The sequence below is a fragment of the Lissotriton vulgaris genome, unplaced genomic scaffold (genome assembly GCF_964263255.1).
Source record: "Lissotriton vulgaris unplaced genomic scaffold, aLisVul1.2 SCAFFOLD_3061, whole genome shotgun sequence".
In the NCBI taxonomy this organism is placed as follows: domain Eukaryota; kingdom Metazoa; phylum Chordata; class Amphibia; order Caudata; family Salamandridae; genus Lissotriton; species Lissotriton vulgaris.
The window spans coordinates 27,501-279,101 of NW_028248485.1; the positions used below are offsets into that span (position 1 = coordinate 27,501).

Consider the following 251,601-nt stretch of genomic DNA (forward strand, 5'->3'; position numbering starts at 1 on the left):
GAGTGAGAGTGTGTGTGTGAGAGAGAGTGTGTGTGAGAGTGTGTGTGTGAGAGTGTGTGTGTGTGAGAGTGTGTGTGTGTGAGAGTGCGTGTGTGTGAGAGAGAGTGTGTGTGAGAGAGAGTGTGTGATATAGAGTGTGTGTGAGGGAGAGTGTGTGAGAGAGAGAGTGTGTGTGTGATTGAGTGTGTATGTTAGCGAGAGTGTGAGCGAGAGTGTGTAAGAGTGCGTGTCAGAGAGAGTAAGAGAGTGTGTAAGAGAGTGTGTAAGAGAGAGCGTGTAAGAGCTGCAATTAGTTTATTTTGCTCCACGACTTCTCTCTAGTGTAGTTAACCCACCCACAGGACGACCAAATACTGGCCATAGAATTCCCTCTCCTCAACACCTACAGCACTCTTCAGGTGAGCCAAACATTGCATGGAATTCAGTTGGGACGAGGTACTAGTATTTCTCCTTATGCTGCCTGCAAATAGACTGTTTTGCTACACAAGATCAAATATTGAGAGATGAGTCTTCAATTATTTGTGTATTTACTTGGTTTCTCAAACAAACATAAATGGGTTTGAAAGATTTGTGTTGGTTATTAAGCAGTATGTAGAGGGTAAGGTCCCTTTTGACTTCGGCTAACTTTTCAGGAATGATTCAAAAGAGGTAATGTCTCTAAGCATTGCCTCCTGTTTCGAGGCAAACCAGGTACCTTGCTTTTCACTAAAGTGGTCAATCCTGGGGAGCTGCTGGTATTGTTGGCATGATGCCAAGGGTCTTGATATTCTCTGACCTTTACTTTAGAGACTGCCTAGTGCTACCTTGGGAGCTGTAAACCAGTGGCTAAAACACTGATTCAGGTAGACCAAGGAGGAAATCATGACTGATCACCAACCAGCTTCTCATGGCAATATTTGTAGTGAACAGTAGGCTTTTCCACTGTAGCTTATATACAGGTGGCATTGAATATTTGCATTTAATTTCCACCCACAATTTGAGTGCCTGGCTGAATGGGTTTGCGGAGAGGTCAAAGTTATGTGGCCTGAACATAAGTCTTCAAATGAGAGAATGACAGTCCACAATTTTATATGAATTTGAACAATATTTTCTTTGATACCTTATCAGCATGGTTCACAAGCAGGAGATTCTGGCACACAATAGTCAGGAGAGGAAATTAATTCATGTGGTTGCAATATGCCCAAACCATGAAATTTCCATGTAACCCCAGTAATCTTTAAAATGAGTTTCTAAACGAAGGGGAATTTTAATGTCACAGACCTCCCATATACTGTAAAGGAGAGCAATAGTAAATAAATACACGGATATGTGCTGTGGCTATGTATAAACTGTTTAAAATTTTGACTGTACTGCATTTTCAATTTATGGGACAGCAGCCCATCTGCCTTATCCCCTTTACATAACATTGTTGATTTGTTTGTAGCATTTTGTGTGCTGTTTCACCAAACAGGAATTGTTGAATTTCACTTCTCAAAGTGTGCAGCTCCCTATATATACACATCTGCATCCTTTCCTGTTGTTGCTTAAGTCACATTATATTTTAATCCTATTTTTTTAAGCCTTATTCAGTCAGAAACGAATGCCAATTTCTAATGTCATAGCACAGGTTCCTGTTGATATGATGGTCAACATTTTGGAAAGCTATCAAGACATGTCGGATCCATCAATCTAAAACACAAACCCAATAGACAATAACGTGTTAAACAATAGAACACAAACAATGCATCCAAGTAAGTTTCAAACAGATAATTTATTGGTCAGCTACAAGTAGGAAAATACATTAGTAAAGAAAAAAAGACCCTGTATATAAACAGTTTACTAGCAAGTTAAAATTGTACGAAGAAAGTTTCACTAAAAGGAACAGCAAAAGCCCTTGTTTACCATCTCACTGAATTCAGGTTCTCATTTATCTTTTTGAACTAATAAAGAGCTGCCGGTAGATAAATGAACATTCTTTGAGCTTAGTGCAGATAATGTGCTGGTATTTGTACATGAATGGTAAACAAGAGTTAGTCCAGTGCATTCACAATTTACAAAATAGTGTGAATAAAACAATATACTATTCAGACATGACAAGAACATACCAAGACAACCATCACATGTGCTTTTTAATTTCACAAATAAAAAGGAAAATGAAGAGCTATGAAATAAATACTGTCACAAGCTGAAGAATAAATAGTTAACTTTGTGCAGCTAAATTGCTTTACCGCTTAAATAGATCTGTGGAATGTAAAAAGGGAAAGATACCAACTTATTTTTTAGGATTCACTGAATAGTTTTTCTTAAATGTTTGGGATTACAAAACAATTCATTTTTTAGAGGTTGTAGCAAAACTTCAGCCAGGTTAGAAGTACATTAAATTCACGCTGACAATATCAGAGTGAATTATAGATTCAACAAATGCAAATCAGTACTTTCAATACATCTACGTTGCCACTTTAAGACGATATTTGTCACAGGTGCATATGTATTACAATGTTTGTATTGCACTGTTTTATTACATTTTTCAGAAGTGCAATACGCTATTATGTGGTGTGCACTTATTTCAGCTTCCCTCGATTTCTAATATACTCTGCAGGTGGAACTTGCTCATGGCAAATTAGGAGCACTTAAGTGGCTTCTTAGAAGGAAGTCACTGCTCTTTGCACATGAATAGGGCAACAGAACTCTAATCCACCACCCCAAATGAACTACAAAACCTGAAATGCTTTGATTGAACACTCGCAGAAACACTGTCTCAACAATGCACATTTACTTTACTAAAGAAATTAATCCACAGGTATCATGTAACTAGCCAATTTACATAATTGAAAGTAAGAAGATCAGTTAATAAAAGGGTTTATTGCAATTTTGCCTCTTAACATTCAAGGTTGTGATGTGGTTAGTTTAGTACTATACAAGAAATGCAGTATATTGTGAAATGATTGCCTCTTGTTTGGGAGTTTTACCTTTAACTTCTTCCATCTCTATGGTCTATATCTTGCAACATTCCTGTCAACATGTCTGGTTTTAATGATTATAAACTTCCAAATTGGTGTCAGAAGTCAACTGACCACTATGGAGCATCTTCTCCAAAGGACAAGGCTAGAATCACTATGTTTTGATGACAAAGATCATGCATTACAGCCACTTACTTGAAACGCAAGACAAATCGAAAACAAACGTAAAGCTCAAACCTTTAGAGATGAAAAAATGCAATGTACCTTTGATTTCCCCTCTGCTTTGAAGAATAAGTATCTGATGTAACGCTCTTCTTGTCTAACAATATTTCTGGATTCATATTTATATAATAAAGACCACCCAGAAAGAGTTTATTCCAGTTGATAAGCCAACTTGGCTAAACATTACTGGTGAATTGTCATGATGCACAATAGCAAGACAATGCTAAGGAAAAGTCAACACCTTTTATTCACACTTTACAAAATAAACTATGCATTGAATCAACAACACTAGTACCAGCATTTAATGCATGGAATAAAAATTGGACAATTTTGGTATTTGCACAACAAAAATTAACAAATGACTAAATACAGGTCCCAGACAAATATTCACGATCAAAATATTTTTCATGAAAAACTTAAAATGCAAATCTTGTGCAAAACATATTTAATAGTTTGATTTCTATTGAGAAGGTAGCTGTATCAAACACATTTTGGCACTGTAAGCCCTTCTGGTAAAGCTAGTTGCTTACAGCAGCCTGCTCAGTGTTCAAACTAGTTCTTAACAGTTCTGGTATTCAGAAAAATGTAAATTCTCAGTATTTTCATATAATCCATATTATTTATCTGCCTGCAGATGAAACAAAAGACCATATGAAAAAACTTCCAAAAAGTCCATTCATATCTGAACGTGGTGTTAAACTGACTGCATCAGAATGACTAATACAAAAAAGAATGAACTTACTGTAGAGAGTATTTACTCTGAGCTTTGCACATACAAAGCAATGGCACAATGATCTATAGTGAATTAACTGCAGCTTGACACATTAAAATATGACCTGGTCACTTTAAAAAGATCTGAATAATTGTCATGGGGACCATGAACTGAAAACACATTTTACAATTTACAAGGCTTCATAACAAAGTAACAATAATTCCTCAAGGAATGATGTTCACCACACCCCCACCACACCTCAAGACATAACTTAACAAGTCAAATCTTTTCAGTTACATGATAGTATTTTTACTCAGCAAGCGATGGCACAAAAAGCAGTGCTCGGGTACATTGAGCTAGAATTTTTGCACCCATATTTCCAAAACTGGTCCAAAATAAGATGTTCAGTGCTCCACAAAGGAAACAAACCCTTAGCTTTATACAAAATATCTTCATAAAATTCACAAAGGTTAACAGTGTTTTTAAAATAAGAAGCTGCACAGGTCTTTTTCTGCATGCAAAGGCAGTGCACGTTAGAAACAAAAAGTAAAAGCAGGCACAGTGAAAATGTTGCAAGCATTTTAAAAAGTGATTAAGACAAAAAGAGTCATAATTTTACAGCTGGAATACAAAGCTCATAATGCCCACATTATTTACATTTGTGGTTTCATACACTTTTGTAGGACATACATTTTAGCTTTTGTGTCTTGATGCAGTAAATTTGATTTCAGTGAAAAGTAATACTTTATGGTCCAATCATGTGGTTTTAAAAAAAGCAAAGTTCTCGATTTAAAACAAAACAAGAAAGGCCAACTTAACAGTGCAAGTCATCAGCAGTAAAAAAAAAACCTGGTGCAGCATCTTTCACAAGCTAACCATTTTAAGCACATGAAGGATAAAACTGTAGCTTTACTTTACAATACAATCACATTTCCGAAATCAGATTTTTTTACAGTACAAAAATCTCATAAATCAAGTTCTGCCTATACAGTCCAATTCTAAATTCAAAATCTATTTTGTACAAATAAATCTGTAAAAAGAGGGGGATGAACAACAGAAGAATGATGTAAATGCTATACCTGGCCTATAAAATGAGTGACTGATTTCTGTGCAAAGAGAATACTGTATATCAATTCTCAATTTCAAGGCATGAAATATTGCACCAGACAGAAGAAACTGTATGAACGTCCTTACAAATTTAGCCTAAGAGCACAACATCCCATCAGCAACAGTACATGAAATATTTTGGGATGTAGAATTCTTGAAAGCACCAGGCTGTCATTTTTTGTTTGTATCAAACATTGAGATTTAATATTAAGTTTAAATAAACAAAATAATCCCTGTTGGCCAACTCTCACTCATATTTTCTTTAAACTTTACAGTATGAAATCAATAGAAAATCCTACAAGGTCCCCTCACTACCTCCTTCCAGAAAGATGGACTCCATTTATTTGGGGCAAGTAAGGCAGTAAAAGCTCCAGTTGTGAAAAAAGTGAGAAGTGATCTGAAGGAATGAGTGGATGTGGACAGCCGCTTACATTGTTCTCTAGAAGCCAGTGATGGTCCAAAGGTCCGAGAGTGCCGAGTACATTTAACTGAGGTTTAGAATAGAAAATGTAGTCTATTATGCCCTACAAAACAGAGAAAGATTTTGTTGAGAAAAGAACTACAAATTTTAACATTCATATTAACCACACAATTCTATTGTAAAACACTCAAACATGTGACTATAAAAGTATATATGCGTATTAAAGCTCATTTTTTAACTTAATAAAAAAAATAGTAAACAGCCTCTAGCAGTTTATTTTCTATTAAACTCAAAATAGCAATTGTATAAATAAAGAGGATGTGAATTCAATCCGCTCTCATAGAAGTGGCTTTTTAAAGCTGTGTTTTACTGGGTTTTGTACTTTAGATTCAAGTTTAAAAACAAAGATAGAAATCAGTTGGAGAAACATTTGCTGGGCTCATAGGGAAATATTTCAGATCCAACAGCGCACACCTCCGCATATATCCTATTGTTGAGTGGCATAGCATTATAATACTAACATTCCCAGAAGAGACCATAGATGTGAGAGGTTTCTAACCATGACCCAATAACAAATATTACCTTCAAAACAAATGATGAATGAGTTACTTACCTTCTGGTAGAGACATATTCCAGTTGTAGATTGCTTACCACTAGAATTTCCCTCAGGTGTCAGTCTGGATCCGAAGGTTTTTCATTAGCAGTACCCCTGCACGTCGGTAGGTACATCGGTCGGCTCCATGTGCATGGGGGTCGTGCTCACCAGAAATGATGTCACGGGACCTACAATGACACCACCCATGCGCGCTATCAGTTCTTAACACGACTTTACATGCTAGGAGCGCAGAGCAGTATGACCTGGACCACTGGTGCATCAAAACTAGGGACCTTGGAGTAGGGGGTGGGGTGGGGGAAGAATCCCTATACCTAGAAATCAGATCGCTATGTGGAAGGATAATTGGAGAAGTAAGGAATCTACAACTACAATAAGTCTCTACAAGATACATCCTTATCGGATGTAAGCAACTTACTCATCTGAGAGACTTCTAGTCGTAGATTCCTTACATTTAGAATAGATACCCCAGCAAGATCACCCCGGATGAGGGTATGCGATCAAAAAAAAAAAAATCACATGAGGAAGTCCTTAAGGACCGAGCAGGGAAAGTACCCGTCCCGCCGGACTTGGCTATCCAGGTAGTAGTCTCTAATAAATGTGTTCATAGATGTCCATGTTGCTGCGTCAGATGTCCAGGAATAGGACTCCGCATTCTAACGCAGTGGTTGCTGTTCTAGTAGAGTGAGCACCTAACCCCAAAGCATGTTCCTTCTTTGACAATGCATAGCACAAATTAATGCAGAGGACAACCCATCGAGAGATGGTCTTTTTCTGCACTGCCCGACCTTTTTTTGGCAGCCACATGGCCAATGAAGAGTTTTTCGTCCACCCAGAAGTCTTTGAACAATCAAGATATAAAGACAATGCACGTTTAGGGTCAAGGCCGGGGAGACTCTCCACTTCGTTGGCAGGATGTGGGGCAGATAAAAGGTGGGGGAAGGGTAATGGAATGTCCCACATGAAAGGACATGACAGTTTTTGTGTGAAGCACCACTTTATCTGGATGGACAGACAGAGGCTTTGATGATAGAGCCTAGAGCGTGCTAACTCTGCAAGTAGAGGTGATGTCAGTTAAGCAAGCTGTCTTAAGGGCTAGCATCCTGAGAGGGGAATTATGAAGATGCTTGAAAGCAGCAAACATAAAAAAAGTCAAGGCCAAATTTAAATCCCATTGGGGAATTATGAAAGGAAACAAGTGGTGAGTAAGACCCTTAAGAACCTATTGACAAAGGGAGATTTTAACATAGAAGGCTGATCTGGAAGTCGCAGAAAGGCAGAGATAGCTGAAAAACAACCCTAAAGGGTGCCCAAAGCAGAACTCTGCTGGGCCAATGCAAGTATGTACAACAGAACCTACGAAAGACAGGCAGAAAGAGGATCAGCCTTTGCTATGCACCATGCCACAATTTTGTTCCACCTACAGGCGTATAGTGTTTTTGTGGAGGGACGTCTGCCTGCCAAGATGACATCACAGACTTCAGGTGGAAGGTCGGAAGTAGTCAACTGCCACCACTAAATCTCGTTGCAAGGAGGTGGAGACTGGACAGATTCTGGTGAAGAACAGTACCCTGCAACTGCGACAGAAGGGGCAGACTGATTGGAAGATCGATGGCCTGGCGCAGAAGGTAGATATACCAGACTCTTCGTGTCCAACCCGGAGCAACAAGAATAATTTGAGCTCGGTCACGCTTGATCTTCTTGAACACTTAGGGCAGAAGTGGTATAGGCGTAGAGGCAGTCGAAGCTCCACTTGTGACGAAAAGAGTCACCGAGCGAGAGTCGCCTTAGAAACTCCAATGAGTAATACTGCTGACATTGCACATTCTCTTCGGAGGCGAACAGATTTAACCAAGGCTCTCCCTAGCGCAGAAGGAGACCATGCGCCACAACTCTGAATAGAGATGCCATTCGTGATAAATCACGCACATACAGCTGTATTCGTCTGCTTTGGCGTTCAGAGACCCCGCCAGTTGGTGAACCACCAGGGATATCCTCCGATATACCAGCCTTGTGCAGGGAGAGAGAGCCTCCCGACAAAGGGTCCACAACCCCACCTGCCCTGTTTGTTGAGGTTTCAAATGGCAGTGGTGTTATCTGTAAACACCTGCACTACTTTTCCTTTGAGATAGGGAAGGAATGCCTTCAGTGCCAGTCCGATCACCCAAAAAGTTCCAAAAGGTTGAAACGCAGGCCGGACTCAGTCAGATCTGGTTGGGGGAAGGGAGAGGTATCTGCCTCTGCTCCAATATTGATTCGCTAGCCACCACTGCAGATGCTGTACAGTTCTCTTCGAGATGAACAAGTTACTTACCTTCGGTAACGATATATCTGTAAGAAACATTAGTTAGTGTTAGATTCCTTACCTTAGAATATCCCCAGGCGTCAGTCTGGATCCGGAAACTTTTGCGTAGCAGTACCCCTGCGCGTCGGTAGGCGTCGTCTGCAGGCGTCCCCTGCGGCTCCGCGTCCGTCGTCGGCGTCGTGCGCCGTGATGACGTCGCTGGAGTACATAGACGCCGCCTCCGCGCGCTGACGTCAGTTCTTTGCACACAGCATTTCCGCGCCAGGAGACGCAGAGCCATGAGAGAACCAACACTGGTGCCATGTACAAACTAGGGCCCTGAAAGGGATGACCTTAACCCTAGGTATCAGTTCGCAGAACGGGGAGGATGGGTGGGTTCGGTAAGGAATCTAACACTAACTAATGTTTCTTACAGATATATCGTTATCGAAGGTAAGTAACTTGTTCATCTGAAAGAAACACGTTAGTGTTAGATTCCTTACCTTAGAATACATACCCCAGCAATACCAACCCCGGTGGTGGGTCTGCGAACCAATACAAAACTACACCAGAAAGTCCTGGAGGACAGAACGGCCAAAGAAGCCATCCCTCCGGACTTGACTGTCCAGGCAGTAGTGCCTCCCAAAGGTGTGCAGCGAGGCCCACGTAGCCGCCTGGCAAATGTCCTGCAAGGGGACTCCCCGGCCCAGGGCAGTAGTAGCCGCCGTGGCCCGAGTGGAATGGGCCCTCAGCCCAACAGGAGGCTCCTTCCGAGCCAAAGAGTAGCACGCTTTGATGCAGAGGACGACCCATCGAGAGATGGTTCGTTTACAAACCGCCCGTCCCTTCTTCGCACCCACGTAGCCAACAAACAGTTGGTCATCCACCCGGAACTGGCGTGTGCGATCCATGTAAAATGAAAGCGCACGTTTTGGGTCCAGACGATGGAGCCGCTCTTCATCCTTTGAAGGATGCGGAGGCGGGAAGAAGGAAGGGAGGGTGATGGACTGCCCGATGTGAAAGGCCGAAACAACCTTGGGCAGGAAAGAAGGTCTAGTCCTCAGAACCACCTTGTCAGGATGAATGGACAGGAAAGGAGGTTGGACAGAAAGAGCCTGGAGCTCACTCACCCTCCTGGCAGAGGTGATGGCCACCAGGAAAGCCGTCTTTAAAGTCAGGAGACGGAGAGGGCAAGAATGAAGGGGCTCAAAGGGAGCACACATCAGGAAAGTTAGAACCAGGTTCAAATCCCACTGAGGCATCACAAACGGAACAGGTGGAAACATGTGAGTGATGCCTTTCAAGAATCGAGTTACAATCGGGGATTTGAACAAAGAAGGCTGATCAGGAAGCCTCAAAAAGGCTGAAAGGGCAGAAAGGTAGCCCTTGATAGTGCCCAGAGCAGAGCCCTGCTGGGCAAGAGAAAGAAGAAACAGAAGAACCTCCGAAAGAGGGGCAGAAAGAGGATCCACAGCCTTTGCTGTGCACCATGCCACAAATCTGTTCCACCGACAGGCGTATACCGACTTAGTGGAGGGACGCCTGGCTGCCAGAATAACATCACAGACTTCAGGAGGCAAGTCAAATGGCCTCAACTGCCGCCGCTCAATCTCCAAGCATGGAGGTGGAGACTGGACAGGTTCGGGTGGAGGACCGTCCCCTGCTGCTGCGACAGAAGGTCCTCCTGAAGGGGCAGGCGGATCGGGGGACCGACTGACATGCTGAGTAGCTCGGGATACCAGTACCTTCGAGCCCAGTCCGGAGCCACAAGGATAACTTGGGCCCGGTCGCGCCTGATCTTCTTCAGCACTCTGGGCAGAAGTGGTATAGGCGGAAAGGCGTATAACAGACCGCAACTCCACTCGCGCCGAAAGGCGTCGCCGTGCGAGTGCCGTCTTGGAAACTCCAACGCGCAGAACTGATGACATTGCGCGTTCTCTTCTGTGGCGAATAGATCTAACCAAGGCTCTCCCCATTGCAGAAAGATGCCTTGCGCCACGTCCGAGTTCAGACGCCATTCGTGATCCATCGAGCACCGACGGCTGAGTTCGTCCGCCCTGGCGTTCAGAGAACCTGCCAGGTGTTGAACCGTCAGAGTCACGCCCTGACGTTCCAGCCATTGCCAGAGGCGCAGAGCCTCCTGGCAAAGGGTCCACGACCCCACTCCGCCCTGTTTGTTGCAGTACCACATGGCGGTGGTGTTGTCGGTGAACACCTGCACTACACTCCCGTTGACAAAGGGGAGGAATGCCTTCAGTGCCAGACGAATCGCCCGCAGCTCCAACAGATTGATATGGAGCCGGGACTCCGCCGGAGACCAGATGCCTCTGATCTCTGCCTCTCCCAAGTGGCCACCCCAGCCCTGGAGGGACGCGTCCGTCACGACAACGTGCTCCGGTTGGGGAAGGGAGAGGGACTTGCCCCTGACCCAATCGCGGTCCATAAGCCACCACTGCAGTTGTCTCGCAGTGCCCTCCGAGATCAAGACGTGGTCGGACAAGTTGCCCTGATGCTGGGCCCACTGAAACTTCAGGTCCCACTGCAGAGCCCGCATCCGCCACCTGGCGTGATGCACCAGAAGGATGCAGGAAGCCATCAGTCCCAGCAGCCGCAGCGTCAACCTGACCGAGACTCGGGATAGCGGCTGAAAGATGGGAATCAAAGCCTGAATATCCCGAACCCGCCGTTCCGGAGGATAAACCCGAAACTGCGCCGAGTCCAGAACCGCTCCGATGAAAAGGAGCTTTTGAGAGGGACACAGGTGTGATTTCGGCACGTTGATGGAGAACCCCAGGTCGTGCAAGAGGTCTGCCGTCATCTGAAGGTGGTGGACGACTGTCTGGGGCGAGCCCGCCTTCAACAACCAGTCGTCTAGGTAGGGGAAGACTGAAACCCCTAACCTGCGCAGATGGGCTGCGACCACCGCCATCACCTTTGTGAACACCCGTGGGGCGCTGGTAAGGCCGAAGGGGAGCACGATAAACTGAAAGTGCTCCTGGCCTACCGTGAACCGCAGGTAACGCCGGTGGGCCGGCAGGACGGGGATGTGAAAATAGGCGTCCTGCAAGTCCAACGCTACCATCCAGTCTTGCGGGTCTAGAGCAGCCAAGACCTGAGCTAACGTCAACATCTTAAACTTCTCCTTCCGGAGGAAGCCGTTGACGTTCCTTAGATCCAAGATAGGACGTAGGCCCCCCTTGTCCTTCTTGGGCACCAGAAAGTAGTGGGAATAACAACCACGCCCTACTTCTGGCCCAGGAACGCGCTCGATGGCCCCCTTGGCCAAGAGGGCCGTAACTTCCTCCTGCAGAAGTGTCAAGTGGTCCCCCGACACACGGTGGTTCTGCGGTGGCATGGCTGGAGGAGAGGTCTCGAAGGGGAGGGAGTAGCCCCTTCGGACAATTTGCAGCACCCACCTGTCCGAAGTGATCGTGCGCCAGTGAGCGTGGTGATGGCGAACCCTGCCACCCACTGGCGTCACATGGGGCCGAAAGCACGGACTAGGAGGATTTTGGGGTAGATGCTGCGGGGGAAGGTGTGGTCTGACCCCGCCGTTGTCCCCGACCGCCACCACGGCGGTTTCCACGGCCGCCACCGCGTTGGAAGGATTGTTGCGGCGCGTGGCTGGCAGCACGTGTGGGGGCGCCCCTTCCTTGGCCACGAAAGGGACGAAACGAACCCGGTTGCTGACGCTGGGTCGAGAGACCCAAGGACTTGGCCGTGACCCTGGAGTCCTTGAAGCGTTCCAGCGCGTGGTCCGCTTTGTCACCGAACAGGTGACAGCCATCAAACGGCATGTCCATCAGTGTATTCTGGACATCAGCCGAAAAATTGGCGGATCTCAGCCAGGCGTGACGACGAATCGCCACCGTCGTAGACATAGCTCTGCCCAGCGAGTCGGTCGTATCAAGACCACACCGAATTGAATATTTCGCTGCATCTCGGCCCTCAGCCACAGCCTGACCGAGCTTTGCCCGCACCTCCATGGGGCATTCTGGCAGCAGCTCCGCGACCGTATCCCACACAGAGTGGGTGTAGCGGCCCAAGAGGCAGGCGGTGTTGCAAGACCGCAGGCCCAAACTAATGGACGAGAAGACCTTTTTGCCAAACTGGTCATACCTCTTGGATTCCCGGTCGGGCGGGGCCGACGGGAATGCGGACTGGGAGGTCGAGGCCTGGATCACCAGACTCTCAGGAGTGGGGTGGGTAGACAGGTACTTGGGGTCGTCCGGACAAGGACGGTGGCGCCTGGCCACGTTCCGATCAACAGGCGCACCTGAAGCGGGCCTGGACCACGTGCCCAACAGAACGTCAGACAAGGCTTCATTAAACGGCAGCAGAGGCTCCAGTGGGCATGACTGCGGTTTGAAGACCTCGGTGAGGATGTTAGGCCTCACGGCCGCGACGGGGAGCTCAAGGTTTAAGGCCTTGGCAGCCCTCATCAGCACCACAGAATAGGCAGCTCCCTCCACCGATGCCACGGAAGGAGGAGAGATCAAACCAGGGTTAGGGGAGTCGTCCAAACCACTGGCATCCCCCAAGTCACCTGTCCAGTCCGGGTCATACTGGCACTCGCGAGCCAGAGGGTCCTCGGACCCCTCCCAACCTTCACCGTACTCCTCATCCTCTCGGTATTCGGAGTCAATGATGAAGACCGGCTCCTCGGGGTTCATGGGCCCCATCGGCGCCGGGACCGGCGTCGAGCGACGCCCGTCCGGCGCCGCGTCCGGCGTCGGAGAAGGTAAGGGGACGGCGCCGCCCGGAGCCGGCGTCGGAACCCCACCGCCGGCCGGAACCGGCAGCGGAGAACCGGCGCCGCGCGGGGGCGGCGTCGGGGGTAACCCCGATGGCAACGGCGCCGGGGAGGCCGGAAGACCAGCCGGCGCCGATCCCGAAGGCCCCTGCGGCGCCGGGGTCGGAGCCGTCGGCGCCGAGGCAGGGACACCCGAACCGCCAGGGCCCCCAGACGGTAGCACTGGGCCCGAAGGCGCCGTAGGCCCCGTCGGAGAAGCGAGCGCCCTCATGGCCATGAGGAACGCCTCGATCTCCTCAGGCGTCGCACCATGCCCAGGGACCGGAGGGTATGAGGCAGGCCGCGCCGGCGACTCTCGCGGAGCCGCGGGGTTGGGGTCACCCGAGCCCCCGGCCGCATCGCACGAGCGTCGGGGGGAGTCGGGGGTACGATGACGACGCCCCGACTTCTTGTGCTTCTTACCTGACGAGGATGACGAGTGGCGTCGACTTCCGGAGCGCCCGGCGCGGCTCCGCGACCGCTCCCTCGAACGCTCTCTCGACCTCCGGCCGGACCGGGACCGCTCCCGGTCCCGACGTGGGGCCGACACCCGGAGCTCCAGTAGCTTGCGGGACCGCTCCCGCCTAGCCTTGTTGGTAAGGGCCCGGCAGTCGACGCAGGAGTCCACGTCGTGGTCGGGGCCCAGACACCGGAGGCAGAGGCGGTGATGGTCTGTGACCGACATCGTGCGCTCACAGCCATCGCAATTCTTAAATCCTGGCATCCTATCAGGCACAATAGAGAAAAAAGACAATCGAAAAACTTGGTCAAAGACCGGAGTACTGCTCTTCAGATCTGCGTCCACTGGCGCGGAAAAAAGAAGAACTGACGTCAGCGCGCGGAGGCGGCGTCTATGTACTCCAGCGACGTCATCACGGCGCACGACGCCGACGACGGACGCGGAGCCGCAGGGGACGCCTGCAGACGACGCCTACCGACGCGTAGGGGTACTGCTACGCAAAAGTTTCCGGATCCAGACTGACGCCTGGGGATATTCTAAGGTAAGGAATCTAACACTAACGTGTTTCTTTCAGATCTGGAGGTATCTGGAAAGATTTCCCTGATGCTGTATCTGAACTTAAGGTCCCACTGCAGAGCCTGCATAAGCCAGCTGGCATGATCCACCAGCAGGATGCAGGAGGCCATGAGTCCCAGCAGCCTCAGTCATTCTCACCGAAATCCAAGATGGAGGATGAAACATCGGTATCATAGCCTGAAAATCCCAGACTCGCTGCTCGGGAGTATAGGCCCGGAACTGCAATGTGTCCAGAATCACTCAGATGAAAGGAAGCGTTTGAGAGGGAGTCAGGTGCGACTTCGGCATGTTTTAAGTGAACCCCAGCAAGTGCAGGAGGTCCGCTGTAGTCTGGAAGCAGGAGAAAGTAGCCTGGGGTGAGCCCACCTCAAACAGCCAGTCAAGGAGAAGGGGAAGACTGGCACCCCTTATTTGCGCAGATGAGCTGCGACCCCCGCCATCACTTTCGTGAACACCCGAGAGGCACTGGTAAGGCAAAGGGGACCACAGTGAACTGAAAGTGCTTATAGCCCACTATGAACCGTAAGTACTGTGGGAATATGGATATAAGCGCCCTACAAGTCCAACACCACCATCCAGTATCCTGGGTCGAGGGTAGAAAAGACCTGGGCCAAAGTTAGCCTTTTGAACTTCTCCTTCGAAGGAAGAAGTGGAGGGTCCGGAGGTTTAGGACAGGTCACAGGCTTTTGTCCTTCTTGGGCACCAGTAAGTAGTGGGAAGAACAAGCACGTTCTATTTCTGGCACAGGGACCTCTCTATGGCATTCTTGGCCAAAAGACAACTTCCTTGCGGAGAAGCGCCAAATAATCCTCTAACATCTGGTTGTAGGAGGGTGGCATGGGGAAGCGGCAGTCTCAAAGGGGTGGGGAGTAGCCCCTTCGGACTATCTGCAGAACCCTACTATGGAGCATCGAAGGAGAATGCAGTTCCTTCTAGGGTGGGGAATGAAGAGAAAGAGGCTAGGTTGGTCAAAACCCTTACTCAGTAGTGAGTGTCTCCCGAATTTGGGAAGTGGGGCACTCACACACCCATTTGGGTGTCATGCTTCATCATAGGGCTTGCTCATCAGGCCGGCGTTGCAATACCGGATGGGCACCCTATGAGGGGCTCTTTGTTGGAGAACATGTTCCCAAGCCGTATAGGTGAGGTGCGTGCGAGGGGCCTAGTGGTGTAGATGTGAGGTAATGGGAGGAGAAATAAAATGAGGCGAGGTGGTGCTCCAAAATGAATTTTAATCTGCGAGCCCACTCATCTCAATTAAAATCAGAATAGAGATACAGCCGTGTATAATGGTCGGAGGTGTCTATATGTGTGTAGTCCTGGTTAAGATGTTTGCCTTAAGTGTGTAAATCACTCTGCAATTCTTCAGGATGTATCTTGATGCACTATTCACACAGATGGTTGGTTATGGAAAAGGAACTGTTCACTCTGACGACATTTCAATGAGGTACCTGAATACAAATCATGGGACTAACCTAATGAGATTCAAAAAAGAGAAAAACAACGGTACATGAATAAGGTATGCACATAAAACAATAATGCCTCGAAAATTAAATTAAAAACATGCCACAACGACATGCACAAGTGGTTAGTGCAACTCAAGAGGTGCATGGCCAGACAAACCTAATAAGCAGACTTGTGGCACACGTGACATACAAAACATACTGGTGTCATTGGTGGTAGCCAACCACCGTAGGAAATGGCGCAATTGCACTCACCCAATTCTGGTTCAAGTCACACCTCATCAATAGTTAAGCAGAGCAACAATGGTTACAAAAGTTACCATCATGCTGGTTTTGAGGAGAGAAAGGGGGAAGATAAAAACACGATGGGTATAAGCAAAGATGGAAGGCTGCCCAAGGATGAGCCTCTTGTCAAAAGTGGCATAGGCCTCTAGTGCCAAAGAGGGGAGGGGGGCATGGACAGCTTACTTACAGTTTTCCTGGAAAACAGGTGCCGGGAACCTACCCCTCGCTCTGCATTGTTAGGAGGAAGCGAGGTGTCTGAAGCCGGTAGGTTTAAGCAGCAGGGAAACGACCTGGAAGTGGAAGGTCGTGGGACATCTGCAGAACCCACCTGCCGACTCGATGGACTTCCAGCAGAGGTGGTGATGGTGAATACTGCCTCCGACTGGCCGATGATGGGCCTTAAACATCACACTAGGAGGGTTTAGAAGCATGGGGGAAAGAGTTTACTGGCCCGACAGCTGGCTCCCTGACCCACAAGGATGCTGGGTCCCACGTCTGCAGCCACGCAGAGGCTGGACAGATTGCCCGACTCGGGGCAAGACAGAACTTGGCTGGGCACCTCTTCCCTAGGCATGAAAGGCAGACTGAGGGGGAAGGGTTGGAACCATGAGGCCCAAGGATCTTGCCGTAGCCCTAGATTTCTTGAAGTGCAAATCTACCTTCTCGCTAAAAAGGCAAATTCCATCAAAGGGCATATCCATCAGTGTAGATTAGACATTCCCCTGAAAAGCCAGAAATTCTTAACCAATCGTAGCGTCGCAATGCTACTGACGAGATAACTGCTCTGCCCAGTGAGTCGGTGCAGTCCAGTCCACAACACATGGTTAATTTTGCTATCTCTCTCCCATCAGTAACTTCCTAAGAGAGAACGGCCCGGGCCTCCTACAGGCACTGGTAACCGTATCCCAGAAGGTATGGGAGTATCAGCCCAAGAGGCAAGTGGTATTCACCAAACGCAATGCAAAGCTAAAGGAAGAAATCATCCTCATCCCAAGATTGGTTCCAATCTGGGGGAGCAGAAGGGAATGTGCCTTTGGAAGAGGAGGCTTGGACAATCAAGCTCTCAGAGGGAGGATGCTGCATAAGGAACACTGGGGCACTCGGCAATGGTGGCAGGCAATTGCACTATCCACAGGAGCCACTGTGCTGAGCCTGGACCAAGTGCCTAGAGAGATATCAGTGAGGGCTTTATTAGAAGGCATTAGAGGTCAAGAGGTAGAGGCTGTAGGCTGAAGAACCTCAGTCAGGAGATTAGCCCTCAGTGTCACCGAAGGAAGATAGAGGCCCAGGACCTAGGACCCCCTTCTCACCACCATTGCCCCCTCCTCCGTAGTCACGGTAGGGGAGAAAGCAAGCCAGTGTCAGGGAAAGTGTACAACCCACTGGCCTCACCCAGCTCTATCCACCAGTTCATGGGGACTTCAAGCTGGTCTGTTAAAGGGTCCAAGCTGCCCTTCCCAGCCCTCTACCACCTCCTGGGTCAAAAACACAACCAGGGATGAACACAAAGACAAAAGTCCCTTCTGGCGTCTGAATAGACATCAATTGATGTCGGTCCGGTTCAGCGTCCAAGTCGAGACGAGGACTGGGTTGATCCCGACCAGTGGCATGTCAGTGTCGGGACCATCGCTGCCCAGATAGACATTGGGGGAAGGTTGGAACGAACTAAGTCGGTCCAGATCAGATAACAGATCCATGGGTGGCCAAACTGAGCCAGGTTTTCCAAAGATGAGGTGCAAGGCCTGATAAAATTGACAAATTGGGCGGAGAAGTGGGGATGAGCAGAGTCATCTTGGAATGAGGCTCCTGATAAAGCAACGATGCTCTGTGTCCTGCCTCTCGTCAGCCAACGGACCGTGTAAAGTCTAATAACGCCTATGCTTCTTTGACTTCCTGTGCTTACCTGAACATCCCGAAGATTTCAAATAGGTTGAGGAGTGCAGGCTACGTGACGGTTCAATACCTTCCTCTCAATCGAAAATTTGTAGAGACACTGAGCCAAGTGCCGGGCTTACAACAGCTTTCGGTACTGCTCCAACAAAGCTATCAGATTCATGGCCCAATACCGAGTATGACTTCGGGTCATGGTTGCGCTTCAAACACCAGTGGGGACACGAGGTGCGGAGCAGTCACGGACATTATCAGATGACAGGATCCGCAGGGATTGAATTCAGTCCTACGTTTGGGACATTTCGATGCCACCAGGAGTCCAAAACTCGGAAAAACGTCAACAAAAGTAAAAAATAAAATAAAAAAATAAAATCGAAGTGTATCCAAAAAAACTGCTATGGGGCTGCTCTCTCTGGATCTGCGCTTACGTTGGCACAGAAAAAGAAACAACTGGCGCGACCCGACGGCGTCTATGTAGGTCCTTCAAGCAAAAGTGAATGCTGTTCCTTTAGTTATGGTGCCTAGTTAACTTAGGTACGCGAGCCAACCACCAGCAAGTGGGTGGTGGTGGTGGTAGGAAAGTACTAGGAGGAGGAGGGATATGGGCATCCCGCTCTTGTGGAACTAGGGTCCTCCAACACTCAGCAAGCTAGGTGTCATGCTTCATCATCTGGACCTGCTCCTCGTTGGGTCGGTGCTGCAATACCTAATGGGCACCCGCAAAGGTGCTCTTTAGCGGAGATCTTTAGTTCCTTAGCCATATGACGAAGTGGGGGGGGGGTGTGGTCCGTGAAGGTGTAGATACAGTGAAGTGCAGTGAGTGCCTTTAAAAAGGTTGGATATATCCAAACCTATTTGTATTCTGGTTGGTAATCCACCTCGTTAAAAACGTGTAGAGTGGCAGCTACCCTGACTTAGGGGTTCTGTTGAAGCTATGCTCATCTCTTGGGGTCAACATGTTTGTTGCTTAATACCGTGGCAATTCTTCAGGACCTACTATGTGAAAGTTAAAAATATCTACACTAAATGGTGCAGCTAATTGCCAACTACCACAGGAAAACACTACATCCAGTCACTCCAGTAGTGCCATTCGAAGACCTAAGGAAACAATGTACAAACGTATACATCAGTTCTCATAAGTTCTTCTGTACTATATTGTGAATATCCCAGAAATTGCGAGATGTTCGCCTCATAAATTTCTTAATGATTAAAACATTTCCATTGGCGTACTGTACGCAGTCATAGTACAGTGTACACATGAAATCTGGGCGTGGTAGTCAACCCCAGCTGCATTATAAAAAACTACAATTAAGAGCTATTCAATCATACATCAGAAGACATGTCCTACGTCAAGGACTGACTAGTAGCATTGGGAACAATCATAACTAAACATAAAGGTAGCACGCTAATCACATGCAACCTTGAGGGTAGTGCCAGTTGTAACATAGTAGGGGAGGCCCATTGTTAGTGGGCAAGGGGTGAGTAAGAGGTCACCTGAAAACTCACATCCCTTTTGCAGGATAAATGCTTCTGCCGGTACGATGAGTAAATCGAACACCTCCGAGTATGGCGTCCTGAAAGACAAATCAATAGCAGGGCCAGTGCGGAGGGCACAGGTTAGTGGTGTGAGTCGCCTCACAGGAGTGTCCATCCACTCCTTGGTATAGGCAGACACCCGCCACATGTTGACCCCCCTACTCTGTACCGCCACGAACTGCCAGCAAACGGAGGTCATGGCTGAGCACTGCCAGTGTGGGTAGCCGGTGCCCACACTGAAAGCGGGTGGTGGTGGTCCGGTGGTCACACCGCCCAGCACCTGGCCAGCCCCTTGACGTGCGGGGAGTTGGACAGCGGGAGGGAGCGCTGCGCACCAGTTAGCTGGGGTGACAGTGCCTTTCCAATAAAACCCACCAGAGGTAGCGTTCGCACACTGCTAGGTTGCGAAGTGCTACCCCTTTATCTACAAAAGTACTCACATGTACAGTGGGGGGACCGCAGTGGATCACCTACCCTCTTCGCCCGTACTGGGATGAATACTCCTATCTCCGGGTGGAGTAGAAGTAGCATTTCTGGGTCACGTACGTGTTAGCGGGGAGGCGTAAAACCAGCGTGGTGAACTGTAACACGCTGTTGGGTAAGGCACGTAAACGGCTCGTATTCATAGCCATCATGGGCTGTGCACCAGTGTGTACACGGGGGTACAGAAGGGTGAGGTGTGGCTTAACTGTCGTATGTGTGGGACAAATTAACCAAGGAGAAAGAACCCACTGGGTAAATACTGTCTGCACTACGTGAACTGTCGTTTAGTGTCTAAGTGAGTATTGTGTGTGGTGCTAGCCCGCAACCCTCATGGCAGCCGCCTGTTAGTCCAATGGCATATCAAAGTTAAAAGTGGGCTATGGTTGGTAAACAGCTCATAGTGGGGGCAGAACAGTAAAAAGGGGATGAAAATTAATGTAGGGTCATGGTGATGACAGTGGGTGCTGATGGCTAGGAGTACCCTTCGGGTACACACGGAGGGTAACATACAAGTGGATCACTTAAGTCGCAGTAGTGACAGTGAGTCCCACCTGTTGTGTACATAGATCGGCGTGGCTCTGTGTATTGCTCGATGACTGAAGGTGCTTGCATGGCAAGTATTCATAGGCGGTGTAGGTGTACCAAGGTCATGCACATCATGGAGCTTCTGGTAAAGAGAGAGCTTAAGCATACATACATAAAACCAGTGTTCATCTGTTGATGAGGGCCGTCCACGGAATGTCATCGTTCAGGCCATGGATGGATGTGGATAAACAGTGTATCCATTGTTGTCCTATCCTAAAGAGTGCCTGTTGGGTGATCTTCGGATGGCATTCTAATACCAACTATTGTAATGATTCAAGGTTGTGTGTCCCTGCTCTAGGTACTGTGTGTACATTCTGGTTGTGACCCTTTGGCATCTGATATTGCTCTTATGTTCCATGATGCGGGTCCTCACTGGTCTCATTGTCATACCCACATACATCTTACCACAAGGGCAGGTAACCAAGTAGATGCATTTAGGGGTGTTGCAGTTTGTGAGTTTCCTCACAGTCCATGTGAAGGTGTCTGACAGGGCTAGTGTTTTCACCACTCTGGTCTGGTCACAGACACTACAACTGCCACAGGGGTAGTGCACAGTGACGTGTGGGAGGCCCCAGAGTGTTCTTTGTGTCTCCTTCTGTATGGTGTGGGTCTGGTGTATACAATCACAGCTTTCAGATTCTTCGTCCTCTTAAAGGACAATCTCGGTCGGGGGGACTCTATTTCACCCGTGTTAAGGATCCCCCAGTGTTTCCTGATAATTCCTTTAATGTATTTGGAATTAGGTGTGTAGGATGCGATACAAGTCAGTGACTCCGTGGGCTCTCTGTGTATTTTGCAAGAGTGTTTCTCTGGGGTTGTTGAGTGCTCTCTTTAGCCTCTCTGTTTTAGATCATCTTCAAGTGCCTTTGACTCCACTCTGTAAATCACTCGTGGAGCTGCAATTCCGTCTGAGGCGCAAGAATTGCCCAAAGGGGAAATTGTCCTTAAGGGCCCCCCGGATGGTGGCTCTGGTACAATAGTAGGCTATTCCTATTGGTTGGTTTTTTGTACAGGTTAGTGCTGAGGCCTGTTTGTGTTAGTTGTAAATTGAGGTACAGAAAGGGTATGCTGGTCTCTGAAATGGTGTGTGTGAATCTCAGGTATTGGTTTTGAGCCTTCACCCACTCACAAAATTCCTCGCAGGTAGAGCTGTCACCCCGCCAGAAGATGAGGATGTCATCAAGAAACCTCTACCAGAGGGTGTGGTTGTTAATGTATGAATTATTGATGTTCCTGATGACATCCTCTTCGAAAGTGGCCATATAGAGGCAAGCCACACTGGGAGCGAAGGTACTCCCCATGGAAGTACCTTGTGACTGATGGAACATCTGTTGTTGGTACTCAAAATAGTTCTCAGTGAAAGCCAGTGTGGCACACCCCATGACGAAGGAGATGGGTGTGGGGGAGCTCTGTTCCTCCTTGCTAAGCCATGCCTCCACAGAACTGAGTGTCTCTTGTTAGGGGATATTTGTGTACAACGCTTCAATGTCTAGGGTGACTAGAAGGTTGATGTCATTGATGTAGTCTATTTCCTCTATGATGCGTAATATGTCAGTGCTGTCTCGCACATATGAGGGGGCCTTGTTAACGATTGGCTGCAAGAAATGGTCGCAGAAATGAGACTATGGCTCCAAGAGTGACCCTATTTCTGACACGATGGGCCTCCCTGGTACTGGGGTAGTACCCTTCTGGATCTTCGGGAGTGTGTAGAAGGAAAATGCTACTTACCAGTATGCATCTGTTTTTGGCATGTAGGGCTGCAGAACCACACCATCTGGTGGTGGGCCTAGATGATTATACTTTGTTGTTGTCTTGGAAGAGTCTTTGTCTGCTAGGTGACTCCTCCCTTAGAGCGTAGTGCGCATGGGCATCCACTCCATCCTCAGATTGTTTTCGCCATTGGGAAAATGATGGAGTTGTATCATTACAGATAAGGATGACCATGTATTGTGTATCTAAATAAGATAGTACTGGAACAGATATGAGTAGCCGGGTGGGCGTGTGTGATTCTGCAGCCCTACATGCCAAGAACAGATGCATACTGGTAAGTAGCATTTTCCGTTCAAGGCATATGGGCTCCAGACCACACACTGTTGAATAGATTGCACAGCAGTTTCTCCCTTAGCGGAGTCACCCACATCTGTTGCAGTAGTTTGAAATAATGTTTTTAGTACAGCCTGGCCCACATTTACTTTTTGTAAATGTGTGCGTAGTAGACCATGTAGCTGCTTTACAGATATCATCTAGTGGTATGTTTCCTAAAAATGCCATAGATGCTCCTATCTTGCGGGTAGAATGAGCCCTAGGAGGGATGGATAGAGTGAGTTTTGCTTTTGGGTAACAAATTTGAATGCACTTAACAATCCATCTGGCAATGCCTGATCTAGAAATAGGATTGCCCTTATGTGGAGGAGAAAAGGACACAAACAGTTGTTTACTTTAACAAAATGGTTTTGTCCTATCAATGTAGTAGAGAAGCGCTCTTTTTACATCCAATGTATGTAGAGCTCGTTCTGCAACCATTTGCGGTTGTGGAAAATATACTGGCAACTCAATGGATTGATTGAGATTGAACGGTGAAATGACCATCGGCAGAAACTTTGGATTTGTCTTGAGAACCACTTTATTATGAAGTTGTATAAATAGTTCTTGAATTGTTAATGCCTGTATCTCACTCACTCTTCTTAGTGATGTAACTGCTACTAAAAAAGCAGCTTTCCATGCAAGAAACTGTAACTCACACTTATGCAATGGTTCAAAGGGTGAACCCATAAGTCTTGTGAGAACAATATTTAAATTCCATACTGGAGAAGGTGGTATTCTTGGAGGAATTATTCTTTTAAGTCCTTCCATAAACGCTTTGATGGCAGGTAACTAAACAATGACAAGTGTTGTCCGTTTTGGAGATATGCTGCTATAGCAGCAAGATGCAACCTGATTGAAGAGTATGCTAAATTTGTTCTTTGTAGATGTAAAAGATAGCATATGATGTTTTGTATGGAAACATCTAAGGGGTTAATGTTATTTGTGCAATAAACAAATCTTTTCCATTTTGCTGCGTAACATGCTCTAGTGGTAGGACGCCTTGCCACTTTAATAACATTCATGCAATCAGGAGGTAAGTTCAGATATCCAAACTCCAAGTGTCAGTAGATGTGGGGAGAGTTTTAGTTTGTGATGTGGTGCTACAGAGAGCTGCAGTAGCGTTGTGTATCATGGCTGTCTCGCCCACGTTGGTGCTATTAGAATCAATGTGAGAGAATGTTGCCTTAGTTTGCGTACCACTAATGGAATTAGCAGGAGAGGTGGAAAAGCGTACACAAATTCGTTTGACCAGTTCATCCATACCGCATTGCCTTTGGATAATGGGTGTGGGTACCTGGAGGCGAAGCTTAGGCATTTGGAGTTGCTTTGTGTGGCAAACCGATCTATCTCTGGTTGTTCCCACACTTGAAAAAATGGCTGAAGAACTTGAGGATGAAGTTCCCATTTGTGTATCTGTTGTCTCTGACGACTTAACAGATCTGCCAATTGATTGTGAACTCCTGATAGATGTTCTGCAAACAGAAAAATGTTTTGAGGCCACGTACCTTGTACTGTGTGACTTTGTAAGTGCGCTCCCCATCCCGTGAGAGATGAGTCTGTGGTCAGTATTTGTGGAACAGGCTCTCCCCTGAGGCGGAAGCCGGGGGTTCTACTCTGTCCCTTTGGTTGAATTTGCGGTGAAATTGTGGTAACTTTTTTAAAACGTTGTACATATTTTAACTGTCGCGCTTTTAAATACCACTGTTTATTTACGCTTCTCGAGTGCAAGATTTGCTTTGCACCGAGGCGCGCTTCACTCACCCTTTGATCCCGGCGTGGCCGATTAGGGGCTGACGACGCGGGGTAAAGGCGCCATCTTGGAGGGAGAAAGGGTTGGCGGTCCAGTGGCAGGACGCCTCCCGCCCTCCCGGATATTTAAAGAGTAGTGCCCATCGTTCTGTGTACTTGTTTACTCTCCCCTGAGGCGGAAGCCGGGGGTTCTACTCTCTGTCCCTTTGGTTGAATTTGCTGTGAAATTGTGGTAACTTTTTTAAAACGTTGTACATATTTTAACTGTCGCGCTTTTAAATACCACTGTTTATTTACGCTTCTCGAGTGCAAGATTTGCTTTGCACCGAGGCGCGCTTCACTCACCCTTTGATCCCGGCGTGGCCGATTAGGGGCTGACGACGCGGGGTAAACGCGCCATCTTGGAGGGAGAAAGGGTTGGCGGTCCAGTGGCAAGACGCCTCCCGCCCTCCTCGACAGGGTATAAAATAATGAGGTCATTCCGTCCGCGCAGCGGGCGGGCGCGCCGAAGGCAAGCCCGTCTGCGCCCGTCCGCGCCGGACACGGGCCTAGGGCCACCACCCCTGGCTCTGCCAAACTCACCCGCCTCCCACCCTATACTCACTCTATGCTAATTGATTTACGTCCACAACTTATGGAAGGATGTACCAGATACAGCCTGGACTCTACATCTCCCACTACCATTTTAAAATGCAAGCACTGTCAGGCTGCCATCCCCCTTCTAAACAAACCGGCGGGAAGCGACAATCAAAATCAGATAACACAAAATTCTACAATTGCCCTCATTAATGTTCGCTCCTTGGCTAAACACAGGCAAGAAATTGCTGATCTACTTTTAGACAGGAACATTGATATAATGTTCCTGACAGAGACCTGGATGGATAAAACATCGGATCCAGACCTCGTGATAGCCGTCCCCAATGGATTTAAAGCCTATAGACAGGACAGAACAGGCAAAAGAGGAGGTGGGATAGCTATAATTGCCCGGGATACCTTCAAAATTCGTACCGCGGCAATACCTACCACGACATGTGAGGCGCTCCAGTTTGATATTTACCTGTCTCCTTCTTATAACTTTAAAGGCATGTTATTATACAGACGACCTGAGATTGTCGGGATTTCTCACAGAAATTGCCACTATCTTAGAATCCCTTGCAACCGAGAAGTCCATAACACTGCTAGGCGATTTTAATTTCCATCTGGACTGTAATGGAGATAAAGCCACCATGACCCTGCAGTCAGAAATGGAGGTCTTCGGCCTATCACAGCTGGTGACGGGACCTACCCATACTGCAGGGCATACTTTAGACAGAATATTTACCAATCTAGAAGATTTGCTAATTACGGACGTCCTTCCAATGACTTGGACTGACCATCATTTGGTATTAGGTACTATAAAAACTAGCGAAGCACCCATTCTTAAAGCAAACCCCCCCCCCCCCCCCCCCCCCCCCAGGCAGGAACCTTTTAAGGTATGGAAAGATATTAACATTCCTAACCTTAAGATATCACTAGACAACTCTAAGCCTACCCTGTCTACTGATCCAGAAATAGCTACAAAGCAATACCAAGCCTGGCTGGATCAGGCTACTAACAAATTAGTACCAGTTAAACGAATGTCCAGGAATAGAAGTTCTCCTTCAGCACCCTGGTATACAGAGGAACTCAGAAAACAAACAGCTTTGTAGAAATAAAGAAAGGCACTGGAGGAAAAACTATGACGATGACAGCAAATATAAGTATAAGGAGCTTCTAACCCAGTACAAATTCTTGATCATGGAGGCCAAAAAAAAGTACTACAGGGAGCAAATTGAAAGCGCAAAAAATTCTAATAAAAATCTCTATGAGATAACCAAGCAGCTTGCAGGAGGTGCTCCTGACTTGAATCCCCCTTTTTCACAAAGTTTCTGTGACTCATTAGCATCCTTCTTTTTCACTAAAGTGAATGATATCTTCTCAGCATTTACCTCCTCTGATAATCATAGTACCAATGATATAACGCCACATACTGATATCTTCCCGCAGTTTGTGGAAATTTCAGAAAATCAAATCCAGGATATCATCAAATCCATTAAGTCAGGCTCAGCATTGGATCCTTGCCCCTTGAAAACTCTCGGCCCATTAATGGACACCTTGGTCACAGTTATAACCCAAATTTGCAATTCAATGTTCCGCACAGGAATTTACCCAACCCCTTTAAAAAAACCTTACTGAAGCCACTTCTGAAAAAATCCGGCCTAGATAAAACAGAGTTAAAAAATTACAGGCCTATAGCCAACCTCCTGTTTCTAGCCAAAGTAGCAGAAAAAGCCATGAACATCCAACTTGCGGAATTCATCGAGCAACACCACCTGCTCGATGAAACCCAATTTGGATTTCGCAAGTTTCATGGAACAGAAACAGCGCTTATCAAAGCGGCGGATGACATCAGATTAATCCGAGATCAAGGAGGCTCAGCACTGTTGGTGCTTCTAGACCTATCGGCCGCCTTAGACACGGTCGACCACAAGATCTTGGTCGACTGTGTTGAAAATATGGGCGTGCTAGGCCTAGCTAAGAATCTACTGGCATCTTTTTTGACGGATAGATCCCAGGCAGTCACCCTAGGACAATTCGAGTCAGCAGAGTTGTCCTTGCCATGTGGGGTACCTCAAGGTTCATCCCTTAGTCTGACACTATTAAACATCTATGTGTCGGACCTCGCTAAAACCATCAAAGCGCACGGAATGGACCTTACCTCATATGCGGATGACACCCAGTTGATTCCGTCAGAAATGATGGGGAAACTGTAGCGGAGAGTTTTAAAGCAGGTATGCTGGCCATCGGACAGTGGATGTCAGCAAACTGTTTAAAACTGAACTCCGAAAAAACCGAGGTGGTAACTTTTGGTCATCTTAGCCCTAATTGGTCCTCTGTATGGTGGCCTTCATCCTTTGGAGCCTTGCCTAAACCAACCCCGAAGGTGAGAAATCTAGGCGCCATTTTCGACAACAACTTGAACTTTATGGCTCATGCCAACCAGACGGCCTCTACGGCATTTTACAAACTACACCTGGTAAAAAAGATCCTTCCATTTCTCCCTAAAAGCGTAGGCAAGACATTAGTTAGCACCCTAGTCCTGTCTGCACTTGATTACTGCAATGGCTTGTTTGCCAATGCCCAAATCAGGGTCATCAAGAAAATGCAGACAGTACAGAACGCAGCGGCCAGACTTCTCTCGGGCGTCCCTAGATTTAAACCTATAACTGATACCTTGAGAAGCTATCATTGGCTCCCTATCAGGAATAGAATTAAATTCAAGACCTTGTGTATTGTTTATAAATCATTGCACCAACAAGCCCCTCAATTCCTGAGAGACCACCTTACCCCATATAATCCTCCACGGCCACTCCGTTCAGCCAAGCTGAACGATCTGGTAGTACCCCGGACTAAATTAGTCAACTGGGGAGACAGACGTTTCCTGGTTGCTGCCCCGAAATTATGGAACACGCTCCCTCAATCCATTAGATCAAGCCCAAATCTCCTGTCATTTAGAAAGCAGCTGAAAACCTGGTTGTTTAACCTCTAAGAGCAAGAAGCCAAGCATAGGAGAGTCCACAATAGTACAGCGCCGAGACGCCTGCGGGCATTTGTTCGCGCTCTATTAAATGTTAAAAATAAAAAACATCCGGCCCTTGGAAAGGTTTTTGTTGTTCCACCATTGCAGAGAGCGATGCGTCCGGTCGTCTAGCACCACCAGATGTATTATTTCTTGTTGAGCCAGATTCCACTGACCTGCCAAGCATTCTTGTATGGGGCACATTTGTAGTCTTGCGTATGGTACTATGAAAATACAAGATGCCACCATTCCCATCAGCTGCATGAACACTCGAGCTTGCAGTGAGTGTTGTGCTTGGAATTTTTTAATGAGATTCTGAATAGTTTGTATTCTTACTAAGTTGGGGTATGCTATTGCCTTGGAAGTATCTATTGTGGCACCTAGGTACTGCTGAGATAGGGACGGTTGTAGATGCGATTTCTTTTGATTCACTGTAAACCCTAACCTATGCAGTAGGCAAATTGTTTGCTGCGTGTGCTGTACACATTGGTTGTATGACTTGGATTTTATTAGCCAGTCGTCTAGATATGGAAATACGTGAATGTTGGCCCTTCTTAAGTGTGCAGCTACTATTGCTAGACACTTTGTGAATACTGGAGGTGTTTTTGTCACTCCGAAGGGGAGCACCTTGAATTGGTAGTGCTGACCTTCTAGCACAAACCTTATGTACTTTCTCTGAGACTGATGAATGGGAATGTGGAAGTAGGCGTCCTTTAGGTCTAATGTGGCAAAGAAGTCGCCTTTCTCTAGTAACGGTAAAACCTGTTGTACTGTGACCATATGAAAATGTTCTGAATGTATGTACTGGTTTAGGGGTCTTAGATCTAGACTTGGTCTGAGAGACCCGTCATTTTCGGTATGAGAAAATAAAGGGAGTAAACCCCTGTATTTGTATGTTCTTTTGCAGTAGTGATTCCACCTCTTGCCTTATTAGTAAGAGGTGTTCCTGTGACATAGGACATTGTCTGGGTGGTATTGTTGGGGGAGTGGAAGTGAGCTCCAGGCAATAACCTGACTGAATTATTTGTCTCACCCACCTGTCTGTGGTGATGGAGTTCCAGACAGGTAGGAATTGTTGTAATCTTACCCCGGCCGGAGTGGAATGGTCTGGGGGGATGGAAGGGAAGTCACTGCTTGGGAGTAGAGGCGTTGCGATGTTCTAGTGCAGTGGTAGTGGTTTTAAGTGATGTTAATAGTGTATCCTTAAGAAAATCCTCTTGTATTGGATCTGTATGCAGGTCTACTCCATGGAAAGCAGCTGATCTATGGAAGAGTTGTGTGAACCCAATGGTGTCATCTGGTGGAGATGGCCTAGACGGGTATGCCTTGTCCTGCGGTAGATCTGGTGCATTGTAATCTTCCCATGGGTCACCTGATGACCCAGCCATATCATCTGGGTCATTTATGTCCTCCATTTGCTGATAACTCTGTTGTGAGTATGTATCTCCATAATCCTCCTCCTGTGGTATTATACTATGTGTGCTAGCTGGTGAGTGTACAGGAGAAATATCTGGTAGTATTTCTACTTCTGATGGAGAGAGTCTTATAGGGGTAGTTTGAACAGGTTTCTTTGGAGGAACAGGAGATGGTTTAGGACAGTCCATTTTCCTCTTATCAGGCACAGTGTACACCTGTCCAGTCTTTGGATGAATTTTTAATTTTTTGCCTTTCGTCAGGCTGGAAAAGCTCTTCTACAGGTAAATCCTTTTTTCGGCGCAGATTTTTCTCGTTTGGAACCGTCAGGTTTAGTCTTCACAGTGTCTATTATCTTTGGAAAAGGTGTTGATTTCGGTTCCGAAGACTTTCCTTGTCTTTTCTTTGGATCTCCCTTTTTGGATCCGAAGCTTTGTCTGCAGAGTGCTTAGACTCGTCCACTTTTGGGGAGGAGTGTGTTTCTGCATGGAAACCGCTTTCGGGTCTGCTTTTTTAGTTACCAGAGTCTTCTTTGTTTCAGTAACCTTTGGAACCTCTTTCGGTGCCAAACTTTGCTTCGTTTCAGTAACTCTCGGTATCGATGGGTGTTTCGGTGCCGGTGTGGACTTCGACGTAAGCACTTTCTGATTTTCTGGACTAACAGACCGACTCGAGCCTGAGTCGACTGGAGGCTTTTTAATACTCTTCGCTGCCGAGCCTGAAGGCGGGGCGTCAGAAGGTTTCGATCGGTGTGCACCCGGACCCAAAGGCAGGGGTGAAACTGAAGCCTGTCCTGTTATGGGGGGTGAACAGGGTCAACGCTCTTACTCACGACCTGTTGACCAGCTGGAAGAAGATAGTCATCTTCGGATCGATCCTCTGCTCCAGAAGCTGCGTCCTCTGCTTCGGAAGAGGTCTTCTTTCTGTTCTTCGACGTCTACCTCGATCGGCACCTAGTCTATAATGAGGTCTGGTTTCGACGACAATGACTGCTCCATAGCTCTTCGAGCTAGACGGTCCCTGATTGTTTTCTTGGACCGGACCGAAGCGCAGGCCTCACAGTCTCGACTCTCGTGCTCTGGAGACAAGCACAGGTTGCAAACCTCATGCAGATAAGTGTGGGGAAACTTGTGTCCACACTGAGGGCACTTCTTGAACGGTGTTCTTTCCATGAGCCAAAGGCCCAATGGCGCAGTTGGGCTCATCGGCCCGATGAGCGCTGGAATGGAGAAGTGGATCTTCTCTTTGACGCGGGCGACCGTAATCAGTGTCTAAGACGATATAGATGTTGTAGATGTTGTAGATTGATTTATGGATTCGAAAAGAGATCAGTAACGGGACCGAACGATTAACACATCTGAGCCCGATGGAGGGAAAAAAACAATCTGAGGATGGAGTGGATGCCCATGCGCACTACGGTCTAAGATAGGAGTCACCTAGCAGACAAAGACTCTTCCAAGACAACAAACTGTAATCCTCCGGGCCCACCACCAGATGGTGCTCTAATGCAACAGTGTGTGGTCTGCAGCCCATATGCCTCGAACATAGGGTACCCTTGGATCCTCAGTGACCAAGAACTATCACTAACTAATGTCTCTTACCGATATATCGTTACACAAGTAAGTAACTTGTGCATCTGAAAGAGACAATTTAGTGATAGATTCCTTACCTTAGAACAGATACCCCAGCAATTCCAACCCCGGTGGAGGGTCTGAGAACAGGATTACACCAGAAAGTCATCTCTCCGGACCGGACTGTCAAGGTAGTTGTGCTTGGTGAACGTGTGCAGCGAGGCCCACCTAGTTGCCTGACAAATATCCTGCAAGGGGACACTGCGCCCCAAGGCATTAGTGGCTGCAGTTGCCCTGGTCGAATGGGCACGCAGACCCAGAGGAGGCTCCTTTGAGGGCAAGGAGTAACGCGCTTTGATGCACCGGGAGATAATCCGTTTGTGCACGGCCCGACCTTTTTTGGCGCCCACGTAGCCAACAAAGAGCTGATCATCCACTTGGAACGGCTGTGTACGCTGCAGATCGAATGAGAGCGCTCGTTTTGGGTCCAGACGGTGGAGCCTCTCTTCTTCCTCGAAGGATGCGGAGGCGGAAAGAAGGTGGGCAAAGTGATGGTCTGCCCGATGTTCAAGGGTGACAACCTTTGGTAAGAAAGAAGGACGGGTCCTCAGAACTACCTTATCCGGATGAACAGAAAGGAAAGGAGTTGTGGAAGAAAGTCTGGAGCTCACTCACTCTTCTGGAAGAGGTGATAGCTACCAGGAAAGCAGTCTTGAGAGTACGAAGATGCACAAGTTACTACTTGTGTAACAATATATCTGTAAGAGACATTAGTTAGGGATAGATTCCTTACCTTAGAATATCCCCAGGCATCAGACTGGATCCGGAAATTTTTGCGTAGCAATACCCCTGCGTGTCGGTAGGCGTCGTCCACGGCTCTGCGTCCGTCGTCGGCGTCGTTAGCGCCGGAATGACGTCGGAGTACTTAGACGCCGCCCATGCGCGCTGACGTCAGTTCTGATACACAGCTTTTCCGCGCCAGATACGCAGAGCCATGATAGAACCAACACTGGTGCCATGAAACTAGGGCCCTGAAAGGGGATGACCTTAACCCTAGATATCGGTTCGCAGAACTGGAAGGATGGGTAGGTCGGTAAGGAATCTATCACTAACTAATGTCTCTTACAGATATATCCTTACGCAAGTAGTAACTTGTGCATCTGAAAGAGACACGTTAGTGATAGATTCCTTACCTTAGAATAGATTCCCCAGCAATACCAACCCCGGTGGTGGGTCTGCGAACCAATAATCACACCAGAAAGTCCTGGAGGACGGAATGGCCAAAGAAGCCATCCCTCCGGACTTGGCTGTCCAGGCAGTAGTGTCTTGCAAACGTGTGCAGCAAGGCCCGCATAGCTGCCTGGTAAATGTCCTGCAAGGGCACTCCTCGGCCCAGGGCAATTGTAGTCGCCGTGGCCCGAGTAGAATGAGCCCGCAATCCAACAGGGGGCTCCTTTTTGGCCAAGGAGTAGCATGCCTGGATACACAAGATGATCCACCGCGAGATGGTCCGCTTGTGCACCGCCTTTTCCTTCTTAGCGCCCACGTAACCAACAAAGAGTTGGCCATCCACCCGGAACTGGCGTGCGCGATCCAGATAATAAGAGAGCGCACGTTTTGGGTCCAGACGGTGGAGCCTCTTCCTCTTTCGAGGGATGCGGAGGCGGAAAGAAGGTGGGCAAGGTAATGGACTGCCCGATCTGGAAGGCCGTGACAACCTTGGGCAGGAAAGAGGGTCTCGTCCGCAACACAACCTTGTCCGGATGGACAGAGAGGAAAGGAGGTGTAGAAGAAAGAGCCTGGAGCTCACTTACTCTCCTGGTACAGGTGATGGCCACCAGGAAAGTAGTCTTCAAAGTAAGAAGACGGAGAGGACAGTTATGGAGCGGCTCAAAGGGAGCACACATTAGGTAAGAAAGTACAAGATTTAAGTCCCACTGGGGCATCACGAAGGGAACAGGAGGGAACATGTGTGTGATGCCTTTCAAAAACCTATTTACAATGGGGGACTTGAACAAGGAAGGCTGATCAGGTAGCCGTAAGAAGGCAAAAAGGGCAGAAAGGTACCCTTTGATAGTGCCCAGAGCAGAGCCCTGCTGGGCAAGAGAAAGAAGAAAGAGGAGAACCTCAAAGGGGTGCAGAGAATGGGTCCACAGCCTTTGCTGTGCACCATGCCACAAATCTGTTCCACCTGTAGGCGTATACAGACTTTGTGGAGGGACGCCTGGCTGCCAGAATGACATCACAGACATCGGGAGGCAAGTCAAATGGCCTCAACTGCCGCCGCTCAATCTCCAAGCTTGTAGGTGGAGACTGGACAGGTTTGGGTGCATAACCGTCCCCTGCTGCTGCGACGGAAGGTCCTCCCGAAGAGGCAGATTAATCGGGGGATCGACTGACATGCTGAGTAGCTCGGGATACCAGTATCTTCGTGACCAGTCCGGAGCAACAAGAATAACCTGGGCCCGGTCGCGCCTGATCTTTTTCAGCACTCTGGGCAGAAGTGGTATAGACGGAAAGGCGTACAACAGACCGCAGCTCCAATCGCGACAAAAAGAGTCTCCGAGCGAGTGCCGCCTTGGAAAGTCCATCGTGCAGAACTGATGACCTTGCACGTTCTCTTCGGTGGCGAACAGATCTAACCAAGGCTCTCCCCACTGCAGAAAGACCTTGCACCACATCCGAGCTCAGACGCCATTCGTGATCCATCAAGCACCAGTGGCTGAATTTGTCCGCCCTGGCGTTCAGAGAACCCGCCAGGTGTTGAACCACCAAGGTAATGACTTGACGTTCCAGCCATGTCCAGAGGCGCAGAGCCTCCTGGCATAGGGTCCAAGACCCAACCACGCCCTGCTTGTTGCAATAACACATGGCGGTGGTGTTGTCCGCGAACACCTGCACCACACTTCCCCGGACAGAGGGAAAGAATGCCTTCAGTGCAAGTCTGATCGCCCGCAGCTCCAGAAGATTGATATGGTGCCGGGACTCCGACGGAGACCAGAGGCCTCTGATCTCCGCCTCTCCCGTGTGGCCTCCCCATCCCAGGAGGGACGCATCTGTCACCACTGTGTACTCCATTTGGGGAAGGGAGAGGGATCTGCCACTGACCCAATCGTGATTCGTGAGCCACCACTGAAACTCTCGTGCAGCGCCCTCCGAGATCTGGACATGATCGGACAGGTTGCCCAGATGCGGTGCCCACTGGAACTTCAGGTCCCACTGCAGAGCCCGCATATGCCACCTTGCATGTGTCACCAGCAGGATGCAGGAGGCCATCAGGCCCAGAAGCCGGAGGGTCATCCTGAATAGAGGCTGAAAGAGCGGAATCATAGCCTGAATATCTCGGACGCGCTGCTTGGGAGGATAAACCCGAAACAGTGTTTAATCCAGAACTGCTCAGATGAAAGGGAGCTTCTGAGAGGGACTCTGGTGCGACTTCGGGACGTTGATGGAGAACCCCAGCAAATTCAGGGTCGTCCGTAGTCTGGAGGTGGGTGACGACTGCCTTGGGCTAGCCCACCTTCAACAGCCAGTCATCGAGGTAGAGGAAGACTAACACCCCTAACTTGAGCAGATGAGCAGGGACCACTGCCATCACCTTCGTGAACACCCGAGGGGCACTGGTAAGGCCGAAGGGGAGCACGGTAAACTGAAAACGCTCCTGGCCAACTGTGAATCACAGGTAGCACAAGTGGGTCGGCAGGAAAGGGATGTGAAAATAGGCGTCCTGCAAGTCCAACATCATGTCTCCAGGGTCCAGGGCAGCCAGGACCTGAGCCAGAGTCAGCATCTTGAACTTCTCCTTCCGGAGGAAGGAATTTACGTCCCGGAGGCCCAAGATTGGGCACAGGCCCCCCCCTTATCTTGGTGACCAGGAAGTAGTGGGAATAACAACCACTCCCTACTTCCCGACCAGAAACGCACTCAATGGCCCCCTTGGCCAGGAGTGCCTTGACTTCAAGGAGAAGCGCCAGATTATCTCCCAACATGCAGTAGTACCGAGGTGGCATGGCTGGAGGGGAGGACAGAAAGGGGAGCGAGTAACCGTGGCAGAATATCTGCAGCACCCACTTGTCCGAGTTAATTTCACACCAGTGTTGAAGGTGGTGTTGTACCCTGCCACCCACTGGCGTGGGGTGTTCCCTGAAGCTCGGATTAGGAAGGCTTAGAATCGGAAGCAGCTGGGGTGGAGGTGGGCTGACCCGCTCGCTGGTGACCAGACCCGCCCATGCGGAAGCCAAGTTCGCGGCCGCGCTGGGGCTGGTTCTGCGCAGGCTTAGTGGAGGAGCGTAGTTGGGTGCTCTTACCCTGGCCAGGAAAGGAACGAAACCCAGACGTGGCAGGGCTCTTCGTCGAAAGACCCAAAGACTTGGCCGTGGCTCGAGAGTCTTTAAAGCGCTCCAGGGCATTGTCAGCCTTGTCAACAAAGAGGCGGGAGCCATCAAAAGGTATGTCCATGAGCGAGCTCTGGACATTGGGCGAACACCCGGTAGATTGCAACCAGGCATGGCGTCGCAACGCTACAGTCGTGGATATCGCCCTGCCCAATGAATCAGCGGTGTCCAGCCAACACCTGATGGCAAACTTCGCCGCATCCTTGCCCTCCGCAACCCCTTGGGACAGGACAGCCTGGACCTAGTCAGAACACTGAGGCAAGACCTCGGCTATCGAATCCCCCACCGCGTGCGAGTAACGGCCCAACAAGCAGGCGGTGTTAACATACCGCAAACCCAAGCTGGCAGAGGAAAACAACCTCTTGCCATATTGGTCAAGCCGTCTAGAGTCATTATCCGGCGGAGCTGTAGGAAAGGCACTCTGCAATGTCGAGGCCTGAATGACCAGGATAGAAGGCGTGGGGTGAGTGGTCAAGAAGGCAGGATCACTGGTCGATGACGCCTAGCGACATTCTTATCCACCGGTGCCCCCGAGGCTGGCGGCAACCAAGTGCCCAAGAGGACTTCAGTAAGGGCCTCATTGAAAGGGAGCAGCGGTTCAGACGACGTAGACGCTGCCTGGAGCACCTCCGTAAGGAGGCTGGTCTTAAGGGCCACAGTGGGGAGGTCGAGGTGGAGAGCCACTAGAGCCCGACGCAACACCATAGTGTAGGAAGCGCCCTCTTCCATAGTAGGCGGAGGGGAGGCAAACCCTGGGTCAGAAGACATCAGGTTCTCCCGCAACTTGAAGGCCATCCACCCAATGCTGCTCGGAGTCACATTGCAGCGCAAGGGAGTCGTCCCAGTCCTCATCTTGCTCCGGTGTAGAAGGAGCCAGCCGCGGTGGCAGGGCCTGAGAGGGGGCCAGCGGTGCTGAAAGCAGCACCGGGAGCTGCGCCAGCCGGGGCTGCGCTGGAGCCGCATCCCAATGTGGATCCCAGGCCAGAACAAAATGGTCCAGCAACCAGGGCAGGGGCGGGATAAACGGCACCCAGTGCGGCGCCAGTGGCGGCTCTGGGGCTGGAGTCAAGGGCCGTGCCGAGGCCAGAGCCAGCGCGGTGCACCTTTTGGCGCCGGGGCTGGAGCCAAGGGTGATGGATCCAGTGGCTCCAAGGCCGGTGCCAGAGGTGGTACCGCCTGGCCAACAGGATCTGGACACGGGGCCCGCAGGTGGGAGCCCGAGGCCTAAAAAGGAAAGAAAACAAGCACTGGCGTTGCCAATAGGTCTCGCAGTAGGAAAGTTGGAGCTATTGGTTTTGTAAATGACAAAGCCCTTTATGTTTTTAAAATAAAAACAAAAATAAAAGGCATTTTAATTTGCAATTTTAATAGCTCCAACTTTCCTTCATGCGAGACCTATTGGCAAGTGTGAATGGGTGGGTAGGGGTGGTAGCATGCATGGACGGATGCAAGTGTGAATGGGTGGGTAGGGCTGACAGACACATGGACGGATGCAAGTGTGAATGGGTGTGTAGGGGTGGCAGCATGCATGGACGGATGCAAGTGTGAATGGGTGGGTAGCGCTGACAGACACATGGACGGATGCAAGTGTGAATGGGTGGCAGCACACGTGGACGGATGCAAGTGTGAATGGGTGGGTAGGGGTGGCAGCACACATGGATGGATGCAAGTGTGAATAAGTGGGTAGGGGTGGCAGCACACGTGGACAGATGCAAGTGTGAATGGGTGGACAGGGGTGGCAGCACACATGGACGGATGGGAGTGTGAATGGGTGGGTAGTGGTAGCAGCACACAGGGATGGATGCAAGTGTGAATGGGTGGGTGAATGCTTGGGTGAATGGATGCATGATGGGCGCAGTGGATGTTGAACAATAGATGTCGGAAGCAGCTCATCACCAGTTGAGGGAGTTCTGTAAAATATAAATAATCAGTGGCCATGCGTGTCACTTGAGCCAACCTTGGTTTTGTATTCGGATCACTCACTGAACATTAGGGCTTTGAAACTGACATGTCAGAGGGTGAAGTTGACACTCTAGAAGGCAAGTCATGTGTGCTAAAATAAGACTGGGCATGATGACGAAAGGCCGGGACTTTGGCAGAAGTTTAAGCAAGGTTTGGTAAACTGAAATGAAAGCGCAGGCTGTGGCCCCTCCATGGAGAAGGTCCGAAAATTCATGTAACTGCAGGTTTCTTGCATGTAGATGTGCTTGATTGTACGTTTATATGGAGAGACCTGCATAACACTCCTACAGCTGATGGCAGTGCAACGCTGCTATTATTTGTGCAGGACTTATAGAAACTGGATGATTTTAGATACAATGTATAATAAGAGGTGCTTTGCAGAGCTAGCGACGCTGCGCCTCTCTAAATGTCACGTTAAGCGCACTGAAACTATGGGAATGTCACACCTAAGTGAAATGACTGAGCAAACCCTTGCGTGGACGAGTTGTGCAGTTTCCCGACTCTCTGCAGTTCATTCCCAGGGGGAGAGTAAGATGAGTGCGCAAAAAACATTTAATTAATAAAACATGATCCAAGCTAAGTCCTGCAGCTACGAATAGAGCAAATACATAATAATGTTATTGTTTTGAACGTTTGACGCTGAAGCAAATACTAAGCACACGGGCTGTGGGAGGAATAGTTCCTCATTGTCTGTGTTCCGATAATGTTTTGCAAATGATTGCATTTAGATGCGGATGAGAAATTACAAAATAAAGCCATAGCTGAATCTGCCCTGGGCTAAGCGATCTGATGTCATGAATCACTTCTATTATACTAGTAGACAATGGCGCGCGTCTGCTTCCGCCTATTACACAACCCATGTTGTGCAAGTACATTTAAATTGGCAGTAAGACATATACACAGCCGTTTGACGCTTTTCATCTGGAAGGATTGGACAGAACACGAAAGCGCTGAAAAGTAACATGAGGTGGAAGGGGTGACAGAAAATAAAGGTGAACAAAGTGCTAGGTCTAAAAGCAAGGGGGAGGGGGAGCGGTGACAGAGGCCAGTCGGGTAATGGAATTAGAGGAGGGTGAGGTGGTTTGAAGGGGTGGGATGGGGGGATGGGGGAGGGGGGCGGGTGGAGAGAGGAGGAGAGAAAGGAGTCGGTGAAAGAGGTGCATTTGGAGACAGAGGGGATGGTACGAAGCAGGGGAGTAACCGAAGCCCCTTCAAGTAAGGCTGTGTGCCAGGAGAGAGAGGGGAGGTGCTGGAGCTGGGGAACAGATGGCCGTGAGCGAAGCACTTGGAGAGTGTATGCTGGCAAATGGTGGGGGGGCGGGAATGCGAGCGAGCAGAGGCAGGCTGGTGTGGGAGGGGGGAGGTGCTGGTGTGGGAGGAGTGCTGCTAGGGGAGGGCTAAGCGATCTGATGTCATGAATCACTTCTATTATACTAGTAGACAATGGCGCGCGTCTGCTTCCGCCTATTACACAACCCATGTTGTGCAAGTACATTTAAATTGGCAGTAAGACATATACACAGCCGTTTGACGCTTTTCATCTGGAAGGATTGGACAGAACACGAAAGCGCTGAAAAGTAACATGAGGTGGAAAGGGTGACAGAAAATAAAGGTGAACAAAGTGGTAGGTCTAAAAACAAGGGGGAGGGGGAGCGGTGACAGAGGCCAGTCGGGTAATGGAATTAGAGGAGGGTGAGGTGGTTTGAAGCGCATTGATGCACATTGAACGTTTGACGCTGAAGCAAATACTAAGCACACGGGCTGTGGGAGGAATAGTTCCTCATTGTCTGTGTTCCGATAATGTTTTGTAAATGATTGAGGTGAGGTGGTTTAAAGGGGGGGGCGGGAATGCGAGCGAGCGGAGGCAGGCTGGTGTGGGAGGGGGGCAGGTGCTGGTGTGGGAGGAGTGCTGCTAGGGGAGGGGAAGCCTGATGCCGGATGGGGGCAGAAGAGACAGAACACGAAAGCGCTGAAAAGTAACATGAGGTGGAAGGGGTGACAGAAAATAAAGATGGGGGCAGAAGAGACAGAACACGAAAGCGCTGAAAAGTAACATGAGGTGGAAGGGGTGACAGAAAATAAAGGTGAACAAAGTGGTAGGTCTAAAAACAAGGGGGAGGGGGAGCGGTGACAGAGGCCAGTCGGGTAATGGAATTAGAGGAGGGTGAGGTGGTTTGAAGCGCATTAATGCACATTGAACGTTTGACGCTGAAGCAAATACTAAGCACACGGGCTGTGGGAGGAATAGTTCCTCATTGTCTGTGTTCAGAGAAGGGGGGGCGGGAATGCGAGCGAGCGGAGGCAGGCTGGTGTGGGAGGGGGGAGGTGCTGGTGTGGGAGGAGTGCTGCTAGGGGAGGGTAAGCCTGATGCCGGATGGGGGCGGGAGAGCCTGGGAATGCGAGAGGCTGGGCTGGGCTTGCATGCGATGCGCGTGCATGTTCACGTGAACTTCATGAAAACCGCGGGGCTGAAAGCCCTTTGGTTTGAAGATGTTTTCGCCACATGAATTCTCGCTCCGCTCGATGCGCTTGCGCACATCGATAGGTCGCGAGACCTAAAAACTCTTGCATCTGTTCGGGAGTCGCCGATGGACCCGGGTATGGCGGGTAGGCCGGGGGACTCCCAGGCTCCAGAGGAGCTGCAGGGGAGGAGCCCCTGTCGCCCTCCGAGGAGCGAAGGGGGGATGTCTGAGAGCAAACACGCTTCTTAGACTTCTTTTTATGGTGTCACTTACTGGAATCTGAAGGTGAAGACTTAGAGCCCGAAAACCATAGGTTTCGGTCCTGCGCGTGGTCCCACGAACGGCCTCTAGACCAAGAGCGGCAGTGACAGGAGGGCCGGAGCTCCAGCAACTTCTGGCGCTGCTCCCGCAAAGCCTTCAGGGCCATGTCTCGACAGTCTCGGAAGTCATGGTCGGTCTCCAGGCAGTAGAGGCAGACATCATGGGGTCCGCCACCGACATATTACGGCAGCACGACCCACGAGACTTGAAGCCGGGCATCCCTACGTGCACCAGGAGACAAGAGGAGACAAAAAGTCTCAAAAAGTGGTAAAAAAAATAAATAAAATGATCGAGGTACGTGCTCAATCCGGATCAGCGCTTTCGGGACGGAAAAAGAAAGAAATGACATCAGCTATCATGGGTGGCGCCTAAGTACTCAGTCATCTCGGCGCCTACGACGCCAGTGACTGACGCGGAGCCGCAGGATGCCACCTGCTGGCTCGCAGAGGTACTGCTAAGCAGAAAAACTTTCCGGATCCAGTCGGACGCCTGGTGATATTCTAAGGTAAGGAACCTATCACTAACGGGTCTCTTTCAGATCCAGAGAACAATCCTTCAGAAAGGTTGTCACTTTTTAGGTTGTCAACATTAGCAGTAAAATAGAAGAGACATTGATAGCTTTAGCAACAACGTGTTTCAGGTTTCAAGGTCTTCAATCACTCACTTTATCCAAAAGTCATGGTAAGATTATCCCTGCAATGTTTTTTTTCACTGCTTTTATCATAGCAGAATACTGTCAAAGGCATGACTACTGCCAACTGCAACATATTTGGAATCCATGCATTTTTCTAGTTCTTACCATTATTACACGGTTCTAAAATAGTCAACCTACAGGTTTGGCAGTTCCGGATCAATGGATGTATCATTAGTATATATGCATGAGGTCTTTGTGCTCAGACAAGAGAGACACAGTATTTAACCACCCAAGCTGAGAACGAACGGAGGTACACTAGGATGAACAAGTTACTTACTTTTGGCGATGCTCCATCTGGTAGATAACATCTAACAGCAGATTCCTCACCTCTTGAATACTCCACCTGGTGTCAGACTGGACCTGGAAAATCTTCTGCAGTACTTTTGCATGCCAGCAGGCAGCTCTGCATAAACATCGCTCCCTGCTGGCTGGGAAGTCTGTAGGCCTATATAGCTGCCACCAGACATCAGTTACTCACTTAGGGTCTCTCATGGTCTAGATCACACTTTCCCAGATTGCAAGGAACTCAGAATAACCCACAAAATGGCACCACAGGCGAGTGGTATGTACTGGGCCCTTCCACTACTTTTGCAGCTGACTAGTTTAGGTGATCAAAAAATGTGCGTTCTCTAGAGGAGCACAGGTCTTCATGAATTTGTGGCATTTGCATATTGTGGACACACCTCTAATGTTTCAGGTTATAAAGGTGTAGTCATTAGGTTACTTGCCAGTCTCTTGACAGTGCACAATGTTTCCCAATCCCCCACAGTGCCAGGAAGTTGCTGAGGGTGCCTTGTGAGAAGCCCTTTACCACACATCTTTTCTATTTAATCTATCTAGGGTGCTCACTACACAAAGTAGTGCATTGTCCCTGTTCTCAGGTCTGACGGTCATGTGGTTCATGCTGTGCTCTAGCATACATGCCCAGTAGGCCCAAGCTACAGTACACCTAACACAATGCTCTAAAAAACAAAAAATGTATGTATGTGTATAAATAAATAAATAAATAAATATACACACACACACACACACTCACTGAAGACAACAAAGGTTACAGGGACGTTCAAGTTAGACTGACGTTTCACTGAGCAATTCAGCAGTTATAGTTAGCTGAGCTAACCATAACTCGCAATGCACTGCTTATGCCCTCACATATTACATCACTAATGACATGGTCAGTGACACTCATGACATCTCAAATGACGATGATATCATCCAGGGACTGAGTATTTTTAAAATGCTTATGAGTGTCAAATATATATATATATATATATATCTATATATATATATATCTATATATATATATCAAGATGTATTGATGAATGAGTGCCTGTATGGATGATTCAGTGAGTGTGAGACTGACTGCATAAGTGAGTGATTAGGGGTCTCAGTGAATGTATGGGTGAGTGACTAAGTTTTGAGAATGTCTATCAGTCTGGCAGATGGTGTTTATGTGGCTGTATGGTTTGCTGAGTGGGTAGGTGAGTGGCTGTATGTGTGATTGATAGGGTGTCTGAGTACCTGTTTGGGTGAGGGGGTATCTGCATTGCTGGGCGAGAGGGTGTGCGACAGCCTGCATGGATGAGTGAGTGGGGGTCAGTGGCTGTATGGGCTAGTGGGTGAACATACATGGTTGAATAGACAGAATTGTTATCTAAAATTTAAAATGTATTCATCCAACAAGAACATAGTTTTATTTGGGATCCAAGTATCTTTGAAGAATTAGGCATATTGTACACTACTCTATATACCAAAGCTACAGCATGTAACACTTTATTGAAATAGGACGTTGTAGGAAGCTGGTTCTGTATATACTAGATCAAAAAGAGATACAGTGTCCACAGAGTCCAACAAGTCCCCAAATGTATAGCAGAGGATAAAGTAGATGCCTTACTCTTAATTTAGTAGTAGCTGGGCTGAGCAGTTTGACCAACACTGGGCAAGGGTCAGAACAAGGTAGGTACTGCACCACCAGCGGCACCCGGTTTGGAGGTCACTGGACCCAATGTTAGCCTACAGGAGCTGGGGGGGGGCCTTGAAGAGGGAGGTTGAGGCCAGCACTGCAGGGACCAGCAAGTAGCACCAAAGCTGCACCACCAGTGTCACAGGGGTGGCCAGGTGCAGGGTGCAAAGGAGGCTTCAGGTGCCCTGTAGAAATCAATGGAGATCCTCGTTTAAGGACAAAGGCTGCAGGCTCTGTCCAGAAGACTGGCAGAAGGAATCCAACGACTGAAGAAGTGAGTTGGATAGTAAGGGGATGACAGGACACCATTGGTTGGACACTCCTAGGCCTGGGGTCTGCAGATGTCTGGGTGTCTTTAGGCGTCTGGGTTCTCTCACCGGCTCTGGTAGCGGTCAGGAGGACCCTTCAAGATGATGCTGCAGGCGACATGGGGAAGTTCAGGAGAGGTTGTCCAATGCTGGATCCCAGGTCAGGATCGCCTGGGGGACGTCACTTGGTCGTTGGGCCACCTGGACTCAGGCCATGGTTGCAGAGTGGTGCAAGTGTTGCGGATTCGCCTGGAAATGCTGTCCTTGGGGTGGTTTCTTTTGTGACAAATCCAGTGTCCACAGGAGAAAAGAATCCTTGCTGAAGGCAGCTCAGGGCTCTGGGGTTCTTGGAGGTTTCTGGCTGCGGGACACACTGGTTTCTGCAAGCAGGGTCCTTTAAGTGGGAGACAGGACAGAAGGGATGGGGCAAGTCAGTTGTAGTCTTCTTCCTTCGCAGCTGCACAGCTCTTCGGTCCATCTCCTTTTTAGGTTATCGTAATCTGAGGAACAAGGTTCAGAGGACCCCTTAAATACTACATTTAAGGGTATTACTAAGGTCAGAGGGGAAGTGGCCAATGACTACTGTCACCTAGGGTGACTACACCCTTTAGGTACCCCCTCCATTTGGGGAGAGGGGCACATCAATGTTCCTACTGTGCTTAATTCTCCTAACCAAATTGGAGAATTCTTGAGAGGGGTTTACCTCTGCGCCTGGCTACCCAAGGCGTGTACCAGGCCAAGTTGGACACTCCTACTCTGATTACTAATTTTCCTGCTTGTCCTGCGGCCAAAATGTGGGACGAAGACAGGGGCGCTGGCATCTCCCTTAGTTGGAGCTGCCAAAATCAGCATAATACAGGGGGAGAGCCTTTGATGCTCATCGCAAAGTGCTGCTGTTCCTGCTAGGGGGAGGTGAGAAGCACCTCCACCCAGAACAGGCTTTGTTTCTGACCTGGGATGAGAGCACAAAGGCTCTCCTTCCATAAGGTCAGAAACCTGTCTGGTGGTGGCTGGCTGGCAAGGACAGGTCAGCCAATACACTAGAAGTTGGTCATTTTTCAAGGGGAATCTTTAAGATGCCCTCTAAGTGCATTTTATATTAAATCCTTAGCTGGCATCAGTGTGGGTTTATTATGTTAGGAAGTTTGATACCAAACTTCAGTCTTCAGTAAGGCCATCATGGAGCTGGGAAGTTCATGTTGACAAACTCCCAGCCCATGTACTCAAAATGGCTTCACTGCACTTAATCTGTCCCAAAATGAATTAAGACACTGCAGCGGCATATTGCTCATGCAGTTATGTTCTCACCAGTGGTATAGTGCATCCTGCCATAGGGCTGTAAGGCCTACTAGAGGGGTGACTTACCAATGCCACAGGCAGTGGTGTGTATGCGTGCATCCAGGAAGGTGTGTGAGCAATGATCCGATGCACTCCAGATTTTCTATGTGATCTCTTGTTAAAGTGCTGAAAGGCAATGGTTTGGCACTCTCAGTGCGTTGTGCCATGTCGACTCTTAGTTTAGACACACCACAACACAGCCTGCAATGGCAGTGTGTATGTGTTATGCGTTAGGTCCTTTACGGTGGCACAATGCATGCTGCAGCCCTAAGGGACCCTCTCTGGTCACAAGGCCCTTTGTACCACTAGGGACCCAATGCACACGCAAAGTCCATCGGAAATCTGACAAAAAGGGTGGGGTGGGGGTACTGCAACAGAAACCCACTTTCCTACAGACTCATCACCACTGCAATCGAAAAGATACCCTTCCATTCGGTCAGTTCTTAAATCTTCATAGGAACAGTACTAAAAAGCCATCTATTTTTAGGAAGCAAAAATTTTAATTATGAAAGGTAATTATTATGCACTTGAAAACCTTCACTGTAACTATTGCGACACTTTCTTAAAATAAACCACAAATCAATATAAAAAATAAAGTGTACAAGTCTTTCATATTGATTTGTGGTTTATTTTAAGAAAAAGTGTCACAATTGTTACAGTGAAGGTTTTCAAGTGCATAATAATTACCTTCTTGTTTCATTGCATGCATTGTATACAAGTACCCTGAGAAATTCTAATATAAAATGTAATCCTTTCATGTGTACACCCGTTTTTGTCTGTTCTATACACCTTTTTGAGATTTACTCCATATGATTGTTCGCTCTTGAACTGAGTTGTACCAGTTTACAATTAATTGCCTAAAAGAATTGACGCGCTGAAAGAAATCAATTAGCAAGCATATCTCCCATCTTGCTCCCAAATGTTATCTTAAAATAAACTAATCATTCAATTGAATAAAACCCTTGAAGGCACATTTACCCATACTTTGCCCGAGCCCTCAAGGGTAGTTTGGGTTGCTCAATTCTCTCACCATCATCATAAATGTGGCAATTGCGTTGCATACAACTTTACCTCCAACATGAAATTCTGTACAATCACTAGAGGACAATGGAAAATATGGCAGCTCTCCATCTGTGTTACTAATAAAGTTATATACTACATTGATTGCCCCTGTGGATGCCACTAACTAAATTAGCAAGACAATTCAGGAAATTAGTCGTAGTATTTTACAGCACCAAATAAAGGATTCACTACAGTATGGAGACTCACAATAGGATGAACAATATAAAACCTTCACCGCCGCAGTGAGATGGATTAATGAGTGCTTGAGACTAAAAAGCTCAGTTAGAAGACATAACATGGATAGGCTGCTCACTAACAGAGAAAACAAATGTCTCTCGCAAGTAACGCATACACCAAAGTTTAAGTGGTTCTCCTTAGCAACTTTTAACTAATGCATTTGCTCCCTGATCCAAAAAATGTTCAACGTAATTACCTTTATTAATTTACGTATTTATTTTTGTTTGTTACTTTGACTAGCTAGTAGGTATGGAGTATACTTTTGGGTTGGTCTTTTTTTTTACCACTGTTGCTTTATATATTCATTATTTGTTACAGTTATGATTCTTTTGGCATACATGCATTGCGGATTAATTTCTACTACTCAAAGATGGTGCCTATTCTCAACTTAAATGGTGTTTTACTACTCTAACATGGCGCTCACCAACACAAAATTATCACTTTCGTGTAATTTAATTTTAGTCTTGCGCTTCTAAAATCAGGTTTCATTATTTCAGTCAATATGGCGTCCATCCTAAACTAGTCTCTCGCTCTATATTAACATACACACACATATACACACACACACAAACCTTTACCTTACAAGTTCCACTCACAAAACAATACTATACTATACTAACAAATCCATCTTATAAAACAAATACCTCTGCACCTCCTTTCACTACTCCTCAAAAACAAAATATATCACGCATACCAGCACAACAAAATCTCTCAAGCACAAAGCCTCATAATACTTACCATCACAACCTACAAACATACACCCACCTTTCAAACTACACAAATGAACCAACTCCAATGAACAAGATACTTACCTTCGGTAACTTTATATCTGTAAGAAACATTAGTTAGTTAGATTCCTTACCTTGGAATATCCCCAGGCGTCAGACTGGATCCGGAAAGTTTTTCATGAGCAGTACCCCTGCGCGTCGGTAGGCATCGTCTGCAGCTCGACGTCTGTCGTCCTGAGTACTTAAACGCCGCGCTGACGGCAGTTCTGTACATAGCTTTCCGCGCTAGGAATGCAGAGCCATGGAAGAAACCAACACTGGTGCCATGAAACTAGGATCCTCAAAGGAAGATACCTTTACTTTGGATATCGGTTCGCAGAACGGGGAGGATGGGCGGGGCAGTAATGTTTCCTACAGCTATATTGTTACCGAAGGTTAAGTAACTTATTCATCTGAAAGAAACACGTTAGTTAGATTCCTTACCTTAGAATAGATACCTTCGCAATACCAACCCCGGTGGTGGGCCTGAAAACCAAGAACACAACAGGAAATCCTGGAGAACAGAACGGCCAAAAAAGCCATCTCTCCGGACTACACTGTCCAGGCAGTAGTGCTTGGCAAATGTGTGCAGCGAGACCCACGTAGCTGCCTGACAAATGTCCTGCAAAGGGACTCCCCGACCCAGCGCAGTAGAAGCCGCCGTGGCCCGAGTGAAATGGGTGTGCAGCCCTACAGGAGGCTCTGTTTTAGCCAAGGAATAACAGGCCTAGATGCACAGAACGACCCACCGCGAGATGGCTCGTTTGTGCACCACCCGTCCATGCTTAGTTTCCACGTAGCCTACAAAGAGTTGGTTGTCCACCCGAAACTGTTGTGTGTGGTTGAGATAAAAGGAGAGCGCACTTTTTGGGTCCAGACGGTGGAGCCTCTCTTCCTCTTTCGAGGGATGCAGAGGCGGGAAGAAGGTGGGCAAGGTAATGGACTGGCCGATATGAAAGGCAGTAATAACCTTGGGCAGGAAAGAAGGACGAGCGCTCAGAACAACCTTGTCTGGTTTGACAGAGAGGAAAGGAGGTTTAGAGGAAAGAGCCTGGAGCTCACTCACTCTTCTGGCAGAGGTGATAGCAACCAGGAACGTAGTTTTGAGAGTCAGAAGACCAAGAGGGCAATTATGAAGTGGCTCAAAGGGAGTGCACATCAGATAAGTAAGAACCGGGTTCAAGTCCCACTGAGGCATCCCACAAGGAACAGGGGGGAAAATCTGAGTGATGCCTTTCAGGAATCTATTTACAAAAGGGGACTTGAAAAGAGAAGGCTGATCAGGAAGCCTCAAGAAGGCCGAAATGGCAGAGATAGCCTTTGATAGTGCGCAGAGCAGAGCCCTGCAGGGCAAGAGAAAGAAGAAAGATGAACCTCTGAAAGAGGGGCAGAGAGTGGATCCACAGCCTTTGCTGTGCAACATGCCACAATTTCGTTCCACCTGCAGGCTTATACCTTTCTTGTGGAGGGATGCCTGGCTGCCAGAATGACATCACAGACTTCAGGAGGCAAGTCAAATGGCCTCAACAGTCGCCGCTCAATTTCCACACATGTAGGTGGAGACTGGACAGGTTCGGTGGAGGACCGTCCCCTGTTGCTGCGACAGAAGGTCCTCCTGAAGAGGCAGACGAATCTGGGGAATCGACTGACAGACTGAGTAGCTCTGGATACCAGTATCTTCTTGCCCAGTCCGGAGCCACAAGGATGAATTGAGCCCGGTCGCGCCTGATCTTCAGTACTCATGGCAGAAGTGGCATTGGTGGAAAGGCGTACCAAAGACCGCAACTCCACTCGCGAAGAAAAGCGTCACCGAGCGAGTGCCGCCTTGGAAATTCCAACTCGCAGAACTGAGGACATTGCACGTTCTCTTCGGTAGCAAATAGATCTAACCAAGGCTCTCCCCACTGCTGAAAGAGACCTTGCGCCACGTCCGAGCTCAGACGCCATTCGTGATCCATCATGCACTGGCGGCTGAGTTCGTCCGCCCTGGCGTTCAGAGAACCTGCCAGGTGTTAACCTACCAGGGTGACGCCCTAGTGTTCCAGCCATGTCCAGAGACCCCACCCCACTCGGTTTGTTGCAGTACCACATAGCGGTGGTGATGTCGGTGAACACCTGCACTAAACTTACCCTGACAAAGGGAAGGAATGCCTTCAGTGCAAGCCGGATCGCCCGCAGCTCCAGAAGGTTGATATGGAGCCGGGACTCCGCCGGAGACCAGAGGCCTCTGATCTCCGCCTCTCCCATGAGGCCCCCCAACCCTGGAGGGACCCGTCCTTCACAACTACGTGCTCCAGTTGGGGAAGGGAGAGGGATCTGCCGCTGACCCAATCGCGGTCCGTGAGCCACCACTGCAGCGGTCTTGCAGTGCCCTCCGAGATCAGGACGTGGTCGGACAGGTTGCCATGATGCTGGGCCCACTGAAACTTCAGGTCCCACTGCGGAGCCCGCATCCGCCAACGGGCGTGATGCACCAGAAGGATGCAGGAAGCCATCAGCCCCAGAAACCGCAGCGTCAGCCTGACCGAAACTCGGGATAAAGGCTGAAAGATCGAAATCATAGCCTTAATATCCCGAACCCGCTGCTCGGGGGGATAAACCCGAAACAGCGCTGAGTCTAGAACCGCTCCGATGAAGAGGAGCTTTTGAGAGGGACACAGGTGTGACTTCGGCACGTTGATGGAGAACCCCAGCAGGTGCAGGCGATCCGCCGTTGTCTGGAGGTGGCTGACGACTGTCTGGGGCGAGCCCGCCTTCAACAACCAGTCGTCGAGGTAAGGGAAGACAAACCCCTAACCTGCGCAGATGAGCTGTGACCACCGCCATCACTTTCGTGAACACCCGTGGGGTGCTGGTAAGGCCGAAGGGGAGCACGGTAAACTGAAAGTGCTCGTGGCCTACCGTGAACCGCAGGTAGCGCCGGTGGGCCAGCAGGATGGGGATGTGGAAATAAGTGTCCTGCAAGTCCAACGCTACCTTCCAGTCTCCTGGGTCCAGGGCAGCTAAGACCTGAGCCAGTGTCAGCATTTTGAACTTCTCCTTCCGGAGGAAGCCGTTGACGTTCCGTAGGTCCAAGATAGGGCGTAGGCCCCCTTTGCCCTTCTTGGGTACCAGAAAGTAGTGGGAGTAGCAACCACACCCTACTTCTGGCCCAAGAACGCGCTCGATGGCCCCCTTGGCCAAGAGGGCCGTAATTCCTCCTGCAGAAGCCGCAAATGAACCCCGATACGCGGTGGTATTGCGGTGGCATGGCTGGAGGAGTCGTCTCGAAGGGGAGGGAGTAGCTCCTTCGGACGATTTGCAGCACCCACCTGTCCGATGTGACAGTGCGCCAGTGGGAGTGGTGATGGCGAACCCTGCCCCCCACTGGTGTCACATGGGCCCAAAAGCACAGACTAGGAAGGTTTTGTGGCAGATGCTGCGGGGGAAGGTGTGGACTGGCCACGTCGAACAAGTTACTTACCTTCGGTAACGATATATCTGTAAGAAACATTAGTTAGTGTTAGATTCCTTACCTTAGAATATCCCCAGGCGTCAGTCTGGATCCGGAAACTTTTGCGTAGCAGTACCCCTGCGCGTCGGTAGGCGTCGTCTACAGGCGTCCCCTGCGGCTCCGCGTCCGTCGTCGGCGTCGTGCGCCGTGATGACGTCGCTGGAGTACATAGACGCCGCCTCCGCGCGCTGACGCCAGTTCTTTGCACACAGCATTTCCGCGCCAGGAGACGCAGAGCCATGAGAGAACCAACACTGGTGCCATGTAAAAACTAGGGCCCTGAAAGGGATGACCTTAACCCTAGGTATCAGTTCGCAGAACGGTGAGGATGGGTGGGTTCGGTAAGGAATCTAACACTAACTAATGTTTCTTACAGATATATCGTTACCGAAGGTAAGTAACTTGTTCATCTGAAAGAAACACGTTAGTGTTAGATTCCTTACCTTAGAATACCTACCCCAGCAATACCAACCCCGGTGGTGGGTCTGCGAACCAATACAAAACTACACCAGAAAGTCCTGGAGGACAGAACGGCCAAAGAAGCCATCCCTCCGGACTTGACTGTCCAGGCAATAGTGCCTTCCAAAGGTGTGCAGCGAGTCCCACGTAGCCGCCTGGCAAATGTCCTGCAAGGGGACTCCCCGGCCCAGGGCAGTAGTAGCCGCCGTGGCCCGAGTGGAATGGGCCCTCAGCCCAACAGGAGGCTCCTTCTGAGCCAAAGAGTAGCACGCTTTGATGCAGAGGACGACCCATCGAGAGATGGTTCGTTTACAAACCGCCCGTCCCTTCTTCGCACCCACGTAGCCAACAAACAGTTGGTCATCCACCCGGAACTGGCGTGTGCGATCCATGTAAAATGAAAGCGCACGTTTTGGGTCCAGACGATGGAGCCGCTCTTCATCCTTTGAAGGATGCGGAGGCGGGAAGAAGGAAGGGAGGGTGATGGACTGCCCGATGTGAAAGGCCGAAACAACCTTGGGCAGGAAAGAAGGTCTAGTCCTCAGAACCACCTTGTCAGGATGAATGGACAGGAAAGGAGGTTGGACAGAAAGAGCCTGGAGCTCACTCACCCTCCTGGCAGAGGTGATGGCAACCAGGAAAGCCGTCTTTAAAGTCAGGAGACGGAGAGGGCAAGAGTGAAGGGGCTCAAAGGGAGCACACATCAGGAAAGTTAGAACCAGGTTCAAATCCCACTGAGGCATCACAAACGGAACAGGTGGAAACATGTGAGTGATGCCTTTCAAGAATCGAGTGACAATCGGGGATTTGAACAAAGAAGGCTGATCAGGAAGCCTCAAAAAGGCAGAAAGGGCAGAAAGGTAGCCCTTGATAGTGCCCAGAGCAGAGCCCTGCTGGGCAAGAGAAAGAAGAAACAGAAGAACCTCCGAAAGAGGGGCAGAAAGAGGGTCCACAGCCTTTGCTGTGCACCATGCCACAAATCTGTTCCACCGACAGGCGTATACCGACTTAGTGGAGGGACGCCTGGCTGCCAGAACAACATCACAGACTTCAGGAGGCAAGTCAAATGGCCTCAACTGCCGCCGCTCAATCTCCAAGCATGGAGGTGGAGACTGGACAGGTTCGGGTGGAGGACCGTCCCCTGCTGCTGCGACAGAAGGCCCTCCTGAAGGGGCAGGCGGATCGGGGGACCGACTGACATGCTGAGTAGCTCGGGATACCAGTACCTTCGAGCCCAGTCCGGAGCCACAAGGATAACTTGGGCCCGGTCGCGCCTGATCTTCTTCAGCACTCTGGGCAGAAGTGGTATAGGCGGAAAGGCGTATAACAGACCGCAACTCCACTCGCGCCGAAAGGCGTCGCCGTGCGAGTGCAGTCTTGGAAACTCCAACGCGCAGAACTGATGACATTGCGCGTTCTCTTCTGTGGCGAATAGATCTAACCAAGGCTCTCCCCATTGCAGAAAGATGCCTTGCGCCACGCCCGAGTTCAGACGCCATTCGTGATCCATCGAGCACCGACGGCTGAGTTCGTCCGCCCTGGCGTTCAGAGAACCTGCCAGGTGTTGAACCGTCAGAGTCACGCCCTGACGTTCCAGCCATTGCCAGAGGCGCAGAGCCTCCTGGCAAAGGGTCCACGACCCCACTCCGCCCTGTTTGTTGCAGTACCACATGGCGGTGGTGTTGTCGGTGAACACCTGCACTACACTCCCGTTGACAAAGGGGAGGAATGCCTTCAGTGCCAGACGAATCGCCCGCAGCTCCAACAGATTGATATGGAGCCGGGACTCCGCCGGAGACCAGATGCCTCTGATCTCTGCCTCTCCCAAGTGGCCACCCCAGCCCTGGAGGGACGCGTCCGTCACGACAACGTGCTCCGGTTGGGGAAGGGAGAGGGACTTGCCCCTGACCCAATCGCGGTCCGTAAGCCACCACTGCAGTTGTCTCGCAGTGCCCTCCGAGATCAAGACGTGGTCGGACAAGTTGCCCTGATGCTGGGCCCACTGAAACTTCAGGTCCCACTGCAGAGCCCGCATCCGCCACCTGGCGTGATGCACCAGAAGGATGCAGGAAGCCATCAGTCCCAGCAGCCGCAGCGTCAACCTGACCGAGACTCGGGATAGCGGCTGAAAGATGGGAATCAAAGCCTGAATATCCCGAACCCGCCGTTCCGGAGGATAAACCCGAAACTGCGCCGAGTCCAGAACCGCTCCGATGAAAAGGAGCTTTTGAGAGGGACACAGGTGTGATTTCGGCACGTTGATGGAGAACCCCAGGTCGTGCAAGAGGTCTGCCGTCATCTGAAGGTGGTGGACGACTGTTTGGGGCGAGCCCGCCTTCAACAACCAATCGTCTAGGTAGGGGAAGACTGAAACCCCCAACCTGCGCAGATGGGCTGCGACCACCGCCATCACCTTTGTGAACACCCGTGGGGCGCTGGTAAGGCCGAAGGGGAGCACGATAAACTGAAAGTGCTCCAGGCCTACCGTGAACCGCAGGTAACGCCGGTGGGCCGGCAGGACGGGGATGTGAAAATAGGCGTCCTGCAAGTCCAACTCTACCATCCAGTCTTGTGGGTCTAGAGCAGCCAAGACCTGAGCTAACGTCAACATCTTGAACTTCTCCTTCCTGAGGAAGCCGTTGACGTTCCTTAGATCCAAGATAGGACGTAGGCCCCCCTTGTCCTTCTTGGGCACCAGAAAGTAGTGGGAATAGCAACCACGCCCTACTTCTGGCCCAGGAACGCGCTCGATGGCCCCCTTGGCCAAGAGGGCCGTAACTTCCTCCTGCAGAAGTGTCAAGTGGTCCCCCGACACACGGTGGTTCTGCGGTGGCATGGCTAGAGGAGAGGTCTCGAAGGGGAGGGAGTAGCCCCTTCGGACGATTTGCAGCACCCACCTGTCCGAAGTGATCGTGCGCCAGTGAGCGTGGTGATGGCGAACCCTGCCACCCACTGGCGTCACATGGGGCCGAAAGCACGGACTAGGAGGATTTTGGGGTAGATGCTGCGGGGGAAGGTGTGGTCTGACCCCGCCGTTGTCCCCGACCGCCACCACGGCGGTTTCCACGGCCGCCACCGCGTTGGAAGGATTGTTGCGGCGCGTGGCTGGCAGCACGTGTGGGGGCGCCCCTTCCTTGGCCACGAAAGGGACGAAACTAACCCGTTTGCTGACGCTGGGTCGAGAGACCCAAGGACTTGGCCATGACCCTTGAGTCCTTGAAGCGTTCCAGCGCGTGGTCCGCCTTGTCACCGAACAGGTGACAGCCATCAAACGGCATGTCCATCAAAGTATTCTGGACATCAGCCGAAAAATTGGCGGATCTCAGCCAGGCGTGGCGACGAATCGCCACCGTCGTCGACATAGCTCTGCCCAGCGAGTCGGTCGTATCAAGACCACACCGAATTGAATATTTCGCTGCATCCCGGCCCTCAGCCACAGCTTGACCGAGTTTTGCCCGCACCTCCATGGGGCATTCAGGCAGCAGTTCCGCGACCGTATCCCACACAGAGTGGGTGTAGCGGCCCAAGAGGCAAGCGGTGTTGCAAGACCGCAGGCCCAAACTAATGGACGAGAAGACCTTTTTGCCAAACTGGTCATACCTCTTGGATTCCCGGTCGGGCGGGGCCGACGGGAATGCGGACTGGGAGGTCGAGGCCTGGATCACCAGACTCTCAGGAGTGGGGTGGGTAGACAGGTACTTGGGGTCGTCCGGACAAGGACGGTGGCGCCTGGCCACGTTCCGATCAACAGGCGCACCTGAAGCGGGCCTGGACCACGTGCCCAACAGAACGTCTGACAAGGCTTCATTAAACGGCAGCAGTGGCTCCTGTGGGCATGACTGCGGTTTGAAGACCTCGGTGAGGATGTTAGGCCTCACGGCCGCGACGGGGAGCTCAAGGTGTAAGGCCTTGGCAGCCCTCATCAGCACCACAGAATAGGCAGCTCCCTCCACCGATGCCACGGAAGGAGGAGAGATCAAACCAGGGTTAGGAGAGTCGTCCAAACCACTGGCATCCCCCAAGTCACCTGTCCAGTCCGGGTCATACTGGCACTCGCGTGACAGAGGGTCCTCGGACCCCTCCCAACCTTCACCGTACTCCTCATCCTCTCCGTATTCGGAGTCAATGATGAAGACCGGCTCCTCGGGTTCATGGGCCCCATCGGCGCCGGGACCGGCGTCGAGCGACGCCCGTCCGGCGTCGGAGAAGGTAAGGGGACGGCGCCGCCCGGAGCCGGCGCCGGAACCCCACCGCCGGCCGGAGCCGGCACTGGAGAACCAGCGCCGCGCGGGGGCGGCGTCGGGGGTAACCCCGATGGCAACGGCGCCGGGGAGGCCGGAAGACCAGCCGGCGCCGATCCCGAAGGCCCTTGCGGCGCCGGGGTCGGAGCCGTCGGCGGCGCCGGGGCCGGAGCACCCGACGGCGCCGAGGCAGGGACACCCGAACCGCCCGGGCCCCCAGACGGTAGCACTGGGCCTGAAGGCACCGTAGGCCCCGTCGGAGAAGCGAGCGCCCTCATGGCCATGAGGAACGCCTCGATCTCCTCAGGCGTCGCGCCATGCCCAGGGACCGGAGGGTATGAGGCAGGCCGCGCCGGCGACTCTCGCGGAGCCGCGGGGTTGGGGTCACCCGAGCCCCCGGCCGCATCGCGCGAGCGTCGGGGGGAGTCGGGGGTACGATGACGACGCCCCGACTTCTTGTGCTTCCCACCTGACGAGCCTGACGAGTGGTGTCGACTTCCGGAACGCTCGGCGCGGCTCCGCGACCGCTCCCTCGAACGCTCTCTCGACCTCCGGCCGGACCGGGACCGCTCCCGACGTGGGGCCGACACCCGGAGCTCCAGTAGCTTGCGGGACCGCTCCCGCCTAGCCTTGTTGGTGAGGGCCCGGCAGTCGACACAGGAGTCCACGTCGTGGTCGGGGCCCAGACACCGGAGACAGAGGCGGTGATGATCCGTGACCGACATCGTGCGCTCAGTCATCGCAATTCTTGAACCCAGGCATCCTATCAGGCACAATAAGAGAAAAAACAATCGAAAAACTTGGTCAAAGACCGGAGTACTGCTCTTCAGATCTGCGTCCACTGGCGCGGAAAAAAGAAGAACTGACGTCAGCGCGCGGAGGCGGCGTCTATGTACTCCAGCAACGTCATCACGGCGCACGACGCCGACGACGGACGCGGAGCCGCAGGGGACGCCTGCAGACGACGCCTACCGACGCGCAGGGGTACTGCTACGCAAAAGTTTCCGGATCCAGACTGACGCCTGGGGATATTCTAAGGTAAGGAATCTAACACTAACGTGTTTCTTTCAGATATTGTCCCCGACCGCCTCCACGGCGGTTTCCACGGCCGCCACCACGTTGGATGTTAGTCTGCAGTGCGTGGCTGGCAGCACGTGTGGGGGCGCCCCTTCCTTGGCCACGAAAGGAGCGAAAGGCATCAGTTTGCTGGCGCGGGCCGACGAACCCAAGGACTTGGCCTTACCCCTAGAGTCCTTAAAGTGCTCAAGTGCATGGTCTGCCTTGTCGCCAAAGAGGCAATGGCCATCAAACGGCATGTCCATGAGGGCATTCTGGACATCCGCTAAAAAGTTGGCGGACCTCAACCAGGCGTGGCGACAAATCTCCACCGTCGTTGCCATCGCTCTGCCCAGTGAGGTCTGGGGTATCCAGCCGACACAGGATGGAAAAACGTGCCGCATTTCGACCCTCCGCAAGGGCTTGGACTAGTTTAGCCTTGACCTCCGTCGGGCATTGTGGCAGCACGTCTGCAACCGTGTCCGACAGGGAGTGGGTGTAGCGGCCCAAGAGGCATGCAGTGTTGGAAGACCGCAGTCCAAGACTAAGGGAGGAGAATATTTTCTTTCCGTAATTCTCATACCTCTTGGATTCCCGATCAGGCGGCACTGACGGGAATGCGGTCTGGGAGTTTGAGGCCTGGACGACCAGGCTCTCGGGGGTGGGGTGGGTGGACAGGAAACAAGGGTCGCACGGGGCCGGCCGGTGGCGTCTGGCCACGTTCCTATCTACAGGCTGGCCTGTTGCGGGCCTGGACCAAGTGCCCAAAAGAACGTCAGTCAAGGCCTCATTAAACGGTAGCAGAGGCTCAGCTGAGCTTGACTGCGGTTTAAGGACCTCAGTGAGGAGGTTAGTCCTCACGGCCGCGACGGGGAGCTCAAGGCCCAAGGCCTTGACCGCCCGCGTCAACACCACACTGAAGGTTGCCCCCTACTCCGAAGCCACGGTAGGAGGTGAGACAAAACCAGTGTCTGGCGAGGTGTCCAGACCACTGGCATCCCCAAGTCCACCTGTCCAGTCCTCCTGGGACTGACACTCACGTGTCAGAGGGTCCACAGACCCCTCCCAATACTCCTCATCACCCATCTCCTGATAATCAAAGTTGTCAAATGATGGGGCTGGTTCATTGAAGTAAAACTCCCCAAGTGGCGTCAAGAGCGGCTCCGCTCCGATGCCAGAACTGGGTCGAGGGAGGTATCGGGGACAGCGCCGCCTGCGGGACCGGCGCTGGTGAGGTCGTCAGGTCGACCGGCGAAGATCCGGATCCAGAAGCGGATCCAGTGGGGCCCTGCGGCGCCGGCGGCGTCAGGCCGAAGCACCCGCCGGCGTCTGGGCCGAAACACCCCATCCGCTAGGGCCCCCAGACGGGTCCGCTGGGCCCGAAGGCCCCGCGGAGCCCGGCGGAGGAGTGAGGGACCTCATGGCCATGAGGAAGTGCTCGATCTCCTCCGGCGTTGCTGGTTGCCCAGGGACCGGAAGGTATGGGGCAGATCGGAAGATCGATAACGGTTCTTCGACTTCTTGTGCTTACCTGATGACTTCGAACCTGAGGAGTGATGTCAACTCCCGGAGCTATGATGGCTCCGGTCCCTCGACCATCCGGACTGGGATCTCTCACGGCGCGGGGCAGACTGCCGGAGCTCGAGCCACTTGCGGGACCACTCCCACCTAGCTTTCGATGTTAAGGCCCAACAGTCGGAGCAGGTCTTGTCGTTATGATAGACGCAGAGACAGTGGAGCCACCGTCTGTGAGGGTTGGTGACCAACATCAGCCGGTCGCAGTCCTCACAAGGTTTAATGTCAGCAGCCCTACATGCCAAGAACAGATGCATACTGGTAACTAGCATATTCCCTTCGAGGCATGTGGGCTGCTGAATTCATATCTGTGCATAGAATGTATAGCAGTCTCTCCCTTAGCAGTGGCTACCTGTGCCAGCTACAGCAGTCTGAAAAAGAGTTTTGAGAACAGCCTGTCCCACAGCTGCTTGGAGTGTACATCAACTAAGTAGTGTTTGGTAAATGTATGTATGGTGGTCCATGTGGCTGCCCTACATATTTCCTCTAGAGGAATGTTCCCTAGGAAAGCCATAGATGCTCCCATTTTGCGTGTGGAATGCGCTCTTGGGGGCACTGTTAAAGTACGTTTAGCTTTAATGTAACATATTTGGATGCATTCAACTATCCATCTAGCTAAGCAACTTTTTGAAATAGGGTTTCCTTTGTGTTGTGGTGAAAAAGCAACAAACCACTGCTTTGTCTTCCTAAAGTCTTTAGTCCTGTCTATGTAATATAGCAGAGCTCTTTTCACATCCAGTGTGTGCACGGCTCTTTCAGGTACTGATTGTGGATTTGGGAAGAACACTGGCAGTTCTATTGTTTGATTTATGTGGAATTGCGATACCACTTTAGGCATGAATTTAGGGTTTGTCCGAAGCACGACCCTATTTGCGTGAATTTGAATGAATGGTTCTTGAATAGTTAGGGCTTGCAGCTCACTAACTCTCCTAAGCGAAGTGATGGCTATGAGAAAAGCCACCTTCCATGTTAAGAATTGTATCTCACAGGAGTCCAATGGCTCAAAAGGTTTTCCCATTAGTCTGGTTAACACGACGTTTAGGTTCCAGACAGGGGAAGGAGGGTGTCTTGGTGGAATCACTTGTTTGAGGCCCTCCATGAACGCCTTAATTGCGGGCACTCTGAACAGGGAAAGATGCTGTCTGTTCTGAAGGTAAGCAGCTATGGCTGCTAGGTGTATCCGTATGGACGTATAGGCTAGATTGCAGCGATGTAAGTGCAAAAGATAGCATATGATATTTTAAATGGACGCGTCCAGTGGGTCTATGTCGTTCTTGGTACAATAAGTGACAAAACGTTTCATCTTTGACGCATAGCAAGCTCTTGTTGTAGGCCTTCTTGCCTCCTTGATGATGTTCATGCAGTCAGGAGGCAAGTTGAGGTAGCCGAACTCTAAGAACTCAGGAGCCAGATTGCAAGGTTCAGTTGCTGTGGATCTGGGTGCTGAATGTCTCCATGGCTCTGCGTTAAGAGGCTGGGTGTCAGACGTAGCCTTTGATGGGGCACCACGGAAAGTTCTAGGAACGTGGTGTACCACGGTTGCCTCGCCCACATTGGAGCAACTAGGATTAGCATCATGGAATGCTGGCGCAGCTTGCTTGCCACTAGCGGTATCAACGGAGCTGGTGGAAAAGCGTATGCAAATCTGCCTGACCAGTTCATCCATATCGCATTCCCCTGAGACTGCGGGTGTGGGAACCTTGCGGCGAAGGACCGGCATTTTGAGTTTTCTTTTGTGGCGAACAGGTCTATTTCTGGCTGTCCCCACTGTTGAAAGTATGGTTGAAGCACCCAGGGGTGAATCTCCCACTCGTGCATTTGCTGGCTGTGTCTGCAGAGCAGATCTGCTATCTGATTGTCCTTGCCTGGGAGGTGTTCCGCCATGTGGAAAAATGTTTCTCTGGATGGCCCACTGCCACACTTGCTGTGCCAGACGTGACAGCTGTGGAGAGTGTGTTCCTCCCTGTTTTTGTAGGTAGTACATCGCAGTCATGTTGTCCGTCCGGATCAACACAGTCTTGTTGCAGAAATGTACTTTGAAAGCTTTCATCGCCATGAAAATTGCCATCAGCTCTAGCAGGATGATATGCAGTTGTTTCTGCTGCGTGGTCCATAGGCCCTGTACAGTGTGGTGGAGAACATGGGCTCCCCACCCTATCAGGGATGCGTCCGTTGTTAGCACAATTTGTGGTACAGGCTCCTGGAACAGTCGCCCCTTGCAAAAGTTTTGTGGTTTCCACCAATGCAGAGAGTTGTATGCACGACTGGCCACCAACACTAGGTCGTTTAATTGTCCCTGAGCCTGGTTCCACTGCCGTGCTAGGCACTCCTGCAGCGGACGCATGTGAAGTCTTGCATGAGGGATTATGGAGATGCACGAGGCCATCATGCCAATCAGTTGCATAAACACCCGGGCCGGGAGTGAGTGTTGCGGCCAGAACTTTTGGATGAGCGTTTGGATGCTGCTTATTCTGGCAGGATTTGGTTGCGCTTTTGCTGCCAGAGTGTCTATTGTTGCTCCCAGATACTGCTGGACGTGGGCAGGCTGGAGATGGGATTTGTTGTAGTTTAGCGAGAAACCTAGGTCGTGCAGGAGGTGAATTGTGCGTGACATGTGGCCGGCACACTGTTCGGCTGACTGATTGTACTAGCCAGTCACACCCAGATATGATAGACATGTATGTGCTGTCTTCTGAGGTGTGCCGCTACTGTTGCTAAGCACTTGGTGAACACCCTTGGGGCTGTTACCCCAAAAGGGAGGACCTTGAATTGGTAGTGCTGGTTTAGAATTGTGAACCTGAGATATTTCCTGTGTGCCGGGTGTATAGGTATATGGAAATATGCGTCTGAGGTTCAATGTTGCGAGGAAATCTCCTTGACGCAACAGTGGCAACACCTGCCGCAGAGTAATCATGTGGAAATGCTCTGATAAGATGTATTGGTTCAGGGGCCTGAGGTCTAAAATTGGTCTGAGAGACCCGTCCTTTTTGGGGATTAGAAAGTACAGAGAGTACACCCCTGTACCTTGGTTTTCTAAGGGTTCGAGTTCTATGGACCATTTTTTGTAGCATGCTGATGACCTCCTGCTGCAATAAGTGTAGGTGTTCTTCGGACATAGGCCGTTGTCTGGGGGGGGTATGTTGGGTGGTGTGGACATTAACTCTAGGCAATAGCCATGCTGTATAATTTGCCTCACCCACCTGTCTGTAGTTATGGTTTTCCAAACTGGCAGGAACTGCTGTAGTGTTCCCCCGACCGGTGTTACATGGTCTGGGGGCAGTGACAAGAAGTCACTGTTTGGTGTTGGCGGAGGACCTGGAGCTGTTATTTCCTCGTACTCTACCCTTGGTGCTATTGCCACGGTATCCACCTCTACTGTTCTTGTTGTGAGTGTTTTGCGTGTTGCTTTTATTATAAGAGGTTTGCTGTGTTGAGGCTCCTCTAAGAGCTCCTCTGTTGCTGGAGCAACGAAAGGAACCGCCTCTGTATTGCTGCGACTGCAGGGCACCCATAGACTTGGCTGTCGGGGTGTCCTTTTTCATTTTGTCCAGTATGGTGTCCACATCAGGACCAAATAAATAGTCAGGGTTAAAGGGTTGATTAAGTAAAGTGGTTTGAACTTCACTTTTAAACCCGGAGATGCGTAGCCACGCATGTCGTCTAAGCATAACGCTGGTGTTGATAGCTCTGGCTGCCGTGTCTGCTGCATCTAAGGCTCATTTTATGGATGCATTAGATATGAGCTTGCCCTCCTGTATCAGGAATTCTGCCTGTTCCTTATAAAGGTCAGGTAGGTGTTGAAAGATTTGTTCCAGTGTGTTGTAGTGTGCCCTGTCATACCTAGCTAACAGGGCTTGCGTGTTTGCAATTCTCCAGATGTTAGCCGCTTGAGCAGCCACCCTTTTTAGGTTTCGCTGGGGGGCGGAGCCGTCAGGCTCCTCCTCCAGCGAAATCTGTAGTTTCTAGTATGGGTGACTTGAAGACGCCTCTCTGCTTCATTGGCTAGCTCCATAAATGGAGGCTAGCCATTGGAACAGAGAGGCGTCCGTCAATGCTGGACCAGACACGGGGGCGTTCCCGAGATTCTTTGGCTTTTGCCGACGTCACGCGACGCCGGGAACGCCCCCGTGTCTGGTCCGGCCGGGCCGTGTTTGCTGCTGTCCTGCCTTGTGTCCCTCCTCCCGCCGTCCCCACGTTTCCCTCCTCCCTCCCGACGTCCGTGTCCTTTCCCGCCCCCCTCGTCCTCTCCCGCCCGCCCCCCTCGTCCTCTCCCGCCCCCCCCTGTCCTCACAAACAAATATTGGTATCCCGTCCCGCCCGGGGGTTTCTTCAGCCGGCCGGCCAATCCCAGCGCGGCCGGCCGGAAGTGCCCCCCCCCCCCCCCCCCCCCCCCCCCCGCCGCCCAGCGCGAGAAGAGGAGCCACGGCGAGCGCTGGAAGTCTGCGCTGCGCATGGAAAACAAGCTTCCCCACTCGGGTAACTGCTGGAAGTGAAGGTAGGCACATCGGGCATGAGTGTGTGTGGGGCTTCAGAATTGGCACTTTCCCCTGTATGACGAGCACTGCTAAAAACACCAGCATACGGACCTGGAACCCTTGGAAAGCTGCAGTTTCTAATAGAAAGCACAAGCCCGAGTCTAGGAACTCCCGCCCGCCCCCCCCTGTCCTCACAAACAAATATTGGTATCCCGTCCCGCCCGGGGGTTTCTTCAGCCGGCCGGCCGGCCAATCCCAGCGCGGCCGGCCGGAAGTGCCCGCCACCCCCCCCACCCCCCCCCCCCGCCGCCCAGCGCGAGAAGAGGAGCCACGGCGAGCGCTGGAAGTCTGCGCTGCGCATGGAAAACAAGCTTCCCCACTCGGGTAACTGCTGGAAGTGAAGGTAGGCACATCGGGCATGAGTGTGTGTGGGGCTTCAGAATTGGCACTTTCCCCTGTATGACGAGCACTGCTAAAAACACCAGCATACGGACCTGGAACCCTTGGAAAGCTGCAGTTTCTAATAGAAAGCACAAGCCCGAGTCTAGGAACTCGGCAGCACCCTCCCCCGAACCACAATCCGCCCCCCTCCACAACTATGTAACACCCGAGATGTCACAAGACAGCTGAGTGTGTGTGGGGCTTCAGAATTGGCACTTTCCCCTGTATGACGAGCACTGCTAAAAACACCAGCATACGGACCTGGAACCCTTGGAAAGCTGCAGTTTCTAATAGAAAGCACAAGCCCGAGTCTAGGAACTCGGCAGCACCCTCCCCCGAACCACAATCCGCCCCCCTCCACAACTATGTAACACCCGAGATGTCACAAGACAGCTCAATAAATCCCACTGCACGTATATTCCGTGGCCGCGTGGACAATGCCACCTTTTCATACCCACATCTGCACATATCCCATTCCCCCAGCAGAGCCAGCGAGGGAACCAAGCCACCAGGGGCTGCGTCCGTGCACTCCCTGCTCTTCCCAGAGCACCTTTCCCTCTAGAACTATGAAACATCAGAAAGGGTTTCTGGCCACCCCAGGCCTGGCGTGTCTTACCCTTTCTGCCGAAAGCAAAAATCTCTACGGTGAACCCCGATTTTCTGGAACCATATACCACGGCCTCAAGTGACAAGCTCTGCCATGCGCCCTTTCCTCTACCCTTCCAACTCTTACAGTTTTTCTCCTCCACAGGCTGAGATTTCTTTTAAGTATTATTCCCCTCACCCATGGCCCAGGTCTTACCCCCCAGTCATGTCGCATCTCGATTCGAGGCTCTATCTCACGCCCCTTCCCGGTGCTAGAAACCCTTCTAAAGGATGCCCCCATCCGAAGCTCTATTTATCCACTGCCCCCAGAGAGATCCCAACTTTGTAACATAGCGCTTTGTTTCTTATTTGGCTAGACTGTGTAACATAGCGCTTTGTTTTCTATTTAATTAGATTGTGTAACATAGCGCTTACTTTTGTATTTAGTTAGACCATGTAACATAGCGCTTTGTTTTGTATTTAGTTGGACTTTGTAACATAGCGCTTTGTTTTGTAGTTAGTTAGACTGTATAACATAGCGCTTGCAAGGCTGTGCCTCTCACGCTGACCCGTGTGAGTACCTACCGACCCAGGGGGGAGCGTCAGCTCTGCTGTTGGTGACGTCTACTTGTTCATGTTTGTTTCACGTATTTCTGTGTCTTGTTGCTGTTGTCTGTTTTCGCCACGCCCACATCAGGCAGTCTGTGGCGCTAATTGTTGATGTCCCAGTGTGAGTGGGTCCCTGCCAGTGGGGTGCTCCCTGTAACCAGAACTAAGGAGGTGGTAAAAGGATATGTGCTGGTGCATGACGGCATAACGTGCGGTTTATGAAGGAAGTGGCCGCCCCAATAAATGGGCTAAAACATGGAGCCCTGGCTGCCTACAGAGGGCTGTGAGGAACTCGGAAGCTGCAATTTGACCCTGTGTGGGAGAGAAGTGCGCGCTGAACGCCCGGAGACAGGGACTTTATAAGTGATTCTCATGTTAATAAAGCGAATACAATGTTAAGTGTGAGTGGCTTTTATGTTGCCCCTACCCTCGAGGCGAATGTAATTACCATTTAGGAACACTACATTTAATTTGTTGTTTTTTTCTGCGAGAAATGCTCTTAAGTACGGGTACGCTTTTAAATGGCATTGGTCAACCAGACCGTCTTTCAGCTGAGCTGCCTGTGAGCATGAGAAGCAGAGGTCATTCATTTGAACCGTGGTGTACTACATGCAGTGAGAATGCTGCAACTCTCTCCCTAATTGGTCTTCAAATGAAACTAAAGTGCCCGCGGTAGCTCGGATCTCAACGTGCAGGGTCTCGTTAAAAAATGCAGCACTGAGCTCCCAGTGACGCTTGTCCACGCAACCATTTGTAATTTAGCATTTACACATTCCACATATACCCCACGCCCAAAGACGAATGCACCGATGCATTTATTTCAAAGAGTCTCAAAAGCGTTTATTCTAATTGACCAATTAAAATCATAGACAGGTATTAAATTTGTTCCGTTTTAAAAATCGCTCAAAGAACACTAAGCAAGTATTTGGCTGTGCACTTTGCACCAGTGTTCACAGATAAAAAATATGTACAGAATAAAATTTACGGTATATCAACATAGAAAAGAAACACGTTTTTTACAAGACTGTTAAAGATGTTTAAATACACAGCTCTGTTTTTATAATTACAGTATTTACATCGAGCACCCTGCGCATAGCACACGGTACTGTGTAGTAAATACACAGTTGCTAGTAAACCACAGTATACTTCCCCAGTGAAGAAGTATAGCTGTTACATCGCCCTATAGCACACGTGGCATCGTATGTCTGCCCTGATTTTAAGTCTACATTATTTGCTCGCTGGATATTTTGAGTCTATAAATGCGATATTAAAAGTGAAATTACAAGTCCCAGAATGCATCATTCAGTTGTCTAAAAAAAACGAGACCCAAGCAGCAGAAAGTATCACAAACGTCACACAGGGGCCAACAGGCGCCTATGGAAAAGTTAGTACTTCTTCAGCACTTTTTATCCTGCACCATGGAGAAGAAGAATGCGCAGAGCGAGCCCCACGACTCCCCGCAGTACTCCTCCGCGACCTTTTTCTGGTCGACGCTCTCGTCTTCCACGCATTCTTTGCTGCTCGTCTCAGCGTCCTGCTTCACCTCAGCAGTCGCGTTAGAAGGGCGGGAGGGCTTTTTACCGGGGTGAATTACTTTCTCCTTCCCAGAGGCAGCTTCTATAAGGCTGGAGCTGGAGAAGCTGAGGAGCGCCTCCTTGGGCCCCTTTTTGCACTCCTTTGACTTTAAGACCGCCTTGGGGTCTTGACACAGGTTCTTCTGTTTCTTCAAAGCGCACGCGATCTGCTTCCAGTAGTTCTTCTGGTTGGCTGCATACTGAGGGCACGAGGAAGGGCTCCCGGCGAACACATACCAGAGGCTCTCCCCTCGCTTGAGTCTCGTGTGTGTGTGTGTGTGGCTATGGGTGTGTGTGGCTCTGGTGTGTGTGGCTATGGGTGTGTGTGTGTGTGTGTGTGTGTAGCTCTGGGTGTGTGTGTGGCTCTGAGTGTGTGTGTGGCTCTGGGTATGTGTGTTTGCGTTGCTCTAGGTGTGTGTGTGGCTCTGGGTGTGTATGTGTGTGAAGCAGTGGGTGTGTGTATGTGTGTGGCTCTGGGTGTGTATGTGTGTGTGTGGCTCTGGTGTGTGTGTGGCTCTGAGTGTGTGTGTGGCTCTGAGTGTGTGTGTGGCTCTGAGTGTATGTGTAGCTCTGGGTGTGTATGGCTCTAGGTGTGTGTTTGTGGCTGGCTCGGGGTATGTGTATGAGTGGCTCTGGGTATGTGTGTGTGACTCAGGTTGTATGTGTGGCTCTAGGTATGTGTGTGTGTGTGTGTTTTTGTGGCTCTAGATGTGTGTGTCTGTGTGGCTCTGAGTGAGTGTGTGTGTGTGTGGCTCTAGTGTGTGTCTGTGGCTATGGGTGTGTGTGGCTCTGGTGTGTGTGTGTGTGGCTATGGGTGTGTGTGTGTATAGCTCTGGGGGTATGTGTGGGTCTTAGTATGTGTGTGGCTGTCTCTGGGTGTGTGTGTGTGTGTCTCTAGGTGTGTGTGTGTGTGGCTCTTAGTGTGTGTGTGTGTAGCTAGCTCTGGGTGTGTGTGTGCGGCTCTAGGTGTAAGTGTGTAGCTCTGAGTATGTGTGTTTGTATGGCTCTGGGTGTATGTGTGTGTGTGGCTCTGGGTGTGTGTGTGTGTGTGGCTCTCGGTGTGTATATGTGTGTGGCTCTGGGTGTGTGTGTGTGGCTCTGAGTGTATGTGTGTGTGTGGCTCTGGGTGAGTGTGTGAGTCTTAGTGTGTGTGGCTGGCTATGGGTGTGTATGTGTGGCTAGCTCTGAGTGTGTGTATGTGGCTCTAAGTGTATGTGTGGCTCTAGATGTCTGTGTGGCTCTGGGTGTGTGTGTTTGTGTATCTCTAGGTGTGTGTAGCTCTGGGTCTATGTGTGACTTTGAGTGTGTGTATGGCTCTCGGGGTGTGTGTTTGTGTGGCTCTGGATGTGTGTCTGTATGTGTGTGGCTCTGGGTGTGTGTATGTGGCTCTAGGTGTGTGTGTGTGGGGGGGGACTCTGGGTGTGTATGTGTGTGTGTGTTTCTCTGGGTGTCTGTGTATGTGTGGCCGCATTGTGTGTGTGTGTGTGGCTCTAGGTGTGTGTGTGGTAGTAATTGCTGTCTGCTAAACTCGTCCGTAGGATACAATAAGTCTCACATTTGAGAGAAATTAAGCAAATGGCAATGTAAATAACAATGCCATTTACTTCTCTATTTCTTAAACCAACACATAAATACAAACTTTGTCATTTACAATGCCAATAGCTCAAACTTTTCCAAAGGCGAAACCATTGCATTGTAAATGCTTGTTCCTGATGCCTCCAGAATTTTGGACTCTTTGTCTGGAGGCAGAGCTTCGCCAGATGTTTGCGAATTAGCACATTTACGTGCATTGGAGACAACTAGAGAGTCCAAAGGCAGTTGTCCCTTCATATATGTAGGGTCAACCGGGGCTGGTCTATACTTTTTTTTTTTTTTTTTTTTTTTGGTAGACCTTTATTGTACATTATACATTTACACAGCGGTGTGCCTACAACCTACTGATAGGGCCGGCCGCAATCAGAGCACCACAGAATAGACAGGGCAAGCAATACATCGTGTCAGTTCAGTACAATCGCATATGCAGTGTATGCTAAGCCCATGAAGGCACCACGAATGTTCCAGAAACGTTGTCCAAGGTGCACTATCAATTCCGGCCGTATAGCCCTTATGTGATCTCGGTCTTTTTTCCATTTTTGTAGAACTAAAGGTAACCAACATCCAACCCCAACACCCTCCCTCCCTTCTCCATCCTGGTCCTAACGAAGATACCAAATCAAGTCAGTGTGTGGAACATATGTCAACTGGTTCAACAGGGTACAGAAAGTATATGAACGAGTTGGGCAATATCCCACAGTTTCTGTTTCAACAATCACATTAGTACGGAGCAACAAAGGCCAGCAAATTCCCGACATTTCTCAGGGCAAAGGCGAGAGACCCAGGGGGCATTACTAGTCATACATCCCACATAGCAGGGACGTCTCATACAGAGTGTGGCCGCATTTAAGCAGATTCCTGGACCCCCCCCGGCAATTCAACGATCTCACTCCTTTCGCTATCAGAATCTTCCAATGACAGCACGTAGAGCGTAAACGGCTCCCACACATCCTTCGGACGAGATCTCTCTGGCAGCCCCTCATAATAGCAGTGCAGTTGGTCTCTACAGTAGGCCATGTCTTTCAGCCACAGCTGTACATCAGGCGCCCGTCTCCCCCCCCATCCAACCGCAACTCTTCTCTTAGCCAACTGCAAAGCCAGGACCACAAGCCGTCTCGATTGGGCTGGTACCCCAGAAGCGATGCCCAAGAGGCAGAGACGCACATCCAATTTTACCTCGCTAGAGATCATAACAGTCAGTCTTTCAGTCACCTCTTTCCAAAAGTCATACACACGCGGACAACCCCATGCCAGGTGTATAAAATCGGCGTCGTCAGCTCCACATCGAACACATTGGGCACTAGCCCGGAGCCCATATCTGACAAGCTGGACCGGTGTGTAATACCATTGGTGCAGAAATTTAAAGTGCAGAAGGCGAAAGTTCCCATTAATCACGCACCCCCCAGTCATGCTACAGCATTCTTCCCATTCACCATCGCTCAGAGGTTCTGGTAGGCTCCTATCCCAGCGCGCCCTGGCCAAGACCGCCCCTCCTCCCTCATCCTCCTGCGCAGCCTTATAAAGTCTAGAGAGTAATTTAGTTCTATCTTTGGCTGTGTAGAGCAGCTGTAATGCCCCAAGCGTCGGCGGTTCCGCCGGATATGATGGAAACAAATCTCGTACCGCTGCCCTCAATCGTGCATAAACAAAGGTAGCCATAGTTGCGTTGGTGGGGCCTGCTGTCATGTCTTGTAAAGAAAGAAAGGACGCCCCTGGGAAGAGATCCCCCATGATCTGAACTCCAGCTTCCCTCAAAACCTGCAATCCCCCGGGTTCACTGGTCACTGAGACATCTGAGTGGTACAACAGAGGCACAGCCGGGGCATATAGCGGCAATCTGGCAGCTCGTCTACCAAGTTCCTCCCAGGCGGATGCCGTGCGCCGCACAGTATCGATCTCCCCTTTCTCAAATATCGAATGTTTGTTAGTTATCATCGCCCTAAGCGGATACGGCAGGACTGCACTAGCTTCAAGCGCCACATGTGGTGTATACGGCGGAGCTTGTATCCAATAACTAGCAAATTGCGCTTGCGCGCATAGATAGTACAGCTTCATGTCCGGTAAGGCGAACCCACCCAGGGCATGCGGCTTGATCATGACGTCCCAAGTCACACGCGGTTTCTTGCCGGCCCAGGTGAGCGAGATCAGAAGAGACTTCAGTCTCGCAAAAAAGTGCGACTTCATCTGTACAGGGATATTTACGAATAGATAAAGAAACTTCGGCAGAACCACCATTTTAATTAATGAGGTGCGATCAGCAAGCGTTAGAGGGAGCCGAGTCCATCTCGCCACCTGATCCTCCAACTTAGATATGGCGACCCCGTAGTTAGCCCTTATGACCTCCTGGCAGTCCCTGTGCACCCAGACGCCCAGATAGCGAACTGACTCCGTTGCCCACTCCAGAGGGAATTCCAGCGGTATCTGGCTAGTCGCATCCGTGAGTGGGAGTATCACCGATTTATCCCAATTGATAGTCAACCCGGAGTGCCGACCAAACTTAATGAATTCGCGGAGTATATTTTCGAGATGAAGCCCCGGGTCTCTTACATACAGGACCATGTCGTCCGCATACATCGACACAGCCAGCGATCTGAGGGGGAATTTTAACGTTGCTTCCGCGTAGCTTTGCCGCAGAATACAGGCTAAAGGTTCCATCATGATGGCAAATAGTAGCGGCGATAGAGGACACCCCTGCCTTGTCCCCCTCTGGATCGGGAACGACGAGGAGACATGCCCGTTGACCCTGACTCTTGCAGTCGGCGCAGTGTACAATAGAGCAATAAGGGAAGTGAAGAAAAAAGGCACCCCCATCCGGTGAAGAACAGTTAACATATATTTCCATGCCACCGAATCAAAGGCCTTAGCCGCATCCAACAGGACTGCAGCTGCAGGAAGGTCCGGCTTAAGCAGGTGTAATACGGCGAAAAGGGTCCGCAGATTATGCGACGTGGACCTGAGGGGGATGAATCCTGATTGGTCCGGTAGTACCATGACCGGCAGGAGGAGACGCAGTCTTGTAGCCAAGACTTTGGCAATGATCTTGACGTCCGTATTCATAAGCGATCGGGGACGATAGGAATCGCATTTATCTGGTGGTTTTCCAGGTTTGGGCAGCGCCACCAAGAGCGCCTCTCTCATGGACGCTGGGAGTCGCCCGCACTCAAACGCTTCTTCCAAGACCTGCGCCAGCTGCGGAATCAGGATATCAGCATACTTTTTATAAAATTCGGAGGGTAGGCCATCCGTGCCGGCTGCCTTCCCATTCGGAAGTGCCGCAATAGCATCCCTAAACTCAGCTTCCGTAATATGGTGCATTAGGAATTCTTGCTGACCTCTGGAGAGCCACACCAAGGCAACACCCTCTAGGTAACGGTTCACCTCTTCCTCATCAGCCGTGTCCCTTCGCTCATAGAGTTGCGCATAATGCTTCGAGAAGCAAGCCAAGATGCCTTCAGTATTAGTCACCACTTCCCCTTGGTCCTCGATCTCATGTACCGTGCAGTGACGCGCCCACGGCTCTCTGATGCGATCCGCCAGCCCTTTTCCCGGCCTGCCCCCTTCTCCATAGTATCTAGCAGTAGCGTGTTTAGCCATGAATTTCACCTCTTGCTCCGCCAACTCATTGTACTCAGTGACCTTCAGCCTGATATCTGCAAGTATCGTGCCCTCCACACCCTCTTCCAACCGTCGTTCAAGGGATAACAACTCCCTTTCCAGCCTGGACATGGAGTCCCTGATGGACGTGAGCACCCCTGATCGCAAACCTATGCATGCACCTCTCACCGTCACCTTAAAGGCCTCCCACACCGTACCTATCTCTTCAACAGATCCCACGTTATTAACAAAGAAATCCTCCACTATCTGCCCCAGGCGCTCGGAAAGCACCTGATCGGTCAGTATCCCGGGAGAGAGTCTCCAAGTGAAAGGGGGCGGAGCATGTGATGGTATCCGCAATACCAGTGTAGTAGGTGCATGATCTGAGATAGTGCGAGGCAAATGCGCAGCTTCCACCACCCATCCACTCACATCCCTAGTCACCAGCCAGAAGTCCAGTCTCGACCATGTGTCGTGTGCCGATGTGTAACAAGTACCCACTCGCGCAGTCGGATTTCGTAGTCTCCATACATCCAGCAATTGCAGCCCAGCCATACCCTCTCGCACCGCTTCCGCCGTCCTCTTGTGCACAACAGGTCTATCATGTTTCTTGTCCAGCGTGACATTCCAATCCCCCCCGCATATGATAGCTGACGGAGCCAGCACATAAAGTTTGTTCCAGAGCATAACATAGAAATCAGGATCGTCAATATTTGGACCATACACATTAAGCAAGGTAATCAGCGTACCACATAATTTGCCCTGCACAATAATAAACCTTCCCTCCTGATCTATGTCCTCATGTACCACTTCAAAGGGTATATTTCTCTTGATCAAAATCATCACCCCCCGAGCATAGGAAGAGTACTTAGTGGCCAAGCGCACCCCCGCCCATTGTCTGCCCACCATTTCAGCCGCCCTGCCCTGAAGGTGTGTTTCCTGCAGGAACACCACTTGTGCGCCATGTCGATTCAAAAAAGCAAGCATTTGTCTTGTCTTTTGCGGCCTATTAAGACCCCGTACATTCCAAGTTACGCATGTGATCTTACCCCCCCTATCCATATCTCCTGTTCTGTAAGCCTCCCAAAAGCCAGTAGAGCAGCCCCCCTGTCCACCCCGAGGACCCCACCTCTGCACCCCACAAACCATGAGCAACAGGAATATCTTCATTGAGAAGGTCGACCCCCAACCAATGGAGTCGAATATACATTACCAGCATCACAGATCCCTCATCCCAGACCAGAAATGAAAACAATCCCCCAACATCCCTCCAATCCCCGTCCCCCATCCCACCACCCACTTCAGCGCACCCAATTTGCCAAAGCCATCCCGAAACCCAACACCGCACAACCCTCAACAAGACAACCAACAGTGTGTGGGGATCTCCCATATCGGGGGGCGTAGAGGCACACTTCCCCCGCCAAGAAGTGACGGGAGCGTGGACCACTCTAAATAAAAATACCTCCAACCTTACAACCCTGATGTCGTAATCAAAACACCCAGTGGTAAGACAAACATTGGCAGTACATTGTCAGGAGTGCCCCGGATTTGTCCACAACCATCAGCGCTATAAGCATAACCAAGAGCACAGGCAGCCCCAGTACCAGCCCCCCCCCCCGTGCCCACCGCCCGATCAAGCTTTCAATCTTGTGCAGTGGGGACAGAGCCAGCTAACCGTAAGTCCACAGCAAATGTAAAAATGCCACCCGCCAGCTCCTCCCTCATTCCGCAATGTACATGTTCTCGCTCTGAAATTCCCCAGGCCTCAGTGGATCGCTCAACATTGTTAGAAAATAAGCAGATAAAAGACCACAGGGGAGAGCTCAGCACAGCACCCCGCAGCAGCGCCCCTGTCGCAATCAATCAGTCCAAACACAGCTCACTCGGCCTCTTCCTGCCCCTCATCTTCAGCCGCATGTCTCCCGTCCGGTTCCTTGGCGCGCTTTTTCAATTTCTTGGCGTAGTCCAGTGCTGCTTTGGGGGAGGAGAAGATCTTGTTGTCCGACGGTGGCCCTATCCTCAGGCGCGCAGGATACAACATGGCGTACGCAACGTCATTATTCCTCAGCAGTTGTTTCACCGGAGCGAATTCTTTACGGGCTGTTTGCACCGCCATGGTGAAGTCGGGGTAGAACTCTAGCCTGTTGCCCTGATATTCAATGGCCCCCTTCTCCCTGGCGAGCCGAAGTATAGTGTCCCTGTCCCTATAGTTCAGAATTCTGGCTACTATCGGCCGCGGCGGCGCCCCAGGTGGCGGTCGTTTGGCCAGTGAACGATGGGCGCGCTCCACTATGAAGACCCTAGACAACTGATCTGCTCCAAATATGTCAATGAGCATCCTTTCCATATAGTCCTCCATGCGTCCTACATTCGTGGATTCCGGCAGGCCCGTGACCCTTACGTTGTTCCTCCTGGACCTCCCTTCCAACTCTTCGTTCTTCGCCTGTATGACCGCCAGCACCCTCTCCATGCTGAATACTTTAGATGAGACAGTGGCCAGACCGTCCTCCGTGGCAGACACTCTCTGCTCCACCTCCCCCATTCGCTCATTTTGGCGGTCAAATTGCGTCGCCATTTGATCGAGACGGTGATTGACTGACTCCATGGTGCCCTCGATGGATTGTAGGGTTTTTTGCATGGCTACTAACGTGGACTCCAGATTCGGGGCGCCCCCCACGGCCCCCCCCTGGTCAGTGTCCACCGGAGCCTGGGAGGACGAGAGTGCAGTTTTTTTTGCCTCGAATGTGATTTTCGGCTGGCTCCTGTCCGTTCGGCCCATGGTTGCAGAGCACTCAGCACTACCAAGTATTCAAGTTAGCAGATCAGACGTGCCAGCCGAGTGGGTCCGTTGCAACTATCAGGCGGGCTCCGCAGCTTCAGCCCACTGTAATGTACCTGTCCGAAGTTCAAGCAAGGTCACCGCTCCCAACAGGAACCAGCACCCCAATCAAGTCTAGATAATCGCAACGCTCCCCCCCAAAGTAGCGAGTCTCAGCCCCCCACTCAGGGACCGATAGCCTTAAGCCTGCAGCGTGAAAACAGTGAATTGGCGGGCTTCCCATAGATCTCTCACGCATCCAACATGGCTATGGAAGGTAGCAGTGCAGAGGCGGCCAAACTAGCGCCCAGTCGTTGTCCAGGGTGAAGGCGCTGCAGTCAGTGGTGGCCCCCCTCCGCTCCACAGCTCCGCTTACCCCCTTTCCCTGCCCCCACCGGAATCGGCTCACGCGGCGCGGCCTCGGCAGGCCCAGCGCCACCTCCGCAGCCCCGGGCTTGCGTAGCGCCCCGCCCCACTCACCAACTCCGGCGGAGCCGGGTCCAGGCCGCTCTCCGCTCCTGCGCCTCTCCGGGGACACACCGCGGGTCGACCCCGCTCCGCCTCGCTTTCGCCGGTCCCAGTCCCCGTCTCCGCCGACCGGCAGCTACAGGATCCAGCGGGTGCCCAAGTCAGCCAGCAGCGGCAATCCAGGTCCACGAGGTGCGAGCGTTGCAGGCGGCAGGTTCCCGGCTCGCAGCGCTCCTCCCCAACTGCGCTCAGGACAGCCTCAGATTCCGTCCAAAGGGTATGCAGCAGGCCCCCAGTGTCAGCGGGGCCCCCCCAGCTCAATTACAGGGTGCAGGCTGCGAAGTAAGCAGGATTAATGGACGAATATTGTGTGGTCCAGACAGAGCCTCACGCAAGTGCGGCCATCTTGTCCGGCGCCCTCTAGCGCCCCCCTCGGGGCTGGTCTATACTTTCTCTCTATCCTAGGGTTAATGACCAGTGCACTGGTTGTGTCTTTAAATATGTCCCCCGCATGTTTAAGCACCCCCTTCAGCATTGGCAATGTTTTGATATTTTTCTCCAAGGTGCTAAAAGTGTCAAAGAGGAAGTCCTCATCAATGGGGTCTGCGTGAATCTCCACATGGTGATTATATGCTGCCCTTTATATCAGTGCGTTTAAAGGCAGCTGTGTCCTCTGTAGGCGATGTTTTTACAGGGTATGCAGAGGTGTCAGGAATTGTTTGAGAATCTCCAGGATCCACAGGGTCAGTCCGTGGCTGAGTTTGTGTGTCCTGATCAGTATCCGTTGGATAATTGTATTGGTCATTGTCCTCATACTCCCCATAGTCATCTGTGCGTGTGGGCGAGTACATATATGTTTCCTGCACATATGGCGTGATAGTTTCAAAGAGAACTGGAGATGTTGAAGTGTCTCTTTTCCTCTTTAGAGGTATCTTGTAGGACTCAAGGGCAGTGTCAGCGCTGATTTTCCTCTTTAACAGGGTCGCCTTCCCAGTGTCGGGGTCGACATACAGTTTAGACTGCTCCTCGGCTGAGGGATCTGTCGGTTTTTCCCCCCAATTTCAGCCGTGATGGTTGAAATCCGCTATCCTTTTCGACCACCTTTCGCTTGACATGCGGAGGGAGTCCGAATTTTATCGGTCCGATAGGTTGGTGGACCGTTTGCTTTTTCGGAGCCATGGTTTTCGATCCGACTGGTTGTCGCTGTTCGATAACCATTCTGTTGCCCGCCGTAGACTTCGGAGCACGTTGCTTCGGAGCGATGCTTATGTACCTTGGTTCGACGGAGCTCTTCGGCTCGAGTCTTGATTTTTGAATAAGTGTCTTCGTATGCACTTGCTTCGGTTGTTCGACGCGTACCTTCGGATCGACAACCGTTGTCCGTTCGAGTCCCTTTTTAGTTGTGCCAGGCGTCGATGTCGTCGGGTCGACTGCCTTCCGCTTAAGCGCGGACGTGGGAGTAGCTGCTCTGGCCTTGCCAACCTTCGCAAGCGACCTCGATGGGTCGACAATCTGTTTTTGCTTGATCGGCTTAGACGGATCCGCATTTTTCGGTCCGAAGAATGGGATGTCGATTAGTTTCGGTTTCTGTTTGGCAGCTATCACTTTCGGTTTCGATTTGTCCAGAATTTGGAAATGTCATACCGATGGCTTTTGTGATACATTCGTAGCCGAGCTTAACTGCGGGGCTATTGAATCGTCGTTCTGATCTAAGCTAAGGCCTTCCAGCGATGCCTCGACCTGAGCCTCTGGATCTGAACCAGCGAATATATTGGGCTCCGTACTCACGGTCGGCCCAGCGTCTTCGCCGGAGTCGTCCTCGACGGCTCCCATGTCTGGTTCATCGTCCCCTACCTCGATGAGGTCTTCCTCTTCGACGCAGTAGTTGGAGTCGTGTTCAGACCCCTGCTCCGTCTGCTGATCCGAGTCCTCCAGGTCGACGATCTCTTCAAAGATGTTCTCCGGTTTGGGCGCTGACCTTTGCATCATCTGTCGCGCCGCACGTCGAACTCAGAGTCTTTTTTGATCTAAATTGAGCACAAGCTAAGCAGTCGGCTTCGTTGTGTTCAGGAGATAAACACTTATTACAGACTGGGTGTTTAGCAATGTGTGGGTCTTTAGAGTTACAGTTGGGGCATCGCTTGAAAGGACTTTGTTCCATCGACGATTGGCCCTGGTGTCGAGAAGGCCACGCGGCCCGATTCGACGTCCTGAGTAGAAACAGGAATAAGTTGTAGGTACTGATCGAAAGATACAATACCGACGCCCCTAAGGCCTTTAGAAAGTTAGAAATATATATTTCCGAACTCAGAGTAACGAAAGTACATCCGAACCCAATGGCGGAAAAAAACAATCTGAGGATGCCCATGAGCACTGTAGTCCAGAGGAGGAGCGACCTATCTCGTGATACTTCGAAGACTCTTCCATGACAACAATGTGCAATCATCCGGAGCCAACACTAGGCTGCGATCTACGCACAGATATGAATTCAGCAGCCCACATGCCTCGAACCGTCTGTTGGTTCATAATGCCTTCAAGAGGTGCCAGGCAACGGCACTATATGGGCCTGAGCGTTCAAACGCTGAGCCTGCTCCAGTGGCATACTGTGTGGTCCTTGTACCGGCTCTGCCTGCAGGGACTCCGCCATGTCACGTACCTCCTGTGGGGCACAGTCCAACCACGCTGCCTGCTGCAAGTGGCGTAGAGTCTAGTCCTGATGGCTGCTCCTGTCGCACAGGGTCCCAAAAACTCTGCCTGTCTCAGTAGGGCAGGATGCAGTGCAACACCTTCTCCTAAAGCAGGCTGTCCCAGCCATCATGCCAGGTGCTCTTGTTGTTCAATGCCCTCTCGCCGTCCCCGCTCCAGGAGAGAAAATCCAGTTGCTGTGAATTCTACATTGCCAGATCCACTCAGTGTGCCGGGTGCCCTCTGGTGGCGCAGCCAGCTCCCAGTTATTGTGCTGGTTTACAGTTGCCCCGAGCCCCGCGTTAGCCCCTCACATGCGACATGAAAACTCTTCCATTTGTGAATTACACTGGATAGACCGTTTAAATACGGTCTATCCAGTATTTAAACTAAGGGACTCAATGAACACTTCGAATTTAGTTGTTACCTTTAAGATCTCCAAGTTTTAAGATTTCTTGTTTATGATTGTCAGCGATTATACTTCCAATGTCTAAATTTGTGACCACAAATTAGCTAACTTTTTTATGTTTGCATGTTAACATTCTCATATTTTGTCTTCTAAAATTTCTACACCTTGTCTTTCAAATGATCTAACCATTTTACACACCAACACCGTGTTTACATACACATTCACCCCCAACACTCACGCGGAAACACTTTCGTTGCTTAGCTACCTCCAATCAATGCTGACACTTTGAAACGCCAGTTCCGCAAATCACGCTCCTCGTTACTAATTCTGATTTACACGTGACCTACCCGGCACCAATCCGGCACACATATACACATGCACTCCCGGAATCATTTTTCTTCGACCCCGAGAGCGTTCGAGACACTCGCCAATCTTTACAAGCTTGACGGTAAGCACCAAGACACCGCTCGAAATTGCACAACTAGTTCTACCGAGTACGACGTAGAACGTTTTCTTTAACATTGTCCCCCTTTTTTTTTTTTTTTTTACACAGCTCCACTTAACGTATGGAGAACACGTACTTCACAGGTCAGATACTTACGCTATGGCAGTCCAACCCCTGCATGCAGCACATTTTTAGAGAAGCGTTAGCTCACCTATATTAAATACGAACGGCACGCATGTCATTTCACTTTATGCGCGAATTCACTGCACTTATCACGAAAACTCGATCTTCACTATTTTTCATAATGGAAGCATTGACCAATTCACTCACCCACCCGGCACGAACCGTCAACACACGGACCACTTTCTATAAACTTTGCCGTCTTCCTGATACCGCCCCCCTGAACCTGTTCCACTATTATTTCAGAATAAGATTTGCATGACTGTATCACATGGTAATTTATGTTTTATGCATACATTAGAAATACGGTACCACATGCTCTTGTATTATTTTGCAGGACTTTTCAAGTCCCGTGATGAAGGGCTAAAGCCAGAAATGAATTTGGCAGAATTACAATGAATATTCTTTGAAACGTATTGTGAAGGAATAAAACGAACCAAAGAAAATAAAAGCAATTGAAATTTCCACAAGCACCTGTTCAAAGACTATTATTAAACTAACCACATGAATTTCATTTAAGAGTGCGTCGAAGGGATGACACTCCTGAGGGAAGTGCCGCATTTTGGATGAAAACTCTTCCCACATAGAGTCAAAATAAAAAACAACACCATAATAACCATACATGGGTAAGATTTATCAAGCGCCTCACAAAGGGGTTGGTTAGCTCCTGTGCTTTAAGTGGGATGGGCCCTGCCGGTGCTCCGCAACAGTTCTTAAAAGCAGATGCTGAGACCGCCCCTATCGGGCTCTCCATTTTTACCGTCAAGGAGGGAAAAAAATAAGCTCAACTCTGCAATAGTACCATCCGTCACTGTTTGACGCAACTTCAAAAAGATTCCTTTCTCAGTTTAATATACGGCAAACATGAGCACCAGTTACATTATACAAGGAAATATTCAGGTCTTGAAGCATAGGATGTTGAGCCCATGTGAGGCTCCAACCTGCTTCCTCAGCTCAAAGGTGGGCAGCTCTAGCCTTAGGCCACATCCTCTCCCACAAGAAGGGAAGCATTCTCAATATTATATACAACAAAGTCATAACTGTTGTTTATTTATCCGATGCCATTTACAACCATTGACAAAACCAAGAGTCCTGACTTGTGGCAGGTGTGATGTTACTTATTGTATTAGATATATGGATGCAATGACAGAAGAAGCAAAATACCAGAGGGCGGTACACTACGCTGAGCACAGATTTTTAGCGTATGTGTTTTAAGCCACGCGCTTTATTATTTATTTGACGAGTTTTATATAGCGCTGGCTAGACCTGGAGGCATCTGAGAGCTTTACATGGGAACATTGAGTTGCAATTTAGAAAACATTACTACATTAGTTACACAAAGTTACATAGAAAGACAAGAGTAACTAGAGAATGGCAAATGTTTCTGAAACCATGGAAACAACTGCCATACCACATGCCCGTCAGAGGCTGTGCCCCTATGAGAGACCCCCACAGTTTTTTCATCCCACTTATAGCCCTGGTTGGCGCTATATAAATTCTACAACTGTGGTCCAGCCAATGAAAAATAACATTCTTAGGAGGGACTGGGAATGCTAAAATGTCTGGTAATGCCGTAGTTCTGTGCGGATAAGAAATACGAAACACGGTTAACTATGAGCAAGCGGCTGGAATTAAAAACCGATTTGAAAAACGCTATGCTACAGGGTCATTACCTGGGGCAATAAATGTAAATGCCTTCTTCTAGTCTCGAGCTTCGTGGCCGTATCGCCGGGCTGCCGTCGATTCGAAGTGGAGAGGAGAGACCAGGGGGTATGACCAGTTTATTTATACTCCGAGTTAATTGGTTAGGAGCAAGGAATGACTTTTCTTAAAGGATCAGCAGGGACTTCTAACGTACTGCTCGAGAGGAGCTAAATATATGGATTTCAATGCGAACATGCTGTGAAAGTAGCTGGTATAATAAGGCGTGCGCATAATAGATAAAATGGGGCAATATTAAAGATGACCAGCACACTGCATGAGTGAGCGGGAAAGTGTCAATGTCTTGGCAGACACAGGAACCGTACAACATATACATATATCAAGACAAAGAAAGTTTTTGATAGCAGCATTTTGTTTCCACATACTATTATGTGTATAATTATCAATTATAGCAATGTACAATACAATTGGAGTTCTAACTGTTGATTCACTCAATTTTAGATTTTTTATTTTGATGGTATCTCCTGGCGAAGACACGCCTGTGTCGAAACGTGCGTCGAAGCTACCATCACATACTTCCTTTTTATTGTTCTAAATATAATGATTTACAAATGTATTATTGAAAGTCATTGATTCGGTTTTTAATAATTATCATTAAAACTTAAAAAAACGTTATCATTTTTGTTTGTACTCCTTGTTCTACATTGCTTGTGTTCTACAGTGCCTGGGAATGTTATTTTTCATTGTATGTTTTACCCTGTCCCAGGATTGATACCCAATCACAGGGGGTCCTTGTTATTTGCAAGACAACTGTGGTCCAGCACCAGCTCTCTACTTTGCCTGCCGGAGTGGTGCAGAGTCCAATCACTGTGCTGGTTCAGTGATCCACCAGATTGATTAGTCACCATGCCTACTTAAGTGGTGCATGGTCCATTCTCGGTGCCTGCCCAAGTGTGGCTGTTCCAATAGCAGAGTCACAGAGCCTGCTTAAAAGGCCAAACGCCCAAACACCGAGGATGCACCAGTGCAGAGTGCCCAATCGCTGTGCCTACTCCACTGAGTGACGTCATAGTCCTGGTCATCATCAGCAGATAGAAGGCCCCGCTCTCGCTTCTCACTCAGATGTTCTCAATGCCTCCCGTGGACCGGGGCCTCTTAGAAGACCGGGCCCTGCCCAACCCTTCTCTGGCTGTGTTGGTTTATTGACATGACAATCGATGCAGAGAAAGGCCAGTGCGTCCAGATGTGCTTTACTGGGATGTTTGGGCCTGATCCTATGAAGGTCTGTGGGTCCAACACTGGTGCCCCTTCCCTTTGTCCCAGGGCACTGCTGGGACATAGTCGGGATGTAGGCATGTTCTTTTAGGATGGAGCTCGGTGGCATTGGAGTCTTGAACGTGGCACAGGGCGCTTCTTACCAGTTTCCCTCTCCTCCGAGGTGCAGTGACCCCTGCTGGAGACCCAGTGCTATGCGCTCCATCAACTGACCTACGACGAGTCTCGTCCTGCAATGACCCGAGGTTTCAGCGCCATCTCAGCATAGTATTTGTCAAGATCAGTGCTTGATGTGCGCTTCCAGGTGTTTGGCGGCCAATGTGTCAGTGTTTCTACCCATGTGGCGCTGATCACTGCATGACCTGACACTCATGGTCCACATATTTGGGGGCGTTTGATACGCCCTGAAACAGTTAGTTTAAACCAGCACCGGCCACAGTGGCCCTGGTCCGCAATCTTCGGAATACCGTCCCTGGTGCCAGGCGCACGTGTCATTAATACGGCCTGTAAGCGCTTAACGTTCTCAGTACCAGGGGTGTCCAAGAGCACTTTGTAAAGTGTTTCATCCGGCAACATCCCCGCAGGCCAAGATTAACGCATTCATCCAGGTGGAAGGCGCCCCACCCCCCCTTCCCCCCGGGGGGGGGGGTCCAGGAGCCACCAGTGTGGCAGCAAACATGCAGAGAGAGGTGCAACTCAGGGCTTTAAGTGGGATCAGAAAAGCAGGGATTCTTTAATGGGGCGTGGACACAGGCATCTCGAAAAATGCTGTATAAGGGGCGAGGGCTATAAAACTAAGGCTGTGGCATAAATCAAATGAGGTAGGATCCTCGTCCTCACAAATTCATCGTATGACTCAGCATTTCCAACTGAAATCAGCAGCAGTACAAGGACTACCATAAGCAGTAAAACACTTTACAAAGCTGCATGTTTGTTTCTGTGAGGTAATAAGTGCTATATAAATGGCACTTTAGGAACTGCAGTGGGGATAAAGTACTAAAGAATTTCAGCAGAGCATAAACACAACGCAAAAAGCGAGGTTAAGGCTAAAATGACACAGGGGCTGGGACTGGAGGAGAAAAGCAGCCTTTCTCCTTTCGATGTGAAAGGCACATTCACTTGTGCTCTCTCCACTCCACACCAGGCCTGCAGCCAATGGTGACAAAAAACAAGCCTCAATCTCTGGTCTTTATGGGGCCATGTGTTTTTAATTAGAAATACATGGCACCATAAAGATAAGAAAGTGCTTTGAGACAGCAGCAAAGCAGGCAACCCAGTCCCAATCAGAGGCGAAAGGGCGTCAACAAAAAACCCTAATTTCCAATGGCAGGCCACCGTTTGGCATAAACGGTGATGCAAGCCAATGGAAATGAGGGGTGGGGTTCAAGCCCTCTTCTCAAAGTCGTCCTTAACAACAAGCATTTGCAATGCAATAGGTCTCACATTTATGAGAGTTTAAGCTATTGGCATTGTAAATGACAATGCCTTTAATTTATGTTTTAAAAAACCAGAAATAGGCATGGTCATTTACAATGTCAATAGCTCGAACTCTCGTAAATGTAAGACCTATTGCAGTGCAAACGTCTGTTTAAAAGATTGGAGCAAAAAATTGTCTTGTTTGGTTTAATTTCGTCAATGTCTGAAAGTATGTACTTAAAATTAAAGCAGGATCTGCGCTTGTATTGTATAAGGGAAGGGAAAAGGCTACTTACCAGTATGCATCAGTTCTTGGCATGTAGAGCTGCAGATTACTATACTTAGCATTAGATCACCATCTGGTGTTGGGCTCGGATGATTGCATGTTGTTGTCGTCATGGAAGAAGTCTTTTGTAGTCACGAGATAGGTGACTCCTCCCTTAGACGATAGTGCGCATGGGCATCGGCTCCATCCCTAGATTGTTTTTCGCCATGATGGGAAATGATGGAGTTAGTAGAAGTAAAGAAAAGGATGTCCATGCGTGTGCATCCAAGTAAGATAAAACTGGAACAGATACAGGTCCCGGGGAGGCAGGAGGGCGTGTAGTAATCTGCAGCTCTACATGCCAAGAACAGATGCATACTGTTAAGTAGCATTTTCCGTTTGAGGCATATGAGCTGCAGATACTACACTTAGCATTGATTGTGCAGCAGTGTCTCCCCTAGCAGTAGTTTGAAAGAGAGTTTTAAGGACAGCTTGGGCTACTGCATCTTGCTGCTTGGCTTGTACATCAACACAGTAGTGTTCAGTGAAGTTGTGTGTTGTACACCATGTTGCTGCCTTGCATATGTCCTCTAGGGGAATGTTCCCGAAGAAATCCATAGAGGCTCCTAGTTTGCGTGTGGAGTGCGCTCTAGGAGGAACTGTTTAGCTTTTTAGGTTTAAAGTATTTTATTAAGGCATAAAAAACAAACACGGGGAGGGGATCAGGAAGTCAGGTAAACATACAGTACAAAAAGCAAATCACTGCAACGAGTCAGAAGAGAAAGAGGGAGGCAGGATGCCCCAGAGGGTAACAAGGCAAAGACATAAGGCGATAAGGCATTGTGAACGACCCCTCTGTAGGCCCCCGCTCCCTAGGCAAGGCCAAGCCAGAATAGGACTCCGCGACACAGTAAAAGAGAAGCATACCGTTCCACCAACCCCTTGACCCCAGAAAAGAAGGAGAAAGAAAAGCAAAGAAAGAAAGGAAAGAAAACAACACCCCAACATCCCCGTCCGAAAGTCAGCATTAAAAGCATATAACTCCACTTCCCACCCCCAACCCCCGGTCCCCAATCCGCACATTCACTCCGCCGCTGGCGCCGGCGGTGTCAGCCTAAGGAGGCGCAAGTACCGTGGGCACGTAAGTTCGCGAAATTCCGTGGACAGCAGTGCCAAAAAGGGATGCCAGAGCTCCTCAAACTGGTCAACATTCCCAGCCACCGTCAGCGACATCTTCTCCATGTCCAGTACCTGCCAGAGCCTATGCAACCAACCAGTGACAGAGGGGGCAGTGGGGGTGCGCCAAAGTACAAGTATGTTCTGAACAGCGGAGCCTAGCGCAATCGCAATCTGCCTGCCTCTGCGGATTTCAACGGGTACATCAGGTCATTGGGGAGGCCAAGCAAGACATACGCGGGGAAGCGCGGAAGCTAGATCTCAAAATGCCTATCCACCTCATCTAAGACTTCCTTCCAGTAGGCCGACAGCACCGGGCACTCCCAGAGAATGTGCGTGAGGGTGCCCTCCTGTCCGCAGCCGCGCCAGCAACCCTTATCGCCTATTTTGCGCATCTCGTAGAGCCGCTCCGGGGTGTAGTACCAATAGGTGGATACTTTAGTGAAGGTTTCCGTCAGCCCAGTGTGGTACGCAGAGTGCCTCGCCCGATATGCAATCCTGTCCCACTCCTTGTGGCTCAGGGTCCTGCCCAGTTCCCTGTGCCAGCGCTCCCTCCCTGGGTTATGGTAATGAAACGGCGGGGGTTGGAGAAACTTATACAAATCCGTGATGAGTTTGGCGTCCGAGGCCCGGGTTACCAACCATCGCTCATAGGGCGTAATCGAACGGGCGGCGACATCACGCACTGGGGGTTGAAGAGCCCAGTGGCGGACTTGCATATAACGCAGTCTGTCCCCTTCCGTCAGGCCAAACTCCTGTCGGAGCTGCTGGAAGGGGAGCACGCCCTCCGGCCCGTAGATCTGGAAAAGCGCTCTGCATCCCGCACTCACCCAGTGGGAAAAGGCCCCCGGCTCCAGACCCGGAGTGAAGTCCGGGTTGCCAGCAATGGGAGTGAACGGCGATGGAAAAGTGGTGAGCTCCCGAAGCTCACACACCGCGTCCCACACTCTTAGCGGGACCCGGGTGATAAAGGAGGCGTAGAGATTAGGCGGGCGATGAATGCGCCGCAGGAACGGGACCCCCTGGAGGGTACGGCCTGCAACTGCCTGGTCTTGAAAGAGCCAGTGTTTGTCCGATTCCCACCGGCTCCACTCCACCAGGTACCGGAGATGCGCCGCCTGAAAGTACTTCCGGAGGTCCGGGACTCCGAGACCTCCCGCCTCCGGGGCAAGCGTGGAGAGGACCCGCTTCATCCGAGGCTTACGGCCCTGCCACACAAAGCGGGAGATGTCTGCCTGCGTCTGCCGTATCCAACCCACAGGGGGCTGAAGAGGTAGAGCGCGAAAAAGATACAGAATCTGGGGCAGTACCGTCATCTTCACCGCCGCGATACGGCCCAGCCACGAGAGTAGGCCCTTGTTCCATCGGCCGAGTTCCTCTTTGATCTTTTTGCCCAGAGAGGAATAGTTAGCTGCAACCATGGCAGGCAGGGAGGGAGCAAGCAATATGCCCAGGTAAGGCACCGTGGAGGAGGACCACTGCAAAGGGAAGAGACTTTGAAGGTCCCGCCTGGCGTCGGCAGAGAGCGACACATCCAGTGCAGCCGACTTAGCCATGTTCATTTTAAAGCCTGCGACGCGGGCAAAAGCGTCCAGTTCCTGGACGCAGGCAGGGAGTGACCGCCTGGGGTCATCTAGGGTCAGCAAGACATCGTCCGCGTATAAGCTGACAGTATGTGTGTATTGTCCCATCTTCACCCCAATAGCGTCCGGGTTGTCGCGGATCCTCTGCGCAAACGGCTCCATATAAAGGGCAAAGAGGAGCGGCGAGAGGGGGCAACCCTGTCTCGTGCCGCGCTCAATGGCGAAGCTGCTGGAGCTGTGTCCATTGACACGCACTGACGCCGACGGTCTCCTATAGCAGTTAAAGACCATAGTGCGGAACTTCTCGCCGATCCCCAGTTTCCCAAGAACCAGCTCGAGGTAGGGCCAATGAACCCTATCAAAGGCCTTCTCCGCGTCGACCGACAGCAGCATCCGCTCCCCCGGGACGCGTGAGGCCTTTTCCAGCACGTGCGTCACCCTCTTCGTGTTGTCGACCGTCTGCCTACCGGGTACAAAACCGGCCTGATCCGCCTCCACCAAACCCGGTAGATGTAGACCCAGTCTGGCCGCCAAGATTCCGGTGTAAAGCTTGAGGTCCACATTTAGGAGCGAAATGGGCCGGTACGAGCCGCACAAGGTCCGGTCCTTCCCCGGTTTGGGGATAACCGACACAGTCGCCGAGAGAAGGTCCGGTGGGATGGCACCCGGTTCAGAGAAGGAATTAAACAAGCGAGCTAGGAGAGGAGCGACAGTGGGACAGAAGGTCTTGTAGAACAAGGCCGTGTAGCCATCTGGGCCCGGGGCCTTACCATGCTTCAGCCGTGTGATCGCGGAGATGACCTCCTCCACGTGAATGTCCCTCTCAAGGTGGTCCGCCTGGGAGGGGTCCAAGGCCGGGAGGGTCACGGATTCCAAATAGGCCTCAGCCTCTCCCGGTGGGGATGGTTCTGAAGCGTACAGTGCCTCGTAAAAGGAGCGAAAGGTATCTGCCACCTCCGCTTCACTAGAAACCGGAATCCCGCCCACTCCCACCAGCTCCTTCACCACATTGCGTTGCTGCGCAGCCCTGAGCCTATGGGCCAGGAGCTTACCGCACCTGTCTCCGCCGGTGTAAAAGGCGTGTTTCAGGCGCAGTGCTGCGTACTCCGCCCGATCTAGATCCAACGCAGAGAGGAGTTTCCGTGCCGCCTTCAGTTGCTTCCAAACACGAGGAGCCCCCGTTCTGCGGTGGACCTGCTCAAGCTCCCTAACCTGCGCCGTCAGTTCCTCCCTCTTGCGCTGGCGTTCCTTGTTTTCCGCCGAGGAAATGGAGATAAACTCCCCCCTGACGACTGTTTTCAAAGCCGCCCACTGCGTAGCCAGGGACGTGTCAGAGTTGTTATTGTGGGTCAGGTAGTCCTGGATGACTTCCTCCACTCGCTTCACTACCGATTTCTTATGGAGAAGCGTGTCCCGAAGCCGCCACATCCCTCTGGAGGGGGGGGCCGCCGGCCAAGCAAAGACCCCTGAAACCGGCGCATGATCGGACAGGGACAAGACCCCTATGTCCGCCGCCATGGCGGCCGAGCGGAGCGGGCCGCTCACCAAAAGATAATCCAACCGCGAATAAGTGCGGTGTGCGTGGGAAAAATACGAGTAGTCTTTAACGGTGGGATGCATGGTGCGCCAGAGGTCATGCAGGTCCATCTCCGCAATCTGGTCCTGTACCGCCTTAGAAAGCTCCCCTGTCTGCGGAAAGCGCTGGGCAGACCTATCTAGAGTGGAGTCGAAGACCATATTCAGGTCTCCTCCCAGGATAATATGGCGATCGGGCGAGGCAGTAACGTCCACCAACACTGACTCCAGGAAGCGGTCCTGGTGGTCGTTGGGGCTGTAAACCGAACCAACCGTAAAGGCAACACCACCGAGGCGCATGCGATACACCAAAAGCCTCCCCTTCTGCTCAGCATGTTTATACAACACCTCCCCCCTAAAGGAGCTGGCTAAAAGAATGGCCACCCCAGCGGTCTTAGTCGCAGCAGAGGAAAAGAGTTGCGTGGGGAACTTGGCAGAGCGCAACCTATGGCAATCTCTGGGAAGCAAATGGGTCTCCTGCAGGAGGCAGATATCCGCCTGCGACCCCTCCAACAGGGAGAGGATCGCCCTACGCTTCACGGGGTTATTCAGACCCTTAACATTAAGGGTCACTACTGTCAGGGGTGGCATCGCCTCCAGGGAAACAACGCGCTATGCAGCAGGCGGGGGATCAGCGGAGGGGGCGCGCGGGGGAGGGGCACAGGGAAGGCCAGAAGCGGCATCGCACACAATCGGACAGTTTCGGACGGGACCCCCCCCACAACAAACCAACAGTGAAACCCCCCCAAAACCCACTCATGGCAACCAGCCAAAACAAAAAGCAGAAAACAGCACCCCATAGTCTCAGTCTAGCCCAAATGGGCGAGTCTGCAGAAAACAGTCAAGTGGACGTCCAGCCACACACCACCCCCCTCACCCCCCCAGCCCCCAGCCCAGCATCGTTAAAGCTAAGAGCCTCTCCCCCCGGAGAAAAGTTAGGCCGTTAAGGCCACACCAGTAGATTCAGGCAAGTTCCTGGATGCAGTCCTCAGGGCCTCCGCCATTTCAGCTCTGATGGTGGGCGAGTCTGGGCGACTCGTCGGCGCCGACGATGGGCGCCTTCTCGACCTCCGTCGGCTCCGCCGCTCGGGACGCCGCCATGCGGGTGTAGCCCCTTCCTCCTCCGTAGCAGTAAGGCCCAGCACTCCGCAGACATCTTGTAAGGAGCGCAGCTGATGCAGCACCCCATTCCATCGAAAGATAAGACGGAAGGGGTGACCCCAGGAATAGGCTGTCTCGTGCTCCCGCAGAAAGTCCGTAGCGATGCGGAAAGACCTGCGCTTCTGCAGTGTGATAGCGGACAGGTCCTGATAGAGCGCCACAGGTCTTTCTCGGAAGGTCAGTGGTTGCTTCCTGCGGGCCTCCGTCATGATGCGCTCCTTTAGGGGGAAATCCGGCAAGAATGCCAGGATATCAGGCGGGGGTGCCGATGACTGGCGTTGGCGGCCCACCCTGTGTGCTCTGTCAATGCGGATTGGGAAATCCGCTCCTTCCTCCAAGATGTCGCGGAACAGGTCCTGCAGATAAGCCACTAGGTCCGCACCTTCATCTGCGGATGGAACACCTCGCACCCGGATGTTGTTCCGCCTGGACCTGTTCTCGAGGTCCTCCGAGTGGGCCTGGAGCTCGACACATTGCTCCCGGAGGCGGAGGACGTCCTGCTGGAGATGGGTTATCTCCTCATCGCGACGTTGAGCCGCCGTTTCCACAGCATCGACCCGCTCGCCCAGGCCCTCGACCTCCCTGCGCACCTCCCGGACCTCTCCAGCCACTTCGGTCTTAAGAGTTTGAAATTCCTCCTTGAGGGAGCTAAATAAGTCCTCCATGAAGGACCGCGTGACCGGCGGCTCGCCCACAGTTGCGTCCGTTGATGCCCGGGAGGTCCCCGGGGACGGCTGCGTCCTGTCGCGTAGTTGCTGGGTCCTGCCGAGCATTTCCGGCAAAGTGCGATCTCCTCGTGCCGCGCCACGTCTTCCAGTCATCTTGGGGCCCGGCAAAGCCCAGGGTCAGTTGCTGGGGGCGAGCGCCGCCGCCCGCGGGCACCAGATGTGAGGCCCTCGCCGAGGACAAGGGTAGTGCGTCACAGGCGACAAGATGGCGGTCTGAGCCTGGGCAAGACGGCCCCCGGGCCAGTAGGGCAGGCAGCAACGTCCGAAGTGCGGGCCTCCCGCCTCATGCTCCCAGGGAGGGCCGCAAATGTGCTGGTGCCAGGACTAGCCAATGCGCCCGTGTGAGAAGGGCGCGGGTCGGGGTCACTGGGCTCAGCCACACAAAGACAAGATGGCGGGAGGGTGGGACCCAAGAAGGCAACCCGGGCCAGCAAGTCCGTGGGCGACTCTCAAATGGTAACGAGTCCGGAAAGTAGAAAACCGATGCCTCCCTCCACCTCCAGTGAATTTGCCCAGCTCGGGCACTGCTCGCACTCCGCCATCCAGTGCCTCCAGGCGCTGAGTTCGCAAGTCGTCTCCCTTCAAGACCCCGGGAGGGGGGAGACCGCCGGTGCAGGGCTAAGGTCCGTCGCCCAGCAATGGTGCCCGTCACCAGGGCACCGGCCAGGAAGCCACCTCACTCAGCGAAGTCCGTCCAGTCCGTTCCCTCGGGATCTCCGGCTTTCCGCTTTTCAGCACTCGGGCCAGCCGAGGCGTGCGGACAGCGCCGTGCTACGCTCCGCCTCCAGGCTCTTCTCCTCGGGGCGACCCGGGCTCTACTCCTCGGAGCGATCTCTGAATAAACTTTTCGGGAACTTCCCCCGGGGCCACAGAAATCAAAGTGGCACCAAAATGTGCCCCTCGAGCTCCGGCACAGTCCTCTCACCCGTGGTGCAGCCGCGGGGGGAGAGAAGCGCAGAAATCAGGGCTCAGGCTGAGCTGGGCCGGAGGAGCTACGGGAGGAAGCGTCCGCTCACCCCGCCATCTTGGCCACGCCCCCCCTGTTTTGCTTTTTGATAGCATATTTGTATACATTTTACAATCCACCTTGCAATTCCAACCTTAAAGATGGGGTTGCCTTTATGAGGTGGCGAGAAAGACACAAAGAATTGTTTAGTTTTTCGAAAAGATTTAGTTCCATCTATATAGTAGAGAAGAGCTCTTTTAACATCTAGTGTGTGTAGAGCTCTTTCTGCTACAGAGTCAGGGTTTTGGAAAAAAACAGGTAACTCTACAGATTGGTTTAAATGAAAAGGAGTAATGACTTTTGGAAGGAATTTAGGATTAGTTCTTAGAACCACTTTGTTACGATGTAGTTGTAAAAATGGTTCTTGTGTTGTGAAAGCTTGTATTTCACTTACTCTTCTAAGAGAGGTAATAGCAATAAGGAAAGCTGTTTTCCATGTGAGGAATTGCAATTCACATTTGTGTAAAGGCTCAAAAGGAGGTCCTTTGAGTCTTGTAAGAACAGTGTGAATCGGCGCTGACAGCGTGTGGAGCATTTTAACTGAAAGTCTGGCACTGGTGCGGTGGATTTAAAAAACGTCCAGCGCAAATTCTTTTACTCTGTGTAGCGCCTCGGTGCGACTATTTTTAAAAATGAATACTTCTAATGAGGGGTGAATTTGTGTGCTGACATTGTCATTCTGGTCTGCACTTGGCACCCACCTGATTCGGTCCCGGGTCCGTCACGGCGATTTTGTGCCGATTGAACGGAGGGACGCGACTCCTCCCCCTTGCTGCGTCACTTCCTCTACCCTCCTATATTTGGGAATGACTATTCGACCGCGCAGCGGGCGAGCCGACAGCGCACCGAAGGCGCGCCTAAGGCAAGCCCGTCTGCGCCTGTCCGCGGCCGGCCGGGGACAGGGGCAGGCAAGCCCGTCTGCGCCTGTCCGCTGCCGGCCGGGGACAGGGGCCACGACCCCTGGCCGAAATGGGTCAGTAATACGCTGGAGCGCGCAACAACTTCGCGCCCTCTGTCCTGCATTTGCTAAAGCCCGTCTCCATAGTCTTAATGCGGAAGACATTAACAACTGTAAAGAGTGTCAGTATAACTGGCACCATAGATCTACGCTTAAGGCTGAGAACATTAGGCTTACATGCGGACTACTTAATACCAGATCTATGCGGAAGCAGAATCTCGATATATACAATCTGCTCAAAAATATGAAACTTGACCTCCTATTCCTCACTGAGACTTGGCATGACTCCAACTCAGAAACGGATATAGTTGCTTCTCTCCCAGCTGGCTATTCCATGGTATGACTGGACAGAACTGTGGGCAGAGGTGGTGGGATGGCTATAATATCTAAGCAGCCACTATGTTGTCAACTTGAACCTCTCGCTATCGTTGACAGTGAGACAGGAGCCTTTTCCATTAAGGTTAACACTGGTAATACGGTGAAGGGCTTCTTGGTCTATCACGCTCCTGGTCCTTTTACCCACTTTACTACCAGCCTAACTGAAGACATAACGGATCCTGCTCTGCGTAGGGACAAGCTTATGCTCTTAGGTGACCTTAACATCCATTTGGATGACCAACTGGACAAAGGAGCCACTGACTTCTGTCAGCAACTACATTCCCTCCAATTACACATCAGATCTAAGGCCCCTGCCCACCAAAAGGGCCACTTATTGGGCCCTATCTTTGCAAACTGGGAAGACATTGAAGTTAAGGCCCCCGTCCCAGTCCCTTGGTCCGACCACTTCTTAGTGCCTTTTATAATAAATATTCCTGCTAGCAATATCCAAAAGCGTACCAACTCTAAATATAGGAGCCGTAAATGGACTGCTCTTTCCAAAGCCAAGTTCGATACTGCTCTGACTAAAGGCGGCAGACCAGGAGGTGAGGATGCTGATACTGCATCGGATAGACTAGAAGGCTGCATTAATAATGCTTTAGATAACATAGCCCCTCTTTGTCATAAAAATCCCTGTAGTAGACCCCAGAAATCCGCCCCCTGGTACAGCGATGAACTTCGCCTATCTAAAGCGGAATGCAAACAACTAGAAAGACAGTGGAGGGTGGCCTACCTCGATCAAGCAAAGCAGAGGTATATAGACAAACGCAGAGAATATCATAGCTTGATCAGGCGTGCCAAAACAACTTACTTTTCAGGTAGGATAGGAGAAGTTAAAAACTCTACCAAGGAGCTATTCAAAATTTATAAGGAAATCTCTCTGTGGCTCATCTGTTGATCAGTCCTCGGTCTCAGAGGAATCCTGTAACCGCATTGCTGCTTTCTTTTCTGATAAAGTGGCCACCATCTACTCCACGTGTCCAGGAGGAAAGAAAAAGGGAACAGAGTTTATAGAGTATATTGGAGGATGTGGGTGTCAATAGGCTGGACAACTTTTTCACCCCATCCCCTGACGGGCTCCAGCAGATATGCCACTCTATTAAGTCAGGATCCCCCCGTGATCTGGCATCACCAAAACTTCTTGGAGAGAGTATCGAGATCATTGAACCTTATGTTAGGGATGTTCTGGATCTTTCTTTTAGATCCAACACCGTACCCAAAAGCAGGCTGTAGTACTCCCGCTTCAAAAAAAAACCCGAATCTTAGTTGGGACAGGCTGGACAAACTCCGTCCTATCTCACTCCTCCCCTACCTGGCCAAAGTGGCAGAAAAGTGGTAAAATCTTCAACTTATGGCATTTGTGGAGAAAGCCAACCTGCTTCATCAAACTCAGTTTGGCTTTCGTTCACGCCACTCCACGGAGTCTGCGCTACTCCTGGCCACTGAGACCTTCAGGCAAGGGGTAGATGAGGGTCATACGATGGCCCTCATTCTACTTGACCTAAGTGCAGCCTTTGACACTGTAGCACATTTCACCTTGCTACAGTGTCTCGACAAAGGTGGAGTCACTGGGTCAGCACTGAGGTGGATCCAATCTTTCCTGACCGATAGGAGTTTTCAGGTCAGACAGGGAGAACACTACTCTCGTGTGTTCAATCTTGATCTAGGGGTTCCCCAGGGCTCCGCCCTGAGCCCCACCCTGTTTAACTTATATGCTTCCCCTGTAGCCACCATTGTGGAAAGTCATGGCATCCAACTAGTGTCATATGTCGATGACACACAGCTGGTCATCTCGCTATCACGGGGACCTGATGTTGTGGCATCCAGCTTCAGTGCTTGCATGCAGGAGCTTGCATCCTGGATGTCTAACAACTGCCTGAAGCTGAATGGGTCCAAAACTGAAGTGCTCGTGGTGGGAGGTGGCCCGAATGTGTGGTCCTCGGCATGGTGGCCAGCATGCCTGGGTTCCACTCCAGTGCTTTGTCAACAGGCCAAACATCTTGGGGCGATGTTTGACTCCGACCTGTCATTTGCTCCCCAGATTGATCGGGTTGTTTGTATCAACCTGAGAACACTTGGCAGCCTGCACAGCAAACCCCTGACCGACCTACACTCTGCTGACGAGGAACAACAATTCCGAAACACCGGTGTTCAGAGTTGGTGCTGCAAACTTGCTTAAACACACAAACCTTCGAAATAGCACACTCGCTATCAAAACTGCATCTACCGTGATGCTCCTGGGGTTCACCCGCTGGTGGGTGGAGTCGGGATGCGACCCATGACTTTCAGTTAAATGGCTCCCTCGAGCTAAGAGCCGACGAGCTCGGATCCCGCACCCACGCGCCTTGAGAGGTATCAACCTGAGTACACTTGGCAGCCTGCACAGCAAACCCCTGACCGACTTACACTCTGCTGACGAGGAACAACAATTCCGAAACACCGGTGTCCAGAGTTGGTGCTGCAAACTTGCTTAAACACACGGAGTGCGACCCATGACTTTCAATGTGCTTCGGTATACTCAAGAGTCTACGGAAGATCCTGGACCTACTTCCAGTTAGTGCCAGGCAGACTCTGGTGCATGCCTTGGTCACATCAAGACTCGATTACTCTAACCTCCTCTATCTGGGAATAACTAGAAGCCTCAATCGTCTCCAGGTACTTCAAAATGCCACAACCCGGCTGGTGCTGAGGCTTCCTAGGAGAACGGCCTCTAAAGCTGCTTTGAAGTCCCTACACTGGCTTCCGATCAGAGAAAGGATCACCTTCAAAGCATGTGTCACCGCATTATCGGGGGCAGGGCGCCCGATCCCCTACACAGCCTCATCACCCCCTACAGACCGGAGCGGATGCTCAGATCCTCTGGCACCAGACTGGTAGTCATTCCCAAAATTTATAAAGCTCGAAGGGGGGGGGGGGGGGGGGGGGGGAGGGGGAAGATCTTTCAGGCTCCTTGCAGCCAAGAGCTGGAATATGCTTCCGATGGAGCTGCATCTCGAACCGTCTGAGGCCAAGTTCCGCAGAGCTCTAAAAACTCACCTCTTTCGCTCAGTACTGATGTAACCTCCCTGTTCTGGCCACCTCATACTTCTCACTCAGCGCGGGGACACACTGGGGCGCGTAACTATGCGCTTTACAAAATTCCATAATAATAACGTTTAGGTTCCACACTGGAGAAGGTGGTAAACTGGGGGGGAATGATTTTTTAATCCTTCCATAAATGCTTTAATAGCAGGCACTCTAAAGAGACAGATGTTGTCTGTTTTGTAAAAAAGCTGCAATTGCTGCAAGGTGCAGTCATATGGATGAATATGCTAAGTTACATCTTTGTAAATGTAAAAGGTAGCAAATGATATTCTGGATAGACGCGTCCAGGGGATCAATTTGGTTATTGTTGCAATAAATGGCAAATCTCTTCCATTTAGCAGCATAACCAGCTCTGGTAGTAGGTCTCCTGGCCTTTTTAATGATGTTCATACAGTCTGGTGGTAGGTTAAGATAACCAAACTAAGACTTCAGGAGCCAGATCGCTAAATTCATTTGATTTGGGTCTGGATGTCTGATGTCTCCATGGTTCTGCGTTAGCAGGGATGGTGTGAGGCGTAACTTTGGTGTGGAACTAGAGGGAGTTCTAGCAGTGTGGTGAACCACGGCTGGCGTGCCCATGTGGGAGCTACCAGGATTAATTTGAGAGACTGGTCTGAGCTTGCGTACTACTGATGGTATTCGTGGTAGTGGCGGCAAAGCGTACGCAAATCTGCCTGACCAGTTCATCCATATCGCATTGCCCTTGGACAGCGGGAGTGGAAACCTGGCGGAGAAGGTTGGGCATTTTACGTTTTCTTGTGTGACGAACAGATCTATGTCTGGATGACCCCACTTGTGCAAAAATGGTTGAAGAACTTGCAGATGTAGTTCCCATTCGTGAATTTTTTGTGTCTGCAGACAACAGATCTGCTATCTGATTGTGAACTCCTGGAAGGTGTTGTGCTAGCAGATATATATTTTGTGGAATGGCCCATCTCCAAATGTTCTGTGCAAGCTTGGACAGTTGTAGAGAGTGTGTCCCTCCCTGTTTTTATATATAATACAAGGCATGTCATATTGTGCATCCGGATTAAGACTGCTTTGTTTTGTAATTGTACTTGGAATGTTTTGAGTGCTAAGAATATTGCTAGTAGCTCTAGCTGGTTGTTATGGAACAATCTTTGTTGAATGGTCCATTGTCCTGGTCTCGCATGATGTAGGAGATGGGCTCCCCATCCTGTGAGAGATGAGTCTGCTGTGAGTACTATTTGTGGAACAGGTTCGAGGCGGCCGCCCCTTTGTCAAGTTTTTGTTGTTCCGCTACTGCAGAGAGCGATGTGTGCGGTTGTCTAGCAACACCAGGTCTGTTAGTTGCCCTTGAGTCTGGTTCCACTGTCGTGCTAGACATTCCTGTAACGGACGCATCTGCAGTCTTGCATCTGGTACAATAAAAATGCAAGACGCCATCATGCCTGTTAGTCTCATGAACACTCTGGCTTGGAGAGAGAGTTGATGTTGGAAGACTGTGACTAAGGTTTGAATGCTCTGTATCCTTGCTGGACTAGGATACGCTAGAGCTGTAGACGTGTTTATTGTAGCCCCTAGATACTGATGTATATGAGAGGGTTGCAAGTGCGACTTGGTGTAGTTGATTGTGAACCCTAAGTCGTGCAATGTTTGAATTGTATGATGTGGGTGTTGGACACACCGATTGAATGAATTGGCTTTTATGAGCCAATCTTCTAGATAAGGGAAGACACATATCTTTAATCATCTAAGATGTGCTGCTACTACTGCTAGGCACTTTGTGAATACTCTTGATGCCGTTGTCACTAGAATGGAAGGACTTTGAACTGATAATGTTGTCCTTCCAGTACAAATCGTAGATACTTCCTGTGAGCAGGATGAATAGGAATGTGAAAGTAGGCGTCCTCTAGATCTAGTGTTGTAAGGAAATCGCCTTGTTGCAGCAGTGGGAGCACTTGTTGTAAAGTGATATGAAAATTATCTGATTGTATGTAATGATTGAGGGTCCTGAGGTCGAGAATTGGTCTTAGTGTCCCAGCCTTCCTGGGTATTAGAAAATATAGCGAGTAAACCCCTGTTCCTTGCTGTTGTAAAGGAATTATTTCTATTGCGTCCTTTTTAAGAAGCGACAGAACTTCTTGTTTGAGCAGAGTAAGGTTTTCTGCAGACATTGGACGCTGCCTGGGTGGTATGTGTGGAGGGGATGCTATAAGTTCGAGGCAGTAGCCATACTGGATAATTTGTCTTACCCACTTGCTGTTGTGATGGAATTCCAGACAGGTAGGAATTGTGTTAATCTGCCCCCCACAGGAATGGAATGCTGTCGGGGAAGCAGAGGGAAGTCACTGTTTTGTAGTAGAAGAGTTTTGATTATTTTTGTTACCCCGACCTCTTCCTTTGTTGTTGTTTCCTCTATATCCTCCTCTAAAATATCCCTTGTTAGAGGATGTTTGTGTGTTAGATTTGAAGGATGTTGTATTGTCTGCTCCAGCCTGTTTGGAGCCTCCTCTGTAGAAGGAGCGCTGAAAGGAACTTCTAGCTTGTGTGGACTGTAAAGCTTCCATAGATTTGGCAGTATCTGTATCGTTCTTCATCTTTTCAAGTGCTGTGTCAACCTCTGGTCCAAACAGTTGATTTTGATTAAAAATGGTTGATTTAAAATGGTAGTTTGCACTTCCTGTTTAAATCCTGAAATGCGTAGCCACGCATGTCTTCTAAGGAGGACACTAGTATTTACAGCTCTAGATGCAGTGACTGCCACATCTATTGCGCACTTAATCAAGGCATTAGAAATTAGCTTGCCTTCTTGTAGAAGGTAGTTTGCCTGCTCTTTATATTGGTCAGGTAGATGTTTTAGTAGTTTCTCTAATTGATCGTAATGAGCCCTATCATATATTGAAAGAGGGCTTGTGTGTTAGCTATACGCCATATGTTGGTAGCTTGCGCAGCTATTCTTTTGTCTGAATCATCTATTACTTTGGATTCTTTGTCAGGTGGGGGTGCCTCACCTGACATTTGTGAGTTTTCCCTTTTCCTAGCATTTGACACAACTAGTGAATCTAATGGTAGTTGTCCTTTAATGTAGGCTGGATCTGCAGGTGCAGGCCTATATTTTTCTCAATTCTAGGGTTTAGGATCCTAGTACGTACAGGGTCTTTAAATATCTCTGAGCATGTTTGATGATCCCTTTAGTCATGGGAAGAATTTGAACAGACCTTTGCGATTGTTCAAATGTGTCTAACAGAAAATCTTCCTCTGCCTCATCAGAATGCATAGTGCCTCCATGTTAAATGGCAGCTCTGTTCAGCAGGTAACCAAAACCAATGTTATCCTCTGGGGGAGAAGGTTTTCATGGTTAGGACTGTGGGTCAGGGATATCTGGCACATCCTGTGGGTTTGGGTACTCCGATTCTGTATCAACAGGGTATGGAAAGGCTCATCTGGGTCCATCTCTCTCCCTAAACTATACTCATCATCATTGTGAGGTGAGTGTGAAGACAGAAGAGGAGAATGTGGAGGAGAAATCGGTTGTGAATTGTTAAGAGGAACAGGGGATGAAGGAGAAGGAAGTTTAGGAGAAGAAGAGTGCATAGATGTGGCAGAGTCCTTCTTGGCAGGTACTACAGGTGTGGGTGTTGTATCGGCCTTCCTCTTCTTGTGTGGGTTAGTAGATACAGGACCAGTCTTTGGGTCAATGTAGATCTTCTTTTGCAGAGGATCTGGTTGGAAACGGTCTTCCCCTTGTGGAACCTTTGTCTGCGCCGATATTTTCGTTTCCAGGCGAGGTTGCCGTCTGTCTTTAGCCTTAGGAGGTGTTACAAAGTCCTTTGGCTTAGTTTTCGGCACCAAAAGGTGTTGTTTTCGGTGTCGTAGGCTGTTTCGAGGGCTTGGGCATATCGGAATCAGGCCTTGTCGGTTTTGGTACCGAAGACTTTGGCTTCGGAGTGGAAGCTGGTCTCGTCGACTTCGAGGCATCGGACGGTGGCTTCATACCTTTGTCTTTAGAAGTTGACGGTTTCGGAGCAGAGACTTCTTTCGGTTTCTGTGCCGAGGGAGCTTGTGGGGTCGGCACGCACGGCTTGCTCGGTACAAAGCTACCGGAAGGCTTAATTACTTTCTTCGGAGCCGGGCTCGATTACGGGGCTTTTGAAGTAGTTGTTCGGTCGCGACTGGGCCCCGGAGGCGGAGTGTTGACCTTTGCCTTTGATCTGGGTGCTGTGTGTGGTGCAGGGGCAGTAGTACTCACGCGCTGACCCAATGGTATGGAGTCATCTGAGTCGTCTGCCTCTGATACTATTTGGAGATCGGAATTTTCTTCGGGAACGAGCGGAACCTCCTCATCGAAGATATCCACCGGTTCCGGAGCGGATCTCTGTATGTCGTGTCGATGGGCCCTCCGATCCCAGATGGTTTTCTTGGATCAAAAGGACGCGCAGGCTGTACTGCTGGATTCGTCGTGTTCTGGCTATAAGCACAGGTTGCAGACCTCGTGGTGGTCACTGTGTGGAAACTTTGCTCCACACTTGGGGCAGCTCTTGAATGGCGTCCTTACCATGAGGTGTAGGCCTCACGGTGTGGATAGGCTCAACGGCCCGCGTCGACGACCGGAATCGAGCTGATGGAGTCAAAAACGATGTTAGTCGATATCGAATGTAGTTCGGTAAAGTTTTAATATGTTTTTTGCGCTTCGAAGTGCTTGAAAAGTCTATTTCTAGCTGGAGCGGAAAAAGTTCATCAGAACTCAGTGGTGGAAAAAAAAAATCAATCTAGGGATGAGCTGATGCCCATGCGCACTATCGTCCAAGGGAGGAGTCACCTATCTTGGGACTACAAAAGACTTCTTCTAAGACGACAACAACATGCAATCATCCGAGCCCAACACTAGGTGGCGATCTAATGCTAAGTGTAGTATCTGCAGCTCATACGCCTCGAACATGTTTTTCCGCCATTGGAGAAAAATAGATCTTGAAGTATCCAACTGTACACAGTGGAATCGCACACCTGACCTGGAACAACTAGCTCCCTGTGCTCATCTCCCACACATGGTGGTGAAGTGCATGCTCTGAATAAACTTTTACTTTAAATTGTTTAGCCGCTTGAGTCTTTTCCAGAGGCCTGCGTCTTTTGGGTGCGTTTTCACAGGTAGTGGCGCGTGCTTTAGCAGCCGGACTTGGCAGGCCTCGGATAGAGAAGAGGAGGGAGGCGGAGGGGCAACTCTTTCCTCCTCAAAAGCTTGTGACAAACCCTCCCTAACATGCTGCTTTTCCCCCCCTTTCTGACTAATTCAGCATTTTCTGGAGACTCCCCAGGCCTGCCCGAGGACTCCTCGCTCCGTTAAGAAGCATCTCTGTCCCCCTTAGGGGTACCCCTTCCGCGGACTGCCTTCTAACTTCCCCCGTGTCTGCTTTGCCACTCAGGGGCAGATACAGGATCCGCCGCTGCTCACTTTTCAGCTACAAGGTAACAAGTCATTTCCCTGCCAGTTTCATGTTGGCAGCAGGGCTACAGTCAGCCTGGAGGGGGTGCAGTGAGGTGTGGGGCTGCAGAGATTGTGCAGGAATGGAGGAGGGCATGCGAGGGGTGTGGGAGAGAGTGTGGACAGGTGAGGGGTGCTGACAGGATGTGGAGGAGGTGGAGTGGGGTGCAATGAAGAGAGTCTAGAAGGCCAGCTGTGGGCGCCTAGAGAGCCTAGAAGGGAGCTGGATCAGCAAGGCGCTAGGAAGGGTAGAACCTGAAGTGTGAGCATAAAGGGGGTTGTGGGGGTTCCTCTAGGGGACTTGGGGTGCTGTGCGTGACTGGAGTAATGTGAGAGAGTGCTGTGATGGATTCTGTGAGTATGTTGGGGGAAGTGAGGGATTAGGGGACAGGCGGGAATACAGTGACAAACTTTATTTAGGGCAGCCGTGGGTCATGGTGTCTCTTATTTACAAGTGTCATGCTGAAGTCTATTTACCCACTCCCCCTCATCCATATCCCAGCTATGAAGACTTGGCAGATACCCTGCAAAGCTATGAAAGTAGTTTCCCACACTGCAGAATAGAAAACGGCACCACTTGGCATTGGACCCCTATTGCGTGGGATTGAACTGACATCTTGCGGTGAGACAAAGCGCCTAGAAGGATTAGTTACTTACCTGTAATCCTAGTTCTCTTCCAGGGGTATCCTCATCAAAGTCATAAGCATTAGAATATTCCCGCCCATGCGCGGGACCCCGGAAACACTATATTATATGTGCCCCATATATATATATATATATATATATATATATATATATATATATATACACACACATGCAATAGCAGCCAAATAACATCAAAGCTGAAATATTCTGTGAAGAATTTCTACCATACATGAATAATAAGCATTAGAAACATGAGAAACAACACCAAAGATTGTTTAGAAACTGTTTTAATGCTCAGAAAGCAGTAGAAATTCTCATAAGTCACTGGAAGCATAGGAAGCTCCCAGGCTGCATTGCAAACACACAATCTAAAAAGACTGAAAAGCTAACCTGCAGCTGAATAGCAATAAACTGACACCGTGCCTTTAAGGCACTCATGACCCCCTGTATCCCATCATGAGCCAGGGGTGACAGTTAGGTCAGTTATTCTTTTCGGATACTGAAAAACAAACCCAATAACAAATAGGTTAACAATATCTCCTTTTTTAAAGAGTATCCTTTGCCCAGGGAGGCGGGAGGGTTGCTTATGACTTTGATGAGGATACCCCGGGAAGAGAACTAGGATTACAGGTAAGTAGCTAATCCTTCTCTTCCATGGGGATCCTCATGAATAGTCATAAGCATTAGAATAGAATAGCGAGCCTCTCCTCATCCCTGCGGGCAAAGGAATGATAAGACCGTAATCTCATCAACAAGTCTGAGTAGACTATAGACTACCCAAACAGATTCCTCAAGGAGGCTTGCCCTACTTGAGTATCGGCCCTGGAATCAGATTCGAGGCAGTAATGCTTCGTAAAGGTATGCACCGATTTCCAGGTTGCAGCCTTGCATATTTCTGACATTGGAATGTCATGCAAGAAAGCTACTGTAGAGGCTTTCCCTCTAGTGGAATGCGCTTTTGGTGACATCAACAAAGGCTTGCCTGCAAGCTGATAGGCCAATTTAATGCAAGAGACAATCCATCTGGAGATGGACCTCTTGGCCGCTGGAAAACCTGTTCTCATTGAGCCATAGTTCACAAACAGTTGGTCCGTTTTCCTAATCCCTTTAATCTTTTCCAAATAAAACTTTAGCACTCTCTTAAGATCTAAGGAGTGAAGTGACCGCTCGGCTGGGGTCGTAGGATTTGGAAAAAAGGAAGGGAGGGAAATAGACTGATTTATATGAAAATCAGAGATGACCTTAGGCAAGAAAGATGGATGAGCCCTTAAGACTACTCTGTTGTGGTGGAAAATAGTATATGGTTCTTTCGCACAGAGCGCTTGTATCTCACTGACTCTGCGCGCAGAGGTAATTGCCACCAAAAAAGCTGCCTTCCAAGAGAGATGTTGCAAGGAAGCCTTTTGGATGGGCTCGAAAGGAGGTGACATTAACCTGGATAGAACTAGGTTTAATTCCCAAGGAGGAGAAGGATTTCGCACAGGGGGATACACTTTCTTCAACCCCTGGAGGAAGTCCTTAACCACTGGAACCTGAAAGAAAGACATCTGATCAGGTGACTTTCTGTATGCTACAATAGCTGATAAATGCACTCTAATAGAAGAGTACTTTAAACCAGCAGTTGCCAGGGAAAGGAGGTATGGTAAGATGACGTCCTCCTGCCCCTTAGTCGGATCCAAGTGATGATCCCTACACCACAAGTAAAATCTTTGCCACTTGAATGCAGAGGACGCTCTCTTAGCCTCCTTCAAAATGTTCATGCATTCGGGAGGCAAGTTCAAATGTCCATATTGCAGGACCTCAGGAGCCATGCTGTTAGGTTCAATGATGGGAGGTTGGGATGCATTATCCTCCCGTTCATCTTGCTCAACAGGTCCGGCCTGCAAGGGAGCCGTTTGTGTGGACACACAGACAGATGTAGAAGGTCCGGGTACCACCACTGCCGAGGCCAATCCGGAGCAATCAGGATCATTTCCATGTTCGACCTGAGGAGCTTGGAAACTACTCTTGGAATCAGCGCTAGGGGAGGAAATGCGTATGCGAACATCCCTGCCCAATCCATCAGTAGAGCGTTCCCCTGCGTTCCTGGCCGGTGGAACCTGGACGCGAAGGCGTGGCATTTGGTGTTTTCGTCGTCTGCAAACAAGTCTATGGATGGACGACCCCAGCAACGAAAAAGCTCTTCTACTACCTCGTCGTTTAGCACCCAGTCTGGCTGATCTTCGAAGTGCCTGCTGAGTGCGTCTGCTTTTACGTTCAACTCGCCCGGAAGGTGCACTGCCACTACTGTGAGGTCTAGAGAGAGAAGCCAATGCCAGATTGCCTGAGCCTCTCGAGAGAGTGGGCGAGATCTTGTGCCTCCTTGTTTGTTCAGATAGAACATGGTGGTCGTATTGTCCGTCTGAACTAGGACTGAGTTGGATTCGATCGCTGGTAAGAACGCCTTGAGAGCCAGGAATACCGCTCGGAGTTCCAGCATGTTGATGTGGTATGTCTGCTCCTGCGCAGACCACTGGCCTTGAATTTGAAGCGGACCCATATGTGCTCCCCAGCCTTGCAGGGAGGCATCCGTCACTATAGACTGGGAAGGAACGGGTTGGTGAAAAAGGTACCCCCACCAGCACATTCTTTCTCCGAGTCCACCATTTGATGGCCTCTTTCGTCGCCTGGGAAAGAGTGATACAATCTTCCCAGCGCCCTGTCGCTTGGTCCCACTGCTCCTCCAGAGCCTGCTGTAGAGGACGCATTCTCAGCCTGGCGTTTGGGATGAGAAAAATGCAGGACGCCATGGAACCCAGCAGGGATGCCACTTGTCGGACTGTTGGAAGCCGAGACTCTAGCAGAATCCACATTTCTGACTCATGGAAAAAAGTCTCTCCTCCGAAGGAAACGCTTTTCCCAAGCTTGTGTCCAGAACGGAGCCTAGGTAGTGGATGGATTGTGTAGGCCGCTGGACTGATTTCTCCAGGTTCACATGGAGGCCGAGCCTGTGTAGCTGGTGCAGGCACAGTTGCAAATCGTGCGTTACTTGTACCGGAGATGGACCTTTTAGGAGCCAGTCGTCCAGGTATGGGTAAATGAAGAGACCCTTCTTGTGAAGAAAAGCTGCCACCACTGCCATGCAGTTGGTGAAGACTCGTGGTGCGGACTTGAGACCGAAGGGTAACACCTTGTACTGGTAGTGCTTGTTCCCTACGACAAACCTCAGGTACTTGCGATGTTGAGCAATTGGGATGTGAAAGTACGCATCTTGCAGATCCACTGAACACATCCAATCTCCGGCTTGAAGATGTGGACATATTTGGTGAAGCGCTAACATGCGGAACTTTTCTTTTACGATGACTTTGTTTAATAGTTCTTAGGTCGAGTATTGGTCTGAACTTGTCCTCCTGATCATTTTTGGGGACAAGGAAGTATCTGGATTAAACTCCCTTTACTCTTAGAGCGGGGGGAACCTCCTCTATCGCTCTTTTTTGCAGTAGGACTTTCACCTCTCGCCGGAGCAAGCTTAACTGGTGAGGGCAAGAGTTCTTTGGAGGGATGCTCTTCGGAGGAGCGCGGAAACGTATCTTGTATCCATTGCGCAGTATATTCAGAACCCACTGATCTTTTGTGATGCTGACCCACTCTGCCAGGTGTTGTGAAGCAACGGCGCCAGAGGAAGCTGCTGTTCAGGCCTTTCCTCCTCTTGTGGTGTTGGAGGACTGTTGGTGACCTCTACCTCTGCTGGGATGGCCTCGAAACTGGGGTTTCCCTTGGGTTTTATTTTGGGACCACTGAGGGGTTTGAACCCTCTGTTGAGCCCCTCTCCCCCTGTTGGACTTGAAGCGGCGCTTGAATTCTTTTTTCTTCTCCAAGCCCACCGCCTTCACCGTATCCAGTTCCGTCTTCATTCGGGTCATCTCTTCGTCCGCATGCTCCCCGAAGAGAGCGGAACCCGAAAAGGGGAGATTAAGTGGTCCATAATCCCCGGGACTAAAGGCAGCAGAGGCCGAGAGATGGCTTTCTTGTGTAATGTCTCAAAAATGACTGTCGTTGTTACTTGCGGGACAGACATTTCAATGTTCAGTTTCAGTGCTTCTCTTTGCAGTAGATCCAGATACGTGCCAATGTCATCCACTGGGGAGGACCTGGACGTAGGGCTGTCCGTCAACGTAGGGGAGTAGTCCCTCTTGGACGATCTGGTAGAAGAGGTAGAGTAAGTAGACTGTGTACGTCGACGGTGAGCACTGTGTCTCCGCTCCCGCGATCTTTTTGAACGGTCATCCCGTCTAAGAGAGCGAGACCTGATCCGATCTTCTGTCCGAGGTTCCCTTCTAGGAGATCGGGATTTTCTGGGAGATCTGGCTTGAGATCTCACAGGTGATTTGCACCTAGGAGAGCGAGATCTGATCCGATCTTCCGTCCGAGGTTCCCTTCTAGGAGATCGGGATCTTCTGGGCGATTTGGCTGGTGGCCTCACAGGTGATTTGCGCCTGGCAGGGCTACGCTTGTCCATCTCCTCCAACAGATCCTGAAGCGGAGACCTGTGGTGTGGGCTGGCATATTCCTGCATGCGCTTGGTAGCCCCAGAATCTCGCCAATGGTCCAAAGATTTGTACCATCTAGGTGACAACCTGATTCGCTCGACCTAAGGATCTGGCCGACGCTCAGGAGATTTGCACACAGGACTTCTGGACTTTGAAGGTTCAGTTGAGGAGCCAGAGTACCGTGAGGATGAATGACGGGAAGCAGACTCCGTCACCATGATCCCATCTGAATGCCTCGACGTCGAGCGTTCTTCTCTCGCCGTCGAAGAGTCGGTGGGTCAAACAATCTCGACCTCGAATGTCCAAGAGAGGGTCTGTAGTCCCTAGACGTCGAGCGGCGATGTGTAGCCGTCGACTGAGTCCTCTGTCTCGACGTCGAACGGCAATGACAGGCTGTCGACGGAGCCCTCTCTCTCGACGTCGAACGACGCTGTCCCGTCGTCGACGGAGCCTTCTCTCTCGACGTCGAACGCCGATGGCCGGCCGTCGACGGAGTTCTCTGTCTCGACGTCGAGTGCCTGTGCGACGACGGCGGAGGGGTATTGGGCACCCTCGACGCCGAGCGCCGACGAGGCACTGACGGAGACTGCGTCCTCGACTCCGATCGACGAGCTACTGTCGACGGCGGAGGGGTCTTGGTCCTCGACGCCGAGCGCCGCTTCTTGGACGACGGCGGAGGGATAATGGATCTCGATGCCGACCGTCGCCCGGTTGATGGCGGCGGAGTCGCCTTCCTCTACGCCGATAGTCGCCCGGTTGACGCCGGCGGAGGGGATTTCGACGACGGAGCTGGATCTTTCGACGTCGTCGACGTACCTTGTCTTCTCTTTGACGGCGAGCCCGCCGTCGACGGTAGTTTTGAAGAAGAAAACTCCACTGGTGGCTCTTTTCTCAGCGCCGAGCCCGACGCTGAAGTAGAAGGGTATGAAGACTTCTTTTTTGAAGATGTATGAACCTTCTTGGAGCTTTTCTTCAACGGTGATCTTCCTCTTGAAGCCCTGTGAGCCAGGCCATAAAAGCGAATCCTCTCTCTGTCTTTGAGAGTTCTTCCTGTCAGGTGCTCACAATGAGGACAGGTGCCTGGATCATGATCTTCAGGCAGACACAAGATGCAGACGTCGTGGTTGTCTGATTTTGCCTTCTTGTTGCCACAAGAAGGACATTTGTCAAAGAGTGAAGGCATTCTCAGAAGAAAATGTTCACTAAAGTGACTGAAAAAAACAGTATCTAACTTGACGAGATGTTAAATGTCAAAGTAAGAATAAAAGTTGTCAAAAGTGAAGTATTCTTCTGTGAAAAACCAGAAAAATAGTGGAGCTGCGTAACCAGGGTCCTTCTCTGAAGGAACCGGAAAGAACAACTGACCTAACTGTCACCCCTGGGGCATGATGGGATACAGGGGGTCATGAGTGCCTTAAAGGCACGGTGTCAGTTTATTGCTATTCAGCTGCAGGTTAGCTTTTCAGTCTTTTTAGACTGTGTTTGCAATGCAGCCTGGGAGCTTCCTATGCTTCCAGTGACTTATGAGAATTTCTACTGCTTTCTGAGCATTAAAACATTTTCTAAACAATCTTTGGTGTTGTTTCTCATGTTTCTAATGCTTATTATTCATGTATGGTAGAAATTCTTCACAGCATATTTCAGCTCTGATGTTATTTGGATGCTATTGTGTGTATATATATATATATATATATATATATATATATACACATACATACATACATACATACATACATACATACATACATATATGTGGAGCACATATAATATAGTGTTCCCGGGGTCCCGTGCATGGGCGGGAATATTCTAATGCTTATGACTATTGATGAGGATGCCCTGGAAGAGAATGAAGCGGTTTTGAAGTGTTTGAACTTAATACATTTTCACAATAGTAAGGCAAAAACAATAGTAAGGCAAAAACAATTTATTAAACTCCTAGTTATAAGCCCTACTCCAAGAGTGTTATTGTGAGTTTTGTCTAGCGCTGCGTTCAGCACAGGGCTGCTTCCGGGTGCTTGGACTTCTCGGCTTGGATATTGATGCAAAGCTTGGCTCGGTGTCAGTGTACAAAACCTTTCAACTTCACACCTCCAATGTTTAGACAGCTAAAGAAAGGGCTGCCCAGTGCGGACTGGACAGCTCAGTGGAATAATGTACCTGCGGCAGAGACCTGCGTGTATACCTTTCAGTTTGTGTTTGTGCTAGGTACGTAGTCTATTATGGTTGTTACCTGGGGTCGTGAATGGGAATCAAATTGAACTTTCTTCAGAAAGTAACATGGAGCTGAATTGCTTGCTGAAACAAGCGCTCGCCTTTGCGGGAAGGTATCCGCTGAAAGTGAAAGTGAGATGCAAAAATAAACACGCGTCGGCTTGTCTCCGTTTGAGACGGCCCATGTCGACTGAATATCACGCCTCTTGAGATAAGAAACTGCTTCATGACAGCCGTGAAGCAGGCGATCCAATCTGGATGGGCCAGACCAAAAGGAGAAAGGGAGGCAATGCAAACAGCTCATTTCCAATGGCAGGCCACCATTTAGCTTAAATGAGGACGCCAACCAATAGAAATGAGGGGCGGGTCTTAAAGCCCCCTTCTGAAATCTCCATCACAAGAGGTCTCGCAGAGCGAGCAGCACGTTGCGCTGCAATGCTACACAAGACCTAATAAATATGTACAAAGACTCCCTACATTGTCTGCTAAGTGGCATTGCTTATACTTGGTTAACATTCCAGTGCCCTTTCCTTCAAAATGTTATAATAAGATAAACTCAGTATTATCTTCATTTCTTTGGAACAACAGGAAATTTTGCATGTCATAGTCAAAATTTTCAAGACCCAAATCAGAGGGTGGCATCAACTTTTTTGATTTTCCGGCCTACCAAAAATCGCTTTTACTCCGCCAATTTTCAAGATGGCTCCCTGAGTCACTTTTAATTTATCCTTTGTTTGTGAAACTTCAAACTTTCTTTTATCAAGCCTTAATCATTTCAAGAATGTTTATCTTTCACCCACAAACCTCAACCTACCCTTATACCTAAATACACTTGCAAAAAACTAGATCCTAATGCCTCGACACTCCTTACAAATTTATATTTTTTTCTTGGTTCCACACTATAGCATAACAAGATGTTACTGATACGTGGCAAGCCTTTGTACTGGAAGTCTTGGAGACAAGAGGGTTTAATTTGGGTGCATCAGCTTTTTCTCCAAGTGGAGGTCATGCCTTTTCTGCCAGCTACCTGGCTCTTTAATCTGCCCACTTCCTTTCAGCCTAAATACAAACTTCAGATAACTCTCCAGACTGCTTACGCCCAACTTCTAACCCCTAACACCAACATCTTTTCTCCTGTGAATGGGCTACATGATCTTCGCACCCATCCCAAGGCCTCTGTTATTTATAAATGTTTGCGCTCCTCTCAAAACGTTAGGAAAAAATAAATAAAGTAGAGCTCTCCTGGGAACAGGATTTAGAGGTGTGTTGGTCTAAAAACACCACACAAACTCTTTTTTTAAATGTATAACAGACTTCTGCTATCACACTGGAATTCCCGATACTTGCTGGACACGCTCCTCCCCATTTCCTGATTTAAACTACTTACTTTTCATATGCTTGCATGTACATAAATTCTGGCAGAGCGTTTGGTCTCAAATTAACTCACACTTTGGTCCCAGAATCCCTTTCTCCAACACCCATTTATTTCTAGTGAGTTTATCTCCAGCTTGGGTTAATTGCAATTTCAATACAAAATTTATAGACCTTTTGATGGCAGTTGATTTCCAGCAAATAACCAAAAATTGGAAAGATGTCACCAAATTATCTTATCAAGCTTGGTGGTATGCCATCGGTTATAACCACAGACTAGATCCAGCCTTTGTACACCCTATTCATATGGCCTCAAAACGTTTCATTTTATGGTCACATCGTTCATAGATGCTAGTGCCACGCGCTCCTTTTTCCTACCCCTGTTCAACAATAAGTTTCTCAACCTCCTTGACTTGCCACATGTTAACTATATATCAACCTGTCCATAATTAATGTATTTTCTGTATGACATGTATTATCTCGTGGTATACACCAATTTAACCCTTCCTTTGTTTTTTTTCTTATATCATCCTTCAAGCCATGCCAGTCTAATATCTACACCGTATAATTGTTTCCTATGTTCTAACTTAATTTTTGTAATTATCCACGGTCTGACTAGATTATGCACCTTTATCCTAAATTCCTTCAACAAATGTACCTTTGAACTTGAGATAATAAGTGTATAGAGGAACAGCACAAACTATTTAACTACCTACCTTTCTTTTAAAGGAAGCTACCATTAGGCAAGCAGTGCTACAAAAATTTCCAAGCTGCATAAGCACAAGATCTTTTGAAAGCAAAATGCAAAAGATAGCTCATTACCAGTTTCAAATGAACAAAGCAGCAAACTAGAACATAATGTCTTTCTGCCAATGGAGAAACTTAATCTTCAACCGAACCTGAAAGAAAGTAGAAACTACACCAAACATCCCAAGTCTCTCTCTGTTCCTCTGCTAATGCCCAACAAAAGCATACCTTCAGTGAAACAAGGTGAAAGTCTATGGCAAGTCTATTGTCTATATATCAAGATACTAAGTAGCTGCAAGAAATACCTTTGCTTAATGTAGATGCTCACGTATATTGAAGCTCTTACCTTAAAATCAAAGGTATAATTTGTGTAAGGCATCAGGCCATTCTCATAAGCACTCTTCAGATTAAATCCATGTGTGATTCTTCCATTAGTTGTTACATTTTTTCCATTACAGTTGAAGTTTGTAAGACTTTCATTGTATCTCAGTTCCTTAAAATCTTTGTGGTTTGTTTCAACTCCTCCAGTGCTCAAGTACTCAACAACACCTGAAAAAAGCAAGTTCTCAATGAACATAGGTTCATTCAGTTTCTGTGCTTCATACATCAACGCTATCCACTCTTCATTCATTTTACAGAGGACTACTGCTCTGAATGAAGATACAAGATGATAAATAAGACTCTTTAAGGGAAAATGTGATGGAAAGTAATTTGTTGACTGTGCCAACACCTCGCATTTACAAAACGAAGGTCCATATTCAAATTGACACTAAACAAGTTATTACGCAAAAAGTGGAAAAACAATTATTTTAAAGTATTAGATCACTATTCCAGGAACCAATGTTTCTTTGGAAGCATTTTAACCAATTAATGATTTTTAATATTTTTTTTATTTTTAATATCTTTTGAACTAAAACTTTACTACTTTTGCAAGATATACTGAAGATGAATGAATTTCTCTACCAATAGTTCAATGAAGAACACATACTATAATTTTTTTTTTCAAACAGCATGACAGGTTAGAAGCAAATACGGATATGTTTAAGGACATTCATGTATGTGCTATTATAAAAAGAAGCTGCACATTGAATTCTTTCCGATTCTTCATTTATTGAACCACCAGTTTGCTGAGTTTTAACATATACGAAGTAAGGAAACAAACATTATCGATACACAGATTAACAATTTCAAAGAGTTCTCTGCATCTCCTTTCTCTTTACATTTATTGGTCTCCAAGTGTGTTGTAATCAAAGACAGAACTATTAAGTAGACAACCCAAGCTCAATTACCCATCTGCTATACAGATTTGATAATCCAGCATCTCCAAAATAGTTCTCATCATTTTCTTTCCATACATACAGTTAACAAATGTAAAGGTATCTAAAAGTAGAGGCACAAAAATCAAACTGCATAAAGTATTGGAAATGTGTCCACACACTGGCATCCCCCAGGGTCCAGGCACTGTCAAATCCTTGTGAACAATGAAATGCCTTTTTTAACACCATTCATCTAAAGGGCCAACTCTAAATCATCCCTTTCCAGTCAGGGATCAATCCTATGTGTAATGTTTTTTCCTTGCCTTGGCATGACAAACCCCACTTAAATGTGATGCTCAAGAAGGAATCTGTTCTATGTAGTTGTTAACTTGGGTTAATAACTTATTCAGGTTCAAGAGTAAGATGGGCTGGTAGGCTTTATGGCCTGAGAAGTCCCGCCCCTCTTCCAGGGTTACTACACCCAATGCTTGCAGCATAGGGGATAGTAGACAGCCTCATCTTAAATATCATTTAAGAACTGCCAGCTGGGATGTTATGTGTATTTGTAAACCGAACTATCACCCACAAGAGTATCCTGGCGCTGAGCAGGTGTGTGTGCGCCTAGCCCTGCCGGCGGTAGGCTGATCAATTGAAAAGCTAGGTCTTAAGCTTCCTCTGGTTTTAAAGCAGAGAAGAGGAGGCTTTTAATATGGAGTGAGAGGCAGTGCAATGCTTTAGGAGCAATGTAAGGTAATGTCCATCCTCCTGATCTGGTTCTGTTTATGCATGGGATGTGTGGGAGTAAGACTCGCAGGCAGAGGTGCCTGGGTGGTTGGAGGACAGAGATGCAACTGTTTTGGTAGGTAGGTTCCGAATTTGAGTGGTACCTTGAAAGTATGTTAGGATTTTGAAAGAGCACATTTGAGAATTGGGAGCCACTGGAGCTCCATGAGGGGTGGTGTGATGTGAACTCTGTGTGGAAGGTTGAGGAAGAGTTTGGTATAGTGTTCACAGAGACCAGTGGATTCCAAAAAGTAGGCAGAGGTAAAGTAGATCGCACCTCACTCTCCATTTGTGGTAGTGTGGTTGAGCAGTAAGGTTTTATCAGAGAACAACGTTAAGCATTTGTTCTACACACTCAGTCAGCAAATGAATTCACAGACTCAAAGACAACTTCAGACCAATTATTTTTGTATAAAAATATTCTTTTAGTTATTTTATTTACTAGAACCAAGCAAGCCTGGCACAGGTAAGGATACATATTTTGCAGTAAATATACAGTTGTACCAGTTTGGATTGTAATTGTATATGCACTTTGTTTTGATTTATAACACTGTTACTGAGAAATGCAATGCTTTGGATATACAGAACATATGTTTTGAATTGGCTTTTAGTCAAATAACCAGTACATTTCTTTCAGATTATTTTTTTACACAGTGTAGTATACCTGGATAACACACTGTGACATCTCCTGTAAACCGGTAAGTTAAACCGTTTTTGTTATTTAGTACAGTTGTAAAAGCTTTTCTTAGATTTTTCCACTACACACTTCAAAACATTTCATAGAAAAACAGTCATTGGTATCCTACGGAGCAAAATAGTGTTATTGGTTCAAAGGTAAGTACTTTGTTGTGGGAGTTGGTATTCTGGGGCCAGACTCAGGGGTATCCCAGGGTCAAGGATGCACTCTTGGTACACCCTTAGTGTCACTAGGGCAGCTGGGTGCAGAGTGGTGAGGCCCCATGTTATCCAATGAGGGATAGGGGGCCTACGGTTGGTGGCTGCTGACTAGCAGGCCACTAGATTGTGGGAGCATAGCTCCTGTACTTAATCTCCGTGCAAATGGGGGTTTAGGCCAGCACAAAAGGTGCATCCTCAGCAGCACTAGGGCGGCCAGGTGCAGAGTGCTGTTTTGGCGTTGGGTGCCCTGTAGCTTTCAAAGGGGGAGTCTCGGGTTTGCAAACCCACTGCAGGCTTGGGGCCGAAGATCTTATGGGTGCGACCATCACTTGGAGAGGTAGGTTGGGATGTTCGGAGTTGGCTAGGCACAGTCACTTTGGCCACCCAAAGCAGTGGGGTGGCGGGTGCAGGGGCGTCTTTAGGGTCAGATCTTACCAGCTCCTGGTCGCGGTACGGGGGGTGGGGTAGGGTGCAGGGGGGACGGAGGCCTTCCGGTTTGAGGCTTCAGGCATCGGCTGGTCAGGTATTGCCGGATCTCAGGCCAGGATCACCAGGGAGACCACCTCTTAGTGTTGGGCCACTCAAACATGGGCCCCCTTTTTTGCCCCCCTCCAGTGGGAAGAGGGCAAACGCCTTTCCCTGGATTGCTGGGTCCCCTCCCCCATCTGCATGACGGCAAGGACAGAGTTGTGCTTCACCTCGCCTCTCCCACCTGAGGGGTGGAGTTGTCACACCTCTCTTCCTTACTTGTTTTTTTCCGCTGGTTTTCCCGCCCAAAGTGGGGGTCAGAACCAGTGGGGACCAGTTGCTGCATTCACGCTACACCTACTTAGAGGTAAGCCTCCGTTCTGACCAAGAGTCGAAACAACTTTAAACTGAACAGACTGTTTCATAGAGATTTCTTAACTTAGGAGGAAAGCGACATGCGCAAATTGCAGGTTATTGAACACTAAAGAAGAATATGACTTTTTAAAAGTTGAACAGCGAATGGTTTTACAACAGCGTTTTTAAATACCACCTCAAATCTAATTCCGTAAACCACAGTTTAAGGCTGAAATTTCGTTAATGATGTTCATTACAGCTTTACTACAGAGCAATACTTTAACAGACACAATTATACTACTCACAGATATATAATGCAGTGCACACACATGACAACAGAAACAGTAATCATGAATAACGAATTTGAAGTGCATCAAGAACTTAGATGTGATATTCTTTAACATGTAATATGTATGAAAAAATCAGGCTATTGCTGACTAATGATTTATGAAAGAGGCATGATGCATTACAGGTTGAAGAGTGGAACCTCTTAAAAAAAAAATTGTTATGATTTTGCTTTCATTCAGATTTCCCCTGAAGTGCACGAAATGCATTGGGAATGTAATCTCTAAGGAGGAGGAAATACAAATGTAGCAGTACAATGATGTTGAAAGAGAAAGAATTGAACAAATTATTCAAATAAATTTGATTGATCATTCAACAACAACTTTATTGTCCAATTTTTGATGTAACAATGGAATAAAATAAGTTAGTTATCGCTGACCGCGACCTTTTCGGAGTGCTCAGAGGGTCGATCCCTAGGATTAGGGATCGCTTGAACAGTACACAGGGATGTGTGTCATGTCGACTCTTCACTTTGTTCTGCACAAAGGCACGCAGCCTGCAAAGGCAGTGTGTGAGTGTAAAGGTATAGGACCTCTAAGGGTGGCACAATAAGTGCTAGGCCTTTAGAGGCCTTCCCTGGTCACAGTGACCGGGGTACCTGTGGTACCATTTACCAGGGGCGGACCTGTGGCCAGAGATGCCAAATGGGTTTTATTTTCAATGCAGTTTTTACGGAAAGAAGATAGGCCCAGGGTACCTGATGGGCAGAAGCCCAGGGCACACTAAGTCAAAGAACATCAACAGTTCAGCAAAATGAGGGTGCTACCATGCAGAAAGAGGGCACTTCCTCAACGTTTTGGACAGAATTAGAAAATCGCATTGGCCATTCTTAGATATAGGATTATGTTACTTACCCAGTATGCATCTGTTCTTGGCATGTAGAGCTGTAGTTTCACTTGATTTGCATACTCCTGCCATCTCGTATTGGGTCCAGTATGTTTGCAAGTTGTTTTTATTTCAAAGTCTTTTCTAGTCCAGAGGCAAGGTGACTCCTCCTTTCGGTGAAAGTGCGCAGGGGCATCGAACCTTGTTAGAGTGTTTTCCCGCAAGACGGTGGGACTGGAGTAAGTAAGTGTAGTAAGAGATGAACATGCGTATGTAATGTGAATAATAAGAACTGTAACAACCATAGGGTGCCCGGGGAGGAGGGTGGGTGCATGTGAATCTACAGCTCTACATGCCAAGAACAGATGCTTACAGGGCAAGTAACAAAATCCCTTTGAGGCATCTATGCAGTAGATACACATGCTTTGCATAGATTGTATAGCAGTATTCCCCCAAAGTAGTGGCTAAACAATGGGTTTGCAGTGGTTTGAAAAAGTGTTTTTAGCACTGCGTGTCCTACATTAGCTTATTGACGTGCTAATACATCCACACAATGTTTGGTAAATGTGTGGTGTAGACCAAGTAGCTGCATTACATATGTCGGCTTTGGAATTGTTAACTAAAAAGGCCATAGACGCTCCTATTTTGCGAGTAGAAAGTGCTCAAGTGTACTTGGTGCCACATCCTGCTGAGGAGGTCATCAAATTGATTGTGCATGGCTGAAAGGTGTTCTGCCAGAAGATTAATTTTGTGGTGTACTGTCCAACGCCAAATGGTTTGAGAGGCTTGACAACTGCATAAAATGTGCCCCGCTGTTTTTGTGCATATTACATAGTTGTCATACTGTCCATCCGGACTAGGACAACTTTCCCTATGAGGTGAGGCTGAAACGCTCATAGTGCTAAACAGCTAGAAGCTCCAAGTAATTGATTTTTGTTTGATCTTTTTATTGTTAATTTATACATAACCGCTATATGTGATTTAGTATTATACTTTTTGCCATGTACATTACACACATCAAATCTGCAGCCAACTTTAGTGAAGTAAAGCAGCACGGTCCATAGATTAGCCCATCCAAAAACAGATTGTAACGTGTAAAGTGGTACTAAACAATAGCCTTCGTCCTCCCCCATTACATTAACTCTACAGTATCCTTCATTCTTTGCATCCTTTATCACGCTGTCATTGCATTATTTCAAGTGTAATTCGTAGATCAATATATATAGTTAACCAATAACTTAAACTTCCACAGGTTACATCATTAAACGAAGCCACCCACCATAGTTTCAAGTTTAGCATTTGTAAAGCGCACTACTCACCCAGAGGGTCTCAAGGCGCTGAGGGCGGGGGGTACTTTACTTCTCGAATATCCAAGTTTTTAGTTGTTTTCTGAAGGAGAGGTGGTTCTGTGTAATGCGGAGGTGGGTAGGGAGAGAATTCCAGGTTTTGGCCGCTAAATAGGAGAAGGATCTGCCCCCATGGTGGATTTATGGATGCGTGGGATTGCGGCGAGGGCTTGATTGGATGATCGTAGTTGACGGGTGGGGGTGTAAAAGGACAGGCGCGTGTGGAGGCATTCAGGTCCTAGGTCGTAGAGGGATTTGTGTGCGTGGGTGAGGAGACGGAACGTTATTCTCTTGTTGACTGGGAGCCAGTGGAGGTCTTTCAGGTGACTGGAAATGTGGGCTTGGCGGGGGATGTCTAGTATGAGTGGCTGAGGCGTTTTGGATGCGTTGGAGTTTTTTCTGTAGTTTGGCTGTGGTTCCGGCGTATAGGGTGTTCCCGTAGTCCAGTCGGCTTGTGACCAGTGCGTGGGTGACAGTCTTTCTTGTTTCGGTGGGGATCCAGCGGAGGATTTTTTTGAGCATGCGTAAGATGTTGAAGCATGATGAAGAGACGGCGTTGACTTGTCTGGTCATCGAAAGGGAGGAGTCCAGGATGAAGCCCAGGTTACGTGCATGGTCCGTAGGTCTGGGTGAGTTTCCCAGGGCCGGTGGCCACCATGAGTCGTCCCAGGCGGAGGGGGATGAACCTAAGATGAGGACTTCCGTTTTGTCAGAATTCAGTTTTAAACGGCTGTTCTTCATCCACTCGGCTACTTCTTTCATCCCTTCGTGTAGGTTGGATTTGGCGGTGTTTGGGTCTTTGGTGAGGGAGAGGATCAGTTGGGTGTCGTCTGCGTAGGAGATGATGTTGACGTTGTGTTGGCATTCGATGGGTGCGAGGGGGCTCATGTATACGTTGAAGAGGGTGGGACTGAGTGATGATCCTTGTGGTACGCCGCAAATTACTTCAGTGGCCTCTGATCTGAAAGGGGGAAGGCGGACTCTCTGGGTTCTTCCGGCGAGGAACGAGATGATCCAGTCCAATGCTTTTCCTTGTATTTCGACGTTGCTGAGGCGTTGTATAAAGGTGCTATGACAGACTGTGTCGAAGGCTGCGGAGAGGTCAAGTAGGATGAGGGCAGCTGTTTCTCTGTTGTCCAGTAGGGTTCGAATGTCGTCTGTTGCTGCGATGAGGGCGGTCTCGGTGCTGAGTTTGGCTCGGAAGCCGGACTGTGAGGGGTCGAGGGATTTGTTGGATTCGAGGAAGGCGGCGAGCTGACTGTTGACGGCTTTCTCAATGACTTTGGCAGGGAATGGGAGGAGTGAGATGGGGCGGTAGTTCTTAAGTTCAGTGGGGTCTGCTGTAGGTTTCTTCAGGAGGGCACTGAGTTCGGCATGTTTCCAGCTTTCCGGGAAGGTAGCGGAGTTGAGGGAGCAGTTGATGACGTCTCGGAGATGGGGTGCGATAATGGAGTCTGCTTTGTTGAAGATGTGGTGGGGACATGGGTCAGTTGGCGATCCTGAGTGGATGGAGTTCATCAGGCAGATGGCGTCTTCAGTGGTGATTGGCTTCCAGTCGCAAAGGTTGTTGGAGGGGGGGTTTAGTTCGGAGGTGGGTGGGGTGGACTGGTATCCGGACTGGTTTTAAAAGCTGTTATGTATGTCAGCGATTTTGTGGTGGAAGAATGAGGCTAGGGAGTCGCAGAGGTCTTGGGAGGGAGTGATGTCGTTGGTGCCGGCGGTGGGGTTATTAAAGTCTTTAACGATGTTGAATAGTTCCTTGCTGTTGTGGGCGTTGTTGTCAAGACTATCCTTGAATGCTGATTTATTGGTGGATCGGATCAGTTGGTGGTGTTTGCGGGTGGCGTTCTTGAAGGTGGCCAGGTTGTTGGTTGTTGGGTTTTTTCTCCATGTTTTCTCGAGGGTGCGACAGAGCTTCTTGGATTTCTTTTTTTTTTTTTTTATTTCAAGTCGTTTTTATTGAAGTAGAAAACAAAAGGAAAAACAGTACAAAACCTCTTCCATCACATAGATTACTTGATTCAGTTATTGATAGACAGTTACAAAAAATGAAATGAAATATAAGGTAAATCAACTCTTGCTTGCATCATTGTAATACAGATACATACACAACACTCAGTGTGTGGAGGCAGCAGGGTAGGTCTCAACGGGCAACAACAAATGTACTTTCGGATAGCACAGGCTAATGTATCAGGAACACATACAGCACATCAGGGAGGTTCGTAGTGGAACGAGGATACGTCTAATGATTTCCACAGCTTTCTATTGGACGGGCACCATGTGGCTGCTTGTAGTGCAGGATTATTGGCACCTCTCAGAAATGTCAACCACTCCTGCCAAATTTTGAAATTCACCTCCTTAGCACTTTTCCACTTGCACAGAATCACTTTACATGCCAACGTTAGCATTAAGTCTAAAAGCATGCGGTCCTGGTCATTTGATAGCTGTGGATCGAGCGCCCCCAAGAGTACATATACGAAGTCCTGTACAGGCCTTATCTTAAATACATGGTGAATGCAATCAAATATTTTCCCCCAGTATACACTTAGAGAAGGACAGTTGAATAGCATGTGTGCTAGATCACCGGAACCTGATTGGCAGTTCCAACATGTAGGAGAATCTCGTAATTTACATTTAAAGAGCTTATCTGGAGTCCAAAATGCCCTGTTTATTAGCATGTACTTTGTTTGGAATAGGATGGGCGAGACTTTGTGGGCAAGGGCCGTTTTATGAATTACCTCCCAGTCGAAGTCTATGCCAGTTAAATTAGGCTCAGCCTCCCATTTAAATTCCACATTCCTGTGAGTTTTCTTGGGCAAGGGCAATAAAAGTTTATACACCTTTGAGACGAAGTGACCCGCATGCATAAGACGTGGAAGATGAGTTATTAACCATGGTGTGTAGGGAGAGAAATTACGTGCAGTCAGAATAGATTTAATTTTCAGGAAATCATAAAAATCCATCGGAGTAAGACCATGTTTCCGCTGCAAAGTAGAGAACGGGAGTGGCTCCTTTTCTACATATAGATCTCCTGCAAAGTTAATGCCCTTCTTGGACCACGAGTCCCAGAAGAGACTATTACTGTTGTGCTTGAGATAGGGATTTTTCCATAAGGACATAAAAGATGACTTAGCGAAAGTCAACTTGGTTCTGTGTGTTTGGTCAAGCCTAAGCAGTGCCCGCCTAGTATTTAGCATTATATATTTGGAGTGTGGTAAGTGTGACAGGTCCATAGTGAGTAGGGTTTCGAGTGGAGCATGGTTCACTAGTGATTCCTCAATATTAATCCATAATGGTGTGTAGATTGGTGATTTCGTTAACCATTGAGCACCCTGCTTGCAAAGAAAAGCTGTCTGATAGTTCCTGAAGGAAGGCAGACCCAGGCCTCCTTTATCTTTGGCTAATTGCAGTTTCTTTAGCGACACCCTTGTTTTTTTACCCCGCCACAGGAAATTACCAAACAGCTGGTCTACCTTCGCAACAAAATTGTTCGAGAATGTCATAGGGAGCATGCTGGCCAGGTAATTGACCAACGGAGTGGACATCATTTTAAGCGTCTCAGCTCTACCCCACCAGGAGATGAATTTTGGAGACCACCCTTCAAGTAATGTGGATATCTTTTTAAGAGTCAATTCTTCGTTTATTCTCAGGGTGGTGATCAAATCTTTATCAAAGTCCAACCCCAAATATTTAAAGCACTTGGGCTGCCATGAAAGACCGGAGTCCCCAATGATTCCCTTATCACCAATGTTATTCAAGAGTTTGACCTCCGTTTTGTCTTTATTGAGTTTATACCCCGAAACCCTAGAAAATTCTTCAATATCAGTCATGAGCGCAGGTATGCTTCATACCTGCGCTCATGACTGATATTGAAGCTTCTTGGATTTCTTAAGGTCATCGTTGAACCAGGGGGCTTTTTTGTTACCTTGTTTGATTTGATGGTTTTTCAGGGGTGCTAATTCGTCAGCGCTGTGGGTGATCCATTGTGTGAGGTTGGTGGCTGCAAGGTCAGTGTTTGATGATTTTGCGGGAGGGTTTTGGTTAAGCGTTGTGAAGAGTTGGTCGGTGGTAATTTTGTTCCGGTTTCTGCGGGGAATTGGTTGTGGGTGGTTGTGGGTCGTAGTCTTTTTGTAGTTGAAGTGAACGCAGCTGTGGACTGTCCAATGGAGAGCAGTGGTGTGATTGAAGGAGATGTGCTTGCTGGAGGTGAAGATTGGGTCGAGCGTGTGTCCGGCATAGTGGGTGGGGGTGTTAACAAGTTGTTTTAGTCCGAGATTGGCGAGGTCGTCCAGAAGGGTGGTGGTGTTGCTGTCGTTGTTCTTTTCCAGGTGGAAGTTGAGGTCTCCCAGTAGAATGTAGTCCTCGGAGGGGAGGGCGTGTGGGCTGATGAAGACAGTGATGTCTTCGCTGAATTGTGTGCGGGGTCCTGGTGGCCTGTAGAGGAGGGTGCCTCTGAGTGTGGTCTTGGGGTCGGTGTGGATCTGGAAGTGAAGATGTTCGGCGACCGAGGTTATCGTCGGAACTGGTCGAGGCACAGCTGGTGTTCTTGTGGACGATGGCGATGCCTCCTCCTGTTTGGTTGATGCGGTCCTTTCGGATGATCTTGTATCCGTCCGGGATGGCTATGGCGATGTCAGGCGCTGATGAGGCGTTCATCCAGGTTTCTGTGAGAAAGGCGACGTTCGGTGAAGTGGTGTCGAGAAGGTTCCAAAGGTCAATGGCGTGTCTCTGGACCGAGCGGGTGGTGAGCAGGATGCACTTCAGGTGGTTAGTTTCGGAGCTCTGTTTGGAGTTGGAGGATTTGGTGTGGATCTTGATGCAGTCGAACTTGCAGGAGTGGCAGGTGAAGGGTCCATGGGTGTGGCCAGGGGAGGCTTGGTGGCAGTGTGGTGGTCGGCCGGGGTTAGGGCTGAGAGGGTTGCGGCATTGTACGTTATGCGGGTGGACTGGATTTTTTGGGGGCCAGGGGGTCTGGCGCTGGGCGCGGTCCAGGCGTAGACGGGCTTACCTTTGGCGCACCTTCGGCACGCATAGGGCACGCATAGGGCGCGTCCGCTGCGCGTGGACGCTGCGCGCAGATGTATCTGCCATAAGTGGAGACCGGAGGGGGCGGAGCGAGGGAGGAGCAGCTGGGAGGCAGGAGCGGGGTGGAGAGCTGGGCTGGGAGGCACAACAACAACAAAATGGCAGCAAGCCAAAAGCCAAGCAGGACGAGATTGGGGCACAAGCTTATTAAATGGCAATGAAATGGGCAGTGGCACCGGCACAATCAGACACAAATAAGTTAATTAGGCAAAGGCAGCAATGCACAATAGCATCTTAATTAACGCGCTGTTAACAGTATAGCGCTACGAAATAAATCAAATCAGGCACAAATTATTTCTGGAGCAATGCGAGCAATGGGCTAATGATTTTATAGGTCAAAGAGCTGTCTAGCACAATGGCACTACAATACCAATTTCTCAGCAGGGAGCAGCGTGGGGAACGACGGCTTCTGAGGAACTCAGGACGGTCACAGCGCTTACTCTGGAGGGAAGAGGCTAAACTTTCAGTGGGAGGGAGGAGCAGTTGGGAGGCGGGAGCGGGGTGGAGAGCCGGGCTGGGAGGCACAACAACAACAACAAAATGGCAGCAAGCCAAAAGCCAAGCAGGACGAGATTGGGGCACAAGCTTATTAATGGCAAAGAAATGGGCAGTGGCACCGGCACAATCAGACACAAATAAGTTAATTAGGCAAAGGCAGCAATGCACAATAGTATCTTAATTAATGCGCTGTTAACAGTATAGCGCTACGAAATAAATCGAATGAGGCACAAATTATTTCTGGAGCAATGCGCTAATGATTTTAAAGGTCAAAGAGCTGTCTAGCACAATGGCGCTACAATACCAATTTCTCAGCAGGGAGCAGCGTGGGGAGCGACCGCTTCTGAGGATATACAGTGAGCATATGTACATTGTCAAATACAATATTTATCCCTTGTCGAGATCTTATCCACTTCTGTGAGAAAGTGCCATCTTTCTAGCCTTGGTATGCCCCCACTTTTTTCTGAACTGCTGACGTGCTTTGACTGTGTGCGCCCTGGGTTCCTGCCAACCAGGTACCCAGGGCCTGTGTTTCTTCCCTAAAACTGTGTTGAAACTAAAAACCCAATTGGCATCTCTGGCCACCTATCAGCCCCTAGTAAATGGTACCCTAGGTGCCCAGGGCATGGTGTCCAGAGAAGACCCCTGAGGACTGCAGCACTTATTGTGCAACCCTCAGGGGCCCTGTACCCTGACACCCACACACTGCCTTTGCAGGCTGAGTGTGCAGGCTGAGTGTCTAAGTACAGAACTTAACCAAGAGTTGCCATGGCACACATCCCTTGGCGGCAGTAAAGTAGTACTAATTACTCGCATTTTGACCCACAGATCCCTTAATAAAGGCGCTGGTCGCGCCGAAATGCATTGGGAGGCCATTTAAATGCCGAGAATGAAAGGAAAGCTATATTGATGAAAATTTCAAGTCATATTTTGATTGATGTGAATCAACATTATGGATTTTGTTGTAAAGCATGGATTACAATCATAATTAAAATGGAACTATTCAAATGAAGCATTGAACAGTCGTCTCATTACCTTACGCTGGAGATACCAGCCTATACTTGTGCCCAGGGAGACAAGCCGATCAAAGACTTGCTTTATTCACACATCCCTGTGTGCCATGCCCGCAGAACCCACTGCCCTGGCATACTTCAGTCACCTCTCTAGCTGGATTCCCTATGCCACAGGTGTGGGCACAGGTGCATGAGCCCTGTACCCATACCGTACCCAGGGCCATTCCTGGGCACTGTAAGTGCAGTGATGCCATTCAGAGTATATGGTGCTGGGAGGTTGTCATTACGAACTCCGCAGCACCATAATGGCTACACTGAAGACTGACAAGTTTGGTACCAAACTTCTCAGCACATTAAACCCGCACAGATGCCAGTGTGGGATTTAATGTAAAATGCACCAGAGGACATCTTAGAGATGCCCCATGAAAACCTAACCTACAATACACATCTGGGCTGAGTGGCTGCAGAGGCTGCCACATAGCAGACATGTTGCTGGACACCTGGGTTGAGAGCCCCCGCTCTCCTGGGCCTGCAAAAATGCACATCCTGGGCGAGGTGCTAGGTCTCCTCCCACAGGATGGGCAGGGGGAAGCTTCAAAGGCATGCCGCCTTTGTGAGCTTCTCCAGACCATTTGCTCTACCCAGCAACTGGCCCCCACCAGCCCTGACTGGCAGGAAAAACTACGTTAGGAAGGGGGGTGTGCCAGCCTGTGCCAACCCCACTGCCCAGGTTGGGGGGTGGGGGGGGAAACTAGGTGATGCACGAACCCGGGCTCCGGCCATCTTGAAGATGGGGAGCCCTGCCCAATCCCAGCTAGGCTCCTGCCCCACTCCCACAGGAGAGGAGCAGGATAAGGTGTGTACCCACCCCAGGACAGGGACCTATTGGTCCCTGCCCTTGCCCTACCTGTAACGCCCATAACTTCAGTATTTAGGGGCTCCCTGAACCTTCCTTCCTCAGATCCAGATAACAAAAGAAAAAAAGAACCAAAAGGAGAAGACCCGCCGCGGAGCTGCTAACAGGACGACAACAACTGACTTGGCCCCAGCCATACCGGCCTGTCAATCCTGCAACCTGCTCCTGCCTAAATCCTGGCGACTCCTGAGGACAGCAACCTTCAGGACACCCGGAGGACCTGCCTGCCTTGACACTCCTAAAGATTGGGACTCCCATCAGCAGTGGCTTTTCCGACACCCAAAGCCACCCCTGCACCTGGCGCCCTACAGCTCCCTGTGCCTCCCTTTGGGGTACCTACTTGTGCTCCAAGATCTCCACTTACCTCTCGTAGTGCTGGTCGCCCCTGGAGAGTCTCCGTCCCAGAGCCGGCAGCCTTTGTTCCTTTTTGACCTTATCCATTGGATAACATTGAGCGCCCGACGGCTCAAAAGCACCCTGCACCCAGCCGCCCGAGTGCCGCTGGCTGTGCCAGCTTTGTCCCGTCCTACTCCCCCCCCCCCCCCCTTGCCCTGAGCAAGTGACCAGGAGCCCAACTCCCACAGCCGCATGGCCACCAACCGAAGGCCCCCTTTCCCTCATTGGATATCATTGGGCCTAACTACCTCTGCACCCGGCCGCCCCTGTGCTGCTGAAGCTGAACCAACTGCACTTACATGACCCTGGGGGACCCCTGAGTCTATGCCCAGAACTTTAACTTCACCAGCCAAGTTATCACCTGGAAACAGGAACTCACTTACCTGCCATTGGATAACATGGACCAATTTTGACTCAAAAAGTGTGAAGTTTTGGAAACTGAAAATATTCATATAAAATCAGCTGAATTCCGAAGTACTCACCTGTGAGCAGGGGAGAAGCCAGTACTGTACCTTGCAGCCCAGTACTGAATCGCAAAAGTAATCCTTACCGGTTTTACTAGTAACCTGTATTTTCTCCATAGGAACCCATTGTCTGCTTTTCTATGAAATTTCTTCTGTCTACTTTTGAAAAATTGAAATATTCTTTAAAAATCATACGAAATACTGAAACGCAATTACCTACCTGTTTTAAGTTAAGACCCCAGCTTTGGCCCTAGGAGCCTAGTACTGGATTAGAAAAGTAACGCAATCATACTTTACCTGCAAGCTGAATTTTCTCCCATTGAATAACATTGCCAAATTTTCATTGAAAAGTTTCGAAGTGTGAACTTTTAAAGCAGCTTTATATTCATGAAAATTCACTATAATAACGAAAACATTTTTGCTAACCTGGTTTTAGCTTAGACCCCATGACTGAATCTAGGATCTAGTCCTGGGACTACTAAAGTAATCTGTACTGTAATCAACTGTACTTTTATGATTACAATCCATTGAGCTCAATGCTAAAGTGTGTCTAGACTCGAGTTGCCTTCAGCAACCCCTGTACCTATTGTGTTTACAAACTTTATGGCCTCCTTGCAAAGTAATTACATGAGAATACTCCTATCTAGCAAGGTATATTTTTATGCCTGTCGGTTCTAAAAATAAACAACTATATCCTTGGATATAAAAACAATTGGCCTGGAGTTCAGTCTTTGAGTGTGTGAAATTCTTTGCTGACAGTGTTTACAACAAATGCTTTACACTGTCCTCTGGTACTGCCTTACTGCTCGATCAAGCTACCACTTTTGAGTGTAAGGTCAGTCCTGACTTCAACCTCTGTTATACCTTTGGGGTTTGTGGACTCTATACAGGCTGTACTTCATTATAGTCCAGTATATATAGAGCCACTTTCTCACACCTTCCACTCAAATGCCGCTGGTATGGCATTAGCCGTCCCATCCCGCGCTCATCCCTTGTCCAACCCTAACCCACCCCTTGTCCTTCCTGCATCATGGAGAAGCGGTCAGCGTCTAGTTGTACCTTGAGCTGCAGTGTCGTGAGAATTTTGCCCCAGCTTTCCGACAGCGGAAACTTCAGCAGACCCAAAGTATCCTCTCTCCTGAGGAACGTACCCTTGGGCTGCCGCCCAGTTCAGAACTGAGTAAGCCTATGACAAAAAAGCAGGAGGCTCACCTAACTTCCAACGCCTTGCGATGAGTCTTCTAACCATCGCATAGCAGAGATCAATAAACCTATTTGTGGCCCTGTGTGTTTTCCCTTGGGAAAACAGTCCTAATAAACAGGACTCCACAGGAGCGTGGAAGTTGCCCATCAGTGCGTCCCCCCAGGTGCTCAATCACTGTATCCCAAAATGGTTGAAGCCTATGGCAGGACCAGAGTAGATGTACAATGTCTGCATTCAAGAGTGTGCATCGAGGACAATGAGAGTCTAGTCTATGGAAATAACGATTGATTGACTCCGGAGTGAGATATGCGTGATGCACTATATAATATTCTATCAATTGGAAACTTGCATTCCGCGGAACTTGTGCAGGACTCTAATACAATATTCCATTCTACCTCAGAAAATGAAAGATCCATATCCTGTTCCCATTTCTCCTGGAGTGGGGCTAGGTCTATTGCGGTATGTTGCCTCAGGGCATCCGCAAACCAACAAATTAAGTGACTACCATTCCCCATTACGTGAATGTATTGAATTATGTTTTTTTGAGGTTCCTGCTAAATATCACCCAATGGGTTGTGCAATAACCTGATCCAGGAAGTGTGTAGAAGAAAGTGTCCCAGATGTATACCCTCCTAATGAACCAGTGTTGAAAAGTATCAGTCCATCATCATTATATAAATCCTCAAGTGTGTGTATTCCCGCCACTTGCCATTCCACCAAGTCAGTAGGGGTAGTATAACCTGCACCCCTGGGCAGCCCCATCAGAGGCAGCGCTGGTGCATACGACTTCACTTGTCTGGTAAGAAATGATGCCCTGCGGTAGCATCAATAAGCTACTTGTGGTAGCAGTGGAAGAGGTTTATTTGGCCCGTGGCAGGGATGAAAGACCGATAGAACTGTGTGTTCTATCGGTCTTTGCTGTGCTGTGCTAATCGGCCCCCCCGTGGCCCGTGGCAGGGATGAAAGACCGATAGAACTGTGTGTTCTATCGGTCTTTGCTGTGCTGTGCTGTGCTAATCACCGCCCCCCCCCCTCCAGTGTCTGGTAGGTGCCTACATTCTGCCAACCACTGCAACTGGGATGTAAGGTAATCGTGTTCCAGGTTCGGCACCGAAAGCCCTCCTGCCCCGTTGGGAGGTACAGCTTCAGGAGAGCCACTCTGCATCGAGAGGTATTGGTGGCAAATATATTGGCAGATTTACGAAATATAAAAGGCGGGGAAGCACCACCGTCTTAACCAAGGAGACCCTACCGGCTACTGAGCTGGCCATCATTTTCCAGAAGGTAATTTGTGCAGACAGCGCTGCGATTGTTCTGGTGAGATTACCGTCCAATAGGTCTTGGTCACTATGATTTATTTATTTATTTATTTATTTTTGACACTTGTAAAGCGCTACTTATACCCTTAGGCGTCAAGGCGCTAAAACCATTATTGAAAGGGGGGAAAAAGAGTAGGAAGGAGAAAAGAATAAACAAAAAGACCGATAAGCATGATTACTGGGAGAACAGCCAGGTGATACAGCCGGATACCCAGATATCGAAACACCAAAGGCTGCCACTCTACGACTATGTCACAAAAAGCAAACCTTAGGTCGGGGTAGTAGGTCCGAACGGATAAAAGACAGGATTTGTCCCTATGAACTCGTAGGCCTTAGAGGCGAGCAAAGTGGTCAAACATTAGGTAAACATCCAGGAATCTCACCACGGTCTTTAATTATATAGCTGGAGATAATCAGAGTATAGAGATATTGCATGAGTTGAGTCACCCATACAGCTACCCCAGTGTTCAGCAGATGCCAGAATAGCTAAAGCCAATGGTTCCACGGTCAAAGCCGACAGGAGATGGGAGAAAGAGCAGCCATGCCGAGTGCCTCTGTTGACTGGTATAGGACCTGAGAGCACCTGACCCGTTCTCACCTTCACCACTGTTATGTTTCATTTTAGGACCCTATTGTAAGTTTTCCGATTCATGCCCTTATATAGGTATAAATCAGCATATTCCTATATAGGCAAGGAAATCATAACCATTTTTAGGCATAGCTCATGCAGTCCAAATACAGCAGGGCTACTTCCACTAGTTCCGAAAATCCACAACAATTTCTTGGAAAACTCAGCTTCAGCAGCCGGGGACTTACCCTTGCTTGAATATTGATTTGTCAAAGAATTCATGGAGTTTTGAAAGAACTGAGACTTTGATGACGTTATTATGTCCAACTGTACGTCAAAGTCTGCACCTTCAAGGTATAAATATGCCCACACTCGCCCCAGCAAACACACGGTGGTTTGGAGCAGTTTGACTATCTACTTGCCCGACGCGCCATGCTACAGCAAGAGCCGAAGGAAGCCGACCCTCCAGTAGACGCACTGAGAGAGACGCTGTCTTTTCTCCTGCCGACAAATCCAGCTCCAGTGTTTCCAAGCTATCCTTGCAGGTTGTTGAGACCTGAGCCTGACCTACTTTCTAAACTAAGGTACAGCGCTGATTAGACCCTTGGAGAAATCTTGAGCAGATTCTTAGCAAAAGAATACTACATTTATGCTACACCTCACTTCTTCCCTCGTACTAAGCTTAGGTTAGGTACACCAGGGTAGGCGTATTTTAGAAGCACCAGTTGAGCACTTTTAGCCTCTGTTATTTATGTATGTATTTATATATGGTTTACGAACCATACAATGCTCTTACAGTATTATTTTATTCTACTATTTATACTTTATGCATTATATTTTACAAACAGTCTTACGATTGTAGAGGTTAATTTATTATGCTTGAGAAAGAAGACTGTTCAATAAATCCTTTTATTGAAAACGCCCGTCTTTCTACTTTCTCTGCACCTCTAGTGAAACGAAGCATGCACAATTGAATGAGTGAAATATCTATCTATTGTTTCTACGACTCTGAAGATACGTTTTATCTTGGGGAAACAAAGTGGTCATGTTTATGCGGTTGTCAGACTAATCCCTTCTTGTGAATTCGAGAACGCTTCTAGTGACCTCTGAGCTAGCAGGCACACACAATTAAGTCGAGAATATTCGATAGAGACCTAGTAGACCTCAGTCCTACCTCTAATCTATAGGATATATTATTCCAATGCGCAGAGCCTATTGGCAATATAGGAACTACACTACACCACCAGTCCCTGATCCAGCAGTTTAATCAGCAAACCAAAATATGGCCCCAGTCCGTAGTGAGACAACACATTAAAAATGTATGGCCATTCCACCATGTCAAATGCTTTTTCCAGATCTGGGCCAAGTAAGTGGGGCATGTTTTATAATACCAAACAGGTGCTGTAGATTTAGGGAGGTAGACCGATCCGGTACAAAGCCGTTCTGATCCTCATAGATCAGCTAGGGTAACACCTCTGCCAGTCTTGTGGCAAATATATTAGCCAAAACTAGGAGGGGTGCACGAACCTAACCTGGTGGGGTCTCTGTCCGGTTTTAGAAGAGTAATAAAGGTGGCCTCACACGTTTGGGACGGCGGCTTCGACTCCTGTATGGTTTCCTCAAACATCCGCAAAAGATTGGAGCTCAATAGGGCTGGATAGGTTATGTACATTTCAGTCGGGAAGCCGTCCGGTCCCCGTACATTCCCCGATGCGAGTGCCGTAATGGCACTGTGAATGTCCTCAACCGTTCTGATCAGGAGTGAGCTGCGAAAAATGGAGTTCGTCCAGTAAACTGACCATATCCTCCTCAGTCGCCACCGAGGTGGATTGATACAGCAAAGAACAATAGTAAATTAAATCATCATGCATCTCATGTTGGGTGTAATGTATTTCCCCCTCTGAGGAGTGTAGTGTAGTGATAGGGCAGCACGACTGATCCTGCTTTATCAGCAAGGCAAGCACGGCTCCCGACTTATTCTCCTTCGCATGTATCCTGGCAGAGTGTGCTGCAAAATCAATCCTAAGCAGTCGTTCTAAAAGAGTGGCGTGTTGTTCCCACCCCTCTATAGGTTTGTAGTGCAAGCTGGGTCCTAGACTGCTTCTGACTCCAAGGACAACCATGTTTTCTCTAGGCTTCGAGTTAGTGTTCTACCTGGTTCCACATGCCTCCTCCCAGACCCATGCAGTCACCCCAGAGCGTTGCCCTAAAGGCATCCCACTCCACTAGTATCGATTCCACTGTGCCAGTGTTCAGCATGAAGTAGCTTTTTATGGAAGTGTTGAGTCATGAGAGGGTACATCCTCCAATAGGGCGGCCTGCAACCTCTAAGCCACCGGGATGGGCCCCAAAGTGTCCCAGGCCAAATCAACATAATGAGGGTTATGGCCAGAATGGCCCCAGTGATTGGTTGGATAAAATCATGGCTCAACCAGGAGCTCACTCTAAATCACACCATCTTAAAAGATTGTTTAGCCCTGGATAGAGCCCTCTACATCCCTTGGTTAAGATATGTCAAAACGCAGCTTACATTGGCAGGCCGCCCGGAACTCTTCTCTTCTCCAGACGGGATAACTTATGAAGATTTAAAATCAGTCAAAAACACCTTGACAAACCTATATGTCATGGAGAGGGAAGATGTAGAGCTAAAAAAACCTACGGTCAGGAAACACTGCATGCTCTCCTCTGCTCCAGGAATGGAACCTTATCTCCTTTTGATTACAAATTCTTATCATCGTTTTCTCTTAACGAGATTTCGCTTTGATTTAATTCATTTCGTACTGGGTAACTTTAGAATTTGGTCTAGACCTGATGATGCTGAACCATGCGACTGTGACCACTTTTCAACACAGGACACGATGCACTTTATCATGTTCTGCGGACATTACACTGAGATCAGGAAAAGTTATCTGCTCCCTATTTTACGTAACCAGGGCTTTATCCAGGTTAAACCAGCCCTGTTGTTTTTGCAACTTCTCCCTAATGTAAAAGTAGCGTTCTCAGTTGCTAGTTTTCTAGTTGCAGGTGCACGTTTAAACAAGCATCGCATAAGGCACAGGCACTTTATCTCTGAAAAATGAACTTCCTCTTTTTTCCATTTATCTAGATGAGTTGTGTTTTAATAAGTCCTTCTTCTTAGCTCTTTTTAAATATTTATGTATGTCGTACTTTAGACTAATTGTTTTTATAATAATGACTGTATGTTTCAAATTTGTTAAAATTTTTTGTGCTTCAATGAATTTGTGATATGTAATATTGCTCGTTCTTTTATGATTTTCAATAATCGAATAAAGAAATTTGACTGACTGAGTAAAGCCCAAGAGACATGTGGTGTTCACAGACAGCAGTCCTAAGCTTCCCTAGATGGTCCAGTTTCTTGGATTCCCCATCAGGGGTGCAGTAGGGAATGCGCCCTTGGAAGTCAAGGCTTGGGCCACCAAGCTCTCAGGGGTGGGGTATTTGGGGAGGAAAATGGGGTCGCCTGCGGCCGGGCGGTGGCGTTGGGCAATTATTCTGTCCACAGGAGCCCCTGTGTTGGGCTTGGACCAAGTACCCAAACGGATGTCTGTAAGGGCCGCATTGAACGGCAGCAGGGGCTCCGAAGAGGCAGCTGCAGGCTGAAGAACCTCTGTCAGGAGGTTAGTCCGGACCGCCACGTAGGAGGCTCCAGGTTTACGGCCTCAGCCGCCCTGCGGAACGCCACTGCATAAGATACATCCTTCTCTGTTGCCACGGTAGGGCGGAGACAGCATGCCAAGATCTGGGGAGATGTCCAGACCACTGGCCTCACTCCAAACTCCTCTTTCCAGTCCAATTCCGCTAGCTGGTCTGCCAAAGGGTCCACAGACCCCTCTCACTCTTCCTCACCCTCCTCTGGGAGACACTCAGGACGATAGGGAACACCTATCGCCCTGAGTGGGGTCGACATCAGCTGGGGACACAACAGGCGTCGGAGGTGTCGCCACTGGAATCTGCACCGGAGGATGTGTCAAGAGGTCTACCGGAGTCGGAGCCACCGGCATTGAATACCTAGAGCCCCCAGCCAAGTCGGCAGGGCCGAAGGCACGCCGGCGGAGTCATGCTGCCAAAAGATGGAATGGAGGGCTTCGAAAAAGCTACAAAGTGGGCAGGGTTTGCTCCGGGTCCCGGGAAGGCCGGAGTCGACCCAACAGGCTTCGCGGGCGGAGCCGGACGAATACCGTAAGCTTTCCTTGTCGCGTCAGCCACAGGACGGGGAGAACGCGAAGAGCGGCTGCTCTACTTAGTCTTCTTCTTGTGCTTCGACTAACCCGAAGATGAAGACTTTGACGAGGCTCCTTGACCGTACTGCAACCTTCCTCTCGACCAGGAATGCGAAGAGCGCAGAGCGGACGGCCAGGCCTAAAGAGGCTTTCTGGACCGCACCTGCAAAGACTTTGGGGTCATGGCCCAGTAGTTGGAGTTCGACTTCGGGACGTGGTCCAAACACCAAAAGAAAACGAGGTGCGGGCCGTAACTGATATAAATTTGCGACAGGAGTCACAAGCCTTGAAGCAGGTTCGAGGACGGGTCATCAAAACACGCACGAGGAGTCGAATGACTCAAAAAAGATGTAAAAAAAATGACAAAGAATGAGTCAAAAAGTGACACGTGGTACCTCTCTCTCCTGATCTGCGCTTGCTGGCGCAGAAAAAAGGAACGGATGTCAGCACGCAGGAGCAGAGTCTAAGTAGATATTGCAACGTTATTCCGGCGACCACAACGCCAACGAAGAACGCGGAGTCGACAGACGTCACCTGCCAATGCGCAGGGGTACTGCTGAAGAAAAAGTCACAGGATCCAGTCTGACGCCTGGGGGCAATTCAAAGGTGAGGAATCCAGAAAGAATTGTCCCTTTCAGATTGCCAACTTCATGAAGGTGTACGGATACTTGGAGTGGCACCGAGGACAGAACTGAAGTGAAGTCCGTTCCATCGGCAGAAGACTCAATGATATGTAACTGAGTGGAAGTCAACTGACCCGGCTAGGCCCAAAGGCCGCCAATGACCTCTTCTCGATCAAAGATGGGAACTTTTCTATATTTGACAAGCCGACAACGATGGACTGCTTAGGAAACAAAACCCACGAGGATACAGTAGGTTGCGCACTGAGGGGATCCAGAACAACAGTTTCAAATCGGAGCCCCGCAAACCACTTCTTAACCTAATGGCAGAAGGAAAACAATCTAACAATGGAGCCGCACTATCACCGAAAGGAGGAGTCAACTTACTTTGTGACTGGAAAAGACATCTGGATCGAACACTAGATGGCAGAAGTGTGCAAAGCATGTGTATCTATAGCACACATGCGTCAAACAGCAATATTACCATTATGGTGGCTTAAAGTTTCATTTGGAGGTTACCAAGAATAGAGACTCCAGGGCACTTAAGGATACTCTGGCTTGTTTTGGGCTCCCACAGCCAATCATCATCCCTACTCATGTAGCAGGACACACACTAGAATGGATTGGTTTCCAACGACTCCCGCCTATCAGTGCACAAGATGCTACCGCTCAGCTGGTCTGATCACTGGGCAGTATCCTTCTCACTTACCCTCCCATTCTTCCAGAATAAGGATACTCTCACTAAGATGAAGACCTCTGAAAAGGAATTGGAAGGGGGTCAGCAAAATCCTTCTCTAGTGCCCTTACAAGTAAGCATTATATAGACTGTGAGGATGTGGACAGAACGGTAGAAGAAATCTGTCTGGCTGGGCTCGGCAGCTGATAAGGTAGTACCCATATGGGAAGTTAATTATATGAGAAAGCTGCTCACTGGCCCTTAGTAAGCAGAATGGTTGAGGCTCCTTAGACAGGCTTGTCGATGCCAGGAATGCTCCTGGAGGAATCACTACGAGGAGCTGGAAAAAGACCTTACATGACAGCCCTTAGAGATTATAAAATAGCCATTAGAGAAGAAGGAAAATGCTACTTTCCAGTATGCATCTGTTCTTGGCATGTAGAGCTGCAGATTTCTACACTTTGCATTCGATCGCCACCTGGTGTTAGGCTCGGATGATTGCATGTTGTCGTCGTCTTGGAAGAAGTCTTTGTAGTCACGAGATAGGCGACTCCTCCCTTGGACGATAGCGCGCATTGGCATCGGCTTCATCCTTAGATTGTTTTTCGCCATGATGGGAAATGGAGTCAGTAGAAAGAAAGAATGGATGTCCATGCGTGTATATCTAATGAAGAGCAGAACTGGAACTGATACAGGTCCCAGGGAGGCGGGAGGGAGAGTAGAAATCTGCAGCTCTACATTCCAAGAACAGATGCATACTGGTAAGTAGAATTTTCAGTTTGAGGCATAGGAGCTGCAGATACTACACTTAGCATTGATTGTGCAGCAGTGTCTCCCCTAGCGGTGGTCACCTGTATCCGTTGCAATAGTTTGAAAGAGAGTTTAAAGGACAGCCTGGCCTACGGCAGCTTGCTGCTTGGCTTACACATCAACACAATAGTGTTTAGTGAAGGTGTGCGTTGTGGACCATGTTGCTGCCTTGCAGATGTCTTCTAGGGGAATGTTCCCCAAGAAAGCCATGGAGGCTCCAAGTTTGCGTGTGGAGTGTGCTCTAGGAGGAACAGTTAATGTGCGTTTTGCCTTGTGATAGCATATTTGTATACATTTAACAATCCACCTTGCAATTCCTGATTTAGAAATAGGATTGCCTTTATGTGGTGGAGAGAAAGCTACAAATAGTTGCTTTGTTTTGCAAAAGGGTTTTGTCCTATCAATGTAATAGAGAAGAGCTCTTTTGACATCTTGTGTGTAGAGCTCTCTCTGCTGCAGAGTCTGCATTTTGAAAAAACACTGGTAACTCTACTGATTGGTTTAGATGAAAAGGAGTAATGACTTTAGGAAGGAATTCAGGATTAGTCCTTAGAACCACTTTGTTACAGTGTAATTGTAAGAATGGTTCTTGTATAGTGAAAGCTTGAGTCTCACTAACTCTTCTAAGAGAGGTAATAGCAATGAGGAAAGCTGTTTTCCATGTGAGAAATTGCATTTCACATTTGTGTAAAGATTCAAAAGGGGGTCCCATGAGCCTGGTAAGAACAATGTTTAGGTTCTACACTGGAGAGGGTCGCAACCTAGTAGGAATGATTCGTTTTAATCCTTCCATGAAAGCTTTTATTGCTGGCACTCTAAACAATGACATATGTTGTCTGTATTGTAGGTATGCCGCAATGGCTGCAAGATGTAATCGTATAGATGAATATGCCAGATTACATCTCTGTAAATGGAGAAGGTAACAGATAATATTTTGGATGGAAGCATCCAAAGGATCAATTTGATTATTAGTGCAGTAAATGGCAAATCTTTTCCATTTAGCAGCATAGCAAGCTCTAGTAGTAGGTCTTCTGTCTTCTTTAATGATATTCATACAGTCTGGTGGTAGGTTAAGGTAACCAAACTCTAAAACTTCAGGAGCCAGATCGCCAGATTCAGTTGACTTGGATCTGGATGCCTGATGTCTTCATGATTCTGCGTTAGCATGGATGGTGTGGAACTAGAGAAAGTTCGAGCAGTGTGGTGAACCACAGTTGACGTGCCCATGTGGGAGCTACCAGGATCAGTTTGCGAGACTGTTGTCTGAGCTTGCGTACCACTAGTGGTATTAGTGGAATTGGCAGAAAAGCGTACACAAATCTGCCTGACCAGTTCATCCATATCGCATTGCCCTTTGACAACGGATGTGGAAACCTGGCAGCGAAGGTTGGGCATTTAGCGTATTAGTGTGTGGCAAACCGGTCTATATCTGGATGACCCCACTTGTGAAAAGAATGGTTGAAGAACTTGCAGATGTAGTTCCCATTCGCGAATCTGTTGTGTCTGTCGACTTAACAGATCTGCTATCTGATTGTGAACTCCTGGAAGGTGTTCTGCAAGCAGATATATCTCCAAATGTTTTATGCGAGTTGGGAAACCTGCAGGGAATGTGCGCCTCCTTGTTTTTGTATGTAGTACATGGCTGTCATGTTGTCCGTCCGGATTAAGACAGCTTTGTTCCGTATGAGCACTTGAAAGGACTTCGGTGCTAGGAAAATTGCCAGCAACTACAGGTGATTGATGTGAAGCACCTTTTGTTGAGCGGTCCATCTTCCCTGAGTTGTTTGGTGGAGCAGATGTGCTCCCCATCCGGTCAGGGATGCGTCCGTTGTCAGTACTATCTGTGGAACTGGCTCTAGGAACAGTCACCCTTTAGCCAAGTTTTTGGTGTTCCACCACTGCAGAGAGAGGTGTGCGGCTGTCCACCAACACCATGTCTGTTAGTTGTCCTTGTGCCTGATTCCACTGATGTGCTAGACATTCCTGCAATGGGCGCATTTGCAGTCTTGCATATGGTACAATAAAAATGCAAGATGCCATCATGCCTATTAATTGCATGAACACTCTGGTTGGGAGAGAGAGTTGGTATTGGAACCTTGTAACTAAGACTTGAATGCTCTGTATCCTGGCTGGACTAGGATAAGCTAGAGCTGTATCGGTGTTTATGGTAGCCCCCAGGTATTGATGTACATGAGGGCTGGAGATTTTATTTGGTGCAGTTGATTGTAAACCCCAAGTCGTGCAGTGTTCGAATAGTTTGAGATGTGTGTTGGACACACTGATAGACGATTGGCTCACAAAAGCCAAGTCATTCAAAGTATGGGAAGACATGGATATGTTGTCTTCTGAGATGTGCTGCTACTACTGCTAGGCACTTTGTAAACACTCTTGGTGTAGTTGTGACCCCGAATGGAAGGACTTTGAACTAATAGTGTTGTCCTTCTAGTACAAACCTGAGGTACTTCCTGTGGGAAGGATGTATGGGAATGTGGAAGTAGGCATCCTTGAGGTCTAGTGTGGTTAGGAAATCGCCATGTTCCAACAATGGGAGCACTTGTTGTAAAGTTATCATGTGAAATGATCTGATTGTATATACAGATTGAGAGGCCTTAGATCCAGAATTGGTCCTAGTGTTCCGTCCTTTTTGGGTATTAGGAAATAGAGTGAGTAAACCCCTGTTCCTTGATGTTTTAACGGAACTAGCTCTATTGAATCTTTTTGCAGCAGTAAGAGAACCGCTTGTTGTAGCAGCGTTCGATGTTCTGTGGACATTGGACGCTGTCTGGGTGGTATATGTGGAGGGGTAGCTATCAGCTCTAGGCAGTAACCATAGATAATTTGTCTTACCCACTGGTCTGTAGTGATGGAATTCCAGACAGGCAGGTTGTGATGGAATTCCAGACAGGCAGGAACTGTGTTAATCTCCCACTACAGGAGTCGTATGCTGTTGGGGGAGCTGAAGGATGTCCCTGTTTAGGGGTGGAAGAGGATAGATTGTTATTACCTCGACATCTTACTTTATTGTTATTCCCTCTGTAATCTCCTCTAAAATATCCTCTATTGGAGGATGTTTGCGTATTGTTTTTAAAGGAGGTTGAATTGTCTGCTCGAGTTTGTTTGGAGCCTCCTCTATAAAAGGAGCGAGGAAAGGAGCCTCTTTGTTGATTGGACTGCTAAGCTCCCATAGATTTTGCAGTATCAGTGTCTTTATTCATTTTTTCAAGTGCTACGTCTACCTCTGGACCAAACAATTGTTGTTGGTTAAATGGTTGATTTAAGATGATTGTTTGCACCTCTTGCTTAAACCCTGAAATGCTTAGCCACGCATGTCTTCTAAGGAGGGCGGCGCTAGTGTTTATTGTTCTAGATGCAGTGTCTGCTACATCAAGAGCGCTCTAAGGAATTTGAAATAACCTTACTCTCCTGTATGAGTTCATTTGCTTGTTCTTTATATTGGTTAGGTAGATGTTGTAAAAGGGTTTCTAACTGGTCATAATGAGCCCTCTCATATCTTGCGAGGAGGGCTTGTGTGTTAGCTATAAGACATGTATTGCTAGCTTGTGCAGCTATCCTTTTGCTTGAAGCATCAATTATTTTTGATTCTTTATCAGGAGGTGGTGCCTCACCCGATGTCTGTGAATTTGCTTTCTTTCTAGCATTGGACACGACTAGGGAATCTAAGGGTAGCTGACCTTTAATGTAAGCAGGATCCCCAGGAGCGGACCTGTACTTTTTTTCTTTTCTTGGGTTTATGATTCTAGCTCGTACAGGATCTTTAAACACTTCATGGGCATGCTTAATGACCCCTTTAATCATGGGTAATATTTGAGAAGTTTTTTATGATTGCTCAAAAGTGTCTAACAAAAAAATCTTCCCCTGCCTCAACAGAGTGCATTGCTACATTATGATAGATGGCAGCCCTATTAATTAGATGTCCAACCCCAATATTATCTTCAGGAGGAGATGGTTTGGATGGATATGTATGTGAGTCAGGGATATCTGGTACATCTTGTGGGTTTGGATATTCCCAGCCTGGTATATCAGCAGGATATGAAAAGGGCTCATTTGGGTCTCGCCTATCCCCTATGTTTTACTCATCTTCATTTTGAGGAGGTGTCTGTGGAGGTGAAGATGGAGGTGGTGAATTTTGTGGTGAACGAGCAGGTGAAATTTGTGATGAGGTGTTAAAAGGAATAGAAGGTGAAAGAGGAAGTACAGGAGAAGAAGAGTGCATAGGTGATGTGGCAGAATTCTTCTTCTTGACAGGCACTGGAGTTAAAGGTGCTGTATCTATCGTCCTCTTCCTATGTGGCAAAGTGGAAACATGTCCTGTTTCTGGATCTATGTATATCCTTTTTTGCAAAGGATCAGGTCTAAAAAGCTCTTCTTGAGCAAATGCTTTCGGCGCCGATTTTTTCGGCTCCGGGCCTGGTTTCTGTTTGTCTTAGCCTTAGGAGCAGTTGTATAGTTCATTGGCGTACTTTTCGGCACAAAAGGTATTTTTTTCGGAGTTGAGGCGTGATTCGAGGACTTGGAGGCTTTGGAATCAGGCTTTGTGGGTTTAGACACCGAAGATTTTGGGGTCGAAGCAGGCTTCATTGGCTTCGGTGCAGGAGTCGACTGTTTCCTAGTCTTTTTCGGAACCGGGACTTCTTTCGGTGCCGAGGTAGCTGGAGGTATCGGTACGTGCGGTTTACTCGGTATGGAGCTACCGGAAGGCTTTGATATTTTTTTTGTAGCCGAGCTCGATGGCGGGGCTTTCAAAGCAATGTCTCGGTCTAGACTGGGCCCCGAAGGCGGAGTTTTGACCTTAGCCTTTGGTTTATGGATTGGGGCCAAGGTAGGGGCAGTCGTACTCACGCGTTGACCTGATGGTATGGAGTCATCGGAGTCATCTGCCTCAGATACGACCTGGAGATCATCAGAATCTTCCTAGGGGACACATGGACACATGGAAGATATCCACCGGTTCCGGAGCTGATCTCTGCATGTCGCGTCGACGGGCCCTGCGATGTCGAATGGTCTTCTTGGATCGAAAGGACGCACAAGCTGTGCAGCTGGACTCGTCGTGTTCAGGTGATAAACACAGGTTGCACACCTTGTGTTGGTCGCTGTGTGGAAATTTTGTTCCACACCTGCGGCATTTTTTGAATGTGTCCTTTCCATGAGTTGTAGGCCTCACCACGTGGGTAGGCCCTACGGCCCGCTTCGGCGACCGGAATCGAATCGATGAGGTCGAGTCCATGTATGTTGAAGTTAAAGTTCTTTTTTTTATAAATTGTTTTTATTGGTTATAAAACAAATATCAGAAAGACAGTTGGCATGTGTCAATTTCAAGGTGACAATCAGTAATAAACATTTGAGACATTGATTATCATCATCCCTTTCCCCACCCACTTCAGCCACAATGCAATCCTCGTAGCATCCCACCCATCCAGACTCTTTAATCATCCCCGGAATCATCATCTGAGCTTTCATTGTCTGATTCAGTAATAGGGTCGCAAATGTCCCCCCTGTAAGTGTTCCAGTCAGTCCAGATTTTGGTCCACTTTCAGGGGCATTTCCTATGCAGATAAACAGCCCTCTCTGTAATCATGACAACATCCATGTCTCTGCACCAAGCCTCCAATGAGGGCAGATCAGCGGATCCCCACTTCTGCGCCACATTCCTCTTGGCTACCATGAGGCCTAATGTCGCCCACGTTTCCGTGCCGTGATAAGTCGTTTGCTTCCCTAACATTTAGGAGGCATCGTCTCGGCTGAGGCAACAGTGAAACATGCAGTGTCTGGGACATTGCTCGTAGGACTTTGCGCCAATAATCCGCGAGTGGTGGGCAATCCCAGAGTGTGTGGAAAAAGGAGCCCTCGTTCCCACGTCCCCCAAGGCAATATGGATGCTGCGCCTTGCCGATTCTGTGAAGTGTACTTCTAGTGAGATAAGAGCGATGTAAATTTTTTAGCTGAACGAGTCTGAGCCTGGCCGGAATTCCACCTCTCTGGGCGAAGCGAGCGCCACCTGGCACTCTGCCTCATCCATGGCACCAATGTCCACAGCCGACCTCTCATGCAAGGTTGCCGTGGGATCTGATAGATTATTAATTAATTTGCGGTATGTGAATGAGGTGGCACGTTTAGGCATAAAGTCTGTGAGTAGCCCATCTTCCGGGGGGAAGCCTCGGGCACGTCCACGTTCTGGGAACGTGCTGCTAGTATTGCATGTCTAATTTGTATGTAACGGAATGTCTCAGTAGGCGCAAGCTCGTATTGTTGTCTAAGCTGTTCAAATGGGATGACCGTCCCCTTATCCCACAGGTCGCGCACTGTGGAGATACCAATGCTGTCCCAGTGACCAAATCCCCTGCTGTTCCTAAGTGACCCTAGCTGCTTCGCGTCCCAAAGAGGCGCGAGTTTGGTGATGGTGTCCTTCCACCCCAAATGTGCCTGAGCTGTGTACCATAGTGTGACAGTGTGTTTCGTTGGACCCTCCAGCTTCAGTGCCCGTCTCCTGTTATACAAGGCAGCCAGCATATTGTCTGTTCCCAGCTGCGCCCTATCCGCCTTGTATGGAGGGTCTGTCTGAGGGGCGTGTAGCCATTGATTTATGACTTTGAAGTGCGTTGCCCAATAGTAAAGGTGTACGTTAGGGAGTGCTATGCCGCCATCGTACCAGCTGCGGTGCAATTTGGCCTGACCAATGCGCGCCGGTTTGTTGCCCCAGAGGAGTGTGGACACCAGTGCTGCCATCTGCTTAAAATACCACAAGGGTACCGGATACGGCGCGTTTTCCAGCGCGTACAAAAATCGGTGCAGGGCCATCATTTTGAATAAAGCTGCTTTACCCAGCAGCGTTAGGGGTAGCGACTCCCAGTGCGTCACATCTCTACGTAATCGCTCCAGTGGGGGTACCGGATTCGCGGAGAAGGTTGCAGGGTCTCTAGTTATGTGTATACCTAGATACTTGAACGAGTCCTGAGATACCGCCAGTGGGCAGTGACGGGGGAGTCGAGGTACCGGTCCCTTAAGCGGATATATAACTGACTTAGTCCAATTTATGGTGTAACCCGAAATAGTCTTAAAAGCGTTGCAGATCTCAAATAAGACAGACAGAGCGCCTTTGGGTCTGTGAGGTACACCAAGATATCGTCTGCGTAGAGGGATATAGGGTCTTCTCAACCCTCTGCCCATTTAATGCCTCGTAAAAGAGGGGTTTCATGAATTCGCGCCGCCAGGTGCTCAAACACCAGCGCAAAAAGAAGTGGCGACAGAGGGCAACCCTGTCAAGTCCCTCTTGTCAATTGTATAGTTTCTGAAAGTCGTCCGTTCACTGCCACGCATGCCACCGGATCCGCATAAAGGAGCTGGACCCATGCACAAAATTTAGGGCCGAATCCCAATCGCGGAAGGACTGCGAAAAGGTAGGTCCACTCTACCATGTCTTGAGTCTAGAGAAAGGACCGCCAACGTCTCAGATAAGACATGTCCCCGCGCTAGTACACTATGTAGGCGCCTAAGATTCAGTGCAGTGTTCCTGTTTGGCATGAAGCCGGACTGGTCCGGGTGAATTAAGTTGGGTAGGTGCGCTTGTAATCTATTGACAATCAATTTGGCCAAAATTTTGGACTCTGCGTTGAGCAGCGATATTGGGCGGTAGGAGAGACATTCAGACGGGGACTTCCCTGGTTTCAGAATTGCCACAATCGTGGCCACACTCTGGTCCAGAGGCAGTAGCCCCTGCTCTAGACTGTTGTTGTATATAGCAAGTAGGCGGGGGCAGAGAGTGTATGCCATTAATTTGTAAAGCTCCAGCGGGATTCTATTGGGACCCAGAGCCTTGCCGGATTGTAACGATTTAACTGCAGCGCTGACTTCCTCAACAATAAGATCTGCCTCAAGCTCTGCGGAGGCCTCCGGCTCGAGTCCTGGCAGCTCTACGTCGCACAAAAAATTTGCAGCATCCACCTCTGTAGCGACAGAGGAAGAAGCGTACACCGCGCGGAAATGTTCAGCTATGGCCTTCGCAATGTCCCCCGGGACTGAAGTGAGAAACCCCTCAGCCGTACGTAGTTGTGCTATAGTTCTGCTCTGTAGGTGGGAGACTCCGGATGTCAAAGCCCTCACCGGGTGTCTGTCCATGGCGGCGTCCATTGTGGCGTTAAATACACACCAATGAGGAGATCCCCACTAGGCAGAGACAACAAAATTCACTGAGGGCCGGGAGTGCCACCGTCTAACGCTGGGGGAACATACACTGACACCACATTAACAAGTCTGCCCCCCCCACTGACCATGTATTGCTGCTAACTTACCCTGATCGTCATGCCTGGTCTGTAAAACTGTAAAGGGTGAATTATTTCGTAATAGAATACCTGTCCCTCTAGACCAGAGGTCTTCAAACTTTTTGATGCCGAGACCCCCTTGTAAAACCTTTTTAGGCGTAAGGACCCCCTTCCGACAAAAGTTTCTAGAAACTGGTACTCCTCATCATCAACTTTTGACAACCATAAATGCGCCTGTTAGACCTCATCACATCCATCCATCCATCATTCATCCACCCACACTTTCACACATCCATCCATCCTTTCATCCTTACATCCATCCTTCCATCCATACATCCACCCTTTCATCCTTCCATCCAAACATCCATCCACCCATCCATCATTCATCCACCCACCTTTTCACACATCCATCCATCCATCCTTCATCCGTCTACCCTTTCATCCTTCCATCCATCCACCCTTTCATCCTTACATCCATACATCTATCCTTCACCCATCCACCCTTTCATCCTTCCATCCATACATCCATCCACCCTTTCATCCTTCCATCCATACATCTATCCTTTACCCATCCACCCTTCCATCCATCCACCCATCATTCATCCACCCACCTTTTCACATATCCATCCATCCATCATTCATCCATGCAACCTTTTATCCATCCATACATCCATCCACCCTTTCATCCTCCCATCCATCCTTCCTCCACCCACCCTTTCATCCATCCATCCATCCATCATTCACCCCCACCTTTTCACACATCCATCCATGCATCATTCATCCATGCAACCTTTTATCCATCCACACATCCATCCACCCTTTCTTCCATCCATCCTTCATCCGCCCACCTTTTCATCCTTCCATCCATCCACCTTTTCATCCATTCATCCACCCTTTCATCCATCCATCCTTCATCCGTCCACCCTTTCATCCTTCCATCCATACATCTATCCTTTACCCATCCACCCTTCCATCCATCCACCCATCATTCATCCACCCACCTTTTCACACATCCATTCATCATTCATCCATGCAACCTTTTATCCATCCATACATCCATTCACCCTTTCATCCTCTCATCCATACATCTATCCTTCATCCATACACCCTTTCATCCATCCATCCACCCACCCTTTCATCCATCCATCCACCCATCATTCATCCCCCCACTGCGGTTGAGAACTGTTAGTTTTAACGCTTGACATTGGTTTTAAATATTTATGAAATGTGGGTATTGATACATGTAACTGAGGAATAAATACAAAAGGCTGCAGATACACTGTTGGGCTCTCATGGAACTTCAGTGAGGTGCACTGAGGGCAAATTAGGTTTATATCATCCCACTATCGCTGTTTACCATATCAAACTGAACATGCAATGTCATGTAGAGCAGCTTGTAACATGGCTGATTCCCGTTTCTTCTTGAAAAGCTATGTGTACATACATTTCAAAATAGTACAGTGTCATCATGCTGATAGGCTCATTCTCATTTTATAAATATTTGTAAAACAGTATATTTTCTAAGCAATAACGGGTAATATTGGCAGTTTAATGAAGGACAGCCCTGACAAATCAGCCGGGGAAAGTTTTTTTTTTTAATCTTAATTAGCATCACTGCCTTTATTTTGATCATACGAAAGTCTGCTGCTTCAGCGTGTCTAATGAAAGTAGGAAAGATGGGCCTTGCAGAAAGGATCACCGATATGGCCTTGATTTCAATTGCTGAAACCGTTTGACCGTTTTTTTCCAGTACACTTGGATGCATGTATGCTGGGCCAGTAAACACTGCCTGCCTAGAAATAACATGAAGAGATCAAGATCCCTCCGTGGCCTTCCGCTGTCTGACAGCACAAAAACACCCGCCTGCTTCCCACACACCTCCCCTCCCAGCCGCATTTCACAGTGCACTCGTATAAAAATGTCTCGAAACATCGCTTTCATGTTTGCAGCAACAAAAACATGCAGTATATTTTCTACGAGGTGAAAGCAGCAACGGCCATGAAAAAAACAACTGGATCCAGTGAAAGGCAGCAGTAACATGCAAAGGCGCTGCGTTACGAAGGTGCTGCTCCATCTTTATGGACAAAGTTTGCGGGCATTTCCTGGCTGCATTCTCTCTGATTGGAGGGCAGGCATTATTGACGTGACCACATTATGATTGGCCCATTTTGCCCTGTCCTCCAATCAGAGAGCTCCTGAGATGTAATTATTTTGAATCCAAAGCGAAAACGGAAACTTTTAGGATGTTAGGCAGCAGTGAGGCAGGTGAATGCGCGACCCCCTTCCAATGACTCCACGCCCCCCCCTGGGGGTCGCGCCCCACAGATTGAAGACCTATGCTCTAGACCCTGTGGAGAACTCTGAATGCACCACAATTTTGAACCCCCATCTGTTCATTGCTTTACACATCGCGCCCGTGATGTGAGTCTCCTGCAGGAGTACAAGTGCAGGGGCCTGGTATTTCAGGGCTCGTAATACTAACCCCCTTTTAATTTTATCTCCCAGCCCGTGGACGTTCCACGTGATCTCTGTGAGTGGGGCCACGGGGACTACTGGGGCCTCTGCCCGGGCGTTAGCGTGGGTCGTAACTGTCACCATGACTGTGTGGAGCGATAAACAGGTTGTGTAACCCTGTAAGGTCCTGTAAGGATTTAATACGCAGTAAATAACATGCTCTGAGGTCTGTTCCGATGTGAACCAAAACTAAAAAACAAGAAGTCTGAACTTCCCCACCCCACAATACCACCCCCCTCCCTGCCCGACGGACTTCGAACTGCCCGCCACCCCAACTTAGCAGAGTGCTCCATCCCAACCCACAACAGTGTACTTGCCTGTAGGGGATACGAAGTCCAGTGAGTGTGACCCTTCCTTTCCGGTCGGGCACGCTTCCGCCCAGTGTCCAGAGCCAGCTTCTAGGAAATGTCATATTTCACCAAAGGTGTACTAATTACACTTCGTGCCTCGTCTGTCCGGTTCATCCAGTGCTAGTGTCTTCAGCTTACGTTCTTTGTGAGTTGTCCTCATCAGGTGGAAAGAGTTCTGGGTTGCCCACCTCCACGACGTCAGTCCGGAGACGGTGCTCTCTATTTCCACGACGGGGTCCGTCCTTTTTTCGCCAACCCTCAAGCCAATCATAAGCCTCCTCAGGAGTCTCGAAGAACCATGTCTTCCCTTCAGCCACTACTCTCAGCCTTGCCGGAAACAGCATAGAGTAGGGCACCTCACAGGCTTGTAAAGCCTTTTTGACTTCCAGAAAGCTGCGACGCCGTTTTGAAACCGCCGCTGTGTAGTCAGGGAAGAAAGATATCGAGGAGTTCTGCAGGCGGATTTGCGGGGAGACTCGCGCCGTTTGGAGAATAACATCTCTATCTCGGAAATTGAATAGGCGCGCGAGCACCGCCCTGGGGGGCGCCCCCGGCTTGGCCCTTCCACCCGCACCCTATGCGCCCGCTCCACAGAGAAGAACGTGGAAAGTCCCTTTGGCTGCAGCCTGGTTTTAATCAGTTCTTCCACATATAGGTCCATTGCCGGAGTACCTTCACTCTCCGGAATGCCTAAAATGCGAACGTTGTTTCTGCGCGATCGCCCTTCCTGGTCGTCCAGCTTTTCGTCCAGCATTTTGTTATCCGATTCAAGTTGTGAGACAGTTTTCTTCAACACAGTCGTGTCGCTCGCCAGTGACTTTGTGGTGTGTTCCACCTCCGCAACTCTGGTGATGATTTTCTGGAAGTCCGCATGAAGTAGCGATACATCTGTGGAGATGGAACTCACCCTGGTCTGCACGTTGGCCAATGCCACCATTATGTCTTCCAAAGTTACTTTTTTGACGGTGCCCTCGCCTTGTGCTCCACTAGTGGAGTTTCTCCCCTCCGGTAGTGGGGGAAAGTCCTTTGTATATGCATATTTATCCAACTTGACTTGTGTTGTTAAGATTCCTGGGGCCTCTGCCCGACATGATGGCACCCCGGGTCGGCAGCGGGGACCGCCTCGGTACTGTTATAATTGAGCCGCAATCTTCGAATTCGCTTCGGTCTTCCCCGTGCTGCGCTCCGCTTCATGCCGGGTCCTCAGTGTGGTCGCCAAACAAAAAAAACAAAAAAAGAAGGGGGGGTGAGAAGGTGCGATCGTATTCCACTGTGTCCCCAGTACGTTTACTTAGGAGTATCTAAGTCTCCCTCACGAGAAGGGTAGTGAGTTTCGACAGAGGCAATGATTTCCACCTCCCAGGTCGCGCGTGGGGCTGGGGCACACAGCAGGGAAGGGGTGGTCCACACTGTAGATATCTACGATCCGTCTCAGCCCATCTGTTAGGGCCCACCCAGTAGTTCAAAGCAGTCGTTGCTGGCCCCCAGTGGTTCGTGCAACTAGCCGCAATTCAGACACCCCAGCTGTGTCAGTCTCTTTGTGCCTCCTCGGGGAAGTGGTCCGGCGAACGCAGTCAATCTAGGCCCTGGTCTCACTCACAGTCAGACCTCTCCGCCCCTCGCATTAGGCCACCGGGCTGCGCTCTTACTATAGTGGCCCCACTGAGCCATGGGAATGCTGGGAGGCCACCACCTCCTCTCTGGAAATGGGTCCTTTGCGGCCCCGCCGCTTCCACGTCGCTGCACTTTTCCCCAGAGACCGCCGGGGTAGGTGGTTCACTCGAGGCCCCGGCTTCCGCCGAGGAAGTAGGCCGCCGGTCCGTGGTCGCAGCCGACCCCGGTTCTCTTCGTCGGATTTTTACCGGAACCATGGCAATCAGCGCCGCTCGGTCACGGACGTGTGCGGGAGCCCCCTGCCTCCCGTCAGTTATCAGGATGGATGTTCGGATCTGTGAGGAAGGGCACCTCGTCTCGGGAGCTTCCTCAGCAAGCAGCCATCTTGCCGGCCGCTAGCCACGGCCCGTTAAAGTTTGTTTTTAGAAGCTTTTGAGCGTTGAAGTCTTTGAAAAGTAGATTTTTGAACTGTAGCGGAAAAGTTGCATCCAAACCCAGTGGCGGAAAAAACAATTGAAAGATGGAGCCGATGCCCATGCGCACTATTGTCCAAGGGAGGAGTCACCTATCTCGTGACTACAAAGACTTCTTCCAAGACGACAACATGCAATCATCCGAGCCCAACACCAGGTGGCGATCTAATGCAAAGTGTAGAATCTGCAGCTCATATGCCTCGAACATAACTCTACTGTACTAATGTGTTGCAATACTTTATTCGATATATTGCATATCATAAAAGTACAAACATTTATACACATAAAACCAGTGTACAAAGGTATTACATCCTTCATCATTTTGAAACAAAGGCTAAAATCTATGTACAATAAAAACAGTAGTTACAGATAAGGTGCATTTGATTTAAAATTCATCTATGTGAGTACAGGGATCTGGCTATTAATATTGCTTATCAACCTGGTCCGTGTGAACCAGGCACTAGCCAAAAACTTTTCAATCCCGCAAACAATAAACAGTGATGTTGTGTCCGATTGGAGAATACGCAAAGCAATCCTGAAATATCTAACTCCCATCTCCCTACACACAGGTTTTAACCATCTTGCTCTAGGGAGTTTATAAGCTTTACAAGCAAACAAAAAGTGGGGCAGAGTTTCCCTCTTGCATGGGCACCCTGGGCAAGTGAGGTCATGATCCTTCACTCCTTTCCACCCCTCTGAGCTTTTTGAGGGGGAGTATACCATACCTCATCTTCAGGAAGAGGGATCTATCTCTCGGGATTTGAATAGAATCCAATAAAAGCTCCAGCTTCCTCAATGGCTTATGTTCCAGGAATTGATTAGTTAGTTGGCCCCACTTTGTACTTTTTAATTCCTCAGCCTCAACCGACTCCCAATACATTTTCTTAATGATTTGTTTATGGGGTGGCGTCTGAGAATTCCAGGATTCGGTCAGTCCTAACTTCACAACTAGCTGTCTCAGGGAGTTTAGCCATTTTATCTTATTTGCCACATTCAGTTTGATCAGCTCGTCCAACACCCTGGCATAGTTTGCTAGTTCTGGGGTCCTTCTCAGGCGTACCCAGAATAGCAGTGGGCGAAGGCGTACTATATCTGCGATTGAGCGCTTACCCATATCGTTATACAGGGGTTTCAGAGGGGTTGAGCAGGGGAGTGCTACTAGGTCTCTCACAAACTTGTTTTCAGCTATAACTAGATCTCTCGTGTTTTCGTCTCCCCACAATTCAGAGCCATAGACCGCCGAGGCCAGCGCCTTCCCCTCAAACCATGAGGGCAGATGCTATTGGCCTACTAGAGGTCGCTCGCTGGTCTATCAGGATAACTCCTGAGACCCTTTTCAGGTTTAAGAGCATCTTCACTAAGTGGGAGTCCCATTTCATGTTGTTGCATAACCTGACCCCCAGATAGTCAAACTCTTCCACCACCTCTAGCACGGACCCATCTAAAGTGAGTTGAACCTTCCTGGCTTTTTTTTTGGTAGATAAGACCATCAGCTTAGTTTTTGTTGTATTCACTGTTAGCCCTTGCTCTTCGCAAAACAGACTAAAGCGGTCAAGCAGCTTCTGTAAACCAGATGGGGTTTTAGACATCAGGAGGGTGTCGTCTGCAAAGAGTAGGGTTGGTGTTTTTTTCCTCTGCCAGGACTGGGGCATCGGTAGTGTCCTTCCTCAAATGGTCTACCACCCCATTTATAAAGAGGGAGAACAATGTCGGGGCCATAACACACCCCTGGCGAACCCCTCTGCTAACTGGCACCCTCTCTGTTAGTTGGCCTTGGCTCCCCCACCGGACTCTGGCATAGTTTCCCTCGTGGAGCCTAACAATCAACTGTAGTAAATAGCTTGGTAGCCCCATATCCATCAAGACTGACCACAGCTTCTCGCGGGGGATTACGTCGAAAGTGGTTTTGAGGTCAATGAAGGCAAGGTATAAACTACCCTTCTCGATGGACACAGTCTTCCAGTACACCGCACAGAACCTGAAAACCTGGTCCATCGTGCCAACATTCCGCCTAAATCCCGCCTGATATTGTGTCAAGAGGTCCCTATTCTAGTTACAACGACCCTGCCAACTACCTTCTGGATTGTATCAATCAGACTAATTGGTCTGTAGTTGGCAGGGTCCTCCCTATCTCCTTTCTTATAAATGGTTACAACCTCCGCCCCCTTCCAAGATTCAGGGACGGGGTATCCAAGTAAAATTAGATTCATTATAAGAACTCTAAAATCAGACCATAACTTCGGTTCGTGCAGAAGAAAATTGCCTGGCAGCCCATCTGGCCCTGCAGCCTTCCCCGGGGTTAGGCTTGTAATTGCATCCTGCACTTCCCGAGCTGTAAAAATTTCCAGCTGATTGGGAGTCTCCTTATTCAGATCATGGTCTATCCTTATTATCGGTCCCAGATCCACTTCTCCACAGTATAATTTTAAGAAATGTGAGTGCCACTGCGATTCCGTAATATGGTTAGGTATTGGCTCTGTCCCTTTTCTATCTATTTTCTTAACCAGATTCCAAAATATGGTTGAGTCTTTTGCATTGGCTGCAGATTTAAGTTGCTGCCAATGGTCTTCCTCTCCCAATCCCTCTTTGCAACTTTAATGGTTCGGGAATAATCTTTTCTGGCTAGTCTTACTGCTGCGATATCATTGTTTTTTATGGCTGCCGTTGTTTTTCTTTTAACCCTACATTTAGCAGTATACCAAGGGCTACCATTCAGGGGTTTTTGTTTGGCTCTGGAGGATCCCTTACTATCCCCTACAACAAATATCGTGCCAATTTTGTCAATTAAAGTCTTATAGGAGTCTGGTAAATTAAAATCTGCGTCTTTGGGTTCTAATAGCATACATAATGTGAGGTAGGCAGTTTCTGCATGAACAAGCTCTTTGACACTATCTAATTTTCCCTCATCGTATCTTACCCTACTCCATTTTAGCTTCCGATTACAATTTGAAGGGACTACTTCCTTCGTGATCATCATGGGGGCAACCCTACTTTTAATATCAGGCCCACAATTTATCTTCATACCAAGCGGATTGTGGTCACTGTCCTGAGATTGTATGACCTCCATGTCCACTAAATTGATCCATGATTGGGTATCTAATAAGATATAATCAATGTGAGATTGACTACCTATTCTATTATATGTCATGGCCCCGTTGGGGTCCGAAGGAGTCCTCCCATTAAGAGCCCGTAGATTATGTTCCATTTTTAGAGCATTCATTTGAATTACTCTAGCCGACCATCGCTTAATGGGTTCTAAAGTTAAAGGCAGAATGGATAGTCTCCAGTCGTCTTCCATACAGTCAAGTGACTCTTCACCAGGTAGGGGCTCAAATGTACAATTAAAATCACCCCCCACAATTACTTTAGACTGTTGGGGAATATCAGCTAGCGTAGCATCCAATAATGATATTATCGGTGAGGTTTTACCACCTACGGTACCCCTGGCATATACACAGAACAGTTCCAAGGTCTTCCCACCATTCGGGCCCTTGAGGGATAGATGTAGTATATCATCTGATGCTAGATTGCGGATGGTGACAGCCCAGTTCAGTGATACACTAATCCATACATGAAGACCACCAAAAGGGCGTCCTCTCCCCACCGTGGTTGCTGGAATGAAATAAGTGGCATAGCCGTTTTTATGGAGTGGGGTCATGCTCCATGTCTCTTGGAACATGCAGATGTTATATTTATCAATAAAATCGTTCCATTCTGGAATGGCTAGTTTTTTTTGTAAACCTGCTATGTTCCAAGAGAGAAGTTTGATAGTATTAGAAGATGGAGCTATTCCTTTGGGCCTAGGGTAGGCGGGTTGACCCTGGTCTATAATAGTTTGATTATCATGCAAATGGCTGGTTGTAGCTTTAGTCACTCCAATTTGCTTGTTACCGGTAGGGATTGCCACCTCCCTCTCGGTAAAGCTTTCAATATGCTTAGTGGTATGTTTTGGGCTTGGACTTAAGGTCGTGACTGTGGCCGGCAGCTCCTGTGTTTGGTTGCCTTCCCATAGTCAATCCACCATATTCAGATCGGACGTGCTTGAGCTGTTGATTCTTGACCACCAGGGTGACTGCCTGATCTGAATATTTGAATGTGCGGGAGGCGAGGATCTATACTCCAGAGTGATCAGATTCTCCGCTAGAGATTTGTCCCTTAGATGTATTTCAATACAATCTGTGGCAGAATTAGTCATAGATAGTCTTTGCACTTTCAGCAGATCTTCTCTGATTATAGATCTGCAACCTCTTTCATGGCGTAACCAATGGATTGCTTTATTACATGTAGAGTCCCTACTTTCATACATACCACTACTCATCCTAGGGACCCCCGTCAAATAAACAGTAGAATTTGCAGGTCTATTTTGATTAGGTTGGGTGTTAAAAGATGTGACCCGCACATTTGGTGCTATATTTTCCCTCCCCCGTTGGATTTTACCCACCGGTCCTGACTGTTTGACCACGCTTGCATAGGAATTGGAGCTATCACTAACCCGCCCTGCTGGCCCTCCGCCTCTCTGTGGTGGGATCCTTGTTTTATCTAACCGCCCCTCTCCTGCTCTAGGGCCGTAAGGTTGTGTAGCGCCTGTATTTGTTGGTCCTACTTTATTAGGACCCAAACCTCTTTGTGGAGTGTTTGGTGGGCCTTGGGCAGTTTTCGATGTGGTTTTGGTGTCATCTATTAGTGCTACTTGGTTATTATGGCTACTTACAAGTGGGGACTGCACCACTGGATGAGGAAGATCTACAGACTGTTTACCACTTTTTTTTTACTAAATCCCCCAATAGTTTCCTTATCTGAACCATTTCCTCTTCCAAACGGCTACATTTCTTTAACAAAATGTCTTTAAAGTTTTGGCAATTTCGACAGTTCGAATGACTTGCTAAATCCAGCTCATTAACTCCTAAACCTTGTGATAAGACTTCACCCAACTCCCTTGCTTCACCCTCAAGAACTGCATACCTATTGGTGCAAACTATCCCTGTGCCACTTTCCACTTTCTGATTTTCTCCATTCTCAACCTCTGATATTTTCGGCCACATTAACTCTCTCCTTGTTCACAATACACCCACCTAGCGGTTCTATAGGATTAGGAACAAGGGGCGTTTTAGGTGTTACGTGAATAACAGCTGCATGTTGATCTTTCTTTTGAAAAATTGCCAGGATGACCACTCTGCCCAGCTTCTGGGCTGCACTTTCTTGTAAGGGGACAGTGGGGTTCTCGTTTAGTACAGACGGTGCCCCTGTTAAGATCTCTTCACATTCTTCTACAAGTAGTTCTATACTAGAGAGTACACAGTTGGGTGCTGCATTGCGTGACTTTTTAGCCTTTTTTTCCTTTTTTCCTGCTGATATGGTCAGGGCCCCCTTCAATAGATTTCCTTTTACCCATCAGTTTTTATGCAGCGCTAAGTCTAGGGCAATGTTAAATGAGACTGCTTCGGAACGTCCTACTTGTAACAGTACCTTTACCAGCTGGTCTTCAGGAGCTACAACTTAAGGGGATGGCCCAGCCCAGACCCTGCCTGTCACAGACTGTCCACCCTTTGTCCGGCTCGTCCGGCTCACGTCCCGCTCCGCGGGAGCCGGATATGGTACTTTACGCTGGTAGGCTGGGGGCGGTCCTCCTCGCAGGTGATTAGCACGCACTAGCTCCTGGTCCTTGGGAGTCCCGTGCGGCGTGTGCTGGATGATTGACCCCCTCTGTGGCAATTCTGCTTGATGAAGAGCCCCTCCAGGGGTTACAGCAGCTCTCTGTGCAAGATGCGCGATGCAGGACCCCCATACTGTTCTAATGGAATATCAACTCCTCAAAAGAAGGTTTTAAAGTTATTCACCAGCTCTCGGCCCCTCCAGCCCCCTCGGAAATAGAGGGCACACAAGAGTTCTGCAACAAGTTGCCAGAATTCTTTCAATTGAAAATCACATGTATGTGGAGGACTCCGGATCATTGCCTAGCAGACAATCCACAGTATATCACCACCCGCGCCCCACTCTAAAGGTGACCACTGCCATGATAAAGAACATAGACTGATTATCAACACGGAGGCCTGTGAAGGTCTCACCAGCCAGGTAATGTTCTAGGGATATCAGTTTCTCAGTCACCATGGTGAGACTTGCACCTGTATCCCTCAGTGCTTCAACTCGGATCCCATTTATATGTGGCTGTTGTCTGTACTTCTCGAGATTACTGAGCCAGTCAGACAGGGCCACTCATCCACCTCACTCTCAGGAGACTAAAGTTGCTTCAGTGAGCTCTCTGCCATGGCCAGGGATCACCTGGGATCCCATCTGGAGACACTGCATTAACTGCAGGTGTAGAGGAATTATTTTTGTTGGGACAGCCAAGGTCCCCAGTTCGGTGCCCATTGGTCTAACAATCAAAGCACAAAGCCTTTGTGGGATCCAAGTTTTTGCACTAGTACCCACACTTAGACTGTGTATTGTTTCAGGGCTCACCACCTGCGAGAAAGTGCCCTCTTTCAGCATGGTTGCACCCACTTTTGCTTAACTGCTGATGTGCTCTGACTGAGTGTGCCCTGGGCTCCTGCTAATCAGGTACCCAGGGCCCATGTTCTTTCCCTAAAACTGCATTGAAGTAAGAGTTACTTACCTTCGGTAACAGTGTATCTGGTAGAGACGCAGCCTAAGCACAGATTCCTCAACTTATATTATCCCCAGGCGTCAGACTGGATCCGAATTTTTTTTTTGCAGCAACCTCTGCGCGTTGGCGGACGGCGCCTCACGACCCGGCCCGGACGACGTCCACGGACGTGACGTCAGCGAGGTCATACAAGTCCCTCCTGATGCGCGGACGTCAGTTTTCTTCTGAGAAACTTTTCCGCAGCACAACGCAAAGCCACCAACAAAACTGCAAGTATAGGAACAGTGTGCGAAGGATGAAAAATCCAAAAAAGAAAGAATGCGATGGTGCAAAACACCATCATAAAAGACAGTATTAGCCACTGTCTCCATATAAGTGAAGTAAAGGCAGAGCAAGTACTGACCAAGAACCCCGCAAAGCGAAGCATTGACCTTCCACACAAGCTGAGTAACAAGGGAAGAATATCTCAACAGACAAAGGTAGATTGTTATTACCATGTAGAACTGTGCCGGCTGACCAGGACGAGCACAGGAAGAAGAGTCTACTGCGAGAAGGTATGAAAAAAATAGCACTTCCCCTATGAAAGAGGAAGGCCAAAACACAGCCCAGTTGATTCCCAAGAAGGTGACTATAGAGGAGACAATAGCCCTAAGTCAATGGAGAAGGCGGGAGGGAAGGCAACATGAGAAGAAGAATCTCCTGATGCTGGTAAATCAAAAGACACCATTTTACAGGAAAGAAGCCAGCCGCATATGGCAATTTTGAAAAAGGGTGTAACCACGTGAGCACCCTGTAAGAAAACCAATGGCAACTGAAAGGAGAAGCCCAACTGGCAAGGTCCTTGCAGAACGGGGAGGATGGGTGGGCGTTAAGGAATCTGTGGCTAGACGACTCTACCAGATACACCGTTACCGAAGGTAAGTAACTTGTACATCTGATAGACACATCTAGCCGTGGATTCTTTAACTTAGAATCGATACCACAGCCATACCCCAAGGTGGAGGAGGGTCTGCGACAACAGAAAGTGCCCAAAGCACTGAGCCAGCAACAGTTACGGACTATGGGAAAGGCCGTGGCGAAACAGCTAGACAGCAACCCACGTAGCTCTAAGAGCAAAATACAAGGCGTCCCAAACTGCCAGAATGGCGACACGATATGAGTATGAGATGCATAAACAGCACTAGCCATATCCCAGAAGAGAGTCCAGAACGAAGGAGAAAGAAGCACTGCTCCCAGCTCAATGATGCAGTAAGTTGACACCAACAAAAGCTAGAGGAGAACATGAAGAAATATAACTAGAGCCTACCAGGCTAGCCCACGCAAAGGAGGCCAGAGAGGCCACATCCAGGAAGCGGAGGGCAAGAGGCAGGTTGTGAGCTAACATTTTAGAAGTACAGGCGGGAACAAAAGACACGCCAAGTGCACACCTAGCCACCAAAAGGGGTGGCAGGGGCAAACAGCATCACTTGGAGGCACGCTGAAGTGGGCCACAACTAAAATATGCACAGAGCAGACAGCCACGGGGTCAACAAGGCGGCAACGCTAAAATGAGCATGGAACTGCCTAACCTGGCAACTTTAAGGCCGAAGTGAGAACTCACCCACAAAATACAGAGAAGCAGCGAGTAGCACCTGGGACGACCTGCATCAGAGGAGCTGTCCCATAGCCACAGGAGACAGAAAGTAGGGTGACGCCCAGTGAAAAAGACACATCCGAAGGAAGTGGCAGCAGAGGCACCCAAAGTGCCAATAGGAACATGCATAACTCGTGAGAAGAACCTCAGATCTCCAGACCACTTCGTCCGACTGAGGAGAAAAGCACCCCCCACAGAGGAGTGGGACTGTTTAATATATGAACACCAAGAAAGAGGCATTGTGAAGTGGAGGGCCACCCCAGGGAGTGGAAAGCAAAGAACCCTTAATGCAGAAAATGCAGGAAAAGACACTGAAGTGCACTTAAACGTACAGAAAAGACACTGTTGTGCAGAAAGAGGCAAACAAGGAATTGCCCCTTGAAACACCGAGACATAGGACCAGACTTCACAGTAGCGGAGAGGTTGAGACGTAGAAAGGGGATACCCTACAGCAATTTGGAGATCTAATGTATCTAGCAAAAGGGGGCGAGCTGCGACCACGCAACTACGGGTGCCGTAGGAGGAACCCACCTAGTGCACCCGTGGCAGGAGGTCGCCGCTTTTTGAAGCATGTTGGAATACCTCAAAAACCTTCAAAGGAGGAGAAAGAGGCACAAATGTAAGGCTCAAGCAAGTCAAGACCCATGGCGTATAGGAGATAGAGCCAAAAAGGCACAACACTGAACACCGTGCAATGGTAAGACAATGGCGCCATTGGATGTAGAGAGCCCAAAGGGGCCTCTATGCCCGCCTAACGCATAGCAGAGCTATACAATAGCATACAGGTACCCCACTTGGAGTTTGGCACATCCCCAAGAACCACGGGGGAACACCTCTTAGGACAAACTATAGTCAGAGGACCGAACACAAACAACCTGTGGAACACCGTGACAGTAGGCTTACCGCCAGCCTAAAAAACGCATAGTGCAACTAGTGGACACTAAATAAAAGGATAACCCCCCTCAGAACATGTCAAAAGGGGGCCTGCAAAAAAAAACTATACGGGAGGACGAAAGGAGGCGCTGAACAGCCGAATCGGCATGGGCATCAAACAAAAGGACACCATCAATGGGTAGATCAACAAGGCGTTCCCGTATGTTCTCCGGAAAGACGCGATCCCACAAGCAAGCATGGCGCCGTAGGGCAACCTAACCAACCATAGCACGGCCTAAGGAATCCACAGTATCCAAGGCCAAGCAGATTGTAAATTCCACCAAATCATTGCCATCACAGAAGATGAAGGAGGTCAACACAAGCGCCCTTAGAAGTGGCCGATGAAAGATACTCGGCAGAGTCCCAAAGGCCAGAAGTAGCCTGAGCTAAGACACAAACTGTATTTAGTGATCGAAGAGCTGAGCTAGTTGAGGCGAAAATGTTATGGCCCCACGACTCCAGCGATCTGGACTCCTGGCAGGGAGGAAGCAGCAGCTGAGGCAAGGAGGGGAAGAGGCCAGGACAGTCCTGGCATTGCCGGGTGTTGAGGCGACACCAAACTCCTCCTGGAAGCCTCTGAAGAGGAGTCAATATTCCGGCGTCAAGGCGATCTCGTTTGGTGAGGACCCTGCCCGGCCCGGTGCCGACTCGGCCCAATTCAGCGTGGAGTCAGCCTTGTCCGGCGCAGAGTCCACGTCAACCACGACACGCTCCGCTTCCAAAGAAGGGGACAGTGCCGAAGCCGGGCAGGCAAGCGTATGCCGCCGGACCGGCGCAGACTCAGCCTCAACCACAACAGGCTCAGACTCCAAAGTAAGGATTGGAGTCTGAGCAGGGCACGACCCCGCCTCCAGACTGGCAGCCGCCTGTCCAGAAGGCGGAGGCGTGCTCGAAGCAAGGCTGCGAGCACCAGCAACCACCTACGGCACCACAGGGCAATGCGGCGTGGCAGGGGTGCTATGGGTCAAACAGGGGGACCCAGCTGGCCCGTGCCCTGATGACCCCATATCTCCATCATCCCTAGAGGCAAGGGGGTCAGTCGGCACCGGGGGCAAACCCGCCGATGAGGCCGCCAGAGAACCCAAACGTAGAGGAGGCTCCGAGGACGCCCCAGGGAGAGGAGGGGACCCAAGGGAGGCCTGCAGGGCTGTGGCATAGGCCTCCATTTGGGTCTGACCAGAGGCTACAGCGCATACAGAATGTGGCAACTTGTCTGGTGCTGATGCTGCCAAAGAGTGCTTCTTCTAAGAAGGCTCTGGAGACGCTACACTGGCTGCCAGTTAAAGTACGGGTGCAGTTCAAAGCGCTATGTGTGAGTCATCGGATCAGACAGGGAAAAGTGCTCCACTACCTTCAGAACCTGTTAACCTCATACAACCCGACCCGGCAATTGAGATCTAGCGGGTGAGACAGGTTAAGGTCCCCAAGATCAGAAGAGCGAGAATGGGAGGGCGCTCGTTTCACTTTCTGGCAGCACAACAATGGAACAGATTACCTCTGGCGCTCCGGCTGGAAACCTCCGAGTTGGCTTTTCGTAAAGAGCTGAAAACCTATTTATTTCCCAGGGGTTAAGCCAGAGAGGTTTTATGGGGAATGGGGTATGAGGGCAAGGGAGGATGTGTTAGGCAGGTGCCATAGTGCGGGGACAGTAACCAGGCGCTTTAGCTCAGATTATTATTATTATTATTATTATTATTATTATTATTATTATGTGGGTAAGGGAGGGGCGACTCCCGGGGGCGCAGGTCCGGAGGATTCCGGGAACTAGCACCGCAACAACAGATGGAAGTGAGGTCGAGGACCTCAGCAGCGACATGCGCCGTGACTTACCATGACCTACCAGAGCGAGGAGAATGACGCACCTGGGAACCAGAGGGCAACCAATGCCGCAAATGGAACCCACTACCAGAGGGACCTGCCGCCGATGAGGAGGCCAGGGGCAGAGACGACTCAGACAGCGACAGACTAGCTGAAAACAGCTTCAACCTGCACTCCCGCCGGGACTTCGGCTTCTGTGTTGGCAGGCGTCGCAATCCGTCGAGTCGTGGTGTTCGCCCAGACACCACATACAGATAAGGTGTGGGTCCGTCGCGGACATTTGCCGCGAACAGGAGGTACACGTTTTAAAGCCCGAAGGCATCTTACACTGTTCCAGAGGCAAAGCGTCAAAAAAGGGCTTAAAAACAGGCCAGAGGAACCGCTTTGCACGCAGAAAAGCAGGAAACTGACATCAGCGCACCGGGAGGGACTTATTTGACCTCGCTGACGTCACGTCCGTGGACGTCAGGGTGGGGTCGTGAGGCGCCGTCCCCAGGCGTGCAGAGGTGCTGCTGCAAAAATGTTCTGGATCCAGTCTGACACCTTGGGATATTCTAAGTTAACCGAGGATAGCACAGTGGGCGGGGCTGCAACAGACGTGCGAGGTACTACGGAGGTAGTGAGCGCGACGGACGTTGGCTGTCAGAAGCAGCAAAGGGGTTAAGGAATCTGCGGCTAGATGTCTATCAGATGCCTAAACCCAATTGGCATCTCTGGCCACAGGTCAGCCCCTGGTAAATGGTACCACAGGTACCAAGGGCACTGTGACCAAAGAAGGACTCTAGGGCTAGAGCAACTATTGTGCCACCCTCAGAGGTCCTGTACCATTACACTCACACACTGCCTTTGCAGGCTGCGTGTTTTGGTGCAGAACAAAGTGAAGAGTCAACATGACACTTTTCTGTGTGCCATGCCTACAACCCACTGCCCTGGCATAGGTTAGACACCCCTCCAGCTGGGTGTACTATACAATTGGTGAGGGTATATGTGCATGAGCCCTGTGCCCCTACAGTGTCCAAGTCTATTCTTAGATATTGTAAGTGCAGTGCTGCCATTAAGAGTATATGGTGCTGGGAGTTTGTCATCATGAACTCCACAGCACCATAATGGCTACACTGAAAACTGAGAAGTTTGGCATCCAACTTCCTAGCACATTAAACCCACACGGATGACAAAGTGGGATTTATTAAAAATGCACACAAAGGGCATCTGAGAGATGCCCCCTGAAAATTAACCTGCCACTAGTGTCCAGACATGTTTCTGGACCCCTGGGTCGAGAGCCTGCTGCGCTCTGGGGCCTGAAACAATGCACACACTGGGACGAGGTGCCAAGCCTCCTCCCCTAGGATGGGCAGGGTTCACAAAGGGGAAGCTTCAAAGGCTTGCCGCCATTGTGAGCTTTCCCAGGCCACTTTCTTCTCCCAGCAACTGGTCCCCACTTTGGGCGGATGAATTGGCGGAAAAAACAAGTGGGGGAAGAGATTAGCGCACACCTCTGCCAACTCCACCCTTCAGGTGGGGGAGGAGAGGTGTAGCACAACTCTTGGTCCACCCAATCTTGAAGATGGAGGTACTCAGCCAACCAGGGACAGGCTCGTGTCCCTCCCTCCCACTGAAGTGGTAGCATAATAGGGGGTGTACCCACCCCAGGGAAGGGACCCATTGGTCCCTACCTTTTACCTACCTGTAACGCCCCCACATCTAGTATTTAGGGACATCCCTGAACCTTGCTTCCGCAGACAAGAACCTGCAAGAAGGACCGAATAGCGTGCAGCAGCTAACAAGAGGCAGACACCCACTGACTTGGCCCCAGCCCTACCGACCTGTCTCCCCCTCGAGCCTGCTCCTGCAAAATCCCAGTGTGATCTGCAGCCAGCAACCTCGAAAACCCCGGAAGACCTTCCTGACTTCAATTACAAAGACATTGCCTCCTGTGAACACTGGATTTGTTCATTTGCAACATCTGGCTACGGCCGGACACCGCGGATCTGCCTCACTCTGCACCCACATCCCACGGCCAGAGCTCGAGTGGGCAAACACCACAAGAAGGTTACCCCAGCGATCCTGACCCAAGATCCTGCGACCCAAGATCCTGCAACCCCTGACAAGCCTCAAGCCGACACCTGCAGCCTAAATCCAGAAGGTCCCCCCAAAGGCGACAAGGAGCTGGTAAAAAGATCAGTCCCTAAAAGGCACCCCTGCACCAGACGCCGCACAGCTTTGTGTGCCCAAACCGATGATGCCTAACCAACCCTTAACTTCCTAACTTACCTCTCGAAGTGGTGGTCACATCCAGAAGACCTTCGTCCCAAAGCCTGCAGTGCCTTCGCAAACTGGAGGTTCCCCATTGAAACCAACAGGGAGCCCTACGGCGAAACAGCACTCTGCACCCAGCCGCCCTAGTGCCGTTGAGGGTGCACCTCTGGTGCTACTTTGTTTCCCCATTTGCCCAGAGCTCAAGTCCAGGAGCTTTGCTCCCACAGCAGAGTGGCTTGCTAGCCAGCACCCACCAACCAGAGGCACCCTATCCTCCATTGGATAACATTGGGCCGCTGAGGGTGTATAACGAGAGTGCACCCTTGACCCTGGTGGAACCCTTGTTCTAAACCCAGAAGTTCAACACCAAAGACAGATTACTTACCTGGTAACCGTTAACTTGATTTGTCTCCATATGAACCTATTGACTGTTTCAAGTGTGGAGTTGATTTGTATGGAAACAATTGTGCAAAACTGAATTTACTTACCTTTTCTGTAGGAAATGTCCCAGTGTGATATCTAGGTATATCACCATGAGTAGAAAAAGTAATCTCAAAAGTAACGTAAAAGTAACTTGCCTGTAATTCTCATTAAAAAACCTTTACAAAGTATATGTACAGCATTTCACAGTATTGCATAACCAGTAATTCAAACTGTAACCACACAATTGCATTTCAAACTGTATATATTTACTGCCAAGTATTTATCAACTTATCTGTGCTAGGCTTGCTTGGTTCTGGAAAATAAAATAAAGATTGTTTTTATACAAAAAACAATTGGTCTGAAGTTCAGTCTGAGTGTGTGAATTTATTTGCTCACTGAGTGTGTACAACAAATGCTTAACACTGTCCTCTGATCCTGCCTTACTGTTCGACCACACTACCACAAGTAGAGAGTGAGGTGCTATCTACCTTTATCTCTGCCTACCTTTGGGGATCCACCGGATACTGTGCACACTACACCTCACTTTGGTGTAGTATATACAGAGCCAGCTTCCTACACCACCTGAATAGGTTTTTGGGGGCCTTTAGAAGACAGTTTTTATCCTTTGACTGATCCATCTTTCCCTGGGAAGGGGTGGGGTGGCATCCCCACCAGATGGAGTTTTGTTCACCCTTGTCTTGAGTCAGTGGTCTGCCTTCGTCCCAAACTCGAGGAGAAAGTGGAGCTAGGTCTATAAGGTACTGATTTAATTTCTCAGGAACACATTACTCAATAGATACTCTTTTATGATGAGATTATAAAGTTCTTCCTAATCTTGCACATTGTTTACTTTCAAGCCCCACCTAGTGTTTTCACTGAAAAGTCTACAAAATCTATCTAGGGTGGACTCTAGGTTTTTCTTTTCTCCTGGATCCTGTATTCTTCAGGTGTTCAGAATCCAAAGCCCTCAATCAGGGTCTCCTTCGGGAGGTCATAGGGCTCAGCATCTGCCTCATTCAGTGAGCCTATTCCTACATTTTCTTGAGATCAGCTCCCAGAGAAGAGAGCTCCTTCTTGTTGAGCTAACTAAATTTACAAGCCCTCTCAAAGGGTGTAAACCATTTGGTGATATCATCACCCTCTGTGTTTGAGGACAACCCCTCAAAGAATTTTAGGGTTGAAAGCTTAAACATTCTCCCGTTTATAATTTTGCTGCCACCAGAGGTAGGTCCTAGGCCACACTCAGATCTTTCCTTTCCTATAGCTAAGAGTTTAGCCTCTAATACCATCCTCTTGGCTAGTTTTTGAAGATCTGCATACTCACTATCAATATCTTCTTCGGTATTACCAGTAGTACTCCCAGTGGTATTGCTTTCTGAGGGATTGTTGCTGGTATTGTCATATACTTCATCCACTTCAGCATCTTCTGCCCTTTCTCCATGAGGTTTTTCCCCCTTAAACCATGGTCCTAGCATTTTCTGCAAACAACTATAGCAGATGTGCCTTCATTGGTCTAGGCCCCATGGTGAAGTTCCATGCTTTGCAAAGGGTCTTAAGTCTATCCAACGTAAGGTTCTTGTAGGACCCCAGGTGGAGCTCCTGGGAACAACCTGCTGCATCAATCATGGTTTTAAAGTCAATGGGATCTTTTTAGAAACTAAAGGAAAATGCTAAGTCCTTTCTAAAGGTCTAAACAATTCAAATACTTTAAAAATACTAAACAATTTTACTGTGGGACTTAACAAGTTACTTACCTTTGGTAACGCATCATCTGGTAGAGACTATCTAGCTGCAGATTCCTTAACTTACCTTTGAATTTCCCAGGAGTCAGGTTAGATCGAAAACTTTTGCTGAGCAATACCCCTTGCTCGCGCAGTTGGGTGGCTCCATTCAGCTCAGCGGGACGTCGTCGGCATCATTAGTTATGACGCGGAGGTACCTACATAGCACCATCCAGGTGAGCGGACGTCAGTACTTTGTTTTTTCCATGCCAGAGGCGCAGAGCGTCAAAGTAACTAACAATCATGTGCAAAACTAGGGCCCTGGAAAGGGGAGTAACCCTACACCTACAATATTAGTCCGCAAAGCGGGAATACGTTGGTTGGAACCCTAAGGAATCTGCAGCCATATAAGAGTCTCTACCAGAAAATGTGGTATAGAAGGTAAGTAACTTGTTCATCTGATAGAAACTACTAGCTGCAGATTCCTTTCCTTTAAATTAGATACCCAAGCCATACCATCCTGGCGGTGGGCTTTGGGCTAATACCTTAAACTAGAAAGTCCTGTAGGACAGAGTGGGGAAAATGCCCATCCCTGCGAACCAGACTGTCCAGGCAATAGTGTTTTGCAAACGTGGGCAAAGATGCCCACATTGCTGCCTGAGAGAGGTCCAAGATTTGGACACCCAGAACCAAGGCAGTAGTTGCAGCCTTTCACCTGGTGGAATAGGCCCTTAATCCCTCAGAGGGGCTGCTTTTTTGCCAGGGCATAACAGATTTTAATGCAGAGAACATCCCAGCGAGAGAGGGTCCTTTTCTGAATTGCCCTTCCTTTCTTCCCTCCCACATACCCCACAAAGAGTTGGTCATACACCCGGAACTCTTGTGTGGCCAGTCAGTGGAGACACTCCTCCTCTTTAGAGAGATGTGGGGGAGCAAAGAAGGTGGGCAACTTGATGGATTGACCCAGATGGAATGGGGACACGACCTTTGGTAAAAATGAAGCCCTGGTGCAAAGCACCACTTTGTCTGTCAAAGACATCAGATGGAAGGGTGTGAAAGATAACGCCTGTCACTCACTTACCCTCTGGCCACTAAAAAGGTTTTGATGGTCAATAGCTGGAGGGGACAGTTATGTAAAGGCTTGAAGGGAGCACACGCTAAGTAGGTGAGAACTAAATTAAGGTCCCACTGTGGCATAACCAAGGGCGTTGGTGGAAACAAGTGAGCCAACCCTTTTAGAAATCTATGTACAATATGAGACTTAAAGTGAGAAGGCCGGCCTGGAAGCCGCAAAAAAGCAGACAGAACAGAAAGTTAACACTTGAGAGTTCCAAGGCAGAGCCCTGCTGGGCAAGGGTCAGAATAAATCAAAGAACAGTGGAAAGAGAAGCAGAAAGAAGGTCAGTAGACCTTTCTGTACAGCATAATACAAATTTCTGTCAATAGCAGGCGTATACCGTTTTAGTGGAGGGTCACATAGGTGCCAAAATAACGTTACATACTTTAGGAGGAAGGTCAAAAGCTATCAATTGCCGCCACACAAGCTCCACGCATGGAGGTTCGAGTGCAGAACCCTCCCCTTCTGCTGCAACAGAAGATCCTCCCGAATGGGCAGCCTGATCAGAGGATCGAAGCTCATCTTCAGAATCTCTGGACATCACAGTCCTCACCCAGTCCAGAGCCACAAGAACGACTAGGGCCTGGTTGCTCCTGAGCTTCTTCAGAACCCTGGGCAGAAGTGGTATGGGCGGAAATGTGTACAGCAGGCCAGAGCTCCACTCGCGACGAATGGGGTCGTCGAGTGATAGCCGCCGTGGAAACTCCAGTTCGCAGTATTGCTGACACTTCGCGTTCTCTTCAGAGTTAAACAAAACTAATCAAGGTACTCTCCACTGCTGACGGAGACCTTGTGCCACCTCTGACTGGAGACGCCATTCGTGATCCGCTAGGCATTGACGGCTGAGGTTGTACACCCTGGCGTTCGGAGAACCTGCCAGATGTTGAACCACCAGTGTTATGCCCTGCTGTTCCAGCCATGTCCAAAGACGCAGGGCCTCTATACTAAGGGCTCACGACCCAAGCCACCCTGCTTGTTGCAGTGATACATGGTGGTGGGTGTGGTCATGAACTGCACTAGCATCCCCTTGAGAGAGGGAAGAAATGCTTTCATTACCAATCAAATCGCTCAGAGCTCCAACATATTTATGTGGAGCCCGGAGTACGCCAGAGACCAGGGTCCCCTGATCTCCCCCTCTTCCAGATGGCCGCCCCTTCCCAGAAGTGACGCATCTGTCACAACTGAGATCTGGTTGGGGGAAGGGAGAGGGGTCTGCCATGGACTCAATCGCGGTTCGTCAACTACCACTGCAGATCTCTAGCAGTCCCTTCCGAGATCTGGACCATGTCAGTGAGATTTCCTCAATGTCATACCCACTGGAACTTCAGGTCCCACTGCAGAGGCCGCATACGCTACCTGGCATGGTTTACCAACAGGATGTAGGAGGCCATGAGGCCCAACAGCCTCAGAGCCAGTCTCAACGAAATCCAGGATAGAGACGGAAACACTGGAATCATAACCTTAATTTCCTGGACTTGCTGCTCAGGAGGATAGCCCCGAAACTGCATTGTGTCCAGAACAGCTTGAATGAAAGAGAGCGTCTGAGAAGGAGTCAGGTGTTACCTCAGCACGTTTATAGAGAACCCCAGCAAATGCAGGAGGCTCGCAGTAGTCTGAAGGTGGGAGACGACAGCCTGGGGCGAGGACGCCTTCAACAGCCAGTCCTTGAGGTAGGGGAAGACTGACACCCCTAACCTAAGCAGATAAGCTGCGACCACTGCCATCACGTTGGTGAACACTGGTAAGGCCGAAGGCGAACACAGTAAACTGAAAGTGCTCATGGCCTACCTTGAACCGTAGGTAACGCCTGTGGTTCGGCAGGATGGGGATGTGAAGATTTGCATCCTGCAGGTCCAATGGTACCATCCAGTCTTCTTGGTCTAGAGCAGACAAGACATGAGCTAGAGTGAGCATCTTGAACTTCTCCTTCTTGAGGAAGAGGCTGACAGTCCGAAGGTCTAAAATGGGCTGCAACCCTTTGTTCTTCTACAGAACCAGAAAGTAGAGGGAATAACAACCACTGCCTACTTCTGAAACTGGGACCCTTTCTATAGCTCCCTTGGCCAAGAAAGCTGTAACTTCCTCCAAGAGCAAGTTCAGATGATCCTCAGTCAGCCGTTCTTGATTTGGCAGAATGGGAGGAGAAAAAGAAAAGAAAAGCAGAGAATAGCCCTTGTAAATGATCTGCAAGACCCACTTGTCCGATGTTATGGATTTCTGGGGGATCTGGGTGGGGGGAGGGGGAAGGGGAAGAGAATGATATTGAATATGCTACTTACCAGTATGCATCTGTTCTTGGCATGTAGGGCTGCTGACATTCATATCTGTGCATAGATCGCCGCCTAGTGTTGGGTCCGGATGATCGCACATTGTTGTCCTGGAAGAGTCTTCCAAGTATCACAAGATAGGTGGCTCCTCCCCTGGACTACAGTGCGCATGGGCATGGACTCCATCCCCAGATTGTTTTTAGCCATTGTGGCAAAGATGGAGTGTAACACCGTGAGTGATGACCATGCTAAGAGTGATTCTGAGTGCTGCAGCCGCTACAAGCGCCGGGGATGAGGGCGGGCGATATGAATGTCAGCAGCCCTACATGCCAAGAACAGATGCATACTGGTAAGTAGCATATTCAGTTCGAGGCATGTGGGCTGCTGAATTCATATCTGTGCATAGACTATATAGCAGTCCCTCCATTCGCGACGGCCGCCTGTGCCAGCTGCAGCAGTTTGACAAAGTGTTTTTAGAACAGCCTGCCCTACAGCTGCCTGCTGTTTGGAGTGCACATCTACACAGTAGTGTTTCGTAAATGTGTGTGTGGTAGACCATGTGGCTGCTCTACATAGGTCTTTCAAAGGAATATTTCCAAGGAAAGCCATGGAGGCCCCCAACTTTCGGGTGGACTGGGCCCGTGGGGGGACCGTTAAAGTGCGCTTGGCTTTTTGATAGCAAATTTGAATGCACTTAACGATCCACCTGGCTATACCTGCTTTGGAAATGGGGTTGCCTTTGTGTTGTGGCGAAAAGGCAACAAATAGTTGTTTTGTTTTCCGAAAATCTTTGGTCCTATCAATGTAGTACATTAAGGCTATTTTGACGTCAAGTGTGTGGAGCATTCTCTCCGCCACTGACTCAGGATTTTGGAAGAACACAGGCAGTTCTATAGTCTGATTGATATGGAATTGTGAAACCACCTTAGGAAGAAACCTAGGGTTAGTGCGAAGCACCACCCTGCTGGAGTGAATTTGTATGAATGGCTCTTGGATAGTTAGTGCCTGGAGATCACTAACGCGTCACAGCGATGTAATCGCTATCAGGAAAGCCACTTTCCATGTTAAGAACTGAATCTTGCATGAATGTAGAGGCTCAAAAGGTGGACCCATTAGTCTGGTGAGGACAACATTTAGGTTCCATTCAGGAGCCGGTGGGGTCCGGGGAGGAATGACTCGTTTGAGTCCTTCCAGAAAAGCTTTGATGGCAGGCACTCTGAAGTGAGAGATGCTGCCTGTTTTGTAGATAAGCTGCTATTGCGGACAAATGTATACGAATGGAAGCATAGGCCAGATTGCATTTGTATAGATGTAACCGATAACAAATGATGTTGTGAGTAGACGCGTCTAGCGGGTTGATGTTGTGGTCTGCACAATAAATGACAAACCGTTTCCATTTTGCTGCATAGCATGCTCTGGTGGTGGGCCTCCTTGCCTCTCTTATGATATCCATACAGTTGGGAGGCAAGTTGAGGTAGCCAAATTATAAGACCTCAGGAACCAGATCGCCAGGTTGAGCTGTTGCGGATCTGGGTGCTGAATGTCGCCATGGCTCTGCGTCAAAAGCCTGGGTGTGAGGTGCAGCCTTTGATGCGGTACAACGGATAGTTCTAGAAACGTGGTGTACCATGGTTGGCGTGCCCACGTCGGAGTAACTAGGATTAGTGTCATAGAGTGTTGCTTCAGCTTGCGTGACACCAGCGGTATTAGAGGTGCTGGGGGGGAAAGCGTACGCAAATATGCCTGACCAGTTCATCCATATCGCATTGCCCTGCGACTGTGGTTGTGGGAACCTGGCGGAAAAGCTTTGGCGTTTTCCTTTGTGGCTAACAGGTCTATCTCTGGATGACCCCACTGCTGGAAGTACGGGTGGAGTACTGATGGATGTATCTCCCACTCGTGCATTTGGTGGCTGTACCTGCTGAGCAGGTCCGCCATCTGATTGTCTTTGCCCGGGAGGTGTTCCGCCATGAGGAAGATGTTCCTCTGAATGGCCCACTTCCACATGTTCTGAGCCAGATGAGACAACTGTGGAGAGTGTGTACCTCCCTGCTTCTGAATGTAGTACATGGCTGTCATGTTGTCCGTCCGGATCAACACGACCTGGTTGCACAGATGTACTTTGAATGCTTTCATTGCCATGAAGATAGCCATCAGTTGTAGAAGGTTGATGTGCATCTTCTTTTGCTGCGTTGTCCATAGTACTTGCACTGTGTAGAGGAGTACATGAGCTCCCCATCCCCGGAGAGATGCGTCAGTTGTCAGAATGATCTGTGGCACAGGCTCCCGGAACGGTCGTCCCCTGCAAAGGTTTTGTGGATTCCACCAATGCAGAGAGTTGTATGCACGACCGGTTACCAACACTAGGTCTTTCAACTGTCCGTGAGCCTGATTCCACTGACGTGCTGAGCACTCCTGCAGCGGACGCATATGTAGTCTCGCGTGCGGGACTATGAACATGCAGGAGGCCATCATGCCTATCAACTGCATGAACACTCGTGCCGGAAGAGAGTGTTGCGGTCTGAATTTTTGTATCAGCAATTGAATGCAGTTGATCCTCACTGAATTTGGCTGCCAGAGTGTCTATTGTCGCGCCCAGATACTGTCGTACGTGGGCGGGCTGAAGGTTGGACTTTGGGTAATTCAGTGAGAATCTCAGATCGTGAAATAGGTGAATGGTGTGGGACATGTGGGCGGCACACTGCTCGGCCGACTTTGCTTGGATAAGCCAGTCGTCCAGATAAGGGTAGACGTGAATATTCTGTCTCCGTAGGTGTGCAGCCACTGTCGTCAGGCACTTTGTAAACACCCTGGGTGCTGTCGTTACTCCGAAAGGGAGGACCTTGAATTGGTAGTGCTGATTCTGAATGGTGAATCTGAGGTATTTTCTGTGTGACGGGTGTAGCGGAATATGAAAGTATGCATCCTTCAGATCTAATGTTGCGAGGAAATCTCCCTGACTGAACAACGGTAGGACCTGCTGCAGTGTTAGCATGTGAAAGTGTTCTGATAGAATGTACTGGTATAGGGGTCTGAGGTCCAGTATGGTTCCGAGGGACCCGTCCTTTTTTGGGATTAAGAAGTACAGAGAGTACACTCCTGTACCTCTTTCTTCCACAGGCACGAGTTCGATTGCCCCTTTTTGCAGCATGACTATTACCTCCTGCTGCAATAAGTGCAAATGCTCTGTGGACATAGGACGGTGTCTTGGGGGTATGTTGGGTGGAGTGGATGTCAACTCCAGACAATACCCGTACTGGATAAGCTTCCTAACCCACCTGTCTGTGGTGATGGATTTCCAGACCGGCAGGAACTGTTGTAGTCTCCAACCGACCGGTGTTGTATGGTCGGGGGCAGTGACAAGGAGTCACTGTTTGTTAGTGGCGGAGGATCTGGAGCCGTTTCTACGACCTCTGCCCATGGCGATGTTTCCACGATAGCCACCTCTATTTTGTTTGGTGTATGTGGTTTGCGTACCACCTTTATTGTACTGTGTTTGCTGGGACAGCAGGCCTCTGGAAACTCCTCTATTACTTGAGCGACGAAAAGAACCACCCCTGAACTGCTGCGACTGGAGAGCCCCCATAGACTTTGCAGTTTGTGTCCTTTTTGATTTTTTCCAAGGTGGTGTCCACCTCTGGGCCAAATAAATGATCAGGGTTTACAGGCTGATTTAGTATGGTGGTCTGTATCTCTGGCTTGAACCCGGAGATTCTGAGCCAGGCATGTCGCCTCAACATCACACTTGTGTTAATGGCTCTGGCCGCGTTGTCTGCTGCGTCCAGTGCACACTTGATAGAAGCATTTGATATGAGCTTCCCTTCCTGTATGAGCATCTCTGCTGCCTCCTTATATTCATCTGGCAGGTGTTGTAACAGGGTCTCAAGTGTATCGTAAAGGGCCCTGTCATATCTGGCTAAGAGTGCCTGAGTGTTTGAAATGCGCCAGATATTGGCCGCTTGAGCTGCCACCCTTTTCCCTGATGCTTTTATCACTTTCGATTCTTTGTCAGGGGGAGGAGCATCACCCGTTGTTTGAGAGTTCGTCCTCTTCCAGGCATTGGAAACAACCAGAGAGTCCAACGGCAACTGTCCCTTAATGTAGGTAGGGCCCCCAGGCGCCGGTTTGTACTTCTTTTCAATTCTGAGGTTTATCACCCTGGCCCTTGTGGGCTCTTTAAATATGTCTCCAGCATGTTTTAAGACACGCTTTAGCATTGGCAGAGTCTTGACAATTCTCTGTGAGGTGGAAAAGGTGTCAAACAGAAAATCCACTTCAATAGGGTCTGCATGGAGCTGGACATCATGATTTTTGGCTGCCCTTTCAATAAGTGCATTAAACGCCGCAGATTCTTCAGTAGGCGATGTTTTTACAGCATACACATGACTGTCCGGGGTAGTGTGTGGATCCCCTGGGTCAGCAGCGTCCGCCCAGGGTTCATTGTGATCTTCTGGATCAGTGTCCAAAGGATAGCTGTACTCCTCATTGTCACCTTCCCCTGTCTCCACATCAGAGTAAGTGGGCGAAACAGGAGCAGTGTCTTGGCCACGTGGAGATATAGGTTCGACAAGAACGGGTGTTGTAGTGGAATCCTTTATCTTTTTTAATGGGATTCTATATGACTGCATAGGCTGTTCCGGGGCGATCTTTCGTTTGTAAATTGAAAGTCTACCCGTGTCGGCATCGATGAATTGTTCCGACTGCTCTTCAAGCGAGGGTTGTCGATGCTTTGTGACCAGTACCGCAGTTGTGGGCTTTGGCCCCGTGGACACCTTCTACGCTTCGACGGCCATCTTAGGGGCGAAGGCCTTAGGTACCTCTTTCGGCGGCAGCGTGAACTACTGGGCGCCAGCGATTTTTGAGGTTTACTGGCAGGCTTTGGTGGTGGAGTATCCTTTGGTCCGACAGCCGAAGCCTTTTCCTTAATTCGCTTCAGCGATTCCGACACCTGCTTCGAGAAGGAGGCGGACGGCTGCGTCGACTCGACAGGTTCCTTCGAGCCACCGCCAGGCGTGGACTCTAGGTTTGTACCGCTTTTAGCCTTGTCTGTTCGACACGTAGGATCGAGAACCTTCTGAGCTCTGAGTCCTTTGTCTGTGTCGACGGTCTTAGAAGCCGATTTTTTCGGGTCGACGTCCTTGACCAGTTTTTTCGGTGTCCCAGTCTTCGGCTCGACACCCTTTAGCGACCTCACCGGGTCGATAACACCTTTATGCTTAGTCGGTGCCGATAGTTCAGAGGACTTCGAGCCGACCAAAGCAATACGCACTTTCGGTTTCGATTTCGCCTCTAGTGCTTTTGGTTGCGTAGACACCGAAGCATTCTCTTTCGGTTTTGATTTGACAACCCGTGGCTCCTTAGAAGTGTCCGAAGCCGGGCCCGAGGGCGAGGCTGTAGAACCCAGTGTAAGATCTTGGGTAAGGCCATGTGGCGATCCCTCGACCTGAGCCCTATTAAGTTTCTCGGCTCCAGTATCAACGTTAGCCCCATCATCGTCTCCTACCTAGTCGACGACGTCTTCAGTATTGACCATTTCAATATCAGTGTCGTAGCTGGAGTCGATCTCCGATGAGGGATCAGACAGGTTCTCTTGAACCTCCCGCTCTGCTCCCTCATCGTACTCGGCATCGAAGATGTTCACCGGTTCAGGTGCCGTCTGCTGGGCTTCCTTGCTCGCTGCGCGTCGAAGTCGAATAGTCTTCTTGGAGCGGAAATGAGAACAAGCCATACAGCTGGCTTCATCGTGATCCGGCAACAGGCACTTGTTGCACGTCGATGTGAGGATATTTCGAGTTGCACACGGGACATCTCTTGAACGGGCTCCGTTCCATGATAGTTCGCCGATAAGGCCTCTGGCGTCGACCGGGCCTTCAGTGCTGAAAAGCCACGCGGCTCCTCTGGATGTCCGGCTCGGGAACTGAGCTGGAACAGAACTGGGCACCGATCGCAAGACAATACCGACGATATACTAAAGTTTATCGATTCCGAACTTAAGTTAACAAATATGCATCCGAACCCAATGGCGGAAAAAAACAATCTGGGGATGGAGTCGATGCCCATGCGCACTGTAGTCCAGGGGAGGAGCCACCTATCTTCTGATACTTCGAAGACTCTTCCAAGACAACAATGTGCGATCATCCGGACCTAACATTAGGCAGCGATCTCTGCACAGATATGAATTCAGCAGCCCACATGCCTCGAACCGGATACTCTAGGCAAGTTGGAGCAGAGTGGTCTTGCAGATTCAGACTATGAGTGCTTGGAGGCTGTGGCTGTCGGGGCAGGGTGGCAAGACTATTTCGGACCTCCATTCCTGGGTCAGAATGTGCTGTGTTCCCGTCCATGCATGGCTTGGGAAGTCTGCACAGGACGGATGGCTGGGATAGGGCTGACGTGGCTGGAAACCCCTTCCATTGCCCGAATTTAGGAACAAGGTTTAAAGATCGGGACCATGGCCTGAATGTCATGGACTCCCCTTTGTGCGGAAAAGGTACAAACCAACCCATGTCCAGAATGGCTATGATGAAGAGGAGCGTCTGAGAGGGACCAGGTATTACTTTGGCAGGTTGATAGTGCACCCCAAAGATGACAGAAGGTTTGCAGTAGACTGGAAGCCACGGATGACTGCTGAGGCCAGTTGTAGAGGTAGGGGGAAGACTGGTAACCCCAGACCTTCAAAAGATGAGCAGTCACCACAGCCATCACTTATGAACACAACAGAGGGGCACTGGTAAGACTAAAGAGGAGCACAGCGAATTGGAAATGCTCCCATTTCACACAAATATGCAGGTAGCGCCAATGGTGCCGGTCGACGGGAATATGAAAACAGGCTGCGTTCGGTAGGTCCAACACCATCATTAAGTTTCCGGGGGTCGACGGCAGACAAGACCTGGGCCAGAATGAGCATCTTAAAATTCTCCTTTCTGAGGAAGGTGTAGAGAGGGTGCAGGTCTAAGATAGGTCGGAGACCTCCATCCTTTATGTTCACCAAAAAGAAGCGAGAATAGCACTTCCAGCTGCAAAATTGGGATGGTCCTCCATCAGTCATATAAGGGGGGGGGGGGGGAGGGGGGGGAGGAATGGAAGATGCAGCGGGAAGAAAGGTATGAGAAAGCAACCCACTTGTAGAGAAAGTACTGGGGCTCAATTGGCAGATTAGGTTAAAATATCGATACTCAAGTGAAGGATGAGATGACTAGAGGTTTGGGTCCGAAGGTGTAGCCTGTGAAGTTGTGCGATTTATTTTTTTACTCTGGTGCAAAAAAGGGGTCCTTCCAGGCAGCCAGTACTAGCTCATTGAAAGGCAGGGGCTCTAAAACTGGACTTTCAGCAGTGATTCTGCTGCTTTTTGGAACACTGAGGTAAATGAACAGACCTCGATTCTAAAGGGTAAGAAATGTCTCCCATCTTGAGGCGTGTGAAGGCCACTTTCATTTTGTAGGTCTAAGTAGAGGACAGCAGATGTATTGCACGTACACTAGTCATTTTTGACTATGCATCCATAGCCTTGGTTAGGTATTACCAGGGTATTGGGATTTGATCTGAAAGGTTCCCTCATCTATCCAAACCTGTGGACTCTAGGAGAGTGTCTAACAGGCATTAAAGAAGGCAAACACTTTTTTTCATTAGCCGCTCAAATATTATCTCCAGACTTCGACGCCGAGCTAAAATCAGTTTTGAGGACTGCACCAGTGACAGTCAGAGCGTACTGAAAGCACAACGGTTCACACAAAGGAAGGCAGGTTCTTCATTTGAAACAAACAGACCAGAACTTTGCGAGCCACTAAAAGTGGTGTAGGGGTCAGAGCGACTGGAATTGCAAATAATGCAGGGATGCGCCTAACCCTGGAGAATGGCCAGCGGGCATCAGACCATCAATTGAAAATGCCCAATACTGCCTACTGAAAGACCTCAACCTGATACTAGTCAACTGATTGAGTTGGGCACTTTGGCTTCAAGTTTTTGAGAACTTGAATAGACTTGCATGATAAGGAAGAGACCAGCATCAGGGAATGGCTTTTTCCAATGGTACCACGAGAAGGACTGTTTGTTCAATGAAGACTTCACCTTCCACCGATATTCCATGGAGAGGAGGGAGCCTGTGTGAACCAATAAATACTCAATGACAAGACATACAATCACTTGCATCCACTCACTTATCTTAGGAAAGCAACAGAGCTTGTAATAAAGTAGTGACCAAATTATAGAGCTTCAGATTTGAGAGCATTTAATGTAAGACAATGCCTCCACTGGAAACAAGTAAGGTACTACTTACCACTGGAAGACAACTTTGAAGTTATAGGAATCTGTGTTTAAAAATCACAGCATTTCATTGTGTGACTAAATTCTGCCCCTTTCACTGCTCTAGTGGATTAATTAGAAAAGAGAGCTGCTGCTTCAATTACAGTCCTTACCCGAGTCTGGAAGAGAATTAAGATCTGCACAGAGCACAAGCGGTATGGTTCCAACGGCTTCTCCTGATCCACCAGGCTTGAGTCTGCGAGAGGCTTCATCAACAATGTTCTTTACTTCTGATAGGAACATCATGGTCTGCACCAATTTCACATCGGAGTACTCAGGATCCCAATGCATATGAGCATTAGCTACAAGTATAAGCTGCTTATCCAGATCACTGCACGGCTTTCCAGCTATAGGTGCAAACAACAAATAAACATTGAGCACATTTACAAAAGCTCCAAAAGAATAAAGGGACTGTTTTAATCATTATTAGGTGTTTCGTTAAATAGCACAGAGGGAAATAAAGGCAAAGTGCATCCATAGTGTATTTCTGTTTTATGAAACAATAACCCATAATTGTACAGTTGATTACCAATCTAATCAACAGTTCAAGAGAGTGGTAAACAGGACTGCAACTGAAACATTTGGCAGTCAGGTGCAGCACCTTTCGCCTCATCAAGTGCACCACTTGTAAAGATGGAAAATTTGAAGTATCCATGTTACACAAGTAGTACAGCAAATTATTATATATTATATATGTCCGCTTAAAACCCCAATACGGTAACAATGAATTTTGCACACACAATTACAGGCGACAAAGTACACACAATTACAGGCAACAGATAAAAATCTGTAAGTGAAGGCAAAGTATATGTACTTTTTGGATGCTTAGAAAGATGAGCGAGCACTTTCCAACTTTCCATGGTTCATAAATTACATTAACCAAGGGTCCAACATGATAAAAATTATCACTCACTGAAAAACAGAGAGATTAGTGATGAACAAAATAGGGAATACAATTGTTGTTTTAACTCAGGTACCATACAATTAATTAGTGATAAGCATGCTAAGGTCCAACTGAATATCCAGGACTGCATTTTGCAATTCCAGACCCATCAGAATAAATGAATAATTTAAGATGGAAGGATTCCTAAATAATAATATGAACTGGAAGAATTTTAGATCTGTATATAAACGTATGTTATCTTACTTATGGATTAAGGTTGGAAATTAAAACTTGATGCACCTGCGCACATCCAGTGAACGTCAAACTCTATTCTCCTGAGGGTATTGAATTATGAAAAAATAAAGGGGTGAAGAATAACGGACCTGTTGAAATGAAAGCCTGAGGGGAAATTTGAAGTTAACTTGGTATGGGTGTGCAAGGTTATTTTTAAAGTGGATGTAAGTTTCCTTTATTTTGAAACCTTGGAGCTTTCCTAGTCTCCTTGCTGAGACCAATTGATTTCCCAGGAGAGGTATACGACATGTGCCTCATGCTTTGGCTTAAAAGGAGACTGCCTCAGTAGACTTAGAATCATGTTGAACTCTACAGCACTGGTGGAGGGGCACTGGGAAAAGGGCACTTGGGGTGGTACTTAACAGGAGGGAAGGTTCTAAAGTGTCCTTTGATGAACTACTTGATGAAGCTTTGGGAAAAAAACGACGTCCTTTGTCTAAATTTTGATATCACAGCCAGATGAGTGACGAATATTGGAGACCTTCTTGGGCCAAGTATAGCAGGTATGGCAGTTCTTGGTGTGGCAACATCTCAATGGGAAGAAGCCTTTACTCTTTCACCGTACACAGAAGAATTTTCACTTTCCTGTTAAAGACGTAATTGCAGCTCAAACTGCTTTGCCAGTATCGCCTAGTAATCTGCTAGGAAATTTGAAATTGGCCTAATTCTAAGTGGTGAGGAACAATGCTGTCTGGTTGATCTACCTCAAGTCATGATACATCTGGCAGTTTTATCTGGACAGGAGTCTGAGGTGAATCTTCAATAGAATCAGATGGTATCAGGAAAGTCTTGCAAGTCTGTAAACCTGAATTGTTATGTTTGCACTGGAACAATAAGCAGCAGAACATTGCTACACAATTGCCCACTTCAGGACTTGCGATCTGTAGGGTAAATGGCAGACTGCATGACAGGCTGCGTAAATGGTGCAGACAAAAGTGGAAAGACAACATGGCCCACACCCTGTGCGACATGACCCAAGACAGTGCATGAAACATATGTAAGTCAGCCCTACAGTAGGCCTTACAGCTCTATGGCAGCATGCATTATATTACGTGTGGACATATCTGCATGAGCAGCTATGCCCCTTTCCTGTCTAGTTCAATTGCTGAATAGTACAAGTGAACAGGGAAGCCATCTTAAGTATATGTCGTGGGCACTTGTCACAAAGAGGTCACCAGCTACATTATTGCTCTACTGAAACCTTCTGTGTTTGGTGTCAAACACCATGTCTTAACAAATCCACTACTGGCATCAGTATGGATTTACTAAAATATGCACCCAGAGGACACCTTCGAGGTGCCCCCTGAAAACCCACTAGCGTCTGTGTGCTGGTTGACTGGTGTAGTCTTGCCTGCTGCCACAGACCGGTTCCCTGCAGGTGAGAGCCTATGCCAGGAGGCCAGAAACAATGCCTGCGTCAGACGAAGGTGATCACACCTCCTCCAACAGGGTGGCTAGTGAGTTAGCATATCAGGGCCAGGACTTCAAGCCCATTGACTACTACCCTCCAAGCCCCAAAATTCAGTATTTAGGTGGTCAACTGTCTCCAAAAGAAGGACCAAGAAGAACTGGAAAAGTAAGGACTGTGGTCAAGAACCAGACTTGGTGCCAAACCCCGCCTGCCTGCTATCCTGCCAACTGCGAGAAGATGACATGTCCTGCAGTTGTGCAGTCTCCAAAACCATCAGAGAGCTTCCAGCACTTCGTTAATCAAGCCAGCATTTTCTTTGGATTAGAGGAGCTCTTCCCCTGCATCCTACCGGCAATGAACGCAAGCTCCGGTTCACCGAGCTGCTGACCACCAGACTTCCAACGCAGCAGCCTCCCAGGCGAACAAGTTACTTACCTTCGGTAACGATATATCTGTAAGAAACATTAGTTAGTGTTAGATTCCTTACCTTAGAATATCCCCAGGCGTCAGTCTGGATCCGGAAACTTTTGCGTAGCAGTACCCCTGCGCGTCGGTAGGCGTCGTCTGCAGGCGTCCCCTGCGGCTCCGCGTCCGTCGTCGGCGTCGTGCGCCGTGATGACGTCGCTGGAGTACATAGACGCCGCCTCCGCGCGCTGACGTCAGTTCTTTGCACACAGCTTTTCCGCGCCAGGAGACGCAGAGCCATGAGAGAACCAACACTGGTGCCATGTAAAAACTAGGGCCCTGAAAGGGATGACCTTAACCCTAGGTATCAGTTCGCAGAACGGGGAGGATGGGTGGGTTCGGTAAGGAATCTAACACTAACTAATGTTTCTTACAGATATATCGTTACCGAAGGTAAGTAACTTGTTCATCTGAAAGAAACACGTTAGTGTTAGATTCCTTACCTTAGAATACATACCCCAGCAATACCAACCCCGGTGGTGGGTCTGCGAACCAATACAAAACTACACCAGAAAGTCCTGGAGGACAGAACGGCCAAAGAAGCCATCCCTCCGGACTTGACTGTCCAGGCAGTAGTGCCTCGCAAAGGTGTGCAGCGAGGCCCACGTAGCCGCCTGGCAAATGTCCTGCAAGGGGACTCCCCGGCCCAGGGCAGTAGTAGCCGCCGTGGCCCGAGTGGAATGGGCCCTCAGCCCAACAGGAGGCTCCTTCCGAGCCAAAGAGTAGCACGCTTTGATGCAGAGGACGACCCATCGAGAGATGGTTCGTTTACAAACCGCCCGTCCCTTCTTCGCACCCACGTAGCCAACAAACAGTTGGTCATCCACCCGGAACTGGCGTGTGCGATCCATGTAAAATGAAAGCGCACGTTTTGGGTCCAGACGATGGAGCCGCTCTTCATCCTTTGAAGGATGCGGAGGCGGGAAGAAGGAAGGGAGGGTGATGGACTGCCCGATGTGAAAGGCCGAAACAACCTTGGGCAGGAAAGAAGGTCTAGTCCTCAGAACCACCTTGTCAGGATGAATGGACAGGAAAGGAGGTTGGACAGAAAGAGCCTGGAGCTCACTCACCCTCCTGGCAGAGGTGATGGCAACCAGGAAAGCCGTCTTTAAAGTCAGGAGACGGAGAGGGCAAGAATGAAGGGGCTCAAAGGGAGCACACATCAGGAAAGTTAGAACCAGGTTCAAATCCCACTGAGGCATCACAAACGGAACAGGTGGAAACATGTGAGTGATGCCTTTCAAGAATCGAGTTACAATCGGGGATTTGAACAAAGAAGGCTGATCAGGAAGCCTCAAAAAGGCTGAAAGGGCAGAAAGGTAACCCTTGATAGTGCCCAGAGCAGAGCCCTGCTGGGCAAGAGAAAGAAGAAACAGAAGAACCTCCGAAAGAGGGGCAGAAAGAGGATCCACAGCCTTTGCTGTGCACCATGCCACAAATCTGTTCCACCGACAGGCGTATACCGACTTAGTGGAGGGACGCCTGGCTGCCAGAATAACATCACAGACTTCAGGAGGCAAGTCAAATGGCCTCAACTGCCGCCGCTCAATCTCCAAGCATGGAGGTGGAGACTGGACAGGTTCGGGTGGAGGACCGTCCCCTGCTGCTGCGACAGAAGGTCCTCCTGAAGGGGCAGGCGGATCGGGGGACCGACTGACATGCTGAGTAGCTCGGGATACCAGTACCTTCGAGCCCAGTCCGGAGCCACAAGGATAACTTGGGCCCGGTCGCGCCTGATCTTCTTCAGCACTCTGGGCAGAAGTGGTATAGGCGGAAAGGCGTATAACAGACCGCAACTCCACTCGCGCCGAAAGGCGTCGCCGTGCGAGTGCCGTCTTGGAAACTCCAACGCGCAGAACTGATGACATTGCGCGTTCTCTTCTGTGGCGAATAGATCTAACCAAGGCTCTCCCCATTGCAGAAAGATGCCTTGCGCCACGTCCGAGTTCAGACGCCATTCGTGATCCATCGAGCACCGACGGCTGAGTTCGTCCGCCCTGGCGTTCAGAGAACCCGCCAGGTGTTGAACCGTCAGAGTCACGCCCTGACGTTCCAGCCATTGCCAGAGGCGCAGAGCCTCCTGGCAAAGGGTCCACGACCCCACTCCGCCCTGTTTGTTGCAGTACCACATGGCGGTGGTGTTGTCGGTGAACACCTGCACTACACTCCCGTTGACAAAGGGGAGGAATGCCTTCAGTGCCAGACGAATCGCCCGCAGCTCCAACAGATTGATATGGAGCCGGGACTCCGCCGGAGACCAGATGCCTCTGATCTCTGCCTCTCCCAAGTGGCCACCCCAGCCCTGGAGGGACGCGTCCGTCACGACAACGTGCTCCGGTTGGGGAAGGGAGAGGGACTTGCCCCTGACCCAATCGCGGTCCGTAAGCCACCACTGCAGTTGTCTCGCAGTGCCCTCCGAGATCAAGACGTGGTCGGACAAGTTGCCCCGATGCTGGGCCCACTGAAACTTCAGGTCCCACTGCAGAGCCCGCATCCGCCACCTGGCGTGATGCACCAGAAGGATGCAGGAAGCCATCAGTCCCAGCAGCCGCAGCGTCAACCTGACCGAGACTCGGGATAGCGGCTGAAAGATGGGAATCAAAGCCTGAATATCCCGAACCCGCCGTTCCGGAGGATAAACCCGAAACTGCGCCGAGTCCAGAACCGCTCCGATGAAAAGGAGCTTTTGAGAGGGACACAGGTGTGATTTCGGCACGTTGATGGAGAACCCCAGGTCGTGCAAGAGGTCTGCCGTCATCTGAAGGTGGTGGACGACTGTCTGGGGCGAGCCCGCCTTCAACAACCAGTCGTCTAGGTAGGGGAAGACTGAAACCCCCAACCTGCGCAGATGGGCTGCGACCACCGCCATCACCTTTGTGAACACCCGTGGGGCGCTGGTAAGGCCGAAGGGGAGCACGATAAACTGAAAGTGCTCCTGGCCTACCGTGAACCGCAGGTAACGCCGGTGGGCCGGCAGGACGGGGATGTGAAAATAGGCGTCCTGCAAGTCCAACGCTACCATCCAGTCTTGCGGGTCTAGAGCAGCCAAGACCTGAGCTAACGTCAACATCTTGAACTTCTCCTTCCGGAGGAAGCCGTTGACGTTCCTTAGATCCAAGATAGGACGTAGGCCCCCCTTGTCCTTCTTGGGCACCAGAAAGTAGTGGGAATAACAACCACGCCCTACTTCTGGCCCAGGAACGCGCTCGATGGCCCCCTTGGCCAAGAGGGCCGTAACTTCCCCCTGCAGAAGTGTCAAGTGGTCCCCCGACACACGGTGGTTCTGCGGTGGCATGGCTGGAGGAGAGGTCTCGAAGGGGAGGGAGTAGCCCCTTCGGACAATTTGCAGCACCCACCTGTCCGAAGTGATCGTGCGCCAGTGAGCGTGGTGATGGCGAACCCTGCCACCCACTGGCGTCACATGGGGCCGAAAGCACGGACTAGGAGGATTTTGGGGTAGATGCTGCGGGGGAAGGTGTGGTCTGACCCCGCCGTTGTCCCCGACCGCCACCACGGCGGTTTCCACGGCCGCCACCGCGTTGGAAGGATTGTTGCGGCGCGTGGCTGGCAGCACGTGTGGGGGCGCCCCTTCCTTGGCCACGAAAGGGACGAAACGAACCCGGTTGCTGACGCTGGGTCGAGAGACCCAAGGACTTGGCCGTGACCCTGGAGTCCTTGAAGCGTTCCAGCGCGTGGTCCGCTTTGTCACCGAACAGGTGACAGCCATCAAACGGCATGTCCATCAGTGTATTTTGGACATCAGCCGAAAAATTGGCGGATCTCAGCCAGGCGTGACGACGAATCGCCACCGTCGTAGACATAGCCCTGCCCAGCGAGTCGGTCGTATCAAGACCACACCGAATGGAATATTTCGCTGCATCCCGGCCCTCAGCTACAGCTTGACCGAGCTTTGCCCGCACCTCCATGGGGCATTCTGGCAGCAGCTCCGCGACCGTATCCCACACAGAGTGGGTGTAGCGGCCCAAGAGGCAGGCGGTGTTGCAAGACCGCAGGCCCAAACTAATGGACGAGAAGACCTTTTTGCCAAACTGGTCATACCTCTTGGATTCCCGGTCGGGCGGGGCCGACGGGAATGCGGACTGGGAGGTCGAGGCCTGGATCACCAGACTCTCAGGAGTGGGGTGGGTAGACAGGTACTTGGGGTCGTCCGGACAAGGACGGTGGCGCCTGGCCACGTTCCGATCAACAGGCGCACCTGAAGCGGGCCTGGACCACGTGCCCAACAGAACGTCAGACAAGGCTTCATTAAACGGCAGCAGAGGCTCCAAAGGGCATGACTGCGGTTTGAAGACCTCGGTGAGGATGTTAGGCCTCACGGCCGCGACGGGGAGCTCAAGGTTTAAGGCCTTGGCAGCCCTCATCAGCACCACAGAATAGGCAGCTCCCTCCACCGATGCCACGGTTGGAGGAGAGATCAAACCAGGGTTAGGGGAGTCGTCCAAACCACTGGCATCCCCCAAGTCACCTGTCCAGTCCGGGTCATACTGGCACTCGCGAGCCAGAGGGTCCTCGGACCCCTCCCAACCTTCACCGTACTCCTCATCCTCTCCGTATTCGGAGTCAATGATGAAGACCGGCTCCTCGGGGTTCATGGGCCCCATCGGCGCCGGGACCGGCGTCGATCGACGCCCGTCCGGCGCCGCGTCCGGCGTCGGAGAAGGTAAGGGGACGGCGCCGCCCGGAGCCGGCGCCGGAACCCCACCGCCGGCCGGAACCGGCAGCGGAGAACCGGCGCCGCGCGGGGGCGGCGTCGGGGGTAACCCCGATGGCAACGGCGCCGGGGAGGCCGGAAGACCAGCCGGCGCCGATCCCGAAGGCCCCTGCGGCGCCGGGGTCGGAGCCGTCGGCGGCGCCGAGGCAGGGACACCCGAACCGCCAGGGCCCCCAGACGGTAGCACTGGGCCCGAAGGCGCCGTAGGCCCCGTCGGAGAAGCGAGCGCCCTCATGGCCATGAGGAACGCCTCGATCTCCTCAGGCGTCGCGCCATGCCCAGGGACCGGAGGGTATGAGGCAGGCCGCGCCGGCGACTCTCGCGGAGCCGCGGGGATGGGGTCACCCGAGCCCCCGGCCGCATCGCGCGAGCGTCGGGGGGAGTCGGGGGTACGATGACGACGCCCCGACTTCTTGTGTTTCTTACCTGACGAGGATGACGAGTGGCGTCGACTTCCGGAGCGCCCGGCGCGGCTCCGCGACCGCTCCCTCGAACGCTCTCTCGACCTCCGGCCGGACCGGGACCGCTCCCGGTCCCGACGTGGGGCCGACACCCGGAGCTCCAGCAGCTTGCGGGACCGCTCCCGTCTAGCCTTGTTGGTAAGGGCCCGGCAGTCGACGCAGGATTCCACGTCGTGGTCGGGGCCCAGACACCGGAGGCAGAGGCGGTGATGGTCTGTGACCGACATCGTGCGCTCACAGCCATCGCAATTCTTAAATCCTGGCATCCTATCAGGCACAATAGTAGAAAAAGACAATCGAAAAAACTTGGTCAAAGACCGGAGTACTGCTCTTCAGATCTGCGTCCACTGGCGCGGAAAAAAGAAGAACTGACGTCAGCGCGCGGAGGCGGCGTCTATGTACTCCAGCGACGTCATCACGGCGCACGACGCCGACGACGGACGCGGAGCCGCAGGGGACGCCTGCAGACGACGCCTACCGACGCGCAGGGGTACTGCTACGCAAAAGTTTCCGGATCCAGACTGACGCCTGGGGATATTCTAAGGTAAGGAATCTAACACTAACGTGTTTCTTTCAGATGTAGGTGTTCCATGCTCCAAGAGGACAGCCCAGTCTCCCCAGTGAGATAGGAGATGCTAGATCCTCCATGAGCCCTCCAGCCCCAAAACTCAGGGTACAGGACCCTTTGCAGCAGCCATGACTTGGTGGTGGTCCAATCCAGACTCCGACCCAACAGAGACCGACCAGCTGACGACAGACGTAGCCACCACAGAAGCCACCATAAAGAGGGACCTAGCTGTGCTGCTGTGTCCCCATCTCCAGGTGGTCACCTGAAGCAAGGGTCTCTGCCCACCACGAGCCGGCACCTCAAAGCACCTATGCACCTGAGCCCCACAGCCTGAGTCCAAGCCACTATGATGTCTCTAGCACCCAGAGACCCCCAAAACCTGAACTCACCCTTGAGTTCTGCCTGATGGCCCCCCGACCTTCCTGACTGCAGCCAGTTTCTGCCGGGTCATTGACACAGAGTGCCTCTGACCGGCGCAACCCGCGAGACCAAAGACCACTGCACACAAGCTCTACAGCCAGAGTCGAGATCAACCAACTCTGCATCCCAGCTGCAGAGTCCTTAAAGACCCGAGCCCCACCTCCCCCCACTCCTTTGGGCTCTAACAGATTGCTGCCGCCCGCAGTTTCCCCCACCAATCTCCGCTTGCAGCTTCTTTATGCAGGTACTGTTTTCTATGGACTTCAACAGGTCACCTGACAGCAAAAATCACCTCTGCACCCAGACACCTCAGAGCTGACCGAGGTGACCTGTTGGTGCCATTTTGGACCTTGGTCACTACTTACCTTAAGTCCTGAGAACAGTCCTGTAAGCCGTTGACAAGTGACCGTATGCAGTATATGCTTTTCTTCACAGGATTACTTTATCAGGTTATTCTGCTGATACGTGCATTTTCGATTTCTTGTAAAATCACTGTCTCAAAAAGTACTTAACCAAGATTGCAGTTCTTAGTGTTGGCAATGTGAAAATGTTTTTTTTTTTTTTTTTAAACAGGCTCGAGTTGTTTCACCTTAAGTGCGTCTTTCATTCATGGATTCTGTGCGTGTTTAACTAATTCATTAACACTACCCTCTGATAAGCCTAAACTGCTTGCACACACCATCACAAACGAGAGCATTTTGGATTATTAATTTAAATCATGTAAACCAATGAGGGTTGACTAGACTTTCTAAATAGTGTACCTCTTTTCGGTCTACTATTTACAAAGCCAGCTTCCTACACTATGTGATTGCACATGAGCCAGGAATGCTTCTTTTGGGATGTCAGTGATTAACGTCTGGGATGGTTCTACTTTAGACCGTTTGAGTATCTCAATGAAAGGGAAAGGCTGATGAGATCTGAAGCGCCTGGTGGATGACTGAGGTTGGCATTATTATATGTTGAGTATATACTCGTTATTCCTAAATAATAAAGTAACTTTGGATATAAGCAATGTCTGGACAACCTATCATCTCATCGACTGTTCCTCTTCCAAGTTTCCCTCTTCACACATTAAGGGGAAAAAAGCACCTTACCAGTGTGGTCTCCTCTGGTGGCCCAACAAAAGTCTAACTTATGCTGAGAAGGGACTAGGGGATATCTACATGTGAATCCGCAGCTGGAGGGAAGAGATTTCTTCAGTAAGGAGTAATTCACTTATGGAGTGCTGCAAAAGTAAGATTATGGTTGCAGTGTTGAGAAAGTGCCTCTTTTGACATGGTTAGCCCCCACTTTTTGCCCAGTATTTGATGCAGCTTCGATTATAGTGCACAGGGTACTTGCCAACTAGGTCCCCTGTGACAGTGCTTCTTCCCTAAAAGGGTTTAACAATTGGCCATTCAGGTAAGTTCCTAGAAAATGGTACTGGGTACCTAGGGCATTGGGACTGAAGAGGGTCCTCTAGGGACCCTTCACCTAGGCCATTCAGACTACCACTGGAGCGTTAATGGCACGGACAAAGTGACAAAGTCCACATGGCACACTGCCAGTGTGCCATGCCAACTAGTACTGCCTAAAGTACAGGTAAGTCACCCCACTAGCAGGCCTTCCAGCCCGAAGGCAGGAGGCACCATGCTACAGGTGTGGGCATATTTTCATGAGCAGATATGCCCCTACAATATCTGAGAATGCCCTTAACTATTGTCAGTACCAGGGAAGCCATAGAGAGTACATGGACTGGAAACTCACCAACTCAAGTTCCCCAGCACGATGATGGCTTCTCTGAACCCAGGAATGTTTGGTAAACAACTACTCATCTCAAACCCACACTGATACCAGTGCAATATTTATTGAACCATGTACTCAGAGGGCAACTCGGATGTGCCCCCTGAAAACCTACCAACACTGGTGTGGTCACAGACTGGCTGGAGGTAGCCTGCCACCACCAGATATCTGTAGGGACACCTGAGACGGGAAACTCTACTCTCTGGGAACAGAAACAATGCACAGCCTGGGAACCTCATCCTCCAGGATGGGCACAGAGCTAATGCGAGAGAGAGAAGCTTAAAAAGGCCTGCCGCCTTTGTAATGCAACCCCCAGCCTCTGAAACTAGCAGCAGAAGGCAACAGCCACCTGTTTACACCCCCCGCCATGGGCAGGAAAACTGGCGAGAAAAACTAAGAAGAATAGGTGGTAAGCCTATCTTTGCCAACTTCGCCCCTAAGGAGGGGGAGGAGAGATTAAGCATAGCATTCAGTCCCCCTTCATCTCGAAGATGAGGGTACTCCACCAATCAGGGCTAGGTCTATGTCCCCTCCCACAAGAGGGTGGTACAATAGCGGGTGTAGTCACTTCAGATAAAGTGCCCATTGGCCCTGCCTACTACTCCCCTAAAACGCCCCTAAAGGAGACTCCCCCCAGACCTAGAATCTAGGTCTTTGACCACCTAAGATGAACAAAGAAATCCCTGCAGGGAATACTGAAGACGACGACTGCCTTGACCCCAGCCCTACTGACCTGTCTCCAGCTTTGATATTGCGGAGACCTGTGTTGCATTCATAAACCTCTAAAAACCCTCGGAGGACTGCTGCCTTAGAAAAAGACACCAATATCCCCTGGACAGCGGACCAGTCCTGAAGAAACCAACTACAAGGACTCTGGATCCAGGCATCATCAGAGTCACCTGCCCACTCTGCGACCAGCTGATCAAAAGTGCTTTCCCCCGTGAGCCCTTTTGGGGGAAACTGGACGCGAAGACGAGGCATTTTGTATTTGCGGCATCTGCGAACAAGTCTATGTCTGGTACACCCCATAGATGAAAGACCTCCTGCGCAACTTCTTCGTTGAGCACCCAATCATGCGCTTCTACGAAGTCTCTGCTTAGGCAGTCCGCTTGGACATTTTGTATTACTGGTAGATGAACTGCCACAATGGATCGACCTCTTGCCAGGAGCCAGTGCCAGATGTCTTGCGCTTCCAGGGATAGTACTCTTGACCTGGTGCCTCCCTGCTTGTTCAGATAGAACATGGTTGTCGTGTTGTCCGTCTGAACTTGGATGTAGTTGGTGTGCAGAGACGGGTAAAGAGATTTGAGCGCCAGATGTACGGCTCGAAGCAGTTGATGTGGTAGCCTTGCTCTACTTCGGACCAGAGGCCTTGAACCTGAAGCCACCCCAGCCTTGAAGAGAGGCATCCGTGATCACGGACTGCGATGGAGGAGGGTGATGGAATGGAACTCCCCGGAGAAGGTTGGAGCGTTTCATCCACCATTTGATCGAGTCTTTGGCACCTGTGGAAGAGAGACACGGTCCTCCCAGGGACCGGACCTCAGACCATTGGTTCTCGAGAGCCTGCTGCAGAGGCCTCATGTGAAGGGGTGCATTGGGCACGATGTAGATGCACAAGGCCATCAATCCCAGGAGAAAGGACACTTGTCTGGCTGTGGGACTGTGATTGTCCAGTAGAAGATGACACTTCAGAAGCATGGATGACCATTTCTCCTCCAAAGGACACACGCTTGCTTGAACGGAGTCCAGGGAAGCGCCCAGGTAATTAATCCATTGGGAAGGATTGAGTACTGATTTCTTGAAGTTGACCTGCAACCCCAATGAGTTCATCATGTTGAGACAGAACTAAAGATGGTCTTGAAGCAGAGCCGGAGTGGAGCTTTTCAGCAGCCAATCGTCTAGATAAGGATAGACAAAGATCTTCTGCCTGCAGAGAAAAGCAGCCACCACCGCCATGCACTTTGAGAATGTCCATGGCGCGGATTTGAGGCCAAACTGAAGCACTCCATACTGGTAGAGCTGGCGCCTGATCTGAAACCTGAGAAACTTTCGGTGCCTCACTGAGACAGGTATGTGAAAGTAAGCATCATGCATGTCGATTGCACACATCCAGTGCCCCTGATGGGGAAAGATCTGATGCAGGGCTAGCATGCAGATTTTTCTTTCCGGATGAATCTGTTTAGTAGTCGTAGGTCTAGAATGGGCCTGTATTCTTTGACTGCCCCTCTTTTTTAAACAAGAAAGTAGCGAGAGTAGACTCCTTGATTACTCTGCATGGAAGGAACTCCTCTATAGCCTTTTTCTTGAGGCTGTGGAAACGGGGAAGTAGCTTTACTTGAGGAAAAGCCTGCGGAGGAGGGGACTTGAACCTCAGCAAGTAACCATGCTGCACAATATTCAGCACCCATCTGTCCTTTGTTATGGATCTCCACTCTTCCAGATGATGACACACTCCCTCCCACCGGAGTGGCGAACAGTTGCGGAGGCTGTTTGAAGGCAGACTGCTGCTTGTTATTGTTGCCTCTGCCAGGACATCTCTGCTGAATGCAAATGCTACTTACCAGTATGCATCTGTTCTTGGCATGTAGGGCTGCTGACATTCATATCTGTGCATAGATCGCCGCCTAGTGTTGGGTCCGGATGATTGCACATTGTTGTCCTGGAAGAGTCTTCGAAGTATCACGAGATAGGTGGCTCCTCCCCTGGACTACAGTGCGCATGGGCATCGCCTCCATCCCCAGATTGTTTTTAGCCATTGGCAGAGATGGAGTGAAGTATGTGAGTGATGACCATGCTATGAGCATATAAATACTGCAGCTGCTACAGGCGCCGGGGAGGAGGGTGGGCGATATGAATGTCAGCAGCCCTACATGCCAAGAACAGATGCATACTGGTAAGTAGCATTTGCAGTTCGAGGCATGTGGGCTGCTGAATTCATATCTGTGCATAGAATATATAGCAGTCCCTCCATTAGCGGCGGCCGCCCGTGCCAGCTGCAGCAGTCTGAAAAAATGTTTTGAGAACAGCCTGACCAACAGCTGCCTGCTGTTTGGAGTGCACGTCTACACAGTAATGTGCAGTGAAAGTATGTGTGGTAGACCATGTGGCTGCTCTACAAATATCTTCTAAGGGAATGTTACCTAGGAAACCCATAGAGGCCCCCAACTTCCTGGTGGAGTGGGCTCTTGGTGGGATAGTGAGAGTGCGTTTAGCTTTAGCGTAACAGATTTGAATGCATTTCACGATCCACCTAGCGATCCCAGCTTTGGAGATAGAGTTTCCCTTGTGGTGTGTGGCAAAAGCAACGAAAAGCTGCTTGGTTTTGCGAAAATCTTTTGTCCTGTCCACGTAGTACATCAAGGCTCTTTTAACGTCAAGGGTGTGGAGCATCCGCTCCGCCAGAGTCTCTGGGTTTTGGAAAAACACCGGCAACTCAATTGTCTGGTTCATATGGAATTGAGATACAACCTTGGGTAAGAATTTAGGGTTAGTGCGGAGCACAACCCTGTTAGCATGTACTTGGAAGAAAGGTTCTTGGATGGTGAGCGCCTGCAACTCGCTAACCCTCCGTAGCGATGTAATTGCTACTAAGAAAGCAACCTTCCAAGTCAGAAACTGAAGCTCACAAGAGTGCAGTGGCTCGAAGGGAGGACCCATCAGTCTTGTAAGAACCACATTGAGGTTCCATTCTGGAGCTGGTGGGGTCCTTGGTGGAATGACTCTCTTGAGTCCTTCCAGAAAAGCCTTGATAGCAGGGACCTTAAAAAGTGACAGGTGTTGCCTATTCTGGAGGTATGCTGCCATAGCAGACAGGTGAATGCGGATGGAAGAGTACGCCAAATTGCATTGATACAGGTGGAACAGGTAACAAATGATGTTTTGAATGGAAGCATCTAGCGGGTCAATATCGTGGTTAACACAGTAAATGACAAACCTCTTCCATTTAGCCGCATAACAAGCTCTAGTAGTGGGCTTCCTTGCCTCCCGAATGATGTTCATGCAATCGGGAGGAAGATTGAGGTAGCCAAACTCTAGGACTTCAGGAGCCAGATCGCCAGGTTGAGCTGTTGCGGATCTGGGTGCTGAATGTCGCCATGGCTCTGCGTCAGAAGGCTGGGAGTGAGATGAAGCCTTTGATGCGGTACCACGGAGAGTTCCAGAAACGTGGTGTACCACGGTTGGCGAGCCCACGTTGGAGCAACCAGGATGAGAGTCATCGAGTGCTGCCTGAGCTTGCATGCCACCAGCGGTATCAGAGGTGCTGGGGGAAAAGCGTACGCAAATCTGCCTGACCAGTTCATCCACATCGCATTGCCCTGTGATTGCGGGTGTGGGAACCTGGCGGCGAAGCTTTGGCATTTTGCGTTCTCCTTTGTGGCGAACAGGTCTATCGCTGGATGACCCCACCTTTGGAAGTACGGTTGGAGTACTGATGGATGTATCTCCCACTCGTGCATTTGATGGCTGTGCCTGCTGAGCAGGTCCGCCATCTGGTTGTCCTTGCCCGGGAGATGCTCTGCCATTAGGAAGATGTTCCTCTGAATGGCCCACTTCCACATGCTCTGAGCCAGATGAGACCGCTGCGGAGAGTGTGTGCCTCCCTGCTTCTGAATGTAGTACATGGCTGTCCTGTTGTCCGTCCGGATCAACACGACTTTGTTGCACAGATGTACTTTGAACGCCTTCAAGGCCATGAAGATTGCCATCAGTTCCAACACATTGATGTGCATCTTCCTTTGCTGTAGTGTCCATAGTCCCTGCACCGTGTAGTGGAGTACATGCGCTCCCCATCCCTGGAGAGAAGCGTCCGTCGTCAGGATAATCTGTGGCACAGGCTCTTGGAATGGTCGGCCCTTGCAAAGGTTTTGTGGATTCCACCAATGCAGAGAGTTGTATGCCCGACCGCTCACCAACACTAGGTCTGTCAGTTGCCCATGAGCCTGAGTCCACTGACGTGCTAGGCACTCCTGAAGCGGACGAATATGTAGTCTCGCGTGCGGGACAATGGAGATGCAGGAGGCCATCATGCCTATCAACTGCATGAACACTTTCGCTGGAAGCGAGTGTTGGGGTCTGAGTCGTTGGATCAGCGTTTGGATACTGGCGATTCTCACTGAATTTGGCTGCGCAGTGGCTGCCAGAGTGTTTATTGTCGCGCCCAGATACTGTCGTACATGGGCGGGCTGGAGATGGGATTTCGGGTAGTTCAGAGAGAATCCCAGATCGTGCAGGAGATGAATGGTGCGGGACACGTGGTCGGCGCACTGCTGCTCTGTTTTTGCCTGAATGAGCCAGTCGTCCAGGTAAGGGTAGACGTGGACGTTCTGGCGTCGTAGATGCGCCGCCACAGTCGGCAGGCACTTCGTAAAGACCCTTGGCGCTGTGGTGACCCCGAACGGCAGAACCCTGAACTGGTAGTGCTGGTCTTGAATTGTGAATCTGAGATACTTCCTGTGGGAAGGATGCAAGGGGATATGAAAGTATGCATCTTTTAGATCCAACGTAGCCAGGAAGTCCCCCCGTTGAAGCAGAGGGAGTACCTGCTGCAACGTGAGCATATGGAAATGCTCCGAGAGAATGTACCAGTTGAGGGGCCTGAGGTCCAGGATGGGCCGTAGGGATCCGTCCTTTTTGGGGATTAGAAAGTACAGAGAGTAAACCCCTGTACCCCTTTCCTGCAGTGGGACGAGCTCTATTGCCCCTTTTTGCAGCATGACCTGAACTTCCTGCTGCAACAAGTGCAAGTGCTCGCCGGACATAGGACGGCTTCTTGGAGGTATGTTTGGTGGAGTGGAAGTAAGTTCCAGACAGTAACCGTACTGGATAAGAGACTTGACCCACCTGTCCGTGGTGATGGATTTCCACGTGGGCAGGAACTGCTGGAGTCTCCCCCCGACCGGTGTTGTGTGGTCGGGGGGCAGTGACAAGACGTCACTGCTTGTTGGCGGTGGTGGACCTGGAGCTGTTGTTTCCACGTCCCCTGCCTTTGATGTTGTTGCCTCTGTAGCCACCTCTACCCTTGTTGGTGTATGAGGCTTGGGTATTACTTTTATAATACTGTGTGGACTGCGATGCCTGACCCCTTGAGGTGCCTCTGGTATTGGAGCGGCGAAAGGAACCACCCCGAAACTGCTGAGACTGGAGGGCCCCCATAGACTTAGCAGTGTGTCTTTCTTCATTTTTTCCAGTGTCGCATCCACCTCAGGGCCGAACAGGTGGTCAGGATTAACTGTTTGGTTCAGGATGGTTGTTTGTATATCCGGTTTGAAGCCTGATATCCTAAGCCATGCATGTCTTCTCAGCAACACACTAGTGTTGATGGCCCTGGAGGCTGTATCAGCCACGTCCAGCGCACATTTGATGGAAGCGTTTGTGATGAGCTTTCCTTCCTGAATTAACATTTCTCCTGCCTCCTTGTACTGGTCAGGCAAGTGTTGCAGCAGTGTTTCTAGGGTGTCATAATGAGCCCTATCGTAGCGTGCAAGTAGGGCCTGCGTGTTTGAGACTCGCCAAATATTAGCTGCCTGTGCAGCAATCCGTTTCCCTGAGGCCTCAAATATTTTAGACTCTTTGTCTGGGGGAGGAGCGTCACCAGTGGTCTGCGAGTTCGCCCTCTTGCGTGCGTTGGATACCACCAACGAGTCCAGCGGCAAGTGTCCCTTGATGTATGTTGGATCCGAGGGCACTGCCTTATATTTGTCAATGCGAGGATTGATGACACGCGCCCGGGTGGGCTCTTTGAAGACCTCAGTCGCGTGCTTTAGCACTCCCTTGAGCAATGTCTTGACTGACTTTTCAGCCACTGAGAAAGTGTCAAACAAAAAATCCACATCCACAGGACCTGAGTGCAGCTCGACATCATGGTTAGCTGCAGCTTGCTCAATCAAAGAGTTGAAGGCTGCCGAGTCCTCCGTCGGTGAGGTCTTTGCAGCAAAGAGCTGCGGTTCCTGACCCGATTGCGGGTCGTCCGGGTCGCCTCCGGCAGACCAAGGCTCATGTTCCTCCTCCGGATCCGAGTACGCCGGATAGTTGTACTCGACCTCCTCATCGTCACCATCCCCTGCGTTGGAACGCGTTGGCGAATGTTCTAAAGCTTGTGGAGAGGCAGGCTCGATCGGGGCCGAAGTACCCGCAGAGTCCTTCTTATTTTTGAGAGGAATACGAAAATGTTCCAACACCGGCTCCGTGGTGATTTTCCTTTTGAGGAGAGACAGTTTTCCGGTATTGGCGTCGATGATGACTCTCGACGCTCTTCCTCTGCAAGCGGCTGGAGCCGAGGCTTCGACACCACCAGTGCCGCTTCGGGCGTCGACACCTGCTTCAAGGGCACACCTGCCCCGTGCTTCGGAGCGAAAGCCTTCGGCGTCGACTTCGGCGGTAGAGTAAAGCGGATAGGCGTTTGCGCCTCCGTGGGCTTTGTTGTGTGCTACGGCACCACATCCCCCGGTTCGGGAACCACAGCGTCCTTCCGAATCCGTTGCAGGGACTCCGCGACCTTCTTCGTCAAGGCCGTGGAGGGCTTGACCGGCTCGATCGATCTCCCAGAGTCGGGAGTCGGGTCGGTGAGAGGCATCGTCTTCGGAGCCGACACTTCACGGTCCTTGTCCCCGACGGGCGGAGCCGTGGAATCGCCTCGACGCTTCTTCGAAGCTTTCTTCGGGTCATCGACCTCGACCAACTTCGGCGCCGACACGGCCGCGCCGGTCGGCTTAGTCTTCGGCGTCGACCCCGAGACCCTCGGGTCGGCCACCTTGGCACGGCTCTTCAGGTCGCCCATTTCTAATTTTTTGGAAGTCGACGCCTCCAGAGCCTTCTGCACCAGCGCAGCCTTCACTTTCGGTTTCGAAACCGGAGGAGTGGATCCCAATGGCTTCACTTTCGTTTTTGTTAACGGGAGTGGCGCCTTAGAAATGTCCGTGACCGGGCCAGGAGGCGGGGCTGCTGGACTAGTAACGAGGTCTTGGGTAAGGCCCGAAGGCGATCCCTCGACCTGGGCCGCATGAAGGGGATTGACCCCTGAGTCAGTCTGGGGACACTCTTCCTCCGAGCTGTCCCCCACGGTGGCAATCGCCCCATCGTCGTCCCCTACCTCGACGCCGGCTTCGTCAAAGTCTTCGTCTCCCGCGTCATAGGCATCTCCCTCAGACGCGGGGCTAGAGTCCGAAACCCGCATGACATCGTCGTCTTCAACAGATTCTTCGAAGATGTCGTCCGGCGGGGGCGCCGATGTTGCCGATAACTGGCCCTGGAGTCTAGCGGCCCGACGAATCGAGAGTCTTCTTGCACCGGAACTTCGAGCAGGCCATGCACCTGGCCTCATCATGGTCCGGTGACAAACATTTGTTGCACACAGGGTGCACATCGAGGTGTGAATACTTGGAGGTGCACACCGGGCACCTTTTGAACGGAGTCCGTTCCATGTCTGGAGCGTCGAGTAGGCCCGTCCGCGCCGAGATCACGCGGATGGGTAGCAAGAGTTCGGAGCTGAGAACAGACAAAAACCCGAACGAAACGATACAGATGCCCAGCCTAAAGACCTTTTGGTCTCGAGTTAGAAAAGTTTTACAACTATCGATTCCGACAGAGGGAACCGAAACACATCCGAACCCAATGGCGGAAAAAAACAATCTGGGGATGGAGGCGATGCCCATGCGCACTGTAGTCCAGGGGAGGAGCCACCTATCTCGTGATACTTCGAAGACTCTTCCAGGACAACAATGTGCAATCATCCGGACCCAACACTAGGCGGCGATCTATGCACAGATATGAATTCAGCAGCCCACATGCCTCGAACATTCGGTTTCTGTTGAGTTTGGGAAGACCAGAGGGGTTTGAACCCTCTGCTGGTAAGGACACTTATCCCCCTGACGAAGGCGCTTTTTAAATTCCTTACGCTTTTCCAAACCCACAGCCTTCACAGTATCCATTTCGAATTTAATTTTGGTCATTTCATTGTCAGCGTGTGGACCAAAAGAGAGAAGAACGATTAAAGGGGAGGTTCAAGATTTTCTTCTGAGCGTCCGGTTTGAGGCCCGTGAGGCGGAGCAGATTCCATGTGAGTAGCCATGGGCCGCGAGGTCAGAGGAGTCTGCCGCGGCACTAATGACATGGTTGGCTGAGAGTCCTCCCTCCTGTAGGATTTTGACAAAATCCTGTCGGTCTTCTTTCGGAAGCTTCGCTGTGAAGCGAGTAAGGAAGTCCCAGAGGGACCCATCGTACCTCCCAAATAGAGCAGAAGCACTGGCCACCTTCATATATGAAGCAGAGGTGCAGCATACCTTCCAGCCAAATTAATCCATTAGTTTGCTGTCCTTCTCTGGGGGTACGGAAGAAGAGGTAGAGGCTGAATGAGAGTTCATGGCAGCCGCTACGATAACTGAATCATCCGGAGGATCCGATCCTAGGAACAAGGGGTCCTCTGTGGGCGCCTAGTACTTCTTGGCAAGCCTAGATGGAACCGAACATACCACTGCAGGCGTGAGGAAAGTAGCCATCGCTGGTTCAAGGAAGCCGGGCACTAGAGGCAGCAGCGGTCTAGGCGCTGTCCGGTGATGAAGTGTATCGAAAATTATAGAAGTAGGGACCACAGGAGTATGCAGAGAGAGGTTCAGCTTCTTGGTTCCCCTGCCCAGCACATCTGTGAAGGATGCGATATCAATAGGTGAGACTCTTGACGGAGGAGTGGAGGAGAAGGTCGGAGAATAGTCCCGGACCGTAGACCTCGTGGAAGAGGACCAAGTCGGAGATCTAGTGCGTCCTCTGTGATGAGACCTGTCTTGATGGCTGTGCCGACCCCTGGATCTAGGCTGATGTCTAGGCGGAGATCTTGGTCTGGGGAAGGTCTTGGCTTGGCAGGTGTTCTGGGCTGTACCGGAGAGCGTGATCTAGGAGATCTTGGTCTGGGTGAAGGACGTGGCCTCCGTGGAGGAGACTTAGTCGGCCTGACCTTGGAGCAGACGGAGAGAACGTGCAGAAGGAATCCGAGCCCGGACTACTGCGACCGCCCGAAACAGCTCCCTGAGGGCGGTGAGATGACACACTGCGTGATCTGTCTGCAGATCTGGGGGACGCTTCTGGCGAGATCTCCACAATGTTCATCTCAGGAGATGAAGAGCTGTCCCCTGATGACCTGCAGCCAGGGGACTCCACAATCACCGTGTCCTGTTCCCTCGACGGGGAAAGCTTAGACGTCGAAGACGTTTGTGTGACCAATGTCGTCGAACGCGCCCTTGATGTTCGACGTCGATCGCCCACGCCTTAGCGATCTCTACTGCAATCTTCGGCGTCGAGTTGGTGACCTAGACGTCGATCTTCCTAGACGTCGAATAGAAGGCGAACCTCCATGGAGTCCCGCCGACGACGACCTCCGACGTTGTGTCGACGGCAACTGCTCTACGTCGAATGGTGGGATATCGACGACCCTCTCGACGGCGGCACGCTAGCCGGCGGCAATGTGGAAGCCATCATAACGCTCGACGTGGACCCCCTCGAGGGCGGCGGAGAGTGTCTCGACGTAAGCCTCGATGTCGACGGAGACTTGGAAACATCAGCAGCCACAGACTTCGAGCCCAAAGTGCTGCGTCTCGACGTCTACTTACTTGGCTGCGACGGAGACTTTTGACGGCGCGATGGGATGCAGAAGAGCGCCTGGGCCTCTTTGACGGCGACTTAGAAGTCAACGGAAATCTTCCTTCCTTCCTTTTTCTAGAGGCAGGAGATGCGGAATGTCGCAGTTTTTGAGCATGCTTGCTTGAAGAAGACGTTCTGGGGCCTCCATGGCCACCCACCTGAAGACTTTTGTCTTTCTCCAAGAGGGCATGAAGTCTAATGCGTTCTCTGTCGCCAAGAGTCTGCCTAGAGAACTTCTGACAGTGATGGCACTGGCCAGGGTCGTGTGCAGATGGAAGGCAATAGATGCACACTGAGTGTGGGTCAGCCAGAGCCATCTTCTTGTCACAAGAAGGACACTTCCGGAATAAAGCAGGCATTCTGACAGAAAAATGGTTTGTGGAACACCACAAAAAACAAAGCAGAAGCCTTAAAATCCCAGAAGATGTCGAATTTTCAGGGAAAATTCACTCAAAATAACAATTTCAGTCAAAAACTGAAGAGTTCAAGCTCCAGGATCCTCACAGAAGGAACCGGACAAAAGAACTGACCAAACTGCCACCTGTGGTGCACCATGGGAGCAGGGGGTCGTCTTCAGGTCTTAAAGGGACGGTACCCCTACTCTAATGCCTTTAAGACAAGGTGTCAGTTTTCTTTCTTTTATACTCTACTGCAACCTACTGGAAAATGCCTGCAATTACTTGTTTTTCCTATGGCAATAAAGCATTGTTGTACGCAAATGTGTACTGCTCTCTCTCTCTTCCTTAGGGGTTGGGAGAGTACTACTGTGTGTATGCTTACTCATGTAATTTTCGGCAGTTTTGCCAGTTGGGAAATGTTTTAGGCTGCAAATATATGTTTTTCACATATATATATATATATACTCCAACATCTGAGGGCTATAGTGAATGCTGACCCTACATACCCGGTTGCTCGGCATTTCCAACAAGTACAGAATCAGAACCTTAACCATCTTAAGTACTTTGTAATCTATGCCATTGTACCCAATAAAAAGGGAGGGGATAATGAAAAACACCTTAGACAGCTCGAGTCTAAATATATAGTTTTGCGTAACAGTAAACATCCTGGGGGATTAAACATTGGGGAGGACTTGCACAACTTTTTATGAAAAATTCCCGCTGTAATAAGAACTTTCATAATGAATTATTTAGCAATCAAAGGAAATAAATATATAGCGCATTGGGCCCACATGGCACGTAATCAGTAATGAAGCAGTTGGCTATCGTCCTTGACTTACATCATTTCCGTAACTATGATAAATGTACTATCGAGGTCATATGTATGAAAACATAATCTAAAAATGTACATGATAAGGGCAGTTCTAGTAATGAATAATTAATTGAGAACAGACTTAGTTATACACAGATTTTTTTCTGTGGTATAATATACTGTATTTAATCACAGTGTCACAAATCAGCACTATTGTTCAAGGCTCTCATGATTTTTATGCGAGTAGTCCTTTTTTAGCCTTCACTTATTTTTGGAGATTATCATTTTTATAGGCGTTATAATCAATTGTAATTACGAAGTCTATGCTTGTTGGAATCTTGATTGAGATATTTCCCCAGAAAATAAATGTGGGTTAGGTATATATAGAGGTCTGACTCCAAAATAATGAGGGATTATATAAATATTTAACGTCGTACATATAAACTGCTTTGTATTTTCCACTTACCAGTACCTGTAGGTACAGTTATAAGGGAATTTAGTGGAAACTCTGGGGACAAACAATATAGTATTTTGATATATTATACTAAAATACTTATGTATTTGTACAGTTAAAATTGCAATATGATCCAATCTTTGCATGGTAACAAGTATCGCATAATCACAAATGTGTACACATAAAATCAAAATGAAGTGAGATTCATGCATGTTGTATATCTCAATGTATCCTACAAAAAAATGTGCATATAAATAATCATGTATTTGTACAGTTATATTTGAGCACCTTTGGAAAATCAATATTGAGTTATTTATGATCGTTATGTTACACGTTTTTGATCATGATCAGTCAATGTATATAACTAACATGTAATCAAATAATGAGGAAACGCGTTACTTACCTGTAACAGCAGTTATCCAGTATTGGTGTCTTTCATAGATTCACATGCCTGAATCATTCCCCGTCGTCGAGACGGGAGCCTCCGGTACATAGAAAAGTAATGTCCTACAGACATACATAGAGAAAAATAGGCCTAAGGGCCTCACCTTAGTAGCCTATCCTTGTCCTTATGTAAAAAGGACCAAACTCTTAGAGCCAGTAAATCAGCTATGACCTCCCTCTAGAACCTTCCTGGCAGGAGCCTCAGTCCCTCAGATTTTCGTACGCACCCAGCTAGGTAGGCGTAATACAGTTAGAGAGGGATGTGAGTTCTTCCAGGGGAGGCGGGAGGGTTGCATGTGAATCTATGAAAGACACCAATACTGGATAACTGCTGTTACAGGTAAGTAACGTGTTTCTTATCCAGTATTAGGGGTGGCTTTCATAGATTCACATGCCTGATTCAGAGTAGTTAGCAATAACTTATGCACATTTCTGATGTAATGTTGCCTTATAGTCATGTTAGACAATACACACATATTATCATATAACATTGGAATGATAGCATAAAGCAGAATATCATAAAGACAAAGAATGTGCATACCCGGAATGGCTGGATGTTGGAAGGCTCACCTCACTGAAAGAGATGGCGAAGCACCGCCTGGCCCACTGCTGCATCCTTCTGAAGTTCGATATCCAGGCAGTAGTGTCTGGAGAAAGTGTGTGGCGATTTCCAGGTAGACGCTCTGCATATTTCTAAAATCGGCACTCCAGCGAACAGTGCTGCCGATGTGGACATCGCCCTGGTGGAATGCGAAGTAACATGATCACTCAAAGGCCGTCAGGCCTTGTCATGGCAGAATGCTATCGCTGAGGAGATCCACCTTGAGATGCTTTGTTTCGTGAGAGGCAGACCCATTCTCGGTCTGCTGTAGGCCACAAATAGTTGTGAAGATTTTCTGAAAGTCTTAGTTTTGTCTAGGGAGAACTTTAGACACCTCTTGAGATCCAAAGAATGTAGTGTTCTTTCTGCTGCGGTGGAAGGGTTCGCAAAGAAAGACCGAAGGACTATCGGTTCATTGAGATGAAAGTCTGAAGGCACTTTCGGTATGAATTTAGGATTCGGTCTCAGCACCACCCTGTCCTGTATGAACTGCATGAATGGTTCCTGAATGGATAGAGCCTGTAGGTCGCTTACTCTCCTGGCAGATGTTGAAGCGAGTAAGAGCCGTTTTCCATGAGATGTACTTGATGGATGCTCGATGAATGGGCTCAAAAGGATGCCTCATGAGTTGGTTGAGGACTAGATTGAGATGCCATGCCGGAGGGACCTTCCGAGGTCTCGGGAAGGATCTATAAAGTCCCTTTAGGAACTGTTTTACCAGTCTACTGGACCACAGAGAAGGTCCTGTGAAAGTTCTGGTGAACCGTGAGATAGCCGCCAGGTGAACCTTTATGGATGCATGCGCCAGTCCTGACTGTGCCAAATGCAGGAGATATGGCAATATCTGCTCGGGCGTGATATGCAGCGGTCGCAGGCCTTGCTCTGAACACCAAATGCAGAATCTTTTCCATTTGAGAGAGTAGGTTTTGTTGGTACTGTCTGCTCTCGCTTTTGCCAATACGTCTCTGCATTCCTGCGGGATATTCAGGCTACAGAACTCTGTGCTCAGGAGCCAGGCCGATAACCTGAGCGATGGCAGGTTCGGATGTTGTACTTGCCCGTTGGACATAGTTAGGAGGTTCAGGTGCTGCCGCAGACGAATCGGTGTCCTGATGGAGAGTCGAAGAAGATCTGAAAACCAGTGCTGTCTCGGCCAGAACGGGGCAATTAGGATCAGGGTACAAGGTTCCGCCTTCATCTTCCTGAGGACCCTTGGGATCATCGGAAACGGAGGAAAAGCGTACGCAAACACGCTGAACCAACCGATGGAAAAAGCATTTCCCAGTGACCCTTGTTGGGGATGTCAGCTTGCGTAGTTTGGGCATTTGGCGTTCCCCCTGGTGGCAAACAGGTCGATTCCTGGGACTCTCCATTGAGAGAATGTGAGTCAGTGCGCTTTCGCTCAGTTCCCACTCGTGGGAGAGGGATTTTTGCCTGCTTAGGGCGTCCGCAATGGTATTGTCCTTGCCTGGTACATAGTCTGCCCTGAGCGTGATTCCATGTAGTACCAGCCAGTTCCAGATCTTCTGCGATTCGCGTGATAGAGTGAGCGAACGCGTTCCTCCCTGTTTGTTGAGATAGTGCATCGTCGTGGTGTTGTCCGTTTTGACGAGCACCTGGGAGTTCTGGATGCGTGGTAAAAAGGCCTGCAGTGCCAGATACACAGCTCTCAGCTCCAAAAGGTTTATATGGAGCTGTTTTTCCCCCCGAGTGGCCCACTTGCCGCTTATCCGAAGGTCTTGTAGGACAGCGCCCCATCCTTCCAGGGAGGCGTCCGTGGTGATCACCAGAGGTGTTGCCGGAAGTAGAAATGGCAGCCCTACAGATAGATTCTTGCGACACCTCCACCAGTCCAGATTCTTGGATATTTTTGGTGTTATTTTTACAACGTCCTCGAAAGAACCTGTACTCCGAGTCCATTGGTTCGTGAGGGCCTCCTGCAATGGGCGTATCCTGAGTCTACAGTGAGGGATGAGGAGTATACAGGAAGACATCATGCCCAGGAGAGACTTGTAGGTCCGGACTTTTAGGTTTCTTCTTTGACACCACAGCCGTGGCCAGAGATATTATCTTGTTTGTCCTTTCCATCGAGGGGAAGGCCCTTGCGAACTCCGTGTCCAAGGTCGCCCCGAGGAAGGTAATGTTTGTTGTAGGGATCATGCAGGATTTCTTGAGATTGAGAGTTAATCCTAGCCTTTGAAAAAGATTGGTGCAGGCGTTGGAGGATTCGGTCGCGCCTTCACCAGCCAGTCGTCGAGGTAGGGGAAGATTTGGTGACCCATTTGACGCAGGAAAGCTGCCACCGGTGCAAGGCACTTTGTGAAAATCTGCGGCGCGGACTTGAGGCCAAACGGCAGGACCTTGAATTGGTGATGTTGTCCTGCGACTTCGAACCTCAGGAATTTTCTGTGACACTTGAGGATGGGGATATGGTAGTAGGCATCTTGGAGATCCAAAGATGTCATGAAATCTCCTTTTTCCAGCATGCCTAGTATTTCTTGAATCGTCACCATCCTGAACGATTGGCTCCGTAGGAAAGCGTTGAGCGCTCGGAGCTCCATTTTTTCTCCTTCTGGCGTACAAGAAAGAAGTGGGAATAGAAGCCTTTCCCTTTCAGAGGTGTTGGAACTCGTTCGATTGCTCCTTTCTTCAGCATCACAGAAATTTCTTGGAGAAGCAGGCGTAGATGTTTGTGTGGCCGTCTGCGGGGAGGTGTTGTAGGAGGGATGGTGGTGAATTCCAGGGAATGGCCGAATCTTATTATTTGGAGAACCCACCGGTCTGTGGTGATGAGTTGCCAATTTGTTAGGAAATGGGTCAATTTTCCTCCAATTTGTAATGAGGGATAGGGTGGCTGGACTGGCTGGAGAAATAGGTCACTGGCGGCCGCCAGTGCCCCTCTTCTGATTTTTTGAACCTGAAGCTGGATCTTCCGTAAGAAGACTGACGACTCTGTTGGTGTTTCTGTTGGTATTGATTTTTATTTTGGTAGAAATATGAGGACCTATTCTGATAGGAACCTCTGTAAGAGGATTGTCCTCTGGATCTGTTGCCTCGAAAGGACTTGTTCCGCGCCTGCAAGGTACCCAGTGCTCTGGCAGTATCGGTGTCCTTCTTTATGGTTTGTAGTGCTTCATCGATCTTGTCCCCAAAAAGGTGCTGGCCGTCGAAGGGCCTGTCTAGCACTTTTGATTGCACCTCCTGTCGGAACGATGTCGCTTTAAGCCATCCTTGACGGCGTAGGACTGCTGCTCCAGCAAGTTGGCGAAAGCCGGTCATGGCTGCATCAATAGCACAGTCAATTATTTCCGCTGCTGAGGTTTGACCCTCCGTAAGCAGTGCCTTGACTTCACCCTGGACTGTGTCAGGCAGTTCCGCCAAATAGGGGACTATGTCTTCCCAGAGTTGGCGATTATAACGCCCCAACAGAGCTATGGAATTGGCCACCTTGATGGTCATGGCCGATGTCGTAAATCGTTTCCCGATCGTGTCCAACTTCCTGCCTTCTTTGTCCGGAGGAGCTGACAGAGGGGAGGAAGGGTTGCGGGAGTTCTTCTGGGCCGCCTGTGTAACCACCGAATCTGGTTTCGGGTGTCCATTGAGGCAAGCTGCCGCTGTAAGTGGGGCTTTATATTTTTTGTCCAGGCGTGGAACAACCGCAGGTACAGAAGCGGGCGTCAGCATTAGTTTCTTGCCTTGCTCCCACAGGAATTCTATTATTGGAATAGATTTCGTTGACTTCTGCGTCTGCTCCTTGAAATCGTGTAAGAAGCATTCAGTTTCAGTTGATTCCATAACCATATGGAATCGCTTTGCCGCCCTTTCCACAATTTTATGGAAGCCGCCAATATCCACAGGTGGTGAATCTGCTTGGCATGGTTGGGGTGAAGCTGGGGAAGATGCCACATACTCATCCTCCTCATCATGGGCAGAGTGGATTTCCTGGACCTCTCCTTCTTCCAATTCATCATCATCTTCGTCTGACAATACTACCACCTGTGGTTGGATTCTCTCACGGTGGGCTTGAGGGAGAAGTCGAGACTGTTTTGGGGCAGACGCTGGATTATTTACTGCAGGCGTCCGATTCCCACTTTCCGTTGCTGGAGTTTCCGGGAAGCGTTGCTTGTAATCCTGTATAAGGTATTTCAGGTCATTGACAATAGAAACCGGCAGGCATACCATCGGGGTGACCTCCGTGCGAACACTAGTGTGGACAGAGTGTTCATTGTAAGTCATCTCCTCCTGTTCCTCGTCTGTGCTCTGGCATTTGACATGAAGGTCCGAGATGGAAGTAGCTGGATCCAGGAGTTCCTCTTCCTCAGATTCTTCACTCTGGAAGATTTCTGAAGGTAACTGCGTTTGCACTTTACTCGGAGACGTGGTTTCCGGCGTAATTTGCTGCTTGGCAACCTTGCCAGACGCAGAACTTGATGTAGAAGTTCCTGCCGTCGTCGCTGGTGTCGTCGACGGTGGCAGCGTTAGAGACGACACTTCTACGAGCTTGGACTTCTTCCATGGCTCAGAAAGGGCCAGTGTCGACGACAAGTCATCCGTCGACGGTGTCTTCGTTGACGGTAAGGTCTTCGTCGACAGTATCTCCGTAGACGGCATTTTGGTCGTCGACGATGACCTCGACGTCGGTGTGGTCGTCGTCGGTGCGTCACTGCTCGTCAACGGCGAGCCCGTCGTCGACGTCTTCGTAGTCGACGTCTTCATCGTCGATGCCATCGTGATCGTCGACGGTGGGCTCTTCATCGACGACGCCGTCGACGGTGTAATCTTTGTCGTCGACGAGGTTTGACGTCGACGACTATTTTAGCAGGACAATAGATGAAATAGGTCTACCTGCTGACGACGATGATGGAGTTGTCGTCGTCGATGGGGAAGCCGACGACGCTGTCGTCGTCGCCACAGTGGTTGTCGCTGTGGTAATTCTTTGCGCATGCCTGCTAGATGACAGAGCAGGCTTCTTAAAAGTCTAGGTATCTTTGGCAGACACTGAAGAGGTCGTAGATCTTGCCTCTGAAGACTTCTTTTGTGCCTTCCTAGGAGGAGTGTCTGAGGGGCCGGGGGAAGCTACCCTTGGCCTCTTTAGAGAGACTTCTGAGGTCCTTGAAACGCTACCCTCTGAAGATTCCACGTTGTCTCTCTCCTTGAGCCTGTCAAGCCAGATGAGCAGGCGACCTTCCCTGTCCCTTACGGTCTTCTTAGGGAAAGACCTACATATTCTGCAGTCTGCAGGGACGTGGTCTGGATAAAGGCAATATAAGCACAGGGCATGCTTATCCTCCACATGTAGCCTTTTCTTCCCACATGAAGAGCAGGCCCTGAAAAGGGCTTTCTTCTGGGATTCAGACATTGTAGAAAGCAGTAGAGAGAAAACACTTACTGCAGGAATAAGTGGACTGAAGTAATCCTTGACGAGATGTAGAATGAAGAAATCACTTCCAAAAGTTAAGTAGATGGTTTTAAAGAAATCCTGAGGAGAGCTCAGGCTGGAGAATCCCTAGCACAACGTGCGGTAGAAAATCTGAGGGACTGAGGCTCCTGCCAGGAAGGTTCTAGAGGGAGGTCATAGCTGATTGGCTGGCTCTAAGAGTTTGGTCCTTTTTACATAAGGACAAGGATAGGCTACTAAGGTGAGGCCCTTAGGCCTATTTTTCTCTATGTATGTCTATAGGACATTACTTTTCTATGTACCGGAGGCTCCCGTCTCGACGACGGGGAATGATTCAGGCATGTGAATCTATGAAAGACACCCCTAATACTGGATAATATGATTTTAACACACTAAGTGATAATTGCGATAGAATGTGATATGTTACAATGATAACATTACGACCGCTTTGTGTCAGAGCAATATGGCGACTACACAAACACAGAATGTAAGAGACGTGAGTCTCATAGTCCTCTGTCTATTCTCATTACTTGCTGGAAAGGCGCGAAATTGTAATGTTACCGTTCCCCTTAAAAATATGGCTTCTCCAAATCCCTCCCATCAGTGAGCAAGGACGCCAGTCGAAACGCGTCTGATGACTAGCACCACCACCATCACGAAAATGAAACAAATCTTTGCGCAAAAGAAAAGTCTGGCGTGGGTGACTATCTGCAGTCCGTGTACCTGTTTGCTTGGCGACGGTTGCTGGCGACAAGTTGGAAGTATGCGTGTGTGTATATTATATATATATATATATATATATATATATATATATATATATATATATATATATGTGTATGTGTATGTATGTATATGTATGTATATGTGTATGTATGTGTGTGTGTGTGTGTGTGTGTGTGTGTGTGTGTGTATATTATATATATATATATATATATATATATATATATACACACACACACACACACATACACATATACATACATATACATACATACACATACACATATATATATATATATATACATATATATACATACATATACATATACATACATATACATACATACATACACATATATATACACATATACATATACATATATATATTTTATATGCTCTGGGATCCTGCACATAGGCGGGGATTATTCATAGATTATGACTATTGATGAGTATCCCCTGGATAAGAAGCTGAGTCGGCTGTTGACGTATGCTGGTCCGGTGTTGTGAAATGCTTTGTGAGTGTGGGTAAGGAGCTTGAAGGTTATCCTCTTGTTGACCGGGAGCAGGTGCAGGTCACTCAGGAGGGTGTAATGTGGCGGGGGATGTCCAGGATCAGGTGTGCGGAGGAGTTCTGGATGCGTTGGAGCAGTTTCAGGAATTTGGTTAAGGTTCCTGCGTAGAGGGCGTTTCCGTAGTCCAGTCTGCTGCTGACGAGGGCCTGGGTGACCGTCCTTGTTTCGGTGAGGATCCACTTGTGGATCCTGCGGAGTATGCAGAGGGTGTTTAAGCAGGAGGAAGAGACGGCGTTGACCTGCTTTGTCACGGAGAGGGTGGAGTCTAGGATGACCCCTAGGTTGCGTGCGTGGTCGGTGGGCGTGTTCCTAGTGCGGTCTGCCACCAGGAGTCGTCCCAGGCCGAGGGGGTGGATCTGAGGAGGAGGACCTCCGTTTTGTCCGAGTTCAGCTTCAGTCGGCTGCTTCTCATCCAGTCGTCGACGGCCTTCATTCCTTTATGGAGGTTGGTTTTGGCGGTGTGGGGGTCCTTGGTGAAGGAGAGGATCAGCTGAGTGTCATCGGCATAAGAGATGATGTTGAGGTCGTGCAGTCGAGCGACGTAGGCGAGCGGTCCCATGTAGATGTTGAACAGCGTAGGGATGAGCCCATGGGTATGCTTCAGATCTCGGTGGCTTCGGAGCGGAAGGGGGGGGTGGACGCTCTGTGTTCTGCCGGAGAAGAAGGAGGTGGTCCAGTCCAGGGCCTTCTCTTGGATGATGGCGTCGTGGAGGCATGTTCGTAGTGTGTTATGGCAGGCCGTGTCGAAGACGGCTGACCGGTCCAAGAGGATGAGAGCCGTGGTTTCTCAGTTGTCTAGCAGGGTCCTGATGTAGTCGGTGGCGTGAATGAGGGCAGTTTCAGTGCTGCGGAACCCGGACTGGGACAGGTCTAGGATGCTGTTCTCCTCGAGGAAGCCGGTTAGTTGTTTGTTGACTGCCTTCTTGTTGACCTTCGCTGGGAACGGGAGCAGGGAGATCGGTCGGAAGTTCTTGAGGTCAGCCTTGGGTTTCTTGAGTAACGCGTTGATCTCTGCGTCCTTCCAACTCTCCGGGAAGGTTGCGGTCTCAAAGGAGATGTTGATGGCTTTCTGGAGCTGGGGTGAGCTGGTGATGCTGGCTTTGTGGGCATGGGTCTGACCGGGATCTGGAGTGGACGGAGTTCATGATCTTGATGGTGTCTTTGTCATTGATGCTGGTCCAGGAGAGCAGGCGGTTGATTCGGGTGGTGGTTGTGGGGGCGGAGGTCTCGGTGGTTGCCGGGGTGGTCGCGGCGTTGAAGCGGTCGTGGAGGCCTACAATCTTGCGGTGGAAGAAGGCGGCTAGCGAGTCACAAAGGTGGGATGTCGGTGTTGGAGCTGGGGTTGGAAAGTTCCTTCACGATGTTGAAGAGCTCTTTGCTGTTGTGTGCGTTGTTGTCTAGGCGGTCCTTGAAGGAGGCTCTTTTGGCGGATCTGATGAGGTGGTGGTGTCTGCGGGTGGCCTTCCTGTGGGCTGCGTAGCTTTCCGGTGTTCGTTCACGGATCCAGTTCTTCTCTAGCTATCGGCAGGTTTGCTTGGAGGTATTCGGTGAACCAGCTGGCTTTCTTTCTGATGTGGTTGTAGGGGGGGGGGTTCTTGAGCGGGGCAAAGGTGTTGGTGCAGTCGTCGATCCACTGTCTGAGATTGAGGGCTGCGGCGTCTGGGTCGGTCGGGGCTGCGGCTGTGCTCCGGGCGAGGGTGGTGGTTATCTGGTTTTCGGTGATTTTGCTCCAGCAGCGGCGAGGCAACTGTTGGGTGCGGTGGTGCATGGTGGGTTTCCGGAAGGTGAAGTGGATACAGTGGTGGTTGGTCCAGTGGAGTTCGGTGGTGTGGTTGAAGGAGACGTGGGAGCTTGCGGAGAAGATAGGGTCAAGCGTGTGGCCTGCGGAGTGGGTGGGTGTTGTGACGAGTTGTCTGGGTCTGAGGTTGGCGAGGTCGTCGATCAGGGTGGAAGACTTGGTGTTGTTCGAGGTGGAAGTTCAGGTCCCCGAGGAGGATGCAGTTTGTGGAGGCGAGCGCATGTGTGCTAATGAAGTCAGCAATTGAGTCACTGAACTGTGGTCGAGGTCTGGGGTGTCTGTAGATGAGGGTTCCTCGGAGGGTGGAGTTTGGGGTCGGTGTGGATCTGGAAGTGCAGGTATTCGGCGGTGCTGAGGGGGTTATCGGAGTTTGTCGAGACTTTGAGAGAGTGTTCCTGTGGACGATGGCGATTCATCCCCTACTCCGTTGGTGCGGTCTTTGTGGGTGATCTTGTAGCCTTCCGGGATGGCTATGGAGATGTTGGGTGTCGATGAGGGGTTCAGCCAGGTCTCAGTCAGGAAGGCAACATCTGGGGTGTTGGAGTCGAGTAGGTCCCAGATTACAACGGCGTGTTTGCGGGCAGAGTGGGTGGGTGTTGAGGAGGACGCATCGGAGGTAGTTGGGTTCTTTGGTGGGCAGGCTGATGGGCCGGATGCTGGTGAAGGTGCAGTTCCGGCAGGAGAGGGTCCTAGGGTGCACTTCGGGGCGGCCAGGCAGCATGTGCGTGATCGTCCGGCATGGAGGGCGCTGAAATCGTAGCATAGACCGGCGCTGAGGCGTTCGCGAGTGCCAGGGGTTCTGGCGCTGGGCGCATTCCAGGCACGGACAGGCGCAGACCGGCTTGCCAGCGGCACGTGGCCTCCATATGAGGGGGAGTGGGAGGGAGGAGCAGCCGTGGGGCAGGATGGGGTGGCGAATGGGTGAGTAGGGGGAGGGGCAGCAGGGACGCAGCAGCGGGAAAAACTTGTAAAATACGGCGGAGGGAAACAAAAGGCAAAAACAGGGCAAAGAAAAAAAATGGCAGGGGGGAAAGCAAGGAGATAAGGTAGGAGGGAGGAAAGGAATTAAGGCAGTGAGAAAGACAACAGAAATCTCAACAGAAATCAATGCAGCAATAGTGAATAACACCATGGCAACCAAGCGGTGCAGCATCGCGGGGAGCCACCTGCCTGAGGGCAGGGTCAAGGGTCGCTCCTTTCACCGCTGCGCGGCCTCCATATGAGGGGGAGTGGGAAGGAGGAGCAGCTTGGAGGCGCGAGCGGGGTGGCAAATGGGCGAGCAGGGAAGCAGCAGAGGGAAATACAGGTAAAATACAGTGGAGGTAAACAAAAGGCAAAAACCGGGCAAAGAATAAAAATGGCAGGGGGGGGGAAGCAAGGAGATAAGGCAGGAGGGAGAACAGGAATTGAGGCAATGAGAAAGAGAACAGAAATCCCAACCAAAATCAATGCAGCAGTAGTGAAGAAGACAATGCCAACCTAGCTGTGCAGCAGCGTGGGGAGTGACCTGCCTGTGGGCAGGGTCAAGGGTCAGAGGTAAAGAAAAGTGTTAACACTTTGAAGCTCACACTGCAACTTTTCCAAATGACAATCTCTCAAAACCTCCAAATGGAGTTACATAAAACCAATGAAAGGACACGGAGTAAAGTTGTACTTTCATGCCAAGTATGGTGTACATGGATTCGCTAGTTCAGGCTTCAGACGTCAGCAATATTTACTATGAGATTTAAAAATGGTACAACACCTTTTTTCAATCCCCTCCCCTCCCTCTTAATGCTTTCCTTTGTGGATGGATCTTCACACAAAATTGCCAAGTCAAAGCTTGCAATTTGCCAAATTTTGTATAGATCCATCTACAGCAGTTAATGGTGATCAGTAAATCAAAGAACACATTTCCAATAGAGAGAGTTCTTGAACTATAACTACGCAGTGGAAATCAATATTGTATGCCAGATAGGTCTATATTTTACCAGAGGGGTGTCTCAAAAGCATTTGGACTGAGCCTTCCAGAAGTGATCCGCTAATCCCAGAACTCATGTCTGGAAAAAGATAAATTATTAACTGTTTCACACAGGCCACAGTGGAGGCTTCAGAAGAAAGTTTTTTTATGGTTTGGTCCTTAACAAAAAGGAGGAATATCGATACATGTGCTGAAAAGAACACTTACAGGACAATTCCAGGAATTCCTTTCGTATTTCTAGCAATACTGCCACCCCAATGTTATCCTTTGTCATAACTCTGTTCAGCATAGCTTCAGACCCTTCAGAGTTTGCCATTGCTAATTGGTTGAATTCCACAGTGTGCTTCTGAATCAAAGTGAACCTAAAATAGAAAGGTTACATAAAACGTCACGCATCAAGCTATGTAAATGGATAGCATGAAACACTAATTGGCAAAAACACAAGTTTATCTCAAATATACCCGAGACAAAAAATACATTTGGCATTCAAATAAATGTACAATAGCTACTAACATCTGAACATAATATCACTGTCATAAGACCTGAAGTTGTAAATGACGATGTCATTTGTGCAGCACACTCATTAGTCATGCAAAGGGAATGTTGCAGAGATTCATTCATTCTCTTTTACCCCCATTGAAACTCATATACATGGCCCAGCACAACCTCTTTTAGCAATTTTCGACAGTGAATCTCTACATGGTGCTGAACGAAGGGGGTACAGTGCCCAGTGTAGTTCAGAGTTTTACTACGGTAAAAGAGAACCATTATTTACTATACTAGATTTTTTTACCTTATGCAAACTTGAAAAGAATAAAGTTGAATTAGGAGAAAAGGAAACTGCTAAATGCTTGGCAGTGGACTGAGAAAGCAATCGGAGCTTGCGAAACACATGTTGGTCAGAATACACAAGAAAACGTTGATTTACATTATTTGGAATTGAGTTTATTGAATTTGTATCTCTCAGTTATTTTGAAAATCCAACACTTTTTTTTTTTTTAAAGGTTTAACTGACAGGGAAAGTCGGTATACGAAAAAAGTGCAGAACGCAGGTCCAAATTTAGTATTTTTGGATTCAGTTTTGATTTGACAGTCACATGCAAGAACTCACTTTTCGGTCTTGAAGAATATTGCACAACCATCAACATGCTTCTTTTCTTGCTCAGACATTGTTCGCGCTCTAGATTTTGGAGAGAAGAATCCATCATAGCCATGTTCTTTTAATTCTAAAAGAAAAAAACTGTGGTACTGGTCCGTTTCAACCTCCTAAAAAAGAATGCAAATAGCAGAAAGTCAAATTAATTCTACAGTAAGAAAACAGTCTGGCAAAAACATCAAAAATAAACAATGAAATAAGTTAGACTTGATAAAATTACACGAGACCCATGCCATTTTCATACCAAGTACAGTTTCTGTTACAATATTTTGTAGAGTCTCAACCTCAGAGTTTAGGTAAAAGTCAGGACTGCCACATCTTTCAGTCCTACAAGCTCCAACTTCCCATTAGTCAAGACCCTGTGCAGTGATAGCTTGCAGGCTGAATTCAACCAATAATCAAGTGTTGTTAACGCCAGTTTATATCTCATCTCTCCTACTCTTCAGACATGCATTTAAAACTCACTTATTTCCATTCCCGCTCCTACAGCCAGTACTACCACTACCAAAATAACACTAAAACGACAGCCATTCTACAGTGCCTATCGAACTCTATTTGGGCGCTCGTCATGCAACGCATTCCTCCTCCTTGCTTGCTCTTCTGATTTACACCTGCTAACATTCACTGCTCATACGAACCCCCCTCCCATCACCCTATGGATGCTCCTGTGCAAGGATCCTACATACGCATTTTGCTATATGTTGGTTCTTGCTATGTTAACTACTGTACTGTTGCTTCTAGTTCGATTTTTTTTTTAACAGGTGACTTCTTGCTGTATATGTAACCATCTTTCTTTTGCCTGGGGCAGTTGAAATAACCTTGACCACATTGCCAAGGTTGGCTTCTTTCTGAAGCGGCTAGAACAATTAAGTTGTGTGATAAACACATAAAGCCACACACCCTACGGTTAACCGCTCAAGCACACCTGCCAGCTTCCAGTCACTCACACCCAGTTAGGCAAGGTGTTCTACTATGGAGTTCAGGGAGGGTCTCAAAAGCTTTAAAAAGCAAGAGGTGGAGCTGCCATTGGCAACTAGGACTGTCCGCTCTCTGGTTGAGCACAGACTACCAAAGGAAACTCTGACCAATGGTCCACTTGCACCATTTAGCTGCTAGTCAAAAGTTCAGGGAAATAAGGAGTACTTCCTGATCTATATATCTATCTATCTATATCTTGTCACAAGGTAGCTCCTACGGAAGGAGCACATTCTTATGTTACAAGAGTTCGTCACAGTGGTTCTTGTAGTGCTGTGCAATAACCTCCAGTGAGAGCGTCGGGAATAAAACAGATAAGATACAAGTGTTATCCCCGTCAGTCGATACACTGGCTACCTTGTGATGGTATTTTTAGCGGCTGAGTCCAGCCGCGGAAGGAGGACCACTGCTTGTGTGCGGGCCCGTTTTGGCGCAAAGGTTGGTGTCGGCTTCAACGGGAGGCAGTTTATCCATGACAAATACCTAGAAAGCGGTGCAGGCAGCAGAGTTTTAACAGGACATCGACCCACAGGAGTAACACTTGTATCTATTCTGTTTTAATCACGATGCTCTCACTGGAGGTTATTGCACAGCACTACAAGAACCAAAGAGCAATGCAAATCGACACGCCCACTGTGACGAACTCTATGAACATAAAAATGTGCTGGGATGCTGCTGTGTTAATTTACAAAAACCCATTGAAGAAGGGACTTTGGGTTCCTGAAATGCGACTGGGTGTTGAAAACTGATGCCTTTGTTCTCCCGACTGCCTGCTAGCAAGGTTTTTTTTTGCCAATAAAGACATGGATTACTTACCTGCCTTTTGCATGCTTCCTTCCATGGGGGCTACCTTGTGATGGGATATGGGATATATATATATAAATATATATATCGTGACAAAGGGAAGGCTTTCCCGAAACGCGTCGAGTGGGATGTGAATTAAATCCATTTTTGCATACAACTGAGGCTTGGACATCGTTCTTTCTGACCTGTGGACGAATAAGTTGGAGTATTGTGGGATTGGCGATCCCGTCCGAAGCCCGCCGCTGCAAGGGGCCAGATCAGCTTAGCGCCAAAGAACTTCCTTGGAATATATATATATATATATATATATATATATTTTTTTTTTTTAACGCAAAGCCTTGACATCGCAAACAGCTATTCCTCCGCGAGTTAACAGCGATGATCATGATGGTTCCAACACAGATCTCAGCTCAATTCCAAGCAGCTCTGATTCTGAAGAGTGGCCAAACTACTATGCAGAGACTTGTACCAACTAATTATACACCCTCTGAAGAGTTGGGTTTTTTAGTAGAAGACCGCCGCCAGACATTGCGGCCAAGATCAGTACAGAAAAAAACACAAGGAGAAACCAACGGCGCAAACAAAGGCGAAAATTCAGGAGGCAGCAGGAGAGGCAGAAGGGGCAAAGCCTTTTACAAGAAATAAAGAGTGGAACCTCTACAAAACAAGTTGCTGATAACACGGTCATCAATTTATCAGAAATCAATTTAGGCAAGGCGGAACTTCAATTACTGTCTTTGGGTCTCTCATAATGCCCGAACAACAACTTTAACATGCGCAAACGCGGATTGATGTTTTAAGTTTATCCGCAAACTTAAACTAATTAAATACTTTAAGTTGAATAAAGCTGCAGACACTGCTGCAAGAATTGATACTGCCAACCAGCCAAACATCACATTCCAAGTATCGGATATTCCCATCTTAAGAAATGTACATTCTCTTAGTTCTGACCCAGATGGTTCCATCAAAGACACGCAAACAGATCCAGCAGATTATGCCCAAAGATTGTATTGATACTTTCAATGATGTTGTAACCAATGAACTAAAAAGAGAACCTTGAGTAAAAGCAAAAATAAAAAGTGTTCTGAAATGCGTTATTTCAATCTTATGCGCAAACTCAAGCAGGCACACAAAGTCATTATACATAAGACAGATAAAGGAGGGCCCATGTTTTATGACCAAGACATATGTACATGGCGGAAGCTGAGCGCCACCTTTCAGATGCCGCTTGTTATACCAGAGTAACCCAACAAACCATCACCAACACTAAAGAATTAGTATACAGATTTCTATCTCAGTGGAAGCGTGAAGGACTGCTCAGCAAAAATTAGTACAAGTTATCGAAAAATGACCATCACTTCAGCGTTCTACCTCATTCCCAAAATCCACAAAAATGAGACTCCTGTTCCAGGACGCCCGTTCATATCAGCTCAGAATAGCTTGTTAGGGGCGACCTCTAAATATGTGGATTTCTTTTTACAAAGTTTTGTGGAACAATTACTAAGGGTACTCTTGGTCAGCCAAGCGTCTTCGTCGGAGTCGTCCTCGACTGCTCCCATGCCTGGTTCGTCGTCCCCTACCTAGATGATGTCTTCCTCTTAATCGACGCAGTAGTTGGAGTCGTGTTCAGACCCCTGCTCAGACTGCTGATCCGAGTCCTCCGGGTTGATGATCTCTTCGTCATCTTCAAAGATGTTCTCCGGTTCGGGCGCTGACCTTTGAATCGTCTGTCACGCCGCACGTCAAACCTGAAGAGTCTTTTTTGATCTAAATTGAGCACAAGCTAAGCAGTCAGCTTTATTGTGTTCAGGAGATAAACACTTATTACAGACTGGGTGTTTATCAATGTGTGGGTATTTAGAGTTACAGTTGGGGCATCGCTTGAAAGGACTTCGTTCCATCGACGAGAAGGCCACGCGGCCCGATTTGATGTCCTGAGTAGAAAGAACAGGAATAAGTTGTAGGTAACGATCGAAGATACAATACCGACGCCCCTAAGCCTTTTGAAAGTTAGAAAGATATATTTCCGAACTCAGAGTAACGAAAGTACATCCGAACCCAATGGCGGAAAAAAACAATCTGAGGATGGAGAGGATGCCCATGCGCACTGTAGTCCAGAGGAGGAGCCACCTATCTCGTGATACTTCGAAGACTCTTCCAGGACAACAACGTGCAATCATCCGGACCCAACACTAGGCGGCGATCTATGCACAGATATGAATTCGGCAGCCCACATGCCTCGAACATATAGATCCATTATACAAGTTTTGGTAGACCGTGGTCCAACCAAAGTTTCTGATATGCCCTGATGTTTAAATAAAAATATGGTAAGTTCCTGGTGCAGTCGCATAAGAGAAAATCATTGGTCACCATTAAGAATCTTGAATAATAAGATGATGCACTGTTTTCCCGGACAAGCGCATCTTCTTCTGAAGCAAATTCATAACCAATATCCTATTTTATGATCAAATTAACTCTCAGCTTGCATGCCTTACAGTCTTCAGAGATCAGAACTATATTGTGCTAGAAGCAGAACCACCATTGTTGGACACTGAATTGGAGGACAATTGCAATTGCTCTTCTGATATTTGTGAGTCACTATAATTAAGAAACCTATCTGCCATTTACTAATTTCTGGTCCAAAGTTTGATAAATAGTTTGCACATTCTGTCACAGTTTTTTTGTTTAAAGTATAAACTATATCAGAAGTGACCCGAAGTGTCCCTCTTCAGTTTATTGATAGAACATAAACATGATGTGCTTAAGCAACTCAGTGTTTGCACTTCACTGTAGAAGAAGAAGATTACGGCTCGTCACTTCCCAAGGTCTATGCGCTCGCCATGTGAGAGTACCAACATTTTTATAGTACGTTATGTTAACTGAAGTTTGTAAAGTCCGTAATAACCAGCAGGTCTCTTAGTGCTTTGAGAAGATGATTTAGACTGTGTCCAGAGCCTCTCTAAACAGAAGTCTTGAGTTGCTTACTAAAAGGGAGGAGTGCAGACTCTTTACAAAGGTTCTCAGCCAATGGATTCCAAAGTTGGGGAATTAAGACAGAGAAAGCTCTGCCACCTTAGAATGCGGTTTTGACCCATGAGTAGGCCAAGAGGCCAGCTTCGGACGACCGAAGGGTACGTCCCGGCGCATAGTTCCCTAGGCGCCCCGCGATATAGGCGGGGCCTGGCCATGGATGGTTTTGTGGGCAATGCTAAGGCCCTTGAACTTTGCTCTGTTTGATAGGGAGCCAGTGCAACTTACACAAGAAAGGGGTAGCATGAGCCCTTCCAGGGAGCCTGAAGATCAGATTAGCTGCATCATTCAAGGTCACCTGTAGCTTGCTGAGGAGTTTCTCAAGGAGGCCGATGCATAAAGCATTGCTGTAGTCCAATCTAGACACAATTGTGACAGTCACGATCATCTGTAAAGTGGCAGGTGAGAGAAGGGGGGCAAGTATGCAAAGCTGATTGACAAGGAGGGTGATGTAGCTTCCTGCAGCACTTTAAATATACAGACAGTAATAGGTCCTTTTTCGACAGGCAAAAACCCCAGAAGATACGAGTTAACAAAGAGGCTATTAACTATCTGAAAAATTCAATTTACTACTTCAAATATATGACAAATTTCTTACTTGCAGACTCAAGATATCAGCATTGCAGCTCATTATTTCTTGCATTATCGATTTCTTCCTGTAATCCCAGTTCAAAGCCCATGATGGACAGTATCCATATAACTGCCGGGTTGCATATTTATCACACAAAACGTTGTAACACATGACGGAAAACAGGGCTGCAAAACAAAGTAAAGGTTACACGTTATAGTCACTTCAGTACCACTAGATCAACAGCCCTCATTGAGGTTACTAACTGGGTGTGCTTTCCAGCAGAGGAGAGGAGCAGAGCATTTTTAATAGCAGAAAGACACGTTTCAGAAGCTAGAGAGCAAGACCAGTCCTGTTCAGATACACTGTATACCCACATTGCTTACAGACCATAGATGTCTGTGCAATCTTTCTCAAAGATCAATAGAGCAGTGGAGAGCAAAGTAGAGGGAATGGTTATAAAGAAACAGGATCGAATATGCAAAAGTAAACATTATGAGTAGTTAGCAGCTACTCCTATGTCCACAGTCTCTATTCTTCTAGAAATATTACAAATAGAAAACTATGGGGTGGAGGTGGGGTGAGGGAGAAGTTGTCATTAAGATAGTACATAAATCTTTGGTCAGTCAAAGAGGTGTGTCTTCATGGCCAGACCCATTGCTGGTCTAGAACAGATATACCACATATAATGTTTACATAAAACATGTTGCATTGTTTAAGTAGCGGCCTTAAAGTAACATCTGAAGATGATGGTCGTTTGAAACCACTTGACTTTACCATGGCAAGAGCTGCTTAAGGGTACAAATGCCTGGGGAGGTGGATGCCCACCCAACCAAAGTAAAGCATTCTAGGAACAGCTAACAACCCGAAAGATAGAGCAGGTATAAGCGTACCATTCCTCTCTGGAGCCAGTATAGGCAATTTCTAAAGCTTAAATACTTTTTGCTTTTTAACCAGGGTTTTAACAGTTCTTTCTCGCATTCAAATATGAGGCACTTGCCACCTGAAGTCCTAGTTACTAGATAAATACCTTCCAGATAAGATGGATACTAGCTTATTCAAGAGCAAAGTGGGCAGATTTTTGTCTCCAATGTAAAAAGGCCCAGCTTGAGATAACTGCCCCTCGCAGTACACACTATTGATCTTGTCAATTGGAGTATGTCTGGCTACATCTAGATGTATGGTACAATTATGCTCTTGCCCAATGCCCACCATCAGGTTAGCACTGCTAGCAAGCAAGATCGGAGGGTAGTAAATGCTTGCAATCTTAAGGTAAAATATGGCAGTGGTGCGACTGTGTTGAGTCTTTATAAATCATTTCCCCGCTTGACCAATGAAAACAGGCTAGTTCTCTGATCATTCAATTCATGAGCTACAGAATGCAGACCCACAACAGTTCGACACTTCTAACTGGATTCACAGCGCCCCTTAAAAAATTCTTAAAGACATTTAATTTGAAGACATCATGGCTTTTGGAAGAGGAAGCAGCTCTCATCATAAAGAAACAGCCCAGATCTAAGATAAGGCACAATCTAATGTTTAGGTCTACATAGTATACCAGAAATGGCTCAGCGTTTTAATCATTTACTCATCCAGCAGGGTTAAAAATAGATCCACTTCCACTAATATTTTGTACATGAAACATGAGGGACACACAATCTGATATAGAGACAGAAACCTTAATCAGGATAAGCAAATACTAGAGAAACAACCTTGCAAGTGGACTGGACAAACGGCTATTCTCGCACCAGAAGGCTTAACGCACGGGATCTTATTGGTATGTCCAATCAAGGAGAGCACATTCACATATTAAGCAATTAAGTAATTTGCAGACTATAGGAAGGACTTTCACTATGACATGCCCCACAGTCATTCACAGTTCAGTGATTAAAGATGGTGCCAATTCTGAACAAGGACTAAACGTAAAATTGAGTATGGGTCTTCTATAAACTTCACAATGTAGAATTCAACGATACTCAACAAAAATAGAGCCAAGATGGAGGCAAGTACAGTGGCCAAAATGACAGCTCCAGGAATGAAGACCAGCTGTTCTATAGCACCAGGTTCAATAACAGTGAAAATATACACAGCTCCCAACATGTGGGGACAGTTTCTGGCACCAACAACGTCCACAGATCAATTCCCACCACACTCCATCCCTCCCTTATGATCCAATCAGGGCAACTCCCCTCTCCCAATATATGGCAATGATTGACGTGAAAGGCTGAGTTGGCGGTAACCTATTCAAAACCTTTCACCTTTTTGAATGCATGCAAAAAAATTGTTAAGAGCAGGCTACACTCCCACTGCATACTCCAAAAAAAGAAAAACTTTACATTTTTCTTTTAGAAACGCATCCCGTTTTCCTTGAAAGAAAAACGGGCTGCATTTAAATAAAGCAGCTTAAAAAAAAAGTTTTATTTAAAAGCAAACAGACATGGTGGTCTGCTGTCCCTAGCAGGCCACCATCTCTCTCTTTTCAGTGATTCTTAATGTGTCCCAATTTGCGACATACCTCATGAATATTAATAAGGTAGATCAATTGCGACCCACTGGCAATAAACATTGTAAAGGAAAATGCTATTTACCAGTATGCATCTGTTCTTGGCATGTAGAGCTGTAGAGTTGTATAATTTCACACAGACCGCCATCTGGGTTTGGGCTCAGATGTTTGCACTTTGTTTTTGTGGAAGAAGTCTTTGTATTAACAAGAGGTGACTCCTACTTATGGTGATAGTGCGCATGGGCATCGACTCCATCTTCAGATTGTTTTTCGCCATAAAGGGTGAAGATGAAGTTAGTAAGCGAGTAGAAAAAGATGTCCATGTAATGTATCTAAATAAGATATTACTGCAACAGATAGAGGTACCCAGGGAAGAGGATGGGCGTATAAAACTCTACAGCTCTACATGCCAAGAACAGATGCATACTGGTAAGTCTGATTTTCGGTTCGAGGCATATGAGCAGTAGATTGTATACTTTAGCATAGACTATAAAAGCAGTTTTTTCTCCCTAGCACATCCGTTGCAGTAGTTTGAAAAAGTGTTCTTAATACAGACTGGTCCACAGTAGTTTGTTGCTTTGCTTGCACATCTACACAATAGTGATTAGTGAAAGTATGCAGTGTAGATTAAGTTGCTGCTTTGCACATGTCATCCAGGGGAATGTTCCCTAAGAATGCCATAGAAGCCCCCTAATTTGCGTGTGGAATGAGCTCTAGGGGGAATAGTTAATGTGCGTTTAGCTTTGAGGTAGCATATTTGGATGCATTTACCTAACAATCCATCTTCCAATTCCTGTTTTTGAAATGGGATTGCCTTTGTGAGGTGGAGAGAACGCTACAAAAAGTTGTTTTGTGTTTCTAAAACTTTTAGTTCTTTTGATGTAGTAGAGTATCGCTCTTTAAACGTCTAGCGTGTGGAAAGCGCGTTCTGCCACGGAGTCTGGTTGAGGGAAAAATAATGGAAGTTCAACCGACTGATTAAGGTGAAAGGCAGATACCACTTTAGGCAGAAATTTTGGATTAGGCCTAAGAACCACTTTACTATGGTGTATTTGTAAAAATGGTTCTTGTATGGTCAATGCCTGGAGTTTACCAACTCTTAAGTGATGTGATAGCTACCAGAAAGCCTACTTTCCAAGTAAGGAACTTTAACTCACATTTGTGCAGAGGTTCAAATGGGGAACCCATAAGTCTGGTGAGAACTATATTGAGATTCCATACAGGAGAAGGAGGAACTCAAGGTGGAATTATTCTGTTAAATCCTTCCATAAACGCTTTGATAGCGGGTACCCTAAACTACGACAAATGTGGTCTGCTTTGGAGGTAAGCAGCAATTGCAGCCAGATGTAGCCGTATAGATGTATATGCTAGGTTACACTGTTGTAGATGCAAAAGATAACAGATAATATTTTGGATGGAAGCATCTAGCGGATCGATTTTGTTATTTGTACAATAAATGGCAAATCGCTTCCACTTTGCTGCATAGCATGCTCTAGTAGGAGGACGTCTAGCCTCTTTAATGATGTTCATGCAGTCTGGCGGGAGATTAAGGTTGCCAAACTCTAGGACTTCAGGAGCCAGATCGCAAGATTGAGTTGATTGGGATCTGGGTGCCATCTCTCAATGGTGCCGAGTGAGATTTTTTGGGGCGAGGTGCAGCTTTTGATGAGGCACTACTGAAAGTTCCAAGAGGATTGTGAACCATGGTTGGCGTGCCCATGTTGGAACAACTAAGATCATTGTCAGGGAGTGTTTGAGCTTCCGAACCAGTAGCGGAATGAGCGGGAGAGGCGGAAAAGCGCATGCAAATCTGCCTGACCAGTTCATCCAAAACGCTTTGCCTTTGGACAATGGGTTTGGATATCTGGAGGTGAAGATTGGGCATTTTGCGTTTTGGTGTGGGGTGAACAGATTTATGTCTGGATGACCCCATGTGAGAAAGTGGCTCTATATGTACTGGACCAAAGTAAGGTACAGTGTGTATAGAGACCAACAACCCCAGAGGTATAAAAGAGGTTAAAGTCATGGATGACCTTACTCTCAAAAGTGGTCGCTTGATCGAGCAGTAAGGCAGTACCAGAGGACAGTGTACAGGATTTGTTGTATACACTCAGTCAGCAAAAGGTTTCACACACTCAAGGACAGAACTCCAGGCCAATTGTTTTTATATCAAAAGATATAGTTGTTTTATTTTTAGAACCAACAGGTATCAAAAATATACTCTTCTCAATAATGAATGGTCTCAAGTAATTACTTTGCAGAAAGGAAATACAACAGGTATTGTATTGTAATTGCATGTATATGGCGCTTACTACCCCTGACGAGGCGTTGCAGCGCTTTTTTCGGCGGGTAGCACGCTACTCCGGGACCCACAGAGGATTAGTGTTGAATTAGTGTAGTGAAACATGCAAGTACATTTTAAGTGGTGGATAGGTTAGTCAGTTATTTGGATTTGGAATGATAGCAGAAGGATAGAGTAGGACAAAGGTTTGTTTTTATTTATCGCTCGCTTGTTGACGCATGCTATTCAGGGAGCCTATAAAGGATTAGTGGTGAAATACGAGGTAATTTCAGTGGTGGATATTAGTCTGTTACCTGGAGTGAGAAGGATAGCGGATGGATAAAATGGGAAGAAAGATTTGCATTCATATAGCACTTGTGACCCCTGATGGGTGTTGAAGCGCTTTTCTGGCGAGTAGCATGCCACTTCAGAACCCATAAAGGATTAGTGTTGAAAATTAGTATAGTATAGATATAAAGTAATTTTAGTAGTAGATATGTTATTCAGTTATTTGGGCAGTATATTAGTATAGTTGAATATGGAATATGGAGTTTGAGAAGTTAAACATGTTAGTCTGTTAATTTTGATTGAAAAAGGTTAGTGGGGGGATAAAAGGTTGAAGAATATATATATATATATATATATATATATATATATATATATATATATATATATATATATATTTTAAGTCTTAGCAGTAGGAAGAGGTTTTTGGATGAGTATAAAGGAGTTTGAGGAAAGGAGTCAGAGGGGAGAGTTTAGAAATGTTTGTTTTAGGGGATTGGTGTAGGAAAAAGAGGTGTCAGATGATGCAAGGAGGGGTAGAGCAGGAGAGAGTCTAGAAAAGGTTATTTTGACGATCATAGTAGTGGTATGGGGTTTGGGATAAATGAGAGTGGATGTAGAGGATATATTGATAGATCTATAGGATGAGAGATAGGGTAGTGCATTAGAAGGCGTAGTAGAAAGAAGTTTGAGATGAGTCAGAAAGGTTGGGCTAGAAGATATATTGAGCGAAGTATAGGCTGAGAAATAGGCTAGTGCATTGGAAATGCTAAATTAGAAGAAAGTGATAAATATGTAGATCCATAAGCACATTGAAAGTATATAGATACATAAAAGTAGTAAGTATATTTCGAATAAATATATTGATAGAGGCAAAGGATGAGAAATAGGGGAGTCCATTGGATATGCTTTTTCAGGAGAAAATTAACAGACACACAGATCCAAGTACATGGAAGCTACATAGATCTACAATGGAAGTAAGTACATGTAGACCAAAAAGGATTTTCATTTATGGATGAATATTATTATATATTTTTTTTCTTAACAATTGTTTTACATGTTTTATAAAAGTAATACACAAAGATAGGTACATGTCTATAGTGAAAACAAATGCTTGTATACAGAGGGATTTGCTGCAAATTTATATTTCCGTATGGTGCTTATGTGGGGAAGAGCCAGATCTTGAGTAGTTTTCTGAAGATAAGGTGGTTGTCGGTGGATCTTATGTTGGGGGGTAAAGAGTTCCATAGTTTGGCTGCTTGAACAGAGAAGGATGTGCCACCCATTGTTTTTTTCTTGTATGGTGGGATTCTGAGGCGAGAAGCTCCTTTAGAACGTAGGTTCCTTTGTTGAATGTGTTTGGTGATTTTATTCCTGATGAAGAGTGGTCCTATTCCATGTATTGCTTTGTGGGTAATACAAAGCAGCTTGAACAAGGATCTTCTGGCAACCGGTAACCAATGCTTGGCTTTCGAGGCAGGGGAGGTGTGGTCTCGTGGTTTGATATGCAAGAGTAGTCTGGCAGCCGAGTTCTGAAACCGTTGTAGTCTTTTCATGGTCGTTAAAGGTGATCCGTGGTAGAGGCTATTGGCGTAATCGAGTTTGGATAGAACAAGGGAGATGGTAGCTTGGACCTTGTGTGGAAATCCTAAATGAGGGAAAATTAGTTGCAGCGTTTTTATAGTAGCAAAGCTTGATCTTGCTAGTTTATTCACTTGGACATTCATCAACAGCTTGGAGTCCATGGTCATTCCGAGGTTTCTTACTTCCTTCGATACTTTAGGCAGTGATCCCAGTTCATCAGGGCATGCGGCAAGCGGGTTGTAATTTTTCCAATCGCCACGCGAGAGTTTTTCAGTTTTTGAAGCATTCAATTCGAGATGGTTCCAAGTCATCCACTGATCCACGGCTCTGATACAGCTGAAAATTGGTGATTTTCCAATGTCTTTGGGGCATTCCAGTTGTAGGAGTATTTGCGGGTCATCTGAATAGTTGTAGCACGTGAGGTGAAATTTACTAATCAGTACTGGTAAAGACTTCATGTAGATGTTGATAAGCATGGGCGAGATGATAGAACCTTGAGGGACCCCTGCTTTTGTGGAGTACGGTTTGGACAAGAAAGGTGGGGTGTGGATGACATTAGTTCTGTTTCGAAGGTAGGACGCGATCCAGTCTAGAGCAGTTCCCTCTATGCCGGCTTCATAAAGTCTTTGTTTCAGAGTGTCATGGTCAACCGTGTCAAAGGCAGTTGAGAGGTGCAAGAGGAGTAGCGCAGCAACCCCGTTGTGGTCAACTGTATTCTTTAGGTCATCCCAGATTGCAAGGAGGGCAGATTCAGTGCCTCTTCCCGGACGGAATCCTGTTTGGAAATCTGAAAGTATGTCATTCTCTTCAATGAATTGCGACATCTGGGCGAACGCTGTTCTTTCCATCAGTTTGCCCAGGAAAGGTCCATTTGTAATGGGTCTGTAGTTGTCGGGGTTCAGCGGGTCCAAGTTGGTTTTCTTCAGTACAGGGCGTATGTATGACTTTGAGTTCTTCTGCAAATATTCCAGTAGTTAAGGAATCGTTAAGGATTCTTCTTACTGGAATGGCAGCAGAGGTTGTTAAAAGAATAGTCTTGAAAGTTTGTGGCAGATAGGGGTCAGAAGGGCTGCCGGCAGGCCTGCTTGCTTTGACCAGGTCCATAAATGTATCATGTGAGATGTGTTGGAAGGAACGGAGAGGCTTGATTAGAGCATTCTTGGATAGTTGTTTTGCATAAGGGTTAGTGCTGGTGCTTTGTTTCTGTTGTAGGTACGAGTCCAACGTGTCTGCTTTGTCCGTGTAATGATTTGCCAGTTTGTCTAAGAATCGAACATTGAGCTCAATGGGTTTTTCTAATACAAAATACAGCTGATTACTTTGTAAGTAGTTACTTTTGTAATTCCAGGACTGGATCCTAGATTTAGTCCTGGGGTCCAAGCTGAAAACAGTTCAGTAAAAACGTTTTGGTTATTGCAATGATTTTTAAGGAATATAAAGGCATTTTAAAAGTTCATACTTAGAAACTTTTCAGTGAAAATCTAGCAATGTTACCCAATGGGAGAAAATTCAGGTTACAGGTAAAGTACGTTCTTGTAACTTTTGTAATCCAGTACTGGGCTCCTAGGTCCAGCACTGGGATCTCTACTTAAGTCAGGTAAGTAACTACGTTTCTGAGTAGGTACGATTTTTAAGGAATATTTCAAGTTTTCAAAAGCAGACACTTGGAAGAAATATAACAGAAAAGCAGACCATAGATTCCTATGGAGAAAATACAGGTTACTAGTAAACCCGGTTAGGATTACTTTTGAGGTTCAGTACTGGGCTTCAAGGTATAGTTCTGGCTACTCTCCTGATCACAGGTGAGTACTTGGAATTCGGTATTCGGCTGATTTTATAGGAATATTTTAGAGTTTCAAAACTTCACACTTAGAAGATTTTTGAAGTCAAACGAGTCAATGTTATCCTACGGCAGGAAAGTAAGTTATCGGTTTCCAGGTGAGTACTCGACTGGTGAAGTTAAGGGCCAGATGTATCAAGCAGTTTTACCCATTCTGTGTCTATGGGAAAATGTGTTCATACATCTGGCCCTAATGTTCTGGGCATAGACTCAGGGGCTCCCCAGGGTCAGGTAAGTACAGTTGGTACACCCTCAGCGGCACAGGGGCAGCCGGGTACAGAGGTAGGTAGGCCCAATGTTATCCAATGGAGGATAGGGGGCCTTCGGTTGATGGCTGCAAGCAAGCAGGCCACGCAGCTGTGGGAGCCGAGCTCCTGGTCACTTACTCAGGGCAAGTGGGGAAGTAGAGTAGGGTAGTAGTTGCACTTCCAGCGGCACTCAGGCGGCTGGGTGCAGGGTGCTTTTGAGCCAGGCGCCCAATGTTTCAATGGAAAAGGTAAAAAGGGAACAACGGCTGCGGACACAGGGACAGTGATTCTTCAGGTGCGACCACCACTTCGAGAGGTAAGTAAATTTTATGGTCAAGTTGTGTTCCCTAGCGTGTACCCCACCGTCTCCATGTACCAGCTTAAAGTGCATGTAACTTCCCTCCTGTGCCAGCTATGAAGACGCAAATACATTTGCGTCCAACGTTAACATGTCCTCTTTCAGACCCACCCTGAATGGGATGAATAGTCCGTTCCTAAGTATGCTATGCCAACGTCTTTTTGTAGTGTACCTTACACGTTTTTCAGCTCTGGCAAAGTAGGCCCTGAATTTCTGCCATCGAGCCTTTTTTCTGGCTTCTGACTCTGAAAGCCTCAGCCCAGGCTGCCTCTGTACCCGTGAACTCTGACTTACTTCCAGCGCGGCCCACCGCGCTTAGCTCAGCCTGCTGCCTGCCAAGACTGACTACAACCTTCGAATTATCTGTTCCGCTCCTCGAAAATACATTCCTGCCTACTAGTTTCAGTAAACATCCCTCTCAGCTGCAGGGCGAAAGGGCCGGCCTGTCTCCGTGCAAGTAATTCATAGCCTCTGTTACCATGCTCCCATGGAAGGCCCATGCCCCCACGCTTCTCATGCAGACACTCAGGCGCTTATACACGCACTCACAGTCAGTATAGAATAGCTTCTGCCCCAGAGACCTTTTCCGTTCTGATAATATGGTTCCCAAACATCAGATATTAGATATGATAGAAGTACAAGTTGATCTGACATGCCAGACTTCTGTCTCTTTCCGTCAGTGTAAATGTCAAGTCCCCTGCACCCTCCAGTTTCACGTCAATCACACGTCATGCAGCTGCGCGCGCATCCAAGCTTCCGATTTCTGCTGACATTGCAACTTTCTGTTTAGTGCCACCCCTTTTGTGACACCTACCTGTGACGTTTCTAGCACACACCTCTAGTTCACGCCTAGTCCACGCCTTCTGATTACCTACTAGTAACACGTGGATGCTGTTATCTTGTCTTCTCTCAGCTGTTACGCCTACTATATTGCTTTCTATGGTGTAAATTAAGTATATAAGCTATGTATTGTCAATAAAACTTTGCTCTATCCCTTCTTCCACCCCTGTGGTGGGAAGAACATGATATCCTGGTCTTGACCATTCCTTTTTAAGGAATAAAACCCCTAAGAACTCTAACACCACGGACTCTGTTTTTTTCTTTCCGATTTGAGTTATTATTGATTAAGTACTTACCTGCATAGAAATTAAGACGGTAAATTATATATTTACAACATTTTGGCGCCCGAACAGGGACCCCTCCCCCACCTCACGCGCCGGTTGGTGCGTTGCAAGCTCTGTCCCCTGCCATCAGTTAGAAGGAAACTACGCGTACCGGCAGGATTTCCTGCATCTCCCTCTGGCCCACGGAGGTGACGAAGACTGCGATCAGTGCCCAGACGAGGCGGTGAGGAGTGCGGAGGATCCCGACCAGAGCCTAGCCGAAAGAAGCAAGGTCCGAGGTGTCAAGAGGCCCACCAGTTTTCCGAAGTTTTCCGAAGTATCCACGTGTCGAGTCGAGTCCAGTCGAGTTTTCCGAGGCCTTCTGTTTCCGTGCTTCCCGGTGAGTACCATTGCTGGGACGTATCTAGACGGGTTTGGGTACACAAGTCCGGTCTGCACTGTTTTTAGACAGTGTATCTGTACTGTTTAGCAGTACATCAGTTATTTCAAGTTTCTGCACTGTTTTAGCAGTGTATCTGTGCTGTTTAGCAGTACATCCGGTATAGGGGGTAGTGATATATGTCTCAAAAGTCTTTTTCATGTGATTAATGTCGTGGTATGAGTGTGACTGTTTTTAATGTGTATTATTGTGTTCTTGTATAAATAGCTGTATCCAGTATTAAGTAGCAAGGATTGAGCATTCAGTACCTAGTAAACAAGATGCCGTTTTTCAACAAATTAAAACAGATAGGAACTAGGAAAGGGATACTAGAGGAAGAAATTCCTATCCCCCCTAGGGACACTCCAGGAAATTTTATGTACCATAAGCATGGCATAGATGCCATATTATATCTAGATTTATGGGCCGAGTATACTAAACATCTAGACGAAAGACACAGATGGCCTGTTACAGGAACATGGGATGCCGAGTGCATCATGAAGGTAGAGGAAGCACTATGGAAAAAGAAAGCCAGACAATCTCAGAAAGACGCCATAGAGTTTTGGCGTAAGGAATCACATAAGCGTGCTGAAAAAGAACTACGTAGAGAAGACAGACTTAGAGAATCCGATAAAGCACAAGAAAACGAATTAGTTACTGAAGGGATCCGAGTAAAATCAGAGCAAGTAGACTGTGCACGAAACAATCTCGTAAACGGTATGTATCTCGCGGCCGAGGGTTCGCCTGAGGCCATTTCAGAAATACCGAAAAATCTGCCGCCACCATTGGTTCCAACTAAAGTAAGCCACAGGACCACTAAAGACATATTCCTGAATTCCTATCTAGAGGATGTAGCGCCCGCTTACACCAATCTGCCTGTCCGCGCCCTGCCTAACGACAGGGACGGGGGTGGTAACCCGCCCCAAGATCATATTCCGCCAGTACCACAACAGATTCCTCCTGTTCCACCACCTCCACCACTTCCGGTACCTAAAGTTGATTTACCGAAACCACGTCTACCTGACCCTACTAAAAGACAAATCCAAGTTCACATACAGAGAGATAATGTCCAAGCTTCCGCCTCAGGAGGTGCGACCGGGGGTCTTCACACCCCGCCATTAACACACAGAGTAAACCTTAGGGATATGCAGAGCCCTTTCACGTTCAAGTCACCCCGTCTCGACATACTTAAAGAAAATCTTTCAGTTTGCAGATATGATCCAGTACCCGGCAAAGACGATAGAATGATGATGGCATCACTACGGTTAAGATCTGCTACTGATTTCCTGCTGTACGTTGCAGGAATGAAGGAACGCCTAGATAGAATATATCAGTTCATTCAGACTGGGAAAGACCCTGACAGTATTAAGGATGCCATGGAGCATCAGAAAGTTGACGTTCAAGCACAGATACTACGTTTTTTCATAAATTGCCTAATAAGAGAACGAGACAGGCCTGGGACAGATCAGAGTGAATTAGATGCACTGAACAAGTGGGGTCAAAATATATCTGAAGGAAAACACGACAAGGGGACTTGCATAGCCAGTATGTACAGGAAAATTAGAAAGACAGTGATAGACATACACAAAGAAGAGAAAGAAAAGGCTTCCTCTGAGGAGGAAGAAGAACGTGAAGAACCAGAAAGGACTACAGACACTATAGCGTATGTAGGTAAGGGAACTTACCTTAGGAAAGGTATTCGTCCAGAAAGCAAGAGAGTTTTTCTCTCTGCCTTAACAAACCCGAATTCTTCCGAACATCAGTTCCAGGAAACTGATAAAAGACTTCGAGACCGAATGGGGTACCATGTACTCAATTCTATGGATGAACAAGAACTAGCCCGGTCAGCCATATTATGGACTGAAAATCCGGATATATATAATGATGACACCGTAGCGCAGACATTCCTGATCCTTTCCCCAGACGAGCAGAAATTAGCAGGTGTATACATGATTCAGCACCTCCTCACGAAATACAGAAACCAACATTCTGATCCAGGTCCCTTACACGAAACATTAGAAGCACTACTCATGGATAGATGGAGAGGTCTCAGTACCAAGTTAATACAAATAATTCTAGAACAACGACATAGATATAACACTTTCATAAGCTCTGAATATGTTCCCGCTCCGCCCCCAGAAAGAAAAATGTATCATATGGAACGCCTGAGTGGCATTGAAAGTCAGAACCCCTTACGAGAAGTGCACCCAGTTATGGGTGAGGATCATACCTTGAAACGTGTGTATGTACACACGCCACTGACTAAGTTAGAACTGTTAGAGATGAAGAAACTAGTCCCGTGCCATGATAAAGACCCTGCAGGTTTTCACAGAGAGCTTAAAGACATGTTACTGATGGGGGATTACACATATGAAGATATCATGAAAATGCTAAAAGTACTGTTGCCCACGGGCATCTACGAGGAACTAAAGGAAACAGAATGGGAGGTGGGAGACAAAAAGATTGTATGGGCAGAAATAGAAGACGAAGAGAACAAACGTGTCCTAGGGGTAGGCCTTGGGGACAAAACTAAAGCATTACCAGGTTTGATAGTACAGGTTCTGCCAAGATTACTGACAACTAGAAAGGAAGACTGGGATGCAATCTCAGCATGTAAACAGAAACCCGACGAAGATACCAGTGACTTCTATTCAAGATTCGAGAAATGTTTTATTATTAATAGTGGTCTTAAACCAAGTAGCGAGTCGTACCCGCATCTTTTTGTATCCAAGTTAGTTGAGAATTCCCTGTTAGCAGTCAAGAATCGTGTATACAAGGTTGAGAGTACATGGCAAGCAAATACGCCATCACAGATGTTACAAATGTTACAATACCATCAGAACAGAATTAGAGAAGAACAGGATCAGGAACAAAAACGTATGAAAGACACGAAAATGAAAATGTTAGTAGCCCAGTCGGTCCATACCGACGGAAACAGAAAGGGTACGACCCAGACAGGTCACGCCGCAGCTCCCGTTAAAGGGACATGCAATTACTGCAAGCAACCAGGTCACTACGTACATGAATGCCCAGTTCTGAAACATAACATATCAACAGGAAAAACTAAAGAGAGACCGCATCCACTAAGACAAGATCAGGCCCAGCAACAGACCGCACAGAACGTACAGCCCATGCAGAACACGCAGCCTATGCATGCTTCATCCCATACAGCACAGACAGTAGCGGTATCACAGCCACAGCCTCTTGCCGCAACTCAGCAAGTTTCTCAGCAGATGTACCAGTATGCCCAATCTGCTTACCCCGATTACCAACGATACGCATGAAACAGCCTGGAGAGGGAGTTGGGTTTGCCTCTTATTGAAATTCCCGTAGATCAAGAAGGTCCTTATGTACATAGTCAAGTATTGGGAAAAGACAGAAAGTTTTTAATTGACACAGGGGCAAGCCGCACCACAATAAGCCATGACGAAGTCCCAGGGGCACCCCTCTCAGGCTCACAGAATGTTTCCCTTGGTTTATCAGGACAGCCCATTGTAAATGAAGTATCAGAACCAGTCCCCCTGGCTGTGGGTCCCTTATCACGAGTTACAGACTTGTTACTTACGAAATCATGTCCAGAAAATCTGTTAGGAATAAAAACGTTGAAGGCTCTAGGAGCCATAATTTGCTGTTCCCCGGAGGGAGTTAGACTCTTTCTGCGGGATTTCAAGGGTCATTACGTTTTACGAGAGTTTGACGTCAGATTGAAAAATGTACCAGATCACTTGTGGGCAAAGGGCCCAACTGATGTAGGTTGTATGCATATCACACCATACCGTGTTACACTCAAGACAGGAGTTGTATTACCACGAATCAGACAATACAAGTTACCACCCGATGCTGTAGTGGCTTTACTGGAAATCATTGAAGAGCTCATTGCCCAAGGAGTGGTCGTAGAGACCGACTCCAATATCTGTAATTCACCCATCATTCCAATTCTTAAACGTACTGATCCCAATGCACCGCCAGTATATCGGTTGGTGATTGATCTGCGAGAGCTGAATAAATGCATTGTACCACAGTACCCTGTGGTCCCCGATATCTCTTCCCTATTGACTGCTATTGATTCTGAAGCAACGTTCTTCACTGTAATTGATCTCAAGAACGCTTTCTTTAGTGTACCTATTGATCCAGAGAGCCAATATCTCTTCGGATTCAGTTTAAATGGACGAAGTTTCAAATTTTCCTGCGCACCTCAAGGATTCACAGAAAGCCACAGCATCTATAGTCAAGCACTGAAAAGACAACTAGATTGTATTCAAATGCCAGTTAACACCGCTTTACTGCAATACGTCGATGATCTGCTGATCACCGCACGAAGTGAGCCCGAATGTGAACAAGCATCACTGACAGTTTTACATTTTCTGGCCGACAAGGGACACAAGGTGTCTCCTTCAAAGCTACAATTCTGTGTTCAGCAAGTTGTGTACTTGGGTCACTTGCTGTCCAAAGTGGGGAGACAGCTCACTCCCGATCGCATTCAGTTAATTGTAAATATGCCACAACCCCAGACACAAAAGGAAGTGCGGGCCTTTATAGGCCTCACCTCGTACTGCAGACAATGGATTCCTCAATATGCATTTTTAGCTAAACCACTCATCCAGTTAACGACACAGGAGGCAGCGACTTCGACTGTCCTCCCTTGGACTCAGGAACACACACAAGCCTTTGAGGAATTAAAGAAAGCATTATGTCGAGCACCAGTTTTAGCGACACCATGTTACAGCAAACCGTTTACACTTTTTGTTACAGAACGTGATGGCACAGCATTGTCTGTCCTCACTCAAGACCAAGCAGGTTCACATAAGCCTTGCGCTTATTTTTCAAGTACATTGGATTCAGTAGCCCAGGCACTCCCTGCGTGCTTAAAGTCAGTAGCAGCCACAGCACTAGCGATCAGACAGAGCGATTCAATTGTTTTAGGCCATCAGTTAACAGTAAAAGTTCCACATTCTGTAGAGGTTCTTTTAAACAGAACCCAGACTCAGCACTTGACCATAGCACGACTGACAGGTTACGAATTAACGCTATTCCAGCCACACATAGAAATCAGACGCTGCAGCATTCTGAACCCCGCAACACTGCTACCTTCAATTAGGACAGATCCAGCTCCGCATGATTGTATAGAAATCATTAATGCAGTAACAAAGCCTCGACGAGACTTAACAGATGTTCCACTGACAAATCCAGACCTGACACTTTACGTGGATGGTTCATGTATGCGAACAAGTACAGGAGAATTAGTGGCCGCATATGCAGTGACCACTGAAACCGAAGTAAAAGAAACACATCGTATTGACACACTGTCCGCTCAAGCGGCAGAGCTTATTGCTCTGACCCCTGCCTGTATACTAGCCAAGAACAGAAATGTCAACATATACACTGATTCCCGTTATGCGTTCGGAGTTGTACACGACTTCGGAATGTTATGGCAAGAACGAGGTTTTCTGACCTCTCATGGTGCCAAGATCCAACACGGTCCCCTCATTCAAGCACTGTTAGAAGCAATACATCTGCCTTCAGGCATATCCGTCATGAAGTGTAAAGCACATACTAAAGTTACAGATTCTGTTTCCCAGGGTAACGACCTGGCAGACCAGACAGCAAAACATACAGCATTGACTCACACTCAGACAACTGACATGACAAAGACAATAGGACCGACAAATTGTATGACAGTCAGGGATCCCACACTAGATGTTATCGATATTCAGACACATGCTACCCCAGATGAAATAAAGAAATGGATTGAACTAGGAGGGATCCAGACAGATCAAGGTTGGATGACGAAGGGAAAATCTACATGGTTTCTCCCTGATTCTATGGTTCAAGTCATGATCAATACAGCACATAGTCCAGCACATCTAGGAGAGAAAGCGATGTTAGACAGTTTACAAAATCTTTGGAGCAATAAACACTTACGAGCAGCAGCAAAACAGAAAGTGCGTACTTGCATGATCTGTTGTCAGTTCAATCCAGGTAAAAGCGTCCCTGTAGAGCAAGGTGGATTTCATCCTCCCGATCACCCTTTTGAAGTCCTCCAGATGGATTATATCCAGATGGACCGTTGTCGAGGATTCAAATATGTCCTCGTAATTGTCTGTGCACTGTCCCGTTGGACCGAAGCATACCCAGTCCCAGATTACACTGCTCCGACCACTGCCAGGCAGCTGGTTCGTGAATTTTTCCCACGGTACGGCATGCCTCGTGTCGTGTACTCAGATAACGGTCAGCCATTCTCATCCGAATTAATGAAGCAAGTTTCCTTGCTGCTAGGATATCAATGGAAATTCCATTGTGTCCGACATCCCGAAGCCGCAGGCCTTGTAGAAAGGCATAATCAGACATTAAAGACCCGCCTTGGAAAAATATGTCAAGAGAAAGGGGTCGACTGGATAGTCGCCCTGCCAGTGGCACTGTTCTATATGAGAATGGTTGCCCATTCGAGATCAGGACTATCCCCGTACGAAGTGGTCTTTGGCAGACCACCGAATATGTGGGGGACGCCCATTCCTAAGAAAATTACTGATGTTGATTGCAATATGTTGACAGATTACCTTGCCTCCTTGATGTCTGAACTCCAATCATGTCGTTCACAGGTTGCCGCAGCCTTCCCTGACAACACCGATGTAAAGCCGCATGATGTTCGTCCAGGCGACCTGATTTTAATAAGGAACTTTGACAGGAAAAGTCCGCTGGAGCCCCGCTGGAAAGCGCCGAAGACCGTTCTACTTACTACGAGGACAGCGGTGAAAGTGGAGGGCCGAAAGGGGTGGATCCACACGAGCCATATCAAACTATGCAATGAACTGAAATCCGACCCAGGCTCGTCCACCCCTTCCAAAGACTGTATCGAGCCCAGTGACTTTAAAGTTTCCGAACGAGAGAAAAATCCACAAGAAGAGTACAGATCAAAGCTTCGATCTAGCAAGTCACAGTTTAATTGTTTAAGTCCTCCCCTAGGTGAATCGGTTAAATAGTTTCTGACATGTATCCCCTAGATCGAGATAGAGAGAGAGAGACAATTCAAGAAACGTACATACTGCAAATCACTGCGTAGTCACTGTATAGTGACATTGTTAATAATGTTTTTTCTAAGTCTTCTGATTATTGTTGCAGGCATACTCCTTCCTATCTATTGCCCTATTTTCAAGCGTGAACAATCTGCTTACAATGTTTCTGCTGAACATTCTTTTAGCGAGTTACCTCCACATGAACTTTCTTACAGACTTGCGCTGCGCAACAACACATTCATTAGTATGTTACATCATTCCCATCAGACTAATAATGCTACAAATTGCTGGATATGTGGCCGACTCCCTCCCTACCAGAATTACAAGGGAGCTCTGCCCCTCTTTCCGTACCCGTTCACTCACAACGGCTCCTGTGGTGCATGGTTCAAAATAATTAATTCCTTAGATCCTGATATTGCTGTTTTCGAAGGGAGCTGGGTTTGGGGAAACTTGAACTTAGTTCTGCTCAACGCCTGTTACCCTGATAAGGAGGGACTCCCCACTAGAATAGGAACTGATCTAGAAAATGAAGTATATGGATTAAGTAATTACACAATTAACCTTATGATTCTTACAGTTGAATCCGAAAGTGCACCAGTTCTGCCCGCTATGTCAGTATTACCAGTCACTGGTGAATTATGTGTCAGGAAGAAAGGTTCAGTACACTTGGGTCATAGTAAATGTACTACTGTGGTCGAATTCAGTGATCATGGTAAATCGTCCTTTAAAGCTATCCGTCATTCCTATTTTGTTTGTGGTCATACCGCATACATACGCTTACCTCTAGATTGGGATGGTACCTGTTATATTGCATTCCTTCTGCCACCTGTTTTTCTAGCTCCTCCTGATTATCACAGAAATACACATCTAGTAAAGAATAGACTCAGAAGAGATCTCTCGCTTGTCGACTACACAGAAACGGCATGGGAACAATACACCGATTTTAATAAAGGATTCTTTTTCTTTCTAGGCCCTGTCCAAAATAGTAAATTAATACGCAGATTAACTAGAACACTTGAAGCAGTAGTGAATGAAACTGCCTCCGCCCTAGGTAACTTAACAGAAGAGCAGTCCGCCATGCGGGTTGTTGTCCTTCAGAATCGTCTTGTTATTGACGTCATCTTGGCAGATAGAGGTGGAGCCTGTAAGGTCATCGGGTCAAGTTGCTGTGTTTTCATTCCAGAAAACGCGCCATCTGTATACAAAGCTATTACACGCCTTCATAAAATTGCTAATCTGATACATCAGAATCCAGGCACCTGGACTTGGTCCGGTTGGTTCTGGACAACGTTAACCGCTTGGGGATGGAAGATCCTATCCTTCCTAGGCATTGGCCTAGTCCTAGTATTCAGTTGCTGCCTGTGCTTACAGTGTGGGCCAGCGATTTGTGGACTGTGTGCCACATCATGCATTGAACATTCCAGTTTTCTTTCAAAACGTGAAAGAAAGAAAGAAGAGCAAATGATGTTACAAGAACAAACTGATCGATTCATGAGGATCGATATATCATGAAGGGTCCGTAGGGAACAAGGAGGGAATGAGGAAATATAAATTTTATGGTCAAGTTGTGTTCCCTAGCGTGTACCCCACCGTCTCCATGTACCAGCTTAAAGTGCATGTAACTTCCCTCCTGTGCCAGCTATGAAGACGCAAATACATTTGCGTCCAACGTTAACATGTCCTCTTTCAGACCCACCCTGAATGGGATGAATAGTCCGTTCCTAAGTATGCTATGCCAACGTCTTTTTGTAGTGTACCTTACACGTTTTTCAGCTCTGGCAAAGTAGGCCCTGAATTTCTGCCATCGAGCCTTTTTTCTGGCTTCTGACTCTGAAAGCCTCAGCCCAGGCTGCCTCTGTACCCGTGAACTCTGACTTACTTCCAGCGCGGCCCACCGCGCTTAGCTCAGCCTGCTGCCTGCCAAGACTGACTACAACCTTCGAATTATCTGTTCCGCTCCTCGAAAATACATTCCTGCCTACTAGTTTCAGTAAACATCCCTCTCAGCTGCAGGGCGAAAGGGCCGGCCTGTCTCCGTGCAAGTAATTCATAGCCTCTGTTACCATGCTCCCATGGAAGGCCCATGCCCCCACGCTTCTCATGCAGACACTCAGGCGCTTATACACGCACTCACAGTCAGTATAGAATAGCTTCTGCCCCAGAGACCTTTTCCGTTCTGATAATATGGTTCCCAAACATCAGATATTAGATATGATAGAAGTACAAGTTGATCTGACATGCCAGACTTCTGTCTCTTTCCGTCAGTGTAAATGTCAAGTCCCCTGCACCCTCCAGTTTCACGTCAATCACACGTCATGCAGCTGCGCGCGCATCCAAGCTTCCGATTTCTGCTGACATTGCAACTTTCTGTTTAGTGCCACCCCTTTTGTGACACCTACCTGTGACGTTTCTAGCACACACCTCTAGTTCACGCCTAGTCCACGCCTTCTGATTACGTACTAGTAACACGTGGATGCTGTTATCTTGTCTTCTCTCAGCTGTTACGCCTACTATATTGCTTTCTATGGTGTAAATTAAGTATATAAGCTATGTATTGTCAATAAAACTTTGCTCTATCCCTTCTTCCACCCCTGTGGTGGGAAGAACATGATATCCTGGTCTTGACCATTCCTTTTTAAGGAATAAAACCCCTAAGAACTCTAACACCACGGACTCTGTTTTTTTCTTTCCGATTTGAGTTATTATTGATTAAGTACTTACCTGCATAGAAATTAAGACGGTAAATTATATATTTACAACAGGGTACAGAGGTAGGTAGGCCCAATGTTATCCAATGGAGGATAGGGGGCCTTCGGTTGATGGCTGCAAGCAAGCAGGCCACGCAGCTGTGGGAGCCGAGCTCCTGGTCACTTACTCAGGGCAAGTGGGGAAGTAGAGTAGGGTAGTAGTTGCACTTCCAGCGGCACTCAGGCGGCTGGGTGCAGGGTGCTTTTGAGCCAGGCGCCCAATGTTTCAATGGAAAAGGTAAAAAGGGAACAACGGCTGCGGACACAGGGACAGTGATTCTTCAGGTCCGACCACCACTTCGAGAGGTAAGTTGGGATCTTGGAGAAGAGGTAGGTACCCTAAAGGAAGGCACAGGGGACTGCAGAGAGCCGGGTGCAGGGGTGTCTTTTGGTGTCGGGAATCTTAACCTCGGCTGGTCGCGGTTGGGGGTGGGGTCTCTGGTTCTGAGGCTGCAGGCATCATCCGGTTAGTCTAGGAGGGCCGCTGGGCACTGGACCTTGGGTCTAAGTCGTAGGGGGGACGCCCTTGTGGTCTTGGTTCACTTGGGTACGGCCTGGGCTCGGCGGGTGCAGAGTGGGCTGGATTTGCGGTTCCTGGCTGGCACCAGGGGTGTTGCTGTTGGAGCGGAGCCTCTGGCATGGGAGTCCCAGTCTCTAAGAGGGTCAAGCCAGGCAGGTCCTTCGGCGTTCGAGGTTGCTGCCCGCAGGAGACGCCGGGGTTAAGCAGGAGCAGGTTCAAGGATCAATAGGCCGGTAGGGCTGGGGCCTAATCAGTTGTTGTCCTTTTGTTAGTAGCTGCACGGCAGGCCGTCCTTGTTTTTCAAAACGGGATCTGAGGAAGGGAGTTTCAGGGAGCCCCTAAATACTGGATTTAGAGGCGTTACATGTAGGGCAAGGGGAGGGACCAATAGGTCCCTGTCCTGGGGTGGGTACAACCCCTAGCCTGCTCCTCTCAGATGGGAGGGTGGTGCAGGAACCTAGCTGTGATTAGGCAGGGCTCCCCATCTTCCATTCTTTCACATGTGGGGTGTGAGAAAGTGCCATCTTTCTTGCATTGGTATGCCCCCACTTTTTGCTGAACTGCTCATGTGCTTTGACTAAGTGTGCCCTGAGCTCCTGCCAACCAGGTGCCCAGTGCCTGGGTTCCTTACCTAAAGCTGTGATCATGCCCCAGTCTCACAACAAACTCCCCCACAAAAACTGAGCCTATGCTCTTGGTTCCATAATGAAATGGACTTTCGTGAGTCACTATTATGTGAAAGCATAAGCAAGGCACATGAGCACTACTTGATGAAAACAACCTCATCTACAAGGCTGCAGATTGGGGTTAATGCAGCAGGGTAAGGATGCAAGTTAAAGTCTCCTATCCAAAGCACCAATGGGTCTTTCTTACTTGCGCCTATGATCTAATTCAGGTTTTCCTCCACTATGGCAACCACTTTAAACATTTCACTCCCAAACAAGATATTGTAAAAATGTATCAATAAAACAGTATTGCCATCAGGGCCTTTGAGGTGTAACATTGAAAAATTGACACTCATTATAGGAAGATAAGACTTTGAATCTTAAAGTATTTTTTATCAAGGTTACAATGCTGCCCTTTGCCCTCCCAACTGTGAAGCAATCGCTGGGGTGTGAAATGACCTGTAACCATCTAAACTGATAGGGCCCTCCACCCTAGTCTCTTGGAGACATATTAAATCGAAAGTGTAAATATATTTGAGCCAATCCTGGTTCAACAGTTTCTGCCCCAAACCTGCAATATGCCATGTGATGGCTGCAAATCTGTTCATATCCTTAGTGTGGGAGAGTTCAGCAACCAAACTTTCCTCGAGTCCTACCTCCACTATATTCTGATCTTTTTCCCCAGTACACAGTCAGTCGCATGCCTCCATGTCCGTCAACACCATGAAGTGATTTAAAGTCGGTAATAAAAAGGCGGTATCTCCTCCCCGATAAGAATTTAACTGGGACCCGCTCTGTTGAGATTGCCATTTTGTGCCCTAGGACCACTAGTGCCCCAGTGGCACAATGGCGGCTTATAAAAGAAACCAAGGGGCAGAACAAATATTTGGGTACACTCAGAGGGGTTATTATGTAGCAATTGTAGTAGATTTTTGGCCATGGCTGGCGATTTTAGAGTTAAGACCACACAGTCCCCTGAGATGGATTTAGGTTGCTTTCCAAGCCAGGATACCCTTCGAGCCATTAGGAAGTTACAATAGTCCTCGGCGCGTCCGTTCCCAGTTTTATTGATCCAATGTCATGCTTTATGTATTAATTAAATAGTGGTTTCTGTTTGATCTGTTTTTAGAGTTGGGATGTTTGCTAAGATGACTAAATAAGGACAGGCATCTGGAGGGAGATCTAGCCTTGGCCCTCCATCAAGCCTTTGAGAGAGATTGGGGGCCTCCATCCTCGAACCTGGAGTCTCCTTGGCCATTGGCGTTGGAGCATAGTGCGAATAGGGCACCGTCACTGGACCTTGATTTTGGGTCTCAGAAGTGGCTGGGGGGGGGGGGGGGGGGGGGGGGGATGATGAGTGACAGTACCCCACTCCGACATCCAGTCTACTGGTGTAGGCACAGCCTGGATTTGAGATTGTTGGATTCATGTGTGTTTCTACTATGCGCTTCTTCTGTATGATTTTGCAACTGCCTTTGGCCATTTTCCATGAGAGATTAATCTCAGTCGAAAAATCTATTATTGCTTTTTCAACTGAGTCTAGGCGCTTAAAGTTCATTACGCTTTTCCATCAGCGCATCCATTTTTGTAGCCATACATGGGGTATCCGGCTCTTCATGAGTTTCTGTGCAAATAACTGTTACCCTTTCTGCTGTGTTTTCACTTTTTCTAGGTCTCTTTGAAATATTTGGTGGTGGTTTTTCAAAGGGCCCCTTTTTCTCTTAAAGATAGGTGCTGCATCCAAAGTAGTAACCGCCTCTGGTGTAGGGATGCAAGAATTTTATGCTGGGTGTGGTACCTCTGCCATAAGTGGGGATAAAGAGGGACTCACCACAGCCCCGTGCCTGTCCCAAACACATTTGGCAGGGGGGTGGGCTTGATTTAGATTACCGGGACCTCGATCGTTGCAAGGTCCCAGTTCCAACCTCTTCACTGCCCCCCACAGCAGGCACCCTCACCACGGTCTCTGCAGGCCGGACTACGCCGCAGGTGCCTCAGTCATGCCGCAGCTCCTTTCCGTCCGATCCTGCAGTCACTCAGTCCGGGGTCTACCTGCGCCCACAGGGCCTGGTACTTGGCCCCAGCCAGCCACATGTCTCCAGATACTCAGCTCACTCGCAGCAGGCAGCTGTGCCTCGTTGCAGCTCAATGCGGGAGCTCGGAATTGGGTTGGAGGGTAATTACCGGCCGTAAGTTTACCGGTCGCGGGTCAAACAGCAGCCCGGTCAGGTCCGAACCGCTTCTCCTGCCGACTTGGTTTATTCCTGAATCTGCATCTGTATGACTACAGTTTGTTGATTTCTTTGGTTTCGGTGTCGAAGGTTTCAGCTCTGAACCGGTTTTGTGCTTAGAAACCGAAGGTTTCGTCTCAGAACTGGGTTTTAGCTGACAGGGTCAAGCCAGAAGGCTAGTCAGAGTGTGTCTGTGCCGAGCCGGAAGGCGGAGCGTCAGACACATCTTCTCAGTGATGACCTTGGCCTGGAGGAAGAGGAGGCGCCAAAGCCTTCGACTTTTTTTTTGGGACGGTGGGAGATGAGGAGTGACCGACGTTTCTGACCGACGCGGATAGGCTGGAAGGCCGCCCATGAAAAGGAAACTCTTTCGAAAACAATACAGTTGAGGGTAGAGTGGATTGCGCACTGAGGGGAACCCGAGGAACAATTCTGACGCAGAGTGCAGCAACACATGTCCAAACCCGATGGCAGAAAAAAACCATCTAACAATGGAGCTGATGCCCATGTGCACTATCACCTCAAGTAGCAGTCACATTACCTCATGACTGGAAAGACTTCTTTGAAGAAATTTTTTTGCAAACATCGGACCCAACACTAGAGGACTGCAATATGCAAAGCTTGTGCTCTACAGCTCACATGCCACTAAAATAAAGTTACTTTTTACTGAGAAAAAAATAAAATAACACCCCAAGCACAGCCTGCTTAACTCTGTTGAAAAAGTTCTCCTTTGAATCCCTACAGCTATGTCCAGGGTTTTTAAATCATATAATACAGGCAGCTCTACAGAATAGCAAGACAGTTTGTCTACCTGTTGGTCTTGTTCGATCAGGCTCTTGTAACATAATCCAAGATCTTGGAGGTGGCTGTTCTGTCGAAACTAGTTAGACATAAAAAAACAAATGAAGTCAATCATATTTTTGAAGAGGAAAGCACTAGTCAATCACAGGAACGTGCTACTTACTTCTTTTTGCAGTACCTGACAAATTATCAAGCAAGTAATTCAGTAGCCGCCTTGTTCCATCTGGTTCTTGATAGAGGCCCAAGAGATCCTGCGTAAGTGGGTTTCCTGAAAAAGGAAAACGCAAGTAAGCTAACTAAAAGCCATAAACTATACTAAGCATGTGTTTTACATTATGCTAATACATCAAAGCCCTATTTCACAACCAGAAGCTAAGTAGCGCTGACGTTAACCACAGAGTTAAAAAATAAGCCATGCATGAAAGGGAATACTGCTATTGTGATTGGCAATAGTAATCTAAACATTTAAATATTCAGTCATTTTCCACACATCATATGTATTTTGCATTCACCAAAGTAGGTAGAATGCCATTTGAGAGTGTAATGCTCAGTCTTTACTTTAACCGCATCGCTGCTGCGGTGATTTTTGCGCTGTGCGGCAAATTGCCAATTTACTGGTGTCATGACGAGCTCAGCTCGTCATCAGCACACGACCCCCGTGGGTGATGACGATCTGAGCTCGTCATCAGCATCGAAAGGGTTAAGAGGTCGATTCAATCTCAGCTATTAGTACGTGATACTTGGCAGGCTTGCACTAATTACTGCAAATTCCCCCTTCATTCAGGTTGAGCCACTTTTAACATAGATCAGTGTTCATGCCACATTCAGCATTAGTAAGTTGTAGAGCTACTGCCAACAGGTTAGCCATCGAGATATGCTTTAAGTAGCTGATGGCCTGGTAAAATTAATGAAAGAAAAAACACTTTGTTGTCTGAAAAATGCCTTGTTGAAAAGTGCCTTTTAGGACTATGACCAGCCTCCTTCAGTCACTGGCTTACAATTAGGCAATTGCATCTTGGTCCAGCTCATTGGATTATTCATTCCTCACCCATTACTAATGGCTGTCTGGATGCATCCTTCCGCCTCTACCCCAGCATTTGCATTGAACTGCACAAGGGAATATTCTACAATTATCCTCCATCATAGCTACAGGCTTCCTGTTCAGAGTTTTACTCTAATGTGCTAACATGCATGTTCGCACAATAAAACTGCATCTTCCGCTATTGCCAATGACTTTAATGCAATAGTGTCTGTAGCTTTAATTTTAAAGTCATCAAAGCCTTGACCCTCTGCATGCGAGGGCTATCTCATCTATGACATCAACGTTTAATCTTGAGTTGCAAGGATTTTTAACAAGTAAGAGGTATCACAAATAATCATAATCCCAAGGAGATGGCTGAGCAGTGTGATGGATGGAGGGTAATGACTAGGACAGGGCAAGAATGTAAGTTGTATTAGTCGAAAACCAAGGATTTCCCTCATTGTCAAATTGAACCCCCCCCCACCTCCCCCATGGCAGGTGGGTGCAACTGCCAGGTCGACATGGCAGTACTAAACTGCACACAGACACTGCAATGGCAGGCCGGAGATACCTTTTCAGGGCTACTCGTGTGGGTGGCACAATCAGTGCTGCAGGCTCACTAGTAGCATTGATTTACAGGCCCTGGCACGCTCATTGCACTTTACTATGGGCTTACCAGTAAACCAAATATGCCAATCATGGGTAACCAATCAGGATAACAATTTACAGCGGGAGCACTTGCACTTTGGCACTGAACAGCAGTGGGAAAATGCCAAAAGCACCTAGACCAGTAAAACGAAGTCCAACACACTGTAAAAATACAGGCAAAATCCACGCCAAGGATGCCAGGTCTACCAAAATGGCTTGAAATCATGTTTTTATCTTTTTACATTTGCTTGCGTTCAAAGACCGAAGTCAAATGTCAGCTTATGTCTTCTTACAAATTGCTGCTTCTTTTTTTTCTGGAGATTGGTACTTGCTGTTTGAATTTAGAGGATTTTGTAAAGTGAACTGACAATTGTGCTAGGGTACAGGGAGTGTGAATTGAAAGACTGAAGAATGTCGATTTTAATAAATTGTAAATAAACTGTACATTGAATAAAAAAATATTTGCAGTTGGGAAAGATCTTTTTTAGGAATTCTTAAGTGCGATGGGAAGAAGGTTTGTCATATGATCAAATCAAATCCGAACACTTTACCTAGTGACCTGCGAATAAATATTTGCTGAAACCGGATTTTCACTCATTGTACGCTACATAGTGGGAAGGTTTAAGGCCATTTCAATAGAAATGTGCGGTCTAAAAATGACGGTGCTCTAACATTTATTGTAAGTGGGAGCATTAAACATGAACTAAGAAACATTCCTACTCGTGCCCGGATAACAATGCTATTATTGAACTAAGAGGCTAGTCAGGGTTCATGTGTACCCTATGTGTGGGCTAGATTCTTGTTAGTCATGGAGCAAAAGTTTAGTCTATTAAATCAAAAAGGAGATTTTTGTACAGCAGACCGACTGGGCATGCAGGTTTTTTTGTACAACAGACTGTAGGAAAGTGCTCCTTTTTGACATGGTCACCCCCAATTTTTGCATGGTATTCAATGCAATTTTAACAGAAAGCGCAGGTCCCCAGTACCAGATACCTTTCCCTAAAACTGTACAATTGTTCCCCCAGTTGGCAATACCTTTAGCACCCCTGTAAGTCCCTAGTAAATTTTACCCTATGTACTTAAGGCATGGGTACTAGAGAGTACTAAGGGCTTCAGCTTGTATTGTGCCACCCTAAGTGACCACTCGCCTGATTTATGCAGACTGCCATTACAGGCTGCATGTCTTGGTGCAGACAAAAGTGAAAACATGACATGTCACACATCCCTGTGTGCCATGCCTACAGACAAGACACTGCATGCAGTATGGGTAAGTCACCCCTACAACAGGCCTTTCAGCCCTAAGGCAGGGGCACTATACTACATGTGTGGACATATCTACAGGAGCAAATATGCCCCTATGCTGGCAAGCTCAATTACTGCCAGTGCAAGTGACCAAGAGACCGACAAAAATACAATTTTGCACCACAATAGCTTGCATACCAATGGTTTGAAACATAACCTACCATACAGCCAGCTACTATGAATTCGTAGGAATTGTTTATTTAAAAGAGACTTTAAATACAATGCTGGTAACTTCTTTGAGCAGATGAAAGGGTATCCTAAAAAAATGCTGAAACACGCTATGAAGCGTGCATGGTATACGCCCCGGGAAGTATTGTTCCACAAGAAAGAAAAAACACCGCTAGAGCGATTGGTGTGTGTTTCGACCTTTGGGCCAGACACAAATACATTCAGACAAATTGTGTTACGCAATTGGCACTCACTACAAAACTTGGAATGCCCGCTCCCACGGCTATTATTTGCGATGAAGAAAAGTAGAAGTATTGGCCAGGAGATTGTTAGAGCAGATGTTTTTCAGAAAGAACCAAAAACAATCCGCGAGCACAGTGGCACATGAAACCCGTGGAGGGTCACCACAAATGTGGAAACTGGCACGCTTGTGATTAAACGATAGAGGGGACTGAGTTTGTGCATCAAGATGATAAATGGAAACACCCTTTGTTTACGAACTGTAAATCCAACAAGCATTTACAATGCAATGGTCTCGGCATTATTAAAGGTAGAGCTATTGGCATTGCTCATCACTTTTTTTTTTAAATCATAAATAAATGGCATTGTCATTTACATTGCCAATAGATTAATCGTTTAATAGATGGCATTGTCATTTGCAATGCTAATAGCTTAATGGCTCGCAAATGCATGACCTAATGCATTTACACCCACACAGAGCCACCCACACACACATATAGGGCCACCCACACAGTAATTCACACAGAGCCACCCACCCACACAGAGCCACCCACACACAAATATAGGGCCACCCACACAGAGCCACCTACAAAAAAAGCTATCCACACACACACACACACACACACACACACACACACACACACACAGAGAGCCACACAGACAGAGCCACAGACACACACAGACAGAGCCACAGACACACACAGACAGAGCCACAGACACACACACACAGAGCCACAGGCACACACACACACACAGAGCCACAGACACACACACACACACACAGAGCCACAGACACACACACACAGAGCCACACACACACACACACAGAGCCACACACACACACACACAGCCACACACACACACACACACACACAGACAGACAGAGCCACACACACACACACACAGACAGAGCCACACACATAGCCACACACAGAGCCACAGAGCCACACACACAGAGCCACACACACACAGAGCCACACACACACAGAGCCACACACACACAGAGCCACACACACACACACAGAGCTCCACACACACACACAGAGCTCCACACACACACACAGAGCTCCACACACACACACAGAGCTCCACACACACACACAGAGCTCCACACACACACACAGAGCTCCACACACACACACAGAGCGCCACACACACAGACAGAGCCACACACACAGACAGAGCCACACACACAGACAGAGCCACACACACAGACAGAGCCACACACACAGACAGAGCCACACACACAGACAGAGCCACACACACACACAGACAGAGCCACACACACACAGACAGAGCCACACACACACAGAGACAGAGCCACACACACAGAGACAGAGCCACACACACAGAGACAGAGCCACACACACAGAGCCACACACACACAGACAGAGCCACACACACAGACACACACACGCACAGACAGTGCCACACACACACAGAACACCTCTATTTTTCTAGGTTTGTCCTGAAAAACTAGTTTTTTTAACCACCCAAATGAAGTTACTGTAAAAAACTGGATTGTGAATATTTAGTTGTGTTCCATAGCAGTATTCTGTTAGCTACTTGTTTTTAAAGTTAGCATCTAGTAACAATTTACTCGTAGTGCGTTAGTCTTTTCAGCCACTGTTTTTGTCTTGATTGTTTTTAGTCATAAGCAGTAATATTCCATGGAGTGTTGCAAATGAGTATCACACTGATTTAAAATTTGTTTTCCTTACAGGTCCATGAGTTAAAATAACTGCAAATTCCAAACAAAGTTTAAGGCAAAAATAAATTAAGAAATAGAAATAAGAGTTTGTGATTATTTATTGAAGTGGGCAGTCGCCCGGGAGCGTGGCCAGAGAGCCGATGATGGTGGATACGCAAGCCAGGAGCTTCGCGCCGGCTCGCAAATTATCGGCTTACACCATTGAAGGCAGGGACCTGTGAACACCCGACACAGGTCCGTTATTGACATCACAGGCGAGAGAGGCTAAAGCTGCCGACTGCATATCCTGCCGGGTGGCAGAGGCGAGCCACATGAGAGCAAGATGGCAGCCTGAAGAAGAGTGCCCGCCGGGGGAGGGGCGCACTGCCTGTGGACTGCAGAGATCTGTGCCGAATCTGAGGGCTGGTTGGCGAGCGGCTGTTGCGGCCCAGGAGCGGCCGGTAGTGGTGACGGCGGAGCTTCCCTGAGGAGGTCGGTTGATCAGCGAGCGTATCCCTGACAGCAGGGGGCGAGTTTTGTGATTGGTGTCCGGGGGCAAAACTTTGAATCCTCTGCCGGCGGAAGTAACAGCGCGGGCCCAACGCTGCCCTCGAGCTAGAGCTGGTGGATTTGGCAACAGTGAATGCCCAGAGTGTCTCCGAGACTGAGCAGAACAAAGGAGGGCCTACAAAGGTTTTCCTGACCACCATGCTTGACCGTGATATCTCCTCCTCTGCAAAGCCTCATAGAGAAACAAGGCCTGAGTGCAGGTGCTAGGGCTGGTTAGGGTGGTCCCTCCTGGCCTTGCTAGAAGAAGCGGGTGTGTTGTGGAGAGCCCTGTACCCTTTAAGTAGAATTCCCAAGGGTAGATATGGTTTGGCAGCCCGCTGGGGCTAGTGGCGGACAGGCCCGAAGAAGAGAGCCAGAAACAGGCAGGGCCCCAGCCAAGCCTCGTCCTTTTCAGACTGGGGGGGCGTGTTTTTTAGGTTTGAGTGACTGAAGACGTCACAGATCGAAACAACCTAAAAAACACTCCCCCGAATCAAGAAAAGACGGGGCTTAAAGGGAGTGACGCCGCTCTCTTCCAATGGCTGGCCAGCATTTACGAGGCCAGTCAATGGAGAAGAGGGGTGGGTTTAAGCCCCCTAACTAAGAAACATTAAATCTTCGGACCGAACTGCGCAAGCGCAGCCTACGGTCCTCGACCTAAAAAGGAGCAGACTGTGTGGTCACTAGGGAATCAGCAATGTCGAAACAAGTAGCGAACAGGCAACTGCATTGAACTGTGTGACAGAAAATTGCGGGCACCGCACACCATGAGAGAGCATAGTCACAGAGGGGGCAAACAGAAGCACTAGACTGAACATGGCCACAGGCGAAGACCATCACCAGCGTCGGGGTCCGCTTGACAATCTCACAGTTGAGCTCCTCGGTCCAGGAGAAGTCTATGCCCAGAGAGGAAGTGGGTGTAGGAAGGTGAATACCCGACTATGGTTGCCCCCAACTTTTTGCCTGGTGTTTTGCTGGTTTTCCGACTTAGTTGGCCTGGGACCCTGCCAATCAGGACCCCAGGCCTACTGCTCTCTGTAAAATGGACTCAGTGTACCTTAGGTACATATCCAATTGGTACTGGGCCACCTTATCAGACCCTGTAACTCAGGGCATAGGTGTACCCAGGGCCTACAAGGGGCTGCAGCATGTATTATGCCACCCCTGGCTGGCCATCTAACTCCGACACAACTGGCTGCACGACAGCTGGAGCAAGGTGGTGTAATCACCCTTTGCTTTAGATATAGTATACCTATATCTAACCCTAAAATGGACACACAGATTCCTATCAGTCACTCCTATGGCAGGCCTTGACAATCCTGAAGGCAGAGTGCTTGGAATCGTGTGAGATGGTGCTCTGGCATGAGCCGAGCCCGTTTGCAGCTTGCGGAACCAAGTCCTAATAGCTGTTCCATGATAACGCATACCATATACTCTTAAGTGCATTATAATCCTCGCGGTTATATGCTAACTCTGGTATCGCTTTATCAAAACATGTCGAGTAAGGTGTCATACGAATTGGAATACTAACCCCTCGCCAATTCTGGCGACGGGGTTAGCATTCCACCCTTCTAGAGGGACACGACATGTATGTAACTGTGAACCCCGGTTAAAGTTAACTCAAGCCTCAGCATCACAAGATGGATGCTGCCACCACAGACACAAGTCTGACCCCCTGCAGCTGGGAGTCCTTCCAGCGACGGGAGCTTGGACAAAGGGTTTCCTGTCAGGGGCGGTGCTAGCACCATCCCAGACAGGGTTTTGTGTATCCTGGGTAGGCAGGGCATTACAGGAAGGTGACTGCAAGTGGCACCCCGGTGCTCACTACGCATCTGCCGGCTAGAACCAGTTCCAGGGGCACACCAGCCCCTGAGCTGGGGAAAGTCCGGCATGGGAGAGGGGTGTAACCACCCCCCTTCCTGGTCCCACCCCTAGGGCAGGACCTAGTCGCGACCCACCCCTTTCTTTAGGATAACGGCAGGAGCGGGGACCGTTCCAAATTAGCTCATCTTTGAATCAAGAAACTACTTTCTATGAAAGGAACTCTTGACTTCTTCTCAAGATTTCTCCCTTGTGGCTAAGGAGTAGTCACCCTGCACCCGCAGGCACCATCAAGAACTCTGCGGTTTGCTGCACGTCCTTCCTCCGGAATCAGACTGACCAGCTCGACGAGACCCGGCTTCCCTGGCACCTCTGACCTCTACCTACCTCTACAGCTAAGCTGAGAACCGTAGGTGCGACGAGACCGAGGGACCGGCCATCATCAGAACTGCACGACTTCTATCCAGCACGACCGCCGAGGGATCCTCTGGTTATTGCTTTGGGGTCCGAGAAGCCCCGACCCTGAGCAGCTCCAGCACCGAAGACCAGCCCCCAGCATCCACGAGATCTGCGTGGGGCCCTTCTGCTATTTGGCTGCTCACCGCGTTGTCTGGCTACTAGCCCGCTGGCTTGTGGCCTTCCCGACGACGACCGACGACATCACCACTGCTAGTCTGGTTGCTCCAGACTGGCCCTTGCTCCCTTCCAAAAGAGGAGCACCCCGGACCCTCCTGGTCCACGCCAGACGCCATTTTAGGTCCACCGCGTGGGCTTGAATTTGCCAAGACTTGTTGCCCCAATCCTGGGTCCAGCGACGTCGACAGCATCAACCATCGTGGGACAGCTCGCACCTCCATCCTGGTCACCGACAACGCCTCCTGGTCCGTGAGACTGCAGAGCCCAGCGTCGCCCACTCACCTGGTCGAGGTGACTCCATCCGGTGCCATCCTGGTGCCCATCTAATCACTGGCTAGTGATTCAGAACTTGGTCCCCTCTGCTTACAGGTGTCTTCCATCTTCAATCCAGGCTTGGATCCATCGAACAATCTTCACTGGTCCCCTGCCAGCAACTCCTTTCAGGCTCCTGGTTCGTCAACGAAGGTTTCCGACGTCTTTTCAGACCTATGCAGCCGCAGCCCCTGGGCTAGGTAACTTCGGCATTTCGGTGCCCCAGCATAGCCGCACTATCCAAGGGTCCAGATCCACTTTGGTTTTCAACCTACCTTATCGGGTTCGCCCGAGAACACTAACTTTGCTTTTACTAGCCTCCATAGACTTTGTCCCGCATCCCGCGTGAGAGTGCACACTCTGCACCAGAGTCCCCTAGGCCTCCTACTAGTAATCTGAAGGTTCAGTAACGTAGTCCTAGCGATTCCAACGCCTATTAGTCCAGTACTTACCTGCTAGTAATTTCGCATTCCACTTCCATAGTATACGGTTTTTCGTGCCCCTCGGGCATTTGTGTAAATTGTGCAACAAAGTATTTTCGTAAGAGTTTTGTTGTGTGCTTAGTACCCTGTCCTCATAAAGAGTACAGGGCTGTTGTGATCTAAATAAATACACTGTTTATTTTCATAACACTTGTGTGGTGTCCTTTCACTTGGTGTTCAAGGGGTATATGTGATGGTATAACAGCTGGCTTAACACGCCCTCTAGAGTTTAGCTCGAAGACTGCTCTTGTCCATGCTACTAGGATAGCTGGTTTATCGGTTGACTTACAACCAATCACCATAAGGGTTGTTTGGACTGATACATAGTGATCACTAGAATGGTGAACACTGGATATCAGGCCAACTTCTCACAGTGGGCAACCATGTGAAAGGGGGAAGAACAATTAGGAGGGACAGGGAGAAAAAGGTGAAGAAAGAAGGCTCATGCCAAGAAGTGGATTGGGCAATATGAAGATAACCACAGTTAAACACACTACAACTAATTCCACTTTCCCACTCACCACCCAGTAACTCCACTCCATGAATGTGGACAGCAGAACGATTAGGGAATTCAAAGATAAACTCGTCTAAACATAAACTGGAAACTTTATCATTTGGTTAGGTAGCCCGCATCATAGCCTTCATTCCCTCATTTAACTTTTGTTTTCCCCTCAGACAACTGAAGATCCTCAATGACCACATGGACATGCGGATATTAAATGATCCCTACACAACAAACCACCCACTAGGCTCATTAGAAGGTTTCTCCAGGGCAGTCTAGTCACCCTCACATTACCACTGTAGATCTTCGCTATAGCCAATCAGGCTGATCCTGAAACAGCTTAACTAGAGGAAACAATCTGCCTTTCAATCTGCACTTAAAGCAGGCTTGATTCTCCAAGCTCTTTGCACATGTGGCAGGTGTCAAAAGTATTGGATCCTCCTTTTGACAGCGGAGTTAACTTCTCTCAGGGAATACGATGTGGTACAGCACTGGTATCTTTATTTTCTTCTATTTCAGTTTCATAAGCTTCAAAAGTTTCACATTCCTGTGTGACAATTTCCTTAGGTTCAACTTTGATAATAATACCAACACCAAATATGCCCATGCATACTAGTACAGACTATAAGGTTTAACATATTAGTCATGTTTGAAGTTACTGGAAGCAAGTAAGAAGGTTTGAAGTAATGTATACTCTCTAGAGGCTTCAGATAATTAGAGTGGGTGAGTTGATAAGATTATCACAAAAGAAACACTCAAAGGCCAAACAATCCTTGCACTTCACACTATTAGATAGGTCACCCCTACACAGTTCCTATACACAGTACACTATGACTAGACCCAACTCCCTTTGTTACCAAATGTCATGACCACAAGATGTGACAGATCAAGAAACCCCTATCTCCGATTGTCATGTAGTATTGATTCAAGGCGTAAGCCCAAACTGGGCAGTTAGAGTTAGACACTCAGCACTGACCACAGGCTTCTACTAGCTGCAACAGTAACAAGCATTTGCAATGCAATAGGTCTCGCATTAGGAAAGTTTGAGCTATTGGTCTTGTAAATGACAATTTTTTTATTTATGTGTTGGTTTTGAAAATAGCTAAATTAATAGCTTTGTCATTTACAATGCCAATAGTTATAACTTTCGCAAATGTGACACCTATAGCATTTGTAATGCAACAGGTTTTGTATTTATGTGACTTAGATGTATTGATATTACAAATAACAATGGCTTTCATTTTTTTTAAATAAAACTTAAATAAAAGTGATTGTAATTTATAATGGCAATACCTTAAACTTTTGTAAATAACTTGTGAAGATTATGTTCAGTGTATTCTAATGTGACGAAAATCCAAGAACAGAAGTGAAATATTAACATCTTTTTGTGATAAAGCTTGAACCATTGAGAGAACATATTTGAACCAGTTGTTGAATGGTTGCGCAGATTGATGCTGTGGTGCCCTAGTGATGCTGTGGTGGTGCTGTGGTGGTGGTGCTGTGGTGGTGGTGCTGAGTGGTGCTGTGGTGGTGGTGCTGAGTAGTGCTGTGGTGGTGGTGCTGTGGTGGTGGTGCTGAGTAGTGCTGTGGTGGTGGTGCTGTGGTGGTGGTGCTGAGTGGTGCTGGGGAGGTGCGGAGGGGGCTGATGAGTGATGTGCTGCTGAGTGATAATGTGGTGGTGCTGAGTGATAAGTGATAATGTGGTGGTGCTGAGTGATAAGTGATAATGTGGTGGTGCTGAGTGATAAGTGATAATGTGGTGGTGCTGAGTGATAAGTGATAATGTGGTGGTGCTGAGTGATAAGTGATAATGTGGTGGTGCTGAGTGATAAGTGATAATGTGGTGGCGCTGAGTGATAATGTGGTGGCGCTGAGTGATAATGTGGTGGCGCTGAGTGATAAGTGATAATGTGGTGGCGCTGAGTGATAAGTGATAATGTGGTGGCGCTGAGTGATAAGTGATAATGTGGTGGCGCTGAGTGATAAGTGATAATGTGGTGGCGCTGAGTGATAAGTGATAATGTGGTGGAGCTGAGTGATAAGTGATAATGGAGTGATGCTGGGGTAGAGCTGAGTGATGCTGGGGTAGAGCTGAGTGATGCTGGGGTAGAGCTGAGTGATGCTGGGGTAGAGCTGAGTGATGCTGGGGTAGAGCTGAGTGATGCTGGGGTAGAGCTGAGTGATGCTGGGGTAGAGCTGAGTGATGCTGGGGTAGAGCTGAGTGATGCTGGGGTAGAGCTGAGTGATGCTGGGGTAGAGCTGAGTGATGCTGGGGTAGAGCTGAGTGATGCTGGGGTAGAGCTGAGTGATGCTGGGGTAGAGCTGAGTGATGCTGGGGTAGAGCTGAGTGATGCTGGGGTAGAGCTGAGTGATGCTGGGGTAGAGCTGAGTGATGCTGGGGTAGAGCTGAGTGATGCTGGGGTAGAGCTGAGTGATGCTGGGGTAGAGCTGAGTGATGCTGGGGTAGAGCTGAGTGATGCTGGGGTAGAGCTGAGTGATGCTGGGGTAGAGCTGAGTGATGCTGGGGTAGAGCTGAGTGATGCTGGGGTAGAGCTGAGTGATGCTGGGGTAGAGCTGAGTGATGCTGGGGTAGAGCTGAGTGATGCTGGGGTAGAGCTGAGTGATGCTGGGGTAGAGCTGAGTGATGCTGGGGTAGAGCTGAGTGATGCTGGGGTAGAGCTGAGTGATGCTGGGGTAGAGCTGAGTGATGCTGGGGTAGAGCTGAGTGATGCTGGGGTAGAGCTGAGTGATGCTGGGGTAGAGCTGAGTGATGCTGGGGTAGAGCTGAGTGATGCTGGGGTAGAGCTGAGTGATGCTGGGGTAGAGCTGAGTGATGCTGGGGTAGAGCTGAGTGATGCTGGGGTAGAGCTGAGTGATGCTGGGGTAGAGCTGAGTGATGCTGGGGTAGAGCTGAGTGATGCTGGGGTAGAGCTGAGTGATGCTGGGGTAGAGCTGAGTGATGCTGGGGTAGAGCTGAGTGATGCTGGGGTAAAGCTGAGTGATGCTGGGGTAGTGCTGAGTGATGCTGGGGTAGTGCTGAGTGATGCTGGGGTAGTGCTGAGTGATGCTGGGGTAGAGCTGAGTGATGCTGGGGTAGAGCTGAGTGATGCTGGGGTAGAGCTGAGTGATGCTGGGGTAGAGCTGAGTGATGCTGGGGTAGAGCAGAGGGCAGAAAGGCACAACAAGTGCAAATTTCTTTTAAAACCATCCCTATTTATACGTTTCCCCTGGCACCCTTGGCTGTGTGTGCGCGCGCAATGCCGGTGTGTGTGTGCAGTGCTGGTGTGTGTGAATTTCCAGTGTGTGTGTGTGTGTGTGTGAGTGTGTGAAGTGCCTGTGTGTGTGAGCGGCGTCTGTGTGTGTGAGCAGCGTCTGTGTGTGTGAGCAGCGTCGGTGTGTGTGTGTGTGTGAACAGTGCCTGTGTGTGAACAGTGCTTGTGTGTGAACAGTGCCCGTGTGTGTGAGCAGCCTGTGTGTCAGAGCATTGTGTGTGTGACAGTAACTTGTGTGTGTGAGGGCAGTGTGTGTCAATGCAACGGGGCTCATGTCATCGACCTCAGAAGCATGAAAAGTGTGTGTCTTGGAACGTCTGAGGGCAGCTCGTGTTACAAGCTGGCTTTGAAGACGATCATGCAGCGCTGGGAGTGGAGCAGATGGTCCTGTTTATGACCTGCAGAGCGCGTGTT

At 48.8% G+C, this 251,601-nt stretch overlaps 1 protein-coding gene across 1 annotated transcript; it reads right to left on the reverse strand.

Moving 5' to 3' along the window:
• Positions 1-1,731: 1,731 nt before the first annotated feature.
• CNOT6 (CCR4-NOT transcription complex subunit 6) lies at positions 1,732-238,812 on the reverse strand (the record flags this gene model as incomplete). Its single annotated transcript, XM_086949985.1, has 8 exons — positions 1,732-5,504; positions 108,552-108,754; positions 172,703-172,936; positions 207,601-207,755; positions 208,505-208,659; positions 213,957-214,114; positions 238,555-238,623; positions 238,723-238,812. Coding segments are annotated over 8 exons (1,277 nt in total), but the record flags the coding sequence as incomplete, so codon positions are not given.
• Positions 238,813-251,601: the final 12,789 nt, after the last annotated feature.